General features: G+C 39.9%; 1 protein-coding gene across 1 annotated transcript; it reads left to right on the plus strand.

The window, feature by feature from the left end:
• Window positions 1–7,000: 7,000 nt before the first annotated feature.
• HFM1 (helicase for meiosis 1) lies at window positions 7,001–205,532 on the plus strand. Its single transcript, XM_036755468.1, has 39 exons — window positions 7,001–7,071; window positions 10,772–10,884; window positions 18,654–18,972; window positions 24,096–24,361; window positions 24,616–24,663; window positions 33,420–33,490; window positions 33,808–33,940; window positions 34,421–34,572; window positions 35,211–35,288; window positions 35,513–35,671; window positions 36,010–36,210; window positions 36,297–36,385; window positions 36,669–36,712; window positions 39,769–39,870; window positions 41,116–41,261; window positions 41,972–42,066; window positions 42,782–42,915; window positions 44,668–44,715; window positions 47,530–47,610; window positions 52,930–53,021; window positions 54,681–54,787; window positions 54,876–54,923; window positions 62,663–62,760; window positions 62,851–62,982; window positions 64,226–64,311; window positions 64,541–64,624; window positions 64,837–64,994; window positions 66,540–66,643; window positions 67,049–67,192; window positions 84,800–84,895; window positions 85,121–85,236; window positions 86,466–86,545; window positions 87,750–87,811; window positions 88,436–88,441; window positions 88,984–89,015; window positions 94,111–94,231; window positions 99,229–99,299; window positions 204,942–205,042; window positions 205,322–205,532. Exons 1-39 carry the CDS (start codon window positions 7,001–7,003, stop codon window positions 205,530–205,532), a joined length of 4,299 nt encoding a protein of 1,432 aa, XP_036611363.1.
• The last annotated feature ends 82,826 nt before the right edge of the window (window positions 205,533–288,358 follow it).

Below are 288,358 nucleotides of genomic sequence, written 5' to 3' on the forward strand. Positions count from 1 at the left end.
TATGACAAAAAAATAGAGGCTAACTTAGATAAATACTGATGTTTGAAAATATTCTCCTCAAGTCTACACAGGTCAATATAAAGTAGGGGCTCAATCACTTAACTGACTGTACATTTAATTTTGGTTATATAAAAAATCTTAATAATTCCAACTTAATAGCACAAAGTAAAATGGAGAGTTGTAGATTGTATTTACAATGCAGATAACCGTGATTTCTATGGTTCCTTTCAGCTCTAAATATTGTGAGTTGATAAGATTGTCAGCTAAAAACTAGCTCCTTAGTTTGAATTCACTGGCTAATTTGTAACCTGCAAGGGGGGGCAGTACAGCTTCAGGAATGCAGGACAGCTCCTGTAGGAATATACAGACTGCCTACTCCATCCCACCCCTCCAGCGTTCCTAAGTGAAGCAGGCCCTATAGTAATTTGTGTAGCCTTAAAGCCAGCTGATAGGGCCATGATGGGAGTTGAAAGGAATTTACTCACATAAGGGAGCTCCTGGTGAGGGAGGGCATTAAAAAATTTTATTTTGACCTGAGATTTTCTTCTCTGTTGGGTGAGTCCCATTGTAAGCCTGGCTAACCGGAGAGCTGAATAACCTAAAGCCTACAACCTTTCTGGAAAGCAATTGAGGATGATGCAAACCAAGTGACTAAAATGTTCATCCCTTTTGACCCAGATTTCTCTGCTAGGTATATATACCCCAAGGAGCTCACCAACGTAAAGAAAGGCTCCACGTACACTGAAATATTCATAGCAACATTTGGGGTGACAAAGAATTGGAGACGAAGCAGATGTCCGTATATTGGGAGAGGCCTAAACAAGTTATGGTGAATAAATATATTAGAGCGTTACTGTGCTATAAGAAATGATGCACATGGCAAGTACAGAGAAGCGTAAGCACTCCTATTAACTTATGCAAAATGAAGTAACCAGAGCCAAGGAAAACGCTATACACACCTGCCACAATGTGAATGGAAGAACAACTGCTGCAAAACAACTGAGAGTGAATGTTGCAGAATCCTAAAGAGTAAGCTTGGCTCCAAAGAAGAGATGCGAGAAGATACCTTCTTCCATTCCTTTGTAGAATTGGGGCTCCACAGGCAGGGGACATTACATATGACTTCAGTTTTTTTAAAATGTGCTCATTGATTTTGCAGAATTTTTTTTCCTCTTTTAAAAACAAGTATTATAAGAGATGGCTGGCTGGGAGAGGGTGATACAGAGGCAAACGTAGGCAATGTAAAAACATTGAGAGTTGAAGGTGATAAAGGAGAAGGGTCCAGTTTGAAGGATTCATTCTGAATGAGGAAAGAGATGGAGGAGAAGAATCTGAAGAGGAGGAGGACTTAAAAAGAAAAGGTATTCGCTAAGGCAAGGTAGGCCTGAAAAGGTAAGGAATACGAACTGGTAAGAGACTTTTATGTAAGAAAAGGGAAAGAAAGTGTGTGACTGTCAAGTGTTAAGAGCTGTTAAAGGTACTCTGTCATGTTGTTAATGGCAGCTAACCAGGTGGATTGTAATCTCCCACAAGCAGTTTAAAAGGTAAAGATTGAAGAAGCCAAATCTGTTAAGTATAGAGAGCTGGGAGGAATTTGTAATAACTTTATTTTTCTGACTTGGCTAAGTGGCTGCCTGCTATGTCCAAAATGCGGGCTGGTCTCCTAGGAGAGAATGTGAAGGGACTCGGAATGACTCTCCCCACTTCAGGTTATTGAGGACAGTGAAGTGTTTCTGAAAACAAAACAAAACTGGGAGTGAGCCTTCAGTGTGGAAAGAAAGAAGTTACAGTATAAAAGGATCTAAAGAAGAGGTGAACCCTGACTTTCATCTGCAGGTTGGAGAATGGAGGAAAGGAAAAAGGATTACCTCCCAGTTGGACTGATAATGCTAGGAGAAGAGCTGGCTGCTCTGCGGAGGAAGCAACTGCTGGTCCTCCCAAGTCAGTCAATAAACATTTATTATTGCCCACAATGTGCCATCTGTTGTGCTGAGTGCTGAGAATAGAAAGAAAGGCAAAAAAGACAGTCCTTAGCCTCAGAGAGCCCACAGTCTAATGGGAGAGGACAACCCAGGGGCAGGGAGCAGAGAAGAGAGAAAGTATCCAGGTTGGAGTGTGATGAGCACCAGAGGAGTGCACCTGGGTGGGACATGATAGGATGGTTGCTCTGGGTGCTCTCCTTAAGTGGAGGACCCAAGAGGAATTCTCCATTGTCCACTCTCTACCCGTTTGTCAACAGAGTAACTTTATATTCAGGTCCTTTTTTTTTGTTTTTTTTTTTTTTGCTCATTTTCCAGGCTATTTCTTGATTTTTAACTTTATGTTAAAACTGAGCTCTGCTCCCAGGGTGGAGGGGACATTGTCCCAAGCTTTAGGTTTTACATGTTGCTATTTTCAGAGCTATTGGGGGTCTGTAAGTTTTTGGTGCTTCCAGGGTGGTATGATCTAAAGAGAGGCTATGCTTGTTCCCTTATAGCCATTAGCACACTCCACTTGGACCTGAAACTTTGACCAGGTCCCCTCCTTTCCTGCAGCCACAAATGCCAGTGCTCCTTTCTGCCTTGAAACTAAGTCCAGGGCCCCTATTCCTTTGTGAGCAACCACAAGCCCTCTTCTCTACTCTGGAACTGTGACCTGGACCCCTGCTCCCCTTCACCCTTGAACTGGGTCTGGGTAATGCAGCAGGGTCCTGAACCCAACACTGACAAGGGTTCCTTTCTTTCTGACCAGTTGTCCAGCCTCGTTAACCTCTTGTAGCTGCTGCCACCACTGTTGTAGCTGTCTCCAAGGCCTGCTGCAGGTGTTGCTGCATTCCAGGATCAACCATCATCCCAGTGAGACAGACCTTTCCTACTGTACTCCTAAGTTGTCTTGGGCTGGAAAACTGTTTCATCCTGACCTTTTGTTGGCTCTGCTACTCCAGAATTCGATTTGATGCATTATTTTAAAATTGTTTGGAGGGGAATTGGGAGAGTTCAAGTTCCTGCCTTTATTCCGCCATCTTGTCTCAGTTAGTTATTTTTCCACCTGACAATAAAAATAGAGAAGTCTGTTGCCTTCCCGGAGCATTTATTTAAAACATACTAGAAAACCCCCCAAGATGGGTCAGGCCGCATAACTACCATCCATATTTCATGATTCACATGAGTGAAAATAATATTGCTAGAAGGAACCTAAAAAGCATCACCACAGATTACAAACCTTGGGAGTGAAACTGAATGCCATTGGGGTACAGGTGGTATTTTCATCACTGGTGCCAATCAAAGGCAAAGGACTCTGGAAAAGAAAAGTAGCTTTTGAAATTGATTGAATGGCTAAGAAGAATAATACTGGGATTCCTGGACCAGTGCTTAAAATATAGAAATAACAGACTTCTGGATAGGTATGAAATGTATCTAACAAAGACTTGTGAGAATTTTTTGTCTAGAGTTTTGAAAATCTAATAAAAAAGATTTTAAACCTGGAAAGTTGTGAGAGGAAGAAAACTGCTTATGAATATTCGATAACCTAAGCATCATGAAGAGTCACTAAAATAGCAGAATGGCCCCTAAGGATAGTTGAAAAAATTCAAGAAAGGAGGCAGTAGTAACCTATGGCCTCAAAAAAACCCCATAAAGTATAAGCAATTTTTTTCTAGTTTTGTACTTATATCCTCAGTGCCTTGCACAGTGCCCAGGCACATTGTGAGTGCCTACTAAATGCTTATTTCTTCCTAACAAGGAAGATATATTGGCAGCCTGTTGTAGGAGTAACATTTACCCTCCTCAGGCTGGGCTAATTTTCCCTTAAAAAGTAATGGACCTTTTTCAAGATGTCATTGGCCCAGGGGACTAAGGCTCAGAACACTGCTGTAGCTTTAGGCCACAGAAGTACAAAAGCACATCTCAGAAGCCTGACCTGCTGGTGACCACGAAGAATGCAGAGTAAGACAAGCGGCGCTAAGCTGGGGCAGTGCTCTAGGCTTGCTGACTCTTCTTTCCAGGCTCCTGCTGAGGAAGCTTCTTCTTGGTTGGATGTTAGATAGACTGTAAGTGTCTCGTTTTGTTCCAGTCCTGAACTTGAACCACTGAGTGAGTTCTGGTCCAGACCAAGGATTTGAAAAGGGAGGCAAATCTGACCTCCTAGTTGTCACTAATATTTGATGGGATGAAGCTAGCATATGGTGCTATAATGAAGTCCTGGAAGCAGAGGGGGAAGCATCGTAGAACACATATGGATAAAGATAGTAGAGGATGAAAAGGAGTGATTTTATCATCACTTAGGGTACCTTACAGATTATCTGCGGATAGAGAGGAAATAAATGAGGATTTGGGGAAACACATCACAAACCTAGCATAGTGGCATGACAGTAGTGACAGGGTATTTAAATTATCCAATTATCTATGGAACTTTTACTGCCAAAAGCAGAACAGCTAATATTGTCTTAATATGAGTTAATAGTCGATGATTATTTCATCCTTGCATAGATTAAGTAATCAATTAGTGAAAATCTATTTTGGATTTGATTCTTAGAAAGAAGGAGAAATGTTTTCTGGGCTGGAAATGATGGATATCTTGCGAGACGATACAGTACAAATCCTCTTAGAGTTTGTAATAACGAAAGGAATAAGCATTTATGTAGTGCCTATTATGTGTGAGGCACTGTGTGAGCGCTTTTACAAATACCTCATTTGATCATCACAACAACCCTATAAAGTAGGTATTATTATTATTATTCCATTTTATAGTGGAGGAAACTGAGGCAATCAGGGGTTGGGTGGCTTGCCCAGAGTCACACAGTTGCTAAATGTCTGAGGCAGGATTTGAACTCAGATCTTCCGGATTCTAGGCCTAGCATTCTAGTCCCTGTGCCACCAGTTGTACTGCCTAAGAGAACAAAGCCTGCCTTCTATCCTCTGACAATCCGAACTAAAATTTTTCAGGGGAAATCAGCCCATGAGGGAGAGGAAGTTCTCAAGAATGAAATTCAGAAGACACAGAGAGAAACAGTTCTGATGAAGAAATGTGGGGGGAGGTATCTGAAGAGACTGATAGAGATGCAAAGGGAGCCAGTCAGCCCACTTAGATCTTAAAAGATGTGTACAGGATATAGAAGCTAGAATAGGTAACAGAGAATGAATATGAAAACATGATTCCATATATAAAAAAAAGAGGCAAAGCTCAAAATGAACTTAATATAGAAGGGAAAGCTAAGGAAAACAAAAAAGTGGGTTTTGTTTTTAAGTTCTGTTGGGGGCAAGAGGAGGACTGAAGTAGGGCTAGGAATACTGCCTGGAGTTGGCAGAATGATGGTTAACTGGGGACAGAGAAAAGGCAGAGCCGACCTTTGGACCAAAAGGACAGAAAAAAGTGGTTAATAGGGAGCTTTAAGTAAGGAGTTCATAAGAGAGCTCCTAGCTTCCTTTGATGAGTTCAGATTCCCTGGTCTAAATGAGCTACGTCTGCTGATTCTGAAAGAATTGACCCTTGCCAGTGCTGAGCCAGAGATTGTGAAGAGATGATACAAGGACTGGAGGAATATAGGATTGTAGCTCATGCAGCTTTATCAAGAACAGATCCAGCCAGACTAACCTTTCTTTTTTTGACAGGGTTACTAAACTAGTAGATACAGGGGATGTTGGAGATGTAGTTTTCCTAGACTTCAGAAAAATGTCTGATGAAATATCTCATGCCGTTCTTGTGGAAAAGATGGTAGGATGTAAGGCTAGGCAACAGGACAGTCTGATGTGACTGCAGTAAGTATGAAGGTTTAAACTTGGGTCCAAAAAATTGACTTCTCAGGTACAACACAGGGAAGGTGGAGCTAGCCAGCAGTTTGCCTGAAAAAAAATCTGGGGTCTCTCTTATTCATGTAGCGAATGAGATCTTGGGCCTCTTTAAGAGAAGCATGGGTTGTTTCAAGGAATAAGGAAACAGTAGTTCTAAAATTCTCCACCCAGGTCATGTCGGAGTATCGTTCAGTTCTGGAGTATTGTTTTTTGTTGTTCAGTCATTTCAACCTTGTCTGACTCTTCATGACCTCATTTGGAGTTTTCTTGGCAAAGATACTGGAGTGGTTTGCCATTTCCTTCTTCAGCTCATTTGGCAGATGTGGAAACTAAGGTAAACAGGGCTAAGTGACTTGCCCAGGGTCACACTGCTAATAAGTGTCTGAGGCAGGATTTGAACTCAGGTCCTCCTAACTTCAGGCCCAGTGCTTTACCCACTGTGCCACCTAGCTGTCCATTGTCCCTAGTTTGGAGCACCACATATTGAGGATGGTGATAAGAGCTGGAGGCCATCTAGTAGACAAGACTAGTAGACTGTGAAAAGGCTTTAATGTCGTACATTATGAGAGTTGCCAGAAAGAACTAGCAAAGCTTGGGAAGCCTTGGGAGGTCATGATCACTGTATTCAAGGATGTGAATGACTAACATGTGGAAGAGGGTTAGACTTGTTCTGTTTGTTCCCGATGCAAGAACCAGAGTGACGTATGGAAGCTGTGAAGAGGCAAACTTGGATTTCGTATAAAGAAAAACTTTCTGGCAGTCAGAACTGTCTAAAAGCCAAATGGATTGTCTTGGAGGTGCTGTTTCCCTTTTCAAGGTCTTCGGTGAAGCAAAAGCTCGATAACCACTTGCTGGCTATATCATAGATTCCTTCTCAGGTGTGGGTGGATCTAGAAAAGCTATTTATTGATGCCTGTTATCTGCAAAGTTCTGTTATTCTCTTATTTTCTAGGAATAGGGAACTTCTGGTGTGTAAATTCCCTCCACTGATTTAGTTTGACACCTAATCTCTACAGGTATAAAGACTTGCTTGGGAATTGAGTGTGGTCAAGTGACTTGCCTGGGGTCATTCTGTGACTGTGTCAGAGGCCAAGGCTGTCCCTTTATCAATTACACCATACTGACTCTCACATTATATTTAGTTGTAAATGTTTTTTTCTGAAACTTTGTCAAAAGATATAAACTAATTTTTATTTCTTTTTAATAGATCAAGGACCAGCCCATTTTCAACAATGTTTAACTCAGATGATCCCCCTTTTTCATTGAATAGTTTGTTTTTTGTAAGACCAGATCAAACTGAACAGTGAGTATGCCACATAGAAGCAGAATGTTATTTTAGAATATTTCTGGCTAAGGACTTTTTGTTTTATGATTCTCTTGGTAAATAATCAAATATTTGGTAAATGTGCAAATTACAAATGGAGATTTGATAACCGCTTAGCATTTCAAACTGATTCAGACTAAAAACTGAGTGAGATCTTACTTGGATTGCTCACATATCTGGATTCTAGCTTTTCCTATCCTTTTTGGGTCAGGCAAATGCCTGAAAGAGATCACCTCCAGGAGTGATAATATGTCCTGGATTCAGAAGAGATGATGTGAGCAAATGGTAGGAATGATGATGAGTAAGACTGATGTAGGAACACAGGAATAGGAACTGAGAGAAATAAAGAAAGTGGGAATGAAGATGAGAGAGTAGGGAGCCTAAAACATTCTATTCTGTCTATATTTTCATGGACATGGATTTACCTAGTGACAAGCAACCTTGTCTACATTCTTTTATTTTAATCAGTTTTAATGAAGGCAGTGAACATGCTGCTTTATTCAGTCATCCATTCATTCAAACCTATGATCACTTATTAGGGGCATGGCATTGAGGGGCAAAAAAATGTGTAAATATAACTGCCTCATGGAGCTTCCCATCTAGCTGGACAGACAATGCATTTACATACAAAAGATCGCCAATACAATGTATGTTATTGTAATATCAAAGGAATACTGTAGGCAATCAGTGATGTAGGAGTTCAGAGGAAGAAATCCTTAGACTGGCGTGAACAGGGAAAGGCGCAGGGAATTTGTTTGGTCTTACAGGATGGAAGGGTTAAGATAAGTAGAGTGGAAGAAATTTAGCATTTCTAATTAAAAAAGAACATAAGCCAAGGGAGGCTCTTGGGCAAGCAGCTAGGGCAGTCTACTTGGTACTTCAAGGTTAGTGGAGTGGTAGAAGTAGATGACAAGACTGGAGAGGTACTTTGGGCATATGTCGTAGATGGCCGTGATACGCAGTCAAGAAGGTTGGGTTTCTTACTTTATGCTATAAAGGACCAGGGGAGGAGGGCTTCTGAGCAGGGCAGTAACATAATGAAAAGGATGTCCTAGAAATGTATTAGACTGAGAAGAGACTGGAGGCAGGCAGAGCAGTTAGGAAACTCTTCCAGTAGTCCAAATGTGAGATAATAAAAGCCTGGGTTGAGGTGGTAACTTGGGGATAGAGAGGAAAGGAGAAACATTCGAGCATTACAAAGGAAAGACCCACTGATTATGGAGTCCAGCTGAATATACTGGGCAGATTTGGAGCCACTGACTAAGAGAATGACAAGCTGGGCAGCCAGGGGCTACAGGTGACATGGAAATGGATTTCAGGAAGAAAAATAGTAGGTACAGTCATGTGCTGGGTGCATGGCACTACGGCACTGTTCTAAATGAGGCCGGCGATATGTGAGTTAGAAGACACAGTTCCTGGCTTTAAGTCTTACTGGAAAATTCTAGAATCTTAAAATTGGAAGGGACGTTAGAAGTCGTCTAATCCAGCCGACACCATCACTGACAACTTGTCATCCACCTTCCAATGGAAGGTCTTCACTGAAGGGGAACTTAGGATCTTTGGAAGCAGCACATTCACCTTGTGTCTGTTCTAATTGTTTAAAAAATGATACTAAAATTAATCTGAAATCCGCTTCTTTGAAACTTCATCCTGCTGCTCCTCCTTCTTATTTCTGTGCCTAAACAGAATGAATCTAAATCTGTCTTCCATATGATACCCCTTTAAATACTTGAAGATAACTACCAGGTCCCTCCCTAAGTCGTCTTCTCTCTTGACTTAGCATTTGTAGGCTCTACAAGTCAAGAGGCATCCAACCCAAGGCCTGAGGTATGCAAGCAGTTAGCAGAACTCCTGAGTGTGGCCCAAACTAGATTCAAATGTGTTTGGGAAATGTTTAACAAAATAAATCAAAACGTAATACACCAATATTATTATTTAGTACTTTTCTCGCTCTATACGGGTCCTCCATTTCTCTTTGAGTTGGACACCAGGGCTCTAAGAGATCCTTGCCCAACATGGCCTCAAGGCTCCTCCCCTTCTTCTCCCTCCTCTGTGTGTATTAGAGCAATCTCACAGCTTTGTGTGACTGAAGTATTTTATAAACAGAAAGACCTTTAATTCTAGGACCTTCCCTCTTTTAATCATTTCTCATTTATCCTGTATACAGCTTGTTTGTACATATTTGTTTGCTTGTTGTCTCCCCCATCGGATTGTGAGCTCCTTGAGGGCAGGGACTGTCCTTTGCCTCTTTTTGTATTCTCAGTGCTTAGCACAATACTGGCACATAGCAGGTGCTTAATAAATATTTATTGACTGACTGACATATAATCTGTGTCTTCATTGAAGTCATTAATAACATTATTGAAGAGAACAGAACCAAGTATGGAGCTCTGTTTTGGGTTCTTTTAGTACCTAAGATATGGTTCATCCTTGTCTACTGACTCACACTCATTGAGGGCATAGCTAGTTGTCTTCTTATTGTCTCATTTCTCTCCCCTTCCCCTCCTCCTCCATTTCAGGTTCAAGGTCTTTCTTCTCAACAAATTAATTAGATTTTCTATCATCTGTTATCACAGTCTCAAACACCCCAAGCAGATGCTACCTTTCCCCCCCAATTTCCTCTTGCACCAAATATAGCTTTAAAAGCCCGCTTTGTGATCTTTAACATTTATCATATATCTAACATAACATTTATTAGCTCATTCTGGGCTTTAGAATTCTTGAAATTCTTAAAGGACTGTGTCCTTATTTTCTATTCATTCTCTGTTAACTGCCCTTGAGTCTATGTTCTATAACTGTCTTTTAAAAATTTGAATTTTTCATTGAGTTTCTTGTACAACCACAGTAGTCTATACAGTTTCCCCCTTTTTTCCCTCTTTGTAATCATTTAGTTTTATATCTTCAGACTTTTGTTCTTAAGAGAATCTCATTCTTCTTGGGCTTTTGTCCCCTGTAGGATTTAGGGCAGTGGGAACCTCCCTATGCTTTCTCTTTATTCTTTGGAATCTGCTTTTCCCAAATTTAGAATTCATGCTACACCGTCACTCATTTTTCCCTTTGTTACCCATCGGAAGCTCTTAAAATGCAATAGTTTGTTCTTCCCAATTTTCTTTTATTTCTTAAACAAGCAGGGTGGCATAATGAATTACATACTGAACCTTGGAGTTCAGATCCTGGGTTCAGATCTCATCTGAGACATTTGCTCACTATGTGATTGTGGAAAAATTACTTAAATTTTCAGATTCTCATTTTCCTTATCTATTAAATGGAATACTACACACACCATATATCTCACAGGGTTGTTTTGAGGAAAAAGCTTTGTAAACCTTAAATCATTTTATAAATGTGAACTGTTATTCTGTTTTTATTCAGTTGAAGAGCATTTTCATGTGTCTACTATGTCAAGGCACTGTGCTCCACTATGGAGATTCAAAGACAAAACATGAAATAGGCACGGTGCTTAAGGACCTCTGGTTTTAATTGTGGGAAACAATTGTATACATGGAATAGATACCAAATACATTTTTCATAATGTTATTCTGATGGATAAGGAAACTATTTACATTTAATAAATACTACTTCTGGTAATATACTTTATGAAATTATAATACTATTATATATTTTATTATTGTAACACTTATGACAAGTGTTATAATGTTTTCTTTTGGATTATTTCTAGGTATGCTGATGATAAAAAGTCATCCTGTTGGTTTCTCCCACCTGCTCCATTGATTTCTGAAATTCCAGGTACTCAAGTGTTACAAGAAGAATTAGAAAGATTTAAACCACTAGGTAAAATTTCACATGTTACTTTAAGAAGAAAGAAACTTATTTTAATAAACCTATAAACCTTCTACCTATCCAAAGAAAAAGCTATCACATTTGAAAAAAAGAATTTTATTAAAATATCCAGTATTTTGCATTAAAACCAAATCTTTCTATTATGCACAGGTTCATAAAAACCTATTTTATATAAGGTAAAGTAAGAAATTATGTTTAATATAATGTCAAATTATATTTAATATATTTATATAGTCTGTACACAGCTATACAAATATAATATTTGGCATATATTCTTTTAATGTTTTTTCTTAATATTGATCCTCGAAAGGCTGTTTCCCACAAGGTTTTTAAGTCGTTTAAGGCTCTGCCACAGCAAAACGATTCTTTAGACACTGTGTCACAGAAAGGAAACCTTTATTCTTCCATTAGCTATTAGTATGATTTCATTTAGCCCTAGGGGCAAGTATGTACACAAAGAGGTTGCAAAGAGTGCTCAATTTTCACCACAATATGGTCCTGGAAATTGTATTATAAAGTGGATTGCTATAATGTGAGTTAAATTTTCCCCTAGGAGAAGTGTTAAAATTGGTACATGTATTCCTGACTGAGGGTTAAGATTAAGCATCAGATAAATCATTAATGAAACCATAAAAATATACAAAAATGATATAACTCTGTAATCATTTAGAGAGTAAAATTATGCTTCAAGGTATGGAATCATAGACTATTGGGGCTGAAAGAGACCTTAAGTTAGAATTCACCCAGTCCAACCTCCTATTACTGTTAAAAATTTCCTTGCAGCAGGCAGGGCTATTTGAAATCAGACTGTCGTTCTTTCTGCTGTTTGAGGTTAGTACTAATTTCCTCAAAACTGGCTAGCTGTAGTATGTTCGCCTTAAGTATAAAAACATAATATTAAGGATCTAACTGGAAGAATGTCCTAAGCGAAGATCGCTGTGTCTGAGTTGAGAACCGTCTCTTCTATAACCTGAGGTTCAGATATATGTAATCAGTGAGTCAGCAAGCATTTATTATGCACCTACTATATGCCTGACACTGTGGCAAACACTGGGGATACAAAGAAAGGCAAGAGATAGTCCCAGCTCTCAAGCTGCTACAGCCTGAAGGGGGAAATAACATGCAAATAACTATGTACAAACAAACTATATCCAGGATAAATTGGAAATAATTAGAGGACAAGTACTAGAATTAAGGGGGATCGAGGAAGGCTTCCTATAGAAGGTGAGATTTTACCTGGAACTTGAAGGAAGCCAGGGAAACCAGGAGGTAGAGATGAGGAGGGACACTCCTGGAGCTGGGCATTCTATAAATGAAATCCTATTTTTCCATTTAATATTAATTAGAAGTATGCTCTTTGGGAAAAACAAATTATCTCTAAACTACATAAAAATGTAGCGGATTTTTCAAAATCACAAAAAGAAGAAAACTTCCAGAACATTAGGTAACCCCCGGTGTTTTCTTCATGGTAAAACACATCTGCCTAGGCTGCTATTTCTATCGAGGGGACACGCCCATTGATGACATCATAGATTCATTGATGTATCTGTAAAGAGTGGTATAGAGACTAGGCCCACCCCAAGTTAGACTGGCACCTTGGTTGCTATCTTGGATGGTTTTAGACAAATTGCCCAACCTCTGTGTCTCACTTGCCTTATTTGTAAAAAGAAGAGGTCGGACTAAAGTCCTTGCCATCTCTAAGATTTTATGATTTTGTGAAACATTGAAGTTATATTTTCACAACTGTGTTATTTCCATTGATGCTTTTAGGGTCTCCCAAAGTGAAGGACATTTTAAAGATAAGACCATACGTAAGAATCTGACATTACACTCTCCATTACAAAGTTATAGGATTAACATGATTAGCATCAGCAAACATTATCCCAAGTTAAGAAACTGCATAAAACTTTTTTGTTAGCCAGAATATGGGGAGTTGGGACCCTGAATTGAGTGTGTTTGGATTTTTCTGCCCTCAATTTTCAGGAGAAATAAATCACAAATAAATAAAAACCGTATCTGGGATTTATTTTAAAAGGTAAGTGCCAGAATATGCCAGTCCAGAGTCAGTCCAATTTCCTGTGCCTTTTACTTTTATATCTGCAATACTGCACAATGAGAATGCATGTCTCTGCAAGAGCCTCTGCGAGCAAAAGAGAGATTCAATTTATATTTAGTCTGATGGATTCACTACAGGAGAAAAGGGACCAATTATATTATAGTTTCAGCAAAAGATCCTGGTGTCAGTATCTTTTTTTTTCCTCTGGAGTTACTGCTGATCTGCTTTCTTAGTTCTTTAGTTAACAAAAGAGCTCAAGTCAGATGAAATTTTACTCTACCAGGAGTGTCTGAGGTTTATGGGTTTAGTTTCTGAGTAATTTTAAGTACATAATACCATAGAAATTATATAATTGTAAAGACATTTAAATTATTAAACTTTTGTATTGTTTGAAGATATATTACACATACACCAACCAGTCAGCCCAAGCTGTGTCCAGGAAGTAAAATAGACTATTTAACATCATCTATTATGTGGAGCCAAGCCATTTTTCTTAACAAGTAATACTCTGATAAGCTATAACTTCCTTCAAGGCAGGGAGGTGCCTCACTCATATTGTTATCTCTCTCAGTACTTAACGGAGCTTTGAGTACATAGCAAACCCTTAATAACTATTTGTTGAATTGAAGTAATTGAACTCTTTTCCTAAAGACTGTTTTGATCCCACACCCTCATTTTGATTTAGACAAACCATGAAATCTGGACTCAGAGCTAAAGAGCTAAAGGAACTGTTCAGATCCTGCCTCTCTCACCTGTGACCTGCATGAGCCATTTCCCTTCTCTTGACCTGAGGGTCTTCCTCTGTAAATGACGGAGTTGACTGTGACGATCCTCAGTGTCCCTTCCAAAAGTCTCTGATCCTGTCCTTAAGAGAGTTAGCCAGTGCTCAATAACCTTGGCTTTATAGAGAGCCCTACCTCTAAAGTTAAAAATTATTATAAGAGTAATGCATATTAAATCACTGGTCTTTGGCATGAGTTATCCAGGTAATAGCTTCTGTTCAGATCTGTTAAATCAGTTAAATCTCCTGTCTGCTGTGGATTCCATCCAGGTTAGACTTCATGTTTATGGTACAGGAAACATCTGTGCAGAGTAGGTGATATTTTCAAGATAAAGGAGCAGATTTTACTTTCTCAGATTTCTTAATTGATTAATGAAAACAAACTTTTCCATGACTTTTTGCAAAATCATTTTGACAGGAAATTAAATAGGCAGAATTACGTCTCACTAAAGGTCCCCTGCAGAGAAAGATATGAAACATCTCATCAGTGGCTATATTTCTTAGGACACTAGAACTACAAAATCAAATGACTGAGGTTTCTTTAGGATTATGTCTTATAAACAACATTTCTATGTTATTACAGTATGCTTAACTTTCAAGAGTACTCTCTACTTTATCTTAGTATCCATCTTAAATTCAATACTACGGCTCTCAGAACAGGCCAAGATCCCTGTATTTATGGCCTGAAAGGCAGGTTGTGGGCCTTAAACAACATTTCATCTACTCCATTGTACCTTTTATGTATTTTATTGTTCCCCTTTTTATGTGGACATTTTCATGAGTGAAGTTTTAGTATATTTAATGTAGGTGAATATGTATGTTTTCTTAATGTATGACTCAGCACCCCAGATTCTGGGCTTACACAGACCAGATTTAATCTTGGGGGTTGTCCTCAAATATCACTTGTGTTTTTGGCTTATTTTGCCCTCTTCCTTCCCCTGTTTACCCCTGGGAAATCTCAGAATATATAGCTTGTAAGTAAAAGGATCCTTAGCTGCTCTGTAGTACACTAGGTAATAATGTGCATATCAGGTATAGAATGACCCTTATTTCACCCCACAGAAAATGCACAAAAAACATAAAGGACTCAGAGCATCTCTGAGCCAATTAATATTTCCCTTTTCTGTTGGTCCTTCCTCCTCCAAGTCCTTGTATACAGTCCCTAGACTTATGGTACAACCTTATCATTTGGACTCCTTGTGAAAGGGAAACCCAGTTGTGGATGCCAGACAGGTACATTCCAACCTCTCAGTGCAGCCCAGTTTCTCTGGAGTTCCCCATACTAACATCCAGGCTTATCGTATCACTCTGAGGACCTGGACTCTTCTGTCAGGAAAATGCACACAAGCTTGTTAGACATTCCACCACTGATGTTTGGTCATCCCAAGTACATCCTGCCTCAGGAGGCTTGGATTCCCCTGGAAGGAATTACCTCTTCTCTTGATGGATGGCTAGATTCTGGAATCCTTCTTTATCTCCAAGAGGTTGCCCCTGTCTAGGAAATCACCTTTCCATGGCATAATGGATAGAGAACTGAACTTGGAATCAGGAAGATCCAAGCTCAGATGCTGCCTCAGATGTGTGCTAGCTGTGTAACCCTGGGCAAATCATTTATCCTTTCTCTCTAGCTCAGTTTTCTCATCTGTAAAATGGGATCATAATAGTGTGTTGTGAGGATCAAATGATTTGGCAAATGTAAAGAACCTTGCAAACCTGGAAGTGCTATATAAATGCTAGCAGTCTCCAAATTCTCCCCTTGAGGTTGCTAGAGAGGTAACCCTAAGGCTGACACTACCCAGGACTCATTCTTCTTTCTCTCGTTCTTTGTTGTTGTTCAGTCATTTCAGTCATGTCCAACTCTTCATCGCCCTGTTTGGGGTTTTCTTGGCAAAGATATTGGAGTGGTTTGCCATTTCCTTCTCCAGATCATTTTACAGATGAGGAAACTGAGGTAAAGAGGGTCAAGTGTCTTACCCAGAGTCACACAGCTAGTTAGTGTCTGAGGGCAGATTTGAATTTAGGTCTTTCTGACTCCAGGCCTGGCACTGTCTCCACTGTACCACCTAGCTGTCCTAGCTTCTTTCTCTAGAACATCGAATTCCAGAAAGTGAGATGCAGGTACATTCTTCTTAGGCTAGGTGGTTGAGAGTGCACGTAACTCTCATCTACTTCTGACCCAGTACATCCATTAATAACTCACCAAGTCAGTCAGTCAATACACATTTATTAAGCACCTACTGTGCACTAACCACTGAGGATACAAAAAGGCAAAAATTCCCTGCATTCAAGGACCTTACAGTCTAATGAAGGAGAAAATAAGCAAACAAATATGTACAAACAAGCTATACACAGGAAAAATAGGAAGTAATTAAAGAAGGAAGACAGCAGCATCAAGAGGATTGGGGAAAGTCTTCTTGTAGAAGATGGGATTTTTGTTAGGACTTAAAGGAAGCCAGGGAAGCCAGGAGGTGGGGATGAGGGACAGTATTCCAGGCACAAAGAAAATGCCAGGAGCAGAAAGATGGAATGTCTTGTTTGAGGAATGGCCAGGCCAGTGCCACCAGATCAAAGAGTGCATGGTAGGAAGTAAGGTGTAAGAAGACTGGAATTATGGGAGGTAAAGTGCCAAACAGTAGATTTAATCATTTGATCCTGGAGGTAATAGGGAGCCCCTGGAATTAATTGAATAAGAGGGTGACATGATTGGACCTGCACTTTAGGAAGATCACTTTGGTGGGTGAATGGAGGAGGGACTAGAGTGGGGAGAGGCTGGAGGCAGGCAGACCCCACCCCTCAACCCTGCCCATACACCCCTTCACCCAGCAGATATGAGGTGATGGGATCCTTTACCAGAGGTCAGGAGGAAACTTACTAAAGAGATGGGGCCTAAGCGAAATTGATGGGCTGGGCAAGAGATTGATATGAGAGGTTAGAGATAATGAAGAATCGAGGATGACGCCAGATTTGTGCGCCTGAGGGACTGGGAGGATGGCATTACCCTCAACAGTCACAAGGCAGTTAGGAGGTGGGGGAGGGTTCGGGAGAAAGAGAATGAATTCAGCTTTGGACATGTTGAGTTTAAGTTGTCTACTGGTCATCCAGTTTGAGATATCTGAAATGCAGTTGGAGATATGAGACTGGAGGGTAGTGGAAAGGTTTGGGCAGGATAAGTAGGCTTGAGAATTGCTAACATAGAGATGGTAATGAAATCCATGAGAGCAGATGAGATCAAGGGAAGGAGTAAGTTCTTGCTTAATTGTGAATCTCAGTGAAAAAAATGAAAAGGGCCCACCTTGAAATTGGACTCCTTTTTTTATTGTTGTTCAATCATGTTCAACTCTGTGTGACCCCATCTGGGGTTTTCTTGGCAGAGAAACAGGAATGGTTTGCCGTTTCCTTCTCCAGCTCATTTTACAGGTTAGGAAACTGAGGCAAACAGGGTTGAGTGACCTGCCCAAGGGTATTTCGTAAGTGTCTGAGGTCAAATTTGAACTCAGGTCTTCCTGACTCCAGGCCCAGTGGTTTATCCACTGTGCCACATAGCAGCCCTAGACATTCCTTACATATTTCACTAAATCATATGATTGTAAAGATGTGGTCTATTATGTAGTCTAGCTTGTAAAGCCTATATGGGGAGCAATTAGATGGTGCAGTGGAGAGAGTCCCCGCCCTGGAGTCAGAAGGACCTGAATTCAAATCCTGCCTCAGACACTTATTAGCAGTGTGACCCTGGGCCAGTCACTTAACTCCTCAGTTGCCTCCAAAATAAAAAGAAAAGAAAAAGCATATATGTTTAGTTATAATATCTTCCTCAGGAACTCTCTCGTTGCATGTATATGTTATTTTCACAAAACTTTTATATAAATTGGAAGGTAGGCATTTCGGTTAGTTGTTAGTAATTGTTTCTCAGTTACCTTTTAAGGGTCAGAGTAATAATGAGTGCTAAGGTTTTTCCCTTCCTTTGTTATCTTACCTTCCTTCTTATATGGTATCATATAACATTTTATTTAAAATTTAATTTCACAATTTTTAATCTTAAAATATAGAAATACTTATATGAAATAATCCAAAGATCAACAGAATCAGAACTGCATACATACTGACTGTAACACACATGAATAACATATACATGTGAATGTGTATATATATACGTATGCACATATATATATACACACATATACACACACATATTTATATAACAAGGCTACAGTAATGGAACATAATAAGCTGGAAAGGGACATACATAAAAGCTTGTTTCTTATACCTTGAATTTAATTCCCCCAGGAAGGCCCTTCGCATTTTGTTGCCTCTAGCACAGACTTCCTTATTGATTTTCCCGTTTTTGTTCATTTCTGTACTATTTTCACTTCCTGGAGAAGCACATCTAGCCAGGTGTCAGTGCCCAGTATAGTGGCTTTTGTGTCCCAGTTTGTAGTAATTATTGTTGCTGCTCATCACTGCGTCGTTGTCTCATTCTTCTCTCATTTTTTGATGGAGTTTGGGTGGAAATGGGCTTGTGACAAGCAGCTACTCTGTTATTATTCTTTTGTATTTAATATTTTGTAGACAGTTTCCCAGGTTGATAAAATACCTGCTTTTTGTAATTGATTAAAAGCATTGGGATGTAAGTTCCTCTTCCGTAAGCTTGCTGAAAGCTGGGACAACTGTAGTAGCTGAAAGGATGACAGAGGTGGTATTATTATTAATGTCATTCTTATTAAAATATAATAATCATAAGAATAAGTACCATAAACATGGGCCTTTTATTTTTTCTGATATTTCTTTTTTTTCTTCCTCTTGTACAATCATTTAACTATTTAAGAATTTTTCTCATTAAAAGTTTCCTGTAGTTAATTTTTTTAAAAAGTTGGTTTTTCTGGAGAAAATACAGTAAAATTAGTAATAACATTTCTTTTTTTGTAGAGCAAACCAAGAGTAAGGAAATGTTTACCTCACATTTGAAGACACCTAGTGAAGCTACAAACTGCATGTCACCAACACATGAATTCCAGTTTGATTTTTACTCCAACAAAAGCAGAGAAATGAAGTTAAACTTAGGAATCACAGATAAGGACTATTTGCCAGCTGGTTCTGCGAAGCTGAGTTATGGTTCTGTACATCAGTATCAAAATCAGACTGGGGCCACAGAGCTAAGTCAAAGTATTATTTCAGGCGATAGAACATTCCTTGACTTCTCAGAAGAGGAGAAAAATGAGACTATTCCTTCAACATTCCGAAAAAGGTGCGTGCTACTTTAGTCAACTGTCAAGTTTAATACTGTTAGAATCATGGTTTTTTTGTGTATTTTCCCAACATTCTGGTGGTGTAATGTAATCTAGTCAAGAATCATTTTGAATCACTATGGCTACTGTTCATTTGAAGGTCAAATTATATCCTGGGTAATGGAGTAATTTATTGTTTCTCTTCCTCACTATAGCTAAAATGTACCAAAATCATTAATTAAAACAATCAAAATAATTTTAATATTTACCTCACTGGCAATAAAAAATGTTTTCAGTGGTAAATGAAAATTGTGATGGGTGTAATGTGCAGGGTGCCCCTAAAGTCTGGACACATAGGCAAAAATGCATATTTTGAAATATTTGGAATATTAACAGACCTTAGCCCCCTTGACTTCTTTTTCTGGGGTATGCTAAAGGAGAAAGTGTACTCAATGAAAATCACAGATGCAACACACTTGGTTCAGTGCATAAAGAGTGAATGCGCTAAAATTGACGGCAATGTGGAGTTATTGCATTGAGTTCACATGAATCTTGCAAAGCACATCAATCTTTGCATCACAAATGATGGAAATCATATTGAAGATGTTATTTGTTAATATTCCAATTAAATAAAATGTTGTTGAAAATTTCATTCATTTCATTTCTTGAAAATAAGCTTTTTGCCTATGTGTCCAGACTTTAGGAACACCCTGTATACATGCTGAGTTTGTTAGACTTAGTATGTCCACTATCCGGGATTGTGATTGTGATTGGATGAAGAAATCCAAGACCCCCAACCTAGGGACTCATAAAACCCTTGAGAATGGAATCCCTTTCATTTTTCAGATGACACCTTGAAGGCCCCCAAAGGCGTAGTGGTAGAGTCAGTAACCAAAATGAGGTCTCCTAAATCCTCATTCATTGCTCTTTCTACTAAACTACTTTCACTGAAGAAAACTGCTGTATTTATGTAGTTATCAATTTCCCTTTCAATAGGGCTTCCTTAGTAGGGCTTATATTTATACTGCCTCAGTGTCAGTGCATTTTAACCACCTCATTCAGGTAATACCCAATGACCCGTGGCTCCAGAAATAGAAGGGTCAGCCTTGTTTAACTGTTTTAATTTTGGTGGATCCATGATTTCATTGGCATGATAGACTTTCTGAAGACCACTGAAAAATAAGGTTTAAAGCTAGAAGGCATAGCTAATAGAAAGGGGCCTTTGAGATTGTCATCACCTCATTTTAAAAAAATTGTTTTAAAATTCTGAACTCAAGCACCAAAAAAAGAACATTTCCATTTACACAACAGAATATAAACAGGATTGTATGTGAAACAGTAAATCTCATTTCATATACCTTGCTTTAAAAAAAAGTACATAAACATTTTACACATTACTTTCAGGCCTGTGCTACTCATTCCTTCTGAATTTCCTTCTTTCTTTCCCCTTAAAAAAGTTTCAGTGGTTCTCTCTACCTTTTTTGGCATCACTATTGCTAATACTATTTCTGTCTCCTATGCCCAATTAAAAAGAAAAATAAGAAAGAAAAAAAAACAGCCTCTGTAACAAATAAGCATAATTAAGCAAATTGAATCTAGATAATGCTCCTATCCAAAAAGCGTCCCTTTTTGCCCCTGGGTTCTATTGCCTTCCTCAGGAGCTGGTAACATGCTTCATCATGGGCCCTCTGGAGACATGGCCTGTCATTGCATTTATCAGAGTCCTTAAGTCTTTTAAAGTTGCTTTTCCTTACAGCGTTGTTGTTTTTGTATAAATTGTTATCTTGGTGCTTCTCTGTAGCAGTTCATACCACTTTAGAATTCTCTCAAATCATCTCTTTCTTGTTTTCTTACATGACAATAATATTCTATTATGTCACATATAAGATTTGTTCAGCCAGTCCCCAATTCTTTAGAGCCTGGTTCTTTGCTTTTATTTATTTTTTCCCTTTTAAGCTCCCCTTAACAATTAGAAAGTTTGTTTTCCCTTTAGCTGTTCCCTCTCAGTTATTGTCTTCTCTCTTAACCATGCTACCTTCTGCTAGTTTCGCCATTGGTTTTAATGTATTTCTATACCAAACTCTGTGTGTTCAACCTTCCTTTGTTTCAGAAAAGAGCGAGGTTCATCTGATCCAACCACCATTTCCTCCATGTTTGCATACTCTTCGTATACCCCATTTATGAGAAATATAATCCCTTTTCCTCCTTCCTACTTGAGTGTATTATTTTTACTCCCTCTTCTTTTCCCCTTTTAAAACCTTCAGAGTAGAAGCAGTCTATCGCTAGGACATATAATTTTCTTAATTTCACCAATATCTTTTGAAGACATTCAAGTTTTGAACATGGGACATGTGTCTCCCTTCTCCCTATTAAAATGTTAGCATTGCATCACCATTCAATCTTTTTCAATTTTTTTTTATCTAGCATTTATGTAGTGTTTTAAGATTTGCAAAGTATATATACATATATATACATATAATTTTATCCTCTAAACAACACTATGAAGCAGATGCTGTTAATATCTACAACTTGCAGAGGAAGAAACTGAGGCAGAAGTTTAATGCTTTGCCAAGACTCCCATAGCTAGTGAATGCGAAAGGCAGGATTTGAACTCAGGTCTTCCTGACAACTTTCTCTCTAAGCTGCTTACTTTCCTTGCAGTCCTTTTCTCAAGAGCTTTTATATCATTTTTTAATATCTTGCTTCCTTTCTGCTAGGGATTGATGTAGTTCTTATGGAAAAAAAACATTTTTTTCTCTGAGTCTCTGCTTGCAGTTGTTATGGAGTTACTTGCCCCTTCTTTGGAAAGATCTCTAGCTCTACAATAATTTTTGACACTGGTTAGCATTTCCTTTGATTTAGTCCTCTCTCTGGCTTCAGATCCCGAGTTGAGACTTTGTTCCGGGGCCAAAGTCTGCCCCTTGCTGTACTTCTTGGTGGGATGGTTGAACCTCCTTGTTTCTCTGCTTTCTACCTCTTGGAGTTAGACTCCCTTGGATCTTTGAGGTAGAGAGTGCTGGATCTTTGGGGTCCTCTGTGGCATCTCTGTACGTTAGGGACCTCTGAACTGTTGGAGCTGAGCTGTCCTCATCTGAGCGCCGCTGTGCTGTTCTGGCTGTTACTGTTCCCCTAGAACTTCCAAAGTTCCCAGTTGGGGCACTACCAGAAGATGTTGATGTTAACATTAGTTTTTGCGTTAGTGAATGCTTTAGGAAAGTCATTGACAGCATTACTGTTTTCAAATGCAATTCAGACGTATCTCCTACTCCACAAAGGACCTGCTAATTGTTTGTTTGCAGCAATTAAAAAATATTGATGAACTAATTTGACAGGATGCCTGTCAGTTGCACATTGCAGTCTAGGTAATCTGTAATTTTTATCCATTTTGGTTTTTGGATGTGATTGAATGCAGCTATCTATTTTGAATTTCTGTGGAATTTGCTATGGAGGCTCAATGCAATTGGTACATCATATATAAATAGAAACATTTAAAGAACCTTACTATCAGTGAGGAAATCCTTCTTTTTTTGGATTTTACACAAGACATCTTCCATGATACTGGCAAATGCTTTAGAAAAACTTAAGTTTACCCAAGGAGTTCATCTGTGATTGTTTTAATGTGGCTAAAAAAAATTGGAGAGTCTTTTTACTTGATTAAGCCTAAAGCAAAAATTTTTCATCTCTTAACCACAGAATTTCTAGTTCCAACATTTACTTTGCTTTTTCATATTTGAAGTATATTGACCTTGGCAAATACAGAAAACCCATAGAATTGGTATTATCCTTATCCAACACCAATGTTTTAAACAGAATTCTATAATAATTTCAAAGACTCCATGATGAACTTTTGAATTTTCTAACCACAAACAAATTCCACTGCGGAAAATCTCTCTCTTGGGGGCTATGTGTCTATTAGTTTTTTTCGGATAACAGTTTAGCCGACCCATAATGCATTTTACATGTATATGTATATGTGTGTATACATACGTGCATATTTACATGTACAGTCTGCTTAATGTTTGTGTCATTCTTTACAGAATTTTGTAAAGTAGTTAAGTGTTGTCATGATCAACTTAATGTCCATCTTTACCAATTCATGGTCTTGTTAACATAGTCCTTTGGTGGATTTCCCGATGATCTATTGAATATGAAAATAATAGATAGCAAATATGGTCATTTCCTGGCCACTGGAGCCATGGGAAAGGCACTTCTCACACCAAAAATGAGAGACAGCGAGGATTAGAGTCTGACACTTCTTAGCTTTGTAACCAGAGACAAATCACGCAGTGTTCCTGACCATGCTTCTTCACCTGTCAAATGGGGATTCCTGCCTGCCAGGGTCATGGTAAGGATCCAGTGAGCTGCTACATGTAAAGCACTTTGTGAACTTTAAAACATATACATGATAACAGTAGCAATGTCTAGCATTTATATAGCACTTTAAAGTTTGTAAAATGCTTTACAGATATTTCATTTCAACCTCACATCAACCCTGAGAAGCCATTGTTATTATCCCCATTTTACAGATGAGGAAACTGAGGCAGACCAAGCCTAAGAGACTTGCCCTGGGTCAGTCAACCAAGAACTGTTTGAGGTCAGATATGAACCCAGGTCCAGCCCTCCGTCTGCTGTACCACCTGACTGTCCCTATGTCCATTTTACATTATACATATCTATTATTAGCATCCTTATTATTATTGTCTTTAGGATGTTCCTAGTTTATTTTGTGTAATCCTAATTTGGTTGGCTAAGGAATGTTGCATTAATTATGAGATGTAGACAGGAGGTAGTTGTTGACATAAACATTTTTCATGCAATGACAAGAATAGTAACTTCATCCTTGTAACTTACCTGAATGTTTTCCAGCCAAGTAAAACTACTTAACAACAACAAAAAAAAAATCTATGCTATGAATATTTCTAATGGTTTCTCTGCTGTCATTTGCAGATAGCTTTAGTGAATTGAAATGGACCCAGATGAGTATTTGTGAAGGCAAGGGCACATGATACACATTTTAGATGTTCCCAGTTATATTTGGAGAAAGATTAACTTATTTGGTTGAATAACTTTTGATTTATGTAGTTTCTAATGGCCAATTACATATGTGTATATGTACATGAAAATATCTTTTGTTTTTCTTTAGATTATTTAAAACATCTAACTGTTCACATAGAAATGCAGATTGCATCGGTGGTCCTGCTTTGGATTTTCACATTGACCCAATGGAAAACCTCAAAACTAAGATGAACAAAGAGGAATTATGGAAGAATAGTGTTAGTAAGCAGAAGCCGCTGTATTCAGAGGTTAACCTGTTTACTACAAAGGACGCTCTCTTTGCTTCTGACATTGGAAAAGCCAGTTTCAAAGCACAAAATTTAACAAATACTCCAGAGCCTTTTGGTATTCAAGGTAATTTTAAATGATTTGGTAACTAACTGTTTTGAGAAAGTTAAGTTTAATAGTATAGAGAACTGCAGATAAATTTAGTAGTTCTAATAGGTTGCCACCATAGTGGCACATTTTTCTATATTTTTCCATTTCATTTCATCTTGCTAGTTTAATTAAAGTATCCATTTGAAAGAATTTATATGATCTATGAATCTATTTTATGGAAAAATTCACTTCTGCTTATATAAATCTGTGGAGATTTTCTTCCATTTTAGGGACAACAGACAAAGATTTTTGTTCCTTGAAGTCTGTTACAGAAATCCGTATCCTTTTTAGAAGAAATTAACAATTAAAAATTTATGAAATTATAATTTTTTTAACACTTATTTAACTTGTGTCTTGGGATACCTGTTTTCTTAAACTTTTAAATAACTATGGAGCTAGTAGGTCCCAGACATATATTTCTGGTTATATGGATGAAGGATGTATTTTTATCAGTGTGCATGATTCTCTAGAATGTGGTTTGCATGGTTGAAGAATTCAGTGCCAAGTGCCCACCTCCCATTAGTGATGAACCTTGTTGTACTTAAGTATTGCACTAAGTTAGTCTTTAGACAGTAGCCGTGGTCTATTGCCAAGATCACACTGCTGCCTTTCCAGCATGGTAGAACTTGCCAGCTGGTATAGTCTTCCTCAACTGGTACTGCTTTCCAGGACCGAAGGCCACCTGCATGCAGTTAGTAAATCAGCAAGCATTTATTAAGTGCCTCCTGTGTGCCAGGCACTGTGTTAGGTGCTGAGGATATAAAGACAAAAGAAAAAGCAGTTTCTGCCCTCAGCGCAGTTATTGTCTTGAGCAACTTAAAGGATGTGTTCACCAATTAATGTACTTGTGAACATTACATATACTATACAATTATATAAGCATATATGTAAATTCTAATGGGAGGCAAAATGCACATATGTGTGGATGTGTGTGCATGTTTATACAAAGTGTAGAGCGCAGGTACTGGATAACCGTGGAAGGACAGATAATGTAGCCGCTAAGGGACTAGAAAGGTCTCATGCAGAAGGCACTATTTGAACTGAGTCTTGAAGGAACACATGCATTCTCGCAGGTGTAGTTGTTCCACACATGGAAGACAGCCAGCACAAAGACAGAGAGACATGAGATGTAGTACCTTGTATGAGGAACAGTGGATTGGAGAGTGCATGAAGGAAGTAATAGGTGAAGAGACTGGGAAGATGGTCTATGGCCAGGTGGTGAGGAATGAGCTTTCAATGCCAAACTGAAGTTTGTATTTGATCCTAGAGATAAGAGGGAGTCATAGGAGTTTGCCCAATGGGGGAAGAGTGACAGGGCCCATGAGATAGAAATGATGAAATAGGAATGGCAATGTCTGTCATTTGGTTAGATATGTGGGATAGATGAGAGTGGGGAGTCAAGGTTGACCCCACAGTTCTGAATCTGAGCCACTGAAAGGATAGTGGTGCCCTTTACAGAGACAGGAAGGCTCAAAAGACAGGTAGGTTTTGGGGGAAAGATGGAAGAATGTATAGAATGTTTTATGTGGTTTAATGGTTTTATGTATAAATATATACATATTTGTGTCTAGTGAGAGCCCTCTCTAGGGCAGGGAGAGGGAGAAAGAAGAAAATATAGTTACATGATAACCTTATTACATATTTAAATGGAATAGCAAGTTGTACATAATAGATTTGCAGTTTCGTGTATGATCATCTTTTTTTCTATTCTACTATGTTATAGAAATGCTTGTTTTATTTCTTAAGTTCAAAATGAAATAAAATTAAAAAAAAAAGAAATGACATAGAGAAGAAAGAATTGGAAAGGGAATTAACAGCTCAACACAAGACTCTGCCCAAGCAAGCTTCTTAAAAATTAGAATGGACCAAATAGTAGTAATAATTCCATGGGACAACAAGAAATATTAAGGCAGGGGCTGCTAGGTGGTGCAGTGGATAGAGCACCATCCCTGGAATCAGGAGGACCTGCATTCAAATCTGGCTTCAGACACTTACTAGCTGTGTGACCCTGGACAAACCCTGATTCCTTCCCCTCCCACCACAAAAAAAGAAAAAGAAATATTAAAAGAAAGTCAAAAGACTGAAACAAATAGGGAAAGAAATATAAAATATCTCACCAAAAACAATTGACCTGAAAAACAGATAGTGGAGAGGTAATTTAAGAATCAGTGCACTACTTGAAAGCTATAACCCCCTAAAAAGAGCCTAGATATCATATTTCAAGAAAACTGCCCTTATCTCTTAGAACCAGAGGGTTCTGAAAGAACCTTCTGAAAGAAACCCTAAAATGAAAACTCCTAGGATCATTACAGCCATAAGCCAGAGTATCCAGGTCAAAGGAAAAGTACCGCAAGCAGCCAGAAAGGCAGAATTCAAGTATCAAGGAGGCACAGTCAGGATCAGCTGTGATTTAGCAGCCAGCACTTTAAAGGAGCAGAGAGCTTGAAATGAAATATTCCAGAAGACAAAGGATGTAGGCTTACAATCAAGAACGACTTACCCAGAAGAAAATGAGTATAATCCTACAGGGAAAAAAATGGATCTTTAATGAAACAGAGGACTTCTAACCATTCATGATGAAAAGACCAGAGATAAACATGAGCAAACAATGGTAAAGGACTACGAGGATAAACTGGCCATGGTCTAAGCTAGGGAGAATCCTACCTTAATGTGGTATTGTTTCAACAATCCAGCTAGCGGCTTCTGTGGGGGTATAAGATCCATCAACAACCAGCACCCAGAAAGCTGCCAACACAGGTCCTTTTGATCAGCTTTACTTAAGGAAAGCAACATTAAGGGGTTAACAATCTTACTTTAATCCAGCATACAAATAACATCCACCTAGTTCAGGAGAAAAAGCCAGCACCCTGAATTACAGACCAAATACAATTTGTGGTTATAAACATCTGGGTGTACAGCCAGGGAGCTCATTAGAACGGCGGGCCCAGGGGCCCAGAGTCACTCGCCGCTCCTGCTGTGGCTCAGAGCTCCCAGCGAGAATGCTAACCTTTGTGCTTATATATCCTGGTCAGGGCCCCAAGGGCTCACTGAGGCTGGGCATGGAAAAGTTCCCCACCCCCAGTATCACATCAGATACAAATCAATGCCTCCCAGTTGTCTCAGTGCTGAAAAATACAAAAACATCCCACTTTATCTGCCCCATTCAAACAAAGGCCACAATCATTAAAAGTCAACAGCAAAAAGTCCCACCTTAATTACTATTACAGGTATCACAGAGGAAGTCTCCTTAGAAGGCCTAGGAGTAGTTCTGTTCTATTTTGATGCTCTTAAAAGAAGAATGGATAGGGCCTTTAGGGCCATTAGGAGGAAAAAGAGAGAAAGATTAGGGAAAATTATCTCTCATATAATTGGGGTGGGCAAGTAGAAGTCTATACAAACAAGGAGGAAGGGGTGGAAAAGTAACAGACATCTGAACTTCACTCTCATCTAAACTGTTCAAAGGAAGGAAAAATATACATATTACATATGTGTATGTATCTATACATACACACATATAGTTAAATACAGAAATACATTTCACTCAGTAGGAAAATAGTAAAGAGAAAGTAGTAAGGATGATTAGAGAAAGGATAGACTAAGGGAAGGATTGGTCCTAAGGAAAACAAACTCTAAGCATGTACAAAAATATCAATAGCTCTTTTTGAAATAGCAACAAATTGGAAAATGAGGGAGTACCCATCAATTGGAGAATGGTTAAACAAATTAAAGTATATAGATGTGATGGAATACTGTTGTGCTGTAAGAAATGATGAAAGGGATGGTTTCAGAGAAACCTGGGAAGACTTGTATGAATAAAATGAAGTGAGTAAAGTCTAAACAATTTATGAAAAGACAAAAATAGTATAAAGGCAATTTTGACAAACTTCACAACTCTGATTACTATGACCAACCTCGATTCCAGAGGATTAAAGATGAAACAAGCTGCCCACCTCCTTAGAGAGAAGCAAAATACTCAGAGTGAAGAATGAGACATAATTATTTTTCAGCATGATCAATGTGGAACTTTGTTTTGTTTGACTATACCTCTATATAGCAGGGATTTTGTTTTTCTTCTTTTTCATTTGTATAGTGGTAGAAATGGCGGATTTTTGCTGATTGAAAAAAAATTAAGAAGAAGAGTATAGAGGAAAGAGAATAGTGTCCAGGACTCAGCATTGGGGTACAACCATGGCTAAGGTGTATGAGCTATATATGTGTGCATATGTGTGTGTGTAGGTATGTTCATACAACAAAGGTAACATGCAAACCAAGAGCAATATCACAAAAATCCCCAAAGAAGAGAATATCCAAAAGACAAGGTTTTTTTTTTTCCCTTCTCTACTTGGAGCACAGAGCAAAGAACTCCTCCCATAGCCTCTCTTTATAGAGGGCTCAAACTCCAGCCATCTCTTCACTTGGCACCAACTGCCCTGCTTGGTTTTAATTTCCATCATCATCTTTGTTATGCCCCTACTGAGTACTCTCTGGTGCACTACCCCCATTTTCAGCTTCCTTTTGTGTATTGTCTTCTTCCATTAAACTGTAGGCTCTTTGAGGACAGGGACTGCCTTTTTAAAAATTTGTATCTCCAGCACTTAGTATGGTGCCTGGTACATAGTAGGGACTTTATAAATGTTCATCTTTTTGAAAAGACAGGAAAAGGTGTGAAAGGGATAATAATGAAATTTCTACTTGAGACTCAAAGATAATCAGTGAAGATAGTTTCTATTGGAATTAGGATTTTGCAGGAATCTGTTAATTTCCAATCAAAGGAAGTTGAACAAGTAAGCTTTATATCGTAAGAAAAGGAACCCCAAGTGACTGAGCCCTGGAGTAGCAAATAGGCTTGTCAAAAAGGTAATTTGCAGGAATAATTAGCTATAAGTTACCAACAAGAATATTGTGGTTGTTGTGGTTTGTCCTTCATTCTCAAAGAGGACCATGACATTAGGAAGATGATGACATAACTTGCAAATGAACTGGATTTGAGTGAGGGAGGACTGTGCAAAGTCACCAGCCTCACTTTCTCCTCTAGAGACAGTGGCCAGATGGAGATCAGGACAACTGGAAATGGCCTAAGGTTAGGGTTAGAGTCGGAGTTGGAGGCATTTTATCCTAAAAACTTGGACTCGGTCGAAGGGCCACACCTGAGGACTTTTAGGGCCACATGTGGCCTTGAGGCCCCTGATTATTCTGGAGTGTTATATTGAGTTCTAGGTGCTGTGGTTTAGGAAGGACCTTCCTCAAGTTTCAGTTGATCATATTGGTACACAGGAGGGTTGATGGCCTTGGTTTCTGAGAATGTTGAGTGAGGAAGGAGGTGAATAGTAATGACACCTATCCAGCAGGGACAATATAGGGTGGCCATGCTTCTTCCCTTCTTATTGGCAGCAGACCTTTCCTTTTGCCTGGAAACCAAGTCCCCTGGGTTATAGAAAAGAAAATAAACATAATTTCAAGTAAATGTGTAACCAGTTGATAGGGAATTTTTAGGGCAACAGGATATACCCTTCTTGAAAATTGTGTGTCATACTTAGTGCCCACATAGAAGGAACTATGCTTATAGGATTCATTTGAGTAAATAAGAACTAGAGCCCATTACTTAGGACACACTCAGTACAGTTCTAGTAGCAAGAAATTTCTCTTGGAAATAAATTTTTTTGTTTTATCATTTAATTTTTTTTTTACCATTAACAAATAGCTTTAAAAATTGATCTGCTCTTTCTAGTACAACACCCCTCCTACAGCAAAAAAAGTGAGAGAAAGAAAGAAAAAGAAACAAAAAATAAAGACTTCAATGCATAGCTGCATGATCTGGCAAACTAATCCTACCTTAACCATTTCTTCAAATGTGACCCCATTCATTTTTAATTTGACAAATAAAACATAACGTATAGTTGATGCCTAAAATCTATCAAAAGACCAAGTATTCAGTGGCGCTTATATCCCTTCTCACTAGCCATCTAAATTAGATTGGGACATTGGATTTAGATTAACAGCTAACTTCAACAGACTCTTTCATTACCTATATGATAGTAAAGACATTTTTTTCCTTCAAGTTTTTCATTAAAAAGACAGGTTACAATTTGAAGAGAATGATTTTCAAGAAAATTTTTTGTGATATATTTCCTTGGTGAAACAAATTCTCTTATTAAGATCCTGTGGTTATTTAAAACACAGCTATCCACATCTGTGTAGACTGATTTATTCCCTAATAGAAAGTTCATTTGTTGTCAAAGCCACTGGACTTCTATATTTTATTACTTCCAAGTGTATATTTAAGTTGGAAAGATAGAAAGGGTTTTATATAATTTGAGATTTTTGTAGAGTACTTGAGCCAGAAATCATCTTAAGAACCTTTTTGAATATTTTAATATATCTGAATGCTCCCCACAACGCTAGATTTTTCAGAGTGGCCCTGCCACAATACTCTTGTCATTTTCAGTTCTGTGGAAGTTTCTTTTTCCCATGATATAACATATAATTGCAGTGACACTGCTGAGAGTTTGTTGAACCAAAGCAAAAATGTGGTGTCAAGTGATGATAGTGATAATAAATGATATTAGCAGTCAAGTTCTCTGTTGAGCTAGGAAGACTGATTCTTCATCTAGTCTGAAGCAAACATTAGTTTTCCTGAATGTAAATTGATATGGAACTGCCTAACGAGAGAAAAACCAGCATGATGTCCACACTTGTGACCTTGTTACAAATAAATATTTCATATGAAAAGAGACATTTTGAGGGGAAAAAATTAGATTCTTTCAAAAGGTGCCATATTGACAGACACAAAATTAAATTTCCACATTGGTACAAATACTCTGTTACTGTCTGCACACCTATAGTTTAAACAAATTTGGCAGAAATGTGGTTAATTTGCTAAATATGTACATGAAACAGCATAATTAAACCCCCAGGTAGATTTTTTTGACTGCCTCCATTGCTAATATCCTTGTATAATTAACTAGCTACTGTAATCTCTTTAACAAATTGGTACCAGGATTATCAGACCAATTTCCAAAATAAAAGAGAGAAGTTTCTGGTAAATCAGTTAAACCAAAAAAGAAAACAGGTCAGTCAGTCAATAAACATTTATTAAGTCCCTACTACGTGCTAAACTCGGAGGATACAAGGAAAAGCAAAAGACATTCTTTGCTTTCAGGTTCATAGGCTGATGTTTATACAATATGCATATAACTCTATACAAGCAAGTTAAATATAGCATAAGTTGGAAAAAAATCAACAGAGGGAACTGAGCCTCCTCTTCACTCTTGCCATTTTCTGCCCTTTTGCTGCTGTTTAATTTTCCGGAGACCATCCCTGGGGGGAGTTAAGCCACTCAGCTCTGAACTCCCTGGCATCAGGTATCCCACTGTACTTTCTCCCAGCACCCTTAACCTTTCTAATTTTTGCTCTGAGAACTATAATAAAATCAATACTACTCTTGACCTCTGAAAAGGGTATGTCAGCAAGCTGTGCTGTTGTTCCACTCGCTATCCTTGTGATTTCTCAGACCAAGACACCCTTGCCCCACCACCACTTCCCATTTTTACTACTTTCCCAATATTCAAATGTAAGCTTCTTGAGGGCAGGGATCGTCTTCACTTTTGTATTTGTATTCCCAATGCTTAGCATAGTACTTGGCACATGGAAAGTACTTAATAAATGCTCGTTCATTACAGCAATGCAGAACCTAGGCTACCCTCGATATATTATCTTGTACAGTTCTCGTCCGTGTTCTATAAATTCTGTACAAGGATTCCGCCCAATGTGCTGGCAGCCATTTTCTGGTTATTTTAAAATTGTGGCATAGCATGGGAGAACTTGAGTTGTTCATCCTTCAGTTTTACCCTGTGACCAGGCCACCCTTTCTGGTGATAAGCGTTTCTCAATCACATTCTTTATGCCACTCCTCAGTGGGTCATATGTCACAGCCTACTCACCATGTGCCTCTCCATTGCCCTTTGAAGTTAATTCTTTGCAAATTGTCGTATTCTATGACTCTCAGCCAAATAATGCCACTAAAAGAATATCGATGTTAAAAAGGTGAACTTTTGTTTAAGGAGTTAACTAAGCATCCTTAAAAGCACTGCATAATTTCCGAAAATCCAGCCTTCTTTCCTCCTCTTTGTTCAGTCTTGGGCCAAACTCATTGTCCATGCCTAGTGTATTGCCAAGAAATACTGATGGACTAAGCATTCTGTTTGTATTCTTTACCGTCTTGCTTTTTCCAATATGGACAGTTAGGCTGAACTCCTTTGAATGATTATGGATATCATTTAGAAGTGTCTGCACTATTCTGGACCTTGATGAAATAAGCATGAAGTATCTGGAGGTCCTCAGCATCCGAAGACAGTCTTTCTTCTATTTAGACTCTCCTCTGGATGTCCTCTTCAATGAAGGCAAATATCTTTGGGGACCTTAAATTTCACTTGATAGTAATATTCAGAAGGTCATTGAACAAAGTTATCTCTGTGGAACTGTCTTGACATGTCATTGGGAAAAACTTTCTTTCTCATCCCTTTATCAAGGATGCTTTTGATGCCTATGTAGAAAATTCTCATAAGATGAGGATTAAAATCATATTTTCCTCCTTGGGGAACCTTTACTCCCACCCTTCCAGGTGAAAGCGATCTTTCTATCTTTAAATTCCTAATAGAACTTTGCCTGGACCTTTCCTTTGAACTTGCTTCCTTCTCATTTATGTCATCATTATTTGAGTACATTCCTTTGGTGTCCTTAGATTGCAAGCTTCTTTAAGAGCAAAATCTATGTGATATTCTTCTTTCTATTTCCAGCACCGAGCCTAGTGCCTCGAATGGAGTAATTACTCAAATTCTTGTTGAATAAATGATTGAACTTTATAACAATTAGAACTAGTCTTAGTGAGGTAGATGTTCAGACCAACACTAGTAACTACATGTCAGGGATTTTTTAGATGAATTTCGGTGACTCCCCTATATCTGGAATGCATTGTATTAGGCACCTTCCCACTCTAAGTTTCTGTGATCCATTAACTCCTTAATTTTATCTTAAGCTGCACAATTTAGAAGCATTTTCAAAGAATTTCCATATTTCAACTATATACAATCTAAGGCTTTGGATGATGTAAGTATGAGATTTTTAATTCAATGATTATTGATTTGTATTTAATGAGTTTATTTATATTATACTTGAGGATAGGGGAATGGTTTTTGTTCCTTTTTTCATATCTTTTTCTCATAAAAACAAGATAAAAACATTATTAATGATATATATTAAATGCTAATAGTATTATACTTTGTCTCATGTGAATTCTCAATTTTAATATTTTAAAAGTTTTGTAACTTACTTTTTGCTGCATTTCCACATTATTTTTAATTAAAAATTGATACTGTATTTTTAAAGCCCCAATATATTTTTAAATGTTTGAAATGTGTCTCTAGCTTCTTTATACAGATAGGAATTTCGTAGTTTGTGCTCCAACTGGTTCTGGGAAAACGGTAATATTTGAACTTGCTATAACAAGATTATTAATGGAAATTCCACTACCCTGGTTGAATATTAAAATTGTTTACAGTAAGTACAGTACAGTAAGTATGTTGTATAAATAACCATTAGCTAATAGCAATAAAATACAAGTGAAGTAAAAATTATATCTTTAGCATGTAATAACATTTTGTTTTTCCTTCATAAAATATCCAAGAATATACCATGTTATCTTCTATATACTATTAACTGTTTTCCATCTTTCCAGAAGTAGGAAATCAACTTGGTTCAGTTGATTGTGACTTTAGTTTCAATATAGACTTTTCGGGGTTATAAATTGAAAAAGAAACTAAGACAATTTGTTTGAGAACTGGAACTTTACGAATTTTTAAAAGGAGACCCAAAGTGAACATAGATAATGAACATATAATTTTACTGCTTTCAGCTGGAACCTAGGCAGCCTTACATTTTTGGATATGTATTTTCAATCACAGTTTAGTTATCATTTTTAGCATATTCAATAAGTGTTCATTAAGTCCTAAAATTAAGAATTCTTTATTGTTATCACAGTGGCACCAATAAAAGCTTTGTGTAGTCAGCGCTTTGATGACTGGGAAAAAAAATTTAGACCCATAGGATTGATTTGTAAAGAACTCACTGGAGATACAGCCATGGACGACCTGTTTGAGATTCAGTGTGCCCATATTATTATGACAACCCCGGTAGGTATTCTTTACAACTTATTTATCATTTGGTCTACTAGACAAATGGATTTTAATTTACTCTGCAAGGAATGGCTCATAGAAAAAAGTACTTAGTTGTTATCTACCAATGTACTAAAACAACACAAACTTGGGATCAGAAATATTTGGCATAGCATAAAAAATAAATACCACAGAAAGTTACCCACAGTAGCTATAAGTTTTAAAAATAACCAAAATCCCTTAGGTGACAAGCCTAATAGAATTAATAAATTTCCCTGTCTTTTATGTTTTTTTGTGTAGATTTGTGTTTGTTAATATATCTGCTATGTTCTTTTTAGTTTGAACTAGCCTTGACGTCATAGAAAAACTTGGTGTAGTTTGACAAGACAGGATTAAAGGTACTACTAGGTGGGGCACTGAAAATTTTATAGGCAAACTAAAAAAAGTGAGGAGGTATGGACTGTTTTACACCCATTTGCAAGACTAGTTTAAACTCCTTAAATCATAATTTGTCTTTTCAGGGTATTTTTAGGATAAGAGATATACTATCAACTATTTTTGAAACATTTTGTCTCACAGAATCCTGTGATGTCTTTGTAATTTCTTATGTTTATTATAATTGCTATATTAGTATATTTCAAATAATTTTTTTCTAGGAAAAATGGGATAGCATGACTAGGAAGTGGAGAGACAACTCGTTGGTCCAGTTGGTACGACTCTTCCTCATTGATGAGGTATGAAACTCATCATTCGCTTTCTAGATTGAGGGTCAAAAGGAGGATCCTGACAAAAAGGGAAAAATCAGTTATTGTCAACTACAGCCTTTGTGTCTGCAAGTGGCAGTTATACAGATTTACTCAAGAATAAGCTATTAACAACTTCATAGATTTAAACTGTGATACTATGTGAAACTAAAGAATTTTGCAAATCATTGAATGTGCCTCACTTTCTTGGTTAGGTACATGTTGTGAAAGATGAAAATCGTGGTCCAACTCTCGAAGTTGTGGTCAGTCGAATGAAAACTATGTCTTCTTTATCTCAAACCTCAGAAAATTCCAGCACTGCTATTCTGGTGAGATTTGTGGCTGTGTCTGCAACAATTCCAAATGCAGAAGATGTAAGTGAGGATTTTACCTATTTCTTTTTATAATTTAATAGGTATAAAAATGCTAGTGAACTATTCTGTACTATGTACACTGCATAATTTAAAAATCAGTTCTCTTGGAGAATGAAAATTCTGGTCTTAAGTTTTCTTATCTGTAAAATGGGGAGATCTGTGCACATAGCATCTACCTCAAAGGTGGTTATTTAAGGTCCTTGGTAAACTTTTTTTTTTTTTACCTCAACCTATGACTTCTTTACAGTCTGAGAGAGTTTTTTGGAGGCACTGAGAGGATAAGTGACTTGCCTAGGGTCACACAGCGACTACTACGATATTCTGATTTATTTTTGTAGGTTGCCGAATGGCTTTCAGATGGCAAGAGGCCTGCTAAGTGCTTGAAAATAGATGAGAATCACAGGCCAGTGAAACTCCACAAAGTCGTCCTTGGATTTCCATGGAGTAATAACCAGACTGAATTTAAGTTTGATTTATCTCTCAATTACAAAGTTGCCAGTGTCATACAGACCTACTCCAATCAGAAGCCAACTCTTGTGGTATGAAGTCATTTGTTGTTTATTTTTTAATGGATTTCTGTTCTTCACCACTACTAATGTCAAAATTATGATGAATTCATTTGCAGTTTTGTGCCACAAGGAAAGGGGTGCAGCAAGCAGCTTCAGTTCTCTCAAAAAATGTTAAATTTGTCATGACAATGGAACAGAAACAAAGGTATTCTTTTCATTTAAATGCTAAAAATATTCTGTGGCATGAGTTGGCAAGTTTTTCATCGTGACCTTCCCCTAGGAACACACCTACTTTCTGAGTTGGATGATGCTGCCTTTACGTGAAATGTGATTCTCTATTTTTAAGTATAATTTTTATTCATTATTTGGGCAAATAATTTGATGAATGTCAGATTCCAAGATAACTCATAAAAATTATTTTTATAATATTCTGATGATCCTATATCAGTGGGAATCCTAATGCTTTTATGATATCTTTTCTTATGTAGGTTACAAAATCTTACACATTCCGTAAGAGATTCCAAACTGAGAGGTAAGTCTAAAATTCACAGAATTTCACTCAGAGTTGGAAGGGAACTAATCTCATCCATAGTTGAATAGATATATGGTTATCTGGTTTTTGCTTGAAGACCTTTAATGAAGGAGATCCCATTATCTCTCAAGGCTTCCTGTTACACTTTTGGAAAGCTCTAATACTTAGGAAGTTCTTTCTTATATCAACACTGAATCTGCCTCTCTATAATTTTGTAGGAGGATCAGGGCAAAGAGGAGAACGGGACTACTGTAACCCTGCTGATAAATATGAGGTCTTTTTAAAGGCAGCTTAAGATCTCATATTGACATATTGAACTTGCATTCAGCTCTTTATGGCAAATGGCTATCTGGTTGTGTCTTCCCCATCTTGTATATGTGAAGATGATTTTTTGAACCCACAGATAAGACTTTGCATTTATTTCTATCAAGTTTCATCTTAGTAGCTTGGCTCCACATTTTAGCCTTCCAAGATCTTTTTGGGTCTTAATTATTGTTTAGTGCATTAGTGATACATTATAGCTTTGTGTAATATCCAGATTTGATATATATGCCTTTTATGTCTTTATCTAAGTCATTGATACAAATGTTAAGCAGCATAGATCCAAACATGTATCTTTAAGGCATTCCTCTGGGGACCTCCTTCCAAATCAATATTGAGCATTAAAGACTAGATAATCCTTCTCCCTCCTGGGCATTTTTACTTACTCTTCTTTATTCCTAAAATTCTTACCCTCTTCATCTCTGCTTCCTATATTCCCTGACTTCCTTAAAGTCCCAGCTAAATTACAACTTTTATAGGAAGCCTTACCCAATACCCCTCAGTGCTAGTGCTTTCCCTCTGTTGATGATTGCCAATTTATCATATATATATACATATATATATATATATATATATGTGTGTGTATATATATATATATATATCTTATCTGTACCTAATTGTTTGCATGTTGTGTCTCCCATTATACTCTGAGCTACTTGAGGGAACAGACTGTCGTTTACCTTTCTTTGTATCCCTAGCTATGAGCATGGTGCCTGACACATAATAGGCATTTAATAAATGTCTATTGACTTACTGACAGTTAGGATGCTTTTGTATTAGTACCTGTAAGAGGTGATGAGGATTTGAATTACAATCATGGCTATGTGAGTAGAGAAAGAAATGACAGATGAGAGAGATGTTGTGAAAGTAGAATCAATAAGATTTGGCAACTGATTTTATTTGGGAGGCAACAAATGAGGGGCAGAGGGAGGCTGAGATTTAAGGATAATTCCAAACATGGCTTTTTGTTTTTCTTAACATTATTTACCAGGTTCAACTTATTCTGAGTTCAAACTCAGAATATTCTGACAGGACTAAGCCATACTGCTGTATTCATTCTCCATTACTTACTCTTGTTTCCATTTTCTGTAAGTTTTTTAGAAATTTGTTCATTGATTATTTCTCTATGTATCTGCATTGTTCTCTTTAGACAACTCCCATATATCTTCCTCTTTGGAACTGATATCTTATATCTTCAAAATTTCATCTTTAAGAGCTTCCTTTCCTTCATGGCTATTTTTCATTATAGGATATGAGATCATGGGATCCTACCTAGCCATCCTCTGAAGACCTTGAAAGCTTCTTTCCTCAAATTATGGTGCTTGTTATTTACCTAACTTTTTTCCTCCTGCATTAAAAATTCTAAGTTTTCCGCAAGGTTCCCATCTTTTCTCCTTCAACAGCTCGTTCTTCTTTGTTGATAAGGATCACATCTGGAATAGACATTCTCCATGTTGGTGCTTTTACCTTTCAAATTATGAAATTCTCATTAAAATAAAACAAGGAATTATTAGTTGTTCTTCTTTGGAGGGCAAGAGAACTCTAGCAGGTATCTGGATAATTGCATTCCTCTATAACTACCAGGCTTATGATCAGTTTCCCAAATTCCTCATCCTTGTTTTATTTCTATATAGTCAATCTTTGAACTCCAGTGACAGTATTGCTTCTGTTGATATTTGTCCAAATGTGTCCTACTATGCTTCTCCCTTCTGGTTTCTGAATTTTCTCACATGAGTATGTCTTCTTAATTTTCACAGTCATAATTCTGTTTCTCTTGTTATCTATTCTGTTCCATTTGAACCAGGTTTGCCCTTTCACTGCCGTTTTCCAGTAGTGGGGTCCCATTCTACCAAGTCTCTGTGTAACTTTTTGAGTTGAAATTAACTCCTTGCCCTAGGACCACTGTACCAATAATGTGGCTTGCTGCTACTGTGACTGTATAAGACCAATAACACCGGCACACAGAAGGGCTGCCAACACAGGTTCTTTGATCTGCTTTTCTAAGGAAAGCAACTTTAAGGGGTTAACAACCTCATTTTAGTCAAACACACATATATCATTCACTTAGTTCAGGAGAAAAAGCCAGCACCCTGAACTTCAGAGCAAATAGAAATAGAAATTGCAAACAGAAAATATCAACAGATCAAATAACACAATTCAACAGACAGGCTTTGTCTGATCAAGACATCACATACATAGTCACCAAAAAGAGAAGCAACAACATCTGGGTTTTCTTCAAAGCCAGGGTGGGGGTGGGAGTTCCCAGCGGCTACCCAGAATCTCCATACCAACACTCTTCCAGTGAGTGATAGCCCTAAACAAAATGCTAACTCTTGAGTTTATATACCCTTCTTAGGGCCTGAAGGCTTCACACCTAATCAGCAAAAGGGTGTGGGCGTGGGGCTTTCTGTCTAGTTAGCAAAAGGGTATGGGCTTGGGGCTTTATACCTAGTAAGACTTAATCAAAGGCACTTGATTACTTTAGCATTCTAAAGGAGAAAACAGTAAAAAAAAAAAAAAGTCCCACCCTAATTACAACACACCCACCATGCTTGTTATCCATTCTTTGTACTTATGTGTTTAAACATTTGAGGCTAAAGATCTTATTGGTGATGCTTTATCTTCATTTATTGCTGAGTTCATTTAGAGAAAACTTTTCAGATATGGGATAAAATTAATGAATTTCTTATTGAAATAAACAGCAATAAACAGCAGATCAAATATTTTATTCATAGATCTCTTAACATGTGGTGTTGGTTACCATCATGCTGGTATGGAGCTATCAGACAGAAAAATTGTTGAGGGAGCATTTACAGTTGGAGACTTACCAGTCCTTTGTAAGTAAACGTTATTGTTGTGAGAAGATCCTGTTTGAGAAAGGAAAGCTATGGTACTGTTAGTCTCCTTTTAGTTCTACTTTTGTGAAGGAATCTTCAACAATTCATGTATATTTACATGTTTACACATACAGACTGTCTAAATGTTAATTATATTGTAGCAAGGTTTGGGATGTTTGCCAACCTCATTTATAGGTTACACCTAATACTGCTACTTGACTCCTTCCTGTATCTAATCTTATCATATTGAGCCCTAAGGCAATACAGGGTTGTGTTTGGATTATTTTTTATTAAACAATAAAATTGCAACCTATTTCTCTTTAATTAGTTAGTTTGAGCCCCCACTACAATTTACAAATATTATTTATTTAATAAACTGGAAAAACTTCCTTTTCCAGTAGAAGTTATTCATCTGTCTGTATTTAATCCCTTAACCTCCAAGAATTAACTTAAAATTAATTAATATATAACTTAACAGTGAAATTAATAACAAAATAAACACATACATAATTACTTGCAGTATTTTAACTGTGAAGGATCACTATGGCATTACCTCAAACCCTCACCATAATGACAAATGATTTGTTTTCATTTCTGCAGACACAATTCTACTATTCAGTTCACTTCAGATAGCAAATAACATTTCTCAAGAGTCTTCTTGTTTTTTCTCAAGATGAATTAAATTCAGTTTCTTAGGAAATAAGTTATTTTAGTCCTTTTTTTCTTTGTCTTCTCTATCTGTCACAAGTAACAGTCCTTCTAGAATATATCTGTAAAATGCAGTTTTCGCACAGACTCTTCATAAAATTCTTTTATAGTATTTCTTCATAAAGTAACAGTTAAGACAGTTCTAACAAGAAAGAAATTTCCCCTTATCTTTTTTCTCTCTTTTTTCTTCATGGCTTTCACATAGATACTCATATATCAAAATTAAATCCACACATACTTTCCTTGACTCCATAGGGAGAAACACCTCCTAGAATGACAATTGTGACTGCAACTCCACACTGCCATCCAAAACTACTCTTCTCACCATTACATTTGACCCTTAAGGATATAGTGACAGCATATGTAATCTTTTTTGGAGAGCTTAGTGAAACAGATGTTATAGCATCCTGTAATGAAAACTTGAAAAGTCACAGTTTAATAGAAAACTTTGATTTGTGTAATTTTAAAAATTTGAAATGCCTTCCTAAAATGCAAGTTATATTAGTTATGAAATTATCATACCTTAATTTGATGCAGTTACTACCAGTACCTTAGCAATGGGAGTAAATTTGCCAGCCCATCTAGTAGTTATAAAATCCACAATGCACTACGCTGGAGGAGTGTTTGAAGAATACAGTGAATCAGATATTCTGCAAATGATTGGTAGAGCTGGCCGTCCTCAAGTAAGTGATTCTGCTTCATTTATACTATTTTAAAGAAGGTTTAGTTCTACTTGTTTTTCAGTGTACAAAAGATTTAAAAGATTAGACTAGGTTTTTAGGTTGTTCATATGATATTTGTCATGCTATTGTTTGATAAATTTGATTGAGAAAGTATGGATTAAGGCAAGATTGGAAAAAAATTTTTAAAAAGCACTTTCAACCTAGTTGCTCCCAAATTCACCTGCTTGTTCCCTAAAAAAACACGGTAACCCTAGGTTTTCTCTTTCTCCATTCGTTATTTAAATTGAGGGATAGTGGCAACAGTAAAAGATTCCTATGGTATAGTAGAAAATAAAAGTAGGCCTTTTAGCATTATAAGAGAAAAAAAAAGACTTTGTTTTATAAGGAATTATTGCAGCATTTGTCTGCTGCTTTCCTTGAAGCTCAGCATTTGAACAGAACAACTGCACTGAAGTTCACAAGGTGTATGTGGTTCTCTCTATACACATGTGTTTGATCACTGCCACCTTCCATACGGAGAGCTCACAGCTTTTGTACCAAGGTACAAGAGTTTCAGATAATGGATCGTGCATAAGAGTGTTTCTAGGAGCTCTTGATTACTTACAGAGCATGCAGGACTAACTGAAAGAGAGATCAGATTGGTTTTGGAATTCTGTTGTATTATTCTGGAGGGTTAACATAAGGATGCTGCTTCTCTGGGTCTTTTGTAGTTCGACACAACAGCCACTGCAGTTATCATGACTAGGTTAAGTACAAGGGAGAAGTACGTGCAGATGCTAACTGGCACGGACACCATAGAAAGCAGGTACGGCGGAGACAAACAGACTTTCCAAAGATAGTCACATTGAAAGTTGCTTTCTTTCTTCTCGTGTGTTCAAATGTAACTTTGTTTTGAAAAAAGAAATTTGTCAAGTTTTTGAGAATTAACTAAGTTTATTCTGCATTACAGAAAGACTTAAGGGTTTTGGCAGTTCTTTAGGGAATTTGTCAATTTCCTATTTAACTTAGTTGAATACTAAACAACCCAATAGAAAATCTGTGTGTTCTCCTGGGAATTTGGTAGTGAGTACAGGGCAATAATTTCATTGAGGAATTTTTTCCCCCTCTCTTCAATTCCTACTCATAGGATATCATAGGCATAGCTACTAAAAAAGAGAAAAAAGAAAAAGAATATATTTATTTTCTTTATTTCACTACGTATCTGTAAGATTTTTAAAAAATTTTATAGTATTTGTGACTTGCTATCAAAAGATCTGTTGCAGATCCAAGTTTTTTTGTTTTGTTTTGTTTATTATTGCTCTGGATTTTTCCCTTACAACAATATGCCTTCTAGTCTATGCAAGACAGCAGAATCCACCAATTTAAGCTGAGCAGACTCTTCACTCTTAATAATTAATTTTGGCCTTTTATTATGAACTATCATTGAAATGACAATAAGGAGTACATTGTAATTTCTAACATTGAAAAGGAGTTTTGTCCCCAACTTGTGTTGTTAATGGCGTGTTTATCTTTTTACTTAGTTTGCACAGGCACCTAATTGAGCATTTAAATGCAGAAATAGTGCTGCGTACCATCACAGATGTCAATGTAGCTTTGGAATGGATACGATCAACCTTGCTTTACATCAGAGCCTTGAAAAATCCAGCTCATTATGGTTTGTTATTACAAATCAAATATAATAAATAAGTATAGCTATAAGTTTTAAGTTGGTATGTATATTTCTACTATAGAGAATAGATTTTGATATTATTTACATGTACATTGTACACATTTGGTACTCTTCAATGGTAATTCAAAATGATAAATTATATTACCTATTTTCCTTATTCTTTCCTTTCAAATCATGTTTGAAACAGTAACATTAAAAAGGAAGTATAGACTTTTTAGGGAAAAATTCCAACTTTAATATTATCAAATGGCATTGAAATGAACATCTTTTAACATTCTCATGTTTTTTCTTTGCTTTCAGCATCAGCATGGAGTTCCAACTTCATGGTTGCTAGTTTTTCAGTTAATGTATAACATCAAAACATATGCTTATCATATTTTCATAGAGTATGTTTTCTGTTAACATTTGGTTTTATTTTATATTTAGTGACTCTTAGAATATTCTTTTATGTGGTAAATGGGATAAAATGAAAATGCTTATTTGCTGGATATCAATTAGAAACTTGGCCTGTGGATTACTGTGGACTACATTCTTAGAAAATATGAAATTTGATGTTTGAAAGTAAAAAGGTTAGCTTTCCAAATAAAGAGAACAGCAGTTTGCCATATGAATATTCATTCATTCTTCAAACATTTATTGGAAACCCACTGTTTTCAGGGTGTCATGCTAGGCGCTATAGGTGACAGAAATCATAAGATCAGAGATCATACATCTAGAGCTACAGGGACATTAGAGTTCAACTGTTGCTGGGCCTGTATGTAAAGCCTCTCTATCTCAAAGCCTTCAGGGGCCCAGAAAAACATCTGAGGAGGCAATGAAGAAGGCTCTAGTGGTACATCTTAAGGTACTCTTAATGCTTCAAGGAACCATGATTTTATTGGTGTGGGCATTCCCTCTACCAGTGCAGATTGCAATCCTTCTGTTTTGTTAAATAGTCTTTGAAGGTCACTCAGGCTGAAAAATTCATAAGCTGATGATGAGCCTTTCCACACTAGGAGGGTCCCAGGACAGCAGACACATAATCAATCTTTTCCAGCATGTGAGGGGTGGGGGTGATGGGAGTGGGGTGACCAGAGCATGGGTTTTCTTTAGACAACCCAGTGTTACTTCCACACCAGAATGAGCCATCCAAAGATGTTAGTAGAGTCTCCAGTAGAACTGTATTTTATGGTACCAGAACAACTAGCTAATAACATTTCTAATAGTATAAACTTAAATGTTACATATTTTCTTTGAAAATTGAGAAATAAAAAGTTATAGTTATGGTTTATATTTTAATAAAAGCTGCAAATTATTTCAAGATAAAAAGTTCATCCAAAAGAAAGAGTCAGCGTAGTAGCTATAGGCCTGGATTTAGAGTCAGAGGTATTGGGTTCTGATCCTGCTCTGGCACTTATCCCATTTGACTTTAGGTTGCTCATCCTGCTGTCCTCAGTTTTCTTAGGCACATTCATGAAATAAATGTTTGCTTGGGTTACTTCTGACTCTAAATCCTCCAATCAGATTCTGAAGGAACGTTAGGTCACATGGAAGGGATGTCATAGTTGTTATCTTTCTTTAAATGTAAGCCTCAGTTAAATTCAATGAGATCGTACATGTCCTTTATCATATCATCAATAAACCTGTTAAATAAACCTATTTTTTCTGTAGATAACTGAGTTACAAGCTTAACTCATGTGAAAAAGAAATGGAGATACTATATTTTATCTTTCTTGTCCTTCCTTTTACCACCTACAGATTTTCCGTCTGGACTGGACAAAAGTGGAATTGAATCAAAATTACAAGGTTAGTTTGTGTCTGGTTTGAGGGCAACGAGGTGATGCAGTAAATAGATAGAGTGCCGGGCCTGGTGTCAGGAAAATTCACCAGGCTTCAGATGCTTACTAGCTGTGTGACCCTGGGCAAGTCATTTAACCCTGTTTGCCTTAGTTTCCTCATCTGTAAAATAAGCTAGAGAAGGAAAAGGCAAACCACTCCAGTATCTTTGCCAAGAAAACCCCAAATAGGGTCACAAAGAGTCGGATATGACTGAAACGACTCAACGACAGCAAAGTTTGAAGGCCAGGAGATTGTTCCATGTAATTTTGTCTTTTTAAACAAAAGTACATTCTGTGAGGTTTTTATGGACTGAGTCATCTCATATAGACTGCAGTGTTTGTTTATTGACTGATTGATTTTCTGCACCTGGGATTTCACGAGTGTAGAGAAATCCAGGTGAGGAAACTTCCTCTCCCAATGGAATTGGGTAACTGTTCTGTAACTTCATGGTTTTGGAGAGCTGCCTCAGGCATCAAGAGCTTAACTGACTTTCCCAGGGTCACAGAATGAGTATTAGAAGCTGGACTCTAAGGCTGACTTTTATTCATTACAGCAGTCCAAAATTCATAATATCATCAACTACTGAAAAGGTCATTATTTTCTCTTTAAATTACTTCAGTAGTGACTATATGTCTTTAAAAATAAGAATACCTCTATTTGTATATAAATAAAGTTTCATTCATGCACCTTTTCTAAATAAGCTATATAATTTTTTTTTAAAAATTCTTAAATTTCTTTATGTCAAACTTATCTCTTTCAAAACCTGGCTGGTGAAGGTAGCCAGCACTCTTATTTTTTGATAATTTAATTCTTGTTGCAAATACAGTGCCAACTATAATATATAATATAATTTAATTCCCTTTCCCCCATATGCTCAAATCATGAATATGTGTTATATCCTAGTTATCAACCAATAAGTACTTAGTTAGCAATGATATCGATATCAAGAGCACTATTTATTGCATTTTAGCCAGTATGTAAAATTGTTTCATGCTACCAGGAATAAGTAGGCAACTTTAATTTATTTTCAGCCTGGCTGTACATTTATTTATATACATTATACATATGGCAAATAAAAATGCAGCGTTAGGAATAAAAATGAAATTTTCAAGTACATAAAGCTTCTTTCTGCGTGTGGAAATTAAATATACCATAACAGCATTTAAAATGCTAGTGTTGGAAGGCTTCACACTTGCCTCATTGAGTGGCTATCAGGCTTTTCCTTCATAGTTGTAATGTAGTCACATTTTACCGGGGGTTTATTTTTAACTTGTTTGATGTCTTGTTTAAATAGACTTTTCCTGTATTGAAAATAGTTACTATAGTATAACCTTGTCTATAGATAAGGCAGTGCAACCATGAGAAAATCTATCTAGTTGGGAAAGATGCCCTGCTCCTTACCCCTGGTGCCACATGTGAGTAGGAGGATCTGGCTGGCTCCTTCTCCATTCCACTCTTCTTGGCTTGTTCCCATCAAGCAAAGTGTACATTTTTCCAGGGCAAGGATCTTGTCATTTTTTCTCTTTGTCTCCTCAGCATGAAGATTTCTCCTTTCACAAATATATTTAAAATGGATTCTTGCTATATTGTTCCTTTGACTCAAGTCAGTAGCAGTGCTTGGCATTCAGCTTGTCTCCTTTTGTTATTTGCTACCTCATGGATGGACAGTTTTCATTTTTAATGTTTCAATTGCGTATTTTCTTCTTGTGCTCAATGCAGAGGATCTATGTTCTCTCCATATTATTATTTACATGTTATGAGATAAATGTGAATATTATAACGTGACACTGGGTATCTCCCTTGCTAAGGCAGAACTCAATGATCTGAAACATGTTTGAATTAAATGAAACATTTTCCTGTGAATCCATCTCTGCCCGTCTGTAATAATTTATTCCTTTCAAAAACATTGGGATATGTGCATAGAATCAAGCAAAAACTTATATGGCTAAAAAACCTAAATAAATTCTAAGTAGAGCCCCTTAAATCTGGTCAGATATAAGTAAATAGAAGACTCCTATTAATAAGATTACAATAAAAATTCCTTTCTAACATAGGCGTATATTCAATGCAAAACCATGCTAGTGAAATGCTGGTCATGGAATTAGAAGTCGTCATTACCATGGCAACTGAATTGCAGTTATTTATATTTATATATACACAAATATATAACATTTTAAATCATGTATTCTGCCAGTCTTATGTCGACTTATTTCTCAAAATTAACAAATACATATGTGGCACACAATTTAACCTTTTTCCTGAATTTTGTAGAATCAAAGGATTTTATAACTGCAAGGAATCTAAGAGATCATCTAGTTTAACTTTCTCCTTTTTCAGACGAAAACAAGAAATTAGGCGGCAGTGTGGTACAGTGGGCAGAGCACTGGGCTTGGAGTCAGAAAGACCTGGATTTCAATCCCGCCTCAGACACTTATTTAAATGTGTGACTCTGGGCATATCACTTAGACTCTGTCTGCTTCAGTTTCCTTATCTGTAAAATGGAGACAATAATAACACAACTCCCAGGGCTGTGAGGAGCCCATTGTGAGCCTTAAATTGCTATAGATATGTCACGTCGTCACAGCTGTTGTCATCATCATAGTAGTAGTAGTAATAAATAAAATATTTTTTGTATTTTACAGGGTTTCTTTGCTTTGAAATATTATAATATCCCAACTTTATTGTATGTAATACTATATTTCCTATGTATTTTTATTTACTGCTAAAATTTTGTTTTGATTCCTGCACTAAAAATAAACTATATTTTCATTACCTCAACAGAATTGTGTTTGAAAAATTTGAATGATTTATCTTCTGTCAACCTGATAAAGATGGACGAAGATGTTAATTTCAAATCAACTGGTAATGTTTACTTACTTTTTCATTACAGAGAGTCGATTTCATGCCTTTACAGATTTATAAAAATGGATAGATGTACGTTTGGTACATGACTTAGAATTTTCTTTGTGGCATTCCATCCATTAATGTAAATTTTAAGTCAGTTTTACCTGAAGATGAAACTAGAAATTTATTAAGCTAATTTTAGCTGATATTACGATCTCCATTCTCCATGCCTGTTATCTTCAGAAGCAATGTTGTATAGACTCTATGCACAGGGAAGACTTGGGTGGAGAGCTGCTGAAGTCCATTTACAAAGTTGACTAAAACCATCAGTTGAGTGGCAGATTGATAGTTTTAAGGTTCCTTACTGCTTACGCCCTCCCCTCTGCCAGATATTTTTGTGCGAATTAGAATGACCAAAGCCTTTATTGTACCAGTGCTACAGTTCCCTGTCACAGAATGTCTGAGTTGAAAGGAACTTTAGAGATCATCCCTTTTAACCTGTAGATGTACGGCAATCCCTCTACATTTCTTATAAGTGGTTATTTGACCTTTACTTGAATCCACTACCTCCCATGGCAACTTGTTCCGCCCTTGAACACCTCTAACCTTACAAAGTTTTTCTACACATCATACCTAAATGTTTGTAACTTCTACCCATGCATCCTAGTTCTTTTTGAACCAGGGCAGGTCTAGCTCTTCTGCCATATGACAGTGCTTTGGAAAGCAAAATCATGTTCTAAGTCTTCTCTTCTTCAGACTCACTGTCCCTATTCCCTTCAATTGATTTTTATATGGCATGTCTTTGGTTCCCTTACCATCCAGGTCATCATCCTGAGTAAACTTTGGCTTTTTGATGTCCTTAAAATGTAAATATTATAAACGTAGGCAACATAAATACTGAGCATGTACTCCAGATGTGATCAGATAAAGCAGAATACGGTGAGACTATTACTTTGCCCATTGGGGACATTCCGCTCTCTTACTGTGGCCAAAGGTAACACTAGCATTGTGGCTTCTGTGTCACAATTTTGAATCAGATTGAGGTTGTAATTGTCTAGCCACACCTCTCCCATTTTATACTTAGGCAGCTGGTGAACATATTTATCCCTAATAAATTTTATATTCAGAGCTCTGAATATTTATTCTTTCGTTTGTCTTTTTTGCTCACGCTTATTTTCTTCTATTTGTTTTTGTTTCTACTAATCTGAGTCTATTCTTCTCCCAGCTCTGTCTTCCCTGATACCCAACCCATTTCCAAGTTCCTTGAATTTATGCTTCTTGTGTCATTCTCTTTGATTCTTTTATTCTTTATTTACCCTTTACTTTTCCCAGGCAGATAGAGTGCATTCCCTACTCCTGCTTCCCCATCCATCCCGCTGTTCCAGCCATACTAACTTGTATTGTCTCTTTCTAAGAAATGTCATTTTTCATTCACTTCTTTTCTTATGATTCTCTATAATATCCTCCCAAGAATATTAACTGTCAATGGAGGCACCCAAGTGCAGTGGAAATGCTGCATAACCTTAGACCAGGAGGCCTAGTCCCATGTCATTGCTTATCCCTTTGATGACCTGCTACCTTCCCTTTGAATCCACTGTTCAACTCTATCCAAGGCTTCCAGCTACCCAACCACTTCTTCCCTGTAATAGGGATTTACTCCCACAAAGTACAACTCTGTCTTATAGAAATTGATCTTCAGAAGTGTCCACATAATCCCTCTCCCCTAGAGGAGTTGCAGCGCCACTGCCATGCCTCACCCTGGCCTTCTTTGTGGCATATTTCATGTTGTTGTTCAATCATTCCCTTCTGGTTTTCTGAGGTCCAAGTAACTTCAGATAATATAAAGGCAGATGGAAGTCATGTTTTCATGAGTGATTTTAAGATATCAGATTTAACCTAGAAAACAGATTTTATCTTAGATAGCTATATTTTTAAAGCATACACTTTTCAGAGAAGCAATTTAAATTCATCAAGGGAAGCTAGGTGCCCTCTTACTATCACCTTACTTATCTTACGAATCAACTCCCTATTAGTCATTTTTTGCCCTTGGAAGAGAAAATAAGCAGAATAAGTTGTTTTTCAGTTATCTTTTTTTTTTAAAAATGAAGTACATTGTAATATTTTCTTTCACTTATTATCATCTCATCATTGCTGAATTGTCTGCATTTTGGGACTCTTTTATTAATTTTTTTGGAGGGGACAAGGCAGGACAATTGGGGTTAAGTGACTTGCCCAAGGTCACACAGCTAGTAATTGTGTCAAGTATTTGAGGTCGAATTTGAACTCAAGTCCTCCTGACTCCAGGGCTGATTCCCTTACTCATTGGGCCACCTAGCTGCCCCTGCATTTTGGGATTCTTGTATCATTTGATGTGGTGAAGGGAGAGCTCACTCCTAAGAAATGTCTCATTCCACCATCTTCCCATGAGTCTGGCATACTTTTTTAGTCTAGGAGGCTGCTCCCACTCACTTTTTCTTGCTGTGAGGATTAAATGAGTAGAAAGTACTTGGTAAATCACAAATCCATATGTAAATATCTACTATTAATATTTTAAAATGTTTTTTTGTTTACCATTCTATCATTTTGTTCTAATCATGAGCCCGATTCCACCAAGTGTTGGTGACACTATGAGATTGTATTTATTTTTTTAACTTAAACCTTTTTTTCAATTAGCAAGCATTTAATTTCTTCCCCTTCCTAGCTCTCCCATTGGGGGAAAGAAAAAGAAAACAAAACCTTTGTAACAAATATGCATACTCAAACAAAATGAACTCTTAGATTAGTCATGTCCCAAAGTGTGCATCCCATTCTGTACCTTGAATCTATTCTCTTTTAAGAGGTGAGTAGCATGTTTCATCTTTGGCCTTCTGGAATTATGCTTTGTCCCAGCCTTGATATATGATTGTATTTACCTTGAGATAAAATTTCAAGTTCACCCAGTTTCTTATAGCTTATAATCATCTGGTGCCATAAATAATGGTCCTGATCTGCTTACCTGTTATTTCTACCTGAGAATTGCTGAGTTTCTTTTCTGATGGCTACTTCCTTCTCTCTTTCATTTGTTATTCTCCAAACTATCCTATTTTACAATGTTCACACAGTTTTCTCTTCCCTCTCCAATTTCAATTTAGAGCCCTCTTGATTAGAAATAGGTTAATCTCTTCTTGTGAAGCATATTTCTTTTTGTCTTTGTGAGGTGGATGCCTTTCTTTACCAGTGCCTATCTCCCTGTTAAGTTATGAAAACAAAATCTTGAAATTTTCAAGCAATCAGCTGGTAGATGCCTAATTCTCCATGACTTGCCCATTTCCAAAGTCATGACTTTCAGGTCCTTCAGCTTTTGACTAAGAAAGTCCTCTGGAATGCGTTCCAGGTGTGTTTTGACTATATCATTTGTTCCTTTGTGAATCAATAGAAGTGGATTCAGTTAGTGGATTTGATGAAAGTCCCATTTAACTGAGGTGTAGTTTACACATAGCCCTTCAGTAAGGAGTCATGCACCCCACCTTATCTTCCTCCTGGGGGAGGTTACTTCCACTTGCTAATGAGTATATATTTCTTTCAGTCTTTCATGGACTATGAAGTGTTTTTACTTCTTCAGATCTAAAATCACTTTCCATAGGAGGAGCTTCAGATGTGTGGTATAGCTATCATTTCTTCTTCTTTTCTTTCGATGGTGTCACACTCTTCCATTTGCCAGCTTTATTTTGAGGTCTGATTTCCTTCTATCCTTAGGCAAGTGAGGTGGTGAAGTAGATAGACTTCTGGGCTTGGAGTCAGGAAGATTCAAGTTCACATCTAGCCCCATACACTTATTAGCTGTGGGACCCTAGGCAAGTCATTTAACTGATGCCTGCCTCAGTGTTCTCAGCTGTAAGATGGGAATAGTAATAGCCCCTACCTTCCCGGGCTGTTATCAGGATCAAATGAGATATTTGTAAAGTGCATAGCACAGGGTCTGCCACGTAGTGTTCTTGGTGATTTGTTTCAGTCACATCTGACTCTTTGTGACGTCATTTGGAGTTTTCTTGGCAAAGATATTGGAGTAGTTTGCCATTTCCTTCTCCAGCTCATTGATAAATGCTTGTTCCCTTCTCCTTACAAAAATTTTTGTTCTGATTTTTTTTCCCTTTGTTATTTCTTTCATGCTTTTAAGGAACCTTTCTTACTCTCCGTGAAGCCAACCCACAGAGAGAATTTTCTCTCAACCTTGTATCCTTAGTAGGGAGACTAGGTTGCACTGGTATCGGATCTAAATTGGTGACCACCTCCAGAAAGTCACTCCAGCACTGGTACTTCCTGGGTTAAAAGGCAAATTAACAATCCTTTACACTTCCTATACATAAAGGCCACACTGATTTTCTGGAGCTCTAAAACTGAGGCTTCTGTGAAATGTTCTGAAGCTTTCTTTTTGTGCTTTTCTCTTCCCCATTCCTCCTCTCCCATCTTACCTGCATCTTACTGCTGCCCCCTCCACCTTTGCAGGAGTATTAATAATTAGTCATTGATGAGCCTTTCAAGGGGTTGATATATCAACCCACACTATCATGATATTGTGATTTAGTGGATAGAGAGCCAGAAAGGCCAGGCTTCCTCTCTTGCTTTTAACATGTATTAACCATCCACCCTGGGCACTCCTGATACCAATAAAATGGCAGATCCAGGACTTTTCCCTGTCAGGTGCTAAATTCCTTCCTCCTTTCCCAAACACTGCAGCACCTATAAACATGCCCCATCCTGGGGACAGCTTGTTTATTAACCCCTTCCTAGGTGTCTTCCATGCCTCTTCACCAAGCTCCAGAGGGTTCGTTGATGTTCTGTATGTGTATCTAACTCATGCCCAGAGAACTATAACCCCTCCTAGCTAGATTCTCTTTTTCCAATGATTTCTCACTCTAATGCTGGAGAGCTTTCTCCATACATACACACATTTGTGCACATATATGCATGTACATACACATATGTATATTATACATATGTATGCATATATACATATTCATTACATTTTCTATTTCATATCATTGAAGAACCCTGAGTGTTGTTTTTAAGATCACATCTGAATGCTTCAGAGTAGCATTCAGGATTCTGCTCTTTCATAGTAAAGGAAGTAGACTGCTACTTTGACTTTAATTCTAACTCCTAAGAAAGGAGCTGGGTGATGATGTGGAAAGGATGGGAACCTTGAGAGAAAGTAGAGGTTTTTACTTCCTTTGTGTCCTCCAAGCCTTGCTCTGGTAGGCATGTGGTAGGTGTTAAATAAATGTTCATTGAATTGTTTAAAAGGCACATTGTCTATCTGCTTAACAAAATGCTTGGTTTTCCCCTCTTTTCTTGCAGAAGCAGGAAGATTAATGGCATGGTATTATATCACATTTGAGACAGTGAAGAAATTTTGTGCAATTAAGGGAACAGAAACTTTATCAGAACTGGTAATTTTATTTTAACAATAAAATAAGCCTATAAATGTGATACAAAACCATTTAAAACATAGTTATGTACAATATTAGCTTTTGTTTGCTTTGTTCAGTTCGGTTCTTAGTAAAGAAGCAAAATATTTAATATATATGAGCGCTGATTGCAATCTTTTCCTGTAAAAAGTATGTTTTTCCTCCTCCAAAAGAGTCTTTACTTAAGTACGTCATCCTTATGGTGGGATGAATGAGCATGTTACTTACTCCCTGCTGGCATCCTGCCCCTGCCTATCAGTGCTAGCTTGAAGTAGAAGAGGGTCAAAAAGGGGAAACTGGTAATAGTAGAATTGATGCAGGAGCAGATGTTGATGGGGACAGTGTGCTGAAAACAGCAGGAATGGAGTTGGAAACAACAACAGCAGGAGCAGCGTGGAGGGGAGGATGTATGTTTGCAGGCGTGGTAGGCTCCTTTACTGGTTCTGACCTAACTTCTTCGGGATGTGGATATTTTTGTAGAAGAGATGCCTGTTACCCTCATCCTGAACAACTAACTCCTAAGTCTTTTTTTACCAGGGAAAGAATTATGTTGCAAACAGGATTAGCATGTCATTAGATAGCAGGATGTATAATTTAATGGAAAGGAGGTGGAGAGTTGCCATTTTAATCCTAATGCCTTTCATAATAAAGAAAGAAGAAAACCATAAGCAAAAAATCAATCATACACAATAAAAGATTATTTCTGCATAAATCACTTTCTAGGAAAAATATTTTCTAATAAAGTCCAAGAGCATCTTCCAGCTGCAGCTAAAGTGAATGGTTTTGTGCAATATAAGTTGGAGCAAAAGCTTGTTTTCCCCTTTAAATAATTTATGCTGTGTTTTCACTAACAAAATTATCTGCATGTTTCAGCAGCTATATTAATAATTTGTCATAGCTTTACTTGCCGAGTAGGAAACTGATTTGTATAGAAATTTTAACTGCATCTCTAATCAGTCCAAAGGCATCAGTGACATAATTAAATGAGAAAATTTAGCAGCAGGGAGGAGGCATGTTTGAGTGGAAAGGTCGCTGGCCTCAGAGTTAGCATACCTGAGTTCTACCTTAGATCTCTCCATATGGCTTTGGGAAAGTCACAGGATATGCAAGGTATTGTAAAAGGAGGAGAGAAATCTCTCCCTCTCTCTGGCCTTGGGGTTTGGATTGGGAAAGTATGATGGTGGGGAAGCTGGCAGCTGGCTCCTGCCCCAAATGAAGCTTTGGGTTCAGAGTAAGCAAAACTGGCACCTAAACATAAAGGGTGTGGGCTGGTCAGAAGGGCCTCTGGCACTCAAATGAGATGCTACCAAGAATATGTCTGTCAAGTTGAAACCCTCAGTTATCAGCATGCCTAGAGGTATCATGAGTGGCTGGGGAGGAGATCGTGGAGAGACGCTGTCTAGCCACAGGGGAATGACATGAGCGAAAGCACTGATGCAGTCTGTTATCCAGTGTTAGTTGGATAATTATAGAAGGGGGTAGTAGATCTAAATATCCTTAGAGAAACAAAAGGAAGCAGTGAGTCTGTAATGGTGTTAGAGAAACTTTGATAACATTAGGGTATCCCAAAGCTGCATGAAGCAAAAGATGAGAAGAATTAGATAGTGATATTGATTGTTTTCTAATATTGAAATTTTATAGGTCACAATGATAGCCGGCTGTAAAGAATTTCTAGGTATACAGTTAAGAATAAATGAAAAGAAAACACTGAACACTCTAAATAAAGACCAAAACAAGATAACTATCAGGTACAGAGATTAAATATGTTTAACAATATATCCTTATTTAATTGAAGTGAACATTAGTAATGCACTGTCATATGTGTTTTATGTGCAGGTTTCCAATGGAAGGAAGAATAAAAACAAGAGAAATGAAAGTAAATTGGTAATGATACTCATTCATACTCTTCAGAATGATTATAGTTTCTGATTTATATTTGTGTTATCTGGGGGTTATTCTTACTTTGAACCTCTTTTTTATAATAATAAAAAATAATATATAATACTATGATACCTTGAAAATAGGGGTGAGGTAGGTAGAAGAAGTAAAGAAGTGAGGTGTACTTATGAAGAGAGCAGAAGACAAAAGTTTAAGTCATGGTTCTGACACAACATCTGTGAGACCTGAGGTAAGGTAGCTGGTAGTTCCCAGAGGGCAGTGCTTGCTTCCTGGAGTCAAATCTAGCTTCAGAACAGCTTGTTATTCCTGGGCAAATCACTTAATCTCTGCCTCAGTTTCCTCAGTTGTAAAACAGGGATAGTGGCACCTACCTCTTAGGGCTGTGGTAACAATCATTCAAATGAGATAGCAGAGTTAATAAAATCTTTCTCTAGGCTTCCTGGGGACAAGTCCTTAATCTCTTTGAACTTTACTCAGTTTTTACATCCATAAAGTGGCAATAATAATTCTTGTACAATCTATTCACAGTTGTGAGGAACTAAAAAATGGTGTATGCTCTGTTACTTCCTACTTTAGTTCTTGTGTGTATACAATTAAATTACAAGAAATCAGCTGTGTTTACACTTTGTATTAGCATAATTATTTGGCTAAGACATTTGGACTTTTTAGGCCTGTGGGCAATGGGTAGCCAATGAAGGAGTAACATAATGAAAACAATGTCTTAGGAAAATTCATCTCTATGTTATTATTAGTAAATGAGTAGGAGAGACATTTGAGAAACATTACAGAAGAAGCATAAATGGGATTGGTGACTAATTACATTTTCAGGTTGGGGAGTGGTTAAAGGAGATGTATTCAAAGATTTCTCCAAGGTATCCCACCTGCTCTTGGTTTTTGTGGCTCTACTCTTCTTCTTTGGCCTTTAGTAATCACCACTATGAAACCAAGCCTAGCCTCTAGTTTGCATTCTACTGGGGAAGACAATATGTGCATGTATAAGTATAGAATAAATACAAAGCCAATACACAGTAGCTTGGGAGGTATTAGCAGCTGGGAGGATCATGAAAGGCTTCACTTGGAAAGTGGAATTTTGCAAGGTAGAGTAGAGGAAGAAGTTCCTTCCAGGCCTGGGTGACCTTACATGCCCAGGCACAGAAACAGGAGATTGTGTATCTGTAATAGTAATTAGGGTGGGACTTTTTGCTGTTGACCTTTAATGATTCTGGCCTTTGTCTGAATGGGGCAGATAAAGTGGGATGTTTTTGTGTTTCTCAGCACTGAGACAATTGGGAGTCATTGATTTGTATCTGATGTGATACTGGGGGTGAGGTCAGGGCCCTCGGGGCCCTGAACAGGATATATAAATGCAGAGGTTTGCCAAGCTCTGAGCCACAGCAGGAGTGACTCTGGGCCAACCCAGAGCTCCCCAAACACTCAGATGTTGATAACTGTAAGTTGTATTTGGTCTGTAATTCAGGGTGCTGGTTTTTTCCCCTAAACTAAGTAAATGATATTTGTATGCTGGATTAAAGTAAGATTGTTAACCCCTTAATGTTGCTTTCCTTAGTACAGCAGATCAAAAGGACCTGGGCTTGCAATGTTCTGTGAGCTGGTTGTTGTTGGTTTTACACAACCACAGTAGCTGCTAGCTGAATTGTTGAAACAGTATCATGTATAATGAATAGCAAGGCACTTAAGATTGGACCATAGAGTACAGGAAGGGAATTGATATAGAGTGAGTATGGAAAGCTAGGTTGGGGTCAGATCGTGAAGGACTTTAACAGCCAAAGAGGAATTTTTATTTTTGTCCTAAGGGCAATACGGAGCTGCTAGAGTCTATTTAGTAGAAGAGTGACATGGTCAGATCTGATGGAGGAAACTTTGGCAGCTGTTTGGGAAATGGGTTGAAGTTGGGAAGCTGTTGTGCAAGGTCCTGGAATAACACAACACTCAATACCCAAGAAAGCAGCAGCAGGACTTTCCTTCCAGAAGTATACAGAACCCAGCCCTAAAATAAAGTCTCAAATCAGGACATAGGCTGAAAGAATAAATGAGCAAAAAAACACTTACCATTAAAAAGCTACTATGGTGATAGGGATGCTCCAGACAGCTCTCTTGGGATAACTTTTTCTGTTGAATTCTAGGTCCTGGGATCAAATCTATCCTTTCTCTGAATTCTCTGAAATCTGTTTTCCAGAAATCTTGGCCACGTGTCAGACTTTGCCTGGCTTTCCTATCCTCTATAACAGTTCTAAGGTGGACTAATCATTGTCTTAACCTCAGTAACCACTGGAGGAGAGTACAGTGCGATGGGAAGGGTGCTGACCCTGCAACTTAGTACTGTGACTGTGGACAAGTCACAGAATCTCCTTGACCTTCAGTATCATCTCATCTGTAAAATGCACAAGTTGGACTAGATGACCTCTAAGGTTCTTCCCATCTTCAGACTGTGATCCTATGTTTCTCCTTATTGGTTAAAATTGGGTCAATTGAAATTCTTCTTGTTATTTTCTCCATTTTTTAAAGAAGGAAGCAATGATTAAGGCATGTCAGAAATTGTCAGCCTTTCTATTCTTTGCAGGGAATGAGCTATGGCAAATTTCTGAATAGTTGGAATCCTCCCTAACTACTATATTATTCTTCTGTGATAGGCTAGAGATCTGTTTCCTGAACTCATCTATTTCCTCTTTCTGTCCAAGTGGTATTTAGTATAGTACTCTGACAACATTATTTATTTCTTCCTCCATCAATTCTCAACCAAATGCTCTGAAGAATGGTTCACTCCTCCAGTTCCTGGATTTCCTCATGTGAGTGTAGCCTCTTAATATACAATGCTGTTTCTCTACTCTATCAAACTATTCTGTTCCTTTTGAAAAAGGTATATTCTTCCCTGGTCATTTTCCAGGACCAAAAGCTCCTCATTCCTCTATTTTAAGCCCTGTTTCAGCAGTCCAAATCTTGTTTTTAGATCCCACCTTTCACCCACTATACACTTCCCAAATCTTCCGTTCTCTTCCATAACCCCTGCCTTCAGTTGGGAAGTGACAAAAATGTGGCCTGTGCCCTTGATGTTATCACTTTCTTGACTTTGTTTTTTTAATTTAATATTTTATTTTTCCCCAGTTACATGTAAGAACAATTTTCAACATTCATTTTTAAAATCGGGTTCTAAATTCTCTCCCCCTCTCCCCACCTCCCTATTGAGAAGGTGAGCAATTTGATATAGATTATACATCATCAATAATAATCATGAAAAACATATTTCTATATTAGTCATGTTGTAAAAGAAAACATAGACCAAAATGAAAACCCCAGAAAAATAAAGAAAGTAAGAAAGTATGCTTCAATCTGTATTCAGACTCACTCATCACTTGCTTGTTACTTTATACCGTATAGCAAGGCTTTCTGGATCACTTCTGGTAGTATCCTGTGTTCTCACAGAAAATCCTGACTATTAGGTGTGAAAAGTCTCCGGGTGTCACAGATGCTGCACATAGCTGTTACTCATGGCTGATTGAAAAAAGAGAACAATTTCCGAAGGTCCCTACAAAGTTTCCATTGTCCTCCCTGCTTCCTAGAATCAAGAACCTCATCCTATGTCTTTCTGATAGTTTTTGTAGCTCACTCTTACAGTAGATGCTGCGTCTTCTGTATCGAGTCCTGTTCATGCTGTCTTTTTGTTGGCATCTTACCCCAGTTATTCTTTAAAATAAAACTTACCTTTTGGCTTTGAGTTTCAGGATTTCTAGATGCAACTTCTGACCATATTTATGGTTCTCTCTCAGCTCAGCTTTTCTTCCTCTGTTGGTTTAATGTAGCCCCTAATTTTTTCCCTTGAAGAACTCACTACACATGATTCTGGATCAGCTTTTTTGTCTGTGTTTATTTTATTTGCAGTCAACAAGGCATACACCTCTTTTTTTTCCCATGGGAGAGCCCAGAAGCCTCATACAACTCACCCTCAACTCTGTTTTCTTCGTCATAAAGGTGTCCGCCATGGTGTTGTTTTCTAGAATACTTGATTCAACTAAACTTCGAAATATAATTAACTAATATTCAAGAAGTAATGTATATTTTAATGTACATTTTATCTATATGGTTTATTCTGGACCTAGAAGGTCTTGGGGGAAGTTCTAGTCTCTTTAGTTTTGGTCGTGATAGCTAGGGATGAGGGGCAGTGGCTCAGCCTCAGGCCTCTGTAGGTAAAATAGTTCTGGGTTGATTAACAAACAGGTATTTAAGGGTCCAAACAGCTCAGTTACTCAGAAATAGAAATAATACCACCAGTCTGAAGCTGTAGGAGGCTGCTATGTAATAGGAACATCTTCATATAGTATGAAACTCAGTCTGTCTATAACAGGGTATAATCCCCATCCTGAAATGCATTCCTGAGCCTTCCATTTCACTCCTACCTCAAGTTTCTGACAAAAAAGTGTGTCATTGGACAGCATTTCTTTGTTAATAGAGCTTTCACTATTAATTTCTTTAGGAATTTTTTATCTCCTTTTATTTTTTTTTAAATTTGAAAAAAAATCCAGAGAAAATTAATTCCTCTTTCCTGATTAATTTTGATGCAACTGCGGTCAACTCTCCATTTCCATCATCTTGCCACGTTGCTGCCACATGAGAAATATTGATTTCACTTTCAGTGTGATATTTACCCATATTGCCTGGCATTTGGCACATCCCACTATGACTCGTGTACTGCAGTGCACCTGTGCACCACTAGATGGAACTCACGCATCTTCGGGTGGCCGATTGCTGAGCTTCCTCCGCCGCCTCTGAAAGGTGTTTATAGAGCAATTCAAAGCAGCACCCTGCTCTTCAGCCAAGTGCACCCTCGTAATCAGTTTGCATTTGTAATTAGTCCTTAGCAAGTGCCTTTATTAAAAACTATATATGTCCACGTGTATGTATTATTTTCGTCGTTGTCGTTGTTATTATCGCATCTCAAACAGTGCCTGTGCAAACTGTGATTCTCACGGGAAGGTTTCCTAGTAACTTACTGTGATCAGTTTCTTCAGGCTGGGCTCGTGGACATTCCTCTGCCCTACATTTCCCTGCCTCAGCATAGCACTAGCTTTAGGGTTTGGAGCTTTGCCCTGAAGCTAAACTCTTCAGGAATCACAGCTGAGTTTTATTTTCAGCTAATTAGTACTTGTTTTCCAATTGGACTGGTCTCGCTCAATCTGGAAGATCACAGAAATTGTCTCTGGCTGTTGTCACAGCAGCGATGCTAGAAATAAACAAAATTGTAAAATATGGCTGTTCCTTTTTTCTTCTGTGTCTTCCTAATGCTTTTAGTCCAATCAGAGGAGCTTTTAAGTGTAGCCTCCTAAGGAACTTGACAGGTCTGGGCAAGCCTTAGCTGTTCTAGTTTAAACAAGAAGATAATTTGTTTATCAATCTCTGAGCTTTTTGGAAACTGACAAGCAAATTTAGTCACCAGGCAACCTCTGATTCCTTATAACCAGTTAGATATCATGCATCTTAAATTGAACAGATAACATCATAGGTTTTTTCTTCCTTTCTTTTCTTTACTATACCATTGAAAGGAGTAGGAAATACAAAAGCCAAAGGGCAGGGTGGTGTACTTGTTGAGGGAAGAATTTAGGCGGAATTTCGTTTTAGGCATGTTGATTTCCATATAGGAAGAACTTGACACACCTCCCACCCCCAAACCTTGAGGGGAGTAGGTCTATATGCCACATTTTCTGTGTCCCACATTCAGTCCCTCACGAATTCCTCCTTCGGTGCTTCATTGTGATATGGACTCTGGGTTCTCAAAGGCTAGGACAGCAGAATATAAGTGGTGGTAGGTTATACCATGGTGAAAAGGCTTCAAGTATCCCTCCAGCAACATACTGAGTGTGTTTTCTGAGAAGCTCATCACCAGCAGTCTAATCACTTGGAGGACTTTTTTTTTTTGTCCATAGCAACCATGAAACAAAGATACATACAAAATAGCTCTCAGTCCTATCTGAACCCTTGCCACCTCCATAGTGATGTTGGCAGTGGCAGAAAAGGAGACAGAAGGTGCCAAGAATCTTTCAGTTTTCAGACCATCTCCAAATTTTATTATGACTTTTGATAAGTCTAATTATATGATCCTTGTCCAATGAAGAACAACTATACATATTGTTGGAGGAGCTGAATCATATCAGTCTGGAAACCAGAGGAGATAAGGAAGTTGCTGCTTAATGGTACTCCTTGGAGAGGCAAAGAAACACATTGGTAGAGTGGATTTTCCCATATGCAAAAGGCAGCAGACATTAGTTTGTGAGATATCTGGTAACTGATCAGCAAGCATTTATTAAATCCTTACATTGTGCCAGGCACTGTGATCAATATTGGGGCTACAAAGAAAAAGCAAAAACAAGCCTTGCTCTCAAAGAGCTTACATTCTAATGAGGGCGATGATATGTATGTAAATAAGTATATATATATATATGTATATATATATATATATATGTATATATATATTTACATACACACATGTATACATATATGGAGTAGATACATGACAGCCTCAAAGGGGATGGAAGTTGGTCCTGTGACACTAAAACTCAGGAGAGAGAGTAGGACTGAATAGAAATATAATTGAATCTAGGGGGAATTTATGAGATCACTAGATGAGAGAGCATAGAGAGAGAAGAGGAAAGGGGCCAGGACAGAGCTTTGGGAGATAATGAGTTAGTGGATATCACAGGATAAAAATCTAGCAAAGGAAAGGAGGCTTGAGAAGGAACAGTCAGGTAGGAAGAGGACCACGGAACATCAGTGTCACAAACACCCAGACAGGCGTACTTAAGAGGAGAAAGTAGTCAACAGTGCCCAGCTTCTGCAAAGAGGTCAAGAAAGATTAGTGCTGAGGACTACTGGTATTTTTGGAGAGAGTGATTCCAGTAGATCAAAAGCCAGATTGCAGTGGATTTAGAAGAAATTAAAGTGAGAGGAAGCAGAGACTTTTCTTTTTTTTCTTTATGTTTTATTGATGCCTTTTATTTTTATACCAGTCATTTCACAATAAGCCACTCCCCCACTCTCCATCCTGACAATGACACAAAAGAACAATTATGCAGCCCCAACACAACCACCACATCTGAGAATGTGTACAGCATGCCACACTAGTAGTCCTCAGCTTCCTTATGGATAATCATGTTTCAATCATCTGTGCTTTGGGAATAAGCTTAGTCTTTTCAATTCATCAGAGTTCAGTTGGTTTTTAGTGTTTTTTAAAAAATGTATTATTGCTGTTGTTCTGGTCTGCATCATTTCTTCAGTGGAAGCAGAGATTTTTCAAGGAACTTTTCTGCAAAGGAGAAGTAGGAGACAGAATGATATCTAGTGAGGATGGTAGGATTAAATTGGGATGTTTTTAAGGTTGGGGAAGACATGATCATATTTGTAGGTGCCAGGGAAGGCACCAGTAGATAACAAGAGATGGAGGGGGGAGAGAGAGACAGACAGACGGATGGAGAGGGGGAGAGAGAGAGAGAGAGAGAGAGAGAGTATCATAAAATTCTGCTGGGCTAACTAGAAGGGGCTAGAATCAAAGGTGGACTGGTGCTGGCCTGTATTTAGGGAGTGGTAAGAAATAGATTAAAGACCAAGTGGCTGAAGGATGGGAAGAGAGAGGAGAGATTCAAGAAGGGGCTAATCAGTCGTAGTCAATATATTACCTTCATATGTAATATGAAATCTCTTCCTTTCCCCCATCTCAGTCTTATTCAGGCTCATCTTGGATGCCTTCCTCTTCAGGACTTTGCTTTGACACAAGACACAGCCAAGATTTTCAGAAGTGGCACGAGAATTACAAAATGTAGGATAAAGTTTAATATGATTTCTCGGTCCTTTTCATTAAACTAGAATACTATAATTTATGACCACAAAAATACCTCCCTCCTTTTAGGGTTGTCAGAGTGCCTGGCAGCACAAGAAAAGAAGTTCGCAGTCCTCTTAAATAGTTTAATTTTAGCTAAATGCTTTCGGGCTAAACTTTGGGAAAATTCTCTGCATGTATCCAAACAGCTGGAAAAAATTGGTAGGTATGAAATAAAAAAATAAGTTTGTAAATGAATATCAATAATTCATTTCAAATTACTGTTTTCAAAATCAAAAATAATGTATGTTTACTAGATTAAATGAGATATCTTAATTTCCTCATGATAATCTGATTATCATTTACCTTTATATAATGTGAAGTTACTTGGAAAAATTTGGAAAGGCTAAATAAAATACTTTTCCTTTTTCTTTTTTTCAAACCGAGACTAGATTTTGCATTTGATTTGATGCTATCTTTTGCTATGTGTATTTTGTTTTAACCCTAGTGACAAAGCACCCCACTCTTGGCCATACCTGACTGCATCAAATCTTGTTGTGTAGTTATGTCTCAGCATTCTCATTAGTAATAAAATATTGCTACTTCCTTGGAGTCAGAAGTCTTGAGTTCAAGTCCTATATATTAGTTTTGTGAGCCTGGATAAGTCATCTGATCTCCATGAATCTCAGCCTCCTAGGTTATTGGCTTGTATCTATTAAAGGCCATTGAGCCAGAAAAGGGGGAGGGGAAGAATCAATTAAACATAACAAGAACAAAAAGGAACTTCATTAAAAATATGTTGTTTTCTTTTACAACAGATGATATAATATTCAGTAAATATAATAAATAAAACTATATTTTGTTCAGTTAGGTAAGGAAGATAGAGGGATTAGTAAGAAAGGGAAGAGGATAAATTAAAAGTGGGAGGAAACAGAAGCATATTGACAGAGAGAGGCGCTGTATGGAGACATGTGCATAGGATAAGACAACCACAGGCAGAGCTAAAGATAGAGACATCTACATAGAGGAAAACAGGTGCGCAAAGAGAAAGAAAAAAGTACAGAGAGTGACACAGAGAGGAGACATATGGATCCTTTGGAACAATACTACCGTCTTTTGAGCTCTTAGATATCACCACTTCAGACTAAAAATGATGTTGCATTTTCTCTCTCACAGGCATTAATTCATCATCTTCTAATACTCTCTCCCTGTTAATGATTAAAATAGTCTCCCTTCCCTACTGAAAAATGAAACCAAATATATTTTACTATTAAAAATAAAAGTGAATAATACAAGAAAATTTTGGTCATAATTTTGCAAAGAATTTAATCACCCACTTGAAAATTTTTCACAATTAAAATAAGCTTTATCTCATTTTTCATTCATATACTTATTAAATGTTGATAGAATGGATTTTATTGGAAATAGTTGATTTAAAAACTATCTTCTGTTTAATTTTCCACAGGTGTAACATTGTCAAATGCAATGGTAAATGCAGGTCTGACTTCCTTTAAGAAAATAGAAGATATCAATGCTAGAGAACTTGAACTGGTATTTAATATTCATTTATTCTGAATGCTATTTGGATGCCACCCAAATATAACTTTTATATTTTTATTTCTTTTAAAAATACATCCCTCTAGGCTAATTTCTACAAAATATTTTGAAATTTTCTAGTTTTATAAGTGCTAAATACTATTAAAACTTATGTCTATGAACAGTATTCTCCTTAGAAGATTTTCAGTATTTTAATCAAACGTAATGATGTTAATATTTTCAGATTTTAAATAGACATCCTCCTTTTGGAAACCAAATCAAAGAAACTGTGATCTATCTGCCAAAATATGAACTTGAAGTTGAGCAGGTATATTCCTTTTTTTCTTAAATCTTTTTCATTTTCTGTTTCTTTAAAAACAATAGCCAAAACAAAAGAGCCCATATTAAAGTGTGACTTAATAGGGGAATGCCCCAAATCCTGCCAAGGCCACAGTAATGTAGCTTTTCTTAGCACAGCTGTGAAGCCAAGCATGAGAATTATTTCACTTTTAACACTTTTGTGACTGTATTTTTTTTAAGATTTCAAAATATAGTAACACAGTCGCTGAAATCTTAGTGACTGTCTTCCTAAGAAACTTTGAGCAACTTCAGACTAAAAGAACAGCACCAGATTCTCACTATGTGACGCTGATAATAGGAGATGCAGATAACCAAGTGGTTTTCAAACATAAACTTATGTAAGTAAAAAATTTCAGATTATATTTTTTAAATAATATGATTTTTAAGAAAAACATGTACCTGGCAAAAAGAATGGGAAGTAAGATTGTTGTGGAAACTATTAAATCGCATACTCTTGATTCTACAAGTGAATTGCTCAATTTGACTCCTAAAGGAGATTTCAGAGTGATAAAATTTTATTCTGTTGTTTCTGATTATCCCAGACAGCAGTTGTGTGGTTATCAGCTGAATAGAGAATGGAAGGCCATTACTGTGGCCTGCAGTACTGAGAGGATGCTCATCTCCTTGCCCCTAGGAGCTATTAGAGCAAAATTTCTTGTCTTTCACTGCTCTGTTCATTTAAGGCCATCCAGTGACTATTGTTAGTACAAAATCCTCCTTACCCAACTCAGGATTTGTCCTGTCTTCTCCACACTGAAATCTGACACCCTACCATAACCTCTGTGTAGAATCTAGACAAAATATATCTGGTGTTTTAGCATCCACTGCTGCTGAACATCCAGCATACCATTTTTTATTTCAGTCATTTACCCTCAAGTTTTACCCTTAAGGGTAAAGAAAGGAAATGACTTTGACAAGGGAATTCCTTAGCTGTTACCATGTTCATGGACCCCAACCCTGAGGAAGGCACCTTCCAAATATGAGTCAGATGCGAGAATCTTGAAGGTTTTGTACTAACTGGCAAGCTTGCTTACCTGCCCCCTTGTGTCCCTATTGAAGACATTCCTGTATTAATTTCTGAATAGTATCTTAAAATTCCATGATGACTGTCTTTGAGAGGACAACACAACTGGTTAGTTTAGTGTTAGGCTTAAATAGTTTAGTGGCCTGTGCACAGAACAACACGTTGCTTGACAGAATTTTCACTTTTTAACCAGTTGTGACATTGTGTAGACCCAGTAAGTCTCATCAGATTTTTAAAATAAGAAAGTAAATGTGATTACCATAATTAGAAATTACATTTTACAAGTTTGACAAATGTTGCTGTTTATAAAAGTCTACCTTTGCTCAAATGAGCTCTTCCCCAATATCCACTAAAGTCTCTTTTATCTACCTGAAATACGTAAAGAAATACTGCATTGTGATGTAGTTATTTTCATGCATCACGTCTTCTCTGTTGACTTATAAATTCCTTGGAGATAAGGGCCCTTGTTTCCCTCATTGGTGACTGTTATCAGCACCATACAAATGAATGGGCATGGAAAGAACCAGCTCTTTCAAATTGCGGTGATATTTTTTAAAGTTTGGTCACTGAGTCCCTTATGGTAACCACATATTCGAGGCTGACTAACTAGCAAGGCCGCAAGACCTCGTTCACGAGCCAGTCTGACACGTCGATGCAACCATGTCCTTAGAGGTAAGAAAGGGAGGGGGTAAAGTGTATGCGCTTGCTGCCATTTCCTCCATCCCCAGGAAAGGAGAAAGCTGCTTATGAGAGTGCTGCAGGTAACTTCACTTAGAAACATTTCATTCTCTGGTCATTAACTTGTATTTCATTCAGCGATTACATCTTCTGCTTAAAAATATGCTAATATGTATTTCAGGGATTCTGTTTTGCTAAAAACCGGAAATTGGACCAAAAAAATTGATGTTAAAAGAGCTCTTCAATCTGAAGAACTTAGCATTAATCTAATTAGTTCTGAATATGGTAAGTTAATTGAAATAAAAAAGATATAATTAATTTCAAGTTTGACAAAATAAAGTATTTTTATGTTGAGACATAAAAACAATAAATATGACATCATTGTAAAAATATTGTATTTAGCTCTCTGCATTAAATTAATTAGGCAAGAATAACCAAAGCGTCAATTAAATTCACCACCTAAAAATGAGGCTACACCCAAGATAATCAAGTTCTAATTGCTGTGACAATTTTGTTTGGATTTCCTTATTTTTAGGTGCATACAATTTTTTCTGTAATATTGAATTTTTATAGTTTCAGTTATTTGGTTTACTTGGTTCTTTAATTCTTCTAGCTATGTTGAAATGATAAAAATAAATAAATGATTTCAAATAAAATATCGCAAAATGTTCTTACCTTCTCACCTTATAGTAGGACTTGATATTCAACAGAAGTTTACAGCCTTTTACTTAGGACCCAACAGACTTGAAAATCAAATAGTTATGCAAAGAAATTTAGAAACAGAGACACATTCAAGATATTCAGATGGCTCTCCAAGAGAAGATGCTAGTACAGGTAAATGACAGTATCTTTACCAACTTTCTTTCTTTATGTTCCACATGCTTCTTTTAGTACAGTTTTCCTTGATGTTCTAAAGTTCTGAGTGCTTTGTCATAGTTCGTATTTTGGAGAATCAGCATGGTACAATATAGACCTAGATTTTGGGTCCAGAGTGAGCCTAAGTTCAAATATCTCCTCTCATACTAGCTTTTTGACCATAGACAAATCATCAAACCTTTCTGAACCTCAATTTTCTCATATATAAAATAGGTATGATAATCCCTATATTGAACTTATCTTACAAAGTTGTTGTGAATATCGAATAAGATAATGTATAAAAGCAGTGCTTTTCGGACTTAATGCCCTATATAAATGTCTCTGTTATTGTTCATTAGAGCATAAATATGGTTGGTGGGTTATAATCAATGTCTTAGTGCTGGGGGCTCTAGGTTAAGGATTTGAAACTTTGGAAAATTTATTTAGTGAAATTAATAGGAGCTCCCTGGTTGTATTCTGGCATACCACACATTTCTTTGTGGTTGGAAGATGATTAGTAAATTATTCAATGAGTAGAGAGGTAGGGGAAAGAAAATATGTTTAGAAGTCAGAAGGTCTGTGCTTGAGCCTGGCTCAGCTACTTCCTACACATGTCGATACAAGTTATGTCATTTCTTTGGGCTTCACTTTTCTCATCTTTAAGACTAAATTATTTCTAAGGTCCCTTCTAGCTCTAAATCTTATGAAACCTATGAATCAATGAATCTGTTGTAGCTGATATTTCTTGGGCAGCTATGAGAGCAGAGGTAAAGGATCTTGCATTCCTATACCATCCCCATAGGCCTTGAAATAGTATTCCTGATTCAGTCACACAGAATGAGAGACACTGGCTTCAAAGCACATGCAGAGGGGTCTCCACATGGGGGCAATCCAGCTTATATTGGAAGCTTTTAGCATTAATGATACTAGCAGCTCATTTTGTTCCCTCTTTGTTAAGAAAAAAATTTTGTTTCGTGTAAATAGAGCATGCCTCTCTTCAGAGATCTTAGTAGTGTTTTCCTAAAGGCTCTATTACCACTTGTTCTTCCTCCTACTGAGGTGAAGGAGTTCATTGATAGTGATGGGAAAGTGCTAGGATCGCACCTGCCATCAAACTGACGTAACTATTCACCTTCTTTCTCTCTGGACCATGAGGGCAGCAAGGCCTTATAATGAAGGAGAGTAGTCGCAGGGATAAGAGGCCCCTGGAGGGGCAGCATCCATTAAAGCAAGTGTACCCAGATCTTTCTACACTTGCCCCTTTTACTTTAGAGTAGAAATATTTTCTACTTTTCTTTCTTCTCTTCCTAAAAGAAAAAAAAAACTCATCATTTAGGATGGGGTGGAAGATTTTTTAAATGGCCCATCTAGGGAGAAGGGCAAGGGTGCCATGAATATACTTTCTGGAACAAGGACCCATAGCAAATACTATGATGGAGATGCTCTTAGCCCAACTCTGAGGAAAATAGATTAAAAAAACCTATTTCTGATCAGAAAGAGGCTACAGGTATGGAAAGGGAAGGGCCTTTCTGGATCAGAGGTCATTACTTAATGTGACCTAATATTCCTAAAAAAAATAAGGATGACTTCAGTGTGTCATGGAAATATCTGATCTGGGATCTGACCCACACCTCCGAGGGAGATGGAATTCAGCCTTTGTAGAGAACAGGAAGAAGTCCATGGAAGAGTCTGAAGAAGGAGCTCGCTTTTTCCCTTGCCTAGTTCCCAGAAGGGAAATTATGTCTATTTGCTACACCTCAAATATTGGTAGGCTAGAGGGATGATACCTTGGGACTCAGCTTTAATGCCACTTTCCCCATCAGTCTCAAGGGAAGGCTAATACTTAGTTTGTTATCACTAGCTTAGCTCTCTCCCATCAAATACTGGTAACAAAAATTACCACCTTGAATAGTTGGTAAATCTCCTTACCAATGAAAGCTGTAAACAGAAATCAAGGAAGGTATGCACGTTAGAATAGATGAATGAATACATAAGAATAAGTGAGGTCTTCACTTGGCTCCAGCAAGGAGAGATTTCATCTCTCCACTCTTGGCCATCTCTTGAATTATAAAGGATATGTTGAGAGTCTGGCTGCCCACACATCTGTGGCTTTATGGAAATGACCTATCAGTATTTAAAAGTCCATGTTTGTCTCTTAATCACCTCTCTCCAAGTTTCTTGGGTTTCTTGATTTTCCTTAAGTATGCCAGCCACGGTATCCTGGGTCCCGAGCTCTCTCAGTCAACCAGGAATCACATCCCTTTACATGCATGCCCCAACCCAGTGCTGTCCTATAAGAAAACCACCCACAAGGGGACAGAGGTGTCATATAAACCTTTCTTTGGCAGGAGACAATGTTGTCTTCTCTGCTTCAGTATGTTTGGGTGTGAAACACTCATCTTTTTCACACATAGCTTCTTGATAGTGACTACAAAGTCAGAATTCACACTGCTTTGTGTCTGTGCTAAAGGCCTCATTCCTAAAATATATAAAGAACTGAGTCAAATTTATAAGAATACAAGTAATTCCCCAATTAATAAATGGTCAAAGGATATGAACAGGCAGTTTTCTTCAATTAAAGTCTATAGTCATATGAAAAAATGCTCTAAATCACTATTGATTATAGAGAAATGAAAATCAATACAACACTTAGGTACCACATCTCACCTGTCAGATTGGCTAACATGACAAAACAGGAAAATTATAAATGCTGGAATGTGAGAAAATTGGAACACTCATGCATTGTTGGTGGAGTTGTGAACCAATCCAGCCATTTTGGAGAGCAATTTGGAACTGTGCTCAAAGGACTATAAAAATGTATGTACCCTTTTGACTCAGCAGTACTGCTTCTAGGGCTGTATCTCAGAGAGATCATAAAAATGGGAAAAGGACCCAAATGTACAAAAATATTTATAGCAGCTCTTCTTGTGGTGGCAAAGAATTGGAAATTGAGGGGATGCCCATCAATTGGGAATGGTTGAACAAGTTGTGGTTTATGAATGCAATGGAATACTATTGTGGCATAAGAATGATGAGCAGGTGGACTTCAGAAAAACCTGGAAAGACTTATATGAATTGCTGAATGAAATGAGCAGAACCAGGAGAACATTGTACATAGTAACAGCAACATTGTGCAATGACTGACTTTGATAGACTTAGTTCTTCTCAGCAATGCAAGGATCTAAGACAACTCCAAAAGGCTCATGATGAAAAATGCCGTCCACACCAGAGAAAAAACTACTGAATGCAGATCCAAAGCAGACTATTTGATCTCTCTTTTTTTGTTTCTTCTTTCTTGTGGTTCATCCCATTGGTTCTAATTCTTCTTTACTACATGACTAATGCGAAAATATATTAAATATTAATGTATATGTAGAGCCTATATCAGATTGCATACCATCTTGGGGAGGGGGGAAGGGAGGGAGGCAGAGAAAATCTAAAACTCAAAAGCTTGTGGAACTGAATGTTGAAAAGTAAAAATAAATTAATTTTAAAAAAGAAAAAAAATCAAACTGCTTTTCTTAGCATTTATAGCTCTTCACCATGAGGCTTTGCCTCATTTTCCTGACTTCACATATTACTCCCCTCAGTAGATGCCTTACTCTAACCAAACTGGACTGCTCAGCATCTCTAGAACATGTCTTTGTACTTTCCTATCTTCATGCCTTCATTTGTACTTGTTAATAAACTTATTTTGTGATTCTAATAACTATATCCTTTTCTGAGTAGTGAGAGAAATTAATAGTATACTCTTATACAAATAACTAATTATTAATTCGTGATTCACCCTTTCCCTTTTATTTCTGTTAAGGCCCATCTCCTGAAAAGGTCAGCCAATCTCTGAAAGCTGAGTGTTGAGATTTGCTTCTAGTCACATTTGCTTAGTAACATGCTCATTAACTAGGGGTGCAGGACTTCACCCAAATGGGAGACCTAATTTCTGTTTAGAGTATAAGCAGAATCCAGTCTGGGTGAGCATTTGCCTGGGGGAAGAACCTTCTGTCCTTGATCTCCATTAGAGAACTAACTAGAGAGGTCCTGATGGAAATGGCTACCTGTCCAGATGTCTTGAGACTGCTGCGTCTCATGATGAAGCTCAGCTGGAGGAGCTGTAGCCTTTTAGCCCCGCTTCCTAATTAAATGTCCACCAATCAGGGTTAATTTTCCCTTGTAAGGGAAATTCCTTTTGAGAATGGATTTGGGGTGTTTCAGAGTCTCCCTTGGCGTCTTTGGTTACTGAGAGAAACCACAATTTATTGATTACTGGCTTGCCTAGTTAATAAATTGATTATTAATTATGCAGAAACTCTGCCTCTTGGAGTTTTCATTCATCACAGTAGGGAGAAGGTGGATATAATGGTACTTCCTCTACTCTTTCTTCTTCACTACCATCATTCTTGCCATCCTTTTATTAGATTGACTCATGAAATAAGGTCTTTGTCAGTGGAGAATATGTGGTTGCCTTTGATTATGCCTAGGAGGACTTTCCCTCCTCCCATCTACCCAGCTCAAATACCACCTCCTCACTGAAATCTTCCTTGTCCTCCCACTCATTAACACTTTTCCTCTCAGACCCCACTTTTCATAGATTATTGTGTATCATAGATGATCATTATGTATGTTTGTGACTTATCACCCCATCTAGATAATAAGCTCCATGAGCACTAGGACTGTATCTAAGCTGGTTAACAAGCATTTCCATAAATGCTTGATAACCTCTCAGCTAAAGTTTTTATTTCTCTTTTGACTTAGCTCAGTGCTCTGCACATAGGAAGAGCTTAATGATTTTTGAATGAAAGAATGAAAGCATGAATTTCCTGAAATATGACTGCCAAGTTGAAGAATGAATGACCTTGGCATGTTTGAACATATCTAGAAGACCAAGGTGATGGAGGACTAAAACTATGCACACCAAGATCATCTGAAGGAACTTAGGAAATTTAACCCAGAAAATATGCTCAGAGTTCTCAAATAGAGGAGAAGTTAAACTCTTTTTGCTTCCTCTCAGAGTAGAACCAGGGCCAGTGGGGGAAACGACAGGAAAGATTTCTAGTTAAGATAAGGAAGACGTTCCTGACTATTAGATGTTTCTCATAACTTTGTGAAAATATCTTTCCAAGTCAAATCACCAAGAATTTATTAAGTGCCTGCTATGTGTCAGGCACCGTGCTAAGTGCTGGGTATCCAAGGAAATGCAAAAGGCAATCCCTGCCCTTAGGGAGCTCATAATTGGACAGGGGAGACAACAGGCAAACAACCTGTATAAGCAAGATATAGACAGGACGGATTGGGGATCATCTCTGAGGGAAGGCACTTGTATCAAAGAGGATCAGGAAAGGTTTCTTGCAGAAGGTAAGATTTTAGCCAAGACTTGAGAGAATCCAAAAGATGGAGATAGGGAAGGAGAAATTCCAGACATGGAGGAACAACCAGAGAAAATGCCCAGAGTCAGGAGATGGAGTATTGTGTGTGAAGACTATGAAGAAGGCCGGTGTCTCTGTGGAAGGAGTATGGTCTAAGAAGACTGGAAAAGTAGTAAGGGGCCAGATTGTGCAGGGCTTTAAAAGCCAGAGAATTTTATTTTGATCCTGGAGATAATAGGGAGCCACTGGAGTTTATTGAGTAGGAAGGGTGATGTGGTCAGAACTGTGCTTTAGGGACATTAGTTTGAGACCTGGATGGAGAATGGACTGGAGTGGGGAGGGACTTGAGGCAGGCAGACCCACCAACAGCTATGACAGTAATCCAGGTGTGAGGTGAGGAGAGCCTGCACTAGGCAATGTCAGTGGTGAGAAGAGGGTATGTACAAGAAATGTTCAAAATAGAATGGGCATCACTAGGCAATAGATTGGATGGGGGTGTGTGTGTGTGTGTGTGTGTGTAAGAGAGAGACAGGGAGGGAGAGAGGGGGAGGGAGGAAGAAAGAGAGAGAGAAGAAAAGAGAAGAGAGAGGAGTAAAGGACGACACCTTGCTTACAAGTCTGGGTGACTGAGAGGATGGTGAAGCCTTTGACAGTAATAGGGGTATTAGGAAGGGGGAAGATCTGAGGAGGTAAAAGATAAATGAGATCAGTTTTGGACATGTTGAATTTAAGATGTCTACCAGACATCCAGTTTGAGGTATCCAGTAGGCAGCTGGAGATTTGAGTCTGGAGGTTGGGAGACAGGTTAGGGCTGAATAAGTAGATTTAAAAATCATCACTATAGAGATAATTATTGTATCCACAGGAGCTTATGAGCTCTCCAAGTGAAATGGTATAGAGGGATAAGAGAATAGATCCACAGCAAAGCCCTGTGGGACATGCAGGCATGATCTGAATGAAGATCCCAGAAAATAAGACTGAGAGGGAATAGTCAGACCTGTAGGAGGAAAACCAGGAGAGATCAGTGTCATGAAAAGCTAGAGAAAAGAGAATGTCAAGGAGAACAGGGTGATTAACAGTGTCAAAGGCTGCAGAGAGGACAAGAAGCATGAGGACTGAGAAAAATCCATTAGATTTGGCAATTAAGAAATCATTGGTAACTTTAGAGAGAGCAGTTTTGGTGTCATTAGAAACCAGGCCACAGAGAGTTAAGACAGTGAGAAGAAAGGAAGTGGAGGCAGCTATTGTTGATGGCCTTCTTAAGGAATTTACCTGCAAAAGGGAGGAAGAGAAATCTAGGATGATAGGTAGCAGGAATGGATAAATCAAGTGAGGGTTTTTTTAAGAATGGAAGAGACATAGGCATGTTTGTATATGGCAAGGAAGCAACCAGCAGGGAGGGAGAGACTAAAAATAAGTTATAAAGTAGAGATGGCAAAGGGGCAATCTGCTGGAGAGGACGGGGTGAAATGTGATCACTTGTGCAGAGAGAAGAATGCCTTCGTAAGTAGGGCCACCTCTTCATGTGACATAGGGGTGAAGGAGGAAATGGAGGTGGATGGTGTCTTCAGTGTGAGATGAGGAAGAGGAGAAAAGAGGGAGGGGAATGGCCTCAATGTTTTCAGTGAAATATGAGGCAAGATTCTCAGTTGAGAGAGGGTAGGAAGGGAAGACGTGATCAGTTTGAGGAAGGACAAAAAGTGTATGAAAAGCTGTTGTAGTGAACGAGACAATGAATTAATTAGGGAGATGCAAAAGGGTTGCCTTCTGCAATGAGGGCCCAGGTGAGATTATGTAACATAAATGCGTAGTGGGCCCAGTCAGCATGCTTTTGTGATTTTCCCTTTGTTTAGCATGTATAAGAATGAAAACAGTGGATGGTGGCAGTAATTCAAGGCTGAGGTTTGGCAGAGCAAGATTGGAGACTGTGTAAGGAGGCAAGGGACTCAAGAAAAGAGGACAGTTAGAGGTGAACTGAACCAGTTCATCAGTGGCCAAGATGGGGAGGGGAGGAGAGTATAACCAGTGTGGTATGAAGGCCTGGGAAAGAACCGAGGGATGCAAGGGATGGAGGTTAGATGTGAGGAATAGGAATGACATCAGATTATGATCCAATAGATTCATCAGCATGAAGAACTTTATCACTGTTGGGGCACTTAGCAGGAGGTGTATACATAGACAGAGGGTGACGATGTAAGTTCACTTTGATGGGATAATATCCAAAAAATAAATGTTTGCTGTTGTGGGCTGGTTGCTTGGTTGAACTTTCCAGAGTGGTAATCGGTTGAAATCACTTTACAGAATTACCATCTTGTATGGAACAGAGGTGGAGTAGAAGAGATGGCCACAGGGAACTGGGAAGTGAGGGTGTTTGAGGAAATATCAATATATATCTTGTAGTCCCCTCGTATGAGGTCTGGAGTTGGACTGTGGAAGGGGTGGGTCGCTCTTGGATGGGGCATTGGGTTGGGAACAAGGGATCAGACAGTGCAGAGCGGGGCAGAGGGCACATTGGGGTTCAGGATCACTTGGATGGGGAGGGTGCGAGTATGTTAATCATTGAGGAATGGGTTCCACTAAGTTATCATAGTCCTTAGGGAGTCAGACAGTTAATGTGGAGGTGGAGCAGGCTGGTTGTGCAGAGTGAGCAATGAGAGCTGGGCTTTCTCACCATGTAGAAGGTTCCAGGCAGGAACTCACCAATCAGTAAGTTGAGTAGGTTCATCAGGAGGGAAGTAGGGAGAGGGAGGCAACTGGTGTGGGGTTGTAGCAGGAAAAAGAGGATTCTGGAAGGGCCAATGAAATGGCTGGTCCAGGTAAGGGTCCTCCTTCCAAGGTGCTTGACTTCAACATGCTTGGTCACAACTACAAATGATCATATTTTTATAAAGTTTATTAAAAAAATTTTATTATTTACAAGTTATATCACCATGAAAGTCACTGTAAAGAGAAAAAAACTTAGTTTTTTTTTTTTGCCTGATTCCCAAATAATTGAAAATTTCAGCTTTAAGCTTAGGCTTTTAACAAAGCATATCCAAGAAATATGTACTTTGCTAGATTTGAAGAAAATTGATTTGGAATTTATAAAGTCATTAGCATTTTAAATGCCATTCTGAGCATGAAAATTTTATATACTTAAAGAACATGTAAGGACAAGATCATTATTTGTGCCTCTTGGAAGTGTGCACATTTAAATAGCGGCCGAGAGGCTGTCTGCCTTCCTTTATGCTTGCTGGTGCTGTGTGTTAACTTGCCAATTCAAGGATGCCACCCGTGTGATCCTTTACTGTTTAAGTACACACTACTGTGTTAAAATGTTGCATTTTAACACAAAGTTAAGAGGGTATGAGCTCTTTTTCTTTTATTAAAACAAGAATGCAAAAATAAAGTGTTCAAACCTGTCAGAAAAAAACTCAAAGAATTGCACAGAGCAAGACTTTAAAAATACGAAAAACATGAACTCATGTCATTTGTGCACAGACACACAGCTCTGAATTTCTGATTAGTCTGCAGACGTAAGTGTATCAGGGATGCCCGAGGTTCTCGTTTTTTGTGGAAAGTTTTTATTTTGATCCTTTCCCACAGCCTGAGGAAGCTGGCTCCTGGCAGTACTCTCTTCCTCCTTGTGGCTCTGAGTATTTGCTCGGAAGACACTTGTTCACTAATAAATTCATTTTATTTTATTTTACATATTTGCAGCTAGGGCTCTTAAAATATAACATGTAAATTAATGTAAATTCATATTCACATTATGCAAAACTATGGAAATGTATGTTCCCAAATACCCTGAAAAAATCTGTTAGCTTTAAACTATACCTAAGTTTACAGTTTGAGTTAATATTCTCTGAGCACCTTAGTTTTCCAGTTATTGACCTCTATCAATTTATATTAGTAATCAAACTGATCCAGTGAAATCAGGAAAAAAAAGATGTATATTTTCCAGGTTCTCTCCTCTTAAGAAATAATGCCAGGATTTTGTGATAGCTCAGAAGAGTGGTGTAGTGGAAACAGCCCTAGTGTTGGAGGAAGAATAAATCAGCTCTGTTGCTTAATAACCTTGTGACCTTAATCTCTCTGAGCCTTAGTTTTGTTGTCTGCAGAATGGAAATGATAATATACATTCCATATCACAGAGTTGTTTTCTCTGCAGAAAGTACTCTTAAAATTCTGAAATATTGTGTACAACATATGCAAGTGATAAATATAAATTATCCTGTCCTGAATCCTAAATGCGTTTGTCAATTTTCCTGGATTTTTCCAGGAGGCTCCCAGAATCTTCAACAAATTCCTTGGGCCCAGGCCAAGTTATTTTTATCTCCTGAGAATAGCTATTTGAGTCACTATGCACCAGATTGAGTTAATATCTAGAATGACATTGTTTTCTGTATTCCTGTATTCTGGGAATTCCTCCTTGCCCTAGCTTCCCTCTCAGGGCAAAGGAACAGAGCCTCGGAGGTCATATAATATTAAAGCTGGAGGAGAGCTGAGAGATCATCTGGTTTATTCCCTTTTCTTTATAGATGAGGACACCAAAGCCAGAAAATATAGTGTCTTGCCTATGGTTACAGAGCTAATTACAAAAAGATCATGGATTAGAACTGAAAAGGCCTAATTCTCAGTCCTTTGTTTTTTCTACTATTTGCAAATAAGTTATAATTATTGCTTTACATAGTCTATGTCCTTGGTTGAACTGGGTTAATCAGGACCATGTTAAGACTGCTTATCAGAGACAGACAGATTCCTCAAAGGTCCCTAAAGAAAAGGTAAAAAATATGGGAGATGATGGAAATCATCTGTGTTCTATATAAAAGCTTCTTTATATATATAAAAGTTGTTTCTTTTTACAATATTTTGTTCTTACAAAACAAATTGGTATAAAATTAAAGTTTATGTTGACTTTGAATTTATTTGCATAGGTAGTGGGGAAAGTGAGCGAGCCACAGGTCCCAAATTAAGGTGAATCCCAGGATAAACATTAGATATTAGAGAGAAAGTGAAATTGGTAAATGTCAGAAAAGGTAACTCTTTTGATTAATTTCCTTACTAACAAAAATTTATACATTATGAATTGTAGTAGCTAATGATAGCACACCTTCCTACTATAATCCATCCTAAAATGTGATTTGGAGACATGTTAGTAAAGAGATTAAGACAACTTCCTAGATGTGTAATCAAGATAAAATAAACCATCAATTTTTAAATTATGAAGAAAAATGAGAAATACAAACAGACAAGTGGTGGTTGTCGTGTATTATGTAAGAAGGAGAATGTAGAGCAAGAATTTTTCAGGCTTTAGCACTGCCCAATGCTTTATTATAGGATGAGGTGATACTAGATTCTGTACAGTGATTTCGACCCAGTGCAACTCTGGAAAGTTCAACCCAGCAACCAGCCAAGAACAACAAACATTTATTTGTTTGGATATTATCCCATCAAAGTCAACTTATATCTGCACCTTCTGTCTACATATACACCTTCTAACTGCCCCAATGGTGTTAAAATTCTTAAGAGTTACAAGTACCATTTTCCCATGTAGGGATATAAATAGTTTAACCTTATTGAATCCCTTATGTTTCTTCTTTCCTGTTTACCATTTGTGCTTCTCTTTGGTCTTGTATTTGAAAATAAAATTTTCTGTTCATCTCTGGCCTTTTCATCAGGAATGCTTGAAAATCCTCTGTTTCGTCGAGTATCCATTTTTCTCCTGAAGGATTATACCAAGTTTTGCTGGTTTTAATCCTAGCTCCTTTGCTTTCTGGAATAATTGTATTTCAGGCCATCTGATTCTTTTACGTAGAAGCTGCTAAATCCTGTGTAATCTTGACTGTGGCTCCATGACATTTGAACTATTTCTTTCTGGCTGCTTGTAGTATTTTCTCCTTGAATTTGGAGTTCTGGAATTTGGTTATGATATTCCTGGGAATTTTCATTTTGGGATCTCTTTTAGGAAGTAATTGGTAGAATCTTTCACTTTCTATTTTGCCCTCTGGTTCTAGGACATAAGGTCAGTTTTCCTTAATAATTTCTTGAAAAATGATGTCTAGGCTCTTTTTTTGATCATGGCTTTCAGGTAGTCCAATAATTTTTAAATTATTTCTCCTAAATCTATTTTGTAGGTGAGTTGTTTTTTCTAATGAGATATTATCCATTCTTTTCTATTTTTTCAGTCTTTTGATTTTGTTTGTTTCTTAATGTCTTATAAAATCATTAGCTTCCACTTGCTCAATTCTAATTTTTAAGGAATTATTTTCTTCAGTGAGCTTTTGGAACTCCTTTTCCATGTGGCCAATTCTACTTTTTAAGGAATTGTTTTTACCAGTGAATTTTTGTACATCTTTTCCCATTATTTTTGTGCTTCGTTTACCAAGCTGTTGATTTTTTTCATGATTCTCTTTTATTACTCTCATTTGTTTTCCCAGTTTTTCTTCTACTTATCTGATTTGATTTTTAAATTCCTTTTTGACCTCTTCCAGGAATTCTGATTGGGTTTGAGATCAGTTCACATTTTTTGAGGCTTAGTGTCTAGGCATTTTGACATTGTTGTCTTCCTCTGAATTTGTGTTTCCATTTTCCCTGTCGGCATAATAATTTTGTATGGTCTGGTTCTTTTTTTGTTTCTTGCTCATTTTCCCATCCTCTTTCATGACTTTTAAAGTTGGGTTCTGCTTATGGGGCATAGGGGGCATTGTCCCAAGCTTCTTGTGCTGGGGGCACAGGGCTTTGCAACTGTCCTGCTGCACTAGAGTCCTCACAAGCCTCACAGATGGCCTGTTATGCTGGGGACTGCAGGGCCTAGGCGCTGACAGGCACCAGGGCTCCAAGGCCTCTCCATCGGCTTGCTGGGGTAAGGCCTATTGCTGGCTTGCCTGGATGCCTCCTTTAATGGACTATTTTCCCCTTTTACCCAAGACTTTTCCAGACAACCATCTAAGTTGTCTTGGGCTAGAATATTGTTTCACCCTGCCCTTTTCTTGGTTCCGCCACTCTAGGATTCATTTTGAGGCATTATTTTATAGTTGTTTAGAGGTGAATTTGGGAAAGTTCAGGTGAGTTCATGCCTTACTCTGCCATCTTGGCTCCACCTTTCTCCCGGACATTTATTAAGAACTTTTTGTGTGCCAAGCACTGTGCTAAGTTCTGGGAATGTAAAGAAAGGCAAAAGACAGTCCCTGCCCTAAAGAAGCTGACAGTCTAAAGGAGGCGATAACATGAAAACAACAAAGAACCAAACGTGAGGGTCTTCAAGTGTGGGCCCAGTCACAGATTATAATTATGTCATTCTGGGACTAGCCTAACCAAGTTTAAGGGGGTTCATCACTAGGTTGGACACAGAGTAACAAATGTTTTAGCCATAGCCACTCTTCAAGACTGTCTCCTGATGTGTTAGTTGAAACCCATGTCAGTGAAGAAAGGACCCAGACTGACAAAAACACTGATTGTTGAAGAATTGACATAGCATTGTCCCAGAGTGGGAGTGGAGAGGTAGAGCAGGGACAGAGTTGTCTGAGTGCCCCGTATGAATGCCTTATTTGTTTGACAATTATATCCCTAGGGCTGAGGATTATGACAATTTGCTGAATGTATTTCTTAAGGGCTTCCAACTTCCTTTTTTTTTTTTAATGTTCTCTATTCACCAAGCAACCTTCTGATCTTAATTTGGTTTTCCAAGTAAGTTTCTGTACTGGGAAGAGAATGTGGTGACAGGCCAGCACAAGTATCTTGTGTGCTGAGTAGTTATATTTCTAATTGCAAATTCATAAATTAGCTTTCTGAGTTTGAGTAGCATGAGCAGACCCAAGGGCAAGCTGACCACCGAAGTCCCAGCCTTTAGAGCTAAAGAATTCAATCTTGGACCTGCAGTCACCCTATCACAATAATTTCAAAAAATGCTGCATCTTTTATCTGTCTAATAACAATGTGATGCTTACATGTTTTTGCAAACACAATATTTTCCAGATTTTTCCACTAACTTTCTTCAAATCTTGTTACTCCTATAATCATTTACTTTGTAGTGGCACATACTACATTACTTTGAAAATCTTTGCTTTAATTAAGCAACTTTTAAAAAATAACCTTTAAATCAATTTTCTACAGTTCTTATTTAAATAAGTAAAGGAATTTCAAGTCTTAATTTATCTTTCAAAGAGGTTTCTAAAGCTTATTTTGTACCCTTTGGCTCCAAATTTCTTTGAATAAACATTTCAGCTGTTAGCTAAGAAGCCACCAGTTTACTATCATGGACATTTGTTTTCTTCAGAATCATTAACATCTTGTCCTACTGCCTCTATCCTCCTGAGGTGCTAACTTTTATCATTATAAGAGAGGATGTCAAGGAGACTATCATAGAACCATGCTGATTAGATCCACTTATGTTATGTTACCTCAGATAGGCCCACATTGCCATAAGGCGATCCTTTGCTTGTTGCTCAGTCATTTCAGTTGTGTCCAATCCTTCATGACCCCGTTTGGGGCTTTCTTGGCAAAGATACTGGTGTGGTTTGCTATTTCCTTCTCCAGCTCATTTCACAGATGAGAAAACTGAGGCAAACAGGGTTAAGTGACTTACCCAGGAGCATATAGCTAGTGTCTGAGGTTGCATTTGAACTCGTACCTTCTTGAGGCCGGGTCCTCTATCCACTGTGCCACCTCCTTTTACATCTCCCTAATGAACTCATTGTCTCACCCACTATTCAGGCTTTTCAAACCCTTTTCATCTCTCCTTAAATTTCCCATGGCTCCTCTTTTCCCTACCCTCCCAACTAAGTATCTTGCCTCATATTTGACTGAAAAAGTTGAGGCCACTCGTGGAACGCTCTCCCTTTTCTTCTGCTCCTCATCTCACATCACCATTAGTTTCTGCCACTGTTTCCTCCTTCACCCCTTCCACATGAAAGGGCAGCCCTTTCTGCCAAGATAACCTCCTCCTCATCCACAAGTGATCCCATCCTATCCTGTCTTTTCCAGTAGATTTCCCCCTATATCATCTCCATTCTCTTTCATCTTTTGAATCTCTCTCCAATTACTGGCTGCTTCCCTACTGCCTACAAACGTGTCTGTGTCTCCCCCATCCTCAAAAAACTGTCTCTTGATCCATGCTTCCCTGCTTGCTGCAGTCCTGTATGTCTCCTGCCTTTTAGGACTAAGCTTCTTGAGAAGGCCATCTGCAATAGCTCCTTCCATTTTCTTTCCTCTCACTCTCATCCTCATCCTAAGCCTAATCTGGCTTCTGACATAAATCACTAAACTGAAATTACTCCCTTCAAAGTTACTAACAGCCTCTTAATTAAAAAAAAAACTAATAGCCTTTTCTCAATCTTTATCCTTCTTGACCTCCCTACAGCCTTTGATACTGTTGATCACCCCCTTCTCTTTGATCCTCTCTTCTAGGTTTTCATGACACTACTCTCTCCTGGTTCTCCTCCTCCATTTCTGACTGTGCCTCCTCGGTCTTCTTTGCTGGGTCTTTATCCTGGTCAGTCCTGCTAAGTGTAGGTGTCCCACAGGGCTCTGTCTTGGGTCCTCTTCTCTTCTCCCTCTAAACTGTTTCACTTGGTGATCTCATCAGATGCCTTTGATTTAATTATTAACTTCATGTTGACAGTCTCAAATCTGTTTATCCAGCCTTAACATCAATATAGACCTCTAGTCTTGCATTTTCAACTGCCTGTCGAACATCTTGAACTGGATGTCCAATAGACACCTCAAACTCTAATTGTCCCAAACTGACCTCATTATCTCACCCCAAACTTCCCCCTTCCTAACTACCCTATTATTGTCAAGGGTACCGCCATCCTCCCAGTGACCTAGACTTGCAACCTAGGTGTCATCCTTAACTCCTCACTTTCTCTCACCCTTCATATCTAATCTACTGCCTAGTCCTGTCAATTCTATGTTTGTAACATTTCTTGTATATGCCCCCTTCTGCCCTCTGATAACTGCCACCACCCTGGTGTGGGCCTCCTTCACCTCATGGCTGGACTGTTGCAAAAACCTTGTGGTTGGTCTGCTTGCCACAAGTCTCTCCCCACTCCAGTACATCTTCCACTCAGTTATTAAAGAGTGATCTTCCTAAAGCACAGGTCTGACCATGTCACATCTCCACCTCCCCAAACCCCTGTCTCCTACTCAATAAACTCCATAGACTCCCTGTCACCCCTAGGCTCAAATATGCAATTTTCTGTTTGGCATTCAAAGCCCTTCATGACCTCCCCCCTCCCTGTACATTTCCATTCTCTGATGCCTTTTATTCTCCCCTACCCTGCCATGGACTCCAATCTTGTGATGTTGGTTGGTCTTCTTCCTGTTCCTGGAACAAGACACTCCACCTCCAGACTCTAGGTACCTAATTTTCCCTAGCTGTTCCCCATGCCTCGAGTACTTTTTCTGCTTATCTGTGCCTCCTTACTTCCTTCAAATCTCAGCTAAAATTCCACCTTCTACAGGAAGCCTTTCCCAATCCCCTTCCCTCTAGTGCCTTCACTCTGTGGGTTATTTCCAATTTTTCCTGTGTATAGCTTGTTTGTACATAGTTATCTGCATATTGTCTCCCCCGTGAGACTGTGAGCTCCTTGAAACCTTTCTTTGCATCCTCAACATTTAGCACGATGCCTTGTACATAGTAGTTGCCTAATAAATGTTTATTGACTGAATATGTATACACATACACACACATACACCCCAGATTGAAAAAGCAGGCATTTCTTCCTTCTATTTTTGTACCCTTTTCCTTTTGCATAATCATCAACATCTCGGTTTATTAGCATTAGTAGCATACTTGACTTTAGCAAAGGAAGTTTTCTATTAATTCTGTGTTTCTGTGATGAAATGCCAAGTTTGTGCTCTCGTGACCACTTCTGTCACCTAAGGATATAACAACTTCTTCCAGTAGCCTATGGCCTCCAGATATAGCCCTTTCCCCTTTTCATACTCCTCCGCATGAATAAAGTACCCATATCCATAGCAACGCAAGCTCTAGCTGTCTGTCTTGACTGTGGCAAAGATAATTTTATTATAAGTTTAAAATTTTATCAGGTTAGAAATTATATTCAGGTAGTCAAATAAATTCACATTAAATGGATAGCAAGTGCAACTTTCTCCAGCTTAGGGGATTGGTCTTCAAGATGTCCAGATATAAGGGGATATGTGATAGAAGCCATATTCATAGAGCTTTGGATTTGGGTTCAAATCCTGCCTCTAATTCTTAGTACCTATATGTCTTGGGACATGTTATTATATAACCTCCCTGGGCCTCAGTTCCTCATAAATGTAAAAACGAGGAGATTGGATTAAATAGCCCCTTAAGTTCCTTCCAGGTTTAGATATCTTATAACATTTATTCCTGTAGATATATGATTTATGTCCATTGTTTGAGAAATAGTCCACCCAAATTTGGAGAGGCTTATTATCTGACTGTAAGGAAATGCATTTTGGACCCGCCATGACTCTCAAGGACCACCTGCTAAAGTAGACGTAATGTGGTCTGTATCAGTGGTGGAAAACGAAGTTCCAAATATTTAAAACATTAGGTACACATGATCATGGAATCGTAAGATATTAGATCTGAAAGAGACCTCAAAGATCATGTAATCCAAGGTCAGAAAGAAGAAATGAATGAAAATGCATTTATTTTTGGATGTAAAAACAATTTTTAAGTGCTTGCTGTTTTCTAGGCACTGCGCTAAGTGCTTGTGATTGTGTTTCAAATAGTCATTCAAGATTGCACAATGAATTACTTATAACCAACTTTGCTTTTGAATGTGAATAGAGTTGTTAAGCTGACGTTTGACAAACTTCAGTGCTTCGGGAGATGTTGAGTGTCAGTTGCCTTAATGACAACCTAGCCACAAATTAATCCACCTGGTCTAAAATTTCTCTGTTGTAAATAGCTTTTTTATAATCCCTGATCATTTTCACTGTTAGCACCCTAGTTGAGGCCCTTACTTTCACCTCAAAATGGGCCTTTCTACCATCAGTCGTTTCCTCTTCCAATGCATTCTTATACATCACTACCCAACTGACCTTCTTATTGATTGTCAAGGCCTGCTGTGCTTTTCTTGAGAATATTCTTGTAATACTGTATGAGGAAAATGGTAACATCTGAGGAAGACCAATACTCATAATCACTTTGTTTAATGAGTGTATAAAAGAAACACAATGAAAACCAGTAACATTAAATTAAGCATAGTAATAAATCCTTATGCTTCTTATCATTATCATTCTTCAGGAAGCACCTGCAACAGAAAGAATACTTGCAAAATATCTGGAAACAGAGACTGCCATCATCACTGTAAAAATAAAAATACGTGTGGACATGATTGCTGTGAGTTCCTTAGAATGGGATCATTTTAGGCTTTAAAATTTGACAATGGTAATATAATTTTAAATATCAAAATATAATGTTTATATTATGTTGAATATAGTCCCTATGTACAATTTTATTTCTTTTGTATGCAATATGAGAAAAGGTAACAATTAGATTTTGAGAAATTACTCTCTGTAAAAACATGTAAATGTGGCCTAAAGAATCCTAAATTTCTCTTCAAAGGTAAAATTGGAGTTGCACAAAAGTCAGAAATGAGAGAGTCAACATTTTCTTCCTATCTAACTGATTTAAGACACAGGGATGCCATTTCATCTGTTCCTCCAGTTAAACGCCTCAAGGTTAGTTTTCTGAACAATATCATATTGTTTAGTTCTGTTATGTATCAGTTAAATTACACATGCATATTCAGCTGTCTCTAGATTCTCTGATACAAACATCTCTAGTTCTTTTAGCCCAGCTTCAGATGGCATGATCTGCAGGCTCTCCACCATCCTATTTGCCTTCTTCTGGACCATCTCCAGATTATCAATGTCTTTTCTAAAATGTGGCATCCAGAATGGAATGCAATAGTACAGATGTGGTCTGACCAGGGCATACTATAGTGAGATTACCAGCCACCTCCCTAACCTAGACACAGTGCCTTTCTTAATAGTCTTAAGATTGCATTAACTTTCTTGTCTGCCATGCCATACTGTTGACTCTTATTAAGCTTCTAGTCCACTAAAACCCCCAGATCTTTATTAGACAAACTGCTATCTAACCATATCTCCCTATCTTGTACTTTAAAATTTTTTTTAATCAAAGTGAATTATATTACATTTAAACTTATCAGATTTAGCCCAGTGACCTAGCCTGTCAGTATTTTTTTGGATACTGACTGTTGTTCAGTATCTTGCTCCTACCCTGTTTGTTATCTTTAGGCACTTACCAATAAGAGTAAACTGTTAACTCCTATCTATATTTTCTTCTTTGGGCTCTATCTTCAATGGAACACTGAATTTAAAGGTATTATCTGGCAGGCCTTTTTCTCACCTCTGTATGCAAGTCCTTGAATAGTTCTAAAGGCTGACATTGAACAAAAACTCCTTTTCCAAGTGATCTGAGAGTTCCAACCAGATGAAAGAAAAGTCATTAGAATGTCACATTGCTGTACTCAGTGAATGAACTTCAGTATTGCCTCATGCTGTTTTATGAAGCTAGAGTTGAAGCAGTATATATCCTCTTGTGCAGCCAGAGAGTGGGATCAGGCTGATGGTAGAGGACTCATTTCTTTGCTAAGATGAAAAGAGATTGAAGGATTCACATCACAAGAGGCTAAAAGGAGGGATATGGTGACAGTTGATCCAGTACATAAAGTTTAAAGTAATTACTGCTTCCACCAGGACCAAACCACCTTGTTTGGCAGCACAAGATCATTTCATGGCAAACAGCTGTAGTTTTCCTGCTTTGTTTTGTATTCTCAGTTTTTCTTATTACTTTATAATGCCCAAGGATCTTCATTAAACCAGTCATCTGTTAAAATTTATTCATGTGTAACCAAGAGTGAATTTGTTTTTTCTTACAATAGATGCAGATAAATAAATCTCAAAATGTGGATCTTAAGAAATTTCGTTTTACTCCAAGACCTTTGCTTCCAGTTTTTCCAAGGTACTACTACTACTACTACTACTACTACTACTACCACCACTATACCATACTATACTATACTATACTATACTATACTATACTATACTATACTATACTATACTATACTATACTATACTTGGAAGTTGTATTTGAAAGGAAGCTCTCAACATAAATCTTTTTTCTTATAAGCACATAGTGTAACACATTAGACCAGGAGACATTTAACTTGAATTTAAGCACAGGCTCTTCTATATGACCATAGCCCCAATGCTTAATCTTTCTGGGCTTCAACGGCCTCATCCATAAAAAAATAAAATTGTTAGACTAGATGCTTCCCCCAAACCCTTCCCAACTCTAACATTCTGTGCTTAGAAGGAGTGTGCTCATTCGAGAAGAGAGTTGCTACCATGTGCCCTTAGCTCTCAATGTCCATTTTAAGGACATAGAGTAGTTCCAAAGGGCTTTTCTCCCAAAATACTGCTGTTATACCATCTTCAGGAATGCTAGACATGGTAGGCAAAACCATGAAGAAAGCAAAGTCTTCTCTGCAATCCCTTCCCCACTGTCAGAGCAGTGGAGCTCAGGTCTTCCCTTTCTGGCCAGGGATCCCCTAGGTTTCTTGCCGTCATTGTCCCCGTACCCCCTTTCATTACACTCATTTATCTTGTATCTCATCCCATTGGGCTCTTTGTGACTTCCAAAAGATCCATGAGACCATGAAGACTATAACATAATTTGATAAGCAAAATCATACTCCTGTGAAAGAGGACTGACACAGAAGGTGTCTCCAACCCAAGCCCCAAAAGGAAACAACATTTCTTCCCTCCCCTAGAAATGCTGTTTGTCAATGGCCTTATATACAGAATATTTTTGTTGCCTAATCTTAAAAATAATAAGAATGGGTGGGAATTTCAGACCAAGAAGGGATGGCAAAGCTGTGAAAGTCAGATAGAGGAGATATGTGGGTGCAGGTGGGATTTCTCAATATAACCTTCACATTACACTAAATAGAAAATTCTCTAATCCATCTGTGTATGGTTCTAGCCCAATATGTGTATATTTCCACCTCCTTTCTTCACATTGCAGATTGGTATAAGTGACTCAGAGGAGGGATGAATAAGTGGGTCATAGATTTTCCCCCATTTGTTTGAATAAATGGTTTTTAGTCTCCTATTAATTTTTATATTTATTTCCAATTTTCTCTTGTTCCCACAAATCTGTAAAGGTCAAAATGTACACAAATTTCTGCATCCTCTTTAGTGAAAAAATGGGATTCTCCTGAAGTCTGTGAAAAATCCCAGCAACGACTGCAATCAGCTTATTCTGGAGAAAAGGGTAAGTCACCACAGGTGTATGATTTAATAAGGGCAATGATTTTTCATTACTTCAGATTGAAAAGTAATGATATTGAAAAACAAACATCTAAAATTATTATAACCACCGACTCAGCTACATTTTCCTTTTGAATTATTAGGCCAAGTTCAGTCAATCAGTTATTCAACAAGTATGTGTTAAATACCTACTACAGATGTACCAGGCACCCTGCTAGAGGGTGGAGATACAAATACAATGAATAAAACTGTCGCTGCCCACAAAGGGCTTACAAACATGCTGGTTTTCCTCATTATTTTTACAGTCTAACAGAGGAGACTGATTATCTTTTTAATTTTTATTTTTATTCGGATCATAATCACCAAATAGAATGGATATTTGCATACATAGTACAATGGAAAAGACTGTATGAGAAAGTGCCTGTGTCTCTGTTATGCACAGCTCACTTTTCCTTTTAAGAATCCAATATGACCAGCCTGTAGCTTTTAAAGCTGTCCTGTTTTTCTGGCCTTCTTTCTGTTCTTTGGGAGATTTCTTAATCTGATATTTCAAAGGATCCTGATGTTTCTCTTGGGGGAGATGGAAGTTCCTTTCCTTGGCATTTTGCTAAACTAGGATTCTGTGATCCTTGATTTATTTTCATTTAAATGTCATACGTGCCCTCCATATGATCTGGATACATTGATCTAAGAGAAAGATAAATATGAGAATGTGGGGGTTACATATAAATATGTATCCATGTATATAAACACATATGATCAACAAAGGAAAACTAAAGAAGCATATTCAATTTGTGGGCCTAAACATGTAAATGTTTAATTTTAAACTTCTTTTTGATAATTCAGGGCACTTGTGATCTCATTAACATGTGTAATCCCTGCACCCGTACAAATCACAGTCCATCTATACCTTCCTGTTCCGTGTGACTCTTATACATGTCTTCCCCTAAGTCCCTTACAAGTGATTCACCTCATGTGCCAGGATATCTGTATAGACCTGGACACTGTGTCTGCTGGCAGGTAGAGGATTCTTTCAGACCCAGCAAGCAACAAGGCTGTGTGACCATATTTGAAAAGAGTTTCTTCATGCTCTCATCCTAAAGAAAAGAGAGAATGAAGCCTTATAAGAAGTGAGAGAGGAGCCATTCACTTGGGAAGACGTGACTTGTCCATGGCACACTGAGAGAGAAATAGGAGGAGCTTCTGGGGATCAGCAGTACCACTGCTGCTGCTGCTGCTGCTGATGCCACTGCTGTGATTTGGGGTCTGAGCCCCACGGAGCCAATACTGAAAAGACTATAGTGGTCTTTGCCAAGAACGATGACAGTGATGCCTCCCCTCTCCTTTCTCTTTTCTCTCCCCAGGGAGGGGATCTATCTGTTCCAAAGATTATCAGTTTCTTTAAAACTATAGTTTATGATGTTTACCTAACCTTACTTTGGTATCTTGATAACAAACTAGCATCAAGATGAAACTACAATTTACCCAATGTGTGATGAGTTAATATCCAGCCTCAGACACTCACCAGCTGTGTGACCTTGAACAAGTCATTTAACCTTGTCTGCCTCAGTGTACTCTTCTGAAAAATAAGCAGGAGAAGGAAATGGCACCAGTCCAGTGTCTCTGCCAAGGAAACCTCAAATGGGGTTATGAAGCGTTAGATAGGACTGAAAAAATGGCTGAACAACAATCTCATTTGCTCAGGGATGGTTTTGAGGGAGGGTATGGTTGGCTATACAGAGAAAGAGAAGGAACCTCTCTAAAGCGTTGAAAGTGCAGGTGGTTTTCTTTGCCGGGTCTCTAAAGGACTAGTTATTGTTAAGCACTATTATAACTTCTCAAAAGCAGGGGGAAAAGTAAGCCACCTGAATCCAGACCAACCTGAATTCCCCTGGGCAGAGAAACAAAAGAGCACCATTAGGGGGAAGGGTTTGATCAGCAGAAGCTTTTTGTCTAAGCCCCTGTGCCTTACTGGCCTCAGACAATCTCCTTAGCAAGGTTTCCCCCAACAGGTTAACAGTTGTTAAATCATAGATTCTTGGAGCTGGACAGGGTTACAGTAATCATTAGTTAAACCCCTTCATTTTACAGATGTGAAAACTGAGACAATAAAGGGCAGACAATTTGTGCAAGGTTACCTGCTAGGCACTAGTAGCGAGTTGCAGTTCCAAGACCAGAAAGAACTCAATTCTCCTAGTTCTTAGTCCTTGCTGCCTTTCAGATTCTAAGTGGATTTGGAAATCCAGCCCATGGCATGCTGGTATGTCCTTACAAGGTTTCCAACTCCTTTTTACCAACTTCAGGGGCTGCTGCAATATTTTAAGTGCTTGAGGGGTTTTCTGAAAATGTGGATTATAAAATGAGATCTCATGTGTTCAAACGAGAAATTCTGCTGCCAATCTTGTTAAATAGTTTCCCACTTGTCAGCTGAGAGGGAAATGAACTAAACGCTTTCTGTCCCTCCACAACAGCTATTTGAAAGCTTCTCTGCTTTTAGACCTCCTGTACCAGTTAGCTTCTCCCCTTCCTCTCCTAACACAGGATCTCATCTCCTCTTTTATTGAGGAAGTCAAGGCCACCACAGACTTCCTCTTCTTTCTGTTTTACATCCTCAGAACCCTGCTTCAGCATCTCCATTTTCCCTTTTGCTTCAGACTCTAAGTTAGAGGTGGACCTTATCCTTGCCAAAGCTTGTGGTCCTGACGAAGAGAGAGCAAGCCTATGTTGACCCCAACTGCCAAGGTTCAGAGCAGGGGGTGTCCAAATCAGCGTGGGGGACGTGATATAGGAGGCAACCCTTAGTGGTCTTTGAGAATTACTATGGCTGGAATATTCTTCATCAAGCAGCCAGACTGTAGCAATACATGAGAATAAGAACTATTCCCCAACAGCGAAGTGGTCAGAGGATGTGAACAGTTCTCAAATAAGAAATACAACATATTAACAAATTTAGCTCCCAATTTAGCTGTTAGATCTTAGATGACTGATATATAGTCTAATACTGGACTCATACTCAAACTATTTCCAACTTGGTAGGACCAGACAAAGCTCGCGCTTTGCTGGCATATTCCCTAAAAACACAGGTCACCTCTACAACATAATGGAGCATTGCAATAGAATTTTAGTGGAGAGTACAGATAAACACCATAAATTTATTCTGCATGTAAGTGTCTTAGTATTGTCCAGGGCCATCACCCTACTCTAACTATACATTCCTCTGGAGACGGGGGATTCCAATGACTGGTAAGCCAGTACAATTCTTTACTTCCTTCTGCTCTCCTAGCCTTTGTTCTCTTGCAATCATCAGTCACATGTTGTCAACCCCATTACTCCATCTATTTGCCTTTTCTGTTCCTACTCATGTGCTGGTAAACAGAGCTCGAGGAGCTTTTCCTGGGCTGTGCTCCATGTCTGGAGTGCTTTTCTTCCTCATCTCTGCCTCTTGCCTTTCCTCAAGGCTAAGCTCAAATTCCATCTTCGGCAATAGGTCTTTCTCTGTCCTCCTTCCAATCCCCATATCTAGTTCTTGCTAGTAGCCTTCCTGCTGAGATTATCTTCTGCCTATTCCATATATGTCTTGAATAAACCTAGTTGTCTGCATTCCATCTCCCTCATTAGAAGGTGAGCTCCTTGAAGGCAAAGATCGTGCATTTGCCTTTCTTTGTATCCAACGCTTAGCACCGCATCTGGCATATAGAAAATCCTATTGCTTGATGAATTGATTAACAAAACTGCACTGACTGGCCACACACATTTGTGTTTTCTAATCTCCACTGAGCCCTCACTGCAGTAAAATGAGTTCATTCCTCTGTAATTGATTCTCTCTTTGTGACCACTGTAGCTTCTCCAGATTTTCTCTTCTCTCTTCAAGCTTCCCACAATACCCTCTTCCCCTGCTCTTAGATGAAGGCCTCCTCCCATACTTCAAAAGTACTGAAGCTATTCACCTTCTGCCCTGCATTTCATCTCACACCCCCTTCACATCACCACCTGCTATCTCCTCTTTTATTCCAGTCTGTGATGAATAGGTGGTCCTTCTCCTTACCCAGGCCAGCACCTCTACATGTACCATTCATTGATCCCACACATCTTCTCAGGTAAATTGTCCCTCCTCTACTATTATCCCTACTTCAGTCTCCCCCATCTACTGAATCCTTCCTTGCTGCCTACAAACATGCTGAAGTTTCCCCTGTCCTTAAAAAAAAAATTCTTATTTGATGAAATCCTCCCTGTTCGCTATCATCTGATATGTCTCTCTTTCTCAAAGACTGGCTTTCTTTTTAAAAAAAATCTGCATTTAGTGCTTCTGCTTCCTTGCCTCTCACTTTCTTTTAACTACTTTGTAGTATTTTTACTTTGATATCAAAAGCTCTGGATTTTGCCTATGCCATTCCTAAGTCTTTGCCTTTTGGGCTTCCTGAAAGGAGGTAAATGGAGGATTCTTTTCATTTTCATTTTGCCGTCTGGCTTTCTTATTTCTAGACAGTTTTCTTTTATGATTTCTTGAAATATGATATGCAATTGGGTTTTTTGTCACAGTTTTCAGGAAGCCTAATGATTCTCAAATTATCTCTCTTTGCTTTGTTTTGTAGGTCAGCTGTTTTTAATAATAAATATTTCATTTATTCTTCTATTGATCCGGCTTTGACTTAGTCCTAATATCTCTTGTTTCCTCATTGAACTTAAATCAGTAATCATCGAAACAATTTGGTTAAAAAATAGAAAAGTTGAACAAAACATATTAAGTGAACAAGACCCAGAAATAATAAAATGTAGTAACATGATGTTAAGTAAACCCAAAGACAGTCCCGCAGAGGCAAACACTCCTTAGTTTTTTAACAAAAATAATTGGGAAAACTGAATAGCAGTCTGGCAGAAATCAGATTTAAACCAACATCTTCTATCTACCATATGTATCCAATAAACTCTAAATGAATATACAACCTAAATATATAGGATATCATATTACAACAATTAGAAGACAAAGGAAAGAGATAATTTTCACAACTATGGCTAGGATAAGAATGTATATTGAAACGAGGGATAGAATGTATGAGGAAATACCTCCCTAAAGCAGCTACCAATCCGGACTTCAAAAGACTGGTGAGGAAATGTGTCTCCCACCTCTTGGCACTGAGGTGGTAGATGAGAGGTACAGGATAAGACAGTGCATTCCCAGACATAGCCAATACATTGGTCTATACACATTTGACTTGACTAGACATAGGTGTCCTAAGAGAGGGCATGTACTAGGAGGGCAGGAGGCATGGGGAGGAAAGGGTGTTAGTGGGGAGTGACAGAAATGGAAAAAAAAGAGCATCACAACAATTTTTAAATACACAGAATTTAACCCAAGTCCAGATGGGGATCTGAATAGAGCAATTTTGTTATTGTCATGTTAAATTTAACATATATTTCTTTTTTTAAATTACATTACAGAAATTTCCCTGTGTGTGTGCCTCTCTTCTAATATACTCCGTGTGTCCTCCCACTGACACCGTGTATATATGTATTAGAAATGCCCTAGGATTATAAATAAATCTTTTGTTATTACTATTCATTCTGTGCCATTTCAGTAAGTGCTTTTGCTTAGAGCTAATTTTGTCAGTTCATTGAGTATGAGAGGTGAACATGCCAGTGGATGCTTGAGAGTTATAGTTTTAGGAATACAGACCTACAGAGTACCTTGAATCTGGAATAATTGTCTCCAGAGAGATCCAGCCCCCAAGTGTCAGTGGGAAGAGGGATTATCCTCCAAGAGGCCACTGCTACACTGGTATCTGCTTTATGTGTGTTTTGTCTCTACCTATAAATGTTCATGTGTCTCAGCTCTGGAAAGCAGAGACTTTCCCTTCTGTCTTTGTAACCCCAGCCTAGCATATTGGAGGTGCTTAATTAATTCTTGCTTGCTTGATTGATTGATTGCTGACAATATTAGTTTAGCACAATGCTTTTGTGAGGTGTTCAGGCCTTTTAAAATTTTTATCTTTGAGACAGTGATGTTTAATAGCCTTTTTACTTATTTATTTGTTGTAGATTGAATGACTGCCTATTCTTTCATATTCACAGATTTTTCCACATGGAAATATTGTTGTAGATTGAATGACTGCCTATTCTTTCATATTCACAGATTTTTCCACATGGAAATACTCTACAACTTTAAGTGAAGAAAGCCCTCACATAGTGCTCTCCAACAGAAATCTTAATAGTTCCTTAATGCATAATTTGACAGATGCAGATAAAAACAGCTCTCAGTTTTCAGATTCTTTGAATGTGAACTTCGAATTGGGAGATGAAGTTTGGGATGATTTCAATGATGAAAAATTAATAAATGCAAGTAACTTCTTAACCCACATGGAGAACACTGAAATGCCAGGTAAAACTGTTTGAGCATAAAATGATTTGCTAAATATTTATTGAAATAACTTTTTAGTTTAGCTTTTATAGGCTAACTTTCACTTATTTTCTAAATAGATGTTTAGATTCAAGAAACTCATAAAATTTTAATATTGTGATGATAGCGAATTGAAAATACTATTTTTGACACATAGTAACTTTGGCTGAAGGGTAGATTCTATTTCAAGAGTATTACATGAATACCACCCTTAGAATCAAGAAATTTAGAGCTGGAACAAACCTTTGAGATTGTTTAGTCCAAACCCCCTATATTTCTTTTTTTTCTTTTTATTTTTTGTATTTGTTTACTATTTTATTTTTCCCCAATTATATGTAAAAACAAGTTTTAACAATTTATTTTCAAACTTTGAGTTCCAAATTCTCTCCCTCCCTCCCCAGCCCCCCTCATTGAGAAGTCAAGCAATTCTGTATAGGTTATACATGTGTAGTCATGCAAAACATATCCATAATAGTCATGTTGTGAAAGAAAACATAGACAAAAAAACCTCAAGAAAAATAAAGTTAAAAAAGGTATACTTCAATCTTTATTCAGACACCATCAGTTCTTTCTCTGGAGATGGAGAGCATTTTTCATCATAAGCCCTTCAGAGTTGTCTTGGATCATTGTATTGCTGAGAATAGCTAAGTTGTTCACAGCTGATCCTTGTACAATATTGCTGTTACTTTGTACACAGGACATTTCACTTCACATCAGCTCATGCGAGTCTTTCCAGGTTTCTCTGAGAGCATCCTGCTCATCATTTCTTATAGCACAATAGTGTTCCATCACAATCACATACCAAAACTTGTTCAGCCATTCCTCAGTTGACAGGCATCCCCTCAATTTCTAATTCTTTACCCCTAGAAAAGAGCAGCTGTAACTATTTTTGTATATATAGGTCCTTTTCCTTTTTTGTTTTTTTAACTCTTTTGGGTTACAGACCTAGTAGTGGTATTGCTAGGTCAAAGGGTGTGCCTTGTTTTATAGCCCATTGGGCATAGTTCCAAATTACTCTATAGAAGGTTCTGTAGTCCACAACTCCAGCAACAGTGCATTAAAGTCTCATTTTTCCCACATGCCCTCCAATATTTATCATTTACCTTTTCTGTCCTATTAGACAATCTAACAGGTATGAGGTAGTACCTCAGAATTATTTTAATTTGCATTTCTCCAATCAGTAGTGAGTTAGAATATTTTTATATAGCTATAGATAGCTTTGATTACTTCATCTGAAAACTAATTGTATCTTTTGATCATTTATCGATTGAGGAATGACTCTTATTTTTATAAATTTGACTCAGTTCTCTATATGTTTGAGAAATGAGGCCTTTATCAGAGAAACTTGCTTTAAAATGTTTTTCACAGTTACTATTGCTAACTATATTCCTCTCCATTCTATTTCCCCCACCCCTGTTTATTCCATTCTCTGTCTTTTCACCCTTCCCTCCTCAAAAGTCAAACCCCTTTTATTTCTCCAGGCCTCTGATTTCATCCACATGAGAATCTCTTGATGTGGAAATTCCCATTACCAATACCGATCAATCACTCATCTGTACCTTAAATATAGTTTTAGCAGGCTACCTAGGGCACTGACAAATGAAGCCATCTGACCATCATCATACAGCCACTGTGTATCTAAGGCAAGACTTGAATTCAAGTCCTGGTGACTCCAGGCCCAGCCCTCTGTCCAATACCCCCAACTTTACACGTGAGGACACTGAAGACCCCGGAAGAAAGGCAGCCTGCCCAGGGTCTCACACCAAAGAACTAAAGCTAGAAGGAGCATGTAGTCCAGTTCCCTCATTTTTAAAGATGGGGAAACTGAGGCCTGGAGAGGTTGAGTAAGTAGTACAGCCCTGCCAGAGTGGCTCTGTCACTGGAAAGCTCTGTCCACACACGTTCTAGGTAAGTACATGGTGTCCCCACAGTTCTAGTGCTGTTCTAAGCTAGTAAAGCTGTTTAAGCTGAACACCTCACTGAGACTTTGGGGACACTTTGGAGTTTTCCCTTGCTTTCAGTGCTCTTCATACCTTGTAGAACATTGGGAATGCTGAATGAACTATAACTTAATCTTTCACATGCACAACAAAATTATAATAAATAAAGCAACGCTTTCCTATCTAGCTTTAATCCCCTTTACAGATATTTAAAAGCAGCCTGAGACCTTTTACCACAGTGACTAACAAGCTAACCTGTGTATTTTATACTTTGCACTTACTGTAGATTCTCAGCAACTCTCTCTTTCTCTTTGCAAATTAAATTTGATTAATGTGAAAAGAGAATCTATTTCTTCCTTTAAATAGATTACATCTGTTGGAGACACTGCTTATGGAACTAGTGAAACATCTCATTCAGCTGTTTACTGGTGTTTTACTAAATAATATTCTTTTTAATACTATTCCTTACACAGGAAGCCCTTTGCTTCCCAGTGCCATAGGACATTGGCCACCTCTTGAGAAGACACAGGACAGCTTCCAAAGGGAAACTTCAAATAGGCAAGTTTTAGAACCTTTCATAGGACTTTTGACAACTTTATTTCCTTCTGAAATGAAATTAAAATTGGAGTCAGAGAAATACCAGATCGCAGAGGTCATGCTCTGATGGTGTACTGTTTAATCTAAAGCAGACTGATTTTAGAGTACTTAGAAAAAAGTGAAGGCTTCATTACTTGATGTTGCCATAAGGAAGTGGTAGCTATGGCAGCAGTGAATAACAAAATACCAGAGGGAAGAAAAGAGTTCCCTTTGTTCAGGAACTGATTTTCCAGTTCGTTATTATCACTGTCCTGGCTTCATCTTAGTAGTGATAGTAATATTTTGATAATTCTGTGAGAGGCTCATCAATGCATGGGCTCCCTCATCTGATGTAAATGGCAGTTGACATCAATCAGTCAATAAGCATTTAAGTGCCTATTGTGTGCCAAGCACTGTCCTAGTCACCGGGGAATACAAAGACAAAAATAAAACGTCTCTGTCCTCAAGAAACTTCCATTTTACCAGGAGAAACAAGATGTACAGATACAAGCATATACAACATATATATTTCCGATTCTCTGTCTTAGTATGGAATGGAAAAGCATTTAATGAGTACTTCCTATGTGCCAAGCACTGTTCTGAGAACTGGGAAGGTGAATAGAAAAGCAAGACAACTTCTAAGGAACTCCCATTCTCATTGGGGGAGACAACGTGTAAGACAGTCCAGATGAAGGACGGAAGGAAGGAGTGGGCCTGACACTGGCTGCTACCCTGGGGTACCTGGCTAGGTTAAGGTTCCATGTTGGGACAAAATGAAGCACTTCTGGGTCATTCAATGCTAACAAAAAAGATTTACTTAGCCACAGCATAGAAAGGATATCAACACCAAGCCTGGAAAGATATAGCCCTCTCTTTTTCATATTGAAATGTCTCTGGTCAGCAGTGTAGCGTAGGGTGTCTCACACAAGTTCTTGGGACATTGGTCAACAGTACACCATCACCCAATGTTGGGGGAGGGGGGCTTTTTATGGCTACAGGTAAACAGAAGTCCCAGGAAGTTGCATCAAGGGAGGTACAACTTGAGTCTTAACATCATCTCCTCCACCCTACCTGGAGGCCAGTCAAGTCCTACAGCTTTGTTTTTTAGGGAAAAACTAGCTTACCCATGTTTTGGGGGATGGTAGAATTTGGGAACTCTGATAGACATTGGTTCTGTCTCAGATGGCAAGGACCGCATGGTCAACTGGCACATTTAGTCAAATCAAAGTTGAGCTTACCCTCTGCAAGCAGAGCCCTCGGGAGGCCCTGTCCCTTCCTTACCCCAGGGAGGCACTGGAGGAGAATTTATTGGAGTAACAACAACTCACAGCTCTGCCTCGCTTAAACCCAATTAACTTGCAAGTCAAGACATCACCTTCATGATATCCTTGGTCAGTGATGAAGGACAAACAACAATAATAGTTCTATTTGTCAGAAAGTTTTTCTTTACATCAAGTCTATAGCGTTTTTGTAACATCTGTCTCATTGTCCTTAGTAGTAGAGAGACAGACAGAGAGAAGAGAGAAGAGAGTGAGATGGGGTGGGGGTGGAGACAGAGATAGAGTTTGAGTTCTAACAGATAACTGCATAACTGAAGCCCCCAATGATGACTGCACTGTGCTGCTCTGCCAGGCTTGTGCTCTGTCTCCTCTTTTTTGTCCAGGGGCCTTGTAGTATACAGTGATGAAAATTACACTTCTGTTTGTCGCTTCTCTGAGCTTCACCCAGATATCCTCTGCTGTACCTTCCCCTCTGGTTCTCAGAGCTTCTCACATGAAGCCACGTGAGTGTACACATGAGTATACACATGAGTGTACCTGCTTTATATACAGTGCTTCCCCCCCACCCCCAGTACCTTCTTACCCACCCACCCTGATTCTTCTGAACGAGGCATGTCCATCCATAACCATTGTATAGTCACAAGCACCAAGTCTCAATGAGGCCAGATCTACCTTCTTGTGTTAGAGCCTCCAGGTCCTCTTCTTACTTAAACTTGAGAGACTTGTATGTAGACATGGGTTTTACTGTTGACTCTCTTCTTAGAATCTGTGTCTTGTGATTTCTGGGTGTTAGTTACTATTCTTTTCCTTCTTTGTGGCTACTCTCTATAATATCAAACATGGGAGATGTACCCATAATCTTCTGCCTACCCTATCCTTTGTAGTTTAGACAAAGACATTCTTGCCAGGCTTTGTTATGTAAACACCCTCTCTGGTTTGGGATGGTGACTGGGCCTGCTATTTCATTGGTTTAGGAAGCTTCTAGATGAGGAAAACCTCTCTACCATTTCAGGTCAGAGAGAAGCATGGGGAGGTTAAGGAACTTGCCCCGGGTCACACAGCTAGTACACGTCAGAGCTGAGACTGGTATTGATTTGTTCCTGGCTTAGAAAGGAGGCCTCCTCACTGCCTCTGCTCATTGGTGATAAAATTTACCAGTAGACCACCGTGAAAATTTTTGCAGCTTGTGTACAAACATTAGTGGCTATGGATGAAAAGGTAGAGAAATTCTATGAAGAACCTGATAAGACTCTGGTGACTTCAGTGCAAAAGCAGAAAATGTTGAGAGAAAGAGTAGAGTAGAGTGGAAGAGAGTAGAAAATATTGAGAAATATATGGCAAAGCATGGACCAGGAAGGAATGAGAAATGCTAAAAACATGGATTATCCAGAAACTCCTTACCTCTGTTTCATGAACACCTTTTTTTTTTTTTAAGAAAAGCATTGGAAGGTGCTGGACATGGCAAGCACCAAATAACACCATAAAGAATGAAATAGATTAAATTTTTACAGACAAGAAAAGACCCGTTATTGATTTGGGAGTTATCCTTGAGACAGTTGTGTATGTATAGTCAGGCTATCATTTTGTCAGAGATAAGATCAGAATTAGTAAAAAAAAAAAATAGAGAACAGTCATGAGAAAAGAAATACATGGCATGCAAGTGAAACAACTTACCCCTGAACTGCTTAGACAAGTCATTGAAAATCAAAAATGAAAAATGAAAAACAGAAATTACGCTGACATCAACTAGAATAATATCATTCCATTTAGCTGGTATATATTAATTGCCATGAGACAAAAGGAGCCTAGAATGTGCCTTATTCAGGCCACATTTGACAGAATTGTCTTTTGTACTGTCGTTTGTACTATCTTACAAAATGGGATAATGGAAACTTAAAAGTGGAATCATCTCATAAAGTCAAGAAAAACAGTGGAAGGTAAAACTAGCTTAAAGAAAGCTTCACTAAATAATTCAGCTAAAAGCATTCAAGGATGAACAAGGAAAGAGGAACACAAACAGAAGAAAAATGGCAAAGAATTCCATAAATACATGTAAGCGTTTTCTTCATCAAAGAGGGTGGAACCCCCACACTTGGACTGTAACATCACAGTTCTATATGTGCTTTAGAGGTGATCAAAATGGCACTAAAGAGATCAAAGATGGGGAAAGCAGCTGTAGGAGACTAAGTGCATTTTCAAGATGTCTGTGCTGGGCGTGACACAATTGGGAGGATAGCAAGAGATTAGTATACAAGGTATTTGAAGGAAAGAAAACTTATCAAAGATGTGGGAGGGGAATCACAGAGTTTATTAATACTTAAAAAAGCAATAGAGAGAACATCAGGGACCCTCAGCCTATTATGGTTCTACTCTGCCATCTCTACAAAACATTCATGAGAATTGTCTATACCTGAGTCAAGGTTATTAGTAAGAAACAGGCAGGCTTTTATAAGCCACATTCAACAATAGAGCATGTCGTTACAATTAACTGAAAAATGTAGAGAATGTATCCCATTGTGTTTATTGTTTGTTGCTTACCAAAAGAAGCATTTGATTCTATAGATCAAAGCTCCACCTTACAGGCTCTTTTACAACAAAGTGTCTACCTTCCATACTTCAAAATCATTCAAGATTTTTAGAAGCTATAACAACAGTAATTACCCTAATCATTGACCCTCTGATAATAAGCATTGGGCAAGGCATAAAACATGGGGATATCTGCTCACCAAAGGTATTTGTGGCAGAGATCCAGTGCAGAATGTAGGCCAGAGAACGGAGGGAGTGCCTGGGAACAGTGAGTCTCTAAATGCTCCAATTTGTGAATTATGTTGGCTGATTGTATCAAACCCTGGAACACTGCAGAGTTTCAGAGGAATTTGGCTGATCCATCCACACAGCAAAGATTAAGTAGATGAAGAATGGTGATTCCTCAGACTTCTACATTCACTCGGAGGGACGCCTTACCAAGCTTGTCCATCTGGGACTGACCATCCAGATAAATGAGCTGAGTGTAGAGTTGAACAGGAGGAGAAAGGGATGGGCTAGATGGCCTTTAGGAAATTGCCAGGCTGCTTTAATGAACCCAAGTTTTGTATGAAAGCAAAGACTTACCTCTTTATTATCAACCCTCTATATGTGTTGCTATATGGCATCAATACATGGAATATAATTGTCTCAAAAGAATTAAAAATGAGTATCATACATTGGTCTGTGAAGACTTGCATGGAAGGTGTGAATAGGCTGTAACATAGAAGCAATGAGGACCTTCAAAGAAAAATGGAAATAAATGATGACTTCAAGGAAATGGGTGGTAGAAAGACTGGTCCTCTGGTGAGGTTAAGGGATAAAAGACTAGATAGGCAGAATGGTCCGCTAGGACCTTACCAATGTCAAGAGAACTTGGTGAAAGCCTCCAGCATACTAGGTGTACTCCTTTGCTGAACTTCTGGGAGGACATGGCCCAGAGTTACACAGGATGGGCATTTGTAGACAGGTCGTGACCAGAACACAGACTTAAGTATTTGAGTGTATCCCATCAGAGGTGTTTGCTTTTTAAAAGAGCAACCTATTCATTTAAAGCAATGAATAACTAATGAAATGGGTGAAGACGTCTTCTTGGTACTTCTCAATGTGCACCATGTTGAGAGGCCAAGTGTTTCATTTATGTAAGATCAGCCCTTATTACTTTCTCTGCAAGATGTCGTTAGATGAGAGAAGAGCAGAAGATTGACATTCAAGTTGCTTTCATGACACAAGTCTATTCTCACAGTCTCAGCCTCTGATCCTGGTTCTGTTCACCCTGCTCCAAGAATTCTCTTTTTCCTGTACCAAGACAACCAGAGGCTCAGAACTATTCAATCAGTTTGCCAGTTTATCAGATCATGTTTGCTTAGGCTTCCACATTACAATCCACAAAATGCTGATAGCACTTTGTGAGGATCAGCAGTGGGACCTGGTACAATTCAACATAAAGGCTTAAAGCTTTGATGAATCACCCCATCCTACTTAATAATAACAACTAGCATTTCTATACCGTTTTAAAGTTTTCAGAGCACATTATATGCGTGATACCATTTGAGCCTCATAACAAAGTTGTGAAGTGGGTTGTACAGTGATTATTATCCCCATTTTACAGATAAAGCACTTGAGGCCCCAAGACCCATAGCTAGTAATTGTTGGAGATAAGACTTGAATCCAAGCTGTCCTTATTCCACACGTGGCACTGTATCCACTATATCATATCTACCCTCCCAAAATACAGCCTAAAGGATCTGTATCTGAAAACATCTACCCACTGACAGTGCTTCTACTTCTGTACATGCTATCATGAACACCCGGGGCCTGAATTCTGGTCCAGACCGTTTCCACCAGTGTCAGAAGATGGTCTGAAGATTCTTACATAACCCGGGGTGTAATATATCAACCAACAAGCATTTGTTAAGCTCCTACTTTGTGCCAAGCACTAGGCAGCGGGTATACAAACACAAAGATTGAGACAATACCTTCTATTAACGTGCTTATATTCTCTCTAAACCTTGAGCTGTCTTGCATATTCATGGTCTTAAAAAGAGCTGAGAGAGGGCTTGTGGGTAGACCAATGCTAGCCAACTACAATTACTGAAAACAATTACCTTAAAATTATTTCCACTGATACCTGTCATTTGAAGGGCTGTATATGGAGGGCAGCATGGGTCCAAAACCATATGACTACTATTCTGGCTCCCTTGTAGTAGAAAAATTATGGAGTTTGAGGCAATTTGATAAGGTAGTTACTTAGAACATTATGTCATTCATCACAGGCAAGCAGATGGTTTTATCTACTTAAGAGACAGTCTCAGAACTCATAAAAGTACAAATGCAAGAAATGTAATCAAAGACAATGCTAAAGAGATATAAAAATTTCTAAGTAATAATAGCCACATTAATGTATCATTTCACAATTAACAAAGTGCTTTCCTCATCACCCTTTGAGTAGGCAATACAGTAAATATTGCCATTTTACAGATGAGGAAACTGAGGTGGACAGATGGCAAGTGACTTTCCCAGGGTTACTTGGCTGTTAAGTTTCTGAAGGAGGATTCAGCTCATTTTTTCCTAACTCCAAGACCAACACTCTATCCACTGCCCCTTTGAGCTTCCTTTACATTAATATGTTAGAAACTCATTATCTTTCATAAAGCAGTGGGCAACAAACCTCCATAATATAAATACTGACTTCAAAATATCCTTGAGAACTCAACAAATAAACTTTACTAGACCATAAGCACTGATGGAACTGTTACCCACAATCATCTGGACATAACATTGATTAATACAAAGTTAATAAAAACATTTTAATTTAAGCTATATCAAATAAGCATAATCCACAAATTATATGGAACAAACAGCTTCCAAAGCATAGGGCTCTGGTGGAAGAAATTAAAGCCATGTGAGAACAGGATGAGGTACATGGAGGAGTATGCTGGTAAATGCTTAACAGCTGGCTTTCTGGGGAAAAAAACCAACATATATGTGATGCACTTTTAAGTTTAATCAGCATTATTGGAATTTTCTCCATCACTTTCTTAAGTCTAGTGACTCGAGACATTCAACAAAATTGTAAATCAAGCCCTTATTTGTAGCATTTGTCAGTTTACAAGGAATAAGTGCAAACACTAAAAATATAATGTTCAGCTCTTTCTCTTCAACTAGTTTGAGCTGGCTCCAGCATACCTTTGCCTACCTGCCGTCCCTGTGGTCCTATTTGCTTCTAGGGTCACTGAAGAATCACTGAATCTACAGATGATCTTTTATTTTAATATTTTGTTATATTACAAAAAGCAGTCATTCTATTCACCTGTGCAACAGTTTGCTGAACATTAAATATAAAATAGAATAGCAGTATGGTGACATCCCAGGACCATTTTTATCTGAACTCCATCAACAAAATTTGGGAAGAACTGTGCAACATATCACTGCAGGTTTCAAAATTTTAACATATAGAGGATACCTAGAAAGACATGATTAAGTTCTTAGGATTGTACCCAAGAAGTCTGTTATCCTTTATAAAATGATAGGTAAAAAATACCTATACTGCACATACAAATTACAAAGCACCAATGGAAACAGACATTATCACAGACAGAACTATTGTACACAACTACCCAGGTAAGATATTGACACACAAAGTTTTAAGAACATTTTTAATAGGTGTCACCATACCAAACACTTAGAATATACAACCTACATGGAATGTAAAGCTTTCAAAATACAGAGACCTAGAAAAAGAAATTAAAACTATCTGGGAACAGAATGGGGTCCGTGCCATCTTGTCCTGTTTGCTAGTCTGTTGTCCAGCAGATGTTTTCAACGACTCTATAATCCAATCCAATAAACATTTATTAAGCACCTATTATGTACCAGGCACTCAACTGAGCACTGAAGATAGAATTAACAAAAAGAAAGGTAGTTCCTATTCTCAAGGAGCCTCCACTTTAAAAGGGGAGACAATATACAAAAAGAGGCAAGAAAAGATGGGAAGGAGGGGAGAGGAGACCCTAGGGGATACGTGGTATAGGGGCATCTTGTTCTGTGAAGTTGAAACCAGGCAGGGCAGCAGATGCAAAGTGAAATGAGCTAGGTCCAGTTTCTGCCTTCTATAAAGGAAGGCATTGGAAGGAGTTTGTCCACTAATCTTAAATCATAAGACTTTTGTTCAGTTATAGAAACTGTTTTATTTACATATATAATGGTTCTCAGAATACTAAGTATAAAAGATAACTTGTCATATCTGAATTGCATTCTACAGTGACTTGTTCTCTATCTGAATTCTGTCAAAGATAGCAGTGATGGGACAGAGCCAAGATAGTGAAGTAGAGGGAGCATTCTAAAACTCTCCCAACATTCCCCTCCAAACAGCTTTAAAATAACTCATTGAGTAGAATTCTGAAGCTGCATAACCCATGAAAGTTTGGGGTGAGACATTTTCCAGTTCAGGGATGACTTTAGAGGTCTCTGACACCAGGGTGGGGGCTGACTGGGAACCCAGCACACTGAACACATCAGCTGTGGGCCTTAGCAGTGGTGGTGATGGCAACAACGGCAGCATTACTGAGAGCTCTCACTGCCCAGAAGTTGTAAGGGGATTGGACACCTGGTCAGAAAGAGATTATAGGGAACCCTTGTGTGGGCCAGGTACAGTTCACTAACTTCATTCACCATTAGCCAGTTCCGAGTTGCAGTCATAACAGAGCCCTATTCCCCAGCACAGTTCCAGGGCAGAAAGTGCACTAGCACTTGTGATCTAAAGGGAGCAGGAGCCCTTCCTGGGTAAGTACCAGAATGCAGACCAGGAGAGCAGTGACCGTAGCTCTCCCCATATCACACCACCTTGGAAGCACTGAAAATTTATAGACGCCCAGAACTAGCTGTGAAAACATCAAGGAGAAAAAGCAAGAATCTGGGGACAAGCTCTCCTCCCCCCAAACTGAGCAGAGCCAAATGTTAACATAAAGTTCAAAGTCAAGAAATCGGCTAGAAAAATGTGCAAACAACAAAAAAGAACCTGACTGTAAAAATCTGCCATGGTGACAGTGATGCTTCAAGGTACAAACTCAGAAAAAAAAAAAAGAAAATGGCATAAAAACATCTACAACAAAGCCTCAAAGGAAAAAAAATGTAGGTTGCATACAACCCTAACTAATTCCTAGAAGAACTAAAGAAAGAAATTTTTTTAAAAAACCAGTTATTTTATAAATGAGATGAGAGTAGTAGAAAAAAAAATTAGGAAAAGAGATGAGAGCAATGCAAGAAAACCATGAAAAGAGAATAAACAACTTGGTAAAAGAGGACCAAAACGTGACTGAAGAAAATAATTACTAAAAACTTAAAACTGGTCAAGTAGAAGCTCCATGAGACATCAAGACACAATAAAACGAAGTCAAAAAAATAGAAGAAAATGTGAAATATCATCAGAAAGAGATTATAGGGGTGAAAAAATACCTGGAAAATAGAACAAGGAGGATTAATTTAAAAATTATTGGACAAAAAAGGAATTATTGGACTATCTGAAAGCCATGATCAAAAAAAGAGCCTAGACATATTTCAAGAAATTATCAAGGAAAGCTGCCCAGATATCTTAGAACCAGAGAGCAAAATAGAAATTGAAAGAACCCACTGCTTATCTCCTGAAAGAGATCCCAGAATGAAAACTCCCAGGAAAATCATAGCCAAGTTCCAGGGTTCCCAGGTCAAGGAAAAAATATTGCAAGGAGCCAGAAATAAACAATCCAAATACCATGGAGTCACAGTCAAGATCACACAAGATTTAGTAACTAGCACAATAAAGGAGGAGAGGGTTTGGAATATGATATTCTAGAAAACAAAGGAGCTATTACAACCAATAATAACCTAATAGCAAAACTGAGTATAATCCTATGGGAGGAAATGTTTTTCATGAATTAATGACATTTAATGAAATAGAGGCATTCCTGATGGAAAGACTAGAACTGAAAAGAAAATTTGCCATTAAACACAAGATTCAGGAGAGACATAAAAAAGTAAATGTAAGCAAGAAATTATGAGGAACTTAATAAGGTTAAGTTGTTAAAATGGGAAGTTGATATGTATAACCCCTAAGGACTTTATCATCATTAGGGTAGATAGGAGTCTACTTTGGCAGAGGGCAAGGGCGGGAGTTTATTTTATTAAGATGATCTCAAAAAAAATGAAAGGATGAGAAAGAGGGGACTGCTGGGAAAAGGGGAAAGGGAAAGGAAGAATGGAGAAATTATGTCACATAAAAGAGGTGCATAAAAAAGCGTTTTTATAATGGAAGGGGAAATGGGAGCAGAGGTGGGCATTGCTTGAACCTCACTGTCATCTGAACTGGTTCCAACAGGGAAGAATATACATATACACACTCTATTGGGGTAAGAATTCATCTTATCCAAAGGGCAAGTAGAAGGAGAAGGGGTTTAGAGAAAGGGTGAGGGTGATAAGACAGGGGTGGGGTGGATTAAAAGAGGCAATGGTCAGAAGTAGGGACAGGGTGGAAAAAGAGCAGATAAAAAAAAGAAAATAGGTTGGAGGGAAATACATGATTAAGTAATCATAACTGAGTGAATGGGATGAACCCACCCTTAAAACACAAGCAGATAGGAGCATGGATTAGAAACTAGAATTCAAAAATAGGTTGTTTTCAAGAAACACACTTGAAACAGAAAGACACATACAGAGTTATAACAAAGGGCCGGAGCAGAACCTATTCTGCTTCAGCTGATGTAAAAAAGACAGGGGTTGCACAATCTCAGACAAAGCAAATACTGGCAGTAATTATAATAACAACTACAATTTATATAACACTTTAAGACTTTCAGAATGTAATACAGATGAAATCCAGTGGTAAGCAGCATAATGTAGTAGATAAAAGGCTGGCCTTGAAAGCAGGAAGACTTGGGTTCAAGTCCCACTTCTGACATCCTGATTGTGAGCAAGTCACTTAGCCTCTCAGTTCTCTAGGTGACTCTCTAAGACTAGAAGGTGCCCACCTGCAATGAGATAAGGAATTCTCTCACCTGGAGTTCTCTATGCCAATGAGAATTAGAAAGGAAGGAGTTAAATGGGTTGTTGTTTTTTAAAGCAGGGACTGTTTTGTTTTTGTCTTTTTATTCCCTAAAATCAGCATAGTGCTTGACTATAGTAGGCCCTTAATAAATGCTTGTTGAATGAATGACAGCTGTAAGACTTCTTGAAATAAAAATAGTTGTAAATTATGTAAGTGACTGAAGAAAGTGATGAAATGTCTATTTTTTCAGTCTTCATATATAATAATACTAAACTCTGTGGGGTGTATTGAGTATGATTCACTTGAAAGAAAGGATACTAATGAAAATGAGCTTTCAAGGTCTCTATGTAACTATAATTCAGAATAATAAAGTGAAATATGATGCTTTTGTTTATGTAGCTAATATGATGAATATGATAAAATTCTCCAAAGTTTACTATTAACCCAACGATTATGTATTTCTTTCCTTGGTTACAAAATATTTAATTTTTAGCTTTTGCCTGTCACCGGAGAGGTCAGATGTTCATTTACAAGATCCCATCATTTCAAAGTTTCATATGTCCTCTGAAGTGATATTGCCTCAACAGCCTGGAAACACAAATACTGTAAGAAAACTGATTTGTGGAGTTTTATGTCATTTTTCAACCTTAAAAAATTGCTGTTACAAATACATGTATTCCTCACTAAACTGTGATAATTTTGTAAAAGGAGAAAAATACAGATAATCATTTGACTAGACAAAAGTAATATTAAAAATCATAACCTAATTCCAAAACAAATCCTCCGTCTTGTAGATGTGAAAAAAATTGACATCTATAAGCCAGACATTTTATCATATGAATATGTGATGAGAACTAGTGACTGGATTCTGGTTTCAGTGAGATATTCAAAAAGCATTGATAGGTTACCTATAAAACAATTGAAGGGTAGAAAAAAAATAGAAACTTTTCAAAGTTCCTCTGTAATTTCGTTTATGTTTAGAGGTCTTGGTGAGCACTTCCTTCTGCCAGTGCAGATCATCTGCTACTCACCAATTTTGTCATTTTAGAGAAAGGCCTGGGTGCCCTGAGAAGTCCAAAGTCATATATTAGGAGCAATTCTCCAACCATGACCACTCATTACTGGATTTGGAAGTTTTCTTTATTAACTACATTTCCATCTGGGTAGATCTATGAATGAATACTTCCACTGATATAAGTCTTAGAGCAAAATTTTCATTCTTTAAATAAATATCTATAAAGTGTATACAAAACCAAATCTCTTACCTGGAAATTTTCTTCATTCAGTGATACTTAAAGGCAGTCTGATTCAACAAGAACTTTATCACTGCCCACATTTTCCCATTTCACTTTGTTTAAAAATCTCAATTCTCTTGGGTGGTAATGAGGTTCTGGTGACAGGGAAATGAATGTGTTGCTATGTATGGCTTTCTTTCAGGATTTTATTTTTATGATAAAAAGGATAATGTACTGATAGTGTACACAAATTGTCAAATTTAAAAAATAATGACTTAAAATATTGTCTTTATAATATCTTCAGGTTTAAAAAAAGTGATGCTTTAGATTGGTATTTATATTTTCACTTTGGGAATTTTGATTCGATATTGTTGTGGCCTCCAGTCAATTTTTAATAATTCAACCATCATGTTGATTTTACGATTAGGCCTTTTTAATTATAAAAAATTGCTAGTATTTTAGCCAAATATCTTATATCAGTGGACAATTGCTTTCAGTAGTCATATGATCCTTTAATTGTTTGATAAAATTACTGTTAGTACTACTAAAATTCTGTCATATTTGTATGGTCAGATATAATTTTGGAGAAATCTACCAGAGCTTTTACAGGACACAGCCTAGAAGTCAATATAAAGTAGTGTGCCCTCTATCTGAAGGACTAAAAAGATCTTCTCATAGATTGGGTCCATCTGTCATGTGGTTTCTTGCCATCAGTTCAGAAAACAGCATAATAGTGAACTCCAAGAGTATCTGTTTCTTTGTTTTTATGAATGTCCTTGCTTAAAATGTGATTAGTCAATGTCAATAACTTTTATTTTAAACCTCTGTTCCTAGCTTCATTTTCAAGAAAGACATCATCAGACTCTTTCACCAGAAATAGAACGGGTACTACCGACTATTCGGTCAGAGAAAGAATCAAGTACTTCTCATTTCAATAATAAATGGGATTTTTTTGTTAGTAGCAATGATAGTAAAAAAGTAACTGATCTCAGGTAAGGAACTTCAAGATTTTACCAGTAAAAATGTCATTATAAACAAATCCAGTACTTTTTTTTACCTAGGTTTAAGGTTCATCTTTAGTCCTGGGGTTCTTAACCTGGGGGTCCATGGAGCCCTTCTTCCCCAAGGTCCATGAATAGATTTCAGTGGGTCTGTGAACCTGGATGAAAAAAAATCATATCTTTATTTCAATGTAATTGATTTCCTTTGTAATCCTATGGATTTTATCTTACACATTTAAAAACATTATTCTAAGAAGGCGTCCATAGTCTTCACCAGACTGCTGAAGAGATGTATGACACAAAAAGTTAAGAACTTCTGTACTAGACTAAAATCAGAATCAGTGATTTGCTTTGATTTGTTCAAGTTTGTGCCCTTTAATGAGTAAGGTTCAGTAAATGCTCTTTAAGCGTATGACTACACAGCACCAAATAACTGTACAGCTGAGAGTGCCTGGATATTTGCTTGTATATACTCAAAAAGTCTGACAGAACTGTTCATGTTTTATGTGCGTTTGAACAGGAGAGTTCAGTTGAGATCACTTAATCTTTTAGAGGATGCCTTTTAATCAATTGATTGGTTATTCTACATCTTTCAAAGCACAATAGTATTCTAAAGAATTAAGCTACTTCTACCCAGTAAACGTTTCATGGGAAATGTCACTAATTTTATTCTTCCACGTGATAGGATAACTTTCTTTAGTAATTTCTACTTCTATCAGGAGCCCAAAGCTAATGGCATGCTAAGACCTGTTTGCATTATTACTGAATACTTGTATTATTAAAGACAAGCTGTTGCTGAACACGTATCATTAATTAACAGTGTGGTCACCAAACATATAATCCTTGATTGCACCATTGAGTACTTTGAGGTGTTGATATGTTTTTATTTCCCCTAACTTTTTGTAGAGAGACAAGATAGCATAGTGGATAGAGGGCCAGCCTCGGAGTCAGGAATTCAGTTCAGTTCCATTAGCATCTAAGTGCCCACTCTGTGCCAGATACTGTACTGTGTCCCGGGGGATACAAAAAAAGACCAAAACCAAAGTAGTCTTTGCCCTCAGGAAATCTGTGGATTCAAGCAGGGCCTCTGATTGAGCATGTGTCCCCATAGATGAGTCACTCAGCCTCCCAGGGTTCCCAGCAGTTTGGGGAGATGGTAATTGACAGGGAAGTTGTGATTCACATGTGCACAGCAAATAAAATCAGAAGATGCACTTAAAGCTCACTTGAGGGATTAACCCCATGGCACTTGCTGAGATTATCAGTAACATGTTTATTAGGGCCCAGTTATTTAAATCCCTTGGGTGATGAGAAGCTTATCTCTATCTCTGCTCTTTTCTCAGTGCCCAGCATTCTGATGATGAAGAGAATGAAGTGAAGGCTCTTCTTGGGATATTTGATGGGATTTTCTAAAAGAAGCACACAAGATGCTGCATGTATTATATTAGTATCATAAAGGGTGAGAACAGATTGTGATATCTTAAAAATAATTAGTTCATAGATCAGATTTTTCTCAAAAATTTTACAGTTTTATTACCTTCACTGTAAAGGATTTAACTGTTTTATCTTTTCATTTTAAAATTTAACCTTTTAAAACTAATTTTATCATGGCTTTATTTCAAGAAGTTAATAATTACATAGTACTTAGAGAGAAGTATTTGGTGATTAATCTAAATTTGATAGAGTTTTGATTGCAACCATTTTTTTTCAATTTATGCTCATATTTATGAAAGAAAGAGAAAAGGTGATCTCTAAAGTCACAGGTAGTAGTAGCTCACTTGTATTGCCTGTGACTTATAGATTGTTCAGCAGTGTAATTCATATGCCTTTACTCAGTAGGTTTGAAATAGTATGTTTCTGATTGAATGCTATAACATTATAATGAGTAATAAATAAAAATATTAAACAGTGTGGAGTGTTCTTCTTTTTCAGTTTTTCTGAAAGGATTAATTCCAAAAGCTATGTCAAATTTATTTATTTATTTATCCATCAACAAACATTTATTGAAGTTACTCAGTATTTAGTATCCTTTGACATCGAAATCCCTGCTGGGCACAGATCCCAGAGAAGTCAAAGATGGAGGGAAAAGGCCCATATCAAGGCAGGGCAAGTCAACAAGCATTTATTAAGCATCTACTATTTGCCAGTTACTGCGCTAAATGCTGAGAATATAAAGAAAAACAAAAACATCCCTGCCTCAAGGAGCTCAAAATGTAATGGAGAAAACAACATGTGCACAGTGAAAATAGCTTTGTACAAACAATATGGCTAAATAAACAAATACATTCACACATTGTATGTATATATACATGTACATGATACATTAGAGAGAATCTCAGGAAAAGCCACTGACATTAAGGGAGATCAGAAAATACTTCATGCAGAAGGTGGGATTTTAGCTGAGACTGGAGGAAAGTCAGGAGACAGAGATGAGGTGGAAGAGAGATAGGATGGTGATAGCCTCCATAGTAATAGGACATTTAGGAAGAGGGAAGGGTTTGAGGAAGAAAATAATGAGCTCAGTTTGGCACATGTTGAATTAAATATGTCTGTCAGACATCCAGTTTGAGCTATCCAGTAAGCAACTGGAGATGCAAAACTAGAAGCCAGTGGAGACGTTAGGGCAGGATAAGTAGAATTGAGAATCATGAGCATAGTGATGATAATTGAATCTGATGATTTAGTGATTGAGCTGATAATATCATCAAGTGAAAGAATATAGAGAGAGAAGAAAAGAGACCCAGGACAGAGCCTTGTGGGACACTCAAGGTCAGTGGGTACCACCTGTGTGAAGCTCTACCAAAATCTAACTAGGGGCCATAGCTCCTAAGAACGCCAGACAAGTAGGAGGAGAATCAGGACAGAAAGTGTCAGAAAAAAACTAGAGAGGAGAGTACAAGGAGAAGGGAATGATCAGCAGTGGCAAAAGCTTCAGAGGGTTCAGGCAGGATGAGGATTGAGAAAAGGCCAGTAGACTTGGAAATTAAGATATTCTTGGTGATTTTGGAAAGAGCATTTTTAGTTGAATGATGAAGTTGGAAGCCATACTACTCAGAATGAAGAAAATAATGAGAGGAAAGGAAATAGGAACACCTATTTTAGACATCCTTCTCAAGGAGTTTAGCCACACACAACAAGAGGAAAGGTACGGGACAATAACCAGCAAAGATAGAAGGATCAAGCGAGGGGTTTTTTTTAGGACGAGGTAGACATGCACTGTTTGTAGGCAGTAAGAAAGGAGCCAGTAGACAGAGAGATTGAAGATAAGTGAGAGGGAGGGGATGATAAAGAGGACAATTGGCTACAGAAGACAGAAAAGGGCTTGTGCAGATAGAAGAGTATGCCTTGAAAAGAAGGGTGACCTTGTTGTGTGAGCCAGGGGTGAAGGAAGAGATAGTGACAGATGGCATCTGGGAGAAGAGGAAGAGGGGAAAAGAGGGAGTTCTTGGGGAATGACCTCAATTTTTTCAGTGAAATACAAGGCAAGGTTCTTTATAAATATTCATATCAGTACACACGTAAACTTGGAAACAAAGTGAGTGTCCATCTGTTGGGGGATGGTGAAACAAATTATGATATATGGTAACAGAATATTACTGTTCATTACTCAAATGGATCTGTGACTTCATTAATTTGGAAGTTCCCTCCAACAACGCAGAACCCATTGATCCGTGCACATCCTGTGTAACTCTTGTCCGTGTCCTCCCATATATTTGCCACATAGGATCTATGCAACATGTTGGAAGCCTTCCTCACTTTTTCCTAACATTGCAAGACTCCAGTAGGGTACTCCGCCTTTCTGCCTGTCATCCCTTGCCCTCACTGAATGACAGTCCATCATGTGTTTCTTTGATTAAATTTTTTGTTCCTTTTCTTCTTTGAAGCTCTCCGTTGGTTATGTGTTTCAGCTTGCTAACATCCACCATGTTCCTCTCCATTGCCTTCTGTGTCACCATTACTTTTGCTTCTCTGGAAACTGTTGTATGCCAATTCTCAGTGCTTTATAGCAAAACAAGTAGAATGTTAGTATTAAAGAGATGAGCCTTTGTTTCCATTGGTACCTTGAGGTCCTTAAAGGAGCTTTGCAGTTTCTAGAAGGCAATATCATCTGCTTTCCTCCTCCTTTGCAACTCATTGTCCATTGGTATTGTCTGACCCAGATATACATACTGATAGAAAAACTCTATTGGATGTCCATCCAAATTCATGTCACATTCTGGGTGATAGACATTTACATCCACTTTGTCTTTCCTAGCAGTTGATAGTCAGACTAAACTCTTCTGATCTGTTAAAGGAAAGGAAAGGAAAACAGGATTAAAAGGCATCAAAATTTAGATAAATACAATTTTCAGTTCTGTCTGCGGAGGACTGATGAAGAAAATATCCCTCTTCTCCATAGAGAGTTGATGGATTTTGCATGGGAGAAAACATACAGATGTTGTCAGATGTGGTCAGTGCACTTTACTGTACTCTGTTCAAAGGGAGGGTTCATTGCTGGGTAGTATTGGAAAAGGAGAGTCATTTTTTAAAAGCATCAATAAAATATTAAAGACAAGCAAATATTTATGTTGCTAGGTTTTATAGTAATACCTTACTGCAGGAAGCTATAGATGACACTACTTACCTAAATTATTTTTATTATAGTGTTTTGTTTAGTGAACATATACATATATTTGCTTAATTTCACTTCTGTAAATTCTTCACTTAAGTAATCAGAATGGTGTGCTTCACCCTCACATTTAAAGACATATAGAAAAATGTTGATCTCTTATAGTATTCAACTTAATACTTCTTGTACCCTTAATGGAGTAAGTAATTATACACAGATAAGATTAGCCACTAGGTGAATAACCCGTAGCAAATTTTTCATATTTTCATTAGGCTGCCTTCTGTTGTAATCCAGTGCACGTCTGTGCTGATTTCTTGCCCACCAACACTGTGCTGTGGGAATGCAAATTTTAATATTAGCTTAATTAAAATATAATTAGAAGCTAAATCTGCAACAAATGAAACATTAATGCATTCCAAAGCAAAATAGAAATGTCATTTGGATTATCTACTGTTTTGTTTTATTTGCACTATTTGCTGGTATAAGTTTAAACTACACCTCCCCCCCTCCAAAAAAATTGCCAAAATTCCCATCTTCCCCACAATCCCTTCTCTAAAGCAGGGCTTGACAAGTCCATAGTACCGGAGGCCATCTCAGTCACTCTGGTTCTTAGAAATTTTATGGGGTGGCTTTTTATTTTTGCTGCAACTCCTTCCCAGACTTGACATACTTAGTTCTTTCAGGACTGAGCATTTTTGTGTTTTATTCTCATGATAATTTTAAAAGAAGTTTGAGCACTATGCCACCACTATGCTGTGACCTTGGACAAGTTATTTAACCTGCTGAGGCCTCAGTCTCTTCAGCTGTAAAATGGGAGGAGAGGCCTGGACATCATACACGAAAAACCTTGGGCATCTCAGATGCCCTGGCATTTCATTTCCAGCATGGGCTCCTCTGACTCTCTTCTACCCAAAAGAAGCAGAAGTTAATTTATAGAAGAGAGAGGCAACAAGTTTTCCTCTTAATACATTTACCATCCAGGAAATATAGTGATCAGATGAGAGGTCTTTCCCCAAAATCTTTTCTATAAGAATTCTTCCTGGAGGTGTTATACTGATGGCCAGGCGTCTGCTCTAAAATCAAGGTGGAATTAGCCTGAATTGTACCTGTGGCACAATCTGCCCCTGAGTAATAATTAATTTTTTAGGCTTTTTAAGGTTGCATTTTCTATTTCTAATAGAAGGACATATTCCTCAGCTAAATTCCTTGCCTCAGACTTCATCCCAGTGTATAGACAACCATGGGTTTCTGAAGACCGTGTTAAAAGTCCAAATTCTGTCATGTCTTTCCAGTCTAGATAGAGCTTCCAATATGGACCTGATGACAGATTATAAGTCTGCTGTCCAGATACTCTTCTGGCTGCACCCAGAGAGGTTCCTCACCAAAAGGTTGTCCACTAATGATGAAACTTTTGTCCCTTGAGTAACTCATTTTTTGGACGTGGCCAAATTGGGAATTTATTTTGCTTGACATATGTATTTCTTATGATGGGTTTTTTTCCAATTTTTTTTTGTGGGGAAAGGGAGAGGTAGGAGGAAGAGAAAAATACTTGTCAATTGAAAATAAAAGTTTAAAAAGGTAATAGTTTTGACTTTCAATGCAAGTTGTTTTCTTTCCCAATTGTGTTAAGTATTTGTAGTGTTCCCGTATCAACTGTGTATTTTAAAATGTAGCTAGAGAAATATTTATAGTACCTATACAGTCTTGGTTTGAATTAATGTTTTATTAAGAGGTGATTATTAAAAAAACAGGCTTTATCTTGCCATCCCAGATGACACTGTCACTATATTGCAAAACTCTTATTAAATTAGTTTAAAATATGAATGCTTAAAACTTAGGAAAATAAAAATAAAATTCTGAAAGATTTAAGAAAACTGTATGCATAAATGTATAGTTTGAACCCTGTATTTGGTAGCTATGAAATCTGTTTTTAAAAAAAAGTAAAGAAAATTAAGCTCAGACTGTTCCAATTTGCCTGAAATACTTTTTTGTCACAAGAGATGGCTTGATCCATTTAAAATAGGACACATAATAAAATTATAAGCATTTTTTATTTCAGTACTGATCACTTTGGGGAACTTGAAAGATTAACCAGTGAGATGTCAGCCGACAGAAATCCAAATAATCTTTTCAACAACAAATAACTTTCTGTAAGTTTTCTTGTCAAAAAAAAGAAAAGGAAGACCCTCTAGTTTTCTTCTTTTCTGTTGGCAGCGTTTTTATCTTTAATAAAGGAAACAATAGAACCGAAGGACTGGAAGGAATTGTAAAGTTCAATGGCCTAAATTTGACAAATAAGGAGACCTTAGCTCAGAGGCCAAGTGATCTTTACCAAGGTCTCATAGCTTAGTTATGGAAGAGCCAGGACTAAATTTCAAGGCTCCTGATTCCTAATCTGACTAGTCCTTTTACCATCATATTTCAGTTCTTGGTACTAGTGATATTTTTCTTATAAATTTTCTATTATTTGACTGGAAATCAGGAACTTAATTGATCTGTGTTCTCTACCTGCATTTGGCATTCTTTTAGTTTCCTACTTGTAGAATAACTCAATCCTAAAAAGGTTTTTTTTTTTCTGTTATTCCTGCCGCCTTTATACTTTATGAGTATCACAGTCATGTATTATAATGTATGTGCATAGATTAAAGCTAGAATGTTCTATGTTAATGTTTTTAAAATCATACATCTTGTTATAATGTTAAGTGTAAACACTAAAATATACCAAGGACAAATTGGACTATGAAGTTTGCATGGCTTTAAAAAAAAATAAATGTCATATCATCAGATAGCATTAAAACAATAATGTTTAATGTATAATTCTGAAGGCCTTTCTAGGTCCTACACAGAATTAGTAGGAAGATTCTATTCCTGACCAATTAAACTCTTGATTTAATTGAGTATCTATGAATAATAATGAACTTATGTTGTAAGAAATTAATATAGAGAGAGTCAAATTTGGGGCAAAGGAAAAATATTATTTAAGAATAACTGAGGACAGAGAAGAGTTTGGAGGAAATCAAGAGATAACAGAGAAATCAGTACATTATTGATGGGGAAAGGGGGAAGCGAGAGGGTGAAACAGTAGAAAAAGTGGAATCCTTCTGGATGCTCAACAGTTCAGTTTGAAGTATAGGTCATTGCAGTTCAGATGTCCGGTGGGTTGGATTTATTGGCCTCTAAGGGTTCTTCCATTTCTGAGCTTCTGTGATTTGATGAACAAATCCCAATCAGCATAATGGTTTGTGATTATTTATTTGTGCATCAAATAGTTAACCAGCATTTTAAATTCAAAATGAATTAAATTTATTAGAATTCATACTTATTCATGCTAAGTACAATTATGTTTATCTTTTGCTAAAAATATTTTTCGTGTGGATTTTGGAAGAATATTTAGCACAGAAATTAGAGTATTTCCTTCCATATGCTTAAAGTCTAAATTTAGTAATGAGCCTCCATATGTCGTTGCTTGCTTCCTTGATTTATGTCAGAATCTTGACTGGTATTCTCTCAATAGTAAGAGAGGCAGCATGGTGTTGCAAATAAGGTTCTGGACTTGGAGTCATGGAGACTTGCATTCAAATTCCACCTCTGACATTTACAAGCTGTGTGACCATGGGGAAACCAATTAACTTTTCTGTGCCTGGAGTGATTCTCTAAGATTTGTTTACTAAGCTATAGAAGGGTTGCATCTCCTTAGGTGTAGAGTATCCCCACACTGGGGAATTATATTACTGATAGTAACTAACGGCTTCTGTTTGCAACAGATTTGACCAAAAACTCCAACAGAATTTTATGTGAAAATGTTTAGATCAGAATCTATCAGGCATCCATCTTCTCCACCCTCTCCCCAACCCCAACACAAACAGGCTTTCAAAGACTCACTTCTAGTAGCAAAAGAGACAATGGACATTTTCTAGTTACTTCTTGGCTTCAAAATCTAAGTCTGTTTCAATAATAGGATCATAGATGTAGAGCTGGAAGGGATTCTACAAGTCATCAAGTCTTAACCCCTTCATTTTACAGATAAAACTCAGGCCTGGAGAGGGTTAGTGACTTTCCTAGGGTCACACAACTCATAAGTGCCTGAAGAGAGGTTTGAATTCAGGTCTTTCCAACTCTACCTAGTACATCCTGCTGTCTTTAGTGCTTCAAAATTTCAAGAAGATCTCTTTTTTGGAGAACCTGAGCTAGATTCAGGTGGCCATTATCCTAGCCTCATCCTCAAGGTCCTCCTGGCAGGACATCTGTCTCCCAAAGCAATACTACTAAGTGCTTCTCCCTAGACTCTCAGGGAGTTCCTCATCATAGCATCTTTTCCTCTGCTATGGTCTTGAAACCCTGTTTTCTTCCCCTTCCAGTCCAGGTCTATCAGGTGTGAGTACTTTGCTTTCTCCCTTACTTATCTAAAATCTATTTGACCCTCTTTTCTAGCTCCTCTAGTCCTACCCCATTAGTTTATCCTTCCCAAAACAATGACTTAATTCAAAAACCCAAGTTTCCCATCAAGATGCAAGGCAATATGTTTGGTTTAGTCATTGGTGTATAAACTTAGTGAACAAAGCTAATGTAAATGGAAAATATTTCCTTGCTATCCCTTCTGTGGTTAGAGAATCCTTTGTTCAGAGTTTCAAGGTGCGAGTGGTTTGCCATAATCCATTTTAGGTTAAAGTACTAATCACACTGAAGCATTTAAGGACATTGCCTCCTTTGGGTTTCAGCCTAGTTAATTTGGGAATTTCAGGGCTCTGTCTTTATGCAGCCTGTAACTACAGTATTTCTAGTTTGCCATAAGCACATACTTTCTGCATGCATACATACAACTCTTCTGGTATATGACTTTTCACACTTGTGACTCAGGCAATCAGGTATCTACTTCATGAAATAAGACTTGGAAGTCAAAGACACAATACAATTGTATTGACAATACAATGAGCATCCACATTTGGCTTCTTATGAAAATGACTTAATAAAATTACTCTTGAAGTTATTCTATTTTTATTCTTAAATTAAATCTGAAAGAAGGGAAGGGGATTAGCAATTGTTATTAGATTTTTTGTTAAAAATTATGAACTCTCAATATCTAAATTTCAAGTTTTTCCCAATTGGTTTTATCACTTCATAGGATTGTCTTTTCATTTTCATGGGCTGTCCATCAACCAACCATTTCCTATTCTTTGGGGATTTTCTTCAATTTCTATTTGCAGCAGATTGTCATTTCTCTTTTATTTTAAATCATTTTAATTTCATTTTTAATCTATAGTGAGAAATACTGTGATGTATTAATTTCACTATTCGTGTTCAGAAGAACTTTAGGTGTTCTGGCCAAAGTTTACTACCTTGCTATTTAACTTTGCTCTTGAAAGAAATAAAAATTATATTCTTCATATAAAAACTCTGCTTTAAAAATTATTCATTTGGATAATTACGCAAATGAATCTGAACTTTCCAATGCAGAGTCCTTTAGTAATATAGAATCTTTCGTCTAACATAGTAGGCATTTCTCCAGTAAAATGCAAGTATCTGCATGTACTTTGTCATCTTTCTCAAAGAACCAAAACAGCATGATAATTATTTGATGATTTTGGAAGTCTTAGCATCCACAAAAATATTCCTGAGTATTGCTGGGAAACAAGATACATGTATTCAGACTGGCTTGCAAAAACTCTGGCTATCACGACCCCTCCAAACATCCAACTCTCAGCAACATTTGACCTTTGCACCTTTGTATCTAGTAAATTTGAGATCGTTCAAAGAATCTGTCCATGATGCAGCTGTAAGCAGACTGCTGACCCTCAGTTTGACTTTGCCCCATCTGATCAAAACATTTGATTTTCCATTGTTTGGCTGAGAAAGCAGCATGAAGAAGAATGAACTTACAAAACTGAAAATAATGCTCTGCACACACCCCACATCATTCCTATATCTTCCTCTGAGGCACATGTATAATATTTTGGTTTGGAACTAAATGTTCACATGTATTGGTACTGAATAGAGTGAACTCTTAGTTCAAAATATGTTATTTTTTGAAGTAGCCCCTGTGTTCTGAAAGCTCATCAACCTTTAAAGTTCCCTTTAAAGTACCTCAAATTTCTCTTTGTTTTTACCAATTGATTGTTGCCAAAGTGGATAATCAGCTGTGTTTGGTCTTTCTCCCAAAGATTGAAAAGGAGAGAAACCAGTATTGTAAAAATTTTGAAAGTCCCGGTGTTTGTTGGGAGTACAAGGACAAGTAGGATCATAGAAGGTTAGCACAGGATAGTGTCTTTGGAAGTTATCCAGTCTAACTCCATTCTAAAGATGATGAAACTGAAGTCCAGAGAAGCTGTGAGTTAGAGAAATTCTTAGTCCAGACAATCTAGACATTAAAGGGTTAAAGGAAGAGGAGAAAACACTGAGTTGGGCTCAGTATACAAAGATAACTTTTCTAACTAGGACAGCTTTTAACAATATTAATAATCATCTGCCATTTTGGGCCAAGCCATGTAAACAATGCTGCTCAGTAAGTCCCACTGGCTGTATCCTTTGGCCACTTTGGACAGACTGACAACCAAGAGGTAGACAGGAGAATGCAGGTAAGCATTATGGAGTTCAAAAAGAGGCCAGGCCATACTTAAAAGGATTGATACCAAGGAATTCTGGCAGAGATGAGAGGCAGAAGAACCTGGAGGGGAGAAACAGCAGCAAATGAGTCAGTCAGAACAGCAGCTCTTCCACTTGCTAGATAGGTGACTTCGGGCTGATCAGTTTACTTCTCGATGTCTGCTTCCTCACCTGTAGAATGAAGAGGTTGGATTGTAGCCAAGGTTCTTAACATCTCTTGAGCCATGGACCTTTTTGGCTGTCCACTGAAGCCTATTCTCAGAATGATGTTATTGAGTAAGTAAAATGAAGTGCATAGGATTACAAAGGAAACCAATTATTTTGAAATACGGTTGTCAAAATGCTAAACAACAACAACAAAAGAAACCCAAGTGCTTGTGCCCCAGGTAAAGAACTCCTCTGTAGGTGATTTCTAAGGACCCCGCTCTGGCATTCTGTGATACTCATACTGGTGGTTTGAACTAGGGTCAGGTGGAGCGTGGGTCAAAGTAACAGAGTGGTTCATGAATTGGGCAATTGGGAGCAGATGTGAAAAAAGTCAGCCTCAGGAAATCTCCAAGGCAGCAGAGGCAAGAAGGAATCAGACCAAGGTTGGAGACATTAGATGAATGATTCCTCAGACTGAAGAATTGTTCCACAGGGCTTTCCTGCCAAGCATTGCCATTTGAAAGGATGCCAGGAATGGGTACACTTCACAGGGGTCACATTGTCTTTCCTAAAAGGAGAATGTTCCAAGGTAGAGTTGAAGAGCAGTAGACCACCCTTTGAACAATAGCAAAGAGATTACCAAGTCCTATGTCATCTTGGTAGAGTGATTCCAAAGGAGCAGGAAGGTTACCTGAGTCTCCAGTGGAATCCTTGATTTCTAAGTTAGAAGGTAACATTCCTTGGATCATTGGAGGCAGGGTCCCAGATGTTTAGCTCCTCCTCCAAGGAAGTTTTGACCTGGACCTTAACACCATCTGAACATTCAAACTTTACATAGACAACGAACATTGTCATTGAGCATACCAAACCATAGCATAGCAAGGATAAATTTAAAAGATATAATTTGCTAATGTTACTGCATGACAAGAAAGTATTAAAGGCAATGTAACCTCATTTCAAGGTATTTTTCTTTCTTTTGGATGTAATTAAAAGTCATCTGAATAGCAATGACTGTGTATTTGCCAATTAACCTAATAAGGGTCAATTGCTCTTGAGTACCCAAAGAAATGAAAGGTTGGAATGAAGAAAAAGCAAATTCAAAAGGAATTTCCTCAAGTGAGCATCCTTAAACTTGGTGGGCATGATTTATTTCTTATGTGCAAATATCACATTGTTGGAGTGACTGAGCTAGGATAAAAAGAGATAGAAAGATTAATTCTCAGAGGATTCTGAAGAATGCTCTCATTCATCGCTCAGGGGAAGGCACCATATAAATTACATTATAACAATACTGCCTCTTTCTGATATTGTCACACAGAAAAAAGAATTCGACATGACAAGAAGTCAAATTTACTCTCATACTGTTTTGATTCTTTTGGCGATGTGATAAAGTGCAGGCTGATACCTGCTTTTTATTTGATTAACTTCAACTTCCCTCGATGACTACTTGTCCTATTGGAAGTCTTGGCTTCAAAGCATAAACCAAAGTTGACAGTATCTGTGTATGATTATTGAGGATAGGGATTTACAATCTGCACTTCTGAAACTACACGGCTCATGCTACCACTATGGGCTCAGTGTCATTTCAGCAGAATGAAAATGACACACCCGAATTGTGTTTATAATACAGGGTAGAACTGTATCCATGAAGCTAGGAGGGGATAAAGCAGAAGACTACTTCTTTTGTTCATAAACCTAAGCAATCAGATTTAGCTGCAGGGCTATTGAGAAGACTTGGGAGGCGACAAGGAGTGTTGATGAAAGCCACCTAACATAGGACAGAAAACAATTTTTTTTTTAGTCATGATTTAATTCCTACAGAATCAAAGTATAAACAAAAGAGAAAACCAAGACATCCAAAAATTCATGGGAGAAAACACTGAAGGAAGGAACTAGCAACAAACTCATGGCCTACACCTGTCTAAATTGGTGATTTGGTATGCTGGAAAGAGCTCTATTTTTAGAATCAAAGGACCAGCCATTTGGGAAAGTAATTTAGAACTGTGTTCTAAAAGTTATTAAGCTGAGCATATCCACCGCCCTAGTAATATAACTGCTAGAGATCAAACTGGGCAGGAAGAAAGGGGAGGAGTTGAGCCAACTGATTAATTAATGATGAAGAGGCTACCATTTTATTAATAAGAAAATATCCAAACATATTCTTGGATTGCTTTAAAATTGTGGGTAATAAGATTAAATATAGCAATGAATTCCTATATGAGGCAGGGGTTGGTTGGCCCATGTAGACCTGTTATACCTGGGGTTTGGACCCTTCAAACTTTGATATGGGTGAGTTATCCAAAAAGACCAATGTGTATGCAGAGAGAAATCATCAATCAAATGTAACATTTAAAGGCATGTAAAGAAAGTGAAAACAAAGGTAGCTGAAGATGAATACTAAAGCATGTCATGGTCCTGTAAGAGTAAAGCTGAGGATGAACCAAGATTAGCCCCCTCTTTCTCTCCTCCTCAATTCCTCTTCTCCCCTTATTCCCTCTCACTCTCTCTCATTCCCTCCCACCTCCCTCACCCATGTTTTCTCTCTCTAAGGCTAATCGTACCCAGTTCCTCCAGGTGTTCCTCATCCCACATGAACTCAAGGTCCTTCAGCATCCTGCTTGTCCTCTAAAGCAGCCCTTCTTAAACTGGGGGTCTCCTAACCTCATATGGGTTTGTGAAAAAACTGACAACAGTAAAAGGTTTCTGAACATGCAATGACCAAAAATTAATTAAAAATCAAACATGATATAAATCTGAGGCATTTCTGGAAATGCTTGCCTGTGTCACATCATGTAACTTCACTGAAGCCTTGGTTCTGAACACAAAGCATGTACACTTTACATTGCACATACCCTCAGGCCATGCAACAGCAACAAACCCAGCTGAAATTCAAAAAGGGGTCATGAGTGGAAAAAATTTGATAAGCCCTGCCCTAAAGGACATTATCTAACTTAGTAGAGTTCTTCCCAACAGGGTGACCAGAACTGAGCATGGCACTCCTTATGTGATCTGAATAAGGGGAGTAGAGTGAAACTATCACCTCTCAGTCCTGGGCTCTCAAACCCCTCCTGATTCTTGTCCTTCTCATCTCCGCCAGAATTCCCTCTTTTTGAGCTCTATTATTCTTGCTTGCAGTCAGCCAGTCTCTTCTCAATGTTTTGCTTGTCAATCTATCCAAAGTGGTCAAAGGATATAGCCAGTGGGACTTACTCACTGAGCAGTATTGTCTCCATGGCCCAAAATGGCAGGTGATTATGAATATTGTTAAACCCATCCCATCTCCTCTTTTTCTATATGTTTCAGGGATGGCTAATAGTCCACAATCTTATCTGCCAGGGATATGTCGAATTATTGATTACACCTAATTGCCTTGATTGATTTGTAATCCGGCGCAGTTGAACTGGATCCCAAGGGACAGAAAAAACTGGCAGATAAGATTGTGGAGCTATTAGTCATCCCTGAAACATATAAAAAAAAACAGGAGACAGGAGAAAAAACATATAGAAGAACAGGATAGAAGAAAGACAAATGTCTTGATTTTCAGAAAGTGGAAGATAATGGAATCAGCAACATGGAGGCCAGTGAGCTGCACTATTCCTAGTCAAATTCTAGAGTGAATTCATTAAGTGAATGGCTAATGAATATCTAAAAAAAAACAAAGCAGAGACCACAAAGAATAAGCACGGTTTCATCAAGAATTCCTCATGCCATACTAACCTAACTTTCTTTTTTAAAAAATAGGATTAGTAAACTAGTCAGTTGGGGGAATGCTTCAGTTATAGCATACCTAAATTTAAGTGAAGTATTTAACAAAATTGCTCACATTATTCTTGTAGGAAAGATGAAAGATGGGAGATGGATGATGGTGTCACTCGGTGGATTGGGAACTAGTTCAATGACTAGACCCAAAGAGTATTTGACAACAACTTAGAAGATTTGTAGTGGATTGAACATGAGATTGAACATGCTTGGCCCCGTACTGTTCAACATTTTATTCACTTTCTTAGATAAAGATGGAGATAGCATATTTGTCAAATTTTCCAAAAACAGATGGCTTAGTGGGATAACTAATTTTTGAATAATAGGCTCAGGATCCAAAAATATCTTGACTGGCTTGAATATTAGGACAAGCCTAATAAAATGAAATTTAATAGGAATAAATGTAAAGTCTCAGTTGGGTTCAAGAAATAAATGTTAACAATGAGAGATTAATCAGTGAGTGGTTCATCTGAAAAACATATGAGGATTTTTATGTACTGGAACAGGGATGAGGAATCCGCGGCCTCATGGCCACATGTGGCCCTCTAGGTCCTCAAGTGCAGCCCTTCGACTGAATCCAAACTTCACAGAACAAATCCCCTTAGTAAAAGGATTATGAAGGATGTTGAATGCCAAACAGCATTTTGCATTTGATCCTGGAGGCAATAGGGAGCCACTGGAATTTATTGAGTAGAGGGGTAATATGATCAGATGTGCAATTTAGGAAAATTATGTTAGTGGCTAAATGGGGAATGGATTGGAGTGAGGAGAGCCTGGAGGCAGGCAGACCCACCAGCAGCTCTTCAATAGTCTAGGCTTCAGGTGATGAGGGCCTGCATCGATGGTGGCAAAAGAGAGAAGGGCGTATATTTGAGACACGTTGCAAAGATGAAATTGATAGTCCTTGGTACCAGATTGGATATGGGGCATGGGAGAGAGTGAGCAGTCCAGGATGATTCCTTGGTTGTGAACCTGAGGGACTGGGAGGATGGTGTTGCCCTTTGGACGAAAGGAAGGGTCTCAGAAGGGAAATGCAGCTTTGAGAAACGAATAGCCTGTTACTTTAGGGCATCAGAGAATTGGATTTTATATTCTTCAGTGAATTTTTCTTGCCTTCTTTAGCATTAGTCGGATTTTATTTTTTAAGGTTTTTTTTTTAGCATTTTTTGTGCCTTTTTTACTAAGTTGTTGATTTCCCTTTTCATAATTTTATTGTATCCTTCTCATTTCTTTTCTCAGTTTTTCCTCTACCCTTCTTATCTCTCTCTTTTTAAAAAACTTTTCCAGAAATTCTTATTGGTAGTCATTGTCGTTCAGCCATTTTTCAGTCATATCCAACTCTTTGCGATTCCATTTAGGGTTTTGTTGCTAGAGATACTGGAGTGGTTTGCCTTTTCCTTCTCCAGCTTAATTTACAGATGAGGAAACTGAGGCAAATAGGATTAAGTGACTTGTCCAGGGTCACATAGGTTACAGTAGGTGTCCAAAGCCGGATTTGAAATCATGAGGATATGTGAAGACTATGTACTAGAGTTGGAATTTAGAGTTGGGAAGACCTGAATTCAAACCTCTCTTCAGGCACTTATGAGTTGTGTGACCCTAGGAAAGTCACTAACCCTCTCCAGGCCTCAGTTTCATCTGTAAAATGAATGGGTTAAGACTTGATGACTTGTAGAATCCCTTCCAGCTCTACATCTATGATCCTATTATTTAAACAGACTTAGATTTTGAAGCCATGAAGGAACTAGAAAATGTCCATTATCTCTTTTGCTACTAGAAGTGAGTCCTTGAAAGCCTGTTTGTGTTAGGGGTTGGGGAGAGAATGGAGAAGATAGATGCCTGATAGACTCTGATCTAAATATTTTCACATAAAATACTGTTGTAGCTTTTGGTCAAATCTGATGCAAACAGAAACCATTAGTTACCAGTAGTAACATAATTCCCCAGTACGGGGACACTCTACACCAAAGGAAATGTAACCCTTCTATAGCTTAGTAGATAAGCATTGCTTGAGACCCAGACAGGTCAACTGGTTTCCCCATGGTCACATAGCTTGTAAATATCAGAGGTGGAATTTGAACACAAGTCTCTATGACTCTAAGTCCAGAACATTGAGCAGGGACTATTTTTCAATAGTAATTGGTCTTTGCCTCTAAGACCCTAGCATGATGCATTCATTACACATAGAGATGACTAAAAAGGAGAGAGTCTTCTTTTGCTCTGCCCTGGTCACACCATATCTACATATTATGTTCAATTCAGAACCACATTTCAGGAATGATTATAAGCTGGGGAATGAATAGAAGTGAGCATCCCCAAAAGTGAAGTACCTTAATTTTAATTTCAGTGGAAGGAACTGGGGTTGTTTGGACTGGAGAAGAGATTTGGGCGGGGGGGCTGTGGCAAGAGAACTGGGACATCAGAGCTATTTACAAGTGGGCTGCCACATGAGAAGGGGACTTTTCCAATTGGCTTCAAAGGGCATAGCTAGGACAAAATGGTTGAAAGTTATAAAGAATTGGGTTTAAGTATGATGGTTTAAAAAAATTCCTAAAACTCTGAGCAACCAAAAGTTTGCCCTTGAAGTAGTGGATTCCTCCTCATTGGAAGATTTGGAGCAAATGCTAGATGACCACTCATCTGGTGTTTTGCAGGGAGGATTCTTGTTCAGGTACTATTAGGCAGCCTCTGAAGCTCCTTCGAACTCTAAGAGTCTGTGATTCTATGACTGTTCCTTTGTATTCAATTTCCAGAGTCTGGCCATAAAGTCGCATCTCAACTTCCTCTGAATTTTTGATGCTTGCAGTTGACTCCTTCCTCTTGAAACCCACCATATCCCCTTTCCCAGGAGGTTCTGCCACTCAAATAGACTATCTCTGGTGTGTTAGAAAGTCCCAAGCTCATTTCTTTCTCATGTCTCCCCCATTCTCTTTTCCTGAATCTTATAATTGTTGGAATTCATAGACTCTGAGGATTTGAAGGGGGAGGTCATCTAATCTGACTTCTACCCAAACTATGAATCCTATCTAGTAATCTGGGGAGGGGTGGTTACATTTACAAAGATAAGTAAGAGGAAGATAATTTGAGAAAGGCATGCACAGTTATGGAAAATGGAGATGGTTCATAAGAATCAAGGAGATCTTCACTGTGATATGAGATGTTGGTTTCTTCTTTGTATTGGCTTTCTGAGGAGTTAGTAGAAAACCTAACAGACTCCAAAGGAAGAAGTAGTGTCTTCTTATTGAGGAGACAGAATGTGAGATACATTGTATACCACACCTCCCCTCCTGAAAACAGCAACAACAAACCTTGTAAAAGCGGTCACCATAGGACTGCAGCCGTTACTAGACTTTAAAAGAACATGTTACACCAAGTGTCAAGGCTTCAGTGACAGCATCAACATTTTTCTTGTGTTTTTAATAACATCTCTTTAACACCGATATAATCTGGGTGATGCTATATGACTATGAATCATGGAACACCATGATTTCAGAAGAATCATAATGGTAAGTGAGTGTTAGAAGACCATATTATCAGTGATATTTTCTCTCTATAAGTGACATAAAGGCATTTCTATATGATTGGAAATGAAGATGCATTGGCTACAAAGCAAGAATGAGGATGGCCAGTGGACAGGTTAAGTGTATCTAAGAAATATTAAGAGACTAGAGCATGGGGGCAGAGTCAAGATGGCAGCTGGAAAGCAGGGACTTGCTTAAGCTCTCCCTGAAATCCCTCCAAACACCTGTAAAAAATGGCTCCAAACAAATTCTAGAGCTGCGGAACCCATGAAATACCAGACAGAAACAGGTCTCCAGCCCAGGAGAGCCTGGATGGTCACCGGGAAGGGTCTATCACATGGTGCTGGGAGCAGAGTGCAGCCCAGCATGGGCCATGCTGGTATCAGTCAGCCAGAACAAGCCTTAGGGCCATGAATCATTGAGCTGTGGCTTCTCAACCCACAAACACCAAAGAGCAGGTTAGTGGGAAACTGTGGGATTGAGTTTAGAGCAGTCCAGCTCCATCCCTGGGGGTGGCGGAGGTGGTGCAGTGTTGGCAGTGGTGGCAGCAGCAGGAAGCTCCTGAGGCTGCTTCCAGAGCTCCAGCATCAGCTGCTTCCTGGTGGGAGGAATCTAGCAGCAGATCAGAGTGGGAGTGCAATGAGCGCTTTGTGGGCACAGAGGCAGTTTCTCTTGCTGTGCCCTGCTTGGATCTCGTTTGCAGTCCTGGTTGACAGTTCTTGGGGGAGGAGGAGTGCTGCTGTGGCAGAGCCTGCGGTGATGGTGGAGTAGAAGTAGCTCTGAAAGCAGCAGCGCTTGGACCCTAAAGCTTGGGACAAAGTACTCTCTACTCTACAAACACTCATACCCTGACAAGAAGCTCAAGGGTCAAGTAGTTGGCTGGGAACATGAACAGTCAGTGAAAACCGACTCAGATTCAGACTCAGACTCAAACTCAAACTCTAGATTCCTTTTTTAGTGACAAAAAAGATCAAACCATACAGCCAGAAGAAGTCAACAAAGTCAAAGAGCCTACATCAAAAGCCTCCAAGAAAAATATGAATTGGTCTGCGGCTGTGGAAGAGCTCAAAAAGGATTTGGAAAAGCAAGTTAGAGAAGTAGAGGAAAAATTGGGCCAAGAAATGAGAGTGATGCAAGAAAATCATGAAAAACAAGTTAATGACTTGCTTAAGGAGACCCAAAAAAATACTGAAGAAAATAACACCTTAAAAATACACTAACCCAAATGGCAAAAGAGCTCCAAAAAGCCAATGAGGAGAAGAATGCCTTGAAAGGCAGAATTAGTCAAATGGAAAAGGAGGTCCAAAAGACCACTGAAGAAAATATTACCTTAAAAATTAGATTGCAGCAAGTGGAAGCTAGTGACTTTGTGAGAAGTCAAGATATTATAAAACAGAAACAAAGGAATGAAAAAATGGAAGATAATGTGAAATATCTCATTGGAAAAACCACTGACCTGGAGAATAGATCCAGGAGAGATAATTTTAAAATTATTGGACTACCTTAAAGCCATGATCAAAAAAAAGAGCCTAGACATCATCTTTAAAGAAATTATCAAGGAAAACTACCCTGATATTCCACCAATCACCTCTTGAAAAAGATCCCAAAAAGAAAACTCCTAGGAATATTGTCACCAAATTCCAGAGTTTCCAGGTCAAGGAGTAAATACTGCAAGCAGCCAGAAAGAAACAATTTCAATATTGTGAAAACACCATCAGGATAACACAAGATCTAGCAGCTTCTACATTAAGGGATCAAAGGGATTGGAATATGATATTCCAGAGGTCAAAAGAGCTAGGATTAAAACCAAGAATCACCTACCCAGAAAAATTGAATATCATGTTTCAAGGCAAAATATAGATTTTCAATAAAATAGAGGACTTTCAAGCTTTGTCAATGAAAAGACCAGAGCTGAATAGAAAATTTGACTTTCAAATGCAAGGATCAAGAGAAGCATAAAAAGGTAAACAAGAAAGAGAATTCATAAGAGACTTACTAAAGTTGAACTGTTTTGTTTGCATTCCTACATGGAAAGATGATGTGTGTAATCCATGAGACCTTTCTCAGTATTCGGGTAGTTGAAGGGAAAATACATATATACATATAGACAGAGGGCACAGGGTGAGTTGAATATGAAGCGATGATATCTGAAAAATAAAATGGGATAAGGGGAGAGAGAGGAATATATTGAGAGAGGGAGAAAGGGAGAGGTAGAATGGGGTAAATTATCTCACATAAAAAGTGGCAAGAGAAAGCAGTTCTGTTGGAAGGGGAAAGGGGGCAGGTGAGGGGGAATGAATGAATCTTGCTCTCATTGGATTTGACTTGAGGAGGGAATAACATACACACTCAATTGGGTATCTTGCTCCACAGGAAAGTAGGAGGAAGGGGATAAGAAAGGGGGGATGATAGAAGGGAGGGCAGATCCATTGAATTATTGTGAGGCCACTTGGCGTAGGGTAATAAATTTGGAATCAGACCTGGGATTTGGATCCTGTCTCATGTGATGACAACGGACAAGTCACTTACAGAGTTCTCCAAACCTCCCTGTCCTCATCTGTAAAATGGGAATAACCATACCTCATAGGATTGTTGTGAGGAAGGTGGTTTATAAACCTTAAGACACTAGAAATGGGAGTGCCTATCATGTTCACATTTTGTCGTTGAAAGATACATCAAATTGCAGAGCTAATAATAACATGGTTGGTGTATGCCTGGGTTGTTGGCATTCCTTATCTCGCTTGATCCCCAGGACAGCATCGTGAGGTAAAGAGTCAGTCGCTGTCATTTCCATCTTGCAAATGAAGAGGCTAAGGCTCAGAGAGATTGGCTTGTTCAAAGTCACCCAACCAGAGGTCACCAACAGGACCCAGGGACTATGATGATGCCTCCCCCTCCACGTCCTCCACCAGTCTGGTGTGCACTTTGACCCGAGTTTATATTCTTTCAAGTAAATATTCTACTTTGCCATTTCTGCCCATGGCTGACCTGGAGAAGGTATTTGTTTCCTGTGTCAATCAGAGAGGCGATTTAATGACGATGTTGCAAACTGGCGCCATTGATGAGTGTACACATCCATCAGATGACATAATTACCGCTCCACCCGTTGTTCAGCACCCTGGAAATGAAGCTGGCATAACGGTCCATTACTCTGACAACCATAATGGTTCATTATTACCAAATCAGGATCTATTACTTTAAAAATAAATGGCCCCATTCTACATCAATATTTATTTCTCAAAAAATGCCTTGGGTTTGCCTTGGCACCTCTCAGCAGGAGACAATTATCCTGTGACAGGATTCTATTTCGCTGACAGGTCTTAAATGGTATTTAAAGATCCAGGAATAATCTTGCTGACCTCAAATAGATGTGCTTGTGGTTTTAGAAGAGAATGAATAGGAAATGGCTGAAATTCAAGTTTGGGGCATTCCTAGGGCATATTTTCTCTTCCTTTGAGCTCTTTCAAAAGATAATGACTAGTCTAGAAAAATGGAGGCGAACAGCCCAGAAGGTGATTTCATGAGTTAAAATGCAAATATTTTAAAGTTTTCTTATTGTTGCTTGATTTGGGAGCCCAATGACACCAACCCTTACCTTCTTCAGACTGCTTCAAGCCCCAAACTCACAGGACACATAAAGGAGAGATCTTTCTTCAAATGCCTAGGGGTACCTCCACTGTTTCTCCCCCACTCCTTAAATCAGGATAGCCCGAGGGAAGCTCCAGGGGTTCTCCTTTTTCTGAGATGTTGGTCCACACAGCCTGGCAGGGGACAATACACGGGGAGCAACCGTTGTCTTAATGAAGCAGGTATTAAATTACAGTGAATGTCAAGGATGCTAAAATACTCACATCCATAACACGGCAGCAAAGGGTGTCAAGCAGAGGTGAGAGGTTGGGGGAGGGAGGACAGCAGAGAGGGGCCCTGTTGGTTGGTTGCCTGGATCGGGGTTTCTTTGGCAACTGTGAAGCATCCTATTAAAGAAAGCCTAGAGTTTTCAAAACAAAAAGCAGTTTGTAACTGTAAAAGAATGAGCTATATTTTCTGCTCCCCCCTCCCATTTAGAGGCAAAACCTATTTATGAGGCTTTATTAAGTGCAAATAAGTCCCATGGCTTCAGCAGAGAAGCCGCAGCTGCCGAGGATGTGATCATTTGCATATAAATGACATGATTTCAGCTCAGAGACGAATATTGAAAAATGTACATGTCTACAGTGGAAGCCTGATAGATTCACACATATTAAGGTCAGATATTGTCATTTTTAAGGCTGCTGTCAGCAGATGGCTGCATGACATCACACATCCAATTCTGTTTGGGTTATGTGGACTTTCTCTAATAGAAAATGGTGGATTTTTTATTGTGAATTAATTAAGCTACCTTTTTTAAAAAAATAAAAATAAAAAACACAAATACGTTTAGGTCAATAAGCTAAACACGTTTCAAATACACAAGCTCTCCAGCAAACAACATTACCAGGAGCAAACTAGGTTTTATTTCTTGTAAATGCAGAGGAGTATGTATGTCCCCAAGATATAATCTTGAAGAACAGATTATCATCATCAAATTCATTCCCTTCCTTCAAGCTTCAGACTTTTTTCCTAAGGGCCAAAGGATGCTTACTATATGGGACCTGGAAGGTTTCTTTCCTATATCTGTCAATATATTTGTCAAGGAACCTGAAAGAGCTGGGACAACAGCTTTATGGCACACAGTTATCTTAACCCACCCAACAAGCATTTGCCAAATACGCTTGCTTGGCAGTGCAGAGTAGTGAATCAAGAACTGGACCTGGAGTCAGGAAGACAGGAGTTTAAATCCTGCCTTTAACACTTCTCACGGCCCAAGACTCAAGTCCTTGAAGAACCTCGGTTTCCTCATCTCCTTAAAGGGGATGACAGATGTAGGGTAGGACCTCCTTCAACAGGACTCTTGTGAATCACCTGTGATTCACAAGAAGCATTGGGCGACCTCCCTTTCTGTAGTTCCAAAGGCCAAGAGGCTGCTTCATAAACACCAGTTATTATCATCTGAGCAGAACAGTGAGGTTTGTTGGAGTTGTATTGTTTTGGTTTTTATAAAGATTTTACTTTTCTGAACTTTGAGTGCAGAATGAAGTACGTATTTTTCACTTTCTTTTTCTTGCTCTTTTTTCTTCAACGTGGCTAATGTGGACATGTTTTATGTGACTTCATATATATAATGGGTGTCATATTTCTTTCATCTGGTTCTTAATACAGTACCCAAAACATAGTAGGTACTTAGTAAATGTTTTTGAATTGCCTTCTCAATGGTTGGGATTTGGAACTGAAAATTTTCAAAAATGTTTTAAAAAGAAATAAAATGAGACCCTAATAAACACATACTAATGAACACACACACACACACACACACACACACACACACACAGACTTTACTTTCCTGAACAAAATATGACATGTGAATGTGTGAATGCAATGGATTACTTGTATATTGTAAGGAATGATGAAAAGCATGGCTTCAGAGAAACCTAGGAAGACTTGTATGAACTGATGCGGGGTGAAGTAAAGCAGAACAAGGAGAATAATTTATATAACAACCACATTTTAAAAAAGAAAAAAAATTTGAAAGACTTAAAAACTCAGATCAACCCAGTGACCATGATTCCAGGGACCTAATGATGAAGAATGCTACTAACCTTCTGACTGAGAGGTGTTGGATTAATATGGAGAATGAGACACATTTTGGGATATGACAAATGTGGGGATTCACTTGTTTGACTTCATATTTGATTACAAAGGTTTTGTTTTTCTTTTGATCAGTGGGATGGGAGTGAGGAGAGAAAATAAATAGTTGTTGATTAAAAATAGACATGTATAATTTAAGAAAATATTTTATTTTCCTGGAGGATGATTTTGTTTGTTTCAGCCTGTTGTGTTTTTTAACACCATTCTAGGAAGGTTGTACTTGTTTTGAAGCCCCATTGAAGTCAATATTAGGTATGAAGTCAGCAAGACTTGAGTTCAAATCTAGCCTCTGACATTTACTAGTTGTGTGACCTTGGGCAAGTCACTCAACTTTTGTCTGCCTCAGTTTCCTCTACTGTAAAATGGGACTAACAAAAGCATCTCCCTCCAAGGGTTTTTGTGAGGATCAAATGAGATAATATTTATAAATTACTTAGCTTTACTACTATGCACCTGACACACAGTAGGCATTATATAAATGCTTAGTCCCTTCCTGCCTCCTTATCTTGTACATAGCCAGTATAGTTGGTCCACAAGAAAAGCATCTTTTGACATGCTTGAGGGTTCACTCTGAAACCTATCCCTCATTCTGACGTTCAGTTCATTTCAGACATTGCCCATGGTATGGCAGAAATGGCATTGAATTTGGAGTCACAATATGGGTGCAAGTCCTGGCTCTGTGATCTTGGGCAAATCATTTGCCTTCTCTGGCCTCGGCTGCTTCATCTATAAGATGGGATTGGATTAAAGGACCCACGAGGCCTCCTCTATCTCTAAATAGATGTTAATATTAATTCTATTCAATAAACAATTTGAAAGTGTCTGTGATGTGGAAATACTTTGTTGTTGTTCAGTTGTTTTTGGTTGTGTCCGACTCTTCATGACCCCATTTGAAATTGGAGTGGTTTGCCATTTCCTTCTCCAGCTCATTTTACAGATGAGAAAACTGAGGCAAACAAGGTTAAGCGACTTGCCTAGGGTCACACAGATAATAAGTGTCTGAGGCTGGATTAGAACTCAGGTCTTCCTGACTCCAAGCCCCGCACTCTATCCACTCTGCTACCTAGCTACCTCATATGAAGCACTAAACCTAGTTAATTATTTGTTCCTTTTCTGTCTAGATAATGGGAATATTATTTTAGCTTTCTTGATTATAAACCACACTCAAAGCCAGGTCATACAGAAATATACCAGTTATTCCTCATCTCCACCAACAAGACCAAGAGCTTAGTGATCCGCGGGTCTCACCCAGAGAATCATTCTAGAAATCCTTCAGGGAAAATGCAGATTGTGATTAGCTTACGTTGATAGATTTTAATCACAGTGTTTCGACACTTCATCCTACTGAGCTAAATAAGTTCTGTGAGACAATCTCAGCCAACTCCAGATTTCTCCTCCATTTCATTCCTATTTTTAATCCCTGTGAGCTAATATTTATTTGGATGAATGAAATCCTTGGTGTACACATAACATTTTTAGTGAGAGCTGAAGATGTTTGGTAGTTTGCAAATTTTAGATAGGAAAGGCTAACAAGGAAATCTGTCCAATTGGCACATATGAAAATGCTCTTCAGGGAATTTGCTCTTCTGCCAGCTGCAAAGGAAAGGACAAAGTCAACCGTGATTTGCTGGTATGAAGTATTTATTCTTTAAGAAAGGATTATTCAGGGGATTCTATATTAAGACCTAATTTTTAAATAGGGCTTTAAGAATCTGCTCACCTAAAAGGTTTCTCTCAGCTAGCACTGTGTACATAAAATATTAGAAAAATAAAGGACCTTAGAAATCATCTAAGTCAGCATGTCTTTTATGCTAGGGAAACTGAGGAAAAACCAGAGAAGTAAAATCTAAGTCTGACCATAGTTTCAATGCTCTTTCCCCTAGTCACACTGTAGGAGAGACACCTTGGGGTTCAATTGTGTTAACCCAGTGTTTTATATTCCATGATTTTCAAGCCCTAGAGATGTACCAAGATTCTGGATTTTCTCTCTCTCTCTCTCTCTCTCTCTCTCTCTCTCTCTCTCTCTCCCACACACACTCTCACACACATACACACACACACACACACACACACCAGCAGATTGGGTGATTAGTGTTCCAGTTTCCTCTAACCAATAAAGTCAACTAGCTTTTACACATTTACTATGATAGACTTATTTTATAGACTTGTATTTATTATATGCTTATTATTTTATATACTTATATTAATGTTATATATTTATATGTATATATCATATGCTTATTTTTACATATTTATTTTTATATATTTATTTAAATTTTATATACCTATATTTATTGCACACTTATTATTACATGCACTTATATTTATTGCAAATATATAACGAGACCAGAAATTACAAAACTTTTCTTCCAAACTCCTGGGGAAAAACTCTCTCCATACCACCTTCATACTTAGAGAGAGTAGCTTAACCCTAGAGTATGTTCTACATAGCATTAACCCCAAAAAGTTCACTTTGGAATTTGGCATCCCCAGTGGATGAATCACTCTCTTGGCTGCCTTCAGTCTATGCTGGGTCAAACAGGTTGTTCAGTATTTTGCTACTTCCCACCTGGCTTCTGGTAAATTCAGCATGGACTTGTGTTCCTGCTCTTGGTGGCTGGTTTCCTTGACCATCCAAAGCTCACAGGACCATGGCCAACTCCAATGCCGCTTTGACTAAATCCAGGAATAGGCCCAGCAGAGACAGAAGCAACAGTAGGAACTCATGGTCTACATGGCAGCAGCCTTGGTGGGGCCACCAAAGGATTACAACGGTTTTTGCCTCCTGACTTGAAGACAAAGATAAAACTCACTATGGCAAGTTAGTGACTCTGGAACACACCCCAGGTCTGGCTCACCAGTCACTCAAAAATCTGTCTCTTCACCATATGGTTAGCAGTCTAGAACAATTAGATTGTGAACTCCTTGAAGTAAGATCTGCCTTTTGCCTTTCTCTGTATTCCTAGAACTTAGCACAGTACCTGACATGCAGTAGGTGTTCAATAAAGGCTCATTGCTTGACTGATAACCTAACTAGAGACAATTACAGAATGTCTGTGCATGCTCCAATTTGGGAATCAGGGTCCCTCCATTACACATAATCATGGAGTCCTGGAAACAGGCTTTCTAGCCTCTTCTACAAGGAGAGGACACACTGCCCCATTACAGAGAGATGGATCATATTACCTGAGGTAGAAGCAATTTAATATCAGAATGGCCCTTCCCTTTTTGATGTAAGCATTGGCAGGACAAGTTGGGAAATGTAACGAGGCAAGAGGACTTTGTACCTAGAATCATAGATTTAGAGCTGGGAGAGATCGTAGAAGCAATCGAATCCAACTCCTGGATTTTGTAGCCAGGCTAACCAAGGCACATAAATGGTAAGTGACTTCTCTAACTAAGCTCCCACAGGAAGCCAGTAGTAGAGCTGAGATGAAGGTCCCCATCCCCTAGCACCAAGTCTAGTGCCTTCTCCTTTGCAGGCAGCTGCTTCAATTTGTATGTTTGTTCCTTGGGAGGTTGTCAGAAAAGAATAAAATGCGGAGGGAATGGGGATAGTTCTAGTGGATGACCATGACTGCCCTAAGCTGACTGGTTGCCATCAAAGGAGGCCCTTGTCCCCCAATGAATAGCCTCTGTCATTGTGAAGGACACAGTCCCGCAGCTGAAGTCACAGAGGAACAGGGGCAACATTTTTTTTCTTTGCTTTTTTTGACCTGATTTTTCCCCTCGAAATTAGTACTTTCCTAGAAATTTCAGGCCGTATAGTTACCACGAGCACAGAACATTTGAGTAGAATGAGATTTTCATGGAGAAAGTGTGGTTAATCCATGTGCCAGCTTAGCCTCACAGACTGGTGAGACTGACAGAACTGCCTTCAATCTCGTCCTGTTATTAGCACAGTCCCTGGCACATGGTAGATGCTTACTGCCTGACTGACTGACTAATTGCTTAGAAGTTCCACACATGGGCATAATATGTAATGTTATATAGTGCATATTGTGAATTCATCTTACCTCCCCCAAAAATATCTGGTCCTTGTTGCTTTCTGCTTATATATCGGTAGATTTGGGGAAAGATATGGAAAAGCCTCTCAGCTTGAGAGGGAAGAGTCGGGTTGTGAGATCATGTAAAATTCCTCCAGGAGCATAAGACCCCCAAAAGGGAATAACAAAAAAGAAAAAGACAACTATGCCAAGATATCACACACAAAAAGGGCTATTTAAACTCTCGTGCTGGTTTTGTATGGTGTTTGAATAAGCCAGTCCAGAAGAGAATTAAAACCAGGAAAATACCACTTGGTAATAACGAGATAAGAGGCCCAAGTGAGTGTCTTTCTCTCTCTAGGGTCTGATTGAGTGAATATGATCAAATCTCCCATGGACAGACTGCAATCACTACCTGGAACGGCTTTGCTTAAAAAGATAGTGTGTCCTGGGGCTGGTGGGGATAAAATGGATGCTGGGTTCTGTCCTAGGAAGAAGATAAAGTTGGCCATTTAGACTGCTGAAAAACAGTTCAAGATAAACTTGTGGTTCCATAGAAATTAATCCCTGCCTTTCGACTATACACCGACCTATCAGCAAAGTCCTTTGATTCTGGCAGCGAATAATCTATCAAGTCTTGTAGCTTAAGGGATACAATTTTCAAAATTATTGTACTAAGGGAATCATAAATTCCACCAAGGGGAAAGCTGTAATCCAGGTTTTTATTTTAGATTTCCATCTAGGGGGCCTTATGACACTCCACATGAAAGTCAAATCGTCCATGTAAAATGGTTTCCAGGTGATAAGTTTACCCCAAGGGGTCCCGTAAAGTAATAGATTCAGAGTTATATCTGACTTTCACAATCTATAAAGACTAGTTATCAATTTTTTGAAAGATTTGATAAGCAGGAGTGAAAAAAAATCGCTTGTAGAGGCTGACATTTTTCTCATTAATGGGAGCAGCGTTAGAAGTACCCGCTCCTCCCGGACTTGGCTGTAAATACACGGCTGACATACATTTTGGAAGGTTGCTGTTTTGGGCTCGTGGGAGTGTATTTGTCTAACCTTGCGTGGGCTGTAATAGACAGAAGGAAGTAGTGAAATTGCCGACAGCCACATGCAGCTTTTTAGAACGGAGCACCTACTCTGCCAATATCTGTCAAATTCTGGGCCACCACATATTAAAAATTATGTTCCATCAACACTGCCTGGCCTAGTGGAAGTTTTATTAGGAAATCATTCTCCTATTGTGTTTCAGAAGGGAAGAAAACACTTCCCCCAATAGGATTCAGAGGTATAATTAATGCCTTTCCCCTCAGAATACAGAATGCTACTGATTTCTTTAGTGGTTGAGTTGGAATGCCCTCTCCACCACAGAGTTATTTACCACCCTGCCAACGGGAAAAAGGCTCACTCACCAATTCGGTCCCAATTTGTCTGAGTGTTCCTTATTGTCTTCTGTTTCTTCATATTGAAATGAATCAATTTCGTTGAGCAGATCTCTGGTTAGCAGGGAAAGAAAATTGAGTCAGCAGAGTGCCAGAGATGATGATACCTCATGGTAGGGGTCTTGGAATGGTTTCCTTTTAAAATGTTTATTTTCAGTATTAGAAATCCTTTGACTTTCCTCAATTTTCCTTTGGGCAAATAAGATGAAGCTACAGAATGCCTCTATCCCATGGTTCCTTTGACACTAACCTCGTTCTTCATGTAATGCAGCTCTCCCTCAAATCTGGAGCCCATGACTAGCTAGGTTTCAGATGTGGCTTTATGGGAAATCCTTATTATGCAAATACAACTTGAGCCCTAATTCCAGGGCAAGCTCTGCTTCAAACCAGGCAGGAACCTGGAATCAGATAGTCAAAGTATTTGACTGAGACAGGATGGCAAAGGAAATAGCAAGGAGAAATCAAGCAATGGAAATATTTGCATCCCCCCTTTCACAAATGGGTATAGTCCCAGACACTTAAAAAGGTCAAAGTCTCCCACTGCATCCTGGGCCATCTCTAGTCATCCTGGTCTATATCTGGCCACTGGACCCAGATGGTTCCAGAGGAGAAAGTGAGGTTGGTAACTTTGCATAACCCTCCCTCATTTAAATCCAATTCATTTGCAAGTCATGGCATCACCTCCCTCGCATCATGGTCCTCTTCGAGAATGAAGGACAAACAACAGTCCCAGCACTTAATGCATTCCCTGGCATAGAGTAAGTGCTTAATGAAGACTGACCGACTAGTTGACTAGTCTTCTATGGACTCGCTCACCCCATTGGGAAAAGTTAGGCTCCAGTTCTATCTGTCCTGCCTGTGCCTTAGTTAGTCTTGGTAGCCAGTATGAAAAGTAAGATGCAGCACAGAGTGCCATGCCCTATGGAGCTGGGCCCCTAGGGCACCCCCTCTGAACAGACAGAACCCCAGAAAATGAAGCTGCTCTGATTGGCTCCCTTTTCTCAGTCATTCAAAGCTCCTCTCGTTGCTCGATTGGTCTTGGGGATGTGCCAGGACTATTAAGTTCCTAGGAGGCATTCATTCATACTTTCACCCATATCCACTCATCCTACACATTCACCCATACTCTCCTTTCAGTTTTCTCCATCTTTTCCCATGATTAAATGTCTTTTCATAGGATTTCAGTCTTTCAGTCTTGAGAATTCAAATAGATGCCTGGGAAATATCCTCTCTGCAATCAGATGGGACCCCTTAATGTTGCATTCAGAAAAGTATTTAATTTAGGTAAAGGAAGGGAAAAAAAGATATATGATAACCTCATTTATTCAACATCATCAGGGAATAAGATATCCCACATGAAGGAATTTTCCAGAAAATAAAATCATTAGTCTTTTCATTACCAAAACTTTATTATTATTATTATTTCAATTGCTTGAAGTAAAACATTTTATTATTTAAAGGACTGGCAATTTTGTCAATGTAGCTTGGTTGGCAAACATTAGAGAACTACTTTGTTTGAAAAACTCATTAACCCTGCAGCTATACTAACTAAAACCTTCTCCAAACTGAGCTAGACTGGTTCTCAGACAGGAAGTATATTGTCAGACCCATACACAAAGTCTTTCCATTTTGGTTCAACCTGCTGCAGATACAGTTCTATTGGCAATAGCTTTCAAGAACTGAGGGTCACTTCCGGGTTAGAATAAGAACCTTCCCCTCCCATCAATGAATTTGTACGGTATAGCAAAAGAGTTTTGGAATTGTGAAACTGAATCTAACCAGATACCCAGTTCCCTAGGGCAATGTTCTGGAAGACTGCCAGCTAAATGGATGCTGATGGAGAAGAGTTTGACATAAAGCGATTAAACAATCAGTTACATGGACTTCTGACTCTAAGAGAGAGAGGTCTCTGGTAGAAACTCAGTCCTCAGTGGCCAAAAAAATCGCAATTCAGAGAAACCAATTTAAACCTGAAGACATTAATTAGAGGGGTCATCTCTGCCCTGTACTCCACAGAGGTTTGTAGGTAGGTGCCTGAGGCCAAGAAGCACCTTGTGAGCAAAGGCAAGGTTCTCAGAAACAAACTGCTCCTCCTACTATTTCATTTAAACTGAAGGAAAGTGGGCATACCTTATAGTTACATGATGACTTAAAAAAGCACACATCTGGGATGTGTATCTGCATGCATCCCAAAGAAAACAAAAGACTTCCCATTCAGACCAGTAGAATGAAACCTCCTTCGGGAGTAAGGCCTGGTTTTCACTTTGTCGTGGTCTCTCCACTGTTTTGCATACAGTAGCCCTTGAAAAATGCTTGTTAGTTTGGATTGAGTTGTTGGATTGGAATCCATCAAAGAAACAATAATGGATAGACATCGAATAGCTTAGTAGCAAGATAATAATTTCCAGTAAGATCATCACTCTAATGAATCAAAGTTTAAGGCAGTGTTTCTTAAACTGTGGTCCAGGGAGCCCTAGGGATTCTGAGATCTTTTTAGGGGGTCTATGAGGTAAAAACTATTTTTGTAATAATACTAATACTTCTCTATTTTGAATATGGTAAATATTGATAGATGTAACTTACATAAAAAAGCTCTCTGGGGTTCTCAATCATTTTTAAGATCATAAAAGGGTCCTGAAATCAAAAGGTTTGAGAATCGTTGGCTTAAGGAATCATCAGGATTGAACAAGGGCAAAAACTCAACTTTTCCTAATCCAAAAGAGCTTTGGAAAAACTGAAGATGGGCTGAGGGAAAGGAGAAGAAAAGAGTTCAGCATGTATTGGAGGTGGGGTTGGAGAGGATCTAACTGAGAGTGATAAAAGAGGCTAGATTCTATAAAGGATCACCTCTGACCAAAAACTCCAAAAAGAACCTGGATTTACCTGCCTTTGGATTTTTGTTCTCTGTGCTGAAAAGTTCCGAGCAAAAGTGACTTCGATTCTTCGTTGGGCTTCTGCCAGGACCCACTTTATATGTTATTCATATTCACTAAAGCATGGATTCTGTTCTAGGTGCACTCTATCCTGAACATACCTATGTAGAACGTGTACACAAAAGAGATGAAAAATCAGACACTCTGCAGACCTTCTTAAATTACCATGGAATACTGCATTTGAAAAGGCTACATACATAACAAATGCTCCTTTCACTTCCTGTTTGTCTTTCTAAATACCCTTGAGATTTTGACCATTAATCTTGAGGCCTCTAATGCAAATCTGGAAGTTTTTATGTCTCCTTGAATTAGGATCATTGAAAAGATCAGGAAATAAGCTGAAAATACCACCTGATGAAGTCCAGGTCAAGAACCCTTTGGATAGATTAGAACAGAGATGGTTTTCTCCTTCCTACGTTACCTTTTAGTTTTAAGGATTTTGTCACAGAACGCAAATAGAAGTGTTATTTGTCTGGAAACACTCTTTATAGAGATAAAGAAAAGGAATACATGAAGATAGACATTTGGAGAGATATTCATTGCTCATGATTAGGCTGTACCAACATAATAAAAACTATAATACTACTTTAATTTACAGACTTAGTGCTATACCAAAGTATCAAGGGGTTAATTTTAAAACTAGAGAAAATAATAACACAATTAATTTGAAGGAACAAAGGGCTAGAATCTCAAGGGAAATAATGGAGAGGAGTATGAATGATGAATAGGATCTCTTCTGGAAATATAAATCATTAACGTTATTTGGTGCTGGTTAAAAAATAGAAAAATAGATCAGTGAAATAAACAGCAAGGATATCAAACTTGCAACCTCTTTCAAGCCACAAAATTCCCATGTGTGGCCTGAACCAAATTAAAATATAATTGAGAAATGTTTAACAAAATACAACAGAGTAAATGTTAACTTGTACTTTTCTAAATCAATGTGACCAGACAGGGATCCATTTTCATTTGAGTTGGGTATCACTGGACTAGAGAATTGAGATACAGAAGCAATAGAACCCAGTAGGCCAGTGTTTAATCAGTCAAAGGCACAAACAACTAGATGATGGGGGTAGGGGAAGAGTTCACTATTTAACAAGAACTGCTGGGAAAACTAGAAAACAGTTCAATAGAAATTAGGTTTACACTATTAAGTATCTGCTGTGTATCAGGTACTGTGCTAGGTGCTGGTGACACAAATAAAATTAATGAAACAATCCCTGCTCTGAAGAATCTTGCATTGTAACTATGGAGAACCAGTATGTATGTAAATATATATATAGAATATTTGTAAAGAGAATAGATACATATAGATATGAAGTACTTAAATACCACAGTGAGGAAGGAAGGTATTAGCATTTGGGGGGATCTTGAAAAGCTTCAGGTAGAAAGTGATGCTTCAGGATGCATAAAAGACGAGAAAGATTCTATGAAGTAGAGGTCAGGAGGTTGGGCATTTCACCATGAAAGCTCTGAGGATTCTTATCCCAATTCCTACTCCCACTGAGATGTCAGGTCCCCAGAGCTTGGCTACATCTCATCCTCAGGGTTCCTCTGAAAGATCAAAGCGATCCTCTTATATTATTAGCTTGATGTGCTTCCCTCATACGATGATCAGCTGGAAATTAATTAAGTCAGCCAGTCTTAAGTAGCTTTTAGGAAGGGAATATTTCCTAAGGTAGTCCATAGGAACAGCTGATACAAAACATCATGCATGACACACTTTCTCACAGAGTCCAGGGAGAAGTGAGCTTCATTAGATCCCAAAGGGCAAAAGAAGCAGCTGCTGGAAGTCCTTTTCCCCATTCATAGGGTGCTCATAAAGTCCTGCTTAAGCACGGTGACTCTTCTACTTGTCACCAGCTGATCTGGTGACAGATGACACCAGGACATGGATGAGAAGTTGGGAAATCCAAAGCCTATGTGTGACTAAAGGAGCAATATTTTCACCTGAAGCTATCAAGGCTAAAAATGGGGTGATTGTTTAAAGGTATCAAGTTAAGGTATTAAGATAAAATTCCTCCCTTAACCAGGTAAGGGGGAGGGCCAGTGCAAAGGCATGAAGGTAGAAGGTATGAGAAGCAGAGAGGACAATTCATCTGGATCATAGAACGTGGGAGGAAGAGTAGCATCTGATGAAGATGGAAAGAAAGGTTGGTGTCAGGTTGTAAAGGGTTTCATAATCTAGACAGGAGAGTTTATATGTGATCTTAGAAGCAATAGGAAGATCAGTTTCTTAATCATAGACTGCATTGCTCAAAATACACATATGACCCAAGTCTAAAAGGTCTCATCATAAAAACATCAAGAGAATAGAAGGTGATGCCTCAGATAACTGTGTTGAGAGGGAAAATTCTTATCCAAGCAAGAAAAAGAAATTGTCTTAAAATATCAAATAGACCATTTCAGTTATACAAAATTCACTGGCCAGCCAGATGCCATTGGTGCAATCAACCGCTATAGATAAGGGAACAGAAGGCAGGTTCTAGACCCCACTTCTTACCCTTGTGACTATGGGATTGTCTCTTAGCCTTTACTCATAGCGAAAAGCTATTTTTAAATCTTGTTTTTCTTATTGAACAAGAAATATTTATAAAATAATATTATTATCCCTTTTTAAAAAAAAGGATTTGAGTTGAACATTTGAATTTTTCTTTTACAAAACAAAAATATAAATTTAAGTTAAGTTGTTTCTCATATGTAGAGGTCTGTGGTTCTTTAGAGTAAAAAGAGATTCCCCCTTTCTGGCCTTTTGGGCAGGAGTTTTTAACCTGGGAACTTGTTTTCTTTTCTTTTATAAAAAAAAATATTTTGATAACTGTGCTTCAATATAAATGGTTTCCTTTGAAATCTTATGTATTTTATTCTATGCATTTAAAACAATTATTCTGAAAAGGGGACCTTTGGTTTCACCAGATGGCTCAAGGGGTCTATAACACAATAAAGATAAAAAACATTTTGCTGGTTACAGGACTTTTTGGATGTCCTGAAGGTAAGCCCCCTATTCTCTCCCTCCCCATGTGATCTCTCCTCTTGCCTCACCATCCTGAGCACCCTCTGGCCTCTCTTGATGACATGCTTGGTAGCCTTCTGAGATCACCCATCAGCTGTAGCAGGATAAATGCACAAAGCACGGATGGGGCATAGAAGGGAGATTGGATGAATGTATTTGATCTCCAGGCGCATCCGGGAACACAGAGCAGGCCTCCCTTGGTAAGCTGGTGCTCAGCCCCAAACAGGCAAGAACAATTTAGAAAAAAATGACAAAAGAGTCCTTGGTGGCCTGGCTGATCATCAGACAGTAGGATATATAGCAAGCTATTGTTTGCACCCTGCAAACAGCCTGCAAAGAATGAGTAATTTCAGGGCGAAATGTGAAATATCACCATTAAATTTTCATTAGCAGTTACCTCACAGTTGGAGCAGGACAAATAATTGTTGGGTCCTTATTTGTTTTCCTTTCCCCCTCCCCCTCCCCCAACGAGAGGGTAAAATTCGGTCATATTGTTCTAAGCACTGGCTGACATCTGCAAACAGCTGGGCTTGCATACAGATTCTAAGAGGAATCTTCAGAACATATTTTTTTAAAAGGTCAGTAAGGAATACAACCCCCATGATGCACTGCACATTAAGTGTTTTAATATGGCTTTTCATACAGAGCTCATATTGGACGTTTCCCCTTCTTAATTAGGGGAACAATCTGCAGCCTGAGGCACATTGGAAAGTCACCCATCTGCCTTTGTTTTGTTATGCCTTTTTTTTTACTCTAGACAAAAATTAAAAAAAAAAAAACCTGCACCATTTTATTGCTTAAAGGGATTTAATTCCCTTTTAAATTATCACCTGGGGTGGGAGAAATGTGGGGGACAACAATTTAAAAAAAAAAATGATCCAGGGATATAAAAATCAAAGTACAAGGAAATCGACAAGAAAAAAAATTTTAATTTCTTCAGAGACAAACAAGTGGGTCTACTGAGGCAGAGAGAGTCATAGTGGGTACAGAGCTAGCCTCAAAGCCACACATGCTGGCTCTGAGAGCCTTGACAAACTATTTAACTTCTCAGTGACCCCAGATGACTTGCATTGATAGAAGGAGTTTCTATGAATTTTATTTTGTCTTGGAAACTATATTTCAATATAACTGGTCTCCTTTGCAATCCTAAGCATTCTATTTTGTACATGTAAAAATACTATTTTGAAAAGTCTTCCTAGGTTTCACCAGGCTGCCAAAGAGATGCCCTATGGGAGTGAAATCACAGATCCAGCCTCTATCTTTACCTGAGTGAATATTTCCCTTCCTCCATCCATTAGCATCTCTGAAAAAACCTTCTGGGGTGACTCCGGGCTCTGCCAGAGAAGCAAACTCTCTGGTAGGTCCCCTCAACCTGGAAGGGCTTCATGAAGAAACCCAGCGATGGGTTGTCTGTTGTGTAAGAGCCAGCTTTGACTAAACATGGAGAGGCACCCCCTCAAAGGTCTGCCTCCAGGTGATGGATTTTTAACAAACATTTAACCCCAAATCCATCCACAAGAATTTATTTGAACCTTTGTATTCCTAGCACTGGACTAAGTGCTGTAGGAATGCAGAAACATAAATTATATTCCTCAGCTTTCCGAGAGCTTTCAGAAATTTTTACTTGGGGGTTACTAGTCAGTCAGCAAACATTTATGAAGTGCTTATTACACACCAAGTGCTGAAAGCTGCCCTCCAGAAGCTCACATTCAAAAGAAAGACAACATGCAAACAACTGTCAACATGGACGGGTCAAAGGTAATCTCAGAGGAAAGGTGTTGGGGGGAGGATGTTTGCTGGGAAAAGTCTCCTTCAGAAGGTGGGATTTGAAATGAGGCTCGAAGAAATCCAGGGAAAGTGGAGGTGAGGAGGGAGAGTATTCAAGGCGTAGGTGACAGCCGTTAAAAAGGATAAAGTTTCAAAATTCCTAACAAAACCACTATGTAGGGGCAGGCCTAGAGGGAGAAGACAGCTATAGCACATGTAAGTGCCAAACTTACTCTCTCATCCCCTACTTGTACTGGCAGCCTGGGTCCCCAGAGCACGGCTACTTATTCCCTGATAATCTATTATAACTTTGAGAAGTTGGAAAAGGATGTCTTTTTAAATGTCATGTAGCTCATGAGCCCCCACTGATGTGCTTCCATTCCCTCCACCACCATGATTATCTGTGAAATCAATTACTCAGTGAGACTTAATCAACTTTTAGAAATGGATACTTATTATATTTGCTACCAGAAGGTTGGTACTAAAACTATGCCCCTGAAAAGTTGACACAGTCTCCTATCAGTACATACAGAGACCAGGGGAAAGTGAATTCAGGCATAAAATACATGAAAACACATAAAACACACAAAAAAGGTAACTTATAAACTCCTGGTTGCTGAAAGCCAATTTTCCTTCTCTTTTTGTGATACTCATCAAGTTCCCTTCAGGTATAGTTTTTCTGCAAGATTCCTTGTAAAACCTTGAATCTGTCTTTCCTCATTGCGTCCAGCTGGTTCTCAGCTACCATTTTAGACCCTGTCATCAGCTGCCACTGTCCTGGGGACACCGCCACATCTCTACTTAAAAATCTTCATTGAGGGGCAGCTAGGTGGTGCAGTGAGTAGGGCACAGGCCCTGGAGTCAGGAGGACCTGAGTTCAAATACGACCTCAGGCACTTGACACACTTACTAGTGTGTGACCTTAGGCAGGTCACTTAACCTCAATCGCCCTGCCTTCCCCCCTCCAAAAAAAAAGCTTCATCAAATGCCTATCTCTTCCTCTTCTTGGTAGGCTTCCCTGTATTCAGGGCTCAGCTCCAGGTCTACCTCCTAAGGGATGTGTCTTCTCAAATTGTTTTTTATTTACTTTTCTCTGTGAACGTCACATCCCCTGAATCCTTAAAGTCAGGATTTTGTCTCTGTAGCCCCAGTACTTTGTGTGTTGTAGCACTTAATAATGGTCACCCCAATGTAGTGTTGAGGAAACAATAAACTAGTAGAACCATTCTATCACCATCAGGTAGGACCACGTGGAAACTTACAAGAATGTGAAGTGACCAATGGAGCATGTCAAGGGTCTCCACGACCATGACCCTCCACATCAGCTGCCTCACTCAGTCACCTGGCCTCCCTCCCTTTTGGTTTGAGGTCAGTATTAAGAGCTGTACTGAGTTGTGCTTTCTCCTATGCCCTACTCTGGTTGTGATGTTATCGCACCACTTTAAGAAAAGCCCTCTTGCCAAATTTCTTTTCTTTTCCCCAGAGGAGAACCTCCTAGCTTCTAGGATCCACTAGACAATGTCATCCAAACATCCTAGCGTGCATGTTAAAATGACTCACTTTCTCTGAGTCAGGCTACGCCCTCTACCTCTCAGAGTTTGAGGGGGGGTAACCCTGAAGGGTTGGGAGGGGGCTGTCTTTTCCTTATTATCATTAGTGTAAGCCCTACCAGCTGTGCCTCCTCTCCCCCCTCCCCGCCCCATTGTTAAGGACTCCAGTTCCACTTAACATCAATTAGCTTTTACAAAGGAATATTTACTTCAAAGATATAGCAAGAACAAATCTACAAGCATTTCTCCCAATTCTGGGGCAGACTTTCCCTTATTCTTTCTACCTTGGTGTCTGGGGGAGTAGGCTCAAAAAATTAGCTCAGCTCCTACATAGCATCAGCCCCACCTCTCATCCCAAGGCAGCATCTGAACTGAATGAATCCTTGTCTCAGCTCCCATTGGGCTAGGGTCCTGAGAGTCACTCCCAGAGGTCACTGATTTTCGGGGCAACTGAATACTATGAAGGCTATAGAGCCCAGCCTGGACTCTGACTCCCAGATTCCAGGGGCTTACTTTCCTGACTTTTGGAAACTCCCACAGTGAGAGACTCTGTTCCTTTCACCCAGAATGAAAATAAAAGTAAGGAAAAGGTCAAGGATTGGGACATATTTCTTAGAGCCACATGTCTTTAGAGGAGAGGCCTTTCTCTAAGGTCTTTCCCCTTACAATCCAATGTCTCACTGGACACTGTGAGGGGTGGAGTCACAGAATGAAGCAAAGAGGGAGATGGAAGTCAACTTTAAATGTCTCCTCATCCAAAGAGACTCCCATTCATTATGCAGATAGCCAGGTGGAACCAGTTACAGAATGTCTACACCTGCTCCACAGTCTCTGTAAGGTACTTCCCTTACACATCATCATGATTCTCTAAGAAGCAACCTCCCCAGCCTTTCCACAGGAAGAGACACCACCCCAGGCATTCTGTGCATGTGCCAGACCCCCATCATAGTAACAACTAGTCTTTAGTCACCAAGCATTAGCCCCCTCATGGGCCTTCCAGAGAGGAACACTACGGGCTTTTACCCCATTGCCCACAGATGAGGAAAAGGGTTTAAAAAGGGGGGGATGCCCACAAGCAGATCCACAAAAGACATAGGATTGGCCATTGTTCTTGTTGAATCCAGGAAAGCCTCAGAACTTGGAACCTTTTGACTATTCTAAGGAACTTAAAATGTATTTCCATTGAGCAATCTTTGACAGTAAAGCCAAATCTGGCCCAATTCCAGCTAGCAGGAAGCAAAGGGAGTTGTAACTCAGGAGGAGCAAAAAGTGACCATGGAATTGTCCTACAGTTTCCAACCTTCTCCTGAAAGTCAGCTGCCATATAGATGAAAAATCAAACAAAAGAAGAGACTATAACATGCACATACACCTATTCAGAAACACACACACACACACACACACACACACACACAATCTCAAGCTTTCTGACAATATTCCCAAAGGAAGAATACAATTTAGAAGGATGGTTGCACACACTCCATAGCTGATCCAGAATTTAAATTGATTCCATAATTTATTGTATTTTAATTAGCAATCCCAAGAGACCAAGTATTGTTTACTCTCTTGTTAGGGGCCAGATCTGGAAACAAACAGCAGAAAGTCTTAATCAGGATGAGTTATATTGACTGTTTTCCATTTTACGGTCTTGTTATCATCATCACAAGAAGAGCTTCATTTAGGGTTCATCTGTTCTTGCTGTGACATTTGTTGACCCCAAGGGTGACATAAAATGAGAACATTTCCCATAAGCCAAGGGAAAGCCCACCACTCCCTCAACGGATTCTTGATGCACCATTGTTTTCGATGGTATAATTTAATGCAAAAATGCTTCTGCCTTATGTAATAGATGGCATGAGTTTCTATGTGCCAGAGACACCTGAAATACATTCTTTTTCCCCCTTTTCTTTCTTATCGAGCAGAACAATGGTACAACAGATGGCCAGCTGTGATTGTACATGCTAGAAATAGGAATAGCAGCCTCCGGTCTGTTGGCTTGGAGATGCTAAGAAGCTGTTATCTTCTACTATAGCGAATACTCTCAAGCTGATCCAGAGATATGGACACAAGTCATCCCAATGGAGAAGCATTATCATTGTTTCATAGAATTGTAAGATTAATTAGGGTTGGAATGGAACAAAGCAACAAGCATTTATTGAGCATCTACTATGTCCTAGCCACTGAGCTAGGCATTAGGGATACAAAGGAAGATTTTTCAAAACATTCCCTGCTCTCAAGGAACTCACAGTTTGATATGGGAGACAACATGCAAATAGGAATGTACAAATGAGATATGAATCTTTTAATAAAATGTACTATTTCTCACAGCCAAGTGCTAATACAGAAGAAATTTATTGTCAAAAGAATAGGAAAAGAAAAAAAGAATAGGAGAGATTAGTGATCTTCCAGGATTCTTCTTATTTTCCCAAAATAAAGTCCTGTGTATTCCAGAAAAGGGAGGGAGCTCCTTTAGCCACATGTTCTATTCCTGTTAAGGATAAAGGACCACAAAGGAATTTTCCTCTGCATCTGGGTGATTTAAGTATTTGGGAGGGAGTGGGGTGGTACTTGGAAAATGCTTTGAATGGTGAGGGGCAAGGTAGTGGGGTAGTATGTGTGTGTATGTATGTATGTAGATATATATAATGTGTGTATGTATATATATATATATATATATATACACATGATAAATTGGAGATAGTCTCGGAGGGAAGGCACTAAGATTGAGGCAGATTATGAAAGGCTTTTTGCAGAAGGGACTTTGGACAAGATTTGAAGGAAGCCAAGGGTCAGTGAGGAGGAGGGAGAAAGTTCCAGGCATGTGGATGGATCTTGGATCTATATCTGGAAGCAAGCGCAGAGGAAACTCCACCCAGCCCCTTCATTTCACAAAGAAGGAAACTGAGGCAACTTGCTTAAAGTCAGCTAAGGAATCATGCAGTTCAATTTTACAGTTAAAGAAACTTCCCTCCTTTTACAGGTAAAGAAACTAGTTCCAGAGAAGGCAAGTGGCTTGCCCCAAGGCATCCAGCATTTCCTATCTTAGTTTTGTTTTCAGCGTTAAGAGGTTTCTTCTTTCCAACTGCCTGCCCGCCATGCCTGTGTGTTATTTTGCAGCAGTGCCAGGGAGTTCTGGAGAGAGGCAGTCAATCATCATGCATGAGCAATTCTGTATCCCCAGTACAAATCACGACTATGCTCAGATAAATTACGGTGGCACCATTCTGAGGCTCTGGGCTTCTCTACGTCCTCCCTGGGAACATTACGAAGTACTTTTTAAATACCAGTACTTGTTAATATATTTTGTTTCCTAATCAGTCATCCTTTCTTTCCTTTCCGAATTTGGGCTGATAATAGGACTCATTATACTGATGCTGAAAAAAGCAACATTAAAATAAGTGGGAAGGAAGAAAGTAGGAGTCAGGAACAGTGTGCAGGGTGGGGCTGGGGTCAGGAGATTCTCCTCCTCCTTGCTGCATGACCTTGGCAAAGTCGTCCACTTCTCTTGGCTACTGGGTCCTCACAAAGAAACTGAGAGGCAGCATTGGGAAGTGACAACTGGATCCAAATCCTGTGCCTGATGCATCTTAGCTGTGTGGCTACAGGTCAATCACATGCCTTCTCTGAGACTCCCTTTCTTCCTTTCAAAATTAGGAATGAGAACGACCCTTAGAATACATATCTCACAGGTTCGTTTTGAGGAATGGGCCTTGTACATCTTAAGACACTCAAAGCATGAAGGTATTGTGTACAAACCAAGGGAGCTGAACTGGACGGTGATTATGATTCTTCAGCTGGGTGAAGTAGAAAGAAAAGTTAAATCTGGAGACAGGAAGACCCGAGTTTAAATCCTGCGTCTGACATATTACCTGGATGGCTTTGGGCAAGTAACTCTTAGGCCCCCACAGATTAGGTGGCTCTGGAGGCCCTCCCAGCCCTAAATCTGTGGTCCTTTCTGCTCTAAAATCTTCCTTTCAAAAGGCAACAAAAGTCTCTTCCAACATGAAAATCACCAATCCTCGAACCATTGAAAAAGGTGTATTCATGAAAAAACCACACTCGGCCTTTTGAAAATTTCTATTAAAAATGGACTTCTTAAAGAGATTAGGGAAATAGGAGGGGGTTGTTGGTTCACCCTGTTTTTTTTAAATCTTGCTTTATTCTTTGCAACCATAAGGGCCTCGATCCTATGCTTAGCTTTTAATTAAATCTTGCATTGAGTTAAAAAGCTCCTATTGTCCTTTTCATTTAAATAGGGCTCTTCTTAGATCTTTAACAAGACCACCGAGGAGTAATAAATCTAAGCAATTGTCCTTATTAAGAATAGATTATTCTCCTGAGACTCTAACAGTCACCAAAGTAACTAGGGAGAGTTTTGGAGTGCCCTTCCCCCACCCAAATGCTGAGTTGCTGGCTTAGTCTCTCATATACATACGCTTACATGCTCAAGTTAAATTAAAAGACTTTCTGTTTATTTTTTGACGTTTTTTGTTAACTGGGAAAGACTAACACTTGGGTCTACACACTACGCACGCAAATCAGCAAGTGTAACCTAAGTCTAACCAAAGCTCGCTTCATGAAGGCAAAAGTGGCCCATCAAGGACATTGGGATTGGGGCTTTATTAGGGGTACGCACAGGTGGAGTAGGATGGCTTGTGTGTCTCCACAGTATGATACGAACAAGGCCGAGTCGAGCAGCACAGAGAACAACACTGGACTTGGGAGTCAGGAAGACAAGGTTCAAATCCTGCCTCAGATAATTACTGGTTGTGTGGCTTAATTGCTCCCTGCACCATGGTTTTCTCATCTGTAAAATGAGGGGATCAGACTTGATGGGCTCTGAGGTCCCTTTCATGATTTCTGGCTCAAAATCTCTCTCCTGCTGCTCAGGCCCGGGGCTTGAAATTGCCCCCATTATAGATATTACTTTGAATTAAATCATTGGTTCTCCATCAGGCTCCGCTTAAAATGAAAATGGATTGGCAGCAGGAGTAGGAGGGAATGATGGATCCTTTGCCACCTATTTACAGATTAGCACAAATTTGTTTATCATATTAACTAGCAGAGAGAAAGATGAAAGGATTATAGATTTAAAGTTGCAAGGGAAAGAGAGGTAGATTAGATAAATAGATAGATGGAAAGATAGCTAGATAGCTAGATGGAAGGATAGATAGACAGAGACAGAGATAGACAAATAGAGATAGAGCTAGCTAGATACATAGATACATAGCTAGATGGAAGGATAGATAGGTAGATGGAAGGAAAGAAAGAAAGAAAGAAAGAAAGAAAGAAAGAAAGAAAGAAAGAAAGAAAGAAAGAAAGAAAGAAAGAAAGAAAGAAAGAAAGAGGTAGATAGACAAATAGAGATAGATAGATACATAGATACATAGAGACATAGCTTGATGGAAGGATAGATAAGTAGATGGAAGGAAAGAAAGAAAGAAAGAAAGAAAGAAAGAAAGAAAGAGACAGACAAATAGAGATAGACAGATGGAAGGATAGATAGGTAGATGGAAGGAAAGAAAGAAAGAAAGAAGGAAAGAAAGAAAGAAAAAAGAAAGAAAAAGGAAGGAAGAAACAAATGGACAAATAGAGATAGATAGATAGATAAATGGAAGGATAGATAGGTAGATGGAAGGAAAGAAAGAAAGAAGGAAAGAAAGAAGAAAGAAGAAAGAAAGAGAAAGGAAGAAAGAAAGAAAGAAAGAAGGAAAGAAAGAAAGAAAAAGAAAGAAAGAAATAGACAAATAGAGATAGATACATACATACATACATAGCTAGATGGAAGGATAGATAGGTAGATGGAAGGAAAGAAAGAAAGATAGATATAGACAGACAAATAGAGATAGATAGGTAGATAGATGGAAAGATAGCTACATAGATAGATGGAAGGATAGGTAGATGGAAGGATAGAAAGAAAGAAAAAAGATAGATAGATAGATAGATAGATAGAACAGGCACTGTTCTATGGACTTCTCCAAATAATATTTTTAAAAGAATAAAATGAAATGCCAAGGACTACAATTATAGTGAAATACCGTTATCAAAATATTTTTTAAATAAAACAAATATGTTTACAGAGCTCAGCTTAAGAATGCTTGAAATATAGGCTTGGCTTTAATTTGGGCAAAAGTCTATGTCAGCGGTGTCAGAGTCAAATAAAAATTGGGGGTACCTGCTCTCTGAGGGCTACACATTGACTCAGAAAACTACATATTGACGTTATATTTTGTTGTATTTTTATTTATTTTGCTAAGTATTTTCCGATTACATTTTAATCTGGTTCTGAAGAACTCTCAGAAGTGCGCTCCACAGCAGATGCTTGACAATTCTGATCTAGAACACATTATTAAAAGAATGATTGATAAGTGTTTAGAAAGGCACCAGTAAGCACTAAAACAGGTCATGGTAGACTAAGTCCGTTTCCTTTATCTGATAGAGTTTTGTTGTTGTTCAGTGGTTTTTCAGTCATGTCCAACTTTTTGTGACCCCATTTGGGATTTTCTTAGCAATGATACTGAAGTGGTTTGCCATTTTCTTCTCCAGCTTATTTTACAGATGGAGAAACTGAGGCAAACAGGGTAAGTGACTTGCCCAGGGTCACACAGCTAGTAAGTGTCTGAGGCCAGATTTGAATTCATGAAGATGCATATTCCTGATTCCAGGCCTAGCACTCTATCCGCTGTGCTACCTGCTAATAGAATTACAAGGCTAGAATTGAATTCAGGTTAACTGAACGAGCATTTATTAAGTGCTCCAGGCACTCAAGGGATGATACAAAGACAGAAAAATGAAACCATTCCTTCCCTCAAAGAGCCTACATTCTGTTGGGAGGAAGGGAACACAACATGAACACAAATAAAGTCAATACAAAAATGTAGGAGATTATTTCCGGAGACACAGGCAGTAACACTGCAGAGACTGGGGAAGGCCTGCTGTAGAAGGGGGTGCTTGAGCTGAGCCTCAAAGGAATGTAAGTATTCTGTGAATCAGGCTAGAGGAGAGACTGGCCTAGGGGACAAATGGGAGACCAGAGGAACAGCAAGGAAACCATTCTGGCTGCAATGTAGCACGGGAGAAGGGGAATCCTGTACGATAAGGCTGGAGAGGCAGTCTGAACCCAGATTGTGAAGGGCTTTAAAAGCTAGACAGAAGACTTTGTATTTTATGCTACAGGAAATAGGGAGCCACTAGAATTTCTTGAGCAGGAGAGGAATTTATGCTTTAGGGATATCAATTTACCAGTTGTTAGGATGGTGGAGAAAGGAGAGTGTGGGGGGAAGAAAGTCAGTTTGGCTGAATCACGGAGTGGAGGTCACAAAGAGTCGGACACAACTGAACAACAGTTCATAAACCAGTTCCAAATCTATCTCTGTTTTCCATGGGAAGCAAAAGAGACTTTGACAAGTTCTTTGCTGAATCCAGGTAGATTGTATTGATGGTATTCTCCTGACCTCCCCTATAAATATGCTCATCTTCCTCACCCTTAACTCCGTTCTACCATCTTTTCAAGCTGTCGCCTAACATCTTTCCTCCTGTTCACAGTCAAACTCCTAGAAAATGCTGCCTACATTCATTTTCTCTGCTGCCTCTGCTCTCATTCACTCATTGTGTTCTAGTTTCTGATTGCACTAGTCAACTGAAACTGTCCTCCCCAGGATTACCAATAATCTTTTAATTTCCAATCCAATGGGGTTTTCTCTTCTTGATCACTATATAGCATTTGATATTGTTGACCACCCCTTTCTCCAAGATATTCTCTCTTCTCTGGATTATTTTGACACTGTTCTTTCTTGTTGGTTCTCCTTCTGCCTGGCTGGCTACTCACTCTTCACTCTTTTGTTAACTCATCCTCCAACTCCCACCTGCTCTGGGTAGGTGCCACTCAGAATAGGGCTCTGTGCTGGGCCCTCTTCTCTTTTCTTTCTACACTCTTTCTTTTGGTAAACTCATTAGCACCCCGGTATGGAGGATGGGATAGCTTCATAGACAGAATGACTCTTATCTTTATGCAAATCACTCCAACATCTCTATATCCAGCCCTATTCACTCTCCTGATCTGTAGCCCCAGCGTCACCAACTGCCAACTAGACATTTCCAACTGAATATTCTGTAGAGTACTACACATATTCAAAACAGAACCCATTGTCTTTTACCCTACACCCTCCAGGCCCAGCACTCTATCTACTGTGCCACCCAGCTGCCCAAATTCTCTTTATCCTTGTATGTTAACTGGGTATCTCCCATGATGCCATTTTCAAGCATCTCTCCCAGTTTAAAACTTCACTTCCATCAGTACTCAGAAATGACTGTACCAAGCTCACTGTATTGTTACATTGGTGGTAGAGTCCTGGATAACATTGATGAACACATGTTAGAATTTCCTTATCTGAGGACAGGATTCAAGACTGCATTTTGGTACATAAAATTACATGCCTTCTTAAACATTCAAGACAGAGAGATTTTGCATTCTCTATACCTCTAGATTAGCCATGTGGTCATGAAGATATAGTCCATCGTAGAACATTTTCTGCCAAAGTTTTCCTGTTCCTAGCTTATATTTTAATCAAGGATGCCCTTGAGGCAAACGCTGACCATTCTTACAAAGACTGTGTTAAAAAAAAAGCGAATGTTGGTTTGATTCATGATTTTTCATTCTTTGGCAATCTTTTATCCTTGGAGGAATCTTGAGAATTGATTCTTAAGTGCCTTTAAAAATGTATCTTGGGGCATAAATTTCTTCCATATGTCCTAGGTAGTAGAGTGGATGGAGCACCGTGCTTGGAGTCAGGAAGACTCATCTTCATCAGTTCAAATTCAGCCTCAGACACTTATTAGCTGTGTGACCCTGGACAAGTCATTTTCCCCTGTTTGCCTCAGTTTCCTCATCTATAAAATGAACTGGAGAAGGAAATGGCAAACCACTCCACTATCTTTGCCAGGAAAACCCCTAGTGGGATCAGGAAGAGTCAGACATGACTGAACAACAGAACAATATATCATTCTAGAATTATAAGATATCAGATTTGGAAGGGACCTCGAAGGCTATCCAGTCCAACTTATACCGGAGCAAGAATTCCTTCTATGATATGCCTGACAAGTGGATTTTTCCCCAATCTCTTCTTGAATACATCAAATGACAAGAAGTTTGCCATCTCTCATGGCAGCCAATATCACTCACTTTAGGATAGCTATATAATTATTAGGTGATTTTTTTTCCTTGTCAAAATCTGCCTCTATACAACCTCCACCCATTGCTACTACTTTTGGTCTCGGGGCTAAATTAAAGAAAATTTAATTCCACCAAGTGAGGTCTGGCTAGTTCATTTTTTCCTTCTCTGCAATAGCTACTTCTTCATTTAGCACGTTGGATACAAAGATGGCAGACTCTAAACTTCACAGTTCTACTCTTGTGGCTGAAAAGAAGAGATAACTGCCAAAATACTTAGATCTGTTGTATTTTGCTTCTATTCACTGTCCTTCATCTACAAATGTTCTTGGGGAAATGTGGTTTAGCTGATACTTCCATAATCTTGGAGGCAAGATACTTGATCTGTAGGGCCAAGAAGGCAGCAGCTACTGCCAATGATGAGCTCAAAAGCTTCCATTCTCTTCACCTATTCCCTAGAACCCCAGAGCTGGTGGAGAATCCCAGGGGAATCTCCCACCCAATGAGCAAGATTCCTCCCTCATCCTCTTCCACTTCTCTGGAGCCAATCCATTCTCCCTATTCTTCCTACTCTCCCTCCACATTCTTTACTGTTCATCCAATTTGGAAACATATTTCAGAGGTCACTTGGTCTGGCCACTTCCAAAAGTCACCATCCAGCTTCTAACTGAAAACCCTTAGTGACAGAGGACTCACTACTGAGAAAGTCCATTTCATACTGGGTCAGTTTTAAATGTTAGGAAATTTTTCACTATATTTAGCTAAAATCTACCTCCCTAAAATTTCCGCATGTTGTTGCTTGGTCTCTCTTCTGGGACCGAGCAAAATAAGTTCAATCCTTTTTTCACACGACAAACCCTCAAATACTTGAAGACAGCTATCATGGCAGCCCCCACTCCCAAATCTCTTTTCTGGCTTTGTTGCTGTTTGTTGGTCAGTTGTATCTGGCTCTTTGTAACCTTATTTGGGGTTTTCTTGGCTTATTTTACAGACGAGGAAACTGGAGTAAAGAGGGTTAAGTGACTTGTCTAGGGTCATGCAGCTAGGAAGCGGCTGAGGCCATATTTGAACTCATGAAGATATGTCTTCCTGATTCCAAGCTCAGTGTTCTACCCACTGCACCACCTAGCCGCTCCTCTTCTCTGGCTTAAGCGTCCCCCAATTTCTCCAGCTGTAACCAGAATTGTCTTTGTTTTCTTTGAGTGACTCAATTTATCTCAGTGAGCTTTACTAGGTAAGCCCCAGGCCCAAACCCCATTAGGTGTTAATGTAATCCATGTGAATGTGAACATCCCAGGGTCCTAAGGGGAGGGGCCAACTCAAGAACCAATCACCAGAGCCTGAGCTCTGGTGATTCAGATGATGTCTGGTGATGTCTAAAGCCCTATAAGAAGGGAGGACAGAGCTATTGGTGCGGGGCTCTGGAGATGGTGTTGATGAGGAGACTCCGGGCCCTGTAGCTAAGGAGTCCTCCAGCTTTTAAACCCGGATGTTGAAACTTTGTTGAACTGTGGTAACTATCTGTTGGGACTTGAATCAGACAAAGTCTATTGATGTCTGTAATTTGCATTTTGCTTTGAAGTTCAGGGTGCTGGTTTTTTTCCCCTGAACTAACTGAATGATATTTGAATTAAAAGTAAGCTTGTCAACCCCTTCACCTTGCTTTCCTTAATTAAGCAGATCGAAAGAACCTGTGCTGTTGGCAGCTTTCTGGGTGTTGGCTGTGGGTGAATCTTATACCCCCACAGAAGCTGCCAGCCGGGTTGTTGACACACCAGCTGATCCAACTCATCTTGATGACTTGTTTTCACCCGAATGGCTTTTTGCTCCCTTGTGAGATAAAATTGTTCACAATTACCTCCACTAGCTATAACGTCTTATATTTTAGGTGTTTTCATTATAGGACTTACAATATCACCATTTTAAATCACCTCCCTCGAAATCTGCTCCTTATGGAAATCCAATTTATGTATTAATCTTAAACAAGTTCAGAAAACTAAGACTAGGCATAGACAGGCAGAGAGTTGAAAGTCTGCATTTTGAAACAGAATTTTCTGACCCTGTGACCAGGTCCTTTCAATATCTCACTAACCATTGGAACGAGCCAGGATTGAATTTTTTCCAACATCTGTATGCTGTATGCATGCACATGTAAATATCCACATACCCAGACCCACTCTTTCTACTCAAGCTTATTCCTTGAGGTTTCCCCTAATCAGAAAATTATTTTCATATGAGTATGCAATTGCCCTAAGCAACAAAGGGGATAATCTGCATTTTAATTTAAGCATAATAGAGTTAATTACTATAAATACTTCTAAGACTCCTTAACACAACAAATTTCAGTGACAAATATTCTCAGATAATGATCAGAATACATTCAAGTGCTTTTAGATCTAGCCATATGTTTTCAGTTCATTATTAGAGTTTAAAGAAGAATGACTTCTTTCTTTCTTTTTTTTTTTTTAGCTTGAGACAACTTCTAACTTGTGATGTATTCATGAGTATTCAAGGTTAATTTAGGTCTTTGGAAAATAGGACTGTTGAATCCACCTTGCTATTCACCTTAAGGCAAAGTCACAGTTTTCTAAACATCAAGTTCTTGGCATCCTAAGAAATATTTGGAACAGTGACCTGACAAGCTTTGTTGTCCTTTCAGCCTCCAAGTGCATTCATTCCTTCTAGGATTATGTGGATCCCCAAACACCGTTGACATAAGGGATCCAGCCTAATGAGGGTAGGTAGATCCACAACCAAGGTAGGGTGAATGGGGTTGTACTCCCAAGAGCGATCATTTGCAATCCTTCAATGTAATAGAAGCAACAGAACTTTTTCCACTGAGCAAGAATAATTAGTTAAATAGAAAGCTTCCTAATTGTAGACTTGGGTGATCTCTTTTCACTCCTTCATACTTCATGCTGCTTGCTCTAGATGCATTCTGATAGTTACTCCAGGTGCAAAAATTCCTAGTTATTGTTCTGCTAGGGGGTACATGAGAAAGATGTGAGAGGGAGCTGAGATGGGAGAAATAGCTAAGATATTTAAGCACAAACATTTTCTGAGAATTGACTTCCCTTTTTTTAATAGTAATTTTTCCAATTACATGTAAAGATAATTTTTAACATTCATTTGTTTTAAAATTTAAAATTCCAAATTTTTCTCCCTCCTTCCCTCCCTCCTCTTCCCTCCCCTCTTCCTAAAAAGGTAAGCAATTTGATGTAGGTTATTTGTGTGCAATAATGTAAAACATATTTCCATATTTTGACTTCCATTTTGTTAGCACAATGGGGAAGGCTGGGCATTTGACCTAGGGGAATGGAAAGGCAAAAGCTGCTGCCATTAGTACTGAGGAAGGCACCAATCTCTTTTTCCCCAAATGAGTCTGGCTGGAGTCAGCACTCAAAAGTTGAAAAGGTAGAACTTTTTGACTGCTGTTTATACGGTGCTCTAGCAGCAGAAGTGGTTGAAGGAGGACAGGGAAACAGGAGAGACTTCTTTATCATAGATGAGGGTGATCCTGGGAACTTGTTGCCAGGGATGATTTTCCCTGTGTGTCCCTGTGCTCTCCTGGGTTCTGTTCTTCTCTAGGTAAGTCTTGTACTAACCACACCTTACTGCCTGAGGTCTTTGACAAAGAGATTAATACCGAAGTATCAGATGGCGATCAATCTTTGGAATAAGGTTAATGACAGCTGTATCTCTGATAACACCTTCTGTCTTGGCTCTTGACTGTTTCAACTACACTTTAGTTGAGGCTCCTACTGCAACAGAAAGCCATTGAGTTCGATAGAGTCAACTCCTTCTCTCCGCTCTGAGCCTGAGGCCCCTCAGGGAGAATTCAACGGGCTGCCCCTTCAGAGAGAACTAAGTCCAAATCTCACCCAGCAGCCTCACTGGTAATTGCTTCTCTCCCTCTGACTCTGTGTCTCCTGTCCCTTTTCAACACCTTGTACAAAGGCACGGCTCAGAGGTATCAAGAATTATAACCCAATCATTCTCAAATGTGACAGTGAGGACTTCTATAGCATTATAGACATCCTAATGAAACATCTTGATGCCAGAACAAAAGTCTTCACCAGGGGTTGACAATGAGGACCCAGAACAGGATGCGGACCCAACTTCTGGGATTCAAATATTGGGTCCCTCCTGTTTCAGACCCTTGAAGATGATGGATAAATCCTAAGGGACACTCCTTTCCAAAGGACAAGATCATCCATAGACTCATTCCATGAGAGCATTTATTGGATGAGTTCATTAGTCTTTGAAAGCTGGGATCAACCAGCAAGCAGCTAACATGTCTCAGCTTTTCAGGATCTGCTTAATTAATTATTAATATAATAATTATTAATCCTTTAATATTCAGATTTCTTATTGAGAAGCCCTAGACCAAGGTCATCTTCTACCTCTAATAGTCTGTGATTCTATGAGCCTTATGTCATCAATAATCCTCAGATTCCCTCTTCTCCAGATCTAATTATCAAAAAGGTTGGGGGCAGGGTATAAAAAGAGAATTTTCTTTTCTCTCATCATCTACAAATTTAAACTCTTTTATTTGAATGGATCAAATGAGATATTCCTAAGGCACTTAGCATAGTGCCTATAGTAGGTACTTAATACCTAATACTACTTTGCACATAGTAGGTACTTAATGAATGCTTCTTCCTATCCTGTTCCTACCCTGCCATCTTCAGGGGGTGGATGCTTTTGTCCCCTGATATTGGCCAGTTCAGTTCCCGAGGAGTCACAACTCCCAGGTCTGTGTCATTGGTGTTGATTATGATTCCACTTCCACCAACAGGGGTATATAGTTCTAATTATTCATCTCTGTTTATCTCTCATGCTTTTAATTGGTCACAACTCTCCCCACAAGATGGGCTGTTGGCAGATGGCACATGTCTATATAAGACCTTGGCAAGACCTTACATAAGATGGGGCCCTTTCAAAAATATGTCAGGAATCTTGCCAAGCAGGTAAAAGTTTTACAGATGGAGAAAGATTTTTTTTTTCACTTGGGGGTGGTGGTAGGGTGGATCTCCAAAATGGGAGTTTTGCCTTTGTGGTTAAATCAGACCCCACAAAGCTTTCTTAAAGGGCAGGGTAAAGCAGATTGCCTCTGCAAATGAGATCGTGTAGGAATCCTCATGGGAGTTTTTTGAGCAGGGGTAGCACCAATACTTACAAGTGAGCTATCAAAACCTTCTATGACCTTAAATATTGTCTAGTGCGACCCCGCCCCTCCTATTTTTCAATGAGCTAATGAGCGAATGACTCACCCCAGGTCACATAGTAGCAGGGATGCATCTCAGCATCCAGCTCTCCCACCTTCTAGCACACAATTCTACCCCACTACCTTGCCCTTTACCATATGAGGCATTTTCCAAGTACCCTCCCCCTCTCCAATGTACACTTCAATCACCCAGATGCAGAGAGAAGTTCCTGAATGGTCTTTTATCCTTAACAGGAATGGGGCATGTGGCTAAAGGAGCTCACTCTCTTTCCTGGAATACACAGGACTTAGTTTTGGGAAAATAATAAGAATCCTGGAAGATCACTAATCTCTCCTATTCTTTTTTTTCTTCTTCTATTCTTTCAACAGTAAATCTCTTCCATATTGCTGCTTGGCTGTGAGAAATAATCCATTTTACTAAAGAATGCTGTGTGCCCCCAAAGTCACTGTTTAACTTTTAGCTGGAAGATACAATTTTAAGAAATCATTAGCTGGAAAGTGTGGTAACCAAACAGTGCAAGTGTCAGTGTCAAACCTCCTTCCAATATGATTTTTAAGTGTTCACCAAGCTGAAAGCAAGAGTTGGCAGGCTTGGGTCTGATTGCCTTGGCTTTCTCATTTGTTAAAAAAAAAAAAGCCTGCACACTCTAATATGAAATGTGTAATAAAATGTTTTCCTTTCACTCATGATTATTTTGAAACCATCCATGGTTGGCTAAGTCCTTAAACAAAGAAGGCAGATTTGCATTTCTGTTCCAGTCTAGGGTTTCAGATTAAGTTATTTTTTGAGGAAATACAGGCCAATCTTTTGCAGGAGGAGACAGACAAGTCAGCGTGCACTTCTGCACACCTGGAAGTGTTCTAAGTTGTGTGACCTCAGCAATTTGTAACATATGGAAAATATCAAAGAGCTTCAATATGTATCATCAAAAAGGTCTGGAAAGGAAGGGCTTGGAACAAGGAGATGCATCTCTGGCAGTGAGGGCCCCCACATCTTGCCAACAGAGGCATACCTCCCCCCCACCCTCCACAGGGGGAAGGGGGGATGGAGGCCCATTGAACCAGCATCCTGGAGATCTGCCCAGCCTACTTTGCAAAGATTGGCTCTCCCTTCCCTGCCTGAAAGATGCCCAGGTGTTGGCTTGGGTATCAGGTCTATTAGCCAAAAGGACAATCATACTGTTAAATGAGCCTACGTCCTGACTGGGAACAGCTGGAGGAAGCTAGGGACAAGACCCCTTTGATTGTTCATTTATATAATACAAAGAGTAAATACTTGCTTAAATCAGGGTGTGGGGCTAGTTATAGGGACCCAGCCCAAGCAATGTCTTCTCCTTGGGCTACCCCACTCCACGTACCTGGTAGAGGAAAAAATCACAGTAGTTCCTAATGTTTGCTTCTCCCCCTGTAGTGGGGGAGAGCCAGACTTCTGTATGGACCACTGGTAACAATGGAAGAGGGATTTGTGTTCATCTGGGCACCTGAGTCAGTCTTCCTGCTTCAGCATTGGATCCTAGCCTTTTCTAACCAGTTGCCTAGGACCACGTCTCATTCACCATTAGTGGAAAGACAAAGGAGGTGGAGCCAAGATGGTGGAATGGTATGAAGCACAAACTCCTCTAAAATATACTAGATTTAATCCTGATGGGGAAATTCAGAAAAAGTCATAGTGAGTCCTTTGTTTGTCCCAGGTCAGCAGAGATAGACAGACAGGAAGGTCTATGGACAATGGGGATGACATCGAAAGAGGAGCACACTAGAGCACGCCAATGCCCAAGGAGTGGCTCCACATGCAAGAGAAAGTCCTAGACCCAAAGTGGAATTCCCCCAGATCCATACCAGGGCACTGATACAGGGACAGGGGTAAACACTACCTCCAAGAAAGCAGCAACAGGACCAGCCTAGACCTTCCCTCCAGAAATGTGCCAGAGCCTAGCCTAAAGTCAAGAAGTAGACTGGAAAAAATCGGCAAATAACAACAACAAAAACCTGCCACAATGACATTATGTTGGCAAGGACGTTCAAAGACAAACACAGAGAAGAGAATGACTTAAAAATATCTACAATTAATGTCTCAGAAAAAAAAAAAACACAATTTGGCCACAGACTCAATTAGGATTCCTGGAAGAGATAAGGCTTGAGTTTAAAAAGACTTTAAAAAATATTTTAATAAAGGAGATGAGAGTGCTTCAGGAAAAAACTGGAAAAGAAACGAGAACTACGAAAGAAAGAACTGGAAAAGGAATTAATAGCTTGGAACAAGAGGCACCAAACCTTGTGCAAGCAACAAACCCCCCCCCCCAAGTTAAAATGGACCATATAGAAGCCAATGACTCCATGAGACAACAAGGAATACGAAAACAAAGTCAAAAGGCTGAAAACATAGAAGAAAATGTAAGGTATTACATGGCAAAAATAACTGACCTAGAAAACAGATTGAGGAGAAAAAATGTAAGTGTCATTGGACTATTTGAATGCTGTGACCAAAAAAAAGAGCCTAGATGTCATATTTCAAGAAATGGTAAAAGAAAACTGCCCAGATGTCTTAAAACCAGAGGGCAAAGTAAAAAATCCACTGGTCACCTCCTGAAAGAAACCCCAAAATGAAAATTCCCAGGAACATTATAGTCAAAATCCATAGCTTCTTGGTCAAAGAAAAAATACCATGGGGAGTCTCAAAGAAACAATTCAAATACCGAGGATCCATGGTCAGGATCACACATGATTTAGCAGCCGCCATATAAGGAGTGGAGAGCTCAAGACACAATATTCCAGAAAGCAAAGGATACAGATATAGAGCCAAGAATCTAGACAATTAACCAGAAAAACTGAATGTAATGCTACAAAGGAAAAAAAATGGACCATAATAAGACTTCCAAGCATTCCTGATGAAAAGACCAGAGCTGCATAGAAATATTGATGTTCAAACACAGGCATAAAGAGAAGTATAAAAAGGTAAATATGAATGATTGATGATAAAGGACAAAACAAGGACAAACTTTATGTTCAAATATGGGAAGGTGACACACATCTCTTCTTGGAACTCTACCATCATCAGGGTCCATAGGGGGAGCCCAATGAAACAAGACCTATGAGCAATTAATGTCTTGATTTTAAGAAAAGTATGGAAAGAGAAGAGAAGATGAATACCCTAGCAGGAGAGGGAAAGGAAGGTTAGGGAAAGTCATCTTACAAAATCAGAGTGCACAAGTAGATATTTACACAAACAAGGAGGAGGAAATGAGGGAAGCGGCTGACACTTGAACCTTGCTCTCATCTGAACTGGTCAAAAGAAGGAAGACTATACATACATACACATATACAGTTAGATACAGAAATATATTTCATTCAGCAGGGAAATATGAGGAAAAGGAGAGAAGGGAAAAGGGGGAAATAGAGGAAGGATAGATTAAGGAAGGGATTAGTTCTAAGCAAAATAAACTCTAAGGATATACAAAATACTTATAGTTCTTTTCGAGATGGCAAAGAATAAGAATCTGAAGGGATGCCCATAAATTGGGGGATGGATAAATGAGTTATGGTATACAAATGTGATAAATCCTCTTGTTCTTAATTCTTTTTTTTTTTTTTTGAGGAAATCAGGATTAAGTGACTTTCCCAGGGTCTGTGTCTGAGGCCACATTTGAACTTAGGTCCTCCTGACTCCAGGACCAGGGCTCTAGCCACTGGACTACCTAGCTGCTCCCTCTTCAATTCTTATTAATGTAATAACCAACCAGGATTCCCGAGGATGAATGAGGAACTGTGCTCCCCCACCCCTCTTGACACAAAGGTGAAGGACTCAGAATTCAGAATTAGATAATTGTTTTTTGCATGTGGTCAATGTAGAAATTTGTTTGATTGACTATACATATTTGTAATGGACTTCCTTTTTCTTGTGCTTTCTTGCGTTCTCTATGGGGGGAGGGTTTGGAAGTGAGAGAGTGAGAAGGTTTATCTTAGCTGATTAAAACAAATAAAATTATTTTCTAAAAAGACAATGAGATATTCTGTTTTCAAGTAGTGTGTGTGTGTGTGTGTGTGTGTGTGTGTGTGTGTGAAGTAGGGAGAAGGGAAATGACACAGGCCCTCCCTTCCAACTCCTATCATTCCTGGCCTCCCCAGAACCATAAACACCAGAATACCCTGAAACCCGGCAGCCTTTGGGCCCTATGGGCTGATGCCCCATGGACTACAAATCCACAGGGCTCTGGCATAAAAAACCCAGTCACTCCATCCTAGTTAAGGCTCTGATCATGCCTGGAGATCAGCGTAGGATGATAGAGCCACCAGGGATGTCTGGTGACTAGTATGAAGTAGGTATTTTCAGTGATCTTTCCTAAGTACTCCTCTGCTCCTGATGGACACCCAGTGCTCTCATTCTGACCCCTGGCTGCCAAGAGGCCTCCCTTCTGTTCGAAGAGCCCTGGCCCTGAGCCTCAACCTCTGAAGGTTCATTGTTAATATATGACTCAGGTACTAGGTGTTAGCCTTTCCAGAGAACACATTATGTGCATTTTAAAGGGACTTTCAATTATGTTAAGTTAAAGGACTGACTAGTGATGAGAATCTCCCAATCTCAAGGAGGACAGTGGGGGAGATATTCTGGGGCAGAGGGGCCTTTGTGTGACCCTTAAATTACACTATGTGGGTGGGGGCTGACTGCTGTACTTATGCTTAAGAAAAGAGAAAAAGAAAAGGGAGAGAGAGAGAGAGTCAGAGAGAGTCAGAGAGAGAGAGAGAGAGAGAGAGAGAGAGAGAGAGAGAGAGAGTCAGAGAGAGACAGAGAGAGAGAGAGAGAGAGAGAGAGAGAGAGAGAGATAAGTGAAATACATGTGTCCGTTTGCTATTTGAGGAGACTCTGTAATGTGTATGGTCTGTTATACTAGCACAAGTCTCACCCTCCACTCAGCTGTCAATGTGATCTTTCCAAAGAAAGGTCTAACCACATCATCCTCCTGTTCAATAAATTCCTGTGACTCTCTATCACCTCGAGGATCAAATTTAAAAAATCCTTTGACATTCAAAGCCCTTCCCAGCCTTCCCCTTTCCTATGTTTCCAGTCTTCTCACACCTGACTCCCTCCCATGTCCCCCACAATACATGGCACAGGCGTCTTTGCTATTGCTGGCATGACATACCATTTCCTGCCTCAAGGCATTTTCATTCCATGCCTGGAATGTTTCCCTGATCATCGCCACCTCCTTTCAGCTATCCATGAGAAGCCTTTCCTGATCTCTTTTAATGCTAGTGCTTTAATTTATTCTGTTTATCGATCGTTTGTAGATAGTTGATAGTTGCGTCCCTCCTTAGGCTAGGAGTTCCTGGACAGCAGGACCACCTTTTGCTTTTCTTTGTCTCTCTCATATTTAGCACAAAGCCTGTCACTTAATGAATGCTGATTGACTGATGGACATTGAAGTCTTATTCAGGTATGGGTCTGGCTAGGTAGCCATTGAGGTTTCTTCCAGCTCTGAAGTTTCCCAAGTCTGTGGATTGCTCTAATTGTAAGGAAGTTTTTCTTTTAGTAGAGTCAAGAAATATACATAATTAAGTCAAGGTTAGAGGGTCTCAAGGTTTCAGTGGAGCTCCTGGTAAATTAGCCCCCATTATCAGTCTAGGGAGGTAGCCATGTCACTGTCTGGATTCCTCAGTCTGGGGAGAAGGCCATTTGGATCTATGCCTTTCTGCCTCTCTCTAGTGGAAAAGTGGATAGAGTTGGAGAATGCAATCTCTCTTCTCTTTGAGTTGGGATGATTCCCATCGCCAGAAGGATGAGTGCTTATAGCACCCTTCCCCCGCTTCACTCACTGCAGCCAATTTTTTTTTTCTTTGCAAGGAAATATTTTGAGGTTTGATTGATCCTGCATCTGCAAATTCTAAATCACCTCCTTGGCCAGGAGCCTACACTCCATGTGCCTCCAAAGGGACTGGATATGGTGCTTTTATGGATTTTTATCTTTTATCTGTCTCCCAACACCTTCCTGGACCTGCCAAAATTTAAATGAAGCCAGAGACCTCAACACCAGCCCAAGACTAGCTGCAGTCCCAAAGCTGAAGCCTCATCTTTGTAAATCTGGAGGCCTTCTAGATATGATCAGGTCTGAAAAGTCCCCTTTTCTGGAGCATGGTGAGAAGATATTTGAAGGTCATTACTTCCGGTCTCTATCTTCAAGAATAATCTTTCCTTCCTTCCTTCCTTCTTTCCTTCCTTCCTTCTCTCCCTCCCTCCTTCCTTCTCTCTCTCTCTCTCTCTCTCTCTCTCTCTCTCTCTGTGTCTCTCTGACTCTCTCTCTCTCTGTCTCTGTCTCTCTCTCTCTCTCCCTTTTCTTCCTCCCTTTTCTTAAGCACAAGTACAGCAGTCAGCCCCCACCCAGATAGTGTAATTTAAGGGTCACACAAATATGATAAGTGTAATCATCTATGCCTTTACTCAGTTCCATAGTAAAAATTATTTTAAAATATGCAATGCAGGATAGGCTGCTTCAGAAGTTAGGGACAATGGGATTTAGAGCTAGAGAGGACCTAAGAAATTAATGGTCCAACGCCCTCATTTCACATTTGGAGCTCAAAAAAAAATTAAATGACTTGCCCAAGGGCTTTGAGCAGAGGTAATATGACTACTTGTCAACAATGTGGTAGAGGAGACTCATTAAGGTATAGGTTGGACTTCATTCATTCATTCCAGCTCATGAAGGTCACTTCCAGCTAGAAGACTATAATTCTGTGGTGATTCAGAGAGGCTCAGACATGGAAGCCCAAGTCAGCCTTGAGATGGACCCCACAAGCAGCATTACTGGGAACAATAAGAGAATATAGCCTCCAAGTGGTAAACATTCCTCAGTCTTCCAACTCTCTGTCCATCATGAAAGCAAAGGTTCCAACCCATACCTCTCTGCCCACCTCTCTTCCCTAGCCAGCCTTCATAGCCTAGGACAGACTTCAGTCCTAAGAACATCTTTGCAATTGTGGAGGTGAAATTACTAAATCATTATCTGGTTGGTAATACTTTAAAGAAAAGAAAGGAAGGAAGAAGAAAGGAAGAAAACAAGAAAAAGAAAGAAAGAAAGAAAGAGAAAAAGAAAGAAAGAGAGAAGGAAGGGAGCAAGGAAGGGAGGGAGGAAGAGAGGGAGGAAGGAAAGAAGGAAGAGAAAGAAAGAAAGAAAGAAAGAAAGAAAGAAAGAAAGAAAGAAAGAAAGAAAGAAAGAAACAAAGAAGGGAGACAGTTGAACACCCACTTCCTCCGATCTTTGGCTTGCTGTATGAGGAAGAGCCCACCTTCTCCCCAGCCACTGAAGGCAATTTGCTTAAGGAGAGTTGAGACATTCTCACCATGGTGGGGCAAGTCAAGTCAACAAACATTTTCTGAGGGTTTATTGAAGCATTGTGCTAAGCCACTTGGGGATGCAGAGAAACGTCAAAAAAAAATTTCCCTTCTCTCAAGGAGTTCACAGTCTGATGAAGGAGACAACATGAAAACAACTGTAAACACACAGGCAGCTCTCTGACTGTAATTTGCTGAGAAAGATTCCATCTGCATTGGTGGAGGGAATTCCTCTTCCGGAGTTCCCTTCATTGACTGACTCAAAGGTCTGGTTACTGTGCACATGCTCTCACTTATATACGTAGTCTCTCCACTGGTACAGATTGCAGCTTCTCCCCTACTTTTCATCCACCACATTCCACAAGGATCTACCCAATAAGCCAATTTGATTCTTTTGGGATGCCAGTGACTCATGCAATCTATTCATCTACTGTCTCTCCCCTGGATACATGAGTGGTACCCCTCCTTTTCTGGTCATTCACATCTCACTAAGGTCTTTTATCCATTCCTTGGGAGTAAGTCACCATTGCATTGAGGTATAGTTTTCTCATGCCCATCACAGGTGTTTCCATTGACCCTAGGGTAACCTACAATTTCTACTTATCTAAGGGGACTTAGAAGTCTCTTAGAAACTGTAGAAGCTGCCTTTTTAGATTAGAAAAGCAACAGTATTAGAGAATTAGGAAAGGGAGTAAGGGGGATGGATGTGCTGACTGCTTAGGTTTCTGCCAGCTCTAAAGCTATGATCCGAGAGGTTAGTGAATGGCCTAGGGTGGCTCTGGATGGAGGAAGGGCACTGTATCTGAGACAGAATGCCAGTTGGGTCACCTAAATATGTGACCATGGTGGGACCCTTCCCCTCTTGGGCCTTCTGTTCCTGAGCCACAAAAAATGAGATAACATATGGATGGCACTTTGCAAACTTTACATAGATGCTAGCTATTATTATTATGACTATTATGATGAGGTTGGACTGGATCACTTCTAAAATCCAGGGTCAAAGTTACACGATCCTTTCATGTCTATAACTAAAAAGTCCCTCAATTAGCACTTAAACTCATATCTTTAGGACCCCAAGTCCAGGGTTCTATCCAATAAGCCACACTACTTCTCAGAAAGGTGTCCCCTATACCCTATGATGTAGCACCTGCCTTTCCAGGAGGACCCTCAGAACAAGAAGACCACATGGTTACCATGGCAGGTGAGCCACAGAACACAGCTGCTTTGGGGGCATTAACTAGAAGGCCTTAGGAGAAGAGGGCTGAATGAATCCACACAGATTCCCAGAGCACAGCCGACCCTCCTAGGGTCTAACACTCCACTTGTGGGAAGAAGAAGAGGGAAGGGGAAGGTCCTTGAACTGAAACATGATTCCCCAGGGGAGCTTCTGAACTTTAAGGAAAAGCTTTTAAAATATAATTCACGATTTCTTCAATTAAAATCCACATCCCAAAGTCATCCGCCAGTCTGCCAGCTGGAACTCAGCCACTCACAGAGGGTTTTTTTGGGTTTTTTTTCTCCTCGTTTTCCCCCCAAAAATGAAGCGTCCCATTTAAAACAGTAGGAAGCTGCCATCTCCTGGTGAAAAGGAGAATTGATCTTATTAAAAAACAAACCACAACAAAACAAATCGCTCCCAATCAAAATTTTTAACTGAAAGTCACGTAGAAGGAAAACAGAGTAGGAGAGCGCTTGGCAAGGACCAGGTCTAATTTCTTTGTTTTATGGATGAGGAAACCCAAAGAGGGAAAGCAGTTTTCCCAGGATCATGAGTGAGTCACAGCATCTCATCTTGTTGGAGGCAGTACAGTCAATAAGCATTTATTAGGCACCTATTATGTGCCAGGCATTATGCCAATCCCTGCAGATACAAAAAAAAAGGCAAAAAACAGCCCCTGCTATCAAGAAACTAACATTTGAAGGGGGAAAACAGCATGTAAATAACTTTTGTTGTTTAGTTATATCTGACTCTTCACAATCTTATTTCGGGGTTTTCTTGGTGGAGACACAGGAGTGGTTTGCCATTTCTTTCTCCAACTCATTTGACAGACGAGGAAACTGAAGCAAACAGGGTAGGTGACTTGTCCAGGGTCACACAGCAAGTAAGTGCCTGAGGCTGGATTTGAACTCGGGAAGGTGAGGCTTCCTGACTTCAGGCCTGGTGCTCTATCCATTGTGCCATGTAGCTGCCCCTGTTTGAGGTACACGCAAGTTGTAGAGAGAGTAAATGGCAAGTTATCTCAAAGGGCAGTCATTAAAAACTAGGGTGATAAGGGAAAGGGCTCCTGCAGAAAGTGGGGTTTGAGCTGAGGCTTGAAGCATGGCAAGGACACTAAGAGATGGGCATGTGGGGTAGAACGTTCTAGGCATGAGGGACAAAACAGGAATATTGTGTTCAGGGGACAGTAAATCCAGTGCAGCTGGACTGTAGTTTCAGGAGGGGGAGAAAGGGTGAGATGAATGGAAAAGTAGGAAGGGGCAAACTTATGAGAAGCCTTAGAGGGCAAAGAGGGGGTTGAATATTTGGAGGAATCAGGGAGCCATCGCAGCTCATGGAAGAAGGCTGTAACCAGTTGGGGTCTACACTTTAGAGGAATCACGCTGGCTGCTGAGCAGAGGAGAGATTGAAGCAGGGAGGCCAGTTCAAAGGCTACTGTAGTCTATCCAGACCGGGGGTGATAAGGGCTGTTCTTCAAACCTCATGCTCAAAGCATGGCTCGAGGTGCTGGGAATGAAAAGACAAATTTTTAAATGACCCCTGAGGACCATAAAAGCATGAAAGGACAGAAATAAAATGACAAGTGCCTTGTCCATTTGTTCCCAATACTCATGAAGAGCAGGAATTTCAAGTCTTGCTTTGAGTGTTAAATGGATCTTTGCCATCACCGTATATACTTCAAGCTATTAAATGCTATTCAGAACCAAAAAGTACAACAGCAGAGAGGCAGCCAAGATGGTGGAGGAGGGAACAGGAGGAAGCAGTACAGCCCAGCTGCCCCCACGGTTACTGCAATGAAAACTGAAGAAGAATGTCTGACCAAAGAGTGAATGGGAAGTCAATGGAAAAACTAAAGTAGGTCATCTTTCCAGCCCAAGATTGCAGCTTCAACCTACAGGCAAGTGACCATGGCAGAAGCTATGGAGCAAGGATGGTCATTGACTCAGGACCCAGAGGTCTGAGTACAGATCACTGCCCATTTGTACCCACGTTCTCCCATGTCTCTTCCAAAGTCAGTTTACCCAATATACTACTGGGAGGGTCTCTTATGATCTCTTGACACTGTTTTTCAGTCACGTCTAACTCTTCATGACCCCATTTGGGGTTTTCTTGGCAGAGATACTGGAATGGTTTGCCGTTTCCTTCTCCAGCTCATTTTACGGATGAAGAAACTGAGGCAAACAGGGTGAAGTGACTTGCCCAGGATCACACAGTTAGCAAGTGCCTGAGGTCAGATTTGAACTGGGAAGATAAGTCTTCCTGACTCCAGGCCCTGGCACCCAAGGCACTATGGCACCACCTAGCTGCCTCTCTTGATATCGCATATATGCTAAAAGAGCCTGCAGACTGTCTTATTTCTCACTCTCACTCTAGATTACAAAAGCTACTCTATTAAAGTAGAATAAAGTGAAATCAGTCTGTAAAAGATAGTTTAGGGTCATATTGCTAAGGACTTTACATGCCAAACAAGGCAATTTGTATATTATCGTAGGGCAATAGGGAGCCATGGGACGTCGCTGAGTGAGGGAGTGCTATGGTCAAACCTTTTCTTTAGGATAACCTTCCACTGGCAGGAAGTTGCTTGGATATCTTTAGTTTTTTGTATTCTACTTACTTGTACGCGTATCATATCACCTCTTCACCTAGATTGCAAACTGTCTGAGGGCAGGAACTGGCTCTGATTTCCCATGTTATTTTCTCCAGCACCTAGCATAGTGCTTTTCATGCCTAAGGTACTTGAAACACATCTATTCCATTTGAAGTTTATCCTTCCTCTCACATACTCTAATTAGGCAAAGGAACCAACAAAGGAAGCGAGGGAAAGGTGGAAGAAGAGGAATCAAAGCTGGACTCATTGATCTGTAGTTTGCAGGCTTTATGCTCTGCTTTTTTGAAAAGTGGGACACTTAATGTTGATTTCTTCAATCTTGGCTACTACTCACATTCTTCATGGTTTTCAATGATCATTGGCAGGAGTCAGTCAACAACCATTTAAGTACTGGGCACTGTGTCCTCTGACCTGATGATGATTGGTACAAATCCTTTCTGGAAAAGATAATGGAATACACTTCCCTTTTCTCAGTAGATAAGGTGAAAGACTGTGGGGGCAGAAGACTATATATGCCTTCTTTGGGTCAATGGAGGGAGGGTTCTGGGGGCCAAAAGAGCACATTGGGGAATGATGCATAAAAATGAAAAGACATGAAAGTTTTAAAAGCTTTTAAAAATGTCTTCTAGAATTTTGCTAGTGCCCTATATCTACTAGAGTATGCTAAAGTGATAACAATATCTATTAGGGTCTTTGCTGGGCTTGTTTTTTTCCTAAGATCCTGCCACGTAGGCTGGGCTAACTTTTCCCAAGGGCCTAGAGCCGGAGTGTCAAACATATCGTCCAAGGCACTCTCTAGTGTGGCACAAAGATGAAAATATAATTGAGAAATAAATAACAAAATAAATAAAATATAATAAAACATAGATAATATTGCATTTTAAAGCTAAGTCAATGATGTGACCCACAGGGATCCTTATATAAGCTTAACGGCCTCCGATTGTATTTGAGTTTGACCCCACTGGGCCAGTCAGGAAGACCTGAGTTTATTTCCAGTCTTAATCACTTCCTAGTTGTGTGACCCTAGGTAAGTCACTTAGCTTCTGCTTGGCTAATTTTCTTTATCTATAAAATGGGAATGGTGCAGTTAAGTGGTGCAATGGACAGAGTGCCAGGCCTGGAGTCAGGAAGACTCCCCTTCCTGAGTTCAAATCTGGCCTCAGAGACTTCCTAGCTGTGTGACCCTGGACAAGTCACTTAACCCAGTTTGCCTACATTTCCTCATCTGCAAAATGAGCTGGAGAAAGAAATAGCAAATCATTCCAGTATCTTTGCCAAGAAAACCCCAAATGGGGTCCTGAAGAGTTGGACATGACTGAAATGACTGAACAACAGTAATAAAGTGGGAATGAGAATAGAAATACCTACCTTCCAGGGTTGTTGTCAGGATAAATTACATTCGTGAAGCACCTTGCAAACTTTAAGGCACTATATAGATGCTAGCTATTATGATGATTATTATTCTATCTTATTTAAGCTAGACTAATTTTTCCTTAAAAGATACTGAAACCATCACCAAGACTTAACCAGTCGAGGGGACCAAGATCCAAGCCATTAATATAACTTTCTGGTGGCCTAAGTCCAAAAGTGACTTCAGGAGAAGTCAACAGCTTCTCCGCAGGCTTCTGAGGGCGCACAAGCCTGGCCAGTCAGAGGCAGGGTAGCCACACCCAACTGAAACGAAGCTGGGTCCCTGCTGAATCACCTTTTCATATAATTATGTAATTACAGATTATAGAAATGATATAACTATAGAAACCTTTCTGTTAAGTGTTAAATGGTCTGTGAGGATCTACACCTGAACCACCAATAACCAGACTGTAAGGTTGACAATAACTGAAGTCGGGTTTAATGATATGCAGCTGGAAGAATCCAATTTCTTCTGTTTTTAGAAGATTTGAATGAATGGATGAAGTATTTATTAAGTGCTTACTGTGTGCAAAGCACTGTGATATGTACTGGTGATATAAATTTTTAAAAAATGAAACTGTCTCTGCTCTCAAGGGGCTCACACGCCAATGGGATTTTTTTGGTCCTCCTCTGCCCTTTTCCAGTCTTCTAGGGCTTCTCCTGTTCTCCTAGGTCCTCTCCTAGGAAAGTATTGGCCATAGCTGATTAAATACACCCTAAATGCTTTAGTAGCCTAGGATATAGGTCATCTTGGACTAGTTAACTTAGACTGATTGGAAAAAGTACTTTTTTATCATCTCATTTATCTTGGGTTTCAGTTTCCTGTGAACCATTTATATTCTGTTTCTCGGTATAAGGAATTCCTCTTAGCCCCTAAATACTTACTTCGGTAGATCTGAGATCTTGTCGATGTGAGCCCTTCTTCAGTAGCACAGATTGCTGCCCATTTATGCCCATGTCCTCCCATATCTCTTCCAAAGTCAATCTACCCAGTATTCTGGGGACTGGGGGAAGAGTCTCTCAAGGTCTCTTGATATTGCTGTTTAATTGGTTTTCAGTCATGTCTGACTTCTTGTGACCTTTTTTGGTGTTTTCTTGGCAAAGATACTGGAATGGTTTGCCTTTTCCTTCTTCCAGCTCATTAGAAAAAATGAGGCAAGGTTAAGTGACTTACCCAGGGTCACACAGCTAATATGTGTCTAAGGCTGGATTTGAACTCAGATCTTCCTCTCTATTCATTGTACCACCTAGCTGCTCTCTCTTGATATTACATTCATGCTAACAGAATATGTAGACTATCTCATTCCTCACTCTCACCCTAAACTGACCTTTTTTCCCCCAAAATCTCATTTGGTTCCTTCCCTTTTCTCCAAGTTAGAAGTCCGAGGGAAAACTGTCAGGTCCCAAAGTGATGCAAAAGAGAGGAGGGTAAGTTTTTTTCTACAGTTTTTCTAGCCTACAGAGCGGGATAAATGTCTTTTCCTGGAGAAGTCACTGATCACCCTCAAAACAACTCACCCTCCCCTCCACCCCATCATAGGGAACAAATTGCCAATTGGGAATCCCTGGCTTATGCATGCCCTTTAGCAAGAAGTCAGAGCCCAAGATCTACAGAAGCGAAGCATAACTGCATGCCCCAATCCATGGGAGGTGCTCATTTCAGCAAATGAAAGAGTTACCTAACAAGATACATGACTTGAAATTTTTCCCCCCATACACATGGGAGAATACTCTCCAACAGGCTATCAGACCACAAATGGGAGAGGGGCCACACATGGGGAACACATATGACCAGAGGCTATGCACGGCAGGACACACAAGTAAGGAATATATATGACCAGAGCACAAGAGAATCCAAGGAAACACACTGCTGACTCTTCAGCACTCCCCACATCTTCTGGCCGTATCATTGGATGATTTTCTTTCCATGATGAATTGGAATCCTCTAGTGGTCAACTGGTGTTGCTGTTGCTGCTCTCTGCTGCTGTCCTGCTCTTTGGGATGGTCTTCATCCACTATGTAGCTTCAGAATATGGTACCTATGGTTAGGTACCATAGTTAGTTAGCTCTTTTGTGATGGAGACTCCCCAGCCAAGAGCACCCAGCTAGCTTATCAAGCCATCAAGCATTTTAAAATCTGTTTTTAATTGAATATTTTTTTCTGTGCTTGGAATACATGATTTCAACTTTCTGTTTGACTTGAGTTTCAAAAATTACTTTCAGCCCTGGTTATTGGCCTGTCCCAGGACTCCACTTAGCAAAACTGTAACAAAGCAATATGGGGATAAGGCAGGGGCGCGGTGAACAACTGGCTGAGGTTGGGGGGCAGGTGGAAGTAAGCAGGACACACTTTTAAGATTAATCGGCATTATTAACACATTCCTCATCACTTCCTAAGTATAGACAATCAACAAAACAACAGATTAAGCCTTGATTTATAATTTGTTGATTTCCAATATGTAAATGTCCATACTGAAAAACTGGCAATCAGCGCAAGTGCTAGTACCCTCTGGGGTAACAAGATTCTCTTCAACACCCATAATCCTCCTGGTTGCCATGAACATTAATTTAGGGGGCCTTCCCACCCCCGTTCCTTTATTCTGTAGTCCTGCCTTTGTCATGCATTTCTGTCAGCAACCAAATCACTGGCCTCCCACTCCTGAGCTTTTAAATTCTCTTCACAAAATGACTTCCCTATTAGCCGGCTTCTGTGGCTGAAATGCATTCAAATGGGCCAGAGAGAACATTTTTAAAAATTGAGCCATAAAGCTTTGAAATAAAAATGTTTCTGTTTGTAACCTCTGTCTTCCTTGGAGGAGTCCTTCAGACAGGTAGAGATTTATTCCTAAGAGCATACCAGATGTTTTACCTGCTCTGCAGAGACGGCTGGTTTTTATCTCCAGCCATTCATGAGCTAAGAGGTTATGAAGAAAAGACGGGAGCTCCATTTTCAACAGAAGTACGGCATGTTTGCATACCAACACGGGAGAGAATTGGCTCATTGGAGAGCTTGTGCAAATGTTTCAAAAAATAAATAAACATTTTAAAAGAACCGAACACACACACACACACACACACACACACACACACACACACACACAGATACACATCCTTGTAATCATTTCTCTAAAGGGAAGTAACACACACACCCCCCCCCACATACACAAGCTCAGAGTCCCTAGAAGGTTTGGATTGGAGCTGTTTCTGGAAGAAAACAAGGTCCCTGAATGTTTGAGTCTAGATTTCAAAGAAAAACACAGATTTAAGTCAGCCAAGGACTTTGAATTCGAGATTCACCATTCTATCAATATAATTGTGAGGTTTACTGGAAAGGACACAACATTTGTATAGTACCTACTATATGCCAGGCATTATGCTGATTGCTTTACAAACATTATCTTGTTTGATCATTACAAGGATGCTGTTATTATCCCTGTTTTACAATTGAAGAGATTGAGGTAAATAGAGGTCAAGCGACTTGCCCAAGGTCACAGAGCTAGTAAGTGTCTGAGCAGGATTTGAACCTATGTCTTCTTGACTCCAAGACCAGCACTATCTATCACGCCTCCTAAGGATTTGGAAACTAAAGACCTTTGCTCAAAACCTGGCTCTGTTTCTTACTACCTCAGTGAACTCTGGGCAAATTATTTCACACCAACGGACTTCGTGTTACTCATCTATAAAATGGGGTTATTGGACTGGACACTTTTTAGTTCTATGATAATTTGGAAAGTTATCCAATCCTAATTTGGCCATAAATTTTAACCTTCTCTTTTACCATTAAAAAAAATTTTAGCACATTTTTGTCTTCAGTCTTCACCCTTTGTGAGTCCTCTTTATTTATCCATGAGGTCAGGTCAAGTCCTACCTCTTCCAGGAAGTCTGCTTTGGCCAAACTGATCTCTTCCACCTCTAAATTCAATAGGGATCCTTACTGTTTATGCCACTCGTTTGATAATCACATACTGCTGCTGTGTGATAGCGAGTCACTTGACCTGTCTAAGCCTTCAATCTATCACCTGTAAATAATAAGGACAATTATATATAGAGATAGAGATATATACACGCATACATATATGTATATATACACATGTGTATATGTATGTGTATATGTGTATATATTGTATGTATACATGCACATACACACACACACATATACATGGGACAGCTAGGTGGTACCATGGATAGAGTGCCTGGCCTGGAGTCAGGAAGACTCATCTTCCTGAGTTCAAAGTTAGCCTCAAACATTTACTAGCTGTGTGACCCTGGGCAAATCACTGAATCCTTTTTGCCTCAGTTTCCTCATCTGTAAAATGAACTGAGGAAGAAAATGGCAAGCCACTGCAGTGTCTCTGCAAGAAAACCCTGAATGGAGTCACGAAGATTCAGACACAACTGAAAAATAAATGCATATTTAATATATAATACATATAATTTATTATACTGAATGATAAATCATTATAGAAGATCCTCCATATTACAGTGTAAGCCCAGCTCTCCCTTCCCTGCCTTGCAGACCTTTGGACTCTCCTGCTTGGAGACTGATGGCCCTAAACAAAGATGAGGATACATTCCTGGGACCTTCCTCTCCCACTTGGAGACTGATAGGCTCTGAACAAAGAATAGGAAACATTAAATTACCTTCTAAGAACCTAGCCAGTTCTTAGGAATGAGGGGGGGCAAGGGTGGCTCCCCTCGATGGTGGGAAAAACTTTCTTTGTTCACAATCCTATAAAAATCACCATGTGGGCGAATCACATTGGAACCTCACCCACAGAGAGGACGCTTTGCCTGGGATTACGTTCAGAAAACCCCCAAGGAAGCTGTAAAAAGAGAGGTTCCTCAGCTTCGGAGAAGCCTTGGGTGCAGGGGCTGAATGTGAAGTGTATGTTGTATGTTGTGTGTCTGTCTTTTGTCGTTGTCGCTGAGTTTGTAGAAAAGAGAGGGATTCCCCAGTTTGAAGAAACCTTGGCTGGTGGTGTTCCTCTGAACAGGTGATGCCTCTGTGTGTCTGTGTCTCTGTCTTTGTCACTGCGTTAACTGTGTAGCAGGAATTGTTAAATAATGTGGTTGTGGGTTTAATAGAGTATTTCCCCTGTCTTTCAATAAAAACTTTATTCTGTTGGGAGTGTATCTTATTGCCAGCATGAATCCAAATCTGAACCTAACCTAGTTTAATCAAACATATCTGCATGTTGGTATATTGTGTATATACATATATACCCATATATGTATATATACATACATATATATACATACACATGTTTATGTGTGTTCATTTACACACATCTTAGAGGGCTCAAAAAAGCACTTTGAGATTAAAGAGATGACCATAGTTTGTAAATTGTAAAGTACTATATAGATGAATTAGCTTTAAAATAGATTTTTGAGGAGATGCTGGTAAATTGGGGAATAGCTAAGCAAGGTATGGTATGTGATTATGATAGAATACTATTGTGCTATAAGAAATGATGAGTAGTTTCTGAAAAACCTGGGAAGACTTACATGAACTGATACGAAGTGAAGTGAGCAGAACCAAGAGACCATTGTACATAGTAACAGCAATGCCGTATGATGATCGACGACTTAGCTATTCTCAGCAATACAATGATCCAAGACAATTATAATGAAGAATTCTATCCACCTCCTGAGAAAGAACTGATGGCATCTGAATACAGATTGAAACAGTACTTTTTAAACTTTCTTTATTATCTTGGGTTTTCTTGGTCTGGTTTTTCTTTTGCAACATGGCTAATACGGAAATATTTTGCATGACTGTACATGTATAATCTATATCAAATTGCTTACATTCTCCAAGGTGGAGGGCAGGGAGGGAGGAAATTTGGAACTCAAATGTTTAAAAAATGAATATTAAAAATGTTCGTTTCTATGCAATTGAGAAAAAATAAAAATGTAAAAAATAGATTTTTAATATCTTTTTTCTTTGCATAGATTTTTCATATCCTTTCTCTTTCTCCTCCAAAGATAATTTCACGTAACAAAAAAAAACTTTTAAAAAATGTTTAAGAAAAAGAAAGTAAAAAGAATGTAGTGAAGCCAGTGAACACATAAAATAAAATAAAATAAAATAAAATAAAATAAAATAAAATAAAATAAATTTGACTTTATATGCAATGTCCCCATAGGACTCCCCAGCCTTGCAAAAAACTAGAGGGAGATGTCTTCTCTAAATGAGCTGTTACTGCCTTGTGACACCTCATGAATTGCTCTATTATTCATTCATTCACTCATTCATTCATTCATTCATTCATTCATGTGCTCTGCCATGAGCCTTCTAATTTCTCATGGAATTTTATAAATATGTAAACTTTCACAATTTAGGTTGTAAATATTGTGGAAATCTCTTAGCTTTGGCTATTAATGGAGTTAGAATTTCCTACTGGGAGATCGGGAAGAGTATGGATAGAAGTAAAAAAGTAAAGGTCTTAATAAATTACTTCCCTGAGCAACCCTTTTGAGTACGAGACTTATACTTCAAGGACTAACAGAACAGCTAACGTACGCTGGTTCACTCATGGTGTTGGCTCAGAGGAGGGAAGGATGGGCCTTTCTCTTTTCCAGTCTTCTTGCTGCTGGAAAGGATCTAGTGTACGCTGTTTTTGTTAACCATCTCTAATTTCCCCTTTCTATTCCCTTCTCCACACCCCTTCCTCCTTTCCTCAGGTGGTGCCCCCTTCTCAGCCCTTCAGAACTCCTTATCTTCTCTACCTTCTTTTCCTCTCCCCCACCCCAAAGTACAAGAGTTGCTTAAGGCTGCTTACTTACTGACCTGAGACTATGTTAATATAAGTGAGGTTCCGGTAATAAATTTGTAACCTCAATTTGTCTTTGCATGTTAAATCTTTTAGCTCTAACTGAGGAATAAAAGCCTTCCCCCCTCTCCTTTGATATAGGAATTTTAGTCATCCCTAAACATGTAGGGAGACATTGCGGGGGGCAGCAGGGGCGGAGGAGGGGGGAAGAGGGATTCTTGAAATTCAAATTAATTGAGAAAACAACCAATACTTAGTAAGTACCTATAAAGAGTAACTAGTTTCAAGTCAGGAAGACCCAGATTCAGCTTCTGTTTCTGACACTCAATGGCTGTGTGATCACAGGGAATTCATTTAGCTTCTCAATGCTCTGGACAGCTCCCTGAGATAATAAGTGGCAGAGAAGGTGCCAACGTGTATTGGAAGGAGTTTCCTCACTCAGAGAGTTCCCTCCACCAATGAAATCACAGATCCAGCCCCTATTTTTATGAGAAGTAGCTAGCATGGTGGCTAGCGAGCCAGCCTCTGGGTCAGAAAGCCCTGCCCTTTATTGGTGTTATGACCATGGGCAAATCCCTAAGTTCTCACTGTCTCCAGGTAGTGGTCTCCAAAGTAGGAAGCCATGTATCTACTCAGGGAGCTGTGGAGTGAACCCAAGGGTGGGTGATCAACAAAGCAGAGGATGGGAGGGTGGATTATATCACATCCTCTCTGCTGCTGTAGGCTTGTCTCCAGCACAGCAACATCCTTCAGTTCACCTGTTTGCTACGGGGATGTGCCAGCCAAGGAAGAGTCAAGCATGATCCCACTGTTGTGAACCTGGATGATGGGGAGAATGGTGCCATGCGCAACAAAAACAGGGAAGTTTGGTTTGTTACAAAGATTTTGTCTTTTTTTTCTTCGTGCATGTGTGTGTGTGTGTGTGTGTGAGAGAGAGAGAGAGAGAGAGAGAGAGAGAGAGAGAAAGAAAGAGAGAGAGAGAGAGGGAGGGAGATTGGAGGGAGAAAGCATTTGTTAATTGAAAAAACTAATTTAATTTATTTTTAAATAATTGTAAATAATAATTTAATTAACTAATTAATGACATAAGGGAAATTTAATTTGATTTTAATTTTAAATTAAATTAAAGTTTATTTAAAATTTAAAATAATTTTAATTTAATTTAAAATTCAAAATAAAGTTAATTTTAATTTAAAATAAAGTCAATTTAAAATTAAAGTTAATTTAAATTTAATTTAAGATAAAGCTAATTTTAATTTAATGTAAAATTTAGTGTAGTTTAATTTTTGAAAAAATAACCCTGTGAGGCAGGCAGTGCAGCCACTACTTTCCCCATTTTACAGATAAGCTAAGCAACTTGCATTGGATGATGCAGCTGGTAAATGTCATTGTCAGGATTCAACCCCAAATCTCCCCAGACTCCCTGCCCAATGCTCTTTTCATTCTACCAAACTGCCTCCTTGTCATTTTCCTTTATTAGGGCTGGAGAATTATCTTATAATTTAACAGCATTTTAGAGGTGAGGAAAGTGGCACCTAGAGGTATACACTGCATGGCCACTAGGTGGTGCTATAGACAAACCAGTGGAACTGAAGTCGCGATTCCCTGAGTTCAAATCCCACCTCAGGTACTTACTGGCCATGTTACTCTGGGCACACATCTATTGACCTCTATTTCCTCTTCTGTAATATGAGGATTAAAAATAGCACCTCCCTCCCAGAGTTATTATGAGAATAAAATGAGGTAACATTTGCTTTGTGATCCTTAAAGAGTTATTCAAAGGCTAGGTATTGTTATTGTTATCCCCCGAGGTCACCCAGATAGCACATGTGAGTATCCGAGCCCTACAGCCAGAAAGGACCTTGGGAATCATTTTGTCTAACCCTCTCATTTTTCAGATGAACCTAGGGAGGTTAATGACTTGCCCAAGGTCACCCTGGTAATAAGGAGCAGAGCCGAGATTTTGACCCTCGTCCGCTGCCCCCAGGTCCAACATTTATCCAATCATGTCACATGACCTCTCTCTCCCACTTGTAACTTGCAGTTGGCTAATGGTGTTTTATTTTTAACTTAACATAGTCTCTTCTCCTTTGTGAATAAGTCTTCTATAGTTTACAGATAAAGAAAATTGTATGTAGTACACTTTTGAGTTCAATCTGAATTAACATTTTCATTATCACTTTCTTAACTCTAGACAATCAACAAAACAAGACATCAAGCCCTGATCTGTAGTGTTTTCTGATTTCTGAGGGGTACATGATCCTGCTGAAAATTTAACAATCAGCTCTTGGGAGCCTCTCGGCACTAGCTCCAGCGCACCCCTGAATCTCGTCTATCTGTGTGTCTTTCTCTAGGTCACTACCAGTATGGTGTAATGGAAAAAAAAAAGGCCTGGGGGTCAGAAGGTTTAATCAGTCAATCAATAAGTATTTATTAAGCACCTACTATGTGCCAGGCACTTTGCACATTGTTGAAGTTCTAGCTCAGTTACTTACCCCACTGTGTAATCTTGTTAAGTCATGTAACTTCTTTGGTTTCATCCATAAAATCAGGAGAACAATACTCTTGTAGTAAATATGGAGGATGTTAGTGGGTAAATGAATCCTTACCCAACTCTTAGTAGGTCTAGGTGATGGTGGCTGTCCTCTCATATTGACTGTGGTAATATTGTAGCAATATAGACTACTGTGTAGCATCTTGAACACATCGCCAGGGTAGGGGGTGAAGTCCTCACGTGGAGTGTGTTTAGGGAGAGCCAGGAGAGCCCACTGTAGCAACCTCTGTTTTCTATCCCTTGGCTTTTGGGTTCACCCAAATGTACTATATACAGAGCTTGGAGCCTAGAAGAATGCAGGAGCAAATTAAAATCTCTCATTCTGCTTTCATTTTCCCTTGCTCATCACTTTGAGCTGACTTAGAAACAGTTGCAGTCAGTTCCATCAGGTTTGGGAGTCTCCAGGGAAAGCCCCATTGTTCAGCCCACTTCCCTGTCCCGTATCTGCCTCTGTGGCCAGTGCTGGGTGAATCCCCTGCTTTCACTCTAGACTCACTTTTCTCTCCTCTGTCCCTTAAATGGCAGCTCACAACCTAAGGTTAATGTACTAATTCTCTTAGCTGGCTGTGGAGTAACCATATCAAGGAGGGGATAGGTAGTCTGAGGGAGATTGGGGAACATGAAGGACTGGGCAGCACAGTCCATTAGAACTATTGTCATCAGTACCAAATCCGTCTGACTTCAATGTCATGAAACAGTTTTTCCTGCTTAGACACCGAAGAGGGAGGCAGTTAAGGCAGTGGTTTCCTTTGTGGCTTGGAGTTGAGGCTAAAGCAGGGGGCAGACAATGCCTCTGGAGGGGCAGTCTCAGTAAACCAAGTCCTTTCAGCATTATACTGCCTCATTTTCCTGGCCGTTCCTGTCAACATCAGCCACACCTGAGCAGCAATTGACCAGTGGTCAGAGTCTCCCTTAATGGAAGAAGTTTGGGGAGGGTGGGGAGGGGAGGAGCATGCCTGCATCTCCCCATATGTTCCCAAGATAGAAAACATGGGCCAAACCTAAAGCTGCTTCCTCCTTCTGCTTCTTAGGGCATATCCCTCCCAGAATCCTCTGTGAATAATCCCAGAAGGATTCTCACAGTTCTGACCTCAGTGACCAATCACTGGGAGAGTTTCTGGATTTCCATGGCTACCATGATGGGTCAGACTCTGACCCAGAGTTATAATGACAGAAGTCAAGAAACAATGTGCACACCTGCAAAGGATCAAAGAAGGGACCCAGGGGATACAAAACTGAATGAATCCACATCCCAAATTTATCTCATAAAATGTATATCTCTTATTCATTTTATTAATCTCTCCCTGCTTATCTCAAACTGCCTCTAAAGAGTTTGTGACTCCCCTGGAGGGAGATGAATATCTCTGCCACAAACCAGTGCCTCAGCTGGAGCAGGAAACATCCTCCATTGTGTTCTACCCAGACTCACACATTGGCCCAAACTTCTATCCATGCCAATAGTAATTGTACAACCAGAATTAGAAGCTGCTAGGTTTTCTTTATATAAAGGAAAATAAATGGTAGCAATGAAGAAGCAGAAGAAAGGAGAGGGGTAATACGTTCATTGTATAGTAGCAGCCCGTTCTGGGTTCTACTAGCTGTAGCAGAAATCAGATTTTCCTACTTTCTTTCCCTCATGGGAAGAAAGATGAGGCAACAACTCAGAAAAATTATCCAGTTAATGAGAGTTGCTTCCTTCTCGGACTCAAAGGCAGGAGAGAAGGGAATTATCCCTGAAAGGGCTCTTGGGTTAGCTCCCCAAGCATTGTCCGCATCACATCCATAATAAATACCATCGTCATCAACAGCAGCAGGAACACCCTGCTAGCTGCCCAGATAGTCTCAAGATGGAGAAAGAACCCTGAGCTTTCCATTCCGCTCCCTTCTTTTCCAACCCTTTTCCCCAGAAATCTTCACATAGACCATCCCAGAAGCTTCAATTCCAAGCCATCATTAGATGGTGGACTCTGAGGCGGCATGTGCTGGAGTATCGTCTCCATGGCAACGTGGGTAACACTGCTACTACCCTTCTCATAGGATGGTTGTGAGGAAAATACTTTTGGTGCTATTAGATTCTATGTAAACATGAGCTATTATTATCATCGTCCTGCCTCCTAGTTCTGACATCTCTGATGCTAAGCACAAAGTTTTGTTTTGCATTTGATGAAAGTAAATCAAGTTTCCTCCCTCTCCTGGGCCCTGAGTTTTGTCTGTAGGGCTTCTCATAAACCTATTTTTTCTTCTTAATTTCAAAAACTAGCATGAATGTTAAATTCAAAGCTGCTAATGAAGATGTGTTCTATTAAAACTCTATTGTCAGAAAGACCCTTACCATAAATATGTAGAATAAATAGTATGGTGAAATGTTGTCACTAAAAGAGACCTAAGAGATCATTACATGCAATGGCTTTACATTACAAGTGAGGAAACTGAGGCCCAGATAGAGTGAGTAATTGCCCTAGGTAACACAGTTAGCTATCAGCAGAGAAAGTACTCAAACTCAGTCCTTCTGACTCTTAGTCCAGTATTTTTTTTTCACTCCATGGCATTGTCTCTCAGAAATCTTATCTAACAGAAAGACGAACTGTGGCTTTTGTAGCAAGAGTACTAATTCCTAACTGCTATTGGACCCAGAATATCAGAAAAGGAGGGGTCTGATAAGAGTATACAACAAAAATTTAAATAATTTCAAGAGCTCTGAAAAATATAAAATATTCACCTGATGGCCTTGGGGGAAAGAGAGCAGTTGATGGAAAAGTATGACATAACTTTAAATGTGGACTGTGATGTTTTAATTATTCCTGAGTTTTCCTTCTTTTGAGTAACTGTATACTTTTAATATTCCTGCCTCTGTCTTCTAGTGAGTAAAAGTTGTGATTATTCCTTCTTTTGTCTCTGCTGTTCAGTCATTTTTCAGTTGTGGCTGACTCTTCACGACCCCATTTGGGATTCACCTGGCAAAGATACTGGAGTGGCTTGCCATTCGTTTTATGTTCCCACATCATAGGATCATAAACAGAACATTAGAGGTTACTCAGTTCCACCTCTCATTTTGCAGATGAGCAAAGCGAGACTCAGATAGATGAAGTGATTTGTCTGGGTCACATAGCTAGTAGGTGACTAAAACAGAATTCGAACCCAGATCTTCTCAACCCCAAGCCCAGCGCTCTGTCTTCTACATTTTACCACTTCTCATGAATGTGGATGATTGATCACCCAAGATTTTAGAGGTAGCTGAAAGATACAATGGATAAGGCACCAGGCCTGGAGCCAAGAAGACCTGAGTTCAAATTCAACCTCCCATGCTTAGTAATTGTGTGACCCTGGGCAAGTCACTTAACTTTTGTCTACTTCAGTTTCCTCAACTGTAAAATGATAGCACCCGCCTCCCAAGTTGAGGATCAAATGAGATAGTATTTGGAAAGCTCTTACACAGTGCCTGGCACATAGTAGGCACTTAATAAAAGCTTATTCCGCTCCTATTCCAAAGATTTTGAACTGATTGTGTAAAAATAGAATTGTTTGCTAGGAAAATAGATGGAGCAAAGATAGCTGATCTCCATACACTTTATCATGTAAAATTATCCTTTGCAGCTGTTGGATGGCCAGACCCAAATCACAGAGGGGCTGGAATAGGGAGAAAGGAGACACCAGTATTTGTCAGGAGGTTACATTGATGGTCTGGGAATTCAACTCGACAAACCCTTATAAGCCTGGTATGTGCACACCACTAGGAGATACAGTCCCTGCCCTCAAGGAGCTCATACCCAAGGAGGCAGAGATGAGGCATGTATACAAATAAGGCTGACACCCAATAGCGTATGATAGGATCAAAGGAGAAACGCAGGGAGAAAGCTATCAGAAAACTCTAGCAGAGAGAAAAGGGGGTTCTTATGCCTTCTGAAAGAGGTGACACCTGGCCTTCAAGGAAGAAAGTTATTTCAGCAGTGGGGACATGTGGAGGGATGGAGTCCAAAAAAAGAGCTGTGGCTAGCAATTGTGGTGCCTGGGACTAGCAACACAAAAGATTCTCTCGAATCAACTTTGTAATTCATGATGTGAAAATAATTTAGTGTGGGCACAGGTCCAATCTGTTTGCAGTTGGTGGGTATCACAGGAGTTACTTTCAGCACTACGGCATTTTAATAGCCTATACCAGATCTTATCTTGTCTATCTTAAACCTGCAGGAAGAAGGGGTTATTTTACAATTAGCCAGTGAGGGATTGTCATATATAATTTGTCCACTAGGTGGTGCTATACACAAGCAGCCCAGTGGCCCCATCAAAGTCTCTTTGACACATGTGCAGACTTGCTTTTTGATGATAATAATAGCTAACATTAACAGTAGCATAGCATTTACTATGTGCTTTACAATTATTATCTTATCTGATTCTCACAACAACCCTAAGAGGTAGATATGATGATTATCCCCATTTTACAGATGAGGAAATTGAGGCAAACTGAGGTGAAGGACTTACCCAAGATGACACAGCTACTAAGTGTCTAAGGTTGGGTTTGAACTCAGTTCTCCCTGACTCTAGATCCAGTGCTCTATTCATGTTTGAGCTACCCACTCCTCCAAAATGAATAACTTCAAAAGGCTCCCCTAGTTGACCAGGTTCTGGATTCCAGTCTAGTGACTGATACAGAATTGTTGCTGAAAAATCTAAAAATTAGAGAAATGTCTACGGCTGGAAAATTTAACTTAGCCTCAACTCTATTCATTTATGTTACACAGGCAAGCAGCTTTCCACAGTAATATTGTTCATTTAAAAAATAAGAAAGTGGGAAACAAACAGACCAAGCCATCCTAGATGACACTTTCATCTAACCTAATCCCATGTACTCCTATACCCCGAAGGTAATTGAAAGGGAATAAGGGTATAAATATCAGTGCTTAATAGATATCGGTGCCTCAGTTCTGGACTGGAACAGTATAAATAAGAGAGAAACTGGGGTTCAATCAGTCTCTTCACCCACCTCTGAGGCTTCCAGAAACTACCTTAGATCTACCTGACCTTCCTGATCTGGACTCACCTTTCCACATGATAGTCCCTTATTGGCTGCTCCGATTCCCAGCCCCATCTCAGTTAGCAACAGTCAGTGGCCACTGTCCATATGGCCAGTTTCCAGGTTCTGGAGTAAAGTGGCAAAAACTGGGAGCAGCTTTCTCGGCTCCCCGAACTGAATGGATGGGCTGATGAGGAATCTTTTCCAAGGGCAAAGGAATAGGAAAATGGGGAACTCTAGGAACTTGTGTTCCTACCATCCAAGTTTGATCACCTCCCCAGTCTCCCTCCAGTTGGCTTCCCCCTATCAGGAACTTTCAGAAAGAAGGGAAAAAAAGGGATTTTCAGAATCACTCACTCTCTTGGAAGCATTATTCTCTTTACCCTGGACACTGGAGAGACAGAACAATAACAGTAATACAGACAGGCAATAGGGCAATGCATACGTACCAGTTACAAGGATGCTATTCCGCCAAAAAAATGCTAGATACTCCCAGTTCTGAACCTTAGCAGATCTCTCCCATGTCCCTACATACCAGTCCGGAACCTGCAAAGTCACAATCATAGATGAGCCTCTTCCAACTTGGGATGAAAAAGAAAGAACATAATCTTTTGATCACATTTATGAGCTTCTCTGGAGCAGGAGCCAAGATATGTGTGTATGCATATATATACATATATATATTATGTGTGATATATGTTTATTATATATATATATATATATATATATATATATATATATATATTCTAATCTATTGCCCTTTCAAACATTATGTGATTATCAACAACAAAAATCCAGAGCCAGGGGAAAATATGGATCCTAACCTAAAGTTGGCTGCTATCAAATTCTCATTATAATATAAAAACAAGATTTGGCAACTGATTGAATATGTGTGGAAGAGTAAGGAGTCTAGGATCATACCAAGGTTACCAACCTGGGAGACAGGAAGGATGATGGTACCTCTGACAGAAATAGGAAAGTCGATGAGAGGGGAGGTTTGGGGGGGAAAGATGATGAGCTCAGTTGTAATATTGGATAGTATACAGTGTCTATAGAGCTTTAGAGTATTCTCAAGGAAGAATTATTGCAAGCATTTGTACCTACTCTTCTTTAATGAAATTGGGATGTTCTGGAGGCAAGTGTATAACGCTTTGTAAGGTATGAGATGTCTCCATGACGTCAGTTTGAAAGGTATAATAGTCAATAGTGATGTGTCACTGAGGCCCAAAGGAGAGACTGGACACTGTAGAAAAATACGTGTGTGTACGCACATGTACATGAGCACACATACATACTCCCATAATATGTGTATATACATATATGTGACACCTATGTGGGGATAAACATTAAACCCATAAGAACTGATCAAGTTACAAAAGACACATACATAAGTACATACATACAGTCTCTCTTACAGACTCATCAGTTCCCATGGGTTTAATGATTATTGCCATGTAAATGGCATGTACATAGGCACATACATACATATGCATATTGAGTCACTATTGGCCCTATGCAGATGATTCATTTATATACCTGTATGTACATATATGCATGTATATATATATATATGTACATGTAAGGATATACCTATTGTTGCAATGATGGTTGTTATTCAGTCACTTTCCAGTCATGTCTGACTCTTCCTGACTCCATTCGGGATTTCTTTGTGGTTTGCTGTTTCCTTCTCCAGTTCATTTTACAGATGAGGAAACTGAGGCAAACAGGGTCAAGTGTCTTGCCCAGAGTCACACAGCTAGTAAGTGTCTGAAGCCGAATTAGAACTTATGAAGATGAGTCTTCCTGATCCTAAGCCCAGTGATCTATCCACTGCACCACCCAGCTGCCTCTGTATTCCTATGATAGCTATGCACGTACGTATATATGCATGTATATATATATACACGTGTTCATATATGTAATGTGTGTACATATGAGTCATCTTCATAAGAATAACAGTTAAACCCATGGTGGTTGCTATGGTTACCAATGGAGTAAAAATGGAGAAAAAAGCCTAAGAAAGGACCACAGTTAGGAAACATAATATACATGATTGGCCCGAAAAAGCAAATGAGAAGGAGCAGTCAGGCAGGAGGAGAACTGGTAGTGAATAATGTCGCAAAAAACAATAGAGAAGAGGAAAGATCCTTATAAATAAAGGAAAGAATATCCAGGTGCAAAGGGTGGTCGCCAGTGTCAAATAGAGCACATTAGTCCAGAAGGATGAGGACTGGGAAAAGGCCATCGGATTTGGTAATTAGGAGAGACCGATTTCAGTTGGGTGGTGAGGTCAAAAGCTGGAATGCAAAGAGGTGGGAAGTTAGAAAGAAGAGGAGGGGAAGGCAGAGGGTACAGACAGCTTTTTTTCCCCCCAAGGAAAAATAAAATAACATTCAACAACCCCCTTAAAAACAGACAAAAATGCGTGATCATAGCTGCATGAGGAAAAGATGGAGAAAAGATAGAAGAATTTTATGGCCAAAAAAAGCCTAATGTTCCGCATTCATTTTCCTTTAGTTTACAGCTTGTTCTCTCTTGGGAAATGTCATCTTTTCTGAATATATTTGTTTTATCTGAAGAAGTAGCAGCAGCACCCAGAGTCTCTTCAAGCTGTTGATTTTTCCCTAAGACGTGCTTGCAGAACACACTTGAGCGAGTGTAATCTTCTTCTTAGTTGTCACCTCGAGTTTCTAGACAAGTCTCAGGAGCTTCCACTGAGATTTTTATCAAAGCATCCTCCGATGACAAAATTTTTCTCTTTACAAAGTAGTGAAGGGAATATAAGCCAGCTAGTTACTGAATATGCCGTTCTACATGCCTAGAGATGTGTATGCATACATGTACATCCATTATAATTTCCATGTACATTTGTTTGGTTTGTTCCAATCAGAAAGGCTCATTCTTCTTGTCCGCATCTGCATTCTCTCAAAAGGAGCAGAGGATTGTCGTTGTTCAGTCGTATCTGACGGACCATAGCCCTCCAGGCCTTGCTATCCTCCACTATCTCTCAAGGTTTGTCCAAGTTCATGTTCATTGTTTCCATGATGCCATCTATCCACCTTATCCTCTGCTGTCCCACCCTTTTTTTTGCCTTCAATCTTTTCCAATATCAGGGTCTTTTTTCCAGTGAGTCCCATTATGTGGTCAAAGTATTTAAGCTTTAGTATTTGACCTTCTAGTAAAGAGCCTGAATTAATTTCTTTAAGAATAAACTGGTTAGGGGCAGCTAGGTGGAGCAGTGAGTAGAGCACCGGCCCTGGAGTCAGGAGGACCTGAGTTCAAATCCGGCCTCAGACACTTGACACACTTACTAGCTGTGTGACCTTGGGCAAGTCACTTAACCCCAGTTGCCCTGCCTTCCCCCCTCCAAAAAAGAAAAAAGAAAAAAAAGAAGAAACTGGTTTGATCTCCTTGCTGTCCAAGGGACCCTCTAGCTATGTAACTTTAGGCAAGTCACTTAACCCTGCTTGCCTCAGTTTCTATCTGTAAAATGTACTGAAGAAATAAATGGCAAGCCACTTCAGTCACTTTGCCAAGAAAAACCCAAATGCACTCATGAAGAGTCTGACCCGACTGAACGACAAGCTGGGAAATACTCATATATAAAAGAAAGGTGTCAAAAAAACTCAAGTCAATTCAAATGAATGAGTTGAGTGGAAGAAGTAAAGACAAAAGTTGATTCGGCCTACATAAGAGCAATTCTCAATGTATTTGGGATTTCCTGGATGTGACCACTCCTTCCACTAAAGCTGATCTCAGCCTTCCTGTCCTCTGTTACTCCTTTTCACATCCTCCTGTAAATGCTGAACAGGCAGGCTGCACTCTTCCTGCATCAGACCTTTTTTTCTGGATCTCTTGACATTGTGTGGATAGGCTAGCAATGGAACAGTAGACTTCCCATTGGTTATCCCTCACTCTGACTTTTCCCCCACTGACTTTTCTAATCCTCCATCCCTCTGATGACTACTGGGTTATTGAAAGGCTTCATGACACAGTAGACAGATGACTCAGAGTCTGGAAAACCTGGATCCAAATCCCACTTGGAGGAAATCGAAGTTCAACAATCTAGCTGAAAACACTGGGTGGAGAGTCCCTCCTCTGATACAAGTGCTGGGCCTCTGTTTCCTCCTCAAGAAAATGAAGTGTTTGGACATAGTTTTGGTGGTGGTGGTGCTGGTGCTGGTGCTGCTGCTGCTGCTGCTGCTGGTTGTGGTATTCTCTGCTATGCCTTCCAGCTCTGACAGTCAGTGAATCTAAGAGATCTGAGATACATTGAACTCTACCTCAGCTCAGCCTCAATTCTAAGAACAGTTGAGTGACCCTTCTTCTGTGATCTTGGTCAAGTTCTTCCTTTCTCTAGGGCTTCATTTTTCTCCTTTGTAAAAATCAAGGAGACAAACTTATGGGATGATCCATCAAAGTCCCTAAAGCTAGGTGGCGCCATAGCGGATAGAACACCAGGTCTGGCATCAAGAAGACTCATTTTCATGGGTTTAAATGTGGCCTCAGACATTTACTAGCTGGGTGACTCTGGGCTAGCCCTGTTTGCCTCAGTTTCCCATCTGTAAAATCAGCTGGAGAAGGAACCGGCAAATTACCCAAGTATTTTTGCCAAGAAAACCCCAAATGGAGTCACAAAGAGTTAGACACCACTGAGACAACTGCACAACAACAACAAAAGCTCCTTTCAAATCTAACATGATATTTTGAGGACTTGGTGAAAAGGAGCAGAAGGGAGATGAGGGTATGGTCAACCCCTTCATTAAAAATAAAAAATATATAAAAATATTTACTTTAAGAATTAAAACTGTCTCTGTCCCTCTAAGAAGGACTAGAAGTTCCAATAATCAGACTTCTTGAAACCTGAGTGTGAAAAAACAATTGACATTAGCACCAGGTTTTCAAGATTAATTATAAATAATTAAGAATAATTTGGTGGACTTGTGACTTTGGACGAGTCAATTAACCCTAATTGCCTCACCAAAAAAAATTTTTTTTTTGGAGAAAGCTACCAAATGACTTGATTCTCATGCTTAGACTCCCCAGCAGTAGCAGAAGGTACCTTGAGTCTCCATTTCACACCCTAGAAGGAATAGTATCTAGACTGCCCCAAACAAGGGTGCCATCGGTATTCTCTGACCCAGGTGCAAATATTCCTAGTTACAGCTTTGATCCTGGTTGCCTTCCTCGAATACCCTCCACTTACCAATTTTTTTTGGTTATATGGTGCCCAGAATTGAACACAATACTGCAGCTATGGTCTGAGCAGAGATATTCCCTCCCTTGTCTTGGGAGCTCTGTCTCTCTTCATGTAGCCCAAGGTCACCTGAGCTCCTTTGACTTCCATATCCCACCCTTCACTCACGTTGAATGTGTCATCTTTTGGGGATGCACTGTTTGCTAGCCATGTCTCTTCCATCTTGTACTTATGATATCAATTTCTGGAATCCAGTTGTAAGATTTTCCACTTCAACCCCATTTGATTTCCTCTTATTGGATTCAGCTGAATTTTTGAGCCTATTGTGATCTTTTGGAATTTTAGTTCTAGCACTCATTGTGTTCAGCATCCCTCCTTCAAAGCTTAGTGTCATCTGCAAATCTGATGATGGTGTCATTATTTTAAATGGCACGAGGCCAAGAGCAGATCCTTGGGGCATTCCATGGGGGAAGCTCCTTCTGAGTCAACCATAGGGTGAATACTCGTGTTCTGCTCAGTCATCCAGCAGATCTAAAAACATCTAATTATATTTATGGTCTAACCCACACCCCTCTATCTTTTTCACAAACATATCATGGAATGCCTGATCAAATACTGCTAAAATCTGAGTAAATTATCCACAGAATTTTCTTCATTTGCTAGTATAGTAACCCTACCAAAAAGGAAATTAGCCAATTCTGGCATGATTTGCTTTTAAAGTCATTGGGGTTCTCTGTATGCGTGTATGTGTGTGCTGGGAGTGGGGTGGGGTAGAAAATACTTGGTCAAGACACTCCTGATTAATTGTCCTGACCCATTTGATGAAATAATAGAGAAGACAGGGCAACTAAGTAGCCCAGTAGATAGAGGGGCAGGCCTGGAGTCAGGAAGACTTGAGTTCAAATCTGGACTCAGATATTTACTAGCTGTGTGACCCTGGGCAAGTCGCTTAACCCTGTTTGCCTCAGTTTCCTCATCTATAAAACGAGCTGGAGAACAAAATGGCAAAGCACTCCAGTATCTGTGCCAAGAAAACCCCAAATAGGGTCACAGAGAGTCAGACACGATTGAACAACAAAAATAATTTAAAATGTTTGGCAGGAAGGAAGCATGCAAAGTACAAAAACAAAGAGCAAAGAAGAGATAATGTATGTAAAACACTTCCAAACCTAAAAGCCCTGTGTAAAATGTCAACTGTTACTATTAAAAAGATCCAGAAAGTATTACCCAAGTCCTCAATTCTCAACTTCAAAAATAACTAACAGCCCATCACAGGAACAACATGGAACACAGGATTCCAGGGGATTCCCCTCTTCTTACTGAATGCTGATTTCAGTTTGGTCCTTGAAGCAGCCAAGTGACAAAGTAATTAATGAAGCTTATGGGAAGTGGGACTGAACAATTAACAACTCCTCTGTCGAGCAGGGCCCTTGGTTCTTCAAGTATGGAACATTCTAACTTTGAGTTAGCATTAAAGTGGAGGCCCAGCCCAACAACGCCACCACCAACAGGCACCCAGTTAAGTAGCAAGATACTCCAAGGAAGGCCAAGTGAGCCTCCCAGGATCGCCACCACCACCACCTGCAGACCTTCATGGAGGTAGGTGTCTAGGACCCAAAGCCTTCTTCTCTATCGTGCCTCTAGATGGTCCCCATGCTAGGGAGTTATCATTTGCCCTGGTGTGGCATCTTCTAGACCACTGGGTCTTTCCCTCCACTGGGAAACTGAACCCTCCTGCTATGAGAATGTAATCTCCTTGAGGGCTGGAACTGTCTCTTTTCCATTTGTTATCCCAACACTTAGCACACGTTTGGCACATAGTAAGTGCCTTTTCTTTCATTCATTAATTCAATTGTGAAGAACAATAGGAAAAGATTCCACTTGAATCCAAGCCCTGGAGATTAGAGGAAAGAAAACGATGGTGGAAAAAGCCAATCCTGTTGTTCTTGTGGTGCTATAAACATCGAAATGACATCATCATAAATTTTTTAAAATCCACACCCACACTCACAGTCCACAAATATCCTTGTGGGCGGGGAGAGGGACAAAATGATGTTTTAAGTTTTCTTCTAGTCTGTAACTCTAGAATGCCATGTCCATACTAGGTGTGGAGGTAGGACCAGGAAGAGGTGTAGGATGGGGAGAAAGCATGTTGTAAAATATAAACTGTGAAGACTAAACCCAAGCGTCTCCTTCTTCAGGATGCCTTTCTTGGTCCCCATGTCCCCAGCTGTCTTCCCCTCTGCTGTCATCTTCTGTCTGCTTTGTCTGGATCTTGTCTATAGCTCTGTGTCTTCATGTAGTCTTGTCCTTTAGAATCTAGTCTCCCTGGGGGTAGAAAGTGTTTTGCTTTTGTCTTTAAATCCCCAATGCCTAGCAGAGTACCTGGCACATTTCAGGTGTTTAATAACTGCTCACTGGTTGATTGCTAGGCAAATAGACTTGGGAGAGACCTGAGAGATGGTCTCAACCAAACCCAACTCCCAAGATGCAAAGGGACCTATCCAAGGTAGCGAGAGCTGGGACTCCAATTCAGGTCGTATGGTCTTAGCACCACATTGGATTTGGTTTTAAATTGAATTGACTTGCCCGTGATCGCACAACTAGCGAGGGCCAAAAGTGAGATTCAAGCCTGGTTTGCCTCAACAATGCACTTTGTTAAAAGGGAAAAAAAAAAAAGGGAAATTGCTGAAATAGCCAAAATTGCTCTTATGACAAGACATCACTGTCACGCAACTTTTCCCTATCCATGGGACACCCATAAATTTTTTAAAACGTGTTTTCAATGGATGACTTTCACCTTTTTCTACACAAAATCATTTCCCATAGACTCCCACCATTGACCTGGTCCTACGCCCACCCCCAAAAAACAATCTTCAAAGCCAGACAACCAAACAACCAGCCACATCTGGTTATGTGTGTGATATTTTGGGCCCATAATTGTCCATTTTTCTAATGAGAAGATAGTTGTCGTCTATGACCAAGATTGTTTATTGGAATTATCCAAGTTCTACTGGCCCTATATGTTGTTTGTAAAAGGAACATGGCATGGAGGTTTGAATGCTGGGTTTAGGGTAAGAAAGATCTAAACCTCACAAAAGTCAAATCCTGCTCTAGACACCTAACCTCTGTCTGCCAAAGTTTCCTCATGTATAAAATGGGGATAGTAAGAGTTCGACTCCTCAAGGTTATTGTCGGGACCAAATTTTGCAAACCTTAAAGCATTGTAAAAATATTAGCTATTATTATGTAACTATGAAGACTGCTAGGTGGCGCTATAGTGCATAGAGCACTGGGCCTGGAGTCAGGACAACTCATCTTCCTGAGTTCAAATCTGGTCTCAGATACTTCCCAGCTGTGTGACCCTGTGTGGGCAAGTCACTTCACTTCACCCTGTTTGCCTCAGTTTCCTCATCTATAAAATGAGCTGGAGAAGGAGATGGCAAACCACTCCAGTATCTTTGCCAAGAAAACCCCAAATGGGGTCACAAAGAGTCAGACGTGACTGAAAAATGAAACAACAACCATGTAACTACGACCTTGGTCTGGCCCCTTTTCACTACATTACTTACCTTATACAAGTCTTCCTAGGTTTCTCTGAATTCTTCCATTAAATTCCTATACGATGATTTATTTAACCATTTCCCAGTTTAGGGGAACTACTTTGTTTCTAGTTCTTTGCTAGCAAACTTAGAGTTGCAAAGGCCTTCAAATAACAGGAACCTAGACAGATAGACAATACAGATAGGCAGAGAGACAGCTGATAGATGATAGATAGATAGATAGATAGATAGATAGATAGATAGATAGATAGACAGGCACACAGACAGATAGACAAGACAGACAGACAGACAGACAGACAGACAGATAGACAAGACAGACAGACAGACAGATCAGTTATTAAGTAAAGGGTCCTGCCTAATCATTTTAAGAACTTTAACGTTCAATGAATCTGTCCTCATGTCTTTGCGGGTACTCCTTCCAGTAGCATAAATAGCAATCTCTTCATGCTTCTTCTGTGTGACTCTTGTCCACATTCCCCCATAAATCCTCTTCAGGGGGTCCACTCAGGCTGGGAGCCTTTCCCTGAGGCTCTTCACATTACCTGGTTACCAGGATAGCACGTGGTTTGCCCATCTGTTATCCCTCCTTCTTCCTCCAAAACCAGCCCACCTCCCTTTCTGGCCATACATCTCTTTGATGATAACTTTTATGTGCTATCAGTAATATTTATACCCACCATACATCTCTCCATTGGCCTTTGAGTGACCTACAAATCTGACTCTTCAGAGATGCCATATGCCAGACATCATATGCCAGCTGGTATTACCAGATAAAATTTCGTTGCTATAAAGATGGGTTTTTGTTTCAGGGAAAAGCTTGAGTTCATTGAAACTGCTGCCCAGTTTCCCAAATGAAATCCAACCTACTCTCTTTCTCATATTTATTTCTGGTCCCAGTTCATCGTCCATCTGCAGTTTGTTGAAGTTATGCTTACCAATGAACCAGCTCAGGGAGTGCAGATCTGGGAAAAACTGGATTCTTTTCATTAGGCCACTTCCTTTTCTCTCATTTATCAAGTAATCGATAATATTCCTCTAACCTGGTTTATTGCTTATTGAGGATTTTATAATTTATAATCATTAAAGTTTTTATTATATTATTACATTATATATTTGCAATACTGACTGCCTTGGCCCCCAAGGCTGGGTATGTTTTATTTCCCATTTCTCACCCTCACTCAGGGTTCTCCAGTATCCTGAAGAGGTTTGGGGGTATCTAGACTCCCTGCAAATGGCTGATGTTCCCTCCAGTGTGGAGGAGGTTCTCCTGTACCCCGATTCCATTTAACTACTATCCGATTAGCTTTTACAAAGGAATATTGACTTCAAAAGGTTTATACCTACAGGAGCAGCTAGGTGGCGCCATAGTACATAGAGCGCTGGGCCTGGAGTCAAGAAGACCCGAGTTCAAATTTGACCTCAAACACTAACTGTGTGATCCTCGTCAAATCATTTAATCTTGGCTTGCCCCGGTTTCCTCAATTGTAAAATGGGAATAATAAAAACACCTGTCTTGCAGGGTTGTTGTGAGAATCGAATAAGATAATGTTTGTAAAAGCACCTAGCACCGTGCCTGGTACACAGTAGGTGTATAATAAGTGCTCGTTGGTTGATTGATTGATACTAACTCACAGATAGGTAGAAGGTTAAGATTTACCAAGGACATTCTATACAACTATATTGAGATAAGTAGTTCAATTACCCCATTTTACAGATGGGGAAATTGAGGCTCAAAGACCATAAAGGAGCCGCCATAGTCTCACAGTGTCAGAAACAGTATTCAAACCCAGGTTTCCCAAAGCAAAATTTAGTACGGTGCTGTCCCCATGCCTGCAATGCTCTCTCTCCTCCCCTTGGCCTCCTGGCTTCCTTCAGGAGCCAACTAGAAGTCGACCTTCTGTAGGAGGCCCTTCCCAGTCACCCCAGCCCTAGGGCCTTCCATCTACCTCATATGTGCCTCGTATGTCGGGGCAATCTCCAGTTGTCCTGATCTATGTCTGGCCACTGGGTCCAGATGGCTCTGGAGGAGACAGTGAGGCTGGTGACTTTGCACAGTCCTCCCTCACTCAAATCAAAGTCACTCGCAAGTCCTGGCATCACCTTCCTGATGTCATGGTCCTCTTCCAGAATGAAGGACAAACAACAACAGGCTGGTATGCACGTAGTTGTTGGTACGTCATCTCCCCCATCAGAATGTGAGCTCCTGGCAGAGGAGCTTTCCTTGCGTCCCTCTTGCTTGGCACAGTGCCTGGCATGTGCTACGTGATCAATAAATGCTTGGTGATTTGTTGGGAGTTAACAAAGTTCATAATGTCTGAAGCAAGATTGGACCCCAGTCTTCCTGGTGTGGGTGCTTTCATGTGCTGTTATCATGGGTAATTTTAAGATTAAACTAGGTCATACTTATACAAAAAACCAACAAATATGTAGTCAGTGTGACAGCGCCCTCCTCTCCCCCAGTTAGATGGAATTATTTCAAAAGGAATGGCATAACACCGCATTTAATCCATTGCCGTCATAGCTTCCATTCTCTGTATATTTTTAGGGGGTGTGCTTTGATGAGAGTGGCCTAGTGGATAGAGGGCCAGGCTTGGAGTCAGGAACTACAGTTCCTGTCTAGAAACTGACACAGTCTAGGCAAGGCACAAAATGTCCTGGTACCCCAAGTGGCTCTCCAAAACCAGGGCCCTTGACCTGGGGTTGAGAGATCCCCAAGAGTCCATGGATAGAGTTTGGGGGGGGGGGTATCTATGAACTTGGAAGCAAAAAAAATTGTCTTTGCTTTTTACTCGGCTCTAGCTGAAATTTAGCATTTTCCTTGATAATGAGTGTAGGCGACAAACACTATTCTGAGCATAGGCCCTTGTCATCACTGGACTGCCTAGAGGGTCCCTGACATAAAAAAGGTGAAGAACCCCTGCTCTAAAGCTACAAATTATAGATGAAGCCCCAATCTCTGTCTGTGAAGGGAATTTTCATATCAGGAGTTCTTTATACTGATGAAACCACAGGTAAAAAATGTTTTAAAACTTTTAAAAAAATGACAAAGTAGTTAAAAAATATGCATCCATGAGGGGAAACTGGCTAAAGGTCATCTTGACAGATACTTGGGCACGTGTTTTACTGGCCCTCTCTATGCAATGGTTTAACAGGCTGAGAAACTTTGATTATGTGAAGACTGTTTTGAACATACCAGGACTAATTATAATATTTAGCGTGGCCAAGGGTAGAGGGCCCAGGACCAAAGGTCAGGTTCAAGTCTTAGGTCTGACCCTTTTTAACTGTGACTGTGCCAAACTGACCTAACCTCTCTGTGACTCAGTTTCCTCATTTGTAAGAAGGTATAATGATACTATCTACCTCCTAGGATTATAGTGAGGAAAGTGCTTTGCAAACCTTAAGGCATAGAAATGTGAGCTATTATTAACTATAATGGCTTATATTTATTTCCGTTGTATTTTCACTCCCATTAGCCCATTTGATTCTCTCAAGTTCACAAAGTTCTATTTGGATGTTTGGGGCAGTTAGGTAGCTCGGTGGACAGAGTGCTGGACCTGGAGTCAGGAAGACCTGAGTTCAAATGTGACCTCAGATGCATATTTCATATGTTATATTATTATATACTCTCAGACACTCAGACACCTGTGTGACCCTTAGCAGGTCACTTACCCTCTGTTTACCTAATCCACTGAAGAAGGAAATGGGAAACCACCTCAAGATAACCCCATAGGGCTCTCAAAGAGTCAGACAAGACAGGACAACAACAATCCATATGTTATCTCATTTGAGATAAGTGGATAGCTCACTGACTCGGCCCCTTACAAATACAACACATGAGCAGATCTTTTATTCACAATTCTCTGGCTCTTCCCCTAGACCTGGGCACTCTAAAGAGTTGGAAGCAAAGGATCGAGAGCAAATGGTCAGAATCCAAAATGACGGGAATGTTGTCTATTAATTAGCTGAACATAAAACTCTTTACAGAAGACAGATTGAATGATTGGGGAGAGGGGGGAACAGGAGAGTGCTGCTAAATGTTTAACCACCAGCTTTGTGAGGGGGGCAGGGAAGTATGCTTGGCATACTTGGGTTTAATATGCATTATTAACATTTTCTCTGTCATGTTCTTAAGTCTAGAAATCAATAAAATAAAAAACAAGCCTTGATTTGTAGTATTTGCTCATTTCATCCTGGAAATTTAACAATTGGCTCGGAGCTGGCTTCTGTACACCACTAGGATGTGACCAAATTAGATCACCAAAACATGGCAGCAACCAGGTCAGAGAGAAAGACATGGCAGCAGCACAGTCAGTCAATAAACATTTATTAAGTACCTACTATGTGTCAGGCACTGTGTAAAGTGCTGGGAATACAAACATGCAAAAAAGAAAGAGTCCTTGCCCTTAAGAAGCTTACAGTCTAATTGGGGAAGACAACACACAAAAGAAAGCCAAAAAAAGGGGAAGGAAGGTGCCCAGCTGTGGGGCAGGGAACATGATGGAGGATTCCAGTGTTTAGCTAATGGGAAATGTTCTGGTCTGGGTGAGTCCGGGCTCTCCCCTGAAATGGAGACTTTGGAGCTCTTCACTCCACCCTCCAATGGGGTCCCAGGGAACAGACTGTGTGGCAGCTGTCAACAGGGAGATGGATGGGAAACATTCTGCCTGGAACATGGGAGTAGAAATCCTTTCTCATCCCCTTGTGCACCTAGTGTTTGGTAGCATAGAAGCTGCTAGGGCAAGTCAACTGCCCCAGGACACATGGGATGCCCCATTCAAGTCCTAGCAGCAATGATGAGCTTGCAGTATAAAGTTGCAAAAGCCCATGTTGCAGGGTGGTTCTAGGTAATGTCCGAGCTCTCCAAGAGGATCGTTGGGGATCTTTGGCCCACTAGACTCCCGTAGTGGTCAGCCAGGGGCCTGCAGCTACAGGAATCAGAATGAGGTCACTATTCATACCACTCCATGAGACTGTCCTTTTCTCCCACCTAGGACTGTGATACTTAGAGAAAGGTATGAACAATCCAGTTAATCTTCAACATTCATGCATTTAACTTTTGTGACTTTAAGCATTCCCATGATTTTATTAGGAACCTCATTTTCACTTTTGTGTTGGCAACCACTCACATTCGTGACTATGTGCAGCAGATAAAAAAATGAGAGACTTGTTACATACAGCTGGTGTCCTACTATGTGCTTCACCGGTCTTGTTCACCCCACAATCCCAGAGTAATGAGCTCCCATTGCATTTGCTGCATATTTTCATTGTTTGCCTTTAAAAGTCCAGTTTTGTACATCGATTTTGCCCCCAAAGCCTACTACAAGTCGTTTGGGCCTTGAAAGTGAACCATATCAGTGATACAGCTTAGTGAGAAAATAAAGATATTAGATAAACTTTGTGCTAGTAGCCACCATCGGCTACAAATTTGGCGCTAACCAATCGACAATATGTTATATCCACAAAAAGGAGGAAAGTACTAGCAAGAAAAAATATTTTGCATGTTATCAATTTTATTTCATGTACTGCATTTTACGGGTCATTTTGTGGCCACTGTGTTAGCACTTGTTATCAGAATTAATGTTTTGTAATAAGGAAGTGTATGCAGAAAAATGCATTTTCAGTGATCACTAGCAAACGATTAAAGTTTTTGTTTCCCATAAGTTCAATGTATCAATATTCTAATATTCTCCTTTTTTTAACTTTTGCACCATTTTCTAGGAACATTACCCCCATGAAAATTGAGGAATTGAATAACTCTTTTTTTTAACAGTTAACAAACAGTATTTTATGTTATTTTTTTCCTGTATCTCTTTTCTGCTAAAGGCTTATGGGAGCTTTAACTTCCTTGGGGAGAAAAAAGTTGTGAAAAGAGTTGGGAATTCATTGCTCACTAAAAGCAACAGAGAGGCAGCCACTTGGGAGTATCAATACTATGCTCTGTGGTCTTTCAACTTCATATGGTAAATGGATTCTAAACTCGAATTTGAATGTGTTTTCCTTTTAGGTCAAATGTCATGGGAGCAATGCAGTAATGCTGACCCTATCAGCTTGGCAAGATGGCAGCATCCATGTGGAGGACATTAGGGAATTGCTTTGGGGACAATGGTGAGGATTAGGACATCCTGCAATTGTTTCTGGTTGGCCTAACACATGGCTAGGAAGTGTCTTTTCCCACTAGCTATGCAGCTGAGATAGTTGATTTCTTTATACAACATTGGCCCAGAGCTTTTTCTGTATTTTGTCTGAAGGAATGAGGTGGATCCTTCATCAACAGCTTCCTCTGGGAAGTTGGTGTGTCCTTCTCCTCAGCCCCAGTCCAGACGACCTCAAGAAATGGGCCTGAGTTCTTGTTCTTTAGGTTCACTTTTTTTTTTTCTTTTCTAGGTACAGGGAAGGAAGTCTCCAACCTGGGCTTAAATCTCAAGCCCTGGGGATCCAAGAGTACAGAAATCCAAGCCAGGTGTTGCAGCCAACCCGGTCTCAACACCTGGAGGAACAGACACTGATCTGGGACTCCAGCCCAGTGACAGCCAACAGTGATGTTGCCCTTGGATATGAACTTGGCGGGACTGATGCTGTCAAGGAACTGTGCTGAATTTCTAGCCTAATCCCTGCCGCCGGGGACCGAGGGTAGTTGACGCCCCCAAGATATTGGAGGAAATGTTTGTGGATTTGCTCTTACTGTAACTTTTAAAGTAAACACCTGTGTGTAAAGACTGATTGATGTTAAGTGATCAAATGGAACGGGGCGGGGGGGGGGGGGGGGGGGGGAGCTAGTCACTGGCCCCTTAAAATGGGTGAAAAGTATCTGGTGAAAGCCAAAGTCAGTGGCAGAGGACAAAGACACACACAAACCCCTCAGTGCCCTAAAACCAGGGTGGGTGGGGGGAGGAAGGGCAGGGGGAGGGAAAAGGACAAATGAAACAAGCCTGTTCCTTACAGAATGGGGCCAGAGTCAACCATATTACATATGCAGAGTAGAGAAAGAGAAAATTCCAAATAGTAAAAGTCCCTAAGCTGTATTTTAAGATTTTGCTGGAGTAAACTTCTGATGGGTGCGAAAATTAACACACCAAATCAGTGATAAATTTATAAAATTCTTTTATATCTGAAAACTCTAGCCTGAATGCAGAGCCACCAGGGCCATGGTCAGGGGAGGGGATGAGGAGGGATGGAGGAGGGAGGGGCTTGTGACAGCCAGGAAAATTTGCTAAACTTCCCTGAAGCCAGAGCTTCAGACCTTTACCTGGTGGGCTAGACACTCCTTAGAACTCCTCTAGACATAACAGATAGGATCTATTCTCTCCCCACCTATCTTTCATATGCAGACCCAAATCTTCGTTTTGTCTGTGCGATTTCAGGCATGTCTCTTCACTCTTTTGGAACTTGTTTTCCTCATCTGTTAAATGGACAGAGGAAGAGAGAGATTGGACTGGACCGACTCTCAGGTCCCTTCTAGCTCTGCTAATGATCTCCCCTTTGTAGATAACAAAGGAAGTTTCAGGACTTGCTCAAAGTCACACATGCTAGCACCTTCCTTTTGTCAGTTATCTATAATGTATCCCTATTTATTTTGTGTACATACATAGGGTTATGTACTTGTACATACATATATGTCTCCCTCATTAGACTGTGAGCATCTTGAGGTCAAGGACTGGGTTTTAGATCCCCCCCATTCCCTCTTTCTTTATATTTCTGTGTTTAGCCCATAGCAGGCATTTGATGAATGTTTGTTGACCTGATGGGGCACTATAAAGTGGTGGAGCTGGACCTCTACCCCGGGTTGTCCAATGCTTGGGAGAGTTTTCTTGCCATTTTTACCTGTGCTACCTTTCTTCAGCAGGCCATGGAGGGCAGGAACCTCCTATGAGCAGGAAGCCATTTGCTGAGGAAGCTAGACATTTGCCCCCGCGCAAAGCCTTTACTGGGGTTCTCCTTTCAATTTCCTCTGGGAGTTTCATTTTACCTGATGTTTAATCCCCCGCCTGTCTTTCTAGTTTATCATGTCTGTTGTAAATTTTCCAAGTAACAGAAATATGTCGACATGTGAAATGCATATCATGATGCTTTTAGCTAGCCCAGGGATACTGAACTCTCAAGAAACCCAAGAAGTTGTCGAGAAGAAAACTCAGATATGTCTCAATCCCATGGACTGGAACTCACTAAACAATATGTCCAAAAAAACAAACACTCATGTCTAACAATGATTGCCATTGGATATGCCCAACAGTGAGCTTTTAATTATTCAGGGACTTGTTAATTCTTTTGCAAAGTATCCCAGCAGAGCTAGGTTGGACCTTATGTGCACCTGAGTCCCCCACTATCTGTCTTCCCTGCTTCCTTTTATTACAGCACCAGATATATTTATGGATGAGTAAAGCAGAAAGGAGTCAGTTCAGAGATCAACAGTAGCAATCAACTGCCCACTATGTCGGGGACAACAAAATGAAGCCCCTCTTAGAGGACTGGGCCGATGGGAGCTGTGTTCAAGTCCTGGTTAGACACTCCCCTGACCCTGGATTTGGACTGTGTGTGTTTCTTCTTCCCAATCTCCTCTTCCCCACCATCGACCCAACCCTTAGCCCTGTGACTGGTCCCTTTCAATGTCCGCTGGGGAAACACAAGAAAGGAAGGTGAGACGAAGGCTGTGTGGTATAGGAGAAGGAGAACTAGACCTAAAATCAGAAGACCTTGAATTTATTTCAAATAATCATATGAGTTGGAAGGGAACTTAGAGGTCTTCAAATCCAATTCTCTCATTTTGCAGATAAGGAAACTGAGGCTGAAAATTTTGCTCAGGATTTCACAGATCTCAAGTGTCTCGAGCAGGATTCAAATTCAGGTCTTCCAATCCCCAAATCTGGTCTTGATTATATTTGTCCCTTCTTCTACCACTGGGGCAGAAGCCACAGGGCATCAGGCAAATTACTTAACCTTTTCTGCATCTCAGTTCCTCAGTTTGCAAAACAGAGAAAATTTATAACTGTATAAGTTGGTATAGATTGTGAGAATCAAGACAAGTGTTTGTAATAGGGTTGAACATGGAACAACTGAAAGAATGATAGAAGTCAGACAACCTGGGTTCAAATTCTTTGTTATTGTTGACTCCAAAGCCAGAAGTCTCTGCCATCCATCTCGGTGCCCCCTACAGCAAGGGCCACTTTTTGAATGAGTTGTAGAAGAGATTTGAGTTGAGGTCTGGATTGAATTACATGGCCTCTGAGCTCTAATATTCCATGATTCAATCATAACATGCTTCTCAAACTCACCTATTTACTTTCTAAATATATCTAGAATTGTTGAAGAGGAAGCATGAATTCCCTAATCACCAATACCAAAAGACCAAGAGATGCACGTACAGATGACTTGGCTTGGACAAAACAGGAATCTCGAAGGAGCTGAAAAGCAGGCGCTTTGCTGGTATAGGAGTGCATAGAGGGTGGGCTAGGTATACCAGGTCACGCAGGGGTAAGCGTGACCACTGACCCATTCCTCTCCCCATTATATTCCCCTCTGGGGAAGAGCCAGTGGAAATGCCCTCCCCAGGGAGTGCTGGTATACCTGGCCCACCTATGCACGCCAATGTTGTCTGGACAGCTTCAGAAATGAAAAAAAATCACATTAATTGAAATTTCCTTCCATTTATACTGTATGTATCTTGTTTGTACCATTTTGGGGGGCATGTTTTCTCCTCCCTTATAATGTGAGATCCTCGAGACCCCAGGGATGATGTATTTGCCTTTTCTTGTATCCCTAGTACTTAGCAGTTTCTAGCACATAGACTTGGAGTCATGAGTTCAAACCTGGCCTCAGACATTTACTAGCTGTGTAACCCTGGTTAATCTGCCTCAGTTTCCTCATCTGTAAAATGAAGTTAATAATAGCACCTATCCTTCCAGGGTTGTCTTGAGGATCAAATGAGATAAGACACATAAAGCACTTTGCAAACCTATTGTCAGCTGTCATGCTGACTGTCTGATTAAGTTCACGACTCCCTGTGTCTGATTGAGTAGCCAACTCTGAGCATCCCCAAAGACCATCAAGTTCAAGTTAGAGAACTATCTTTCACTTACCAGGTGCCTCCCATACTGATTAGCTCCGCCACCATCCCCAGCCTTTCCTCCCCCACCTTAGCGGAGTCCAGAATAGAAGGGCAGCCCTATGTTCCTGTGCGGGGCTCCAGTGGTCTGGATGCTAAGGCTCAGCTCTCTGAACCCAGCAGGAACGCATTGTAATGCAGCTCCTAAATCTCTTCTGTTGTTCCAAAGAGCATCTGGAGTTTTATTTAGGGGATCACCTGCCTCAGGCAGCCGCCTTTTATTCCCCTTCTTCTTAAAAAGATGCTGGCAAAAATACATTCTGCTCTCGTTTCATCTCCCGCCTCAGCCTCCTCTTTTGCTGACTTGCTTCGGCTGGCCTTTAGAATTGCCTGCTTTTGATTTAGAGTGGGCTATAGCCGAACAGAGCCGAGGAAAGTGGTCTGGGATTGCCTTTGGGAAATTGCAGGGAGATTTTAATGACCCCAGGCTTCTCCCAGAAACAAAGGCACATATTTTAAACCATCAGTATTCTTCTGTTAATCCTGTATGTTGGAGAGTCGTGGGTCATAGGGTGATAGACCCAAGGCTGGAAAGGAACTCAGGGGTTATCTAGACCAACCCTTTCATTAACACCCATCTTCAAAGAATTAAAGTTACGAGGTCACTCGAAGCCAGTGGAGAAGCTCGGGGTGGGTGTGGAGAGGGTACAGCATGGGCCTAGCAAAAAATTGTATGGGAAAAGGAGCTCAAAGGATGTTATCAAAGAGATGGGTAATTGGAAAAGAAAATGGGAGCCTCTCTAACCAATGGGCAGCTCACAGACACCATTAGTATCCAGGGAGTGACAAGAGACCTAAGGGTAGGCTCCTAGCACATTGGATGAACTCCCTATGGAGGACATGGGCTAGAGAGGCACAAAATGGAAAAGCATGGCTGGGCTGCCATCTGCACCATTGGAGGGAGTCCACACATTGAGGAGAACAGAGATTGATTGACGTATTGAAATATCAGAGCATAGCTGGGCCCAGGAATGAGTTCTTTTAGCTACAGCCTAGTTTATTTCCCCTGGACAGCTAGGTGGCACAGTGGATAAAGGGCCAGGCCTGGAGTCGGGAAGACTCATGTTCCTGAGTTCAAATCTGGCCTCAGACATTTACCAGCTGTGTGACCCTGGGCAAGTCACTTAACCATGTTGGCCTCAGTTCCTCATTTGTAAAATGAGCTGGAAAAGAAAATTGCAAATGGTTCCAATATCTTTGCTAAGAAAAACCGCAAAAGGGGTCACAAAGAGTCAGACACGACTGAAAATAACTAAACACCAAAAATCGACTTCGTGGGAAGTTATGTTGAATTAAAACATTTGGCCCATCAGAATGTAAACAATTTGAAGATTCTTTTAGATTTCAATAACATAAGGGACAACGACTCCGAAAGACCTCAGAGCAGTAACCAATCATGACTTCTGAGGACTGATGAGGAAGCCGACCTCCCACCAACTTTTGGTCTCATGCCACATTTTGTTTCTGTTTTATATTAGAAACTAAAATATCTTATATTATTATGAAGATAGTTTTTACCTCTTGGACCCCTTGAATGGTTCCTAGAACACACTTTGAGACTGTTTGGCTAGAATAGAGGGAGAGAAGGAGACCAGTCTTTCTCGACATGGTTAAGTTGGGTTTTTTTTGTTTGATTCTACAGATGTGTGTAGTCAAGGGAGGGAGGTTTTTGAGGGGAAAGAGAAGTTAGCGGGTAATTATGGGATTGGACCTCTGATGTCACTGGACTAGGGAGCAACGAGGGAGGGACTTTTCGGCAATTTCTGAATGAATGAAAATATTCTTTGGAGAGTTAAGTGCTTACCGTATGCCAGGCCTTATCCTAAGGCTAAAGATTATTAGGAAGTGAGACAGTCCCTCCTTTCAAAGAGCTTACATTCTAATGGAGAAAGAGCATGCATAAAGATGAACTAGAAAGGGGTGGGGGAGGGGGTCAGCAGAAAGATTTGGAAATAGTGAGGAAATGATGTAGTAGTCTGGTTCCGAGCAAGGTAAGACAAAGGTTCCTGCTCAGAGCCCTAGTCCCAGGGACTGAATTCAAGGTTGGACGAGAAGAGGAGGAGGAAAGGGATGGCCAGAGTTCAGTTCATGGTTTGGAAAAGTCTTAGAGAGTTGTTTGGGACACTGAGAGATTGAGGAACTTGCCTAGGGTCCCTCGGCCAGTATGTGTCAGGGCTGGGACTTGAACCTGAGTCTTGGTGAATTTTAGACCAGTTTTCTATCTATCATACCAAGCTGCCACCTCTGTGGGGCATTGATAGAGACTGGGGGAGGGAGGAAATAGAGCATCAGTAAAACTTTTTTTAAAAATACACAGGGGGACACATAAAAGCAGGGCAATTTTGTTACTACCTAATTAAATTTAATATGTCCTCTTAAAATACTGAACTATATATAACAGAAGTTCGTGATTTCGTGTACAATCTTCTTTTTTGTTCTTTGAAAATTGAAATGCTTCTGTTGGTTGTGTTTGTGTTTGCTGATGATTGCTAGGTTTAAAAGGTGAACAGACATTTTTTTTTCAATATCAGACCCATACCACACATTTAAAACAAAGCCAAAAAGTCAGCTGAGTATCCTTACAATAGTGACTTGTTTCCACCTGATTCCTCCCTTACTCTAAAACCAAGAGGCCAGGTTTGTGCTTACCTTTTGGGGAGAGTGGGGGTGGGGTTGACCTACTTTGGAATGAATGAGATTAGAGGATGTCATAGGAAAAGCAAAATCTTTTCTATACATTATTGGTCCTTAGCACATTGTGTGAGCAGTTTTTATACCAAATTAGATCTCATGAAATCTCAGTTATGGAATCCTTTTCATTTTTGTGGAAACAAGCAATGTTGGAGTCTTGCCTGAAAGAGGATTGGTTACACACATTGATAAACTCCTGGTGGAGCTGGAAATTCTGTAAAACCATCAGGAACAATGCTGATATAGCGTCCCAGTTCTAGGCAACCCATGGGTCCCCGGGGCACAGCTACCGCAGACTCAAGGAATTCTGCCTGTATGAAGCTCACAAGCTCGTATTGGTGCTTGTTCAGTAGTTTTTCAGTCATGTCCGACTCTTCGTGACCCCATTTGGGGTTTTCTTGGCAAAGATACTGGAATGGTTTGCTATTTCCTTCTCCAGCTCATTTTACAAGTGAGGAACTGAAGCAAACAGGGTGAAGTGACTTGCCCACATAGGGTCACACAGCTAGTAAGTGTCTGAGGCTGGATTTGAACTCAAGAAAGTAAGCCTTCCTGACTCAAGGCCCGGCACTGTATGCGCTATGGCGCCATTTAGCTGTCCCTATTCTTGTCCTTTGGTTGCCTATTGGTGCATTTACCTCTAACAGATGGCCAAAAGACACAAATAACTGAAAGCAAAGGCATTTATTAACATGGCAATGCAGGAACAATAGTAAACAGAGATTGCCACCACCCATAAACTTAGTACTCTCTTCCACAGATACACATACAATCGGTAGGAAGAGTGGGCATCAACAGAGCATACTCGCTAGTCTTGAGAGGCACACATGATGACCACACATGGCCCAAACAACTGACACATCCCTCATGTAAGCCTCTAAAGCCCTTTCTCTCTTCGTAGTATTCTCATGCTGCTACCCCTGGGTGCAGTGTCTCTGCTGGGCAGATTGCTCAGTCAGCTTCCCTGAGCCTGTTCTTTTGGGTGACAATTCATGACAGCCAGGGCTGGCTCTCTCTCAGCTCATGAAGCTCCTCCTGTCTCATGCCTTAACTGACTTGGCACATTCCCTTCTGGGTATGCTGTCTCCTCCTGCAGAATAACTCAGCTAAGAGGTTGTAATACTGATGTAGGAGAAAGAAGGGGAAAAAATGTCTTTTCTCCACGAGATTAAGAACAATTCTTTCCCAAGGGCTGGCTTCTTACTTGCTAGAATCCCATTTCTCAAAGTTGTCTCCTATTTCCCTCAACTCCCTAGAGTGTATGTGTGTGTGTGTGTGTGTGTGTGTGTGTGTGTGTGTGTGTGTTTTAAAGGGTCATAGGAAGAAGAACCAATTGGGTAGAAAAATATAGACCTTTCTCTGTATTTTCTGCAGCTAGGTGGCTGGGTGGATAGGATGCTGGGGTCTGGAGACAGGAATACCTGAGCTCAAATCCAGCCTCAGATACTTACTAGTTGTGTGACCCCGGGCAAGTTATTGAATGTATGTTTGCCTCAATTTTCTCAGCCGAAAAATGCGGACAATAATAGCACCTACTGTCTAAGGGTTGTTGTGGATCACAGGAGACAAATGTGAAATGCTTTGTAAGCATTATATAAATGCTAGGTGATATGATTACATATAGTCCGCCACCTTTCTTTCCACTGAGGGAACTGTTTTATCGCTGAAATTCAGATTGCTTACTGTGTTGATCAGAATTCTGACCTCTGTGTAAATCATTCTCTTGGTTCTGATTATTTCACCCTAAATAGAAAGTCTTTCTTCCCAAGGTTCCCTGAATTCTTCATATTTGTCATTTCTAATGAAACAATACTACTTCATTAAGCTTATCCACCACAGTTCATTGCCATTAGCATCCATTTTCCATCTTTTTTTTTTGCTATCACTAAGAGTGCTGCCAGGAATATCTTTGCATGTATGAGACCATTTTTCCCTCTCCCTGACCTCCTAAGGCATCATGTCACTATCCTGCTCAAAACCCTTCAGTGACTCCTTTCTGCCTATAAAGGCTTCTGCAAGCAAATGTCACTTAAGCTAGACCTGAGTCTTGCTGACTCAGATGCTTTAAAGAAAATTGTCATTTCCAGCCTGGGCTCAAAGCACTTGTGAATGACTGTCTTTATAATTCGAGATTTATGAGTGCCCAATTTCTTTCAAACTTGGCTATGCTTTAAGTGGCATATGGTTGATTTCTCCAGGACTCAAGGGCAGGTGGGGAAGAAGCAAAGAGTTGGAGTTGATTGAGTAAATCAGTCAGTCAAAGTAAAAGTAATTGCTGTGCTCTCCCTAATGGGAGAGACAACTAAGTCCATACAGAATATAAGCTTGACAAACCTTAAGGCTCTAGGTATTATTATTATTATCATTAGATAAGGAGAAGTAGGAGGTATTCTCGAAAGAGAAAACACTAGCCCTGGGGAGCTGGAGGGAAGTAAGGAGTGGGGAGGAAGTGGATCAGGAAAGGCCTCCATGGAAAGGTGGTATTTAAGCCTAGACTTAAAGGAAACCAGGCAAAATTACTAGTGATTGTGAAAGAGTAGTCAGTCAGATCAATCAGCAAATTCCTACCACATGCCGGATACTTCTAGGTGCTAGAAATACAAAGACAAAAATGAAACATTCCTTGCCCGCAAGGAGCTTATATTCTAATGGTGAAATGCCATGTTTAATATACATGCTATATATGTATGTATTAGTAGTATGTACATATTAATATGTGTATACTTAAAAGTAAGTTGAAAGTGGGTAAGAATCTCCTGACAGAGGGAAGAAACCAATATGTAGAATGAGAAACATTTTTTTAACATGGCCAATATGGGGATTCGTTTGGCTTGACTATGAATATTTGTTAAAAGGTTTTGCTTTTTTGGTGGGGGGCGGGGGGGGTGCAAAAGAAAATAAATTCTTGTAAAATTTTGAATTTAATAAAAGTGGGCAAGCTTCTGCCTGAACATCATCTCTTAGACATATAATATTAATAATATTGTGTGGTATCTAATATTAATAAAATAACACATTTGGGCAGCTAGGTGGCACAGTAAATAGAGTGCCATCTCTAGAGTCAGAAGGACCTGGGTTCAAATCCCACCTCAGACAATTCCTAGCTGTGACCCTGGGCAAATCATGTAACTCTGTTTGCCTTAGTTTCCTCATCTGGAAAATGAACTGGAGAAGAAAATGGCAAATCATGCCAGTATCTTTGCCAAGGAAACCCCAGAAAGAGTCACAGAGTCTGAAATGACTCAACAACAGCGTTTATATAACCTTTAAGGTTTGTCAAGTATTTTTTACATAGATTATTCCATTTTCTACAGATCCATCAGGTACTGTGATTGGGTGTCTGGAGCGGCTCCCTCATTCTTTGTTCTTGCTCTCCTCTGGTCAAGTCAGCAAGCATTTATTAACCATCTTTGGTACTACGTGCCCAGCACAGTACTAAGAAGTCTTTAGCATTGGGTAAGTGCAAGTGCATGTGTTTAAGTGAGGTCCAGGTAGATTTGGCTTCTAGGCCATGCGAATGCAAGACTCCTAGGGCCCAGACTCCAAGTCCCAGAATTCTGTAGCCCAGAGAATTTAACTCCTCAGGCTTGGGCCCCAAAGAAGAGCTAATGGCTTTTGTGAAGCCAGCATCCTTGAAAAGATGTCTGGAAACCAGCCCTCCGGATTTTTGGTTGTTATTCCCCAAACCACTTGAGGCCTCTGACGTCACCTTTAACTCACACAAAGCCCACATTGGTCTTTTCTCTCAATTTTTTCTTAAACAACCGTTGACATTATTGTGGGCTTTTAATTCATGGAAAATTCTCCAACTCCTGACAAATTCCCTCCTATTCTCATGGTAGACAGGCTGATCAGCGTTCATTCAAACAGAGCTGCTCCAGGAAAGCAGCTGATTACCCTTCCGTCCATCCTGAATCATAATGGCTTTTGAAAAGACACCTTTTAGGCCCGGGAAGCTCTCAATGGGGCCTATTTGCAAAGTCCTCAAGATGCTTTTTTCTTTTGTGGGTCTCCCACTCCAACGAAGTCCTCAAAGCTCTTTTGTTTTCCTGCGGGTGCATTCTTGGGGCCCAAGGACAAAGGAGTGGCTTGGAAGACCAATGGGCTTGGTACTCAAGACTGGCTGGCATTCTCTGCCCCCTCCCTTGTTTTTTCTTTTTTTGCAAAGAATTTAAAATGAAAGGTGAATGGTAGTGTGCCCTGTGTGGGGGAGGGTGTTCTCTGCTGTATTTTTACTGGGATAGAAAGAGGCTAAAAGAGTGGTTTTTTTGCAACAATGCTCTTGGGTAATGATTGATACCAGAAAAATTCTGTAATAATTAATTAATGGCTCCAGAGAGACTGAACAAACAAAAAAACAGAAGAAAATAATAATTTTTAAAGGCAAGCTATAGGTGCCTCTTTAAGAGAATGGAACTCCCAGTGAGGGCTTCAGGACATTTAATATCTTTGTGCTGTTTGTTTTTCTTTCTTCTGTGTGGGGAATGATCCAGGATCACCTCGCAGGAGAGCTCAGCCCATTCTTACGGACTCTCTACCCGTTATTTTTCAGTTTTAATTTATAAACTTTTTCTCATCCATGAGTTTCATCACAGGGAAAACTGAAACGAAAAATGGAAGCGTCCTGGTCAACATTTAGACTAGATATGACCCACCTTCTAGATAGAATTAGTAGTTCCTCTTAGAAGATGTGCCATCTCCCTCCTACTAGCCTTTGCATGGGCTGTTCCCTTAAGTCTGGAATGCACTCCTTCCTCTCTTTTCCTTTTCTGAACCCCTCACTTGTTTCAAAGTTTAACTCAAGGGCCGTCTCCTGCACTTGAGGGGTGGCCTGATTCAGCCTCCCACCCCTAACTAATGCCCACCCTAAAATGTCTTATATCCTTATATGTGTACATTTCTCCCAATGGAATGTCAGCTCCATGAGGGCTGTTGCACATTTGTCTTTGCATCCTCAGTGCCTAACAGTGCCCTGGCACATTGCTTGTTGTTCAGTCATGTCTGACTCTTCATGACCCCATTTGGAGTTTTCTTGGCAGAGATGCTGTAGTGAGTTGCCATTTCCTTCTCCAGCTCATTTTACAGATGATAAAACTAAGGCATAAAACTGTGACTTGCCCAGGGTCACAAAGCTACTAAATGTCTGAGGCCAGATGTGTACTCAGGTCTTCCTGACTCCAGGCCGGGGCACACTAGCAGCTGCTAAATAAATGCTTCTTCATTAAAGGAAACAGATGAGGTGCCGTCTCTTTCAAGGGGCTTCTCCTGAACGTTTACAGGTTGTTCACCTTCTCTTCTTCTCAGGATTTCTTTGCATTATTTTGTGTGTACCTTGTATTCACACAGGATCTTGGGTTTAGGGTTAGACGAGAGCTGAGACATCATTTGGTCCAACTCCTTTATTTTACAGGTGAGTAAACTAGGGTCCAGAGGAAAAGTGATTTGCCTGAGATCACATAGGTAATAAACTAGAAGATTGAATCCGGGGCCTCTGACTTTAAATCTCTAACTCTTGCCATCATATCCTGCTGTCACTTGTCTGTACAGATACTGAATCTCCACCTCCCACCCCCAGTGGAATATAAATTCCTTTGGGACACGCAGGGATGATTTCCTCCTCTTTTTCTTTTTATCCTGGGCTCTGAGACCAGAACTTTTCACATAGTAGGTACTCAGTACAGGTAGAATGGAATAGAATCTTGAAGTAACTATATTATGATACTTGCCATGACATCTCTTCCCTGTAAGATGCCATAAGCAAAAATTTCACTATAAAATAATAAGAATTACAGAATTGTAGGGCCAAAAGGAATATCTTATCAAGGTATGCTGGAGCCATTTCTAACATGCTCCTGAGATCTGATTGGTAAATTTTCAGTGTGAGCATTTTCACCTCCAAAATTGTCAAGCCCTACAAACCAGGGCTTGATTTATCATTTTACGGATTATCTAGACTTAAGAGAATGATGGAAAAAATGTTAATAATGCAAGTTAAACTCTAAAAATGAGCCTTGGGTAGAGTTTGTTTCTTTTTCTCTCAGAGAGTCAGTTGTTAAACATTTATAAGCACAGTGCCTGGCACATAACAGGTACTACATAACTTTCTTGACTGAGTGACTGCCATCGCTAGATCTGATCGAACCTTTTTCATTTTATAAATAAGAAAACCAAGGCTCAGAGATGAAGTGATTTTACCCCAGGCCACACAGTTGGTCTGTGGGAAAGCCAAGACTGATTTTAAGGTTTCTATTTCCTTTCTATGATAGCATCCCAACCAACCCTTGCAATTACAGCCACATAGATTCAGAAACCAAGCAAACAGTTAGTTACCTATTTCATCCATAAAAGTACAAATGACCACATTGGATAACATAAGACAGGCGTTAGGTTTGAAAAAGGAAACTTTTGCTTTGGGGTTTGTGGGAATAGTATGGAAGGCAATTCTATAGACTGAGGCCCCTTTGGCCCTTTGAAAGACAAGGCCAGATTGTAGGACCTCAAGACCCCTAGAGTAGAATGGCAAATACCAAAGAGAATTCTGACCATCAAACCTGGGGGAAATACCTTTCCCCCACCAAGACAAACATCTCTGACTTAGCTGATAGTCCTAAGGAGTTATTTGAGGCCACAAAAAAAACCATAATACAAAACATTAATAACAGCATTAATTGTGGTAGAAAAAAATCAGAAGCAAAGTTAGCACTAACCAATCAGTTGGGGAATGGCTGAACAAAATCGTAGAATAGAAATGCAATGGAAGTCCACTGCCTTGTAAGGAATGGCAAATGTGAGGAATCCAAAGCAACATGGGATGATCACAGGAAGAGCTGAAAGGGAGCTTGGGCATCATCTCATCAAACCTCTTCATTTTACAGGTGATAATACTAGTGCCTGAGAATTGGCACTAGGAATAAATGAAGGCCCAAGACTTTTGTACCGGTTAAAAGCTGGGATTTCCTCTGGGTCAGAATCATGGAACATTCTCCTATCATCTTCCTAGAGGAGGAGACTCAGATTTTTTTTTTATTAAAGGGCAAATAAACACAGTTCCCTTTGCAAATGGGGATGTTTCTTCTCTAGAAGTATGAGAAGTTTTGGCACATCTGGAGTCAGAGAAATACAGGTCATTTAAAGAAACAAAAAGTCTTTAACCACCTGATACTAATACTGTTCATAGGAAAATGGAGGATCTGGCTGGGCCAGTGGGGTGGTTTGGTCTGTAAGAGAAAAGCTCTGGGTGGGCAGAACTCTGCACAGGATTACAGATGCTGTCTGATAGCCTGTGAATCCAGTTTGGGACCAAGATGCTCACGTGGCTGCTGGCGACTGAAAGATAAGATGTCAAGGGAATGACAACTCAGGAAACAATTTGGAGCCCTAGGTGTGAGAGTGATGAGGGACCTTCCCTTGAATGGATCACAGAGTGAAGCTGGAGGCAGTCACAGAGGCCACCTAGTCAAACCTCCTCATTTTAAAGATGGTAGAGCTGGTAACAGAGCCAAGATCTGAACTCAGATCTTCTGACTCCATCCCAGTACCTACCTCTATTTGGGTCTCTAAAATGTGCCACATTTCAGGCTGCTCCCTACTCAGGATAGTCAGCTCCTCCTCCTACTGTCCTCGCTCTGGATCTGCAGATGTGGAATTCCCAGAAAAAAAACCAAGATGCTCTGAAAAAAAAGTCAAACCAACAAGGGAGTTTGGGGCCAACTACCCAAACAGGCATAATTTCATGCTGTTGTTCTTCCTGTGTATCTTGCTGGTTGTTGGTCAATCATTAACAGTTTATTAAGTGCCTGCCACATACCAGGCACTGTGCTAAGCACTGGGGTTGCAAAGAAAGGCAAAAACAGTTCTTACCCTCAAGGAGATCACAATCTAACAAGGGAGACAACATGCAAACAATTATGAACAAGCATGATATATACGGGGATGGCTGGAAGAGGGAGGGGTGTTGTAAAACTTAAGAAGACTGCAAAGGGGGATGGGAGGACTAGGTCATAAAAGGCATTGAATGCTGAACAGAAGATTTTATATTTGATCCTGGAAGTGATAGGGAGCCACTGGAGTTTACTAAGTAGGAGAGGTGACATCTCTTCAGCTCCACTCACCTCTGTCTTTCTTATACCACACAACAACACTCTCATTTTGTAAATAAGGAAACTGAAGCACAAAGAGTTGCCCGGGATCACATAGAGAGTGTCTGGGGCAGGATTCAAACCCCTGTCTTCTTGAATCCAAGTCCAGTGCTCTATCCACTACACCACACTTCCTTCAGATTTTGTGACTGTTTTCCCATGATGTTGATATGAGCACCCCTAGAACATGAGCACAACTCTAAATAAACAAGAATAAAAACTATACATTATCAAAATCTATTTCAGAGGCAAATTCCTGAGTCCAGCAAGAATGGGAGATAGCATGAGCATGACCTAGTGGATCTGAGTTCTAAGCTTGGAGTCAAGAAGAGCAAGTGAAAATTCTGTTCCTGATGCTTACTAGGCATCCAATTCAGAGACCCTGAATAAGTCAGTTGTCACCCTGTGATCAGCCCGGCTGGAGTCTGGTACGACATTTTGGGATGGGTGCTGATAAGCTGGAGAGAATCAAGAGAAGGACAGCCAAGATGGTGGAAGGTCTTGAATCCATGTCAGATGAAGGAAATGGGAATGTTTAGCCCAAAGCCGGGAAGACTTGGGATTGAAAGGGCGGTGGTGGGGGAGGGGCGGCCAGGGATGTGACAGCCGTCAGGCATTTGAAAGGCTATCCTATAGAAGAGGGATCAGCTGTTATTCTTGGCCCTGGAGGGCAGAACCAGGACCAAGGGTCCTGCCAGGACACTTGTTAACCAGTAGAACTGCCCCCAAAATAGAAGGAGATGCCTCCGGAGGTAGTGAGTTTCCCCCTTCTCTTGATGCTTCAAGCAAAGCTTGGGTGGCCATTTACTGGGGATATTGTTAGAATAGATTCTTATTCAGGTAGATCAGAGGTGTTAAAACTCACGACCCTGAGCATCAGATTAAATGGAACTAGGAAATATTCAACAAAATAAATAAAAATACAGCACAACCCAGATCATGTTAATTTGTGGTTTTCTAAGTCAATACGAAGCCCAGGCACCCTTTGTACAGTTCAGTGACACCCCCTCTCCCAGCTTTCCATTTGATTTTGACACCACTGATCTATTCTAACCCCCTTGCTGTATGGATGATGAAACTAAAACCCATCCAGAGAGGTCGTCTTGCCCAAGGCCACACAGAGTAAGGAGCAGAATTGGGATCCTAAGGCAGAGGGGAATCTTTCCAGCAAAATCCCAGGCCTTGACATCCTCCCTGCCACTGTGCTCTGTGAGCCACGGGGACTTTCCATCTTCCCTGAAGTGAAACCCTACTCTATGCACCATTCTCCCAACTGTTTTGACTTCATTTGTATCTCTAACATTTAGCCTAGTCTCAAAGTAAGTGCTTCATTTGTGCATTTTATTCATTTATACATATAATTAGAAAAATCTGAATCAGAATAACTTGATTCTTTCTCTATGACAGAGGAGAGTTTCCTTCTCGGAGGCTAGAGAGGCGACATATGCCTTTGGTCAACTAAGAAACAAACCCAGATCGCCAAAGCATTCCTAGAACTTAGTATCATGCCTGGCACATAGTAGGCACTTAATAAATGTTTGATTGAGCTCCTGAACAAGGCAACTACCATTTTGAATTTGCCTTCTCTTTGCAACCAAGAGCTTCATCTATATTATTCCTGCCTCTGTTCTTGCCCAATCATAGGGGCAATATGCCCTTACCTATATTCCCATAGGTAACAGAGTCCAATAGTTTGGAGCAAAGTTATCAATTCATTTTCCCAAACAACAACACACTGGAGCATTTCCCTCAATACCAGTATCAGCTGCTCTGGTTTAGTTACCAGTTGGTTGTCCCATCTAACTGCCATATATTAGAATGCAAACTCTTTGAGAGAAGAGATCCTTTAATGTTTTTGTTGACTAGCCAGTAGAGTCTACTGTCTCAATCCAGGCCTGGCTCTTGTTATGCAGTGCTAGTGTACTCAAATCTTAACTATATCCAATTCTAGTTAGAACAAGCTGCTGAAACTCTCCCACAAGTTAGCTGTTGTGCTTGGTTGTAATTCTTCCTTCCTCATCCTGAGGGTTTCTGTGCTCTGGACCCTGTGGCATAGTCAGCAAAGGCCTTCCTGGTTAGTCTTTAGAGAAACTCCCTTCACTACTGGCCTACCAGTGAGATGGCAGGTACCACAGCAGGGCCTTTAGCCCAATGGAAGCCCAAGCCCCCAGTGGCTCTGGGCCTTCAACCAGAGCATGCACCCCATTGCAAGGCCAGGCTACCCCTCTGTATGCTGCCCTGTGGGATACTGCAGGCAAAGGCTTCATGTGACTCTGTCCCTAACTGAATCACTGTCTATCTGTCCGTACCTTCCTGTACTGTGGTTGGCTATGAGTATCCATAAACCATTTCAAAGCATCCTAGTGTTGATACTTGCCATTGACCCAGAACTAAGCTCCAAATTTGTACAACATTTGATTTAGTATCTCTGGGGTGTAATAGCACCTGAAACATAATTGGTTCTTAGTAAATAATTATTTCTTATGTTATTCTGTTAGGGGCAGCTAGGAGGCACAGTGGATAGAGTGCCAGGCCTGGAGTCAGGAAGACTACCTGAGTTCAAATCTAGCCTCAGACACTTAGTAGCTGTGTAACCCTGGGCAAGTCATAGAACCCTGTTTGCCTCAGTTTTCTTGTCTATTAAATAAGCTAAAAAAGGAAATGGCAAACCACTCCAATATCTTTGCCAAGAAAGTCCCAAAATGGGGTCAAAAAGAATTGGATACGACTCAAAAAATGACTAAACAACAATAAAAATGCTTACTCCATTGAATTTAAATTCAGTGCTAAACCTTGGCCAAGGGCACAAGAGCACCAAGTCAGGAACAGGTCAAGATCCATGATTTGAATTCACAGAATCAGGCCAGAAAAGACTTCATCAGCAGAGAGAAGAATGCTTCCCATGAATTAATCTCAAGCTTGGCATGGACTTCTCTTAGGGCAATGACTCAATAAGCTACCTGAAGGAAAATCTTTGTAATTTGCATAGTGAATTACACATATTGGACATGCAATCATCTTTTGAATAGAGGAATGAATCTATAAAGAAACCTGTGTTTTTGGAAAGTTAGCAAATTTATAGCTGGAAGAGACATATAATTAAGAAAAGAATGTTCTTGCCCCAGGTGCATTTACATTCCAGGTAGGGAGTATCACGGCAAGAAAGGAACCTCATTCCTCATAGCTCAAATGGAGTCTTATTAGGGGAGTACTGGAAATGGATTTGAGGGAGGCAGATTGATAATAAGGCATTTAGCCGATTTCTCACTTCCTTCAAATGGTTAGCTGGCTCCCAAACCTGAATGGTACCATGAAAAAATGGTCCCCCAAAATAGATTTAATCATAGCCTAAAGCATTCTACTGACTTTTTTTGACTTCCTGGATAGGCTGATGACTCATAACCCTCAGACAGACACTAGAAGAGGTTTAGGTTTCCCTTATCAGAGAGAGAGGCTCACCAGCCTATACAGCCCAGGAAATTGTAGCAGAGAATAGCTCAGGGACCACATGACTAACAGAAATGCTCAGCAGACGTGGTCTTGAGGGGGTGCTAACTAACAGAGTGTCTCATAAAATTATAGATTTGGAGTTGGAAGGGTTCTTCAATGACATTAAGTCCAATCCTCCCATTTTGCAGATGAATAAACAGAAACATAGAGATTAAGTGACTTGTCTAAGGTCACCAATCTACCCAGTGTCTGAGAAAGGATTGGACCCAGGTCATCCTGTTTCCAACTCCAGTGCCTTCTCCACTATATACTATACTGCTCCTTACCTCAAATTAAGGCAGCTTTCACAAGTGAAGAGACCTCCCCCCTTGGATATTTTAAATGAATGAAAAATTTGAATGACTAAGCCTTTCTTGACAATCTCCAGTTCCATTTCCTAGCTTATTTCTAATGGTAGCAAGCTAAGGTTTAGTCTAAATCCTTGAACCCTTGGGTCCTTCCTTGACAACAAAAATTCACCCTTACTTCTGCCCCACAGCCTCAAGCAAAGTACTTTTGGTCTGAGCCCTAGGTCTGACCCTCAGTTTCCAGATACAAACTGTTTTGTCCACAGTCACCTGAACCCTCAACTCAGTGTCTCCCTTGGATTCTTCCCCAGGCACAGAAATGTCCCTGAATTACTCTTTCTTTCTTGGCACACATTCCAGGACAAGCATCCAAAAGAGGCTTCCTGCCCTCCACCATTCAGTCGCTTCTCCTCTCTGGCTCTCCAGTTTCCTCATTCTTTTTGGATGTCCCACTTTTCTGAAACAGTCCCCATTTGTTCTTCCCATCTCTGTCCCAGAGTCCCCAGCCAGAGCTCTAGCTCATCTGTATGGTGGCTGCATTCCATAAGGGTGACCTGAAGGTCTCATTCACTAGGGCCAACATTAGCATAAACATTCCCTTTTCTAGTACACAATTGTAGTTTGATTCCTCTGGTCTCAGTCTAGGGAGGATTATTTTAAATCCACAATACATTTTGAGCTGAAGGAAGTTTTAACCATGGTCAATGTAAAACTCAAGGCAAGTATTCCATTGGCAGGTTCTCAACATTTGCTGGTTTATTAAAGGTAGTGTAACTGACATCTATGTAAAAATTAAAACAAAAAAGCGTTATGAGATAACTAATCGATGGATCATTTTGAACTTTAGTAAGCATGCCGGTGGAAAAGAATGCTAGGAAATGGGAAATAAAAGGGGGGAGGTGGGAAAAGAAAAAATTATGGCAATATCTTCTCATGGGGGGAGGGAGAAAGGGAGGAAAAGAATTTGGAACTCAAAATTTAAGAAAAAGAATGTTAAAATTTTATTTTACATGTAAATTGGGGGGGAAATTAAATATTAAATCATTTTAAAGCAATGAAAAAAATTATGGCAGTAGACATGTCTTGTAGGTAACAATTACTCAATAAAATCTGAGTGAGGATCCCCTACCATACTGTGTAATTGTATGTAACATAACATTATAACCACCTATTAAACTTCTTCCTCCCTCAATCTCATGGGAGAAAGAGCAATCAATATCAATCAATCAACATTTATTAAGTGCCCACTAAGTGCCAGGCACTGTCCTATGGGGTACAGCAACCACAGAGGCTCAGCCTGAAACATTTGAGGCAGCTTTGCCCCCGGAGCTCTCTGATGTTTATTATAAGCCTTAGGTTTCCTAAGTGGCAGGGAAGCCACCAGAACAGAGGAGAGCAGGTGGCAGTGGATGGTGGCACCCTGACCTTTGCTAGGAGGAAGGCACTTGAGTAAAGAGATCAGGAGGCCAGCTGCATCAGCAAGAACAAAGCCGGCTTGTTCAGCCGAGGACAGCAGGGAGCAGCCACATGGGGAGACTCGCTGATCAGCTCAGATGAGACTCAAGTTGAATGGTATAAGGAAACTTTTGTCATGAAAAGTAATATATCATAGCAGTTAGACTATTGGGCTTCTAGGCAGGCAGACCTGGGTTCAAATCCTGCCTCATGCTCTTACTGTGTGACTTTATGCAAATCATCTAAACCTCTCTGAGCCTCCACAGAATGGGGTTTATAACACCCATAGTGCCTAGCTCTCAGAATTGTTGGGGGGCTGGTGCCTAACCCCTGGAATTGTTGGGGGGCTAGTGCCTAACTCCTGGAATTGTTGGGGGGCTAGTGCCTAGCTCCCAGAATTGTTGGGAGGCTTGGAGGACATCGAGGATCCAATGTGATAGTGTACCTAAGACACTTTGCACACCTTAAGGAAACAATAAATGTGAGCTATGGTCATCATGGGACTGTGAGGCCTTGTTCATTGTTGTGGTTTCCCTTCTTTTCGAGATCTGTTACATGGAGACTAGCAGGGTTTCTCAGCCTCTGACTGCAAGGGTTTTGAAGCCTCTGAAACAGGCAAACCCCGGAGAATTAGGCAGAACTCAAAAGGCGTCCTTGAGGATGAAATAAAGACCCAGCGTTATCACTTCCCAAGCCCTTTGCTATGTAACAGCTTAGAGACTCTCCCCAGCGGGACCCGGACACAGGGGAACACACACTGAGACAGATTGCGCCAGCCACCAGGTCATCAACCTCCCAGCGCCTTGCTTCTCTGCCACAAAGAGGTCACACCTGGCTAGCTGGCTCTACCTCCTGTTAACACGATGAGGTCTGCAGTAGAAGGGACACCAGCCCAAAAAGCCGGACAGCCTCAGACTGGGAAAGAGGCTAAGTTAAGCAGACCTTTATCAGACAGTAAAACCAGAAAGCCTTAGGAATGAGGAAGATTCGGAACAATGAGTTATAAAGCTATGAATGAAATAAACAATTAAAATGTCTAGGCAACCCAGTAAATTCAAACAGAAGAGAAAAAAAACAATTTAGAAAAGAAAAGAAAATTTTCTATGGGACAATTTATTAGCATTTCGGGAAAGCACATGCCAAGAAACACATATTTTTAAAATGTATAATGTATTGGTTAAGCCAGTTATGGCGGTAAGACATAGATCTGGGGGTGGAACAGATAAAAAGAGGATTTCAACTACTGAAATCCAGTGACTGAGAGTCTTAGCAGGCTCTCCATGTCTGAATGAGAAACAGATTAAGAAGGAGTTTTGCCACAGGACAAAGCAACACACAAGAGAGAAGGAACAGGAAGAAAGAAGAGGAAAGATAGACCCAGAGGAGAGGGTAAAGGGCAGCTAAAGGAAAAGACGGGAGAAAGATTTTTAGTCTAGCTCAAGCAATGGAATCCAGCAAGTATTCATGGACCCATCACTATGTGCCTAGCTGTGTACTAACTGTTGTGAAATAGACAAAAAAATAATTTCTATGCTTTTAGCACCTTAAGATTTAGAATTCATTTTTTTGATAACCCCTACTCTAAGAGTAGGAAGATTTTGCATTTTGCATTTTGCAGATGGGGAAACCAAGGCTCAGAGAGGTTTGTAAAAATTCAGACAGTAAACATAACAGGGCCAAGATTCAAACCAGGGTCTTGTGATCCTTCTTCTTCCCACACAGTTTCTCCCTTTAAAAAATTTACAATCTAGCTGGGGAGGCAAGACGCAGCGTGAAGAAAACATTTCCCAGATTATTGCCTGATTGTAGAAAGGAAAAAGACCTCTTACAGTCTTTCTAATGGAAGAGATCCTACGCTCAAACCTACTTTCCAGCAATTCAATTTCTCCTGAAGTTTGTGCCGACTTTCTAAACAAGGCTGGGACAGTCAATTCAGTATAATCTTGAGTGGTTGAGTGGTGTTTACATTCTGTCTTTTGGCCAAGTGTTCACACTCAGGGTTCACACTCGGTGTTCACACTCACTGGATCAAAGAGATGACCAGAATTCTAATACCGGCTCCATTCCTGACCATCTGGAGTGTCTGTGGGTGGGTCCTGGTTTCTTAATGATGTAAAATGAGGGGATTCGACTAAATGATTGCTAGATGTTTATAGAGTCCTTATAAAGTCTAGGGATTCTTATCCCAACTTTCACTTGCATTGACCAGTCAGGTCTCCTATATATAATAAGGCTAGTTATGTAATGATAGCTTATGCACTCTTGGGAAGCTTGGAGTTTAATCACGTTTGTGATGAAGTAACAAAACATTATAGGGATGCAACATTAGGAAAGAAGGAAGGAAACAAACATCTGTGAAGCGCCTGCTGTGTACCAGGCACTGTGCTAAGCACTTCACTGATATGATCTTATTTGAGTCGCATAACTACCCTGAGAGGTAGGTGCTGTTACCATCTCCATTTTACAGATGAGGTAAGTAGAGGTTGAGTAACTTGCTCAGGATTAGACAGCTGGTAAGTGTCTGAGGTCAGATTTGAACTTAGGTTTTCCCGACCCCAGGCCCAGCGCTCTATATACAGCAATGCCCAGCTGTTCTTCACAGATAATCCCCTCTTCAAGATTTTACGGGTATCTTGTAAAGTGGAGTAGGCAGGAAATATAGGTGGAAGCTGGAATCCAGAGACATGAATTTGAATCCTGCCTCCAACAAATGGCTGTGTGGTGAGCAGGATGGATAGACAAGTCAGCCTGAGCTGTAGTCTTCTCATCGACAAAACAGGATAGCAGCATTTTAGCTCCCTCTCCTACAGGGCTGTTGAGAGGACTTTTTATAAACCTTAGTACACAAATACAAATTTGAGTTATTGGGAAGGCAGCACTTCTGTACCTTTCTAAACTGGCCCATTACTATCTAGTGCCTTTGAATTGGGAGGGGTCCAGAATTTCACTCCCTTTAGAAACTTAGCTCCTGGAGATCAGAGACCAGTTTCTTTTTTGTTTTTACTTTTGCCTTTTCTCAGTGTCTCCAGTGCTTAACATGGTGCCTGGTGCATAATTAGCACTCAAATAAAAGCTTGTTGACTGACTGACTGACCTTTGAAAGCTGACAGTCTCCTCGGCGGCCTCCCAGGACTTCTCCCAGAACGACCTGTTTGGCTTGGAGTCTCTTGTTGAGGTCCGTTCTTATTTCCACAGCAGCCTGGATGATCCTGGATTAATCTGCTTTCAAAGTCTCTCCTGGCATTAGATACTCAACGGTTTGCAGAAAGCCCAGCAGTTGAGATCACCGTTACATTTGCATAATCTCCATTGGGCAGCTCATTCCCCAGGGTTCTCCAGTCCTTCTGGGACCTTGAATAAGATGTCAACCTTAGCGATTTATTATGAGCGCTCACCTCTAGACAGCAAACATCCATGGGAGGTTTGGAGGAAAGTGCGGCGTGCTGAGCTCACGCTGGGTCCTGAGCATCCACATCGCCATAATGGTTAGTTGGTCTCGTGATGAGACCCCTGCATTTTCCATATTAATAAGAAGGCAGCCCTGCACACAGTTAGTCTTCCTTTTATGCCAGGATGGAGCTGTTAATAATAGTACCTTGTATTTGACAGTTTTCCAAACACTATTGCATCATTTAAGGACACAGCCCAGAGATGGGATTCTGCAGAGCGTCTTTTATCTCAGCTGTGTTATGGTGGTTGGATCACCAGTGGAGAGAGGGTTGGATCCAAAACTGGTCTGTGACACTCAGCAGCCATTTATTTGACCCAGTAAGCAATATACATGCAGCACTCCCTGCCTTAGTAAACTCCAGTGGCTCCCTATTAGTTTGAAATGCAAGCCTTTCTGTTTCATATTTAAAGGCTTTCACAATCTGGCTCCAGCCTACCTTTCCAGGCTTATGATACACTATTTTCTTGCATATATTGATAGTTCAGTCAAAATTGCTTTTCTCCATTCACAATCGATCTCCTCCCACCATCTTTTTGCCTAGGTATGTTTAGAAAGAGTATCATCCTCACCTCTGCCTCTTAGAATTCCTCATTTCCTCCAAAACTCAGCTCATAACAGACCTCCACCATGAGGCCTTTCCTTATACCCTCCACTCTCCCTCCCCACTTGCTGCTGCTGCTTCCCGCTTGAAATTACCTTGTATATGTGTGTGTGTGTTTTATCGATTAGTTGTGTCTGACTCTTTGTGACTCCATGTGGGGTTTTCTTGGCAAAGATACTGGTCTGTCATTTCCTTCTCCAGCTCATTTTACAGATGAGGAAACTGAGGCAAACAGGGTGCAGTGACTTGCTCAGGGTCACACAGGTAGGGAATATCTGAGGCTGGATTTGAACTGAGGTCCTCCTGACTCTAGGCCCGGCACTCTATCCATTTCACCACATAGCTGCTCATACCTTGTGTTCACCTGATTTTAGTCATAATTCTATGTGTTTATGGTATTTCCCAGGTTAGAATGTAGGCACCTTGAACGCAGGCAGGGACTGTTTGGTTTTTGTCTTTGTATGCCCAGGATTTAGCACATGGTAGGTCCTAAATAAATTTGCTTCTGGGTCAATGGATTTACCACGGGCATGCCATTTCTCATCTCAGCCTCTTTCTCAACAATCAAACAGGAATAACAATAGCAGCCCAATGGTATACATAGCAGGCTGGCCTTGGCATCAGGAAGACCTGGGTTCAAGTCCTGTCTCTGGCACGCTGGCATTAGTAACGACCACGAGCAAGCCCCTTCTCAGGGCTTCAAGCAAATCCAAAGCAAAATTATTGGTGAGTGGCTGATGCACTGTGGAGGGAATTTCCACACCGTGAACACCTCATGCCAGTGGTTCCTAGCAGTTCACACTGAAAATTCATTAATAGAACTCCAGCAGTGAAAAATTGTAAAGAATATTATGAATAGTACATCAAATTACTCAGGGAGGTCATAACAATATTGGCTTGTCATTGCTGCTGAAAGGAATCTGGAGCAAAAAATGTTGGGCGCCACTGCCTATACCAACAAAATCACACTAAGAAAAAAAAATTCCGGGCCTCACGGAGTTGTCACGATGTGATGCTCAAATAAGACAATGAAGTCAGTCACTTTCCAAACTTTAAGGTTCAATGTGAAGAGTCATTACTCTTACTTTCCAATGGGAGCTATGATATCCCGACCCAGCGCTAGCAGGCCCTAAGACTCTGTGGCCTCCCTGGGGAAATGTGCTGAGCAGTCCTAAGCTCAGTTAAACAAGAATCTACCAAAATGAAGAATAAAAATAATCAGAACCAGCTTTTGAGCCTAGAAATAACAGAATTAAAAAAAAAACCTACAGAGGGATTCAAGACTTGGATGGAGGAGATCTCAGAGGTATCAAGACAAATCCTTTCATTTTGCAGATGAGGAAGGTCACACAAATCGTGTCAGAGAGCTGGTGATCTTTCTCTCCTCCATCCTATGATGCTTTCCTAATGAAGTCCCTGAGAGATTTAGCAGGAAGGAAGAAAAGGAGGAAGGAAGGAAGAAGGAAGGAAGGAAGGAAGGAAGGAAGGAAGGAAGGAAGGAAGGAAGGAAGAAAGAAAGAAAGAAAGAAAGAAAGAAAGAAAGAAAGAAAGAAAGAAAGAAAGAAAGAAAGAAAGGAAGGAAGGAAGGAAGGAAGGGAGGGAGGGAGGGAGGGAGGAAGAAAGGAAGGAAGGAAGAAAGAAAGGAAGGAAGGAAGGAAGGAAGGAAGGAAGGAAGGAAAGAAGGAAGGAAGGAAGGAAGGAAGGAAGGAAGGAAGAAAAGAAGAGAAAAAGGAATGACTTTTTATTTTGTTTATTCTTTTTGGACCAAGACCAAAATCTTTTATGTATATGAGTCCTCACATCTGGCTTATGTTGGCTTCTACATTGGCCTGCTTTTCTCTGTCTCTATCTTTCCTTGTATCACTGTCTCTGTCTCTGTCTCTCTCTGTGTATCTCCTCCATCTAGTTCCTTATCTCTTCAGCCTGCATCAACCTGTCATTCATTGCTTGCAAAGTAGGACCACTTTCCAGACCACTTGAGTCAGCCTTAGCCCAATTCAGATCAAAGACATGTGGGGAGAAAGCCGCATTCTCTCAGGTGACCTAACAAAACAAGTATCGTTGATTCTCTATTATGAGAAGCAACTCGACATGGAAAAGGACCTGGAATGGCAGCCAATAATTCCATTGTTAGGAATATATTCCAAGAGTGTGATGAAAAACAAAAGAGAGCTGTTCGTCCAAAGATTTCCACAGCAGCTTTATGGGATAATTGCAAAAACAAACAAAATACACACACACACACACACACACACACAGGCACGCACATGCATGCACACACATGCACACAACACAGAACAAAAGACAGGCAACAACATAGATATCCAATGACAGGGGACTAATGAATTAATTGTGGTTTGTCAAGGTATTTTATTTTATTTTACATGTCACTAAGACCAACGCTTACGAGATGTGTCAAGAGAACTGGATGAAACTGAACAGGATAAAGCAAAGGCACAAAATCAGAAGGGCAGAATATTCTTGCCTCCAAACTATGACCGCAGGAAATGATTGAATAAATAGGGTGGACCGAAAACCTGGCAAGGAATTAAAGGGAGTGACAGCAAAAAGTGAGTGGAAGTAAAATACCCTCAGTCTGGAAAGATAAGTTGGCACCAGTTTTTTGAAGGACTTTAAATGCCAGGCAGAGAAGTTTGAACAGGGAGTCATTGAATCCATTGATCAATCAACATGGATTTACCAACTACTTATGTGTGGCTCTTGCTGCTTCCATCTAATTCGGAAGACAATGGTGAAGTTTCTTGCACAGGGAAGAGCTAAGGTCAGACCCATACTTTGAGAATGTCAATTTGTCCACCCTGAGGAGGATGGATTACAAAGGACTGGATATAGGGAGGAATAATTAGGAAGCCAATGCAATAGTCCAGGCAACAGGTCATGAGAGCCTGAACCAGGGTGGTAGGGGTGAGTGGAGAAAAGTAAATGGATGTGTGAAACCTTGGCTAGGTAGAACACATAGGATTTGGCGACTCAGTTATTGTGGGTGAGGGAAAGTGAAGAGTTGAGGATGATTCTGCAATTGTGAATCTAGGTCCCTGAAACCTAGAATCTAGAACCTGGAACCTCCACAGAAACAGGGAAGTTAGAAAAAGTCGTGGGTTTTGGTGAAGTCCATGAAGGAAAGAAACAATCTAAGATAAGAGATACCTCTCTCTTCCCATCAGGAGCCCTCCACAGCCTGACGACATCCCTCAACACCCTTACTGACTCCCCATTGAAACCCTGGACACTTGGTACCACCTTACCTCAGAGGTCTGAAAAGACAAGAGTAGTTGAAGATTAATATCTACCTTGTGGTTTGTTTTCAATAATATGAATCCTCCATTCTTTCAAGGACTCTGGACTTGACTCACTGTACCTTCTTCCCTCTACTTTTCCCATTCCACCCCCAGCCCCAACTCATCCCCTTCAGAGACCCATGGTTCTGACTATAGATCTTTTCACTGAGGGTTTCCCCTTCTCCATCCCTTGGCACAAGTAACTATGCCTTACTTTTGCCACTTAGAATCCCTGGCTTCTTTCATAGCTCAGATCCTAGTCCTGATTTTCCCCAAATGTTAATGATCCCACCTGGAAATTATCTTGTATTCACTTTGTACATATTTTATTATTATATGTTTACATGTTATTTTCCCAGTTAGAATATAAACTCCTTGAGTTTCTCCTTCTTCAAGAGATTCTTGCATTCTTGTCTTTTTTTATCCAAGGTAAGTAGTAGGTCCCAGAATATAGTAGATGCTTAATAAATGCTCATTGTATAATTAATGGGGAGGGGATTCCATCAATATACTTTTTTTCCAAAATGTTTTACTAATGCAATTTTCTGTTTTTAGCCTTATTGTTAATTCCTCATCATTCTACTCACCCCAATAGAAACTCCTTTTATGAAAAAATAAATACAGTCAAGCAGCAAAAATCAATACGTCAGTTACTTCAAATCAACACATTGCCCCATTTTGTACCTATTGTCCACCACCTCTTTGCCAAAGGGCAGGTGATACACTTCACCATCGAGACCTCTGAACTCGCAGTTGGTCACTACGTTGAGCGGATATCTAATATCTATTAACGTTGTCTATTCTTACATGATTGTGGCCATCATGTAAATTGATATTTTGGCTCTTTCTACCTCCTTCTGCACCAGTTATGGACTCCAACTTCTTCAGCCATTACCCAATCAGTGGGCATCCCATGTCTCTCCTAGAGCTTTATTACAAAAAGTATTGATATAGTTTTGTATATAAGGGAGATTTCCTTCTATTATGGACCTTTGCGGGGTAAATGCCCAGCAGCAGTATCACTGGGTCAAAGGGTGTGTATATGGTTTAGTGACTTTTTAAATATAATTCCAATTGCTTTTCAGAATGGTTGTACAAATCCACAGCTCTATCAACCGTGCATTAGTATACCTGTTTTCCCACAGATCTTCCAGAATTTTTTCCTTGCATCTATGTGACACAGTGCTGTAGCCAGAATGGCCTTTGTTTTCTTTGAATGACTCAGCTTACCTCATTGAGCCTCTGGACACTGTGGCTTGCTCTTCCGGGGCAGGACCAGACAACTTCTTGTTTGATGAGTCATGGGGCTGGCTGAGGGGAGGTGTTAACGGCTATGCTAGGGGGAGGGGCCAAGTCAAGAACCAATCGGCCCTGGTCGTTCAGGCGGTGCTTGATGATGTCAAAAACTCTATAAGAGGGGAGAGGACAGCTTGAAGATTCTCTTTTCCTTTTCCGGTTGGAGCCAGAGACAGTTACAGCGACAGTTACAGCGACAGTTACAGCCACAGCCACAGCTGAAGCAGGAGCTGCCAGTAGCAGAGCTGACCTACGGGAGGAAGCTGAACAAAGACTTCAGGCCAGTGGGTAATCTTATTACCATAGAGGGGGAAACATGATTTTGCTTTACGCAATCATGCTTCTCTGTAGCCTCCTGGTTACTCTTTCAAGGCGTACTTATTGGGCCTGGAAGCTTTTGATCAATATATCAAAATGGGGTTGCTGGTTCATGGGTTGGTTACTGTGGAGCCTAAATAAATGTTTTGATTCTTCTGCCTTCTACTTTGAGAGTTTCTTATATCCGGCGATTCCAAACGTTTCAGACATGTTTATGATCCTCTTTGAGATTATAAACTCTGCCCTCCTAATACATTTGGCGACGAGGATGGGATCGCTAGGTATAAGATCTCTATTTAGAAGCAGAACAATTCCAGAGGAAGAGATGAATATCCCAGGATGGGAGGATCCATTTTATTCCTCCCTAGCAAAAGAATTGGCTAAAAAAGCTGGACCCTGTGAAAACTGGGAACCAAGGCTACGGAGAGGAGATCCTAGGGATTTGGAAAAGTGTTTACGAGAAGTTGGGATTCAGTCAGGGGCATCACTATCTAGGCAAAGTTGGATAGTGTTATCAGCCTACCGGCTAGTATACGAAAGATTGAGATTAAGTGAAAGACATGGGGGCACTCCTACCCCACAGGAAGAAGAGGAATCTCAGATAGCAGGAGACCAAACTGACTCAAATGAGAACTTTTCTATTAATGTGGCTAAGAGCAACAGGAGACCAAAAAAGCCCAGAGTGCATTTCAACCCAGCCCAGAAAGAGCCTGACTGCCTGCTTCGTCCTAGCCATGGTGGCAGAGGAAGTGAGTGGGGAGAGAATGAGACAATGTTAGGGGTTGAGGCACAAAACACTACTGGGGTTCAGGATGTGCCTCACACAGAGAATAGGAGATGGTTAAATGATCAGACAAGGGCTCGACCCATACAAAGGAGGAAGACAGAAACCCGAGGTGAAGATTCAGTTACAAGGGAAATTCAGGAAGATTTCTCACCGCAAGAGGTCACAGATATTTTGAGTAGATTCAGCCAAAGAATAGGAGAACCATTGATATCTTGGATGGTAAGACTCAGTGATCAAGGGGCCAGTGGAATATCAGTAGATGGGACAGACTGCATGAGATTCATAGGTATCAGCCATGATCCTCTAGTTCAACAAGCTTTTAGGGAACATCATCAGCAAGGAGATGGTGATAGCAGGACTACTCTGTTGGCATTAGCCGCTGTGGGATGCAATAAGAGATATGCTACTGATTCTATGTGGCCCACTGAGCACAGACCCTGGTATTCACTTAGAGATTGTATCATGAGACTAAAGGAGGAGGTAATGAAGACTGCCATTATGATAGGAACTGCAGACAAATATTACAATGATCCAATGGAACTGCCTCATAGGAATTTAATAATTAGGACAGCTCCCCCTGCTTATAAACAACTAATTTTGAATTTATTACTTGGAGAAGTAGGGAGCCATCTTACAACAGTGATAAATAAGATTTTACAGTTACATGACTTAGGTGACTGGGGAAGGGATAGATCTCCTCGAGAGAGAAGGGTGAATAACCAGCAAACTTGGCGCCAGAGGAGAGTAACAAGGAAAGAAATGTTTACTGCTTTATTGAGAGCAGGGGTAGGTTTTGAAATGATAGATGGAATTCCAACCAATGAATTATACAGAATGTATAGAGGACTTGATAACACGAGAAATAGGGAAATAAGAACTGCTCCTGCAAGCCCACAAGCCACTCAGACTGAAGGTGACCTTGTGTGATTAACGGATGAAAACTTGTACATTTGGGGAAAGGCTGGGAGGACAATCTTAGTCTCTATCTAGGGTGGGATCCTCTTGGCTTCCTCATTATGTTCCTTTTGAAAAGAAACATTTCCCACCTGAGTTTGGCTCTGATGTTGGATCTTTGCATAACTGAAATCTCAACCAAACTTGAGGTGATTTTATTTGAAGAATTATAGTCCATACTTGACTATTCTTTTTGTCCTTTGTTTTGGCTAACCTTGTTGCTAGTTTTGTTTCCTTCAGGCTTAAGCACCCTGCACTTTCCGGTGACTGCCTAAGCATGTAGCATTCTTGGAATTCCTGCCAGCTCGTTAAAGAAATGACCTCTGGAATGGGACTTTTTGGGGGCAGGGCCATCTCTACATCCAATTTCAGCATGAAGAAGCTATGGAAAATGAGACCTTCACCCCTCACCCCAAGATTTTGAGCCCCAATCGTTCAAGGGGGGTGGAAATGATGATAGTGTTCTGTTTACTTATTTTGTGTTATCCTTGCTGTGTTGTTTTATTGTTATGATATTATTGATCCTATGTAATGGATACAAGGATTTAGGGGTGGACATTTGAATTATTAATAATTATTTTGGGGATGATTGATTGAAGAGATTATCTTGCTGGGACCTAGGGGTGGATCACATTTGAATCGTAAACCAATATTTAGGAATGTCACCAAATGATATGTTTTGCTTTATAATGAATGATATGTTTTAGTTTCCTTTGTAATTGGATCACAATGTATGTTCTAGGATACATGGCTGATTAGATTATGTATCCTATAACAAGGGGTGGAGTGTAGCCAGAATGGCCTTTGTTTTCTTTGAATGACTCAGCTTACCTCATTGAGCTTCCCTGGATGCTGGGGCTTGCTCTTCCGGGGCAGGACCAGACAACTTCCTGTGTGATGAGTCATGGGGCTGGCTGAGGGGATGTGTTAACGGCTACACTAGGGGGAGGGGCCAAGTCAAGAACCAATCGGCCCTGGTCGTTCAGGCGGTGCTTGATGATGTCAAAAACTCTATAAGAGGGGAGAGGACAGCTTGAAGATTCTCTTTTCCTTTTCCGGTTGGAGCCAGAGACAGTTACAGCGACAGTTACAGCGACAGTTACAGCGACAGTTACAGCGACAGTTACAGCCACAGCCACAGCTGAAGCAGGAGCTGCCAGTAGCAGAGCTGACCTACGGGAGAAAGCTGAACAAAGACTTCAGGCCAGTGGGTAATCTTATTACCATAGAGGGGGAAACATGATTTTGCTTTACGCAATCATGCTTCTCTGTAGCCTCCTGGTTACTCTTTCAAGGCGTACTTATTGGGCCTGGAAGCTTTTGATCAATATATCAAAATGGGGTTGCTGGTTCATGGGTTGGTTACTGTGGAGCCTAAATAAATGTTTTGATTCTTCTGCCTTCTACTTTGAGAGTTTCTTATATCCGGCGATTCCGAACGTTTCAGACATGTTTATGATCCTCTTTGAGATTATAAACTCTGCCCTCCTAATACAAGTGCATAGAGTGCTGGGCATGGAGTCAGGAAGACTTATCTTCCTGAGTTCAAATCCAGCCTCAGACACTAACTAGCTATGTGACTCTGAGCAAGTCACTTAACCCTTGCCTCAGTTTCTTCATCTATAAAATGCATTTACCTTCCAGAGTTGTTGTAAGGATCAAATGAGATAATTATAAAGTGCTTGACACAGGGCCTGGCACACAGTGAGCACTATATAAATGCTATTATTGTTGTTAATTATTATCTTTATCAGAGTTCTGATGTCTTTCAAGGTTGCTTCCATTATTATCATCGCCATGTAACAACAATGGTACAAAACAGCCATCACATAAATTATTCTCCTGGTTCTGTTTACTTCATTCTGTATCGATTCGTACATCCTTCCCAATGTTTTTCTGAATTCTTCAAACTGATCATTTTTCATGGCACAATAGTATTCCATTGTATTTGTATACCTCAGGCAACCCAGTCAAGCCAAAGCACCCTGAGGGAGAAATAAGAGGCAGCTTGAGCATCCCCTCCTATGCAGATGGAGGCAATCCAGAACTCCAGGTTTGATAGCTCCAGAAATCACAAGATCCAACAGGACATCATCCCAGCTCCTAGACTGATCCTAAAGTCAAGGTCCAGGAGAGCAAACCCTGTGGAGACACAGCCAAGTAATTGCTTCTCCAGGTGCTACAGGTACTATAGAGCCAGAAGAGAAAGTTCTAATGGCCAAAAGTCTTGGCACTGTCAAATGTTCCAGTATTTGAAATGGATATGGTTTCATCCATTGAAATGACACTAAGGAAAACACATGAATAATCATCTGTTTTGATGCTAGACTGAGGACCACTGAGTCTTTCCATCTGATTGGCACCTGAATACTCTTCTCTGTATTGTCTCCTCCGCTATAATGGAAGCTCTTTAAGAGCAGAGATTTGCTGGTTGGCTGATCAGTTACTGCATCCCACTTAATGAAGCAATAAGATGCTATGGCCTGATACCTTAGACAGGTGAAAACTTCTCTTCCAGCCACATGGAGGCTTGTGGTTGTTCATTTTTCAGTGTGAGCATTGGAAACCAGCAAATAGTCCAAATCGGGGTTGAATTTATTATTTTCTTTGACTGTGGCAGATGTTGTTATGATACGATTTCTGCCAGTGCTTTTAATGTCAAAGCAAAAGAATTCAATGGAGAGCAGGTAAATGCAGGAGTAACGATGACTCTCTAAAGGTAACCAAATACGTTATTATTTAATTAGTGACACATGAAAATATGAATGAGATTCTCATTGTGGTCAAGGGAGATGAACGAGGAGTTTTCAGAAGAAGAAATCAAAGTTATCTATAGTCTTATGAAAAAATGCTCTAAATACTATTGATTAGAGAAATGCAAATGAAAATAACTCTGAGATACCATCTCACACCTATCAGATCAGCTAACATGACAGAAAAGGAAAATGGCAAACTCTGGAGGGGATATGGAAAAATAGGGACACAAATGCACAGTTCACAACTGGTCCAACCATTCCGGAGAACAATTTGAAACTCTGCCCAAAGGGCTATAAAACTGTGCATAACCCTTTGATCTAGCTATACCACTACTAGGTCTGTATCCCAAAGAGTTCAAAGAAAAAGAAAAAGGATATAGATATAGATATATAGATAAAAATATAGCAGCTCTTTTTGTGGTGGCAAAGAATTAGACATTGAGATGCCCATCCATTGAAGAATGGCTGAATAAGCTATGGTACATGATTGTGCTAAAGGAAATGATAGATGGCAGCTAGATGGTTCAGTGGATAAATCAATGGGCATGAAGTCAAGAAGACCTGAGTTCATATTCAGCCTCAGATACTTTTTAGCTGTGTGACTTTTGGTAAGTTGCTTGGCCTCTGTTTGCCTTAATCCACTGGGAAAGGAAATGACAAAACCACTCCATCTTTGCCACGAAAACCTCATCATGGAGTTACAAAGAGTTGGACATGACTAAACAATGACATTGATTGTCTAGACTTAAAAGAGTAATGAAGAAAATTTTAATAATGCAGATTAAACTTAAAAGTGTCATGTGAACAGTTTCCCCCCACCCAGGACATCTGGTTCTTAGACATGTCTTATTGGTTAGACACTGATTATTCCCTCTACCAACCAATCAATCAATCAAAGACATTAGACGAAGTGCAAACAAGGTCTTTGAAAGCCAATGGATGAATTAGAATAATGTTGCACAGTAGTTTTATTCAGAATGATCGAGGAAACTTGGTCATGCCCTGTCAATCATCTATCAGATCTATCATTTGTTAAGCCCTTCCTATGGACCAGGCCTTGAGGATGCTAAAACTGGCAAAAGGAAGTCAAGAATCTAGTAAACCAAACCCTAATTTGGCACATTTTCTGATTTCCAAGGTATAAATGCTCATACTGAAATTTTAACTATCAGCTCTCATGAATCAGCATGACTTAGCTCCAGCACATCCCTACTAGTAGCCACATTCTGGGCACTGGAAAATTGCCCCAAAGTAAGTCTTGCATAAGCATTTAATAAATGTTTTTTCATTAATTCATCTGTGTTGATCTGATACATATTAGTTCTTTCTCATGTGCATTTCTCTCATTATTATAGTCATTTAGAGGGCTTTCATATGACATTAATAGTTTATATATCCTCTTTTGAACACCTCTTGTTCGTATCCTTTAATATTTACTCATTGGGAAATGAGTCTAATTTTCATATATTTGTGTCAATTCCCAATGTATCTTAGACGTAGTGCCTTTATCAGAGATATTTTCTCCAAAGAATTCTTTCCAATTAGCTATTTCTCTTCTAATTCTGGCTGCATTGAATTTGTTCATGCCTAGGTTCTTTAAGAGTAATTGATGTTCTCAAAATTGTTATTTTTTTTCTTCTATCAATTCTATCCCTTGTTCAATTAAGAATTCTTCCCTGCAGTTGTAGTTGTAAAAGGTGCTCCCTTCCATTCCCTCCTTTTAAAGGACATAATCTTTTAAAAAAATATTTGGATTTGTTAATTCACTAAAAAATAAAAACAACATATTGTTACCTGTTAAATATATGTTAATATAAATAACATTTTATTTAAAATGACTATATTTTCATGATACAATAATATAAATAATATTTTTATATAAAATGACTATGTTTTTCCAAAACAAAACAAATTAGTGACAAGAGTGGCACTGTTTTACATAGTTTTGCAAATCTTCTTAATGTTTGGCTTCATTGAAGATGGATTCTCCTATCTGCTTCTTCATTCAGTCTATTGCAATGTGTTGCTTTGGTTGAAGTATTTGAAGAAAATCTGGCCTCTCACAGATATGCAGTTGGAAAGGGGAGGGATATTTTGATAGCCTTTTCCTATCATAGTGGAGATTCTTCTTTGATACTTCACCCAAACTCCACAAGTAGCAGATATGATCTTTTTTATATTGATGTCCTGCATCCTTTTGGCATTTTTATGGCATATAGGTGTCCTATTTCAGGCCCAAAAGTGTTTCTTTACTGATTTCCCCTTTGGAAATCATTGGAGACAGTCATTTTTAAGGTCCTCTTCAGTTCTCTCATTCCCTGCAATTCGGTCTCTGTGTCCCAACACACCATCACTATTCTGATTCTTTTCTTTTCCTTCATTAAACCATTTCAAGTACTAGGTAAGCATGGCTGTCTTGCAGATTTCCAGGATATCCATTGTCACCACTTAGAGACAGACATTTCCTTAGAGGCTGAGCCAGCCAGCAGTGTAAGGGAGTTGTCTAGCCATGGCTCACTTAGAGGAAATTCTAAGGTGGAGCTGGCCTCAGGTCCTTGCTCCTAAGTACACACCTACATGTGCCCACAAAGAAGCTCAGTGTTGCGTGGTGTGTGGGATCTCTGCATTTTGAAGAAACTGCTTAGAAGTCTGTCTGTTTTCCTAGTAATGGCTCTTCAGCCTGTCTTCAGACCACACACACACACACACACACACACACACACACACACACACACTTTCCAGATCCCTCTGTTAATGCTAGACCCATCCCCCTACTGATTTCCTCCATTTTTTCCTACACGTGGCTTGTTTGTACAAAGCGCCAGGCACACAGCAGGAACTTAATAAATGCTGATTGACTTAATGAATCCTTGTTGACTTAGAGCTGGGAGGGACCTCAGAAGTCACCTAAAACAATTCCCAATTTTTAGATAAGTTAATCGATTTGCCCAAAGACACACCTTCCTCCAGTGATTTGACATCAAATGCTCTTAGAGAATCCTACTGCCCCTAGACATTGATCCTGATATTGACCAATCCTTGCTTCTGATCTGGATACCTGTGCCTCTGGACCTTGAGCTCAGCCTTCACATCCTCCCAGCAAAGAATTCTGACTCCACGAGGAGGGGGAAGGGGAAAAGCATTTATATTGTACCTACTATGTGCCAGGCACTGGACTAAGAATTTTTTTTCTTCCTGGACAAGACCAATCCAAGGCTTCCAAACCCTCCCTGCATTGGCATCTTTTGCTCTCTCCTTGCTTCTAGGTCAGGAGTCTCCCATGTTGCAAGTTCAGAAGACCCCCAGGTCTAGCTCATGACACATCCTGTCTCTGTTCCAATCCCGAACAGGTCAATAAGAAATAGTATTCGAGAGGAAAAAAATTCACAAAGTATATAAGAGATCATAAGAGTCAGAGTGAGAGCTAAATGTGTGTCTAGTTGTTGAGGGTTGGGGAGACAAGGTCCAGGAACCCCAAAACTGGAGTTCCCAGACAGGGTAGCTGATGGGGAGTACCCCTCAAGGACTTGAGTGCTGGAGAGGGTTGAGGCCATCTGGAATGAATTCGCAGACCCTAGCATTCTTCAAATCAAGGTGGCAAAGATTTATTATGCTTCACAGTGGACAAGAGTTCTTAGGGAACCTACAACCTCATAGGGGTTCAGGTAAAGTTTTTATAGGAGATTTGGGGGTGAATCATGTCAATTAGGTATTTTGGGGTGAGATTAGGGAGTGATTAAGGGGTGGTCAGTTCTTAAAGGAACATGCACTTTTTGTATCTATTGCACAGGTATATTACCCAGAGCTCACTGGGAAATAGCCCAGGGGGCACACCTGGAGGTGTGGTTTTTGGTCTGAAACATCACTAAGTCAACTAACAGTCAGGGTTGACTGGAAATATCCAGGCTGCTTTCATCAAATGTCTTGTTAGATAAGATGAATCTAAGGAAGTATACATTTGACTATGTCTAGGACACATATCAGTAAGGTCAGTAAGTAGTAAATATTGTTATGGCCCCGTGCACAGCCAATTTAGCACGTACACAGGGAGTCCAAACTAATAAATTCTGTAGGTGCAGCTGGCTGCAGTATCAGGAGGAGAGATAAAGGCATGCTGTCCTGCTTTGCTAGAGAGAAACTGCTAGGGATAGTGTTTTGATAGTGTGATTTTAGAACTGGATGTGGTTTTGGAACTGGGGTCCAGGTGCAGGCACCCAAGCAGAGGCTAAGGAGAAATGTTAGAATCAGGCTCCAAGCACAAGCACCCAAGCACCCCCATCACAGTGAGTTACTACATGGTGGAGTATGAGTGTCCTAAAATGGCCCAGTTTCCTCTGGCCTACCACTCGCTGTGGCCTCAAGACCATCCACTAGCTGGCTACCTCATGCCTGTTTCTTGGTGCCCCCCTCAACCAGAATGTTGCTCCCTTTTCTGTCAGGACAATGTGGGTGGCCTACCTGGCATACCCAGCTTCTGGCTCCCTGGCCTTAGCCCATTCCATTGCTAGGCAGATAATTGCTGTGCCCCAGGCAATCAGTAAGTTTTTACCTGGCCTTGTCCTGATACTGTGCCAACCTAAGCCGGTCAGGCAATCCATCAACAAGCACTTTTTAAGCAGTTACTTTGTGCCCATCATTTGGGCCTACAAATAGAAGCATTTCTTGTCCCCAAGGCATTTACTTCTAATGGGGGAAAGTAGCACAGAAAGACGAATGTGAAGAGGGGGAAAGGAAGGGGGTGGGTCAGGAATGGTGGCAAAGTCCAGAGAGTCAGAAGCACAGCCAGGAGGATAATGGCAGATCACCATCTTGGACTGCTTCCCAAAATGGAAATCCCAGGTGGAACTCATTCATAGGCAAAGCAGGTCATAGAGGTGGGTGGGTGTTCCAGCATGAGAAGGCAGCTGAGTCATAGGAGTGAAGCAAAGCTGGGAGAGGGCACCAGTAACACCATCATTGCCCCATCTTAAACTACACCATCCGTACTCTGATAATCCTCTTCACCACCTCCCGCTAGAACTCAGGCTCTGGTCCTGCCTGAGACCATGGGCTCCAATAAATAAGCTTTCGACTTATCTTGCCCAGACTGAGGCCACCACCTACCACTTCTCAGCTATTTCCAAGCCCTGCTACCACCCAGGATTCTATACATGGAAGTTAGGTGACACAGTGGATAGAGTGCTGGGCCTGGACTCAGGAAGCCCTGAGTTCAAAACTGGTCTCAGGTACTTACTAGCACTGTGACTGTCTACAAGTCATTAACTTCTCTCTGCCTTAGTTTTCTACACTGTAGTATTAGTATAATATTAGCACCCACCGCACAGGATTGTTGTGAGGATCTAATAAGATAATATTTGTAAAGTGCTTAGCACAATGCCTGGCATGCAGTAGGTGCTTAATAAATGCCTGTTCTTTTCATACTCAGGCCCCTCCTAAGTCCCCTTTATTTGTTGATTTCCGCCTCTAGAGTGTAAGCTCTTTGAGGAAAAGTACTGTCTTTCTTGTGTGTATTTGTACCCCTCCCATGTTTAGCACAGTGCCTGGCATTCAGTAGGTGCTTAATAAATTCTTTTTTATTCATTCATTCATCCATCAACCAGTAATCATCATGACATAGGCCTACATAACACAAATTCTAGAGTTCAAACCACCAACAAAATCACCTTAAAAGTTGCATAAATGAATAAAAAGCATTTACTGAGTACTATGTGCTATAAAGTTTCTGAAGATGTCCCATTTCTTCATGCACACATCAGATCATTTGAGCTTCACAATGCAGACATAGGTAAAGCAGGTATTGTTAAACCCATTTCACAGATGAGAAAATTAAGTTTCCAAGAGATTAACTAGCTGCAGCTAGGGTTTTGCCAAGCAGGCCACTTGTATGCAAATGTCTCAACTTACCAAACCATCAAGCTGGGTTTTCAAGATGGTCAGAACCCTACTGTTACCCAGCCTTCCTCTTGATCAAGGCCCATTTGTTACGCATTTAGAGCCAGAAGGCACCAAAGAATTCAAACTCTTTATTTTATAGATAAGGAAACTGAGGTAGCATGGTAGTGAGTATCAGAGCTGAGATTTGAACCCAATCCCTCTGAATCCACAGTCCCCCTATTCTATACCACCGCTGAAATGAAGAACATAGCTTTACAGATGAAGGGGACCTCAGATATAACATCAGAGCATCATAGATTTCAAGTTGGAAAGGACCTTAGAGGCTGAGTCCAATTTCTCTATTTTATAGTTAAAGAAATTGAGTTAAATGACTTGCCCAGGGTCATACAAGTAGTAACTAACATAGAGTGAGGAAGGATTCAAATTCAGGACCACTGAATCAACAGCCAGCACTTATTCCCTGGCACCATGGTATCCTCTTGGAGAATCTAATTTTGGGGTGTGTGTGTGTGTGTGTGTTGATGATACCTTTGAATGTTATCCAATTGATGCTTTTAAACCTTCTCCAAGATGTATTTTGTGCAAAGGGAGGCAGGCCAGTCCAGGCTGCCAAACAGGATGCTTTTCTGGCATCACTAGAGAATTCAGAGCCAAAGTTCCATTTCCCCCACATTTGGTTGAACATTCTGCACCCCTTTCATTTAGCAGATCTGATTGGGATAAAGCTGTTGGCCAAGAGGGATTTTATCATTAATATTTAAATGGAAGGACAGGCAGAACCCTCAGCTGATACACCAACTCAGGCTCCCTTTTCTTACAAGAGAGCCTTGTCCTCCCTGGATCCAAGTCTCTCCCTCCTGCCTGGGTGCTCCCTCCAGTGTTTTAAATTCATGGAATCCCAGAGGATTCTGATAGAGGCTTTTCTCCCTAGTCCTTATCTCTAGATAAGGTCCTTCACACCGCTCAGATGCCAAGGGGCATTCGCTTCACTGTTGTCCTTAGCAGCAGAGAATCTCCCAGCTGTCTCTATTTCACCATATTTTCAGTATCGGCTCTGCTGTTGTCATTCAAATAAATCATTTATGCTCTTGCTAGTCCCTGGTGGTGACACCGTCAGAATTGACAATGTAGGGAATGATGCTTTTCTTTCTTTTCTTTGTTTTTCAGCTATACCTGTGCTTGTTCTGATCTACCTTCAAGTGGGTACAGGCTCAGGGGGGACAGGATCTACTATCTGCAAGTATTTGAAGGGCTGTCTGTGGAAGAGGAATCAGATCTGTTCTGGCTGGCCCCAGGGGGCAAGATTAGGAGGTGAGTTGTTGAGACTGATTTCTGCTCTAAGGAAGAAAAGGCAGAAAGCTCCTAATAATTACAACTAGCCAAAGAAGAAAAGCTCTGTCTCAGAAGATGGCTTCCTTAGTAGTAAAGATCTTCAACGGAGGGCCAGACAACCCCTTGTCCAGAAAGTGGTAGAGGAGATTATTGTCAAGTCAGGAGTCCAATTTAATGGCCTCTGGGGTCTCTTCCAACTCTCAAGTTTATTAATCTACTATGTGCTGGTTGGTGGAGATACAAAATCAAAAGGGAGATATTCCCTGCCCTCAAGAGGGCTTCCATTCTTCTAGGAGAAAACCATATGTTCACAGATGAGTGAATATAGGACAAATTTAAAACTTCACAGCGATGTAAAAGGCATCAGTATTTGGGGAAATCAGTAGAGAAAAGACTCCAGAAGGGAATAGCACTTGAGCTGAGATCCTTGAATGGAGCTAGGGGTTCTGAGAGACAGAGGAGAGAAAGGTAAGCGTTTCAGGCCTTAAGTACCAGGAACAGCGACAAGGACAGTTTGGCTGAAGCTTAGGGTAATGTGTAATTAGTCTGAAAAGATAAATTGGGGCCAGATTTAGAAGGGTTTTGCAGGTGAAACAGAGCAGTTTGTTTTTTATCCTAGAGGCGAGCCACTAGAATTTATTGAGAAGAGAGTCAAGGTCAGGACTGTGCTTTAGGAATGGCCACCTGACAGCTGTGTGAAGAACAGATTTAAGTGGGGAGAGACAAGGCAGGGAGACCAATCAGGATGTGATTGCAATAGCCCAGGGCAGGGCGGATGAGAGCTTAGCATAGGGAGGTCTCCATGTAAGTAAAGAGAAGTGGGCTGGTGAGAGAGGTGTTAAAAAGGCAAATTCCATGAGACTCGGCAGTTGATTGATTGTGGGGAGAGGGGGAGAAGAGGAGAGGGAAAGGTTGAAGACGACTCCAAGGTTAGAACCTGGGTTACTGAAAGGAGCATGGCACCCTCAACAGAAAGACGGGGAGTTGGAAAGCAGGGTCTTTTAGGGAGAAAGATGATTAGTTCTGCTTTGGCTAAATTGAGTTTGATATTTTCTGGTAAGATACAAAGATTCTGAGTCTAGCTTTGCCTACATCTATATCAAAAGCAGTTTCCCTTCTGATTAGTGGAGCTAACTTGGTTCAGTGCTTATGGAAACGCTCTTTCAAATACCCACCATACTTAGGAAATCTGGAGTAGGAGTTGGGAATCTCTCTTGTAGCTCCGTCTTGCCTCTTAACTGTCGAGTGACTCTCCTCCATCCTCACTGGAGGTCTTCAAGTTGGGATTAGATTGCCACTTGCCATGGAAGTCACAGAGGGAGGCAGGTAGTTCACGGTTCATGAGATAATCACCTTAGAGCTAGAAGGAACCTTAGGGACTAAGTCTAACACTTTCATTTTGCAGACAAGGAAACTAAGGCAAACTTAAGTGACTCACCCAGGGTCACATCGCTAGTAAGCATCTAAGGATGGATTTGAAAGCCGATCTTCCTGATTTCAGGCTGCTCTACTTAGCTGAATAGAGTTGGTGAGGAGCAGTTATCTGTCAAACAGGAAGAGTGAGGCTCAGCCTCTCTTTCTGGGGATCCAATTCAACAAAGGGTATGCACATGTGCTCCTCAAAGTACCCCACAAATGTAATAAACTGTTTTGTCCCCAGCTTTTAAAATATTTGAGCAGAACGCAACGCTTAATGTCTACTTGAGTTACTTAGAAGGAATGGGACTTTATCATAAAGCTTTTTGTTAAATTTTTTAATGGTTTTTCTCTTTCAGAAGGTTTCATGGTCCAGCTTCCCAGGACAAAGTCCATTGCTGGCACTTGAAGAAGTTTGGACCATCTGCCTGGAGGCTGGCCCTGTTGTTCTTCTGTGGCCCGTCATCTTCCTTGAGGAAATCACAAAGAGAGTTATATAATGGCTCTCTCTCTCTCTCTCCAGGATGCCCCTAGGTCCAACCCTCTCAAGGTTATTTACATGTGAAATACCCAATGTTCTGTTCTCCAGAAAGTGCACTTTTTTAAAAGCCAATGCAGAAAAACCTGACCTTGTAAAAGAGAAAAATTAGGAGGTAAGAATGATTAATGAGAGATAGTATATTAATAAAGCCCTGGCCTTGGAGACAGGAAGATCTGGGTTCAAGTTCTCCCTCAGATACTTGTGTGACTTTGGGCCACTCTCCAAGTTACTGAGTAGGTGCTTTTCTGTCCCGATGAAAGGAGTTTCTTCATTTACACAAATATACATCAATGGAGTCAAAGGTCAGAAGAAGAAGAAGGAGGAGGAAGAGGAGGAGGAGGAGGAGAAGAGTCTGCATTTATATAGTATATTTGCAAAGTGTATACATCTATTTTCTCATTTGCTTCTCAGGTCCACATTGAGAGGAAGGGAACAAAAACCATTAATGTCCCCATTTCATAGAGAACTGAGGCTTAAAGTTATTTGCTCAGTCAATCCATAAGCATTTTTTAGCAGCACCTATTCAGGCGCTGTTGGGTGATCTGTTCAGAGTTTTAGACTAGAGGGGCCTTAGAAGAAGCCCTTCCTTAGTCCAAGCCCTTCATTTTATGGGAAGAAACTGAGGTTTCTAAGAAGCAGAGGCGAGAAGGGATCCCATTCCAGACAAGGGAGCACAGCCTGTGCAAAGGTGGGGAGGTGGATGATAGCATGTGTACAACGGAGTGCAAAAGGCCAGTTTGGTTGGAATATGAACGTACTAAATGTACAATGAAGTTGGAAAGGCAGGTTGGAGTCAGGTTGTGAACATTTTTAAAGGCTGGACATATATATGTCTGTGTTTGATGCAGTGGAATTTATTGAGTCATGGAGTAACACGGTCAAATCTGTGTTTTAGGATAATGTGGTAGCTGCTGTGGAGGCTAGATGAGATGAGAAAAAGATTTGAAAAAGGAAGACCCATCAGAAGGCTGTTGCAATGGTCCGGTTCAGAAGTGACGAAGGCTTGAAGGATGGTGGTAGGTCTCAGTGGAGAGACAGGGACATCGTCGAGGTTGGGCAAGACTCGGCACCCGATTGGATAGGAGTGGTAAGGGAAGGGGGAGAGTCAAGGACATCTCTAAGATGAACCCAAGTGATGGAAGGATAGTGGTGCCTGCCCTCAACCAAAATAGGGAGTCAAGGTCACATAGAGATAGGTAGTGAAAAGGGAAAGACTCAAATGTGGGGTTTCTGAATCTCATAACACTTCTCATTTCTGTAGCGCTCTAAGCTTGGCAAGGTGCTCTCTTCACTCACAACAATCTCTAGAGATTGGCAGTACTGCTGATACTGCAGCCCAATGTTTCTTTAAGGCCCCCTCTCCACTCCTCCCTCTCCAATAAGAGGCTTCTTGGCTTTCTGAAAGTGCTCATTAAAGGGTTATTTTTAAGAGGCCTGCTGTGTTTTAGTTTAAGCGCTCATGGACTCTTAGACTTGGAAGGGTCCTTATAGAGGTTAATATCCTTGAATTGTCTTCCTCAGGGGAACTGCCTAAGTAAGGTAGAACCCATCACCAAGAGAAGCTTGGCCATTTTGTGTTTGTTTACAACTTTGCAGAAAAAGCCTGAAGAGCAAAGAAGTTTAAAACTGAAAGCCTGGGAGCTCTTCCCTTCTCTCCCCTGCCCCTCCCCGCATTCATTCATTAATTCATTCCTCCAATATTTATTGCAGGAGAGGAAAAATTATAAAGGAAGACCGGCTAAAATCCCCACCTTCTCCAGGAAGCCTAGGGCAGTGCATACAAGTACTGAGCCTGAAGTCAAATTCAAATTTGGCCTCAGTCACTTAATCTCCATCTGCCTTGGTTTCCTCAACTATAAAATAGGAATAGCACCTACCTCTCAGGGTTGTAGTAAGGATAAAATGAGATGATATATATGAAGCACTTAGCACAGTAGCTGGCACATAGTAGTTGCTACATAAATGCTTATTTCCTTTTCTCTCCCCTCCCCTTGATTATCTCCAATTGATCCTGTCCATATTTTGTTTGTACATAGTTTGCATGTTGGCTCCCGCATTAGGCTGTGAGCTCCTTAAGAGGCTGAGTCCGTGTAAGAAACGGGAGGAGGAGTTTTGTTTCCACAGAAGTAAAGGTGTGCTTCCCCGCCCTCCCCCACCCCAGCTTTAGCAGAGACCAGGCCTCAAGGTCGGTCAGGTGAGAGGTCAGAGGCTTGTACGCATGTGCATACTTTTTGAGAAGGCAGTCTAGGGAATTAGAGAGGCCAAACCCACTTGAACCTGTTCAAGCTTATCTAGGGTCTGGTCTTGGTCAAGAATCCAGGCCTACTGATTTGCATCATTTGCGTATGTTAAAGAGGGAAAGTAGGGGAAGTAAAAGAATGTAGTTTAATCCTAAACTAAGACAAGGAAAATCTAATTAACTTCACTTTTGCTTCTGTATCCTTATTATCCTATTTATATAAACTATATAACCTAGGAAAACTATGTAAAAAATAAAGACTGTAAACTAACCATGACTCTAGCAGGAGTGGAGGGAATGGTTACCTCTGCTCCTGCAGCTGTATCAGCGTGAGTGTTCCTGCGAGCACTGCACCCGCTCTCCCGGGGAGCGTAATAAAATGCCTTCCTCTGCCCCCTCTGGTCCTGAGTTCTTTGGGTGTGAATGGGCAAATCACATGGATTTTCCTAAGGTCAAGTGAAGGGAAGCAACAGGCAGCGGAAGCTTGCCAGGCTTACTCCTGGATCTTGTCTTGGGGTGTCCTGTGATCCCCACTGCGGTGTTAAGAGGGCTACCACTCTGGATTCCCTTGGGGAACCCTGTGGTCTGCATGGCCTTCTTAGGGGGACATCACATGGGACTTCCGGCCCTGTCTTGGGAGCCTTGTGATCTTACTGCCCTCCTAAGGGGCCATCACTTGGGTCTTCCTTAGGGTCTGACCCCTAGGAGGCCCTGTGATCCCCACAGATTAAGGGATGGCTACCACTTGGTCTTCCTCTGGGAGTCCTGTGGTCTGTACAGCCTTCCCTAGGGATTATCACAGGGTTCTTCTTCAGGACTTTGGCCCTGCCTAGGAAGTCCGGTGATCACCAAAACCATGTTTCTCACAGTCTGTCTTTTGTCTTTCTTTGTATCCCCAGAGCTTAGCACAGTGCCTGGCACATAAGCAGTTTCTTAAGCTTAATAAATGTTTGTTGACAGATAGAAGGCAAAGTTTCTTTGTAGTGATAATTAAAGTCCATTAAAACCTGAGTCATTGAAACAATCTCCCCAAATAAAAAGCCCTTGGGCTTTCTTCACCAGTTAGTTTGCAAAATATTATTCTGATGCTTTTTTTTGTTTTGGTTTTTGGTGGGGCAGTTGGGGTTAAATGACTTGCCCAAGGTCACACGACTAGTACATGTGTCAAGCGTCTGAGGCTGCATTTGAACTCAGGTCCTCCTGACTCCAGGGCCGGTGCTCTACTCACTGCGCCACTAGCTGCCCCTCTGATGCTTTTTAAGATCCAAAAGTTTCATTATTTCTGATACATCCTTCAGGCACTTCCCACCTCCCTACCCTGACTCTATAGGATCAAGTTTATTGAGTCCCGACCCCAGGCCCCTACTAAGAGTTACAGTTCTGTTTGATTTTGGCCCTCTCACAAAGCATGGAGTGATGGTCGTGGGGTGGGGAGGAGGGAAGCACCGATGAGAAAGAGCCTGGAGTAACGGGGAAGGGAGAAGCAGAAGAGTCAGAAACTTGTGGCCCCTGAGGTCCAGAGACAGCTATCTTCCTCTCCTCCCCAAACATTCTTGTTTAAATAAAATGTCATCTTTTAATTCTTCAAGACCCAAAAATCTTGAGATGGAGGTGGTACAAAGAGGGGAATTCTACCCCCCACATGTTCCTGGAGTAAGTCTGTATATTTGCCATTATACCTTCTGAAGTGTTTCTCTGGGAAAGTTTAAAAAAAAAGTGTGAAGGAATCTTGAGATCAAAAAAAAATGAGAACTAATTTAGAGATTGGGAGCTGGACTTGGAGACAGGAAATCTGGATTCGAATTCTGATTGAGTCACTTGCTAGCTGTGTGAGGTGTGACCCTAAGCAAGTCACTTAACCTCTGTCTGTTTTGTTTCCTCCTCTGCAAAATGGAGCTAATGATAGCACCGACGTCGAAAGGTTGTTGTGAAGCTCAAACGAGGTAACATTTCTAAAGAACTTTGCTAACCTCAAAATGCTATAATTTATATTTATATTTATGCTAGTCATTTTTACTATGAACTGGGGATTTTTAGCCTAAAGAAGAAAAGATTGGTGGAATGAGGAAAATAGTAGTTGTCATCAAATATGAATGAATAAATGAATGAATGAATAAAGCACCTATCATGTGCAAAGCACTCAGCAGAGAAAGATAAGTAAGAGTCCCTGCTTTCTAAGAGCTCATATGTTAATGAGGGAAATGACACATAAGAGAAGAAAGTCACTTTGTTTTGCTTGGCCCCCAAGGACGAAACTAGGAAAAGTAGATAGAAATTCTGGGGGCAGATTTAGGCTTGATGTGAGAAAAAAAACTTTCTAAAATTTAGAGCTGTCCAAAAGTGGGATGAATTGCCTCAGACGGTTTCAAGTCTCCCCTCAGGAGTCTTTACTTCGAGGCTGGCTGAGCACTTATTCAGAACAGCAGAGAGGGCTTCAACTGGACAAACACCTTCATCATGCCTTTTGAGGGACTCTTGTCAATCCTGAAAGAATTCCTGACACATTCTTGATATTGAATTTCTAACTCCAATATATTTAAAATTTTGTTGAGAAGAGCCATCTCATGAACTTCATAAATGCTTGTTACTCAATGAAGTTTGTGTGTGTGTGTGTGTGTGTGAACAAAAATTTATTTTCTCTCTCCCACTTCCCCCCAATAGGGGGAAAAAGAAGATTCTTGCAAGAGATTTGCATAGTTAAGCAAAACAAGTATGTATTAGCCTTGATAAAAAATATGTATATCTCATTATATATCTTGAGTCTATCCCCTCTCTGCCAGGAAGTGGGCAACATGTTGATAAATTTTCCCCCAAGACATAGTCTTTAAGGTTGGGTCATATATAGTGTTTCTTAAATGCTAAATTCTATGATTCTGTCTTTTGGATCTTTCTTTCTAATACTGATGCATAAAACCTGCTAGCTCTTTGGAGGTAGCCAACCCTGGCCAAAGAATAATACCTGGGCTTTGGGATGTCCATTGGGTTGTTGTCATCTCTTTACCCAGGATTAAACTACTCCAAAGAACCAGTGAGAGATGAAATGTCAGGTTCTGAGGATAACTAGTCAGCCTTATTTGTTGAATTGTTGAGTTTGTTCAGGGGTATAATATGAAATGAGTCTGAAAATGTATCTATCTCCTCTCAGCTGAAAGGTGGGGACCAGCTTGGGGAGAATGTCGCATAATTGTCAAAAGAGGTCACTGTATCTGTTATTTAATAAGAAGAAGTAAAGGACAGGAGAGTAAAAAATAGCCACAAGTCTATAAATGTTGGCAACTGAGTGAATGATGTCATCAGACAGAAATACTAAAGTCGGAAGTGGGAGCTGCTCTTCTCCCACCTTCCCTCCACCATCCATATCTCCACCACCATATCCCTCCAATCACAATGACAACTTGGCCATGCCTGAGGCTTTTGCTGCTGTGTTGTGCTGATCAGTAGAATTCTCTTCCAAACCATATAAACCTTCAAAAGACTTCTCTCTTTAGAACTGTGCTCAACTAACCTCTAACCCATCATTTAAAGAATTGCATTTGATAATAAGAAAATAGAAATGATGCTTAGCTATTCTTTCCGGAATGAAAAAGCCAGTGCAGAGAACCTCAGTGACCTGATTTCAGAATTTAGTGGAGGTGGAGGGTGAAGATATTCAAAGGCCGAATCTGTACAAGTGAAGAATACTTTACAAGCTTTCAGATTCTCATGTATTGTTATATCTATTATTCTTAAAGGAAAAAAAATAGTAGTCTCAATTTTCTCCCCTGGGGGCTTCTCACATCTGAACATCATATAGCTTCCTTCTGAAGTACTTAAAAAACTTTCAAACCCTGCAACATAAATCAATACATCACGTTATGAAGTGTAGTATGGTCTTTATAGGATCATAAATTTAGAGCAAAAGGGGAAGATCTAGGAACAGAAGGGACCTTAGAGGCCACTTGGTGCAACCCTATTTTATTTTATTTTATTTTATTTCTACCTCCCCCACCTTGTGAAAGCAAGAAAAACAAAACCCATTACAAATATGTATGATCAAGTAAAACAGATTCCTGTATATGTGTTTCAAAAAAAAGTCTCAGCACTCTGAGTCTATCACATTTTTATAGGGAGGTGGGTCACGACTCCTCTGGAATTGCGGTTGGTGTTGATCAAAGTTGCTTGTCTTTAAATGTTGTTGTAAATTGTTCTCCTGGTTCTGTTCACTTCACTTTACATTAGTTCATACATACAAGTCTTCCCAGCATTCTCTGAAACCACCCCTGCCATCATTTCTCCACAACAGTATTCCATCACAGTCATATACCATATCTTGTTCAGCCACTTGCCAATTGATAGGCAACCTCTCAGTGTCCAGTTCTTTCACAGCATGAAAATAGCTCCTATAAATACCTCATTCATTGCTCTCTTTGGGGTATAGACATAGTAGCAGTATCACTGGGTCAAAGAGTACTCACAGTTTAATAGTTTTTTGGACATAGTTCTAAACTGCTTTCCAGAACGACTGGTCAGGCTCACAATTCCACCAACAGTGTAACAGCATACCTGTTTTCTGTTTTTCCACAGCCCCTTCAGTATTTTGTCATTTTCCTTAACTCCCCCATGCCCTGCCCTCCCCCATTTTTTGCAGAGGAGGAAATTGGAGACCAGGAAGATCAAGTTTATTTAGGGGTGTCAAATGACTAGTTCCAAAAGTCATACAGATAAGTGAGTGAGACAACTAGAAATCAAACTCAGGTTCTCTGACTTCAAATTCAATGTTCTTTCCATTGTACCACACTGATACTACATGAGGCTAATGAAAAATGGTGCAGTGGATTGGAGAGTAATAAGATGTTTTATCAGACTGTTAGTGACTGAGCATCTTCATGCTCAAGCCTTCTCCAGCCCACTATGCCCTTTTGTGAAACCATGGTGAGTGACAGAAAAAAAGAAACAAACTAAGATATTTCATGCTCAGTTCTACATTTTACTACCCCAGTGGTACCACTGGGGATGGATGGGTTGTCCTGGGTCCTCTCTTTAGAGAGACATCTTTTCTTTATTTGTTTGATAAGTTTGCAACTAGCTTGGGAAGCTCCTCATCAACCTTTTATTAATTTGTTTTTCCTGTATTTGTTGACTCCTCAAAACCTGAACACAAGGAGGATGTCTTATAACACAATGATCATAGGATCATAGACTGGAAGGCCATCTAGTCCAACCCTCAGGCTTAGAAGAGATTGAATGACATCTCAAGTCATACAAATGGCAAGTTGCAAAGACAGGATTTGAACCTATGTAGCCTGACTACAAATTTAACACTCTCTGCGTGGAACAAGTCTATAAACCATCTCAGTTGTATGGAGAAAATTCATCCAAAAATATATTGGTTGGGGCAGTTAGATGGTAGAGTGGATGGAGCACCAGACCTGAAGTCAGAAGGACCTGAATTCAAATCCAGCCTCAGACACGTACTAGTTTTATAACCCTGGGCAAGTCACTTAGCCCCAATTGCCCCCAAAACAACAACAATAAAAAAAAATATGGTGTTAAAAAAAGAGAGAGGTTTTTTTGGGGTTCACCCTGCCTAGGCCTAGGAGTAGGGAAGGACAATCAACAAAACAACTAATTGTGCTTGCGGGTACAATTCTATTAGGAAGGCTAAATATTTGTTTAACTAAGGCCTTCCACCTTCAAGGGAGGCTTTATTAGTCAATGAACCTTTCTTCTTAATGTGAAATAAGGAAACTTGTGAGATTCAAACATACTTGTGAAATGTAAATGGTTTTAATTTACTAAAGATTTGCAATAACCTCTTACTTAACTCCTAAGTAGAAGTATAATTAATGCTAATTGTTCTTCCCTGCTGTGCTTATTATTAACCCATTGGGATTTTTGTTTAGAATTTGGATAGTTTGCAAGTCAAAAATAAAGGCAATACTAGAAGTGTGTGTGTGTGGGGAGGTTCTTAACATATATGTATATATATATATATATATATATATATATATATATATATACACATGTGTGTGTATAAATTCTGTCTGGAATGAAATAGAAGATATAGTCCAGAGTCACACAGGACTGTATCATTAGAGGAAATAGAGATCACAGAGACATTTAGCATCTGAATAATTGCTCAACAAATATTTATTAAGCACCTACTATGTGCCAGGCACTGTGCTTAGCACTGGGGATACAAAAAGAGGCAAAAGACAGTCCCTGCCTTCAAGGAGCTCACAATCTAATGAGGGAGACAACAAGCAAACTATATACTATATACAGGATAAATAGGAAATCGTGCACAGAGGGAAGGCACTAGAATTAAGAGAGTCTGGGAGAGGCTTCCTGTAGAAGATGGGATGTTGTTGGTTGGGACTTGAAGGAAGCCTGGGGAGTCAAGAGGCTGAGATGAGGGGGAGGGCATTCCAGGCATGGGGCACAGCCAGGGAAAATGGCCAGAGTCTGGAGATTCAGTGTCTTGCTTGTGGAACAGCCAGGAGGCCAGTGCGACTGGACTGAAAAGTATGTGGTAGGGCAGGGCTGTCCAACCTTAGGTTATCCTGGGGTCGCATTAAGATAAAATAATTATTCGAGGGCCGCACCCAGAATAAAAAATACAGTACACTAATAGAAAGTGGGGGAATGCGTGTCATCAATACTACAGGCAAAGGCAAAAAGCATGAAAGCAAACACAAAACAACAAAGCAACAGACACAACAGTGTAAAGGTAGGTGCATACTGACCAGTCTGCATCATACAGACAGAACCCATCCCACAGATCGATTGAAAATTCTGTGTGATGTGTTCCTTCCGTAATACTACTTAAAAACACCAAAGAAAATTAACATCAATGAAATTATTTATTAGTGATGGAATTAAAAAATCTAATACGCCTTCCACACAAATTATTATTTTATTTTTTTCTTTCGTGAAAATTAAAACCCACTGGCAGGTGGCATAAAATCGCACTGCATGTGGCTGGTAGGCCATAATTTGGACAGCCCTGTGGTAGGGAATAAGGTGAAAGAAGACTGGGAAGGTAGGAGAGGGTTAGGTTAGGAGGGGTTTTGAGCTACCAAACAGATCATTTTGTATTTGCTCCTGAAGGTGATAGGGAACCACTGGAGTTCACTGAGTAAACGGGACTGACCACTGCTTTAGGAAATTATTCTGGTGACTAAATGGAGGACCAATTGGAATGGGGAGAGACTTGGGGCAGGCCAACCCACCAGCAGGCCATTGCACTAGTCTATGTGTAAGGTGATGAGAGCCTAAAAATTGAGAGTCTAAATCTGTCTACTTCCAGGAGTGAGAAACCTGAAGCCTCAAGACCACACGTGGCCTTCTAGGTCCTTTGGAGCGGCCTTTTGACTGAGTCCAAGTTTGACAGAACAAATCTTTTTATTAAGGGGATTTGATCTATGAAGTTTGGATTCAGTCAAAGGGCAGCACTTGAGGACTTAGAGGGCCACGTGGGGACTTGGAGGCTGCAAGTTCCCCACCCCTGGAGACATTGAAAAGTTGTTCCTTAGCCTATTATGTAATTTGAGGATTATCCCCAGAGACCAAATCAAAAGAGATAACCTAGAAGTAAAGTACTTTTCAAACCTTAATAAATGCTCACCGTTATTGTTATTATGTCAACAAACAATAAATGCCAACTTCCCAAATAAATGCAAGGTGAGGTTAGGCACAAGCTCTACAAAAAAACAAACAAACAAAGCAGTTCCTGCCCTCAAGCTGATTACAGTCTATAGTTTACTTCTTGGAACCTTTAGCAGAGGAAAGTAGAAGCATAGAGAGAAAATGAAATTCAGATGGTTGTTTTCCTACTTCAGGACCCAAACTAGCAGAGAAAAATACAAAGTAATGATGAAAAGGAAAGTGCAGTCCATTGAATCATTGAGATGCCTGCGAATGGTTCTTTAAAGTACACTTTCAAGGATAGGCCAAACAAGAAAAACATTTACCTGAAATGAACAGTGCCTTTCCTTTGTTCTTCCTATAGAAGATCCATTAATCCATGACAGTGATAAAAATTGTCAGCGGAAATCTCCCGCCTTCTAATTCACGCTGATCATCATTTAATGGCACAGGGATAGGCTCTGTAATGATATCAATTGCTTATTTCAACATCCTGAAGAATCCCTTTGAGAGATTAGAAACCTCCATTTCCTTTGTTTTGATCCGGATCTACCATTTTCTAGCTATCTATTGAATCCAAATCCTTGAACTATTTACTTAGATGAATAGAAATACCCCTATTTGAAACAGTGGCTATGCAAGATTTAGCCATTAAAGGGTTAGGGTAAAATTAAAATCCCCTTAGCAATAGTTGAAGTCTGAGAAAATCTTTCAAGGAAATTAAACGCTTGATCAAAAAGAGGGCAGGGTTATTGGTGAGAGCTCGGAGATTAGATGGGAAGAGTTGTCTGAGAAGAAGCATCAATTATAAGAAGAAGGTGGTTAATAATATACTCTAAGGGATCTGCCGTTACTCAAATCTTCTCTTCCCAGCAAATGCAATCTAACTCCATTTCTCTTGGCTAAAATATGCAAAAATGCCACATCTTTGAAAAATGGAAATAAAACTTTTTAAACAGCAGGACTAGGGGAAATGACTTTCATGCCGATTCAATCAACATCCTCCTATCATTTAGCATCATCTTAGCACAGTCTAAGAAGAGATTAAAAGCAACAACCACCACAACCCCCGAACTGGGATGAGAAAATATAAAAGCATTTTTTAAAGGACCAGACAAATGCAGTTGTGACATAGACCAAAAGGCACCAGACCAAAAGGATACATAGGTACAAGTCCCCAGTCTGCTTCTGTGTGATGCACTAGCTGCGTGACTTTGGGTACGTTTCTCTAAGCTCCCGTTTCTTCAGTAAAATGAGAGGAGTGGAGTGTGTGATCCGTAAGATCTCCTCAATCAATCAACATTTATAAAGTACCACCCTCATTCAGGCTCTCCTCATCACTTCTCCTGTGGACAACTGCAACAGCTTCTTAATTGATTTTTTCTGCCTCTGCCTCTGGCCTCTACAATCCTTTCTCCAAACAGCTGCTAAAGAGGTATTCCTAAAGCACAAGTATGTCCTGGTCACTCCTTCCCTGCTCAAGAAACTCCTGTGACTCCAGGTACTGAGTTCAGTGCTTTTACTACCTGTCACATACTCTGTGTTCCAGTCAAACTGACTTGCTTTGCTGCTCCTCCATCTTCCACCATGATACCTTGGCCCACACCAATCCTCATGCCTCCCTCCTCCCCTCTCTAGACTCTCCAGCTTCCTTTAAAGCTCAGTTCAAGTGCCTCCTCCTCCAGGAAGCCTATTCCCATCCTCTCAGATGCTAGTGCCTTCCCTTTTCCTTCAATAATCACTTTGTCTATATTTTTTGTTTGGGGGCAGCTAGGTGGCACAGTATAGATAGAGCATCCAGAAAACTCATCTTCCTGAGTTCAAATCTGGTCTCTGAAACTTACTGGTTGTGTGACCCTGGGAAAGTCAGTTCACCCTGTTTGTCTCAGTTTTCTCATCTTAAAAATGAGCTGGAGAAGGAAATGGTAAACCACTCCAGTACCTTTGCCAAGAAAACCCCAAATGGGTCACAAAGAATCAGACACAACTGAAAACAATTGAATAACAACAAATATTTTGTTATACATATGTTGTTCCCCACATAGATACTAGGACAGTGTCATATTTGTCTTTTCACCCTAACCCCTAGCGCATAGTAGGCTCTCAATTAATGCTTGTTGAATTGACTTGTGTTGAACTGGATTGACTTCTTCTTTCTCCTCAAGAAGATTGGCACCAGGAATTCCCTTTTAGCCCTGTTGGCTGCTTTCTCTCAGGCCAAGAGGTTCAGCCACGGTCTCTCAACGAATAGTATTTTGGGGGTTTCCATAAAGAGATGTGACCAAAGTCCTTTTATCTCCTCAGCCACTCTACAGGGACATGAGACTTAATCACTCTTTGGAGAGGTTTGTCCTTATCTAGGAAGTATAACCAGAGTCCTTCACATGTAATCAAAATCCCAAAATTGGTCTCAGCCTTTTAACCTCATCAAGTTGACCAGAATTTCTTGCTTTATTCTCTATATATGTAATATATTTTGTAAACCTACTATAAATGTCAGGTAATATTACTATAACCAATGAAACAATTACTCAAAAAGCATTTAGCTCCAACTTTAACCCTGGAATTCAACCTCTAAGCATAGTATGCATAAGCTTTTATTACTTTACAAATAGGCCATTTGTGGAATAACTGATTGTCTTCCTTGGCTGGGACAACCTGAATGAAATAAGCCACATCTCTCCTTACCCCTCCCCCAAATTCCCCCTTCCACTCAAAAAAACCACCCTAGCTCCATATTACTAAATTTTGTTTTTTCTATTCAGTCGTTTAAAAAGGAGGGATCTGTAGCAACATTTCCCTCCTTGCCCTGGCTCCGGTTTAAAACCATGTTCTTGTCTTGTCTTATGCTGGAACTTTCCGCCACTCCTAGGTCCACCATGTTCTAGAACATTAAATGACCGCTGGGGCCTGCAATGTCCCTCTGAAAGACCCATCCCTTCTCCCATTGATGAGTTCCCCAGGTATTCCTCCATTCTCCTCCAACCCAGTTCCTGGCTTCACCCTTCTCAGCAGGGTGCCTTTATCTTCACCACCTCTATCCCACTTTATAGCTCTACTTTGTGTACTACCTTCCCCTATTAGACAGTAAGCTCCTTGAGGGCGGGAACTATCATGTTCCTCCCTTCCTTTCTTCCTTCCTTCCATCAAGAAGGGCATCTACTTTGGGAAATTTTTTTTTCATTTTCTACAGATTGAAGTATCAGATCTCCTAGACTATTGCAGTGTAAGCCTCTCGATTGGAGGGATTGTTTCATTCTTTGTTTCTACTGTAGAACCTTCATGGGAGCTATATGAGAAGATCAGGGTGAGAGTCAGGCAGGACAAACAGCCACCATGGGAAGGAGTACTCATATCAGTGAGATCTCAGATCTACTAAAGTCGGGAGATGTTAAACCATAGCCTTCAATTTATCTTGTATACATCTTGTACACACACAAGCATTTGCAAGTTGTCTCTTCCATTAGAATATAAGCTAGAATGAGGGCAGGGACCATGTATTCGCCTTTGTATTCTTGTGTTATTAGAAATGCTCTTTGTGTCTTGGGAGTTTTCACATCTAGAAGATGGATTAGAAGGCATTCATATAGATCACCATATTTTAAGAATATCATTAATAAAATACAACTTTCTTAACATTTGGGAAAAATTTCACTTAAACTTGTTTGAGAAAGGCTGAATTTGAAGAGGCAAAGAGAAATGTTGAATGGAAATTAATTGCCTCCAGATGATTTGCCCTAAAATAGAAACTGCCTTTTCCATCTTACGTGCAATTATTGTGAATTCAACTAAAACATTATTTCATAAATATTTACTATGGGTGGGGAGTGTCTCACTGTCCCAAATTACTTGAGCTGATCGTCTATAATGAATATTCTAAGTAATAATGTGACCTCTTGTCATAAATGATCCACTCAACAACCCTGTAAAGTTAGCAATCAGGTGACTAAGTTCTGTGGTATCCTACTTTTCTTGACCCCATTTGGGGTCTTTTGGCAAAGATGCTGGCATGGTTTGCCATTTCCTTCTCCAACTCATTTTACAGATGAGGAAACTGAGGCAAACAGGGTTAAGTGACTTACCCTAGGGTCATACAGTTAGTGCCTGAGGTTGGATTTGAACTTGTGTCTTCCTGACTCCAGACCCAGCATTCTATCCACTGTGCCAACTAGCTTCCCCAAGGTGACTAAGAACTGATTTCACAACTAATTCAATCACTTACTAGCTGTATGACCTTGGGCAATTCACTTAACTTTTGTCTGCCTCAGTTTCCTCTTCAGTAAAATAGGTATTATAATAATAATAATAGCACCTAACTCTCAGGGTTGCTGTGAGTTCTCCCTGATGGTATCAGAAGGGAAGCTTTGCCATGGCCTGACTGAAGATTGCTCAACATTCCTGGTTGATTATAAAAAGCAAGTTTGCCAGCTCTGAGATGTACAATCCAGGCAATATATCCTCTGTTTGGCTTCTAAAGTCCTTCACAATGTAGCCTCTTCCCCAGACTTCTCACACTTTACTCCCCTCCATAATTTGATGATCCAACTGCATTGACCCCCTTGCTGTTCCTCCATCACCCAATTCTGGGACTTCTTCACTGGCTGTGTCCCATCCCATGCCAGAAATGTTCTCTCTTCTTTCCTCTGCCTCCTGGTTTCCACAGCTTTCCTTTCCTTCAGGTCTTGGCTTAGATCCTACTTTCTGCTTCCAGCTTCACATCCTCTACAGATTTTATTAGCGTGCCATCTCTGTCTGCACCCAAGTAACTGATAAAAAATATAAACCAAATGGCACCAAGCACAGATCACTTGGGAGCTCCACTAGAGACCTCCCTCAAAGATAATATCTTCCCATTAATAATGACAGCAGCTAGCACACACACACACACACAGAGTACTTCAAGATTTGCAAAGTGCTTTACAAAATACCATATCTCATTTGGACATTACAACAATCTTGTAAAGTGCTATTACTACCCCCATTTTACAGATAGAGAAACTGATATCCTTTCCCTAATACCATGCTTTGGGTCCAGTCATTCAGCTAATTTCAAATCTACTTAAGTGGAGTAATACAGTTATATCTAGCCTATATCTCTGTCCTTATTCACAAAGACAGCATAAGTGGTTTGCTTACTCTTTTTAGTCTGTCTTTATTTCTCCCTTCTCTCAACTTCTACTGCATTTATGATCCATGCCATAAATCTTAGCACTTCGATAATTGTCTAAGAGTATCCTTGGAGTTAATTTTTCTCTCCCAAAGTAAATGGCAAGATTTTTGAGGGCAGGACTCCATTTTGTGTCCCATGTGGCCATTGCTGTGGTCATAGATTCTACCATCAATAAATACGTATCGATGGATTCCAAGAGAATCTTCTAAGAAGAAGAGGGGAGAAGTGTGGCTCATTTCCATAGCAGGGGACCAGAGAAAATATGTAGAATTCTCCCCTGTTCCTGATTGGTTCTTGCAAAGTTTGCAATGTTTAAATTGAAAACATAACAATGGAAATATTTTTGGATCACAACCAAAAATGTGACCAGGACATAGTTTTTTAAGGTCTATTTTTGTAAATGGAATGTCTTGTTTTAAAGCACTGTCCTTACTCATTGCATCATACAATTAGAGGATTTTTAGGGCAATTATTTAATCCCTAAGCAAGCTTCTTCATATTTTAAGTAGGTTTCCTCATATAGCCCTATGGAATCGCAACAAGTTAAATTTGGAAGACTGACTGATCAATCTCCAAAAGTTCTTTTTTATTCTATTAGATTGTAAGCTCCTTGAGGGCAGGGACTATCTTTTGCCTCTTTTTTTTTTTGTATCCTCAATGCCAGAGAGGTTTAAGCACTTAATTAATGCTTATTGACTGATTGACTGACTCACGCAAATGCACATGTTTCCAATTAAAGAAATATTTGTGTCATTGAGTATGCATTCTTTGGAATGTCAGGATTTTTTTTGTTTGTTTTTCTTGGTCTGAAAGGAACTTGACAAAAATCAATGACACGATGAGGGAAAAGGTTTGAAATAGACAATAGTGCTGGGTGAGGTTTAGAATGGAATCCATCCTAACACTTTGTTTTAAGAATTGCTCTACCAAAGAGCAGGAGGAATTCAGAGAAATGAGAACGCGTGTATGAACTTGTGCAGATTAAATAAAGCAGAGCCAGGAGGAAAATATGCACAGTGGTTTTAGCAATGTAAGTGAAAATGAGTCTAAATTCAGATGAAATGCAATGACCAGTCTTGGTTGGAGAAGTAGTGAGGGGTAATAGTTAGGATACTAGACTTTAAGTCAGGAAAATCTGAGTTCAAATCCCATCTTGGATGCAAACAAGCTATATGACCCTGATGAAATGATTCAACTTTCCTCAGTCAGTTTCATTCTCTGTAAAATGAAGTAATAGCACCTCCCTCAAAGGAGTGTTGTTAGGGTCAAATGATCATGTCTGAGAGATCCCCAAGGGTATTCGATATCCTAGAATCATTAGCTCAGAGGGCAATCTCTGCATTTTAGAGATGAGGAAACAAAGTGCCTAGTAGGAATCTTTTTAAAATTATTATTTTATTTTTAACATTACTTCTTTTTTTATTTTGAGTTCCAAATTATTTCCCTCCTCCCCTCCTTCACCCATACCCAGTAGGTGTCTTAAACTGGATGTGTGCCTGGAACATAGTAGGTGCTTGAGAAATGTTTATTGAGCGATTGAATGACTTACAGGAGACCACACAAGTTGTAAATGTCGGGGATGAGCTCAGGTCTTCTCACTCCAAAACCAGTGGGGTTTTTTGTTTGTTTTTACTTTTCCAACTGCTCCAGATAATTTATATAAAAGTTTTGCAAACCTTAGGATGCTCTATGCATCAGCTATTATTTTTATTGTTATGGACCATTGATGAGGAAACCCAGTTTCCTTCTCCCAACAAGGAGGTGATGGAGGACAGGTGTAGAATGTTTCACAGGTTGTCAGACATGAGGGCTATGTTGATAGTTTTAGCTGAATTTCATTTCTTTGTTATAAGAGGGTTCTTTGGAGGTGGGTATTGGTAAATAACATAACTGGTATAAGAAAACAATTTAAAGACAATGATTGATAATAAAATAATAAAACTAAAATATTTAAGTCAAGTAAAAACATAAAAAAGAAGCAAAAAGCTAAAGAAGCATTCTGTATCAATGTCAGTCAACAAGGATTTATTAAGCACCTACTATGCGCCAGACATTATGCTAAGCCCTGGAAATAGCAAGGACATTTTTGAAATTCAGACTCAACCCTCAGGTTCTAGAGAAGTAAAATAAGATTGCTTTCAGATCCTTTCATAAGCAATTAGCATTGTGGCTGAAACAGCATAGAAAACAATTAACTTTTGGACAGCTTATCTGTACCGGCTGCTCATAGGACCACAGTTTACTATATAAATGCTGCCCTCCATTCCATTTGCCTCAGTTCCGAGGAACTAATTTGGAACCAGAGGTCTCAGTCAAATAGAAGCTTCACTTTCCAGTCTATCTCTTTTAAAGACATTAGCATTTAAACAAATCAGGCTTACCCAGGAAAAAGAGAGGGGGAGGGTAGAAGGAGGAGGAATGATCCACTAGTTTGAAGTCTGGGAAGTGTTCTGATGGAAGGGCAATTATTAACATATCTTTGGGGACCAGTTTGCTGAGGGAACTGAAGAACAAATACAACTTGATGCTAAGCACTTTCTCCCCTCCCTCCCAGTTCCAAAGGATTCTTTCAACCTCATTAAAAACAAGTGAGGATGACTTTGTAAAGGTGGGATGTCCACAGGTGTAGTACATTGAACATCCTTTTAGTCTTTTTTGATGTGTTGATGAGTTTTGCTGATTTTTCTCTACTTTTTCTTTTTTTAATTTAAAAATATTCTTTTTCATACGATATGGGTTTTCTGGAAAGGGGAAGTATAGTGGGGAAATTTTTGGAGATGTAAAAAAAGATATTAATAGAAAGTTTTTTTCAAAATAAAATATACTGAATATAAAAATGTTAAAACAAAAAAGAGAAAGAAACATATGAGGAGCACTTGGGATGTGTGAAAAAATATCCCTTTTTAAAATGTTGCCACTCATTTTGAACAATAAATTGGGTGAAAATGCAGGAATAGTATAGGAGGAGACCACAGAGCAGCCTACTCAAGACTCCTCTAGGCTGGCTGTTCACTGTCCTGGCTTCATTATTCTTTTGGATGAATGATAAGCTTAAACGCAGGGTGAATTGAAAGGTCAAGCCAAATAGGCAGCATTTATTAATTCCTTACTATGTGCCAGGCAGTATGCTAAGTGCTGGGAATACAGATACAAGTAGCAAGAAAGATAGTTTTTGCCCTCAAGGAGCTTACATTCTAATGAGGGGAAATAGCATATTAAAGGAAACAGAAGGGACAGGAGGGTGGGAGTAGGGAAGAAAGATGAAGTAGAGGAAGTCAGTGGAGCATACAGTTCCAAAAGGACTGAAGACATGGTTGGCTTGGGCATGGAGATATTGGGCAGAACTAGCCAGTCACAAGGGGAGATTGCTTGAGTGATAGGAACTTCTAATGGGAGGAGCAGTACAAGGGTGGACTGAGCTCCCAGTGGGAAGAGGTTTCTACGATTTAGTGGACAAAGTCAAGTGAAGAGTCAAGAATGCAGCCTAGGGGAGAATGAATGAAAGGTTTACTTCATTCTATTTGTTTGATTAAACAAAAGGAGCCCACCGCCAAAGACCTCATGGGTCACTTGGCTTAGTGAAGGGAAAACTGGAAGTGAGAATATGATATAATAATATAGGGCAATGTTTTGCAAACCAAATCACTACATAAGTATCGGGTTGTCGTGTATTTTTTTCCCTTTGCTCCATGCCTTGGGACTTAAGAAAGGGAGGCTGACTGGTGCTGGACAGGATGAGAAGACAAGGATGATTTATGATCTGGGATGTTGTTAGAAATACCCACATTGGTGTGGCCCCAAATGCACTGAAGGATTACTGTTCTTCATAAAGTTCTGGCCCATGGCCATAGACTTCACACCATAGGACTCTAAATGATTCTCACAAAATGATACCGAGGGAGAAGCACTGAGTCTCAAGGCAGAGCTGCTAAGAGGGTAGATTTTCGAATCAGAAGGACTTGGGCTGTATCCTGCATCTGACAGGTACTGGCTTCTACTCTCCTCAAGGCAATAAACTTCTGAGTCTCCCCCAGAGAACTTTCAAAGACTATATAAGCCAGTGGTCTCCAAACTTAGTTGATTGTGAATATTGTCATTCCTTCATGGGCTGCACTGCAATCTTACTCTACCATGACCCAGAAACTTTTTCATTTCCAAAGCTCACTCCAGCCCTGAAATTGTTTTTTATTGTCGTAATGGTACATTGGAAGCATCTTCCACCCCTGTAATATCTCTCTCTAATTGGATGGCTCCTCCCAGAACCTCCATGTTAAGGAGGACACCCAGGCCATGCATGTCTTCATTCTTCTCCAGGATGTACTTTTGACTTGTTCTGCCCTGCCCTGACCCAAGCACCTTCATCCTCTTCCACCCTTTCAGCTTTTTTTAAATGTTTTTCTGTGTTGTCTTCCCCCATTAGAATATGCACTTCCTAAGGGCAGAGACTGTCTTTCTTCCTGCTTTTATTTATATTCCCATTTCTGCTTTTATTTGTATTCCAAGAACTTAGCATAGGGTCTGACACATAGTAAGTGCTTACTCAATAAAAGCTTGTTGAGGAGATGACCATGCATTTGCTTATGGACATCGGGTTATTAGAATTCTGGGTTAGGAAGAATAAGTGATTGGCCCAAATGATGGCAAAATTCTGAGTATGCACCTCCAGTATATGCATATTGATCTATAAATTATGTACATATACTACTGTTTTAATTTATTATGATGTAAGTGAAATGACATGCAAAAATAGACGTTTTAAAAGATGAAATAAACTATTTAAATATAATTTTATCATTAAAAAACCCTTCTAGCTCTTATTAAAATGTTATTGATGATACTATTTATAATAAGCAGCAACATGATATAATGGCTAGAGAGCTGCCCCCAAAGTTAGGAAAACTTGGGTTCAAGTCATGACACCTTTGGCAGATACTGGATGTGCAACCCTCGACAAATCTCAATTCTTGAGACAGTTTTGTAACTGTAAGTTGCCAAAGAGATGCCAACATGTATTAGAAGGAAGGGAGGGAGGGAGGGAGAGGAGAAGGAAAGATGGAAGGAAGGACTTACTAAGCACCTTGTATGTGCTAAGAGCTCTACAAATATTATCTTATTTGATCCTCATGACAACCCTGAGAGGTAGATGCTATTATTATCCCTATTTTACAATAGTAGAAACTGAGGCAGAGTTTAAGTGGCTTTCCCAGGGTTACACAGCTAGTGTCTGAAGCTGGGTTTTAACACAGATCTTCCTAACTACAGGCCCAGTACAGTACCACCTAGCTACCAATAAAAATCACAGGTTCAGTCCCTATTCCTATTATTTAAAATAATAGTCTTAGTGACAGCAATGTGATTGAATGTGCTTCATTACTTTTTAAAATCTTGATTTAGACCAGGCATGGTAACTTTAGTTCCGATTGCTGGGGAGGCTGAGGCTAGCGAATCCCTTGAACTCTGGAGTTTGGAGGTGCAGTAGATCCAAAGCCAAGTACTAAGACTAGCACAGATATAGTGAGACTCAAAGCGGAGGACCACCAGGCAGCCTAAGGAGAAATGAGCCCAGCCAGGTTGGGAAAAGTGGAGCAGGTTAAAGCATTTATGCCAAAGAGTATTAGGACTGGGCTGTGAGAAGCTGCTATACTGCTGGCTTGGCCAAGATAAAGAGACGCATTCTTAAAAAGAAAAAAGAAATCTTGGTTTAACACTGTGATACTGCAATACCTCAAAATATACTAAAAAGCAATGAATGAGTGAAGACCCCATAGTCAACCTCGTAGCCTGTTGACTCTCCCTCTTCTCTCTGGATATTTCACATACCTTACATCACACGTGACAGTCTGATACAGACCAAGTAGGCAAAACAACGTTATCCGTGTAGTAAATAACTGTAACTAAAGCTTAATTTCTATACTATTTTAAAGATATTTTTCAAAACAGCATTTATAATTTATCTTTCTCCAATGCACAAGGAACCAATCATACATTGTTCTTGTCACATCCTTTTAATCAAAAGTCCTTGATTTTCTGTAAATAAACACTGGGGGCTGGGGTGGGAGGGATCTGAATCTTGCTCTTGACAGATGGAGAGCACAGGGTGTGTGGAATAACATTCCACTTGCTTATGGACGTTGGGTTATTAGAATTCTGGGCTAGAAAGAATGAATGATTGGCACAAATCTCTCTTTAATGTATTATGCCAACTGTGGTCTGAATATCAAGGTAGGCATACTGCAGTAATCATGCTGGAATGCTGATTTGAGAGGTGCTTATAAATAGCTCTTCTAGGAGGATATTGCCTTGTTCCGTCTCCATTAAACCTCCCTTCCCCCCGTAGGTAAAAAGGCAACTTCAATGCTTCAGACATTTTTATTTTTTATGCTTTCCAGCCAGTCTTTAATCTCTTTCTGTGTTACCTATGCGGATAGACACGGTAATTGCTTATATTCCAAATTCTTCTCTTTGGTCATGGAAAGCTCTGCAGAAACATTCTCTTGAGTCACTCTCCTGTCTTTCTTGAGTTTGGGGTCCTCGGCTGTCTCGGATATTGGAGTGTCGTCGCTGTCTTCCTCTTTCCTAGGAGCAGCTAAATTTAGCAGCAGATCTCTTTCTTCATCCAAATGGTCCACAGCTGGCTGCAATGCAGAGATGATTTTGTGACAAGCCTCCAAAGAGCATGACCTGTATCCTTTTACTAAGTGAGCTGTTTCCTTGATTGAAATGAAGATGGCTCCTTTAAAGGATGAGCTTGCAGACTCTGCAATGGCATCCTGGTCGGTAGCTACTTTGTGGAATGTAACCCCTTGTAGCTTTACTAGAGGGGTGTGGGGTGGAGAAGGGCAAGAATTTTTCTCTCATTGGAGGAGAAGCAATAAAGCAGAGGTGTGACCCTGGGCAAGTCACTTCACCCTGTTTGCCTCAGTTTCCTCATCTGTAAAATGAGCTGGAGAAGGAAATTGCCAACGACTCCACCATCTTTGCCAAGAAAACCCCAAATGGGGTCGCAAAGAGTTGACTGGTCAGCAACAACAACTCAACAAGTAGGAGATGCCCCATCCAACATTTCTATCCCACAGCAACCACCCAGATAGAGTGGCTTCCACCAGTAAGTGAGGAGACCCCAGGCCAGTATCTCCTTCTGCACCCCTACTGATCATCTTACCACCCCTGTGGTGCTTCAGCTTCTGCTAGGAGTTACAGATGACTAATGAGCTTCATTTGCGATGGAAGCATCCTAAACCAGTGAAGCTGCAGGTCCACAACAAAGTAATGGTGATGATGATGATGACGATGACGATGATGATGATGATGATTCACACTAATGTGCCTCTGCATTTGCATCAGACTTTCCTCACTCATGGAAAGAATGCCAGCTCGAGGCTATGTGTCTGTGTTGGGGAAGAGCTGTCAGGAGAGCTTGGGAGAGACAGGGAGTTTGCTACTAAATGTTTAACAACTGGTTCCCTTTTTGGAGAGGGAAATGTATACATAACACTCTTTTAAGCTTAATCTCCATTATTAATATTTTCTTCAATACTTTCTTAAGTCTATACAATCAACAAAACAATAAATCATGCCCTTATTTGTGACATTTGCTCCATTCTGAAGGATAAATATTCTCACTGAAAATTTAGCAACCAGAAAAAAAAAACAAATTAAAAACCCCCAATTAAACACCAGATTAGAAATCTTGAAAGTCAAAGGAGAGATTAATAAAATTGAAAGAAACCCATTGAACTAATAAATAAAACTAGGAGCTGGTGTTATGGGGAAAAAACAACAAAATAGATAAAACTGGTTAATTTGATTGAAAAATTTTAAATCTACTCTCATGAGCCTGTTTGAACTAGCTTCAGCAGACCCCTGGGAGAGACATTTTCCTTCTTTATGGTTCAAGAGTGGAAATACTTGGTTCCAGACACTCTTTGGGGAGAAATGTAAAGAGAGGGAGTGGACATCAGGAGGCAAATATGTAGGAGAAAACCAATTCCCCAGCATGTCCCTGATTTCCAGCTTTCCTCTCTAGAGACTTGAGGAATTTCCCCATAGATGAAATTGAGTTGAACTTACTTGGTTGAACTGAGCTGTCTCTCAGTGGGAGAAATCACTTATTCTGTATATTGTCTGGTGTATTCTAATCTGTATAAATTTTCTAATTTTTGTTTGCTTTCTGCTAGGATAAATAAATTCATTCCCTGTTTAATATTCATAATAATCTTCTCTGTAAGTAGCATTTGGTGGGAAGAAGTTAAGCCTGTGGGTAAATAAGCTTAAGATATCCCTTCTTTTTAAGAGATAGTGATCAGGAAAGCAACTAAATCATTTCCCCCTTGGACTAGCAATATTTAGGGAATCAGATATAATTCTATTCTAGTACTCTCTCTCTCCGAGGAGAGCAGAAAAGCCAGCCTTGTGACCCCTTCTTTTACTACTTTCCAGGCAGGATTCAATATCTACCTCAGAGAGAAGTGGCCCAGATTCCAAAGATTTCTACCAACTCACAATATTCTCTCTCGAGCTACTCAAGTCACATTTAGATAAACCCTGCATGTATATTTGTGTGCATATATATTCACGTATGTGTACATACATGTGTATATGTACATGTTACATATGTGTACATGATATACATGCATGTGCATATAAGTGTACATATCTATCTATCTCTCTATATATGTTATTGAGTTGTTTCAGTTGTGTCCCCATTTGGGGTTTTCTTGGCAGAAATACTGGAGTGGTTTGCCATTTCCTTCTCCAGCTCATTCTACAGATGACAGACTGAGGCAAACAGTGTGAAGTAACTTGCCCATGGTCACACAGCTAATAAGTATCTGAGACTGGATCTGAACTCAGGAAGATGAGTCTTCTTGGTTCCAAGCCCAATACTCTATCCACAACGCAACCTAGCTGATATATCAGCTAGGTTGCGCTATGTGTGTGTGTGTGGAAAGAGAGAGAGAGAGAGAGAGAGAGAATATATTTATGTGTATGTATATGTGCATAAAAAACCTACATGGATAACACACACAGACTATATAGTAATAATAGCTTATGTTAATATGGTACCTATTTTATAGTTTCAAAACATTCACAAACATCTGATCAGTCAATCAGTGAACTAACAAGCATTCATTAAGCTTTTGCTATGTGCCAGGCACTATGCTAGGCACTGCAGATACCAAGAAAGGCAAAAAAAGCCCAAACCAAAAACCCTACTCTCTGCCTTCAGAGTGCTTGCATTCTAATTTGTTCCACCAGAGAGAAACAGGAAATAAAAGTATCATCATCTCCATTTCATTTCATGATAGAAGAAAATGATCCTCCTAAACCATCCCATAGCCACCTGAGTAGTTTCCCTTTCTCCCATCTCTCTCCCTCCCCAAGCCATTTTCTATTCAGCGGCCAAATTGCTATTTCCTGAACCACACATCTGACCATCTCTCTCCCACTCAAACACTTCAATGCCTCCCTCTTGCCCAAAGTCCTTTGGCTTTTCAAACCCTTCACCATCTGGCTCCAGACAACTATTCCAGATGAATGGAACAATGCCCACCTTCCCACCTTCCATGTTCCAGTCACACTGACCTGCTTCGCTGTTGCCCTGCACACATTCCATCTCCCACAAGGCACGGGTTCAAATGGTTATCACCTCTGCATTTACAACCTAAATGACTGTTGATAAATTCTGTCTTATCATGAACATAAAATGTTAGTACCTTCTGATATACTTTAGCATATGCCAGGATTTACACATAGCCTCTTTTGATTGCCATCTCATAGCTTACAAACATAGAAGCACGATCAACCTTAGCAATAACCTAATTTCATTTATCTATAAATTTGAGACTCTATAATATTTTGCTGCAACTTTGCATCTTGAGCAAATTTTCCAACTACTCAGGCCTTCAGCCTCCTCGGGTATAAAATGAGGGAGTTGTAACAGAAAACCTAGAAGGTTCTTTCCAGTTCCAAATCTGTGATCCTGCAGCCCCCAAATTCAAACAAGAAACTCCATTTCCCACCTCCAGACATTTCCTCTTGCTGTACCCCTTACCTGGAATGCCCTCCCTCCTCATCTCCATCTTCTGGCTTCCCTGGCTTCCTCCAAGTCCTCATCTAACCTTCCTCTACAGGAAGCCTTTTCCAACTCCACTCCCCTCTTAATTCTAGTAATTTCTCTCTGTTGATTACCCTCAGTTTAGTCTTTATGTACATTGCCTGAACATAGTTGTTTGCATGTTGTCTCCCTAATTAGAATGTGAGCTCCTTGAGGGTAGGGACCGTCTTTGGCTTTCTTTGTATCCTGAGTGGTTAGCACAGTGCCTGGCACATAGTAGGTAGCTAATAAATGTTGACTGACTGAGTGTGACCACAAACATGGCTCTTGTGACTTAGCTGTGTGATCTTGGACAAGTCACTTAACTTTTGGGGACCTTAGTTATATCATCTGTAAAATTGAGAAGGTTGCAGAGGTGAAGAGTAAGATCTTTTCCAACTCTAAATCTAAGATCACCAACTTCAGAATAAAGTCTAAACTCATTATCTGGCATTCAAAACTCTCCACATTCTACCTTCTATGTATCCAAATCTACTTATCTCCCACTACTACCAAAGAGAAAGAGCTCTACTCAATCAAGTCAGTTTACTAATCTACACAGGAAAAACCCAGGGAATGAAGAATGACTATTGCCCAGATAATAATGTGTAATTAGATGAAGAGTCCATTGAGTTAGCCCATTAGTTTATATATGTTGGACAGTCAGCGCCAATGGGTAATGAGTTGTGTCCAAGACTGAACAGGAAGAAAACAGGCTGGATCACATTTGAAAGACTACCCAGCACTTGAATGATCTTTAGTCACTACCTGTCTCCAAAGCCCCTCAAATTTTCCCTTGTTGATTGATCCTCCATGGCCAGAAATCATGGAACAGCACAGTCTCTGAAGAACCAAAATTGAAGGTGACTCAAACAACAGTGGAAAGACTCATGGTGAATGCGAATAGGCTATGACGTATGATGAAATGTACACATCTGAAAATGACTTATAAGATGTCATCAGCAACCTATCTGAGAGGAAAAGGAAATAGACTAGTCATGTAGTAGGAGACAGAAAGACAATAGATAAATGGCCCCAGTATTGCACTGGAAATCCAAGGAAAAAGAAAGACACTAAGGAAGACTTCTACTCCATTAGATGGATCCCTCATGGAGGATTTATATATTTTTATATTTCTAGACCATAACATATATATTAGGTGCACATATTTATTTTTCTATTCCATACATATCTTGTACAACAGAGGACTGGTTAATAAAAGTCCAGTCCCTCTGAATATACCCGGCATGCTTGGCCTGATGTAATTCCCCACAAGGATTTCAGAGCATGTACAGGTGACTATATCTGATCTGCTTACTGTATTCCATCTGCTGAGCCAGAACTTAGTGTACACACAAAAATCTTCCATAGGGACAATTAAATCTCTTTACTGCTTGATTATACTGGATAACAACTGTTATGGCTTCCAAGTGGTGGAGTAGCCATGGCCCTCTCTCACCTGTTTCTGTTTCTCGGGTGTATTCTTTCCTAGTCTGAAGTGAAGGAATATTGGAGATAGCTGTCATCTTACACAGAGATTGTTGTGTCCTTTGTTCTTGAAGAGGACCATGACATCAGGAAGGTGATGCCATGACAAGCAAGTGGATTGGTTATAAGCATTGACCTTGAACAATAAGCCACCAAAAGTCTAGGAACTTGAGTCACTGCCAAAGTGTGCTGCTAGCTGAGCCCTGTGCACTAGCAAGACACTGAGGGGCAACCTGCATGAACTATCCCAGCAGTTTATCAACTCAGAAATACCATTCATTGGCTATCCCAACTTTTGGAAGTAAACTTACAGGTCTAAATCCACTCCCCCTCCCAAGGACCAAGGTGGTAGAGGGAAAGAATGTGACCCCAGTTCAACAGGATATGTTGTACTCCTGTTATTGCTATGTCTTCTTAGCAAATATTGTCCCTTCTATAAAAGCTAATTGATATTAATTGGTTAAATGATACTGGCATTTTAATCTATGATTATCAATGATATTGAGGAAATATTAACTGGCACTGATATTGAAGAGATAACTGGTGACTTATATTGGGGTTAACAAACTGGTCTTGGGTTGTAGCGTTAGATAAATTGATAAAATTAGTGAAGAACCCCAAACCCTCAGTGGATACCAGTAGGATGCTGAAGGGGAATTACAGCTCCTCTCTCTCTAAGGGATCTCATTAGTCAGTGTAAGTGGGAGTTGGGATAAGAACCCCGAGTTTTATAAGTATACATTTACAGTTACCCCTCCTACATCATGGGGGTGGGGGAATGGCACCCTCTCTCCCAATTGGGAAATCCACATAAAAATTTTTGGCCCTTCCTTTGTATTACAAAAGTCTGGATTTTTTTCTTTTTCTTTAATGGATATTTACAGTGACTTATTGTAAAATTTGGGTTAAGTATTTGGTCACAGGCTCTGTGTCATCTACTGGTCTTTGTCTGTGGCTTCCTCAAACCCCGTCCAAAATTCCCATTTGATTTCTTATGGTGATCCGTAATATATCAAAACTAAGATGGGGAAAATCATGATATGTGTGTGTGTGTACATACACATTATCTCTCCTATTAAAATGTAACCTCCTTGGGAGATCAAGGCCGTTTTTGCCTTGCTTTCTGTCCCTAGCATTTAACCTACTGTCTGCTCACGGTAAGTCATCTCCAGTCGTCTCCACACCATGCCTTCTCTCCTTGCACCATCATCTCTAACTCCTTGTTTCCTGAAAATTGGAGTCCACCCCTGGAATCACTCTGGACTTTGATAGCCAGTTTTGGCTTTATCTTGCCCAGATCCAGGCTATGTCACGGAACACATCCTGAGCATCACCATGCAGCCATGCTGTCCTCCTCTCCCCACCTTCCATTCCCCCTTAAGACGTCTCCCATTCAAATGTAAGCCCCTTACACTTCCCTTCCTAAGGGCAAAGACTGCCTTCCTTGTTTGTATTGTATCCCGGGTGCTTAGTGCAGTACCTGCCACATAGTAGGTACTTAATAAATCCTTTATATTTCTATCTAATTAATGCTTGTTGGTTGCTAATGAAATAATTCCGCCAATAAATTCCACCAAGGTGAGGATTATATTTGAAGACTAAACCTAGCTTCAGGAAAGGAGTTGAAACTTTAAAATTATAATAGGCAATCTGCATATTCGTATTAATGAGTAGTTAAATACATCCATAATCTTACACATTTTCCTATTACAACTATATGTGACATTCTAGCCCTCCGGCTAAAATTAAATCAAATTTCTGCTTGGAGAAAGAGAAAAGCCAAGAGTTGAATACCAAGTATGTTACTGGAAGTTAGAATTGAAGAGCTGTTAGATATTTGGGGTGTAGAGAGGATGATGCTAAATGGGAAATGACTCCCAAAGAGTTTTGAAAGGTTATGGGAGTGGAGGGCATATTTACATGGATACCTTGCCCAATTTGCAATCATTTCTTACAGAATGAGGGGTAAGCCCTAAGCCCTGGCTAATTTGTGAACTGAACCAGTCAGTCCACACTTGGCTCTTCTTCCCATGCAAATGTCATTTTTGTGATGGCCTTTGTAATGGTGGAGACAAGTACCGGCAAGGCAGTGAATGAAGGTTTGCATGATGGGGCAAGGGAGGAGGGAATCTAAGAGAGGAGAGCATGCTTCCAATCTGGATTCTGGGCTAGTTTACAACCTTGCTGTGAATTTGATATGTATTTGGCTTCGTGCCCCTGAGTCTCCCACCCTTTTTTGCTCATACTCTGATAAATGCCTAAGCCCCCTCCCAGTACAGAGATTATCTCTACCTTCTGACTCTCACTTTAAAGTCCCCACCTACTCTTCCCAATATGCAACTGGCCATTAAATTTTTTTTAAAAATCTATCCTTTTTTAGACTTTATTTCTCAGTGTAAAACAACTGGTTGAAGACTGAAAATTCAGTCAAATCAGGTAATTGGCATGGTGTAGACAAAAACAAGAGAAAATTTTCCCCCAAGGAATCATTTGAAAGCTGATCCCACCTTCATCTTTCTAACCAAACACACAGAGAAACTACATTGACACCTGGGTTGTCTCCGACTACAAAGAACAAAACTATCTTTAATAGTCAACGCCCAGAACAGAAAATAAAAGGCAGGACCAGTTGTCAAAGGTAAGTTAATTGTCTCTGCTTCTTAAATCCTCCCAAGTTCATTGGTCACCCTATCCCTCACCAAGGCAGCCCCTGCTGCAGAGCAAAAGAGGGACCTGAGAGTCTGAAGTTCTGGGAGCTGGTCCTGCTTCCATAACTAACAGTTCATGGGACCTAGGCAAGGGCACTCTCTCCTTTGGACATCAGAGTCTTCACCTGAATATTGACAGACTTGGATTAGCTAAACATTGCTCCTCTCTAATGCTATGTTTTTGCTAATGTAGATTTAAAAAAAAATTTATTGGTATATTTTGTTTTTATGTTATATGGGTTTACTCCTACTTTGAGAGGTCTCTTGAAATAAAGTAAAAATAACTAAGAAAAACTAATAATACAGCGACCTCCTCTGAAAGTGCATGTGGAATTTCCAATCTAGAGCCCTTCCATCTATTTTGAAATGAACAGAAATCTATTTTCTCTCTCTCTCACCTCCCCCATTGGGAAAAAAAAAGAAAAGAAAAATGTATTGTAATAATTATGCAAAGTCAAGCAAAACAAATTCCCTCACTCAATGGCTGTATACAAATATACATACATATGCACATACATGTGTGCATATGCACATACATGTGTGCATATGCACATACGTGTGCAATATGTGTATATGTCTACACAGTGTTTGTTTTATTCTGTACCTGGAATCCAGCAGCTCTCTGTAATGGATATGTTTAGAATATTTCCTAATCCATCCTTTGGAATCATGAATAGTCGTTATGTTGATCTTAGTTTTTCAGCTTTCAGAGTTGTTGGTTTTTTGGAGTGTTTCTGTTATTGTAGACATTGTTCTCTTGGCTCTGCTCATTTCATTCTCCCTCAGTTTAGAAAAGGTCTCAAAATTATTTATTTTTATAATATTAATGCTATGTAGGACAAATTGCTTTTCCCGATTCCACTCACTTCACTCTCTATCAGTTCATACTGGTCTGTCTACTTCTTGATACCACCTACTTCTTCATTTCTTTCAGCCCGACGGTATCCATCATATTCATATAATTAATTCAGCCATTCCTCACCAGATAGGCACCTTTGCTTAGTTTCCAGTTTTGTTGGTTTTTTGCCACCACAAAAGAGCTGCTACACAAGTTTTTGTACATAAAGGACCTTTCCTTCTTTCTTTGGTCTCTTTTGCTGTTTTTTATCTTTTATAATTCCAAATTGCTTTTTAGAATGATTGCCACTTCACAGGCCTGGGGTAGACTTATTAATGTATAAGTCAATTTTCTGCTACTTTAGACTATAAGAAGCAGCATAGTTTAGGATCTGTATGGGTACATGTTTTCTCACCTGGCTTTCCTTACACCAATGAAATCTCAGGTTGAAGTGAAAACATAAATAGTGACGCCAAATGAAAATAGCAATTTCTATAATATAATGATAGCTAGTATTTATAAAGCACCATCGAGGTATTAGCCTCAGCTAGAAGGCTCACTGGGCCTGGAGTCAGCAAGACCTGAATTCAAATCCAAACTTAGACATTTAATAGCTGTGTGACCCTGGGTAAGTCACTTAAGCCTGTTGCCTCAGTTTCCTCATCTGTAAAATGAGCTGGAGAAGGAAAAGGCAAACCACTCCAGTATCTTTGCCAAGAAAATCCCAAATGGGGGTCATGGAGAGTCAGACACGACCGAAATGACCAAACAACAACAAAGCATATCATACTCAGAGAGTATGATTTGGGGTAGTGGCCCCAGAGAGGGTGCTACGGTGGTATAAAACCATTGTACATATCTAAAGCACTAGATGAACATAACATTCATTACCACAGTCCAGTTCACTTGAAAGCTCAGATGCCTCCTCCTCCATGGAGACTTCCCTATTTAATGCTCTCTCCTGCCTCGAATTACTTTGTGTTTACTTAGCTGTATGTGTGCTGAGTTCCAAGAGAGCGTGGAACGTTTCCCTTTTTGTCTTTGCTTCCCTATAAGAGATACCTAACAAATTCTTGTTGAATTAAATTAACGGCTGATGTTTTTATATATCTTAAAGCCTCATAAAGCGTCTTACATACACAATCTCATTCGATTCTTTTTGAACGTAGCCTTTTTATTTTGTGTACAAATTAGCACGGGTATGCAACAGTCCAGTAAGATGATGTCCAGAGTTGTCACCAAAGAGATCTTTAAAAGATAATTTAGTCTGTCTTGATGAAGCCTATGTCTTTTGCATGGTTCTGGAAGAACAGATGGCATGTGCTGAGGCCTTACTTGTGGATCTGACCATGCCGGTTAAAACAAACAAGGCGTGAGGGGCACACCTAGACAAATCTGCTTTTGTAGAGATGGTCAGCCGACTAAACTTTTAAACATTTTGCTTTTTTTTTAATGTGCAAAAATCTGTTTTCTCTCCTCTCATACTCTTCCCCCATTGGAAAAAAAGGAAAAAATAAAAACAAAGCCATTGTTTAAAAAAATCCTCCCAGTGAAGCAATGCCATGCTCCAAAAAACAATCTGCTCCCTAAGTCCGCCCATCTCATTTGATCTTCTGCAACCTGTGAGGGAGGTGCTAATATCATTTCCCACATTGCAGCTGAAGAAACGGAGGCTCACAGAGGTTAATAGACTTGCCCAGGCTGACAAAGTCGTGTCTGGGGTGAGATTTGAACGTAGGTCTTCTTGACTCCAAGACTAGCTCATTAGTGGCACCTTAGTGGTCTGAAACATTTAATGAAGTTTCCAAAAGTGCTTGCCTTGCCTCCAGGGAGAAACACACATGACAAACCCTGGATAGCTGTTTGTCTCTTAACTAGATTTGTTAATTAGTAATAAATTAGCACAATTATTATGATGTTAATTTTAACAATTCCAACAATTATGGCTATTATTTTTAATGCAATCAAAACTTTTGGGAACCTCCCCTTTTCACCTTATTAACAGTTATATGTTTAACTCCTTTAATGTTTGTATATATAATTCGAAATGCTAGCTAACAATATGCAATATTTTTTTAGATTAGAAATGTTCTTGCAGCTCCAATATATAAAATATTTACTTACGCCAATGAAGTCCAAGAAATGAAAAGATTAGGATGGAAGAAATCAAGCAAAAAGGCACATATAATAAAAATATTTTTGTTGTTATTTATCAGTCATATCCAACTCTTTGTGATCCCATGGCAAATTTACTGGAGTGGTTTGCCATTTCCTTCTCCAGCTTATTTTACAGGTGAGGAAACTGAGGCAAACTGGGTTAAATGACTTGCCCAGGGTCACACAGCTAGTAAATGTCTGAGGCTGGATTTGAACTTAGGAAGATGAGTCTTCCTGACTCTAGGCCCAGCACTCTAACCACTGTGCCACCTAGCTGAACCCCAATAAAAAATATCAATATAAATGTAATTTCTTCTTTTTTATGTGTAACTAGCTGTCGACCAAAGTACATAGTAGGCATTTAATAAATGTTGACTGATTGTTTTATAATAATAGAAAAAATATATATAATATAATAATAATGATGATTGATTGTTTAATAACTATGTGTCAAGCACTATGCTAAGGGGTAGGGATAATTAAGGCAAAAACAAGCCCTGCCCTTAAGAAGCTTACATTCAAATGGGGAGACAGCACAAAATAAATTCAGAGTAAATGGGATGTAATTTTATGGAAGCTGGGGCAGGGCAGGTCGGGGAAGGGGAGGGAATCACAAAAGATCTTTAAAAGGTGGTATTTGAGTGAGTCTTGAAAGAAACCAGGGAAGCAAATGTTTACAGTGATTGTCTGGTCCCCACTGCCTGGAGGATAGGCCTGTTACATTTAACTGCACCCCATGGTACTCCCCTGCCCATAGGAGTTTGGGATGTCCCTTGTCTCTGCACTTGGCCAAACCCTCACAGATTATGTTCCCCCAAACTTAAGGGTCCCCAGCACCCCATTCCATTTAATGACAATATTTATTTCAGAGGCATAGCAAAAATAAATATCTGAATAATAGCTAATGTTTAGATAGTGTTTACTATGTGCCAGGGTACTCACAACAAGCCTGGAAGATAGGTGCTATTATTAGGACCTCTATTTTACAGATAAGGAAACTGAGGCAAACAGTGGTCAAACAGCTTGCTTAAGGTCTAAGGCAAGATTTGGATTCTTGTCTTTCCAACCCCAGACCCAGCTCTCTATCTACTATGTCACCTAGCTGGTCTGACATGTGAAAGGGATACTCTGTTCTACATCCCTTTGGTCTCTGAAGAGGAGAAGGGGATTAGGATCATGGCTTAACTCACTTCCTAAATAGCACCAGTCCCACCAGCTTTAAGTCCAAAGCCTCCTGGCATCTTGGCTTCTCAGGGCTTTCCTAATGGGCTGGTCCCAGTCTCCATTCGAGTATTTTGGGCTCCAAATTTCCCAAGGCTCAAGATCCAGGGAACAGGGACTCCGCCTTCTGCACCTAGAACCAAAAAGGACAAATGAAACTGACCAGAACCCCAAGTCCAGTGTCATAGGGTCCAAGGCGAAGAGGAAACTGTCCCTTTCTCTGCCTGACTTATTGCATGGGTGGGTGAGTGGGATACAAGAACAAGAGAGACTATTCTTGTGTGGCTGAATTAAAGATGTAGCTAGTTCTGGCTGCACAGCATGGGAAGAAGCTGTTCCCGTCCATTGTAGTAGGGTAGGCCAATACAGGATGTCATCCCAGAAGCAGGTCTCTGGCCTCTCCCCTCTTAGGTGATCTGAGCAGCCTCACTACACAAAGAGGAAGAAGTGAGGAAGAAGAGCATCCATACTGCTCATGCAAAGGCACGTAGGCTAGTGTTGTATGCTAGAAATGGCAAGTAGCCTCTGACATGCTTCATTGTGCCCCTGGGCTCCGGAAGGTTCTGCTAGTATAGGTCCTGCTAAGTTAGAGAGGCTACAGTTATAGGCCTAGAGATGGGCCTGAGTCTTTTTTCTGAGGTCTAGACTAGCTAAGTGCGGAGAGGCTGGCCAGAAGGAGAATTTTTTTTTCACAACAATTCTCAAAGACCAACTAAGGCAAGGAGGGGTCGAAATTTACTACTACGTCTAGAACAGGGATTCTTTACCTTTTTTGTGTCATGAACCCCATGTGACAATCTAGTGAAGCCTATGCACCCTTTCTCAGAATACTGGCTTTTAATGCATAAAATAAAATACATGGATAAAGAAACCAAAAATTCATGAAAACAAGATGAATTTTTTTCCCCCATTCAAGTTTATGGACCTCCTGAAATCCATCCATAGACTCCAGGTTAAGAACCCCTAGCGTGAAGTATCTATATTGAAGGATCCAGTGTGACTAAAATTGGTGAGATTAATGTTATAGTTTCTAGGATACCTTTGGAACACTAAAATGCTTCTCTAAACTTGAGTGAAGGATTGAGATGCATCCCATGTACATATCCTATATACATATATAGCATATGTGCGTAGAACAATATGTGATATATATTATATGCATGCATGTATGTGAAGTGTTTTGCATCTCTACGAGTACAGCTGAGCTAGCTTTGTAACTGCAGATTTTGTGGCAAATTCTTACATCCCATGTTGTTTTGCCCATCTTTATCACACAAATCTCCTATTAGCCCATAAGAGTGAGCCCATAAGAGAGGTATTACCAATCAAGAAATACCATAGTAAATGTCATCAGAGAGACTGGAAAAAAAAGATGACTCAGTCCCTTAGTAAGGGTGAGGAGCAACCAATGAATGGCCCACCTGTTCCATTAGTATTTCTAAAATGTCAGGATGATGACAGGAAGGTGGTCAGCACATTGGGTCAACCCGATGAATTTCTGGCAGGAACTGGACAATTGTTACCAGGATGGTATGGGATCTGCATCATGGTAGAGAATATCCACATTGATGATATCACAGATCTTCTGGAGTATAAAATATTATGTCTAAAAGATACATAGTAGGTGTATTGTCCTTTATATATACTTCGAGGACCTGTAATACTGAAAGGGTGGTTAATGCTTCCACCAATGCAAATCGAAACCCCTGTATCACTTAGTAGATTGTTTTTGAAAATTGCTGTGACCAAAAAAATTCATCTCCCTGTAGCAAGTTTCTGAACTTAACTAGGCTGGCCCTCGAATGGTAAACATATAATCTATCACCAGGCAGCATTCAAGCCTTTCCTTCAAGCTAGTAAGACATGCCAGAACCTTGTGCTTGTTGTCATGTCACCATGAGAAGCCTATGGAGGAGGGGGAAAAAGGATGATGGGGATACTGCCTTGGAAGATATTTTTCATGGGGCTTATTTATTTCTTCTTTATCTTGTAATCCTGCAATGGAATTTGTAAAGTGTTACATGGTATTTTCTACAGCTAGTACCAGCAATTTTTTGTCTTTCATTTTCCCTCTTAGTGAAAATGTATTTCACTAGCGAAAATAGAAATATTGGTGTTTTAATGATTTTTTCACTCATTGATATACAGGAGGGTATTTCTGTTATCTGATTTACTATGGCTACATTTTTTTATTTAACACTTTTCTTGGTAAGGACTTATAAATCTTAGTTTCACAAATTTATGCAAACTGTGACATTTCATGTGTGTTACAGAAAAATTATAAAACGGAATAATAGAAAATAGCATTTTTATATCCTTTTGGTCAGACATTTCAGTTTATTGATGCTAGGCCTGGCATTTAGGTAAAACAATTTTTTACTTTCTGAAATTAGGGGAGGGAAAACTTATCTTAATTAGAGAAGACCAGATAATTCTCTTTTTCAGTCAAGGTTCAGCAAGGACATTCTTAAGACAAACAGAATAATAAAAAAACCCAGCTGTATCTTTCAACTACTCTTCACGTATTTGAAAGTGTTACAAATGCTCCCTTCATTTCCCAGTTTTCCCAATGCTTCCTTATCATGAGGGTAACTGAAATAACTGAAATTCATCCATTCAACAGATGTCTCTTAAATACCTCCTGTAAGTGGGGCACTGTGCTAAATGCTGGGTGTCAGTCAGTGAAAAAGCATCTACTATGTGTTAGGGATGGTGCAAGCAGTGGCTGGGAATACAAGGAAGAATACAAAACAAAACAAAACAAAACCAGTCTCTTCTCTCAGAAAGCTCAGAGTTCAATCACATCTGTGATGAAGCTATAGGAACACTAAAGGGATGCAACATTAAGAAGGAAGGAAGCTAGGGAAAAGAGGGAAGGAGGGAGAGAGAAAGAAGAAGGAAGGAAAAGAAGGAAAGAAAGGAGGGGAGGAGAGAGAGAGGGAAAAAGGAAAAGGGGAAGGAAGAAAGGAAAGAAACAAGAATTTATTAAGGGCTTACTATGTGCCAGGCAAAGAGTAGTTGTGCTAAGCAATTTACAAATATCATCTCCGTTGGTCTGCACAGCAACCCTGGGAGGGAGGAGCTATTATTATTCTCATTTTACGGTTCCATAAACAGAGGCAGACAGAGGTTGGGTGACTTGCCCAGGGTGCCATCACCAGAGCTCAGATCTTCCTGACTAGAAGCCCAGTGCTCTATCTACTGGGCATCCAGTTTGCGCCTACCAGCACCAGCATTTCAAAGCAGCTCAGAACTAAAGGGGAAGTTGAGTGTAAATGGGGACGGGCCTGCATCCTGCTCTTTTCTGTTGGGGCCTATCATCAAGCTCCTTGATAATGGGCAAACACAACTGGAGGCTACTGATTGTTCCTCATGGTCTCCATTACTGGATCTTAGGATGATGATGATTGAAAACCATGTAGGAAGATATAGCATCTTGTGACCATCACCAGGAGGATGGGCCATACTTGTCTCATTGGCCAGACGATCCGGACCTTGTCCGGCTCCTCAGATAATGCAGGCAGAGAGGAAAGTGGATTCTGCTCAGCAGGCTCACAAGTCTCCCAGGAAGCTTTATCTCCCAGGAGAGAGTATAATAGAGTATTTCTGTATCTGTTTACAGACTTTTATGGGTCCTTTGAGTACTTTATGTGTTTTCTGTATTTGTTATGAGTTTCTGTCATCCTTTGCATCTTTGGTCCTAGGCTTTCCCTCCCTTCAAGAAAACATCATAGAGTAATGGGTTTATGTTTAAGTATGCATTAATGTGTGCTTATGAGTCTTTTGTGTACTAAGCATTTCTTTTCTGGTAGAGAAAATAAATATTTACTACTCGGTACATCAAGTAACTTTTCTAGTAGGGACCTCATTAATCTCTTTCAGCTGTGAGCCAAATTTGTCCTTGGTACTATGGGGTAAGAGAGTAAAAGCCAGAGAGTATGAAACAAGGTCCAATCCCCTTTTTGGGATCAGGCTTCTTCAGGACTCAACCAAGTAGGCTTGTGCCTATGTCCAGGGCCCCTTGCGGGAGAGGGTCTCCCCACCCCTATGGGTTGTGGGTAACATAAATAAGAAGACAGTAAGGCAGAACTCTACTAACTACCTTTGATGAGTTCAGATCACTTGATCCAGATAAATGACCCCTCTGGCCACTGAAAAGACGAAAGGTTATGACTTCTGAGTTACTGTCAATGATAGATGAAAGATTTTGAAAAACTGGGAAAGGGCAAATATTGTCCCAATTTTCAGAAAGGGAAAAGGAACAGAATGTGTAAATTATAGGCCAGTTACCTTCAATTCCTAGCAAACTTCTACAGTAGATCATTAAAGAGATGGTTACTGGACAGGGAGCATGGTGTAGTGGATAATAGCTAGCCTCAAAGCCACAAAGACCTGGGTTCAAGCCACACCTGTGCTCCATACTGGCTATGGCAGCCTGAGCAAGCTGGTGGACCTCTCATCACTGTGGGTGACCAACTCTCTAAGATTACGAATTTCAGAGAATGCACTGACCTGCACTTTCAGCACAGGTCTGCTCTCCGTGAAGTTCCCTCCACCAGTGAAGTCACAGATCTATTCCCTTCTCCTAACAAACTTGTGGAAAACAAAGCAGTGGTCACAAAAGCCAGCATGGATTCCAGCTCATGCCAGACTAACTCCATCTCTTTTTTTAACTGGATTACTGAACTAATCAGTCAGTCAGTGAATAATCCTTTTATGGTCTACTATGTATGTGCCAGGCACTGTGCTGATTGCCAGGAACACAGAGAAAGATAAAAGACAGTCCCTGATGTCAAGACACCCCCTGTCTAATGAGAGAAACACCATGCAAACATCAAAGTACAAATAAGCTATCATTGGGATAAATGGGAGGTAACTAATGGAGGTAAAACCCTGGATTTAGGATGGCTTGGGAGAGGCTTCCTGGAGAAGGGAATACGGTAGACCTAGTTTAACTAAAGGTTACCTGTGTTGGATAAAGAACTTCATGGTCTTCTTATGAAAAAAAAATGAAGAGACATGATAGAATTGGTTAAATGGCTAGACTTAAAAAGTAATTCATAATGCTCCCATGTCAGCTTGGGAGAAGGTTCCCAATGGATGGTCCCAGCGCAGGGTGGCAGACATCAAAGCTGGATGTGATACCAAGCTGGGAGGGGTAGCTTACACATCAGATGACAAAGTCAGGACTCAAAAAAGATTTTGACAGGGAAATGGATTGGATTGAGTCTAATGGGGGAAACTCAGTCAGGATAAACTAGAAGTCATATTTGAAGAAAGTCCAAGACAAGTTTAGACAGCAGCTTGTCTGAAAAAGATCTGGAGGTCTTAGTAGACTACGAGTTCAGTATGAATTAGTGCTCAGATGTGGCAACCACAAAAGTTTAATGGGATCTTGGGCTGCATTTAGAGAGGCATAAGTGATCATGGTTCCATGTTCTGCTCTGGTCATACATACCACACCTAAAGTATTGTGTTCAGTCTGGGTAGCCATGGTTAGGAAAGATATTAATTGTGGTAATTGTCTTTAGTACTAAAAGAGTTTCCTGTGCAAGAGAGATACCACTGTTCTCCTTGGTTCCAAAGGCAGAGAGTGAATGTTAGGAGTTGCAAAGAAATAAATCGAAGCTGGATGTTCAGAAAAACTTCTTAACAACCGAGGTGCCTATACTAGATTGGGCTGTTTTGTAAGGTAGTAGCTTTCCCATTATTGAGGGGGAGGAGGGAAAGGGGGATCTTCAAACAAAGGTCTGAACAATATGACTCCCTTGGGGGTGTGTTAGAGTAAGGATTCTTTTTCATGGTCAGGTTATACTGGATGACCACTGGGACCCCTTCCAGCTCTGAAATCCTATGATTCTATGGGAATAATAGAAAATTCAACTTAACAGGCAAGGCAGTATCAGGATGCTGAATGGCTTTAGGGTCAAGCTACAGTCTGATTTTGTTCAATGGGCAATACAGAGCCTATGAAGGGTTTTGAGCAGAGAACAATATGGTCAGATGTATGCATTCAGAAGATTACTCTGACATTGGGGCCAAGTATTGACTATAGTGAGTGGATATAGGAAGACTGATTAGGAAGATGCCACAGTAGTTTAATTAGGTAGGTAAGGATAAAGGCAGTGGAAAGAAAAAGGAAGAAACAGAAATGAGAACTACTTTGGAGTTTTAACTATAGAGTTAATTACTGTTTTAACTATAGAGTTAAAATGGGTACAACTTGGCTACTGACCAGATATGGGAGTTGAGGGGAAAGGGATAGTAAATTGGGATAGTAAAATTGGACAAAAACAACCAAAAGAAGGGTTTGTTTGTTTATTTGTTTTGTCTAACATACCCATAAAAATGAGTGAATTTTACTATTTTTTGTGCTGATTTCAAATGTAGCTTCAGAATTTCCTACCATTTTCATGCGAATTACCATTATGGGTTTTAAAAAAGATGCTGGTTGTTTAACTAACCTAAATGTAGTTATTAATGATTTCCTTTTGTATTTTGCCAATGGGAATATCTTTCCTCAGCATTCAAGAGTGGTCACCAAGCATGCTTGGATTCCACTTGCCCTAATGTCACCTTTCCATTGAGCAGATAACTTGATAGAAACATTTCCTGTGTTCCTCGCCGATGGCATGTAAGAAGAAAAACCAAACGTGAATCCAAGAAATGCACTTGAGTGACATTTTACATCCTATAACATTATAGGGCTTAAGACAAATACTAACAATTTCTTGGTAAGTTTCTGCTTTGCAGTTTCCTAAAATAATTTTTGCTCACTTTTTTAGATGATTCCCATGGAGCTTCTTCAGTTTTCTTATTTATCACTTTCTCTTATTTTAGGACCCACAAATCTCCCCTTTTTGATTTGAACTTCATTGCTTCTTGGAAATTTATTTCTCACATAAAGAGAACTTGATTTATTTTTTGATCTACTACCTTGAAAAATCCTCATCAAACCAAATGTAATGTGTAATAGTGGTAAGAAAACTTTTTCAGGATTAATCAATAGTTGACTTACCTCGTTTTTCATTTCTGGAATCGTTTCTGTTCCT

The sequence above is a fragment of the Trichosurus vulpecula genome, chromosome 4 (assembly GCF_011100635.1).
Source record: "Trichosurus vulpecula isolate mTriVul1 chromosome 4, mTriVul1.pri, whole genome shotgun sequence".
In the NCBI taxonomy this organism is placed as follows: domain Eukaryota; kingdom Metazoa; phylum Chordata; class Mammalia; order Diprotodontia; family Phalangeridae; genus Trichosurus; species Trichosurus vulpecula.

Bases quoted from the DNA above. Each gene is read 5' to 3' on its own strand.
- HFM1 (XM_036755468.1), top strand. From the start codon at position 7,001: ATGTTTAACTCAGATGATCCCCCTTTTTCATTGAATAGTTTGTTTTTT. The intron at 39,871-41,115 runs GTAAGTAAACGT...AATTTGATGCAG, and splicing joins TGGAGACTTACCAGTCCTTT to TTACTACCAGTACCTTAGCA. The intron at 94,232-99,228 runs GTAAAACTGTTT...AAATTTTTGCAG, and splicing joins GGAGAACACTGAAATGCCAG to CTTGTGTACAAACATTAGTG.